Source organism: Ceratotherium simum, chromosome 34 (assembly GCF_057802395.1).
Source record: "Ceratotherium simum simum isolate JZ-2026a chromosome 34, ASM5780239v1, whole genome shotgun sequence".
NCBI lineage: Eukaryota > Metazoa > Chordata > Mammalia > Perissodactyla > Rhinocerotidae > Ceratotherium > Ceratotherium simum.
The window spans coordinates 19,920,932-20,209,289 of NC_141933.1; the positions used below are offsets into that span (position 1 = coordinate 19,920,932).

A 288,358-nucleotide genomic window follows, 5' to 3' on the forward strand; every position below is an offset into this window, starting at 1 on the left:
ATATGTATATCAAAACATCAAGCTGTAAATACTAAATAGATACAATTTTTATTAAAGAAAAAAAATTTTAAGATTAAATAAATTACTCAACCTAAAAATAATCAAGAAACTAGTATTCTGAAGCAAGAAAAATAGTAGAGAAAGAGACCATGGCATCTCAGAGATGTAGACAGTACCCTGGATCCTTGACTTTTCAATCCCTCGTGCAGTCCCTTGTGTACTTGGGTACCAGAGAAAGTCGCTTTATTCCTCAAATCAATTCTCCTCTTTGCTTAAGCCTGTTGATGTGTTTGTGTTTCTTGCAAGCAAAAACTCCTAAGATATAAACCTAGGAAAAAATAAATAAATGAACTGAAGACCACTAGCAACAATAAGAAAGTTCAAAATACATTACCAGTTAGGAAACCCAACTGAAAAATATTCCTTCTACAATAGCCAAGAAGTTTTTTAAATAAAAAGCACTTAAAAATGTGATACAGTTATGCAGAGAAAACCATAAAACTACTAAGGGAACGTGAGAAAATACATGTATAAGGGGGAAACCATACTTATATCTACCAAAAAACAATTCTTACAAAATCATGCTTAAATTATAAAATTTAACACAATGAAAATTTCAACTCTTCCTAAATATATCTACAAATTTATGCAACCTCAATCAAAATACAATGGAACATTTCTTTGTAATTTACATAATTTAAAGTTCATCTGCAGAAAATAAAAGAAAAGATCAGCCCTCCACGGAAGCAAAAGGAAACTGCATATCTAAGAGCTAGTTTCCAGGAAGGTGGATGCAGCAGAGAAATTACATTAAATACCCATGACCTAACACAAGCAATATTACCAAATTCCTCATATCATGGTGCCCTTTCCTATGGGAGCAGTGATGTAGGCACCAGGCACCCACAGTCATTAGGAATATCTGGCACCATCTCAGTAACTTGAAAAATCAAGCAGCTGAATGGTTAGAAGATAATTCTGTGAAACTCAAGAATCTCCTTTTACCACATCTTCTCTCATGAACTCAAGGAAAAGATTTAGACAGAGATTAGGTTGTAGCTGATGAGACAAGGCTGTGGAGTAGTAAGACACCTACAGGCAAGTGTGACTTGGAATATACTCTGAAGCCCCCATCACCCTCAAAGCTGCCCAGGCCTTAGCTTAGATGTCATATACAACCCACATCGCCATTCATTCCCACACCCAGTCATCACCACATCCCATTAATTTTACATTTAAACCCTCTCTTCTGTGGGCACTTTCTCTCCATTCTTGCTGCCACCACTTTCTCACACGCTGTCAGTTGATGCCTAGATGACCAAAGCACCTTAGTCTCCAGGTGCTCCCACCTCATCCATCCTGCATATGAAGCCAGAAAATTGTTTCCTGACCCTTCTTTCCTCAGATCCTCCATTGTGTGGGAATAACCAGGGAAAAATCTGAACTCTTCTGACTCACTTTTAAAGACCATCGCAGACTGAGCCACCTCAACAATCACCCTCTTATCCACTAAAATTCACCTCACCTCTGTTCAACTCAGGGCCCTCTCCCCATCCCACAAGCCCACCCTGCTCATTCCCGCCACAAGCCTCCCTTCACCAGAAATGCCCTCTCCTGTCCCTTCAACCCCACTCGCCTTCCAAGCCCAATTCCAGTCTTATGTGTTCAATGAAGCTTGTCTTTAATACTCCAACCCATATGAATCTTGTCTTCTCTGAGCATTGTAAATACTTTGATGATTTCCCTTAAATGTAAATCTGATCAAGTTACTTCTCTACCTAAAATCTATCAACACCTCCTCATTGCCCACAGCATAAATTCCAATATTCTAAGTAGGTCCTTCCTGAACTGGCCATTGCCTATCTTTCCACCCTTATTTGCATTCCCTAAATGAATGTTATACAGCTATTTCCTAACCAAGGGTGTCTTTTCTCCCTTCTCTCTGCTTAGTATTCCTTCTTTCTAGATTGCATGAAGATTGTCACTACTGTAGGAATACTGTATTCTCTCCTTTGTACTCCTACGATACTTTATCATACTTATTTTTTAGCAATTAACAGATTCTTTACAATTGTAATTCTGTGTCCATATATTCTACTAAGAAATATGCTATCCTAGTACTCAAAATTATCTGTTTAATATTTTTCTTAATTCATTATTATTAATTTCATTTTGGTTGATAATATAGCTAGTATTTCAATAGAACCATGTGCTACACCCTTTACAGGTGCTCTATATACATTAATTCATTCAATTTTAGGAACAAATTTGTGATGTGGGTACTATTATTATCACCCCTTTTTTTAAATATGAGTAAAAAGAAGCACAGTTAAGTGAATTAACAGGCCTAAGGTTACAGAACAGTGGAGTCAGGATTTCAATCCAAGCAGCATAAACACAGATCGTATGCTTTTTAACCACTGCCCTATACAATTTCTAGGTATATAACATATAAGTGAAGAGTTAAAATTAAATATGCCCTTTTGTTAGAAGTCCAAGGTATATTTATTCACCAACACAAACAAATGTTTCTTAATGAATCTGAACTCTTTGTTTTTTTTTTTTTGATCCATTAGAGAAACTAAGCAAAATATCCTAGGACCAATATGAGAGATCACTCAGAGATAAGAGAGGAATAAGGAAGGGTCCAGTTTTTCCAGCCTTCATTCCTGAGAAGGAATATCTGATAGTCTTCCTTTTTGAAGACCACATTTTCCTTTTCTGGCATCTCTACCTTTTCTGTATTTATTCCTCTGTCTGCTACCTGCCGTCAATGATTCCCACCATTCCCTCCCACTTAGATGGTAAGAAATACCTCTTCTCTCCCCACAATGTTGCCTCATCTAGAAGCATGGAAAGAAAAGGTGACCAGCATGTAAAAGTCTAAATCAGAATTTGAGCACATAGACTCTCCATCAGGTAACCTGCTGGACTTTAGACCAAAGCATAATGATAGATGCAGGCAATGGCCAGAGGAAGTATAAGAGAGAGCTTGACGTGCCGATGTGACCGATGGCAGAGTGAATCATGTGCTGCCACATTCCCAAATGGTATCTCAAAGAATCCCCAAATTGTAAAGGACTTTAAATTCATCACATTTTGTATAATTTTGCCACAACAAAAAATAAATAAATTTAATTCATTACCCTGCAAAAAATCTTCAAATCCAACCAACTCATTTTACGAATGAACACTTGTGGCTCGAAGAGAGTAACTGACTTGCCCAATGCCCTATGGCTGCTTAGAGACTTTGCACCTTACTTCCAGTCAAATCACCTACCTTTAGTTCAGAATATCTGGTGTGGTTTTGTTCTGCCTTGGAACAAGGAATTGGGTTAAATGGATCTCAAATGCACCTAAGTGCCTCCAATTCGGCATGAAGTTAGTTAGCCACTCTGCTGGAATAGATTATTACTCAAGGAGATGATCTGGTTTGGGAAAACTGGGAGGGATGGAGCATTGGATTCCTCTCTGGGAATCCTGGTCCCTGGACAAGCAAGGTCTCTTGCCTAATATTACCCACACAGCTGAGTTTTCGTTGAAGGCCCCCAATGAGTAAAGTTCAGGTCACACTCAGTTAAGAGTGGTGCTGAAAAGATTTAGAGAACTTTTACTCTGACCTCCTCTGTTTATAGATGAGGTGACAGAGGCTGAGAAGTTAATTGGATTCCCAGGCCACACAATAGATATTTCCCAGGTTACTAACCCAGAAATGTGTGCTCTATCAATAACACAAGGCTGTTTTCTGATGGGTGGTAGTTACTACTCGATTAAAGGATCAGACTTTGAATCACCAACAACAAATTACCAATGTTCCTGGAAACTCTTAGAAAAAGAAGTAGATGATGGCTAAGATGAATTACCAAAAAAAGGAAAATTTAGGGGATGTTGAGCTGGGTTGATTTTTAAGGTCTTTATTTTGATGTAGAAAACCAGCCCACCCACTGAAAGTCCAAGGGTTCTGATTAAACGCTTAGATCCTTGAACTATTTAAAATAAATTAACCCACACACTATAATCAAGGGAACAACTTCCCCATGGAATTTCCTTTCTCTAGGGTGGAACTTTGTCAATTAAACTATGACTTAGGAAAAGTTTAAAATCTGTCTCAATTAGTTTAGTGAGATTTCTATAAAGTTTTTGCACCCAATAATGAGGTAGTAAGAGAAGAAAATTGAAGGAAAAACATAAAGGGAACTTTTTTCCACACTTGACTACTGAGAATGAAAAACAGAATGAATAGAGAAGAAAAAGAGGACTGGACAGGAAGCCAGAACACCTGGGCACTAGCTCTGGTTCAGTAATTGATTAACCATCTAACTTAGGCCATGTATTTCACCTCCCCACTCCTCACCCTACCCTGTTCCCACTTCCATATAAAATGACAGAGTTGGGCCAGACTATCTCCATTGCACCCTCCATCTGACGCTCATGGATTCATGTGTAAGTCATTTAATCTCCCTGTGCCTCAGCCTCTCCACCAATAATGATATCAGTAATAATAATGTAATATAGTGAGAACTTTCTCAGAAAGAGATATAATTCATCTATCCATTCATTCACACATTCATTGAAGAAATGGGGTTGAATCCTATTATGCCAAGCACTGTTCTAGGTGTTGGTGACTCAGTAGTGAAAAAACAAAGTCCTTAACTCAGGGAGGTTTCTTCCTTCATATCCTCAACCAGGCAATATAAGTAGAAAAAGAGAATAAACACACAAAATTTGATATGCAAGTCAAACAGTAATAAGTCCTTGAATACAAATAAAACAGGTTAACGATGATAGCGAAAGCTGCTGGGTATTATTTTATACAAGGTAGTAAAGAGAACTCTTGTCAAGATCTCTGTGTATTCTCTTGAGAATAAGGAAGGGGAAGTGAGACCTGTAAGGAAACCAGTTAGGAGAACATCACATAATCCATCAAGAGATGATGTGGGGCCCAGCCCCATGGCTGAGTGGTTACAGTTCCACATGTTCTGCTCTGGCAGCCCAGGTTCACAGGTTCAGATCCCAGGCATGGACCTACTCCACTCACCAGCCATGCTGTGGTGGTGTCCCACAGACAAAAAAAAAAATAGAGGAAGATTGGAACAGATGTTAGCTCAGGGTTAATCTTCCTCAAGTGAAAAAGAGGAGGATTGGCAGCAGATATTAGCTCAGGGTGAATCTTTCTCAGCAAAAAAAAAAAAAGAGAGAGAGACAGATGATGTGACTTAGGACAGGATGGTAGGAACAAAGGTTTTAGGAAGTGGTCAGATTCTGGATAAATTTTGAAGGTGACTGATGTTTTGATTGAGAAAAGAGAAAAAATTAGAAGAATCAAGGATATCACTAAGGTTTTAGACGAGCAATCAAAGTAAAATAAGTCAGACAGAAGATAAATACCATATGATCTCAGTTACATGTGGAACTAAAAATAAAACAGAACAAAACAAAAAACCAAGCTCAAGGATACAGAGAAGAGATTGCTGGCTGCCTAAGGCATGGGGTGAGGAATGGGCAATACGGGTGAAGGGGGTCAAAAGGTACAAATTTCCAGTTATAAAATGAATAAGTCTGGAGGATGTAATGTACAGCATGGTGACCACTGTGATGGATGTTAACTGGACTTATTGTGGTGACCATTTTGCAAAATATACAAATATCAAATCTTAGGTTGTACACCTGAAACTAAACTAACATAGTGTTATGTCAATTATACCTTAATTTAACATATATTAATATATAATATATATTACATACAAATATGTAAATTATTAATTATTATTAATGTTATATTAATTATATAATTTATTATTTTATTAATTATTAATAATAGTATTATATATATATATAAAAAACAGACTTGAGCAATCAAACCAGAGTTGCCATTTACTGAGGAACGAATGACTGGGAGAACAAGAATAGCAGAGAATAATAAGAATTCTGTTTTGGACATTTTAAGTGAAGTTGCCTTTCAAAATTCCCAATAGAGTCCATCAATATGGCAACATAGGTTATTCCTAATTCAGTCCCCCTCACAAGACCAACTAGTAACTATCCATGGACAAGACACCATTGTGTAAATCTCAGAACCCAAAGGTGAGGCTGAAACATCCCTCCCTGGACAACAGAGACCAAGAAACACTGCTTTAGAAGGGTAAAATGAGCAGTTTAATTTTGACTGCATCCCCCCCCATCCCCAAACGAACACAGCACTGCACTGAGAGGGCCCCCCTAGGCCTACAATTTCTCCAGTGAGAAAAAGAGAACCCAAGGTGGATATCCAGCTTCTTCTGTTTTGTGAGACACTTCCCAGAAGGCCCAGTCAGGTCTCACCTCATGGGAATCACTGTGTGAACTTGCATAGCTCAACCACTGGGGATCACATAGAGACAGATAAGAGAGGTGGGGCTTACAGCAACCAGCATTCAGATCTTGGAGGACCAAGTTCCTGCTTGCAGTGGCTCCCGAGCAGAGATCCCAGCCAGTGGCTCTGCCCATCTGCAGAGCCAAGCCAGTGGCCCTGTCTGGCCAGGGAGTTCAGTTGGCAGTTCTGCACAATTCAGATCCCCAGCCACTGGGCCAAACCAACTGGGGAGCCCATTCTATGACCCTTCCTGGGCAGGTAAGCAAATTCTAGTCTTGCCCAACTGCACAGCATAGTCTCCAGTCATTGCTCTGGGAAGTAAAGCCACAGACAGCCAGTAGCCATGGAGCACATCCTTTGGCCCACCAAGGCAGAGGAGAAAATTCACAGTCCCACCCAACTAATGATCATAGCCCCCAATCCTGCTCCTCTGGGAAGCATGGCAATAGACACCTGGCAGCCATGGAGCACATCCTATGGCCTGCCCAGGCAGGGAGCCAAGCCAGCAGCCCTGCCCAACTGTTGAGTATAGCCTCTGGCCCTGCATAACCAGTATGAAGAGTAACCTTGAGCAGCCTCAGAGCTTGGCCTACAGTACCACTGAACCATGGAGCCCAGCCTACAACCCCACCCAGCAGTGGAGCCCAGCATATAGGCCTACCTGATTGCTAGTCACAGACTTTAGCCTTGACCAGGCAGGAACCCAGCCAGTGACCTTACTCAATCACAAATCATAGCTTGCAACCCCATCCAACCAGACAGTGACCTCACATAACCATGAAGCACAATCTCTAGCCCCACCCAAGTTCAAAGAACAGCCTGAGGCCCCACCTAAACACAAAGTACAGCCAGTGGCATCATTTAATTGGAGAGTTCAGCCTGAAGCCACACCTGACCAGGAGCTAATGGATAGTATATTCTAATAAATTGAAATAAAATAAAAAAACCTGTCAACCAGAAATGCTGTACCCAGCAAAGCTGTCCTTCAAAATAAAGGAGACATGAAGACTTTCCAGAATGAACAAAAACTGAAAGAGTTCATCACTACTAGAGATGTCTTACAATAAATGCTAAGGGACATTCTACAAGCTGAAATGAATTACCATTTTACTAATTAACATTGTAAAAATGTATGAATGTGTAAAACTCATTGAGAAATGTAAATATAGTCAAAGTCAGATTCTCTAACATTGTAATTGTGGTATGTAAATCAATTATGGTCTAGTTAAAAGTAAAAGCAATTGGGGGCTGGCCCAGTGGCGCAAGCGGTTAGTTGCTCATGCTCCACTGCGGTGGCCTAGTGTTCGCCAGTTCGGATCCTGGGTGCACACCTATGCACCGCTTGTCAGGCCATGCTGTGGTGGCATCCCGTGTGGCATAGAGGAAGATGGGCATGGATGTTGGCCCAGGGCCAGTCTTCCTCAGCAAAAAGAAGAGGATTGGCAGATGTTAGCTCAGAGCCGATCTTCCTCACAAAAAAAAAAAAGTAAAAACAATTGTATAAAAATAACTATAACTGCAATACAGTTAGAACTGGTTAGTGAGAGATGAGATTTAAAAGTAGTCAGCCACAGTCCTATAGGGTACTGCTGGACAGGAGCAATCTTGCCCCTGATCCAGGGAAATAGCTGCAAGTTTGCAGCAGAAGTAAACACTGCAGTGTTGTAGACCTGGGCTATCCAATGTGGTAGTCACCAGCCATATGTAGCTATTTAAATTTAAGTTCAATAAAATTAAAAATTCAATTCCTCAGTCATGCTAGACATATTTCAAGTACTAATTAACCACATGGCTAAGGACTACCGTGTATTAGCATAGATTTGAACATTTCCATTGTTGACAGAAATAATCAATAATCGTTCTATCGCAAAAAAGAAAGAAGAGAGTTCTATTTGAGCCAAACTGAGGACTATAGCCTGAGAGTCACAGCAGTCACAAGGGAAGAAAGTGCTCCAGAGAAAAGCAATTTTTAGTACTTATACACCATTTCAAAACAAACATAAATACATCAAGCATGACAAGCGTACATTCCTGTAAGGCTTCAAGAAGATGTTAGTTACAGATTAGCACATACACAGTGGGTCAACATGATCCTGGCATCTTGGGAAGGGAGACATCTTCAAAGAGTGTTGGTGTTATAAGAAGGAAAGCATTAATTCTTATCTTCAAAAGAGTACATTCTTTAAAGCAGATGTACAATGTTAGGCTACAAGTCAAGCTTCTTCGGTTCAAATAAAATTCAGGCCAAATCAAGTTCAAACCAGAATGGCTTCCCCACGTACTTCAATACATAAAAATTTTCTTATATCACTGTCATCACAGAATTTTCTATTGGCAATGCTGATCTAGACCTCAGCAGCTTCAGATAACAGAATGTTTACCTAGAGTAGGCAGGGACCTTCTCTGTCCCATGTGCCACTGTGTGTCCCTAGCACTTAGAATAATGCCTGCTACATAGTACATACACATTGTCTTGTGGAATAAATTATTAAATGGATCTAAAAGCCTTGAAATGGGTGAATGAGTAAGTAAATTATGCTACAATTGGACTCTGTGATATTACCAAGCAATCACTAACAACTTTTACGAAAATTTTTAATCACTCAGGAAATTGGTATGTAATAGAGTGCCTGAGAATATATGACAATCCTTACATCCATTCTCCCCTTCCTCTTTAGGAACAGAACAGAAACCTGATTTTAGCTAAACACAATTCTACACAGAATAAAATATTACAGTTTCCAGGCTCCCTTTCAATTAAGGGTGACAGGGTAATTAATTTCAATCAAATAAGAGGAAAGCAAAATTGCTGTGTGGCACTTCTGGAAAATCTCCAAAAAGGGAAAGTGAACAGTTTATCCTCCTTCCTTCCCCTTTTCTGCCTCTTGGAACATAAACGAAATGCTAGAGCTGTGTTGTCCAATATGGCATCTACTAGCCACGTGTAGAATTTAAATTTAAACATATTAAAATTAAATAAAATTTAAAATTCAGTTCCTGGATCTCATTAGCCACATTTCAACTGCTCAGTAGCCACTACCCTATTGGACAGCACAGACAGAACATCTCCAGCACGGCATAAAGTTCTACTGGACAGCACCAGTATGGAGCACCAGCAACCCTTTCAGGTCATGAGGTTGCAGCTACAGGCTGAAGATGGCAGAGTCTGGATTTCTAATGATATTGTTGGACCCCCACAACAGTGCTGGACTTTCCACCTTTGTACTTTTGTAGTTCTATCTCATAAGTTGCCTTTTTTTTTCTGTTATATGCAATAAAACTTGTACCTAAAAGGATACAAATAACACACTGGAAAAAATACAAAACTGTATACGCAAAGTAGTTTGTAGCATGCTACCAATTTTTCTTTAATGAGATTGTTATATTTATTGTCTAAAAAAATACATTTGTTTAATGCTGTGACCGAATCAACAATTGAGAACTAACTACATGGTCTCCAATGGTAAGTGGCATAATTAGACTGTTACTACTTCTGTGAATTCAGTAGGCATTTTTAAAATGTTACAATATTCTACATCTCTTAAAACAATGGAAAAAATGCTTTCCTTTTGTTCCTGTGTTTTTCCAGTGAGACCAGATCAAAGGGAGTAATTAGCTCTCAATAGACCCACCAAGTCCCCACCCTCAGTAGGTGAGGTGATCCCTGAGAGCTTTGACAATGCAGTTAGGGTAGATGTTATCTGGCCATGCAGTATCCAGTGACTCGGAGTTCATTGATGATGTGCTTTCCGTAGCTCTCAGTGAGGAAACCAAACGTGCACATGGGTAAGGGGCTCCCATCACAGCCTGGATCCTGAAGTCCTAGCTCCTACAATATAAGCAAGGCATCCAGAGAAAGGAAGGGTAGCTCCACTGAGTTTAGTCCTGGACCAAATGCCTTAAAATATACCTTGACAAAAATATAAGTATATTCAGCATAAAAAATAATGAGGAGGCTGTGTTACAGTCAACACCTATTTAACAAATATTTATTGAGCACCTACAATGCGCCAGGTACTGTGTGCTCCACTCAAGAGCAATTAAACAACAGTGAATATTTAGCCCAAAGAAACCTCAAAACAAAAAGACTGAACTGCCATCAAATGCTCAAAAGCCTATTGGAGTGCAATCAAAGCCTATCTTGAGTAGCTCAAAAGGACTAAAAGAAGACTTATGCATGGACAGACATGCGGTCATCATCATGCAAAAGAAAACTAATGACCAGCAGTAATGATAATAACAATGACAGTGATATTGATTGAGTCCATGGCACAACTCTCTACCATATTCTTTTTTAAAACTTTTACATGTATATTATCTTATTTAATATTCAGAATAATCTTATGAAGCCCATACTATTGTTAATCTTATTGTATTTATGCAACAGGGTCTCAGAAAAGTTAAGTAGCTTGTATCTTGGGTTGTGGCTGAGAGGCAATTGGAACAGTGTGATGAATTTCAGAGACTGAGTTCTCCAAATTTTAACAGGAAGAGATGTGATCCTCACCATGAAAGTTCAGAAAGAATCAGTAAGAACGGATCTAGAAAGGATTGTCCATGGTCCTGAAATGTTGTTTATTCAACAAGCACGTATGAAGCACCAGCTATGTGCATAATATTTAGAGCTGCAATGAAGAGGAAGAGTAGTGGATAGTCCCACACTTGAGAGCTTACAGTCTAGTGAGAGAGAAACACATATAAAATAATAAAATCAAACTGATAAGGGCAATGATAAAAGTACGTAAAAGTAACCACGGACAGGAGACACAAATTCAACCCAAGGAGGAGGGGGGTCAAAGAAAGCTTCATAAGACAGATGATTTTAACCTAGGTCTTAAAGGATGTATAGGATTTTGCCATATGGAAAAGGGTGATAAAGTCATTCCAGGCAGAAGTGGTATTTTCTTAGGGATTAATGATGGCCATCCATGGCCATAATTAGAGGGGACACTAAAGGGAAGTGGGGGAGATTTCCTGGTGCCTTTAAAACCACTATTCACCTACATGCTCAATCAGCACCTAAGGAGAAAGGGAAAAGGCCTTAAAGCCTGTAGCACACCTATGATGCTCCATCCCTCAGCAGGAGAGGTGGAAGGACAGAGCACAAATGCAAAGCCAGTCTGTGTAATTCCAAAGTCAGCAGGCAAATTTTTCAATATTCTCTAACTTGTTCACGATGATATGAGGCGGCGAGTTGAGGTAGAGATTCTGAGCACTGAAACAATGTCATAGACACAGACTGCCTCATCACACTTCACCAAGAAACACTAATAGACATGAAAAGATACGGAGTTGGCATGGTCACTGAGAATAAAGGACAGAAGTCTGGAGTAGAAATATGCATGGACGGTATTTTCCTCCCCTTCATTCTTCAAATTAGGCCTAAAAAGCATTTTGTACATTCTGTGTTATTTTTACATCTGATTAGTCTGAAACTGATCTCCTTTTTGTTAAAATGTTTGACTTGATCTTTTCCTATTGTTAGCTATAATCTATGTTATTTTGATATTTTTTTTTAATTTATGGATGCTAGACATTGTGAAAGGGCCCACGGAGATGGAAGGATTATCTTTTGTGCCAACATATGACAAGAACTGAAATTGTTCCAGGGATTTTTCCGATATTTGTAGTCAAATAGTCTATGGTACAAGATGCCAAGAAACAACCAGAAGAGAAAAATTCCTAGACACAGTTTTCGAAGACACTGCCCACATTGGAAGAGAAGATCAGATTGGTACCCTTCTTCCCAAATATTCCGTAATAACTCCTCTGTTTGGTTTCCTTTTTTAATGAGATATAGTTTGTTATCATGAGGGAGGTTGAACAAAGAGAGAAACAGGAAGGAGAAAAGGAAGAAGGAAAAGGGAAGGATGGATGGTGGTGAGAAGAAGAAATGAATCACCTACAAAACATTTGTCAAGATGTTCTCCTTTGCATTTGCACTAAGTTTGAGTCTTCACATTGCCTAATACCATGATATTGTTGGATATCATGAAGCAAATCTGACCTCTGGCCTTGGAACATTACATAAACATAATAACAAATTACCGGGGAGTCTTCAGTTACTAAGGAGAATCACAGCAGCAGTAACATTAAGTCTTTATATTTGTTTCTGCCATGCATGAATGTCTCACTAAAATCAAAATCCATTTCAAGAACAGAGAATAATCAGACATACATTTTTTTAATCACTTTCTCATTTTCACTCCATCTCTGAGTTCTCATTTTTGCCCCACAGCCTCCTCATGGCGATTTTCATCTCTGCATTTCTGAGTGTGTAGATGATGGGGTTCAGCATGGGGGTGATGACCGTGTAGAACACAGCCACCAGTTTGTCCTCAGTGAAAGTAGAAGAGGGTCGCATATAGAGGAAGATGGCAGGTCCAAAGAACAAGATGACCACTGTGATATGAGAGGCACAAGTGGAGAGGGCTTTGCGCCTCCCCTCTGCAGAATGGTTCCTCAAATTGACCAGGATGATAATATAGGAGGCCACCAAGATGAGGAAGGAGCACAGAGCAATTAAGCCACTGTTGGCCAACACAATAATGCCCTCCACAAAGGTGTCAGTGCAGGCAAGCTTGAATAATGGCTGGAGATCACAGAAGTAGTGGTCAATCACACTGGGACCACAGAAGGGCAACTGGATGGTGATGAGAATCTGAATTATGGAGTGAATAAAGCCCCCAAGCCAGGAACCAGCTACCAGTACGTGACATAGTTGGTGGCTCATAATGTTCATATAATGAAGAGGCTTGCAGATGGCCACATAGCGGTCATAGGCCATCACCACAAGCAAAAGGATCTCAGTGACCCCAAAGAAGTGGAAGAAGAATATCTGAGCCACACAGCCCTCCAGGGAGATGGTTTTAATCTTGGTGAGTAAGTCTGTGATTAATTTAGGGACAACAGTGGAAGAGTAACTGATCTCCACCAGGGACAGGTGGCTCAGGAAGAAGTACATGGGGGACTGCAGACTCTTACTGACACTGACCGTCACAACGATGAGGCCATTGCCCACCACCGTGGTCAGGTACATGGGAAGAAACACCACAAAACACACTCTCTGCACCCCCGGATGCTGGAAAAGGCCAGTGAAAATTAACTCACTCACATTACTTGTACTGGCCATGGATTTCATTTGAAGAAGCTGGATCTCAGAGAAGAGCCCTGTGACAAAACAAACACAATCATAACACCAATCCTTCATGTTTATTTAGCACTAGCCTGTTGATGGAACCCTTTCACACTTAACATCTCACCAGTTTATTTGTTTCTTTGTTTGTTAATAAAGCAAATGTCTATCCATTCACTGCTCATAGCCCACTCTATATAAGACACTATTCGGTCTACCTCACAAAAACTCTGTGATTCTCATATCCCAAGTGAGAAAACTGAGGCTCAGAGGAATGAATTAGTCAAGCCACCCAGTAAGAAGTGAATCCAGAACAAGAACCTGATAATTTTATTCCAACTAGTATATTGTTTCAAGTATACCACACTGAAAAACTAATCAACATTTTCAGCATTAATAACCATCTATGTTAATTACTAACAATTCTCCCAATCTCAGTGTTGTTTCATCATGCCTTTGTGTTATAGATTCTCAAGTGAACTTCCATTCCTGAATCCCTTGTTTCCTGCATTTATTCCCCAGAAATGTCGATCTCATTAATATTTTCTCCCTATCTAAAGAGTGTCTTCAATATTTTTCTTTCATGAACTATATAAGTTTCTGAATTCTTTCAAGCCTTGTGGTTTCACCCAATCCCACAGCTTCATGAAATTTTACAAACATTTTGAGAAAATTTTGACACCTGGGACCAAAGTGGACATTTGGAAGTTGTTGAGAATATAGCTCAATACCAAACAATAATTCAAGCATAATATATGGGGATTCACTAGTTAGTTTGTTTCTGTCTTCCAGTTTTCCCACCATTGGCAAACATTTTTGTTAGCAGCAGGTTAGGATTTATTTCAATTCAGTTCTTTGGCCAAATGTTTTATTAAGCACCTACTATATGCCTAGGTGATTCAGGCACGTGAAGGAAGAAGGAAAGATGGCTTTCACTCAGGAAGATCAAACTTCATGCAATCAAACAGCACACTTATAAAACGAGGCAGAGAAAACTCTCAAGATTTTCTCTGCTTTTAAAATTACTTGAAGTATCTCTTATTCCTCTTATTTTTCCTTCTTCTGCTTAGGCTTCCACACTGAAATGGATTAAATACCTCCCCTCGCCAGTTTTTCTCATTGTGAGAATTTGAAGACATACACAAGGTGAAAATATGCTGAGAGAGGGCCGGTCCCGTGGCTTAGCGGTTAAGTGCGTGCGCTCCGCTACTGGCCGCCCGGGTTCGGATCCTGGGCGCGCACTGACGCACCGCTTCTCCGGCCATGCTGAGGCCATGTCCCACATACAGCAACTAGAGGGATGTGCAACTATGACATACGACTGTCTACTGAGGCTTTGGGGAAAAAAAAGGAGGAGGATTGGCAATAGATGTTAGCTCAGAGCCGGTCTTCCTCAGCAAAAAGAGGAGGATTGGCATGGATGTTAGCTCAGGGCTGATCTTCCTCACAAAAAAAAAAAAAAAATATATATATATATATATATATATATATATATATATATATATATATATGCTGAGAAAATCCTCAGTAAGTTACCTGGCTGAAACTGGAGGAGAAATGGGGGATTGCACAGCATAAAATAAGGGTACCCAGGAAGAACAACTGAACAAGAGAGAGGAAGCAAGATGAAGCTCCCTTACTGGTGCAGAGGAATGGAAACAAGGAAGGCATCAAAAACAACCCAAAGAGTCTGTGCAATAGTCTAGTGACCTGAAGGACACTAAAGTATGTGGTTACCTGATGTTCACCATTTTCATTGTCATCCCAACTACCACAACAGCAGACACTGCTGCCCTTTTTTCAGTATCCATTGTGTGCTGGACTGTGGTAAGCACTTTACGGTCATCCCCTCATTTAATTCTCCCTGTACCACTTTAAGGTAGCTAATTGATAGATGAGGAAACTGTGACTCAGCGAGGATAAGTAACTTGCCCAAACAAACACAGCTTGTGAGTGATTGAACTAAAGCTGAAACCCACACTTATCTGGAAAGGGAGGGAAAGCCACCATGCCTCAGCCAGAGGAGAAAGGGGTGAGCCAGTCCCACGCCTGAGCGAAATGACATCAACACCCATGGTTGATACAAAACTTGTCCAAATTCTCTATTCTGCCTCCTCTGTGAATAGCAGGAGCATTCCAGGAAACTCCAAGTTATTGGGAATGTTTCAATGCTATCATCTCTAGAACATGAGAGACGAGGAAGCTATGTGGGATACTGAGCAGAGTGTGAGACCTGGGGATCTCCCTTTCTTCCTCCACCCCTCGACAGGGATTTGCACAGGGATGAGAGCTGCAGCTGGTGAGCCTGAGCTATGGAATCTGTCATTATCTCCTGGCAGGGGTGACTGACAGACCCCTCTTCACACCTGGGTCTTACAGCAGCACCACCATTCTCCCCCGCCCTCAGGCTTGAAAGCTTGGAGTTGCCTCTAACTCATGCCTCTCCTGCATTTCCCATGTTTACACAATCCCCACATCCTGAGAGTTTTACCAGTTCTTCCTCTGTCTCCCTGCAGCCTCCATCTTCAGGCAGGATATAAGCTCACGTGAGGACTACCACAGCCTTTATGTGCTCCATCTGTCTCCAGACGTCTTGAGTCTTCATCCCTCACTTTATTCTGCACACTGAAGTTACAATTCTTCCTGAGTCTCTCTCAGCTTGGGTCATTCAGAAACCACCACTGTCTCCCTGTTGCCTGGAAATTAGGCCTAAATTCCTTCACCTGACTTTTAGAACCTTCTAAAGTACTTCCCCATACTCCTTCAAATCAATGTTACTGACCACTAAACACATATGATTGTTACATTCAGAGGTCTCCTCACCTTCTCATGGGTACATGTTGGTACACACCACAAGAGCATCCCTTTTATTTTTCCCATTACCTGGTGAGCTTGCCTCTCTTTGCTCCCTTTACAAGTCCTACTCACTCTGTGATGTCCATTGTCTAGGGAACCTTCCCTGGTTACTTCAACACTAGTTCATTTATCTCGGCTCTCAGCGCTGGAAATTCATTTCAGAGATCTTTCTGTTAAATGCAGTAAGGCACGTAGTATTCAGCTCATAGCAAGCCCTCAATAATTTCAAGCTCTTATTCTTATTATCATTACACTTATAAAATGCAAATCTGAACAAGTTACGCATTGACTCAAAATCTATCAATGGTTTCTCATTGCCCACAAGATTAAGCTAACAGTATTAGCATGGCATATGAGAACTGGAGCTTGTTCATCTTTCTAGCCTCACTTGCCATCACTCCCCCTGGAGCCTATATTCCAGCCATTCTGAAGTTTATATCATTTCCTCAAACTTGCTCTCTGCATATGATGTTCCCTGTACTTGGTATGTACATCTTGACTTTCTAATTAACATTTATTCTTGTTTTAATACTCAGATCAAATACCACTCATCACTCCACTCCAGCCAACAATTCTTCCATGTTTTTTACTTTTTTCTACTGGAGTATTTAGCAAATTTTGTTATAATTATTACTTCTGTATGTGTCTCGCTTGCTGAGTTTATTCATGTCTGAATCTTCAGAACTAGATACATAGTAAGTGCTCAGTAAATGTTCATTGAGTTGAATTAAAAAATGAAGAAATTCTCTACTACCAATAATTAAAACCATGCAATTTGTTACACTTTATTATACAGATTTTTATTGCTTACTGTGATTACTTGGACTTAATTGTCAAATTCTCTCTTAAAAGGCCAAATCTCTTATACACACACAAATATACACACACATATTATATCTGAGTCTTATTGTTGAGAAGATTACCATTTAGGACCACATGATATGTATTTTGAAAAACAAAAATCCATCAGGGGAATTTAAGACAATTAGATCAGATGATTTTGTGGGATCATTGTGAGAGAGGGAGGTGATGAATCTCAGAAGGGCAAGTGACCTGCCTTTTAGTGGAGGGGATAGTTCCAGTTTCATGGACCTGTGAAGGACTGAAGAAAATAAAACAAGGACAGCTAGTTGAGCTGCCTTTCACTGTCCTCAGGGATTGGTCTAGAGCGGTGGTTAAGAGAGCGAGCACTGCAGTTGGCAGCCAACTCTTAGCTCGACCACCCACATGTCGTGTGTCCTTGTGAACAGGTTTTCTTATTTTCTTAGAATAGGGTAACAATTCACATCTGAATTGTTGTTGCAAGAATTAGATGTGAGATAAACTATGTAAAGCATTTAACAGGGTTGCCTGGCTAATAGGAAGCTCTCAATAAATAGTAGCTATTATTAACTCAAACTTCCTGGTATTTATTTACATTTCTTTCTGCTTTCTCTTTCCCCGTTGCTCAACAGACAGTCCCTTAGTTGATAACAAACTACCTCCTCTTCCCTTCAGAACTTGCCCAAATAAAACTCTCATCCTAGAATCATGGATCACAAGGTAATCCATGGATTACATGTAAAAGCCTGGATAGGTAAATAATCATCTGAACCCTAACTAGGTAGAATTTTATTCTCTGACATACAGCCCCAATGAGAGAAATCTGACAAGGACAAAATAATAAAGTGATAGAAAGCCTGGAAGACCTATTGCTATGAGCTGGAAGTCACATCACACAGACCTCATTCCCATGACTCACTCTGGACCCCCAACACACTCTGGACCCCCAAGTGGTACTTCATGGAATCCCAGACTGTGAATGCCAAAAAGAACTTCAGAACACATTCTGTTCAGCCCTTTCCTATTTACAGAGGCAGAAACTGAGGCCCAGGGAGGAAAAGTGACTCACCCTAGCTCACACAGTGATTTGGAACCTCTCACATTCAGTCAACCTGAGAAATCCTCTAGGTATGGCATTACCTACCTTGTTTGGGAAATGTTCAGTTTTAGAGCAAAGAGTGGAACTTGAAGCTTTTCTTAGGCCCAGGAAAATTTCTTCCTCTGTTGCAAGAGCTCATCTCTCAAAGGGATGTCCTGGGCTGGGGAAACTGAAGTGGTGTGCCCTGGAACACAGGAGGCTCTCTTCACAACAAAACTCTTCCATTGGGCTCCTTCCTCTGCATCAAAGGCCCCCAGTGGGCTAAGCCACTTCATCTCAGCTAAGGCACCAGGTGAAACAGAGGAAGCTTTAGAGCTGAAAGGAAATTTGTAGACCACTATTCCAATCTCCTTAGTTTACAGAGGAAGCAACGAAGGGCCAGAGAGTTTAGTTGACTTCTCCAAGTCACATAGTTCATTATTGGTCAAGTTGCTGAGGCACTGTTTCCATGATACTAGGATTCCTTTCTAGTGATTTTGATTTTCTGATCATTATTGCCAGTTAACAGTGTCAGTCTTGCTTCCACACAGCAAAATTCCCTGTGTCCTGTGATCTGTTAGAAAATGAGCAGCCTATGGTGATGTGGATAAATTACAAAGGGAAGGATTCAGGAAATCAGTCCTATGGCCGATCTTTAGATCAGCTACTTAGAAACAGAAAAGTAGCTACAGAAAACAGCTGACAATTGAGTTTTAGATCTTGTTTTTTAGTTTAGAAAACCCACTCACTCACTAGAAGACCAAGGATTGTTTTTCAATATCAAGAAGTTTGAATTATTTAAAATAAACGGAACTGCACGCTGTGATCAAGGGACCAAATTCCCCACGGAATTTCATGTCTCCAGTGTGAAACTTTGCCAAGAAACTGTGACTTAAGAAAAGGTTCAAAATGTGTTTAAGTTAATTTAGTTAGAGAACTTTGAGAAATTACAAACATCTAGTATTTATGCTCTGAGAGAGGGAAGCCAAAGACATGACATTGGGAGTGTTTTTTCCCCAATTTTATGAGTCACTATGGGAGCATGAGATTGAAGGGAGAAGGAAAGAGAGAACAGGTCCAGGGGAAGGGGCGCCAGCTGGGTGACTTTAGGCAAGTCCCTTCACCTCTACAGTCTGCAGTTCTACAGACACAAAATGACAGAATGAGACTAGATTATCTTTCATGTTCCTTCTTACTCTAACATTCTATGCTTCAAGATCACTTAGACTCTGATGCCTTAAACACCCCATAAGTGATGATGATGATAACGATGATGATCACAGTAACGATAATTGCCGTTTATTGAGTACCAACTATGTGCCAGGCACTATAGCAGACATTTTGCAACCATTGTCTCTAATAGTCACAGCAACCCTGCAAGGCAAATTTTCTTATTGAGCATTTTTTGTTTCCTCCATAGCATCTATTTTCCTCTATTTTTGTCAAAACTACCCATATATTGCTTTGCAGAAACCACACCACCCCCATCCCAGCCAAGTAATTTGGATGATGTTGATCACCTAGAGATAGATCTTGATTGGCTTTAGCAGATCTACATAAACCACTCCTTGGCCACAAAATTGGTTAAGGGATATAAAGTAACCCAGTCAGGGAGACAGGAAGGCGTCTGAGGGACTCACAGGTAAGAAGCACACTCTATCTTAGGTAGAACATATCAGAAGAGAGGGGAACATTTGCTTTAAGTAGTTTTGAGTAAGCCTGTATGGTCTAGAACTGCAGCAGCCACTTTGTGACAAAGAGGAATCATGAGCTTACTGAGGGCCACGCTGTGAGACCTAGAAAAGCAGTCAGCATCACAAAGAGAAGAGTGTCAAGTAGGAAATAAACCAGGTAGTGGTAACATCTGAGCCACTGCATCAAGTCTCACCTGGAGCCTACCTTGCCTCTGGATTTTTCAGTTACATGAGATAATAAATTCTATTGTTTTTTAAAATACATGGAATAGAACTTTCTGTCAGTTGAATCATAAAGAGTCCTGACTGGTACAATATTATTATTTTCATCTTAGAATTGACAGTCTGAGTCTGAAAGAAGCTACTTATTTATGCAAGGTTACCCAATGGTTGGGTTTATAGCTATCCTATCTATACTTCCCAAAAAATATTTTGACAAAAGTGAGACCAGGGAATGAAAATGCTGAAGTCCAACAGTGAAGATGTATTTAAACACAAGTAATGTACTCAGAAACAGTGTTAGTGTTTATCTCTAGGAGTTATATTATAAGTGTGTTTAGAAGTTTTTCTTTATTATTGGTAGCTTCCAAATGTTTCTAAAATATCTATAATATTTATATTACAAAATTTATCTTTTTAAAAAATAATAGATTGTTTCTAAATATTCAGGAAACACTCTCTACTAAGTTAAAGAAAAACTGCCCTTGGAAAGGAAAGGAAACAGAGAAAATTGTGACTCCCAGAGATATCATAAACTTAAATTCCAGATTTGGAGACTATCCTGTGCAAACTCAGAAGGAAACATAATTTAAAATTTCACAGGATTCTTCATTATGAGGTCATAACACTGACCATTTCTTTCCACCCGTACCTGTTTCTGGCAATTGCAGACTGGTACAAATATCAACCACAATAGTCTCATGAATTCTCTGAGCTGCAACATTCTCTAACTTTAATTACATATTGAAAGGTAGATGCCAATTCTTGGGGAAATATCACAGATGCCGTATGGGATAGCTTTTGTACCCAGGAGGAAAGGGAACTTCTGAAACAAATTAAAAGCACTGACATGCTAGTGAAGATATATTGTCATGACTAAAAGTGACCTTCAAAAAATGTTTAGTTTTGAAAGAAAACATAGCATAATGGAAATATTGCATCAGGAAAAAATGCTTTCAGATTCTGTTTCCACAACTTGGTAGCTTTATTACTTTAGACAGTTTACTTAACAGCTTTTAGTCTCAGCTTTCTTATCTGTTAAATGAGGATAACAGTACACAATTTCAGGATTGTTAGAGTGTGGAGTGAAATAACTTGTGTGAAAATGTTCATCTGACACAATGCTTGATACATATTAAGTGTTCCATAAATGTTAATTAGGATTTTTAAATTGGGTAGTTGGACTACTACCCAGTTAACATGTAGGTCTTAGTCAAATTTTATAAGAGAAGGGGCACTAAATTAAAATCTAATAAGTAGCACTGAAAATAATTACCATTATTTCTTTTACAAAACAAAGAAATGTCTGATAAAAATATTTCTTCCTCTTTGGTGGCAGATGCTGCTAATACCTTTATGGTCTTTACTCCTTTCTTTTCCTATCCAGAGGAAAATAGTCATCTTCCCAGAATCCCTAGCAACTAGACATGGCCATATGATCCTAGTCTGGCCAATGAAATGTAAGCAAAGGTAATGGGTGAAGCTTTTGGAGAGTTTTTTAGAGAGGTCATAGTTAATTGGTGTGCCCAGTCAGCACCTTGTTCTTCATCCTTTACTCTTCTCGCTTCCTTCCTCTTCCTGCCTACAGTGTGGAAATGAGACTAAAGGAGAAGGAACTATATCACTTTCACACTTAAAACTGTGTCTACAGAATGAATAGAAATTTAAAAAAAAAAAAACTATATTCAAACAAAACTGTGAAAAAATCTGAAAATGTGAATCAGAGTACTTCTACTGGTGATAATGCTGAAAATTCTTCATTAAAAACATAACCACAAAGCTAAAGCAATCTGCAACATAGTACTCAATGCTGAATTAAATATACTCAAACTTTTATGGATATGAAAATAAAACACTGAATTAAAAATGAAAAAACAACAGAAACGGATTTTCAAAATTAGGAAGGGATGAAATGAGAGTTAATTAAGATCAAGAAAAAATAAAAATACAAAATCATGTCGGTAGTGAAAATTAAAGTATCAAAGAGATAATATTCAAATTAAAATAATAAAGGAGAGGAGAGAAGTCAAGATGGCGGCGTAGGCAGACTCTGAACTCACCTCCTCCCGCGGACACAGCCAATTTGCAACTGCTCGTGGAAGGATGGCCCCTGGGACAGAACTGAAAGCTGGATGGGAGGAACTTTTGCAATGGCCGGACAATCCTAGCTGAGGTGGAGGAGGCGGAGACTCCCTTCTGGAGAGGAAGAACGCCGCCTTCACAAGCCGCAGCGGCTCATGGCCGCCCAGGAGCAGCGCACAGGTGCGCAGCCTCCCTGGAGGCGTGGGGCCCTGAGCCGGAAGAGCCCCGACTGTGGGCATTTTGTGGACCCAGCACAAACCAGACGAGTGGCAGAATATCTGACTGTGCCTGCTACTAAAACATCGGGGAGTACCCCCAGAAAAGCTGGTTCACAAAGATATTAAAACCAGCTCTTAAAGGGCCCATGTGCAAACTAACCCGTTTCAGAAAGCAACCTAAAATCACCAGAAAGAAAGGTGCACAGTGCTTTGGTGAAAAGAGACTCACCTAATAGGCCCTGTGTGCATCTCGGTGAGAGGTGAGACCTCTCCAGGGACTGGGACATGGGCGGCAGCCATTGTTGTGACCTGGTGTGGGCGTGATGACACAGATGCCATTGGAGTTCTCGCTGGGGCGTGCTAGCCCAGGGTCTGCCCCACCCGCTGGAGCACCGATTTAATCCAGCTCAGCCAGGGCAGGCAGCCCACCCTAGAGACTGGTCCCGCCCAACAACAAGCCCTCAGGCAATTTGTGGGCCTGCATAGATTGGTGACTGGATTCTCTGCAGCATGGAAACTGTGCCAACTTCAGTGGGGCAGGGTGGGCACAAGGAGCGGGTGGAGAGTGTGGGGCAGTGGTGGAGTGTGTGGGGCTCCCGCCGTGGAGAGACTGGGTCTGCTTCAGGAGGTCGGGGCATGCACACGGGGGCAGGACTGTGTTGACTGTGTGTGTGGACCTGTGGGCAGTAGGGCTAGTCAGCTGCAGAAGACTTGTGCTTCTCAAAGACCCACATAGGGGGTTTGCCCCACCTTCCAAGGCCTGAAATAATTGGGTGCTCCTGTGCCTGAGGCCAGCCCCACACAGCTGCAATTCTCAGAGAGCTGACAAGAGACCTAAAGGCTGGAGACTTATAGCAATTGTAAGGCCCTGAGCCTAACAACCTGCCACAGTGGGGGCCTACTCACTTAAAAGAAATACAGCGACACAAATGTGGTATTAGAACTTGAAGCCAACTGTGCTGGGGCTCCCCACACCTGATAAAGAGACTGAAGGGCCCACAACAACTACCAGCAGCTGAGCATTACAACAGCTGGCCAGGAGCATAACTCGGCCTCCCTGGGCGCCTACAGGGAGAGCAAACAGGCCACAACAGAAGGACACACGTAGCCCACATAGGGGTCACCCCTGGAACGTTGAGAACTGAGAGAAGCACATGGCAGGCTTCCTAAGGCATCACTTACATAAGGTCACCTATCCAAGAGCAGGAGACGTAGCTGACCTACCTAATACAAGGTCACAAGCACAGAGAAAGAGGCAAAATGAGGAGGCAAAGGAATACATTCCAAGTAAGGGAACAGGACAAAACCCCAGAAAAGGAACTAAGTGAAACAGAAATGAGCAACCTACCCGACAGAGAGTTCAAACTAAGAGTGTTAAGGCTGCTCACTGATCTGGGGAGAAGAATAGATGAACTCAGTGAGAATGTCCACAAAGAAATGGAAGATATAAAAAAGAACCAATCAGAAATGAAGAATACAATACTGGAAATGAAAAATTCACTAGAGGGACTCAAAAGCAGAGTAGAGGATACAGAAGAACAGATCTGTGAGCTGGACGAAAGACTAGAAGAAATTACCCAAGCTGAACAAGTAAAAGAGAAAAGAATTAAAAAGAGTGAGGACAGTCTAAGGGACATCTGGGATACCATCAAGTGCACTAACATCCGTGTTATAGGTGTCCCGGAAGGAGAGGAGCGCGACAAAGGGGCAGAGAATCTATTTCACGAAATAATAGATGAAAACTTCCCTAACCTAAGGAAGGAAACAAACATTCAGATACAGGAATCACAGAGAGCCCCAAACAAGATAAAACCAAAGAGGCCCACACCAAGACACATCATATTCAAAATGTCCAGAATTAAAGATAAAGAGAGAATCCTAAAAGCCACAAGAGAATGTCAAGTTACATACAAAGGAAACCCCATAAGGCTATCAGCTGACTTCTCAGCAGAAACCTTACAGGCTAGAAGAGAGTGGCACTATATATTTAAGTGCTAAAAGGAAAAATCTTACAGCCAAGAATACTCTACCCAGCTCCTTCAAAATGGAAAGAGAGATCAAAAATTTCCCAGACAAGCAAAAATTAAAGGAGTTTGTCACCAAGAAACCAGTGCTACAAGAAATGTTAAAGGGACTGATTTAAGGGGAAAAGAGAAGACCACAAATAGGAAAAATTATCTATTTCCATGATTAGAACGTAATGGATACAAATGCACAACAAAGAGGTTAGATATGATATCAAAAACATGAGGGAGGAGGGGAGTTAAAGAGTACAGCTTTCAGATAGAGGTCAAACTAAAGTGACCATCAATTCTGTATAGAAGAAGAAAGGAACAGAGAAGGACTACAAAAACACTGAGAAAAAAAAAAAGTTTAAAAATGGCAGTAAGTACATACTTATCAATAGCTACTTTAAACGTCAATGGACTAAATGCTCCAATTAAAAGGCATAGGGTGGCTGACTGGATAAAAAAACAAGACCCATATATATGCTGCATACAAGAAACACACTTCAGACCTAAAGACACTCACAAACTGAAAGTGGAGGGATGGAAAAAGATACTCCACGCGAATGGCAATGAAAAGAAAGCTGGGGTAGCAGTACTCATATCAGACAAAATAGACTTTAAAACAAAAACTGTAAAACGAGACAAAGAAGGGCATTACATAATGATCAAGGGAACAATCCAACAAGATGATATAACACTTGTAAATATCTACGCACCCAATGTAGGTGCACCTAAATATATAAAGCAATTATTAACAGACATAAAAACAGAAATAGACAGTAACACAATAATAGTAAGGGACTTTAACACTCCACTTACACCAACAGATAGATCATCCAAACAGAAGATCAATAAGGAAAGATTGGCCTTAAACGACACCTTAGAACAGATGGACCTAGTAGATATATACAGAGCATTCCATCCAAAAACCAAAGAATACACGTTCTTTTCAAATGCACATGGAACATTCTCCAAGATTGATCACATATTAGGCTACAAAACAAGTCTCCATAAATTTAAGAAGATTGAAATAATACCAAGCATCTTTTCTGACCACAACGGTATGAAACTAGAAATCAACTATAGGAAGAAAATCAGAAAAGCCGCAAATATGTGGAGATTAAACAAAATGCTACTGAACAACGACTGGGTCAACGAAGAAATCAAAGAAATCAAAAAATACCTAGAGACAAATGAAAATGAAAATACGACATGCCAGAATTTATGGGATACAGCAAAAGCAGTTCTAAGAGGGAAGTTTATAGCAATACAGGCCTATCTCAACAAATAAGAAAAATCTCAAAAAAACAATCTAACCATGCACCTAAAGGAACTGGAAAAAGAAGAACAAACAAAGCCCCAAATCAGTAGAAGAAGGGAAATAATAAAAATCAGAGCAGAAATAAATGAAATAGAGACCAAAAAAGAATACAAAAAATTAATAAAACCAAGAGCTGGTTCTTTGAAAAGATAAACAAAATTGACAAACCTTTAGCTAGACTCACCAAGAAAAAAAGAGAGAAGGCACATATAAGTAAAATCGGAAATGAAAGAGGAGAAATTACAACAGACACCTCAGAAATACAAAAGATTATAAGAGAATACTATGAAAAGCTATATGCCAACCAATTCGACAATCTGGAAGAAATGGATAAATTCTTAGAATCATACAACCTTCCAAAACTGGATCAAGAAGAAGTAGAGAATTTGAATAGACCAATCACCAGTAAGGAGATCGAAACAGTAATCACAAACCTCCCCAAAAATAAAAGTCCAGGACCAGACAGCTTCCCTGGTGAATTCTACCAAACATTCAAAGAAGACTTAATACCTATCCTTCTCAAACTCTTTCAAAAAATTGAGGAGGTGGGGGAGCTCCCTAACTCATTCTATGAAGCCGACATTACCCTGATACCAAAACCAGACAAGGACAACACAAAAAAAGAAAATTACAGGCCAATATCACTGATGAACATCGATGCAAAAATCCTCAACAAAAGACTAGCAAATCGCATACAACAATATGTTAAAAAGATTATACACCATGATCAAGTGGGATTTATTCCAGGTATGCAGGGATGGTTTAACATTGGCAAATCAATCAATGTGATACACCACATTAATAAAATGAAGAATAAAAATCACATGATCATCTCAATAGATGCAGAGAAAGCATTTGACAAGATACAGCATCCATTTATGATAAAAACTCTGTTTAAAATGGGGATAGAAGGAAAGTACCTCAACATAATAAAGACCATATATGAGAAACCCGCAGCTAATATCATCCTCAATGGTGAAAAACTGAAAGCTATCCCTCTAAGAACAGGAACCAGACAAGGATGCCCACTGTCACCACTCCTATTTAACATAGTACTGGAAGTCCTAGCCAGAACAATCAGGCAAGAGAAAGAAATAAAAGGGATCCAAATTGGAAAGGAAGAAGTGAAACTCTCACTATTTGCAGATGACTTGATTTTATATGTAGAAAACCCTAAGGAATCCACCAGAAAACTTTTAGAAGTAATAAACGAATATGGTAAAGTTGCAGGAAACAAAATCAACATACAAAAATCAGTTGCATTTCTATACACTAACAACAAAGTAGCAGAAAGAGAAATTAAGAATACCATCCCATTTACAATTGCAACAAAAAACTATAAAACATTGCTGAAAGAAATTGAAGAAGACACAAAGAAATGGAAATATATTCCATGGTCTTGGATTGGAAGAATTAACATAGTTAAGATGTCCATACTTCCTAAAGCCATCTATAGATTCAATGCAATCCCTATCAAAGTTCCAACAACATTTTTCACAGAAATAGAACAAAGAATCCTAAAATTTATTTGGAACAACAAAAGACCCTGAATAAGTAAAGGAATCCTGAGAAAAAAGAACAAAGCTGGAGGTGTCACACTCCCTGATTTCAAAATACACTACAAAGCTATAGTAACCAAAACAGCATGGTACTGGCACAAAAACAGACACACAGATCAATGGAATAGAATCCAAAGCCCAGAAATAAACCCACACATCTATGGACAGCTAATCTTTGACAAAGGAACCAAGAACATACAATGGAGAAAAGAAAGTCTCTTCAACAAATGGGGTTGGGAAAACTGGATAGCCACATGCAAAAAAATGAAAGTAGACCCTTACCTTACACCATACACAAAAATTAACTCCAAATGGATTAAAGACTTGAATGTAAGACCTGAAACTATGAAACTTCTAGAAGAAAACATAGGCAGTATGCTCTTCGACATCGGTCTTAGCAACGTATTTTCAAGCACCATGTCTGACCAGGCAAGAGAAACAATAGAAAAAATAAACAAATGGGACTACATCAAACTAAAAAGCTTCTGCACAACAAAGGAAACCATTAACAAAATGAAAAGACAACCTAACAATTGGGAGAAGATATTTGCAAACCATGCATCTGATAAGGGCTTAATCTCCAAAATATACAAAGAACTCATGCATCTCAACAACAAAAAAACTACCAACCCAATTAAAAAATGGGCAAAAGACCTGAACAGACATTTCTCCAAAGAAGATATACAGATGGCCAACAGGCACATGAAAAGATGGTCAAAATCATTAACTATCAGGGAAATGCAAATCAAAACTACAATGAGATACCACTTCTCGCCCGTCAGAATGGCTATAATTAACAAGACAGGAAACAACATGTGTTGGAGAGGATGTGGAGAGAAGGGAACTCTCATACACTGCTGGTGGGAGTTCAAACTCGTGCAGCCAGTATGGAAAACAGTATGGAGATTCCTCAAAAAATCAAGGATAGAACTACCATATGATCCAGCTATTCCACTGCTGGGTATTTATCCAAAGAACTTGAAAACACCAATGCGTAAAGATACATGCACCCCTGTGTTCATTGCAGCCTTATTCACAATAGCCAAGACTTGGAAGCCACCTAAGTGCCCATCAAGGGATGAATGGATAAAGAAGATGTGGTATATATACACAATGGAATACTACTCAGCCATAAGAAACGATGAAATCCAGTCATTTGTGACATCATGGATGGACATTGAGGGTATTATGCAAAGTGAAATAAGTCAGAGGGAGAAGGTCAAATACTGTATGATTTCCTTCATTAAGTAGTAGATAATAACAACAATAAACAAACACACAGAGACAGAGATTGGATTGGTGGTTACCAGAGGGGAAGGGGGGAGGGAGGAGGGTGAAAGGTATAATTCAGCACACGTGTGTGGTGATGGGTTGTAATTAGTATTTGGGTGGTGAACATGATGTAATCTATGCAGAAATAGAAGTATAATGATGTACACCTGAAATTATACAATGTTATAAACCAATGTTACTGCAATAAACAAAAAATTTTTAAAAATAAAATAAAATAAAATAATAAAGGACATGAATGTAAATCACATAATCCACCAAAGGAAATAAAGTGAGATTTAAAAGAAGTAAAAAGAGCCAGAGAGAAAGAGGTAGAAATGGAAGTTAAACAAAGGAGGCCCAACATATATATAAGGGATGTCCCTGAAAAAATAAAATCAAAACAATGGAATAGAACCAAATATAAAACTATAATCTAAAATATATTCCAAAAATTTTTAAATACCTAAATCTACACATTGTAAAGATCCACTGGATACCAGGAAAAATTGACCTAGAACAATCACCCCCGAGACATATTCTAATAAAACTATTAGACATTAAAGATAAAGAAAGAAATTCTCAGGAATTCTAGGCAAAATGATGAAATAACTTACAAAAGCAAGAGAATTCCAGTGGCATTTGAGTTCCCAAAAACAGCATACAAAGCAAGGCAACTGTGTAGCAGCATTGTCAAGAAAATTAAGAAAATATAAACCAGAATTTTATACCCAGCCAAGCTGTCTTTCAATAAACAAGACGATAAAGAAAACTTTTGATCATGCAATAACTCAGTAAATACTGTACGTAAGCACTCTTTCTGAGGAATCTACTACATGATGCGCTTCATCCAACCAAAAGATGACTGGGAAAACATCAATAAAAATACTGTCAGTTCAATCAGTTGTTTTTTCATGTATTTTCATGGCTTTGCTGTTAAATAATCTTAAGATTATTATGTCTTCTTGGTACATTGATCCATGTATCCTTATTCAATGTCCCTCTTTATCTTTGGTAATATTCATTATACTAAAGTCTATTTTGTCTGTTATCAATATAGTTGCTCTAGCTTTCATTGATTAGTGCTTTATTGTATTTTTTTTTCATAATTTTAGCCTTAACCTATGCATGTCTTCATATTTAAAAGGTTTCTTATAGGCAGGATAAATTTGAGAATGTTATTTTATAGAATTTGAATATTTTTAATTGGTGTGCTTAGACCATTTATATTTAGTATAATTATTGATTGGTTTGATTTAATTCAAACATCTTATATGTTGTTTGCTATTTGTTCCATGTGGTCTTCGTTCCTTTTTTCCTCATTTTCTGCCTGATTTTGGATTAATTGCATAATATTTATGGTTCCTTTGTACCTCACTATTTGATAATATTTATACTTCTTTTTAAAATATTTTAGTGGTTGCCCTCTGATAAATAATATATATATTTAATTAATCACAGTTTACCTTTAAATATTTTTTTACAACTTCATATATTCTAAGAACCATGCAACAGTATACTTCCAATTCCTTCCTCCCACTTTTTGTGTTGTTTTCATATAATTTACTTTCACATATGCTATAAACCCACAATATTTTGCCCTAGACAATTACTTATCTTTAAGAGAACTAAAATAAGAAAGAGAGTCCTTTATATTTACTCTTTTTTTTTTTTTTGAGGTAGATTGGCCCTGCACTAACATCTGTTGCCAATCTTCCTTTTTTTCTTTTTTCTCCCCAAAGCTCCAGTATGTAGTTGTGTATCATAGCTGTAGAGCTGTAGTTCTTTTATGTGGGATGCTGCCTCAGCACAGCTTGATGAGCTGTGAGTAGGTCCACGCCCAGGATCCGAATAGATGAACCCTGGGCCGCTGAAGCGGAAAACGCAAACATAACAGCTGAGCCACCAGGCCAGCCTCTATATTTACCCTTTTTTAACAATTCTGGTGCTATTCATTTCTTTGTGTACCTCCAAGTTTCTACCAGATATCATATTATTTCTGCCTGAAAAATGTTAATATTTCCTGTAGCGTAGGTCTGCTGGTATGAATTCCCTCAGTTTTTGATTGTCAAAAACAATCTTTATTTTACCTTTATTTTTGAAAAATATTTTCCCTGGCATAAAATTATGGGTTGGCATGGGCTTTACTTTACTAAATACTTTAAAGACATCTCTAGTGCCTTCTAGGTTGTATAGTTTCTGATGAGAAGTTTGCTGTAATACATATCTTCTTTTTCTATATAATGTGTCTTTTTTCTCTGGATGCCTTCAAGGTTTTCTCATTGTCTTTAATTTTCAGCAGGTGGAATATGATGAGTCAATGTGTGGTTTTACTTTTCATTTATTTTTGTTGTTATTGTTGTTTATCCTGCTCAAGTTCCCTGAGATTCTTGGATCTGTGGTTTGATCTATTTCATTATTTTTGGAAATTCTTAGTCATTATCCTTTCAAATATTTCTTTTGCTCCATTCTCTCTCTCTCTCAAGACTTTTGATATCATCCTCGAGTTCCTGGGTACTCTGTTCCGCAGGTTTTCTCCTGCTCTTTTTTCCGTTTATTATATGTCAGTTTGCTAATTTATATTAACCTATCTTTAAGTCACTATTCTTTCCTATGCTGTGTCAAGTCTACTATTGAGCCCACCTAAAGCATCTGTGATCTGTTACCATGTTTGTTATGACAGCCAAATATTGACTTGTATCTTTGGTGGGTCTTGCATGGCAGATTTTACCATTCATCCCCCAGGCAGAGAAGACCTTAAATTGTATTGGCATAGGATTCTGGGTCCAGGCCTTTCTCCTACTCCTCCTCAGTGGTAGAATGTTCTTTTCTTTTACCCTTCACCCTGCCCCAGTGGATCTTAACATGTATCCTGGGGAAACAGGCATCTTCCTCAGAGGCCTAAGTCTTTTGTTCTGTAAGAGAGAAGGGTCTGAGTCAGGCTATGTGCTTTTCCCCCAGTGGCAGCTGCTCTCCTCATCCAGGCTTGTATCATCAATGTAGGTTTTCTCTAGTCTCCTGCCCTGTCCCCAATATTTCTCATGAACACCTAGTGGAGGTCCCTATAGAGAAGATCCCCTTATGGCATGAAGTCCCCTTGGGTCTATGGCTCTCGGGGATTCTATACTCTCATGCTAGCCCACATTTGGCCTTTATACAATTTTGTTCTTAAAATTTAGCTGTATTTTTCTTACCCAGTTGTGTGGCTCTTGGTATTTCTTTCTACAACACTCTCACAGTGATCCAGTGCTTGTGTACCATCTCTGCTTGTATGGGTCTATGTTTCCTTATATTTCAGGATATTTGGTTACTCTGCAACCTCAACTCTCTGATAAGTTCAAAAAAATTTAAGAATTTGTAATTTATCTAGATTTTTTCTGTTGATAGGCTAGGAACAACACCATTTCCGGTTTTCTACATCCTAGGCAAATCTAGAAAGTAGAAAATCTAGAAATGAATCTTCAAGTTGTGTAAGACTCAACACTGAAAATTAGGAAACATTTTGAAAGAATTCAGAGAAATTAAAGAAGACCTAAATAAATTGAGGGATATATCATTTAAGATTTAAGCTTAATTAAAATATTGAGTATTCCCAACTTGATCAATAGATTCATTGCAATTGTAAATAAAATCCCAGAAGGTATTTCTTTTTGTAAATTTACAAGCATATTCTCTAAAGTACATGAAAATGCAAAAGGTCAAAAATAGTTAAACTACCCTTGAATATGATCAAAGTTAGTGGACTTACACTACTGATGATCAAGAGTTACTACAAGGGGCCAGCCCAGTGGTGTAGTGGTTAAGTTTGCACACTCCACTTTGGTGGCCCGGGGTTCAAAATTTCAGATCCTGGGCACGGACCTACACACTGCTCATCAAGCCTTGCTGTGGTGGTGTCCCACATGCAGAATAGAGGAAGATTGGTGCAGATGTTAGCTCAGGGCCAATCTTCCTCACCAAAAAAAAAAAAAGAGTTATTACAAGATTACAGTTATTAAGATAGATATTGATAGAAAGATAGACAAATAAACCAATAGTGTAGTGTAAAAATCCAGAGGCAGATACATACGTATGTGGACATTCAATTTATTACAAAGGTGCATAGAAGAGCTATGGATAAAGGACAGGCTTTTCAATAAATGGTGTTAGTTCAAAATGAAATTTTTTTCATAGGGATATTCCCTCACAGAATATCCCAAAATTAATTCCAGGTGGATTTTAGATGTAAATGCGAAAAGTAAAACAATAAAGCATCTAGCTATTAATGTAAGAGACTATCTTTATGAACTTGGAATAGGGAAAGATTTCTTTTTTTTCTCCAATTATTGAGAAATAATTGACATACATCACTGTATAAGTTTAAGGCATACGGCACGATGGTTTGATTTACATACATTGTGAAATGATTACCACAATAGGTTCAGCTAGTATCCATCTGCTCATATAGATACAATTAAAAGAAAAGAAAGGAAAAAACACTTTTCCTTGTGATGAGAACTCTTAGAATTTACTCTTAACAACTTTCCTATATATCTTACAGCAGTGTTAACTATAATCATCATTTTGTACATCACTAGTACAGATCTTTCTTGATTTATGATGGGGTTATGTCCCAATAAACCCATCACAAATTGAAAATATCATTGGTCAAAAATGCATTTAAGAAGCCAGCCCGGTGGCGTAGCAGTTAAGTGCACACGCTCCACTGCTGGCGGCCCAGGTTCGGATCCCAGGCACACCCCGATGCACCGCTTCTCAGGCCATGCTGTAGCAGTGTCCCACACAAAGTGGAGGAAGGTGGGCATAGATGTTAGCTCAGGGCCAGTCTTCCTCAGCAAAAAGAGGAGGATTGGCATGGGTGTTAGCTCAGGGTTGATCTTCCTCACAAAAAAAAAAAAATGCATTTAAGTGGCCAGCCCGGTGGCGTAGTGGTTAAGTTTGCATGCTCCACTTCAGTGGCCTGGGGTTCACAGGTTCAGATCTCGGGTGCAGACCTACACACCGCTTATCAAGCCATGCTGTGGCAGGCATCCCACATATAAAGTAGAGAAAGATAAGCATGAATGTTAGCCCAGGGCTAATCTTCCTCAGCCAAAAGAGGAGGATTGGCAACAGATATTAGCTCAGGGCTAATCTTCCTCACCAAAAAAAATGCATTTAATATATCTAACCATCATAGCTTAGCCTAGCCTACATTAAACATGCTCAGAAGACTTACCATTAGCCTACAGTTGGGCGAAATCATCTAACACAAAGCCTATTTTGTAATAAAGTGTTAAATATTTCATGTAACTTATTGAATGCTGTACTGAAAGTGAAAAACAGAATCGGTTGTTTACTCTTGTGATCCAGTGGTTGACTGGGAGCTATAGCTCACTGCCACTGCCCAGCATCACAAGAGAGTATAGCACTGAATATCACTAGCCTGGGGAAAGATCAAAATTCAAAATTCAAAGTACAGTTTCTACTGAATGCATATCGCTTTTTCACCATAATAAAGTTGAAAAATTGTAAGATGAACTATTATAAGTCTGTACTTGTTTATCTTATATCTGGAAGTTTGTACTTTTTGACCACATTTCTCCAATTCTGTCTCCCCCCAATCTTGGCCTCTGGTAACCACAAGTTTGATCTCTTTGTCTATGAGTTTCTTTTTGTTTGGTTTTTTAGATGCCACTTATAAGGCAGATCATACAGCATTTGTTCTTCTCTGTCTGACTTACTTATTTCACTTAGCATAATGCCTTCAAGGCCCATCCATGTTGTCACAAATGATAGGATTTCCTGATTTTTTATGGCTGAATATTCCATTGTACATATATACCACAACTTCTTTATCCATTCATCCATCAATGGACACTTAGGTTGTTTCCATGTCTTGGCTATTGCAAATAATCCGCTATGAACATGCAGATATCTTTGTCAGTTAGTGTTTTCATTTTCTTTGGATATATTCCCAGAATTGGAATTGCTGGATCATATGGTAGTTCTATTTTTAGTTTTTGAGGACACTCCATCCTGTTTTCCAGGGTGGCTGTACCAGTTTACAATCCCATCAACAGTTCTCCACATCCACACCAGCGTTTGTTATCTCTTGTCTTTTTGATGATGGCCATTCTAACAGGAGTGAAACGATATCTCATTGTGGTTTTAGCTTGTATTTCTCTAATGACTAGCGATGTCGAACATCTTTTCATGTACCTGCTGGCCTTTTGTATATCTTCTTTTGGAGAAATGTCTACTCAGGTCTTCTGTCCATTTTTTAATTGAGTTATTTGGTTTTTCTGCTTTTGAGTTGTATGAGTTCTTTATATATTTTGGATTAACCCCTTATCAGATATACGGTTTGCAAATATTTTTTCCCATTCCATAAGTTTTCTTTTCACTTTGTTGGTGGTTTCTTTGGTTGTGTGGAAGCTTTTTAGTTTGCTGTAGTCTCACTTGTTTATTTTTTATTTTGTTGCTTGTGCTTTAGGTATCATATCCAAAAATTCATTACCAAGGCCCATGTCAAGGAGCTTTATTCCTGTGTTTTCTTCTAGGAGTTTTCATGGCTTCACATCTTATATTTAAGTCTTAAATCCATTTTGAGTCAATTTTTGTGAGTGGTGTAAGATATGGGTCCAGTTTCATTCTTATACATGTGAATATCCAGTTATCCCAGCACCATTATTGAAAAGACTATCTTTTCTCCGCTGAGTATTCTTGGTTCCCTTGTCAAATATTAGTTGACTGTATAAGAATTTCTTCAAAAAGTACTATTGTCTTAGTCTGTTTGGGCTGCTATAACAAAATACCAAAGACTGGGTAGATGATAAACAACAGAAATTTATTTCTCATGGTTCTGGATGATAGGAAGTCCAAGACAAGACACCAGCATGTTCAGTGTCTGCTAAGGGCTCACTCCCTGGTTCACAGAAGGCATCTTTTGCTGTGTCTTCACTTGGTGGAAGGGACAAGGTAGGTTTCTAGGGTCTTTCATGAGGGCTCTGCCATTATGACCTAATCACCTCCCAAAAGACCCACCTCCTAATACCATCACCTTGGAGGTTAGAATTTCAACATGTGAATTTTGAAGGACACAAATATTCAATTCATAACAATTAACATAATGGAATAGATCAATAAATTTTATTAAAATAAAAAGAACTTTTATTCATTAAAAATACCATTAAAAGAGAAAAAAAAGCAAGCTACAAAACTAGGAGAGGAGTCGATACAGATGTAGAGATAGAGATAGAGACATAGATACAGATATGATGAAGCACCTTTAGCCAGATTACATAAAATCCAGATTATATAAAAAGCACCTCTACACATCAATAGGAAAAGATAGGTAACCCAAAAATGGAACACAAAAAAGGCACATCCTACAAAAAAACTATCTAAATGGCATGAAAGTCATGAAAAAATGTTCAACCTCAGGAAATTTCTAATTTAAAACACAGTAAAATACACACAGTTTAGAATTTAGTTATCTGTTGGCATTTGAGGATAGGCAGTGGGGTGGGCTAGGGAAGGCACACACAGGAAGGTGTACGTTGTTCATAATATCTAACACTTGGATTACGTTTTAGCTTACAAGTATGTATTTATTAAACTAATTAATTAATACTGAAGTACATCACACATGGAACAATGATGATAATGATCCTCCATATAGCAATCATGATTGCTTCAATTCAATTCAACTGAGGCCCTACAAACAAAACAAAAGAAACCATGGAATGCATATAAAGTGTTTATAATAATGTAGGACATATACTAAGCGTTTAATCAATGGAATCCATTGTCATTAGATTAAAAGATAGATGTCAGACAGGAAATCCAGCAACCATAAAAACCAGAGGAATCCATTCTGAAAAGCCCTATCCTAAGTGGGCCCCCACACTTGACCAATGCAGTGGAAAACTTACTTGTATCTTTGGGGAGAATTTTTAACAGAGGAAGCAACCTAGAAGGCTCATGGGAGCTCATTACTTAGGACAGCGAGAGAGAACACAGCATCTTCTGGGTATCAAGGGGCTTTTCTTTCTCCTTCCCAAGCCACAAAATTTGGATTTGAAAGAGCCTTTTTCCAGGACTTGACCGAATTCACACTGAGCTGAAGGACAGCTCTGGATCTCAGGGAGAGAGCAAGTTAACCTTCGGGATGGTCCCAAAGTCACATATTTCTATTGTATTTACCCTCGGTCCTTGCTGCTAACTGAGCCCCTGCCAACAACTTAACAATGTGAATCTTCGCTTTGCTTCAGCATTCAAAATAACCTCAGCTTTGCGACCCAGGCAGCAATTCTAAGGAATAAATGAGGGACAGACTATTTTTCAAAGCAACATACCTGCTCTGACCTACAGAAATCTAAGACTATTGGAATAGGAATAGTGTTCGGAGGGGTCATAGCTGGGTAGAGGATTCATAGGACCCAGAAGCGGGGAAACGATGGGAAGATTTCCCTACTCTCCAGGTAAGTGAGTCTCTTTCATTATCTTTCTTTCTTGCTTTATGTTTCCCATCTTTGTGATACGCAGGATAAAAATAAGAATAACTAGCATTTCTTAAGAACTTCCTATGCACCAGACACTACGCTAAGCTTTATGTGCATTAGCTATTTTAATTCTCACATCAACTGTATGAGGCAGGAAGTAGTTATCTGTATTTCACAGATGAAGACAATGATTAAATAGGTGAAATTACTTGGTTACTGCAACACAGCTGGTAATTGGTGGGGCCAGAGGTTGAAAATCCAGCTCTATCTAATAAAAGTTTGTGCTTTAACAAGTTTTCTATGCAAGGCAATGGATAGTGCTAAAACCAGGTTATCTAGAAAGATTCATAAACCAGTTAATCTATTTCCTTTCTCCCTCTATCCCTCCCTCCTACAAAGTTGACTGAGTCCTAATGTATTTGCTAGGCTCAGGATCAAGTGATGGGGATCCATACAAATAGGAATGGTTTCTGCATTTAAGTAGCACACATTCTATAGGGGGAGACACACAAGTAGTCTAAAAGACAAAGATTTTAAATATTATAGAAATAAACAGAGGATACCTAAAGGGTCATGAAATGCCTCTACTGCAGACTTTTCAAACCCACCTTTTTCAGGAAAAATCTGCTGACAAATTTTTTCAGTGATTCAGTATTTAGTTAAGGCATTGGAATTTAGCATTTGGTGAAGCCTAAGGCCCCATCAATAGGTTTTGCCTTTTTACTTATTCAACTACATGTTAAAAGGTACTATTGCCTTCCAGAATGTAGAATAATTCATGCTTAGTCCCAGCACCATATGGCAGGTGACAGTAGGGGGAGGGAAGGTGAGACAAAGGATCCTACTGAGTCCCAGACTCTGGCAGGAGAAATGGCAGAGTTTGAATATTCCTGTCCACAATCTGAACCATTTTCTAAGACTGTGCCCATCCTATACCAGAAATTACCAATTGATTATAAAGCCAATGGGTCTTCCTAGGGCATAGATATCAGGACTCCATAACTTATTAAAGTGTATTGGTGTCTATTATAGTTAATTAAATTTTGTTTGGCTTAATTAAAGTAGCAATTCCTATCCCAGAGACCCTAAAACAGTAAAGAGGATCCCAAAGCTATTATCAATATTTTTTAAAGGCCAATAGAAATTATATATTTATATATGGTATAATGTAGTACAGGCTAAGAGACTATATCAAGGTTGAATCTGTGTTCCACCAATGACCACCTACATGACTGTGGATAAAGTTATTAGCTATCAGTTTCTTAGTCTCACTACCCACATTCCAAGTGCTCGGTAGCCACAGTGAGCTACCATACGGTAACAAGCAGACCTAGCAGGCACTCAACCAAGCACTGTAAGGAGAGATGGGAACAAAACTTGGCTCCAGCAGACCAGGAATTGGTTAATAGCAGGAAACTACTGGTAATTTTGTTATATGTGATCATGTCTTTGTGTTTATGTAAGAAGATTCCTTATTTTTAGAGACACAGACACCAGAGCAAGTAGAAGTTGAAATGACATGGTGAGTGGGATTTGTATTAAGATACTTTGGCAAGAAAAAAAGAAATGAAAAAGAGAGATTGATGAAGCAAACATAGTAAAACTTTAATCATTTTTTAATCTAAATGATAATTATATGAGAATTTATAATATAATTATCTGCATTTTGTATATGTTTGAAATTTTTCATGATAAAATATTTTAAGTACTGGGAATCTAGTTGGAAAATAAAAAGACGTAATTCAATGAGCACTTACTATATACTGGTCTAAGTTTGGTACTTAAAACAATTGTCAAAAGAAGTCAGTAGCATTTCCATTTGAAGAATGAAGAAACTGAGGCTCAAAAGCTTAAATGACTTGCCAAAGCCTTGGACACAAGGGTTTGTGCAACAAAAGAAAACAAAATAAGAAAAGACTTGCAAAACTAATGGAAGCAGTATTTGTACTCAGGCAATACAAAAATAAAGAACGTACACCTTGTCCCCACTTTTGCACGTCTTTTGGTTCAAAAGAATACAAAGGTAACGAAACAAAGAAACCACATTCAATGACAGTGATTCATTGTATTGAAAAGATCATCCCAAATTTTAAGTTATATTGTTAAAGCTGGAGGAAAACTTGGTGTTCATGTAGAGTCCAACCCAATGGCCAAAGAAACTGCATCTCTATCACGGTAGGCAACTTGCCCCAGGTCTCACAGCTGGTCATTGTCAGAGGCAGACTAAACCTAGCTGAGAGTTATTTTCTCCCCATGTCCTACAACTACTAATGTTAACTAGGATCTGAAATCATGAGCATCTTACAAATGGTAGTTCCTTTTTGTAAAGCGGCTATGCATGTCCTAACTTTTAGACATATAAGGAGTGACAAAGAATGCAGTCCTGGTATAACCTAAAATTGACAAAACCAATCAGGCTGTTGGTAATTTGGGAGGCCAAAGAGTCACATAAAAGGCTAGTTATATCCCAGGTCTGACTCAAAGTTGTACATTTTAAGACTTACATACTTATGATCACAAATGTGTGTGTGTTTGTGTGTGGTTACTTAGATCCCATACATCAACTGGAAAATAGGCAGAAAGCATCCTGGAGTAAATAGAGTGGAGGTTATCACTTGAAGCCTCAATTTAATGAGAGACTTAATTCAAATTCTGGAGCAACATTGCTTCAGACAACTGATGCTGAACTGGAGAGCCTAGACTGCATTCCTAAATCTGTTTAAAGCCTATCAAACTGTAATTTTTCCTTTATCTCTCTCTCTCTACCACTCTCTCCCTCTCTTTCTCTTTCTCCCTACCCCTCCCCTCTTTTTCAATCTCTGGTAATCTTATGAAACAGACTTTACTCAAACAAATACCCTAAGTGAGAAATTTTGTGAATAATTGTTTAAAATAATACTAATAGTGTGATAGTACCATGTGCCCAAATCTAATTGGCCTTTATATGTTTTTCCTATAGGTAAAGTCAGACAGTGTTTTCCTCTTGTGAACTGCCCAGATTCCATGGAAAATAATGTTACTGAATTTATCCTCACGGGTCTTTCCCAAAATGAGCAAGTGCAGCAACTATGCTTCTTTTTGTTCTTACTCTTTTATATGATCCTCATGACTGGAAATTTTTTCACTATAATGACTATCCAAAGGAGCCCAAATCTCAACTCTCCAATGTACTTCTTTCTTAGCTTCCTATCCTTTGTTGACATCTACTATTCCTCTGTTACAGCCCCCAAGCTGATTATTGACTTCCAAGCCCAGGTCAAAAGGATCTCTTTTGTTGGTTGTATGGTCCAGCTCTTTTGTGTCCATCTGTTTGGCTGCACAGAGATCTTTATCCTCACAGTGATGGCCTATGACAGGTACGTGGCCATCTGTAAGCCTCTGTGCTATACGACCATCATGGACTGGAAGGTCTGCTCCATACTGGTGGTGACCTGTTGGTTAGGAGGGTTTGTGCATTCCTTCATCCGGACCATCCTCACTGTACAACTGCCTTTCTGTGGCCCCAACCTGATTGACCACTACTTCTGTGACATCCACCCTCTACTGAAGCTGGCTTGCACAGACATGTATGTGGTGGGGCTCATTGTGGTGGCCAACAGTGGCGTGATTTCACTAAGCTGCTTTGTCATTCTTGTGGGCTCTTACACTGTCATCTTGCTTTCCTTCAAGACCCGCTCATCAGAGGGGAGGCGCAAGGCCCTGTCCACATGTGCTTCCCACGTCGCTGTGGTGATCTTGTTTTTTGTTCCCTGCCTCTTCGTCTACCTAAGGCCTTCCACCACTTTTGCTGAGGACAAAATGGTGGCTGTGTTTTACACTATCATCACACCCATGTTGAACCCTCTGATCTATACGCTGAGAAACATGGAGGTGAAAAATGCCATGAAGAGACTGTGGATTGAGAGGTGGTTGGGTAGAAACAGGAGAGACCCTGATGTGAAGCTCAATGGGATTGGTACAGCCTCATTTGTACCAGTTTCCAAAGGAGGTGCTGGGAATAAGTCAGGTATCATACCTTAAATCCTATCACACAAAGAAATACTATAATAAAGCAGAGAGTCTGGGATTTGAAGTCTAAATACCCAGTCTGGAGGGCCTATTCTACCAATTACTAGTAGTTTGAATTTAGGCAAAAAGATAGTCCCTTACAGGTGCCCTGAGTGGATTAAATGGTTGTACAGAGAAATCTGATGCCAAAACACAGTCTGTTTCCTAACATATAGTACTGTTGTCTCTGAGCAATAACGTCTCAGTGATGTGGTACGTCAGGCATACATATCCTAATAAAGGAATGACACCAAAAACAAATGCCAAAGTGGATTTCACTATCCTTTGCCTCGCCTATTTCCTCATTTTAAAATGAGGTTAAAGCTACTTTTCCTATCATTTCCTAGGGTTATATAGAGAATCAAATGAGATAGAAGGGGAGGTGAAAGCATTTAGTAATAGTAAGGAGCTGCATTTATGGAAGTTATTGTTGTTACCATTAACCTGGCAACTCCAGACTTCCAGACAACTCTCATTTAAAGAATTTGGTTTGAGGTTTAGGGTTTCTCTCACATAATTCTCTTTAAAAAGTTCTTAGATGGGAATTGTTTCTGTTGATATTACAGCAGAAGCTACCCTGGACTCAGAATTAAAGACAACATGCTCCCTATAGGAATATCTGATACAAGGAAAGGATTTGTAGTGGATGTTGTAAGCAACCCAGATCCCTCTTCAGGATAAAGCTGCTCATTCCCTCAGCTGCCAGGAGTGATGGCTGCTCAGAGCTCACAGTTGCTGCTTCCAAAGAAATTGGCCTTCCCCCAGGGAGGCACCAATATCACATCTTCCTCCTCCAGCAGGCTGCAGCCAATGACTGGTCAATTTGGTGGTAAAAAGGCCGGGGCCTCTTGCCTCAGCTTGGAACAACTCTAAAGGGCCATCCAGCTCTAAAGCTCCCTCTGGGACCATCCAAGACCTTTTTTGTTTCTGCATCATAGTTCAACTTCTCCCTCTGCCCAATTCCGCTTCCTTCACGCCTTTATAGGTGTTGATCTTAAGGGCACTTCCCAATAAGCTTTTACACACTAACTCAATCTCAGGGGTGTTTCCTAGGGAACTCAACCTTTGACACAGGTCTCTAATCAAAGAGGAGAAAATATATGCAAATATTAAAATAATTGAAATCCCTTTTGCATGACTCAGAGAGAAGAGAGTTCTAACTTTTGAGCAGGCTTGCCAAACTTGTTTAACAACAATATGAATAAATCAAAATGTGTATTTTCAATCTTGAACTACAGGTGTGACAAAGCATTTGATTTGTATCTGGCTGCCTGACACCTTCATAACCTCCCATGACTGAAACCCAAGAAATCGGAACCGTTCTAAGTAAATGTTTTTGTTTTTGTTTTCGTTTCTTTTTCTCTCCTGGTAAGTAAAGAAGTTGACCCTGCTTTCTCTCAAGCGCTAGATGGGGACTTAAAAAATTTCGAGCAAGGTGCTCCAAAGCACAGGGCTTCCTGAGGCACAGGGCCTGGAGTAGGGGCCCGACATACCTATGTCTAAGGGCAGTGTAGGCTATGAATATCTGTTTAGGCCTATTAACTGGCTTCAGAAGCCGGGACTGGAGCAAAATTGTTTTATGCTGATTGCTTCTAGCCTCCCTTTTTTCCCACTACCTTATATCAAGAACAGGGTAGTAGCTAATACTTTAGAGTTCAGATGGGATAACGATTGAATTGACAGCATCCCATGGAACTATGATTAAACCACCTATGCAGCAGACATAAACTTTTTATACAAAATGAGGACAAGGGTAGATACTGAGAGGCATCAGGAGTGACTTTTCTGAACATTCTCTGTTTGCACACCAGCTCCACTTCCACTGTTATTCAGCTTATTGTATGTCCTGTAAGGTGACCTTCATGGACTGCTTCAATGGGTCCCTCTGCACTATGGTTTCTGGTTAAGTTTAGCCAATGTGGTGGGCACCAGCATGGGATCACCACGAGAGGAGAGTGAGTCTGGTGTATTTATTCTCCTGCAACCTTCCCTATAGGCCTGTGGGTTGGCAGTGACTGCATTGCTCTAAAGTCCACAGTTCCTGTCAATCAACCCTCTCCTACAGCTGCAACTCTCTCTCCTTCCTTTCTCCTTCGGCCTAGAAGTGATAAAGAATCCCAGCTATTGCTAGCCCTGGGTCCTTCACCATTCCTTGCTGGCTTCCATTTAGTCTACTACACTAGTCTATCTATTAAGTTATCCCCAATTACCTCATCTAAGTGTGTACTGTTTCCTCTCAGATCCTTGACTAATGCAATCCTCATGGTTGCCTCATGATTGTAAGATCCTACTCCACTTCCAGAATCACATCAGCATTTCACATAGAAAGAGGAAGGAAGTGATGAGCAGGAAATATCGGTATCTGAATCAAGAAAGGAAACTTGCTCAGAAGGACCCACCAGACTTGTCTTTACATCTCATTGCCCATAATTATGTGACATGATGATGACCAGAATAATTTGTTTTCTACTGTTGCTATTGTGTGGAGTGTTTTAAAGATACCAATGTGATTCACTTAGTTGATAGTACTATCTAGTCTTCTATGTCCTTCATGACTTTTTGTCTAGTTGTACTATCCATCATTGAGAGTAGGGCTTTGAAGTCTCCAGATTTGTTGTTGAATTTGTCTATTTCTTCCTTCGATTCTGTCAGTTTTGCTTCATGTATTTGGAGCTCTGTTTTTAGGTGCATATATGTTTATTACTGATGTTTATAATTGTTAGATCTTCCTGATGAATTTTGTCCTTTTGTCATTATAAAATATCTTTCTCTGTCTATACTAATACTTTTTGTTTCTAGTAAGACTAGTTAAGTCTAGTAAGACTTTCTTTAAAATTTATTTTGTCTGAAATTAATATAGCCACTCTGTCTCTCTTATGGTTGTTGTTTGCATGGTATATCTTTTCCATCGTTTTACTTTCAACTTACTGTGTTTTTAAATCTTAAGCGTATCTTTGGTAGAAAGCATACAGTTGGATCTTGTTTTTTTGATCTAGTCTGAGAATTTCTGCCTCTGATTGGAATGTTTAATCCATTTATATTTAATGTTAGCTAAATATTGATATGGTTGGCTTTATGTCTGCTATTTTTCTATGTCTTCGATATGTTTCATATCCTTTTTTTTCTGTTACCCCTTTATCACCTTCTTTTGTGTGAAATATATATTTACTAGTGTACCACTTAATCCCTTGGTTGATTTTTTTAATGTTTTTGAGGTTTTTAAATTTAGTCATTGCTCTAAGAATTATAATATGTTTCTTAATTTATCATAATCTACTTCAGATTAATACTGTTAATTCCAGAAAATATAGAAGCTTTGCTACAATATAGCTTCATTCCCTCCTGCCTCTTTTGTGCTATTAATGTCATATATATTATTATATACAAATCCAATAATATGGCATTGTAATTATTCCTTCATGCAATTTTATATCTTCTAAAGAATAACTTTAGAGGATATCTTTTCTAAAATAAAGAGAAGTAAAGGGCAAAAATATATTTTTAGAATCTTCTATCTTAACTTACATATTTACCATTTCCTCTACTCTTCATTTCTTCCTATGGATTCAAGCTACCATCTGGTATCATTTTCTTGCTCTAATATAGGTGCATTTCCTTCCCCTTTTCTTTGTGCTATTATTATAAAATATATCGTATCTTTATAAGCTATAAGCCCAACAATGCAACTTTATAATTTTTAATTTGTGTAATTGTCTTTTAAGTAAGTTAAGAGAAAAATATATATTCACATTATCTTTTATGATTTCCTACATAATTACTTTTACAGATAATCCTGAGTTTTTTCATGTGGATTTGAGTTACCATATCATATCAGTTCCTAAAGAACTTCCTCTAATATTTCCTGTAAACCAGGTCTACTACAAATAAAATTCTCTCATTTTAGCTGGGAATGTCTTTATTTTGTCTTCATTTTTAAGGATAGGTGTTTCTGGATGTAGAATTCTTGGCTTATTTTTTTTTTTTCAGCATTTCAAATATGTAATCCCTCTGCCCTTTGGCCTACATGGTTTCTGATGAGAAGTCATTTAGCTAGACTAACCAAGAAAAAAAGAGGACTCAAATAAAATCAGAAATGAAAGAGAAGACATTACAACTAATACCACACAAATACAAAGGATCATAAGAAACTGCTATGAACAATTATATGCTGACAAATTGGACAATCTATAAGAAATGGATAAATCTCTAGAAATGTACAACCTACCAAGACTGAATCCTAGAGAAATAGAAAATCTAAACAGATCAATTAATAGTAAGGAGATTGAATCAGTAAACAAAGACTTCCCAACAAGAAACAACCCAAGTATCCATCCATGGTTGAATGGATAAAGAAGATGTAATATACAATGGACTATTATTTAGTCGTGAGAAAGAAGGGAATCCTGCCATCTGTGACAACATGGGTGGACCTTGAGGGTATTATGCTAAGTGAGATAAGTCAGACAGAAAAAGACAAATGCTACATGGTATCACTTATATGTGGGTTCTTAAAAAAAAAAAAAAAAAAAAGTCAAGCTCATAGAAGCAAAGAATAGAAAGTGGTTGCCAGGGCTGGGGTTTGGAGGAATTAGGGAGAGGTTGGTAAAAGGGTACAAACTTTCAGCTATAATATGAATAAGGTCTGAATATCCAATGTATAACATGGTGACTATAGCTGATAACACTGTATGTATAATTGAAATTTACTGAGAGAGGAGGACTCAAATGTTCTCACCAAAAAAAAAAGATCAGGATGTGAGGTTGTGAGGTGATGAATATGTCTATTAACTAGATGGGAGAATCCTTTTACCATGTATTTGTGTATCAAATCACCATGACGTACATTTTTTGTTTATGATTTTATTTATTTATTTATTTTCCCCCCAAAGCCCCAGTAGACAGTTGTATGTCATAGCTGCACACCCTTCTAGTTGCTGTATGTGGGGCGTGGCCTCAGCATGGCCGGAGAAGCGGTGCGTCGGTGCGCGCCCGGAATCCAAACCTGGGCCACCAGCAGCGGAGTGCGCGCACTTAACCGCTAAGCCACAGGGCCGGCCCCGTGACGTACATTTTAAATATCTTACAATTTTATTTGTCAGTTATACCTCAATGAAACTGAAATAAAAAAATTAAAAAAGAATGGTGCTATGGGCTGCATTGTGTCCCTCAAAAATTTATGTGTTGGAGCCCTAATCTCCAATGTGATGGTATTTGGAGATGGGGCCTTTGGAGGGTAATTAGGGTTTGATGAGGTAATAAGGGTGGGGTCCTCATGATGGGATTAACACCTTTGTAAGAAGAGGAAGAGAGAAAGAGCTCCCTCTCTCTCTCTGTGCCATGTGAGGACATAGCTAGAAGGCAGCCTCTGCAAGCCATGAGGAGAGCCCTCATCAGGGAACTGTAGGGGAGCAGAATTTGCCACCTCAAGATGTGTCTCTGGCAGGAGGATTATTTTGGGCTGGTTATTTTTTTAAAAACTGCAGACATGGCAAAAGCTCTGAAAACCAAGTGGAAGTTACCCTTTGTAAGAGACATTTACATTTGTAAGAGAAATCTCCATTTGTAAAGGTATCTCCCTCTCTGTACCAGGAAGAAAGGGATGACCTTATCTCTAGAAACTCTTATCAATGCGGAAGGCAAGGACTTAAATCTACATAACCTTACTCTTGTTTACTGTGCTTTTTCTGGTAATCTCCCATAACTAACTCCCCACACCCCCAACATCCTACTTTGTCTTTAGCTGAAGATGGCATTTAAGGTGGCAACCTCAGCCAATCTGGGGAGTTGCTCAGTTTTCCTGGGTTTCTCCCATGTATACATGTTATAAAGCTTTGTTTGATTTTCTCCTGTTATTCTGTCTCATGTCAATTTAATTCTTAGGCCAGCCAGAAGGACCTAGAGGGTAGAGGAATTGTCTTCCTCCCTTACAGAACCAAATCCACCAACACCTTGATCTTGGACTTCTAGCCTCCAGAACTATGAGAATAAATTCTGTTGTTTAAGTCACCCAGTCTATGGCACTTTGTTACGGCAGCCCAAGCTAACTGATACAAATGATATTGATGATATATATACAGATATTGAAAGAACTCCAAAATGTATTGTTCAGTAAAAAAAAACAAAAAAAGCAAGTCAAAAAACAGTATGCATAACATAATACTATAGATGTAAAAAAATAGTAACTTGTTGATTGAATTCATGTATTCTCAGTTGTTTCCATTAGCCCTCCAGATATTGGCCTCTTCGCATTTAGTAGAAAAAGTTCTCTGCTGCTACAAATATCATCAAGGGAAGAAAAAGAGCCAATTAGTTCTCTGTTCTGAGTTCAATGATCAGTCAGTCCTCTGCTTTCTGGGGCCCACTCCAGGCTCTACAGCATGATGACAGCCTTTGGCAACTAATTATACTCCAAGGAGCTGAGGCAAAGAGTTAGGAAAAGTTTGCAAAGAAGCAAATTAGTGTCATCCCTTGGGAGTTGTTCAGAGCTGGCTGAGGATTTCTTTCACCTCTTTGAGATTCTCAGGAGCTTCAGGCAAGTAATTAAAGGCATGACTGGAGGCTGCAAGAACACATCTCCAATAAAGGTGCACGTCGCTGATGAGCCAGAGCTCGCAGTTGCAGGTTCCTCCCGTAACCATACTGTGGACCAAAATCAGGACTCAACACCTCCCAGTACTCCTGTTAGATCCATTAAACAAGACATTTAGAAGTAGCTGGGTCACCATGCCAATGCAGGAAAACAGAGGCCTTTTCTTTCCCATCTACTCCTTCCCCAGACATGTGGCTCTGGAAGGGAGGAAGGGAGGAGGATAACGCCATTTATGGAATCCCTACTATGTGCCAAGCACTGTGCTAAGCACTTCATCCATTGGCCTGACCAATGTGGCCCAGACCACCAGTGCCCACCAATATCCACGGTTCTCCTCTTCTTCCTGGGCACACAGCAAAATGCTATTTTCCTACCAACAGAATGTACATGACAGCGATATATGTCACTTCCAAACCCCGCCCACAGAAACCTCCCACACATTGTCTTCCAGTGTGTCTTCCTCATCTGCTAGCTGGATGGTGACACTCTGGATGAGCTTGAGAGGTTTGGGTTAAAGGTGGTGAAACCTATACCAGCCTAGGTCCTTGAATGGTGCCAGCAACATTAAACTGTGACATAGGTATTAAGGCATTGAGACCTGGGTGTTGTTTGTTACAACAGCAGTTAGTTTACCCAACTCCTACAATCTGCTTCACCATCTGGAAAATACAAATTAAATCACATCTTTTATTTACCCAACTAATGGCTCGAGACCATACCTGCCTTAATAGCACAAGTCTATTATCTCTCACATAATTCCAGAGCCTATCTCCACCTCAAATTGTCCAAGAACTTCTGAGGAACTCAGTCCACTGGATTCCTGCTTCCAAAGGCCATGTAGGAAGAGAATGAAAAATCTGACCAGGCATTGTCTTTGGTCATTGCTGTGTCATTGGTCCTGCACAATCTGATGGGCATGGGTCTATTGCCCACTGCTGCAGTGCTGCTGCAGGCCTAGACCCCTGCCATGCCAGAGTCAGACTCCACAGAACAACTCCAAGGTCATGGTTCTCATCCTTCACCCTCACGTGCTCAGCTATCGCTCCCCCAAAACACAATGGTCCAGGATGGCTGGATCCAGAGGGGCTTCTCGCCCCAGACACATGCTGCAACATATGCCTCCCATACAAACCCCAGTCCTGAACCTACATCCCTAACACAGGTCCCCTTCTCCCTCATGATGGCCTCCCTCTTGGGGCTTTTTGTTGTTGTTGTTGTGAGGAAGATCAGCCCTGAGCTAACATCCGTGCTAATCCTCCTCTTTTTGCTGAGGGAGACCGGCCCTGAGCTAACATCTATTGCCAATCCTCCTCCTTTTTTTTCCCCAAAGCCCCAGTAGATAGTTGTATGTCATAGTTGCACATCCTTCTAGTTGCTGTATGTGGGACGCGGCCTCAGCATGGCCGGAGAAGCGGTGCGTCGGTGCGCGCCCGGGATCCGAACCCGGGCCGCCAGTAGCGGAGTGCGCGCACTTAACCGCTAAGCCACAGGGCCAGCCCCCCTTTTGGGGCTTTTAATATTCTTTTACACTGATGGATCACGGTCAATGTCACCCTGAACCACCAAAATAGGTTTCCTTAATTGCAAATCTCAGAGACCAAAAGTTGGGGAGTCTCAGCCCTTTCCTTCCCAGAAAGCCTCTTGCTCTGTATGAAAACTGTGCACACCAAGGGGAGAGGCCTTTTTGCTCTGCCTCAGGAAAGACATAATAACGATAAGTACCTACACTCACTACATCTGCATTATTAATCAGGGCACTCAATTAACTTCTCAGAACAAAGACATCTACTCCAAGGAAACTTTCTGCCTCTGCCTATATAAAAAAGCAGTTAGCAGTTAATCATGAATGTTGCACACATTATCTCATTTAAAGGCGTGAGTAAATGCTATTATTGTTCTCATCTTACAGAAGAACTAGAGGCCCAAAGAGGTGGAGTGGCTTGTCTGCAGTATCACAGCCAGTAGCTGGTCAGCTAGGACACAAACCAGATCCAACTGACCCCAAAGCCTAAAGCAGTTTCTGAGGAACAGCACTCTGGGAGGGGCTTAGCCGGGTGGTTCAGGTTCAAGGTTTCCAGGAGGTTGCAGTCAAGCTGTTGGCCAAGGCTGCAGTCATCTGAAGGCTTGACTGGGGTTGGAGAATCTGCTTCCAAGATCACTTTGCTGTTGGCAAGAGGTTCGTTTCTCACCACGTGGGCCTCTCACAGGGCTGCTCATGAGAGAGAGAGAGAGAGAGAGAGAGAATCTGCCGAGTCTTTTACAACCTAATCTCAGAAGCAACATACTATCACTTCTGCTGTATTCTGTTGGTCACCCCAACCCTGGTACAGTGTGGGAGGGGACAACAGGGGGTGTGAAGCCCAGGAAGCAGTATCATTGGGGGCCATCTAGTTGGAGAACACAATGGATTTTTTTTCCTTCTTTTTCTTATCTAAATTTCCTAAATTTCTTAACTTGAAGATATTATATAATAAATTATAAGGAAAAAAGCTATCGATTGCTGGCAAGGGCACCTCCTTAGCCCTGGTGTTGATTTTTCAGCATCCCCTCCCAACAGCCTAGTTGCTTTCCCAGTCCGACTTTCCTCCAACGCCCTCTGACAGCCTAACAAACCTGGGCTTTCTCAGCCCAGGCCTCTGGCGCCATCTGGTGGCCACATTCAATACTGCTGCTCCCAACGAACTGCTGCTCAACATCTGGGTGTGAAGGCCTCACCCGCGTGCAGGAAGGTGACTTTGATGGGATGTAATGGGTAAAGCCTAGGGTCTCATGTTTTTCCTCAGAGATCCCAGGGATTTTCCACATCCGGCCCCAAAAGGAATTGTGAAATCCCAGAGGGGATGAGAGGGCTGTCAGAACTTTGGGGAGCAGTGCCTTAATCTCTATTCTCCCTGCCTTTTCCTTCTGCTGCCTGGATGCCAACCAGCCCTCGACCCTGGCAGACCCACGTGCAGCCAGGTGCAAGAAGGTGGTCCCTTGTTCCCTCCAGCTTTACAGCTGAGAACCTAACATCCAAAACTTAACTTTCATTTTTAACAAACTGCCAGCAACAGGAGGTACTCAAAAAAAAATAAATGAGTTCACACTCATTTTAAAGAACTTTGTAAAATGACAAACATATTTTAAAATATTGTTCCAATTTTTGAGTCAAGGAGAAAAAAATGCTAACGTTTTAATTAATTACTTTTAAGAAGTATGCCACATTCCTCGAGAGAAATTAGAAAATTTAGCCCAGTAAAAATAAAAATAAAAGCCATTCATAATCCCACCGTTACATTGTTATGGAGTTGTCTTTCTTGCCTTTTCTGCACTTATCTAATTTTTAATGGGATTATTCTCTACTTATAGTTCCATAAATTGCGTTTCTCACTTAAGCTTTACACATTCTAAGAGCACAGATGGCCTTTGATTTTTATCTCCCATGAAGCCTCAGTGTCTTGGCTGTACCTGGGTAGTCTTCGTCAAACTAAATGCTAGGGGCAGAAGACACTTGAATGCTGAGCCATTTTGCAGTTTAGCCTGGTTTATTAAAAAGTGCACAGCTGACAACAGGTCAGCGATGGAATGTGAAGGTTTCTTGCATCCTCCTGCCCCCCCAAACCAATAGTGTATGCAGAGGACTCTGGGAGAACTTTGGCCTGAATCGAAGAGTGAAGACTATGGATATGTTCCCCCAGCCCAAGTGTTGTCTCTGAGCAGGACGCCCAGGAGCACTAACTACATCATGATCGTCAGTGAAGGCCTCTAGAATAGCGGTGTATGCAACTCCTGACTGTTTTCTTTCTTGTGATAGATACCTCCAGGTTCTGTTCACAACTGCCTGTGTCAAGAAATTGACTGTCTTGGGGCCGGCCTTGTGGCATGGTGGTTAAGTGCGCGCGCTCCGCTGCGGGGGCCCAGGGTTTGCAGGTTCAGATCCCAGGCGCACACAGATGCACCGCTTGTCAGGCCATGCTGTGCCGGCGTCCCATACAAAGTAGAGGAAGATGGGCGTGGATGTTAGCCCAGGGCCAGTCTTCCTTAGAAAAAAAACAGAAGGATTGGCATCGGATGTTAGCTCAGGGCTGATCTTCCTCACAAAAAAAAAAAAGAAAGAAGGAAATTGACTCTCTCAAACAAAATCATCTACTGTTAAAAGAAATGACTAGGAACTAAGCTTTGGAGTTGATTCAATCCCAGTTCCACCAATTACTAGCTGTGAGGCTAAGTATTTTAGTTATCGCCACAAAAGTGCTACATAATAAATCACCCCGAAGTCATAGATTCTCATGGAATAAATTATTCTCATGGACGGGCAGGTCAGCTAGGAACGGGCTAACCTGGGCAGGGCTGGGTCAGGCATCTCTGCTCCAAGGAGAGCCTGGCTGGGCTTGGCTGGAGCAGCTCTGCTCCACACATATTCATTCTGGGCCCAGGCTCATGGGGGAGCAGCCACCCATGGGAAGTTCTTTTCATAGCGATGGTTGAGGTACAAAAGGGTGAACAAAACAAGGGAAGTTTCTTATGGTCTAGGTTCAGAACTGGTACTGTCACTTCTGCCCACATCCACAGCCCAAAGCAAATCAGACAGCCTTGTCTTGAGTCAAGGACAAGAGAAAGGGGGAGTTCATTAGCCCACCCTCATCATATACCTCAAGTCCACCCATCTCCCTCCATCTTCACTGCCACCAGCCTTGCCAAGTTACCGTCAATTATTTCTAAAACCATTGCTAAACCAGAGTCTCTAACACGCTTCCTTGCTTCTAGTCTTCCCTCCTTCCACCTATTCCCCTTACAATGACAGCACAATCATGACACTCCCATTTTAAACCCCGATGGCCTCCCACTGCTCGTAGACTAAAGTCCCTTCTCTTTAACATGGCTTATGAAGCCTGACACAGTCAAACGTCTGACTACCCCTCCAGCTTCATATTGTGCTCTTAGCTCCCTCACCAGCTATGCTCCAGAGACCACAGTCTTCTCTTCTTCAAAGGGCCAGATTCATTGCTGCCTCAGGGTGTGGCACACTCTGCCCTCCCTGCCCGCTTCCTCCGGGGCTGCCTGCTCATCCAAGCTGCAAAGTGTCGGCACATACATGTTCAATTCCTTTTTAATGTCCTGCCTCTCCCATAGGCCCTTAAATTCCACGAGGACAGTGATCACACCTGTTTTGTTCACAAATGTACATATCTGGGGCCCACGGCCAACCCATAGTAGGTGATCAATAAAATTTAAATTGAGAGCCGGCCCTGATGGCCTTGCGGTTAAAGTTCTACGGGCTCCACTTCAGCGGCCAGGGTTCAGCTCCCAGGTGCAGAACCACACCACTCGTCTGTCAGTAGCCATGCTGTGGTGGAGGCTCGCAGAGAAGAACTTACAACTACACACAACTATGTACTGGAGTTTGGGATGGAAAAGAAGGAAAAAGAAGGAAGATTGGCAACAGATGTTAGCTTAGGGCAAGTCTTCCCCTGTGGGAAAAATAAATAAATAAATTGATAGATGAATAGCTACCACTTATTGGGGTTTCATACATCCCAGGCAATATTCTGTGTGTCTCAGCAATGCTACAGCATCACAATTATAACCACACTCATATATGCAGGAAATGTACCTGTCATCTTTTTTCTTACTGAACTCACCCTGAAGCCCCCTCTCTGCTGAGTGGTAGGGTCCAGGACATGAGGGTGGACCCCTGTCAGTTGAAGGTGTGATGGCCAGATAATATCATGGCTCAAAACACCCATGGGACAATGTCCTCTGAGGGACCCAAGTCTCTAAACTTCCTCAGCTTTGTGGAAATTAATTAAAAACCTTAATTAAATTGGAGCTGGGAAGGCCTCCAGGGGGAGCTCTCACGCCATATCACACATCGTCAGTTACATCAAACAGGAAGAGATAGAGGCCAGCATCTTACAGGAAGTAAAACTACGTTAGTCCCGAAGGAAGATTTCTCTCCCCACCCAGCAACAGCCCAGCCAATGAGAAGTTATTGCCACCTTGAAGTGTTACTTTCCTCCAGTGGACTTTCATTTAGAACAATCCTCCCCACTCCTCCTTTTTCCCTATAAACGCAGCTCCCCTCCATTGTTTTCCAGATTTGCATATGGTTCACCATATAACGCACACCCCAAATTGTGATTCTTTTGGCTATTCCTGAATAAACTCATTTTGAGGCTAAAATAACAGGTGAATTTGCTTTTTAAGTTAATAGCTTTAACAAAAAGACATTAACTCGCACCCACCTCTGCTCAGGCACATGGGGCTGTGTAGTCAATGAGCCACAGACACTGCACTCCTGACACTCCAAACAAACTTCAGCTCCCTGCCACCTAATGCTTATCAAAAGTAGAAAGGTTCTAACAAAAAACAAACAACCCGATCAAAAAATGGGCAGAGGAAATGAACAGACACTTCTCCAAAGAAGATATACAGATGGCCAATAGGCACATGAAAAGATGTTCATCACCACTAATCATCAGGGAAATGCAAATCAAAACAACACTAAGATATCACCTCACGCCCGTTAGAATGGCTATAATCACCAAGACAAAAAACAACAAATGTTGGAGAGGATGTGGAGAAACAGGAACCCTCATACACAGCTGGTGGGAGTGCAAACTGGTGCAGCCTCTATGGAAAACCGTATGGAGATTCCTCAAAGAATTTAAAATAGAAATACCCTATGATCCTGCTATCCCACTACTGGGAATCTATCCAACGAACCTGAAATCAACAATCCAAAGAGGCTTATGCACCCCTATGTTCATTGCAGCATTATTCACTATAGCCAAGAAGTGGAAGCAATTCAAGTGCCCCTCGCTTGATGATTGGATCAAGAAGATGTGGTATATATACAACGTAATACTACTCAGCCATAGAAAAAGACAAAATAGTCCCATTTGCAACAACATGGATGGGGCTGGAGGGTATTATGTTAAATGAAATAAGCCAGAAAGAGAAAGACAAACACTGTATGATCTCACTCATATGTGGAATATAAACCAACACACGGACGGAGAAAACTGTATTGTGGTTACCAGGGGCAATGGGGGTAGGGGGTGGGCACAAGGGGTGAAGGGAGTCATATATATGGTGATGGACAAACAAAAATGTACAACCCAAAATTTCACAACGTTATAAACTATTAAAACATCAATAAAAAAAAAGTAGAAAGGTTCTGTGATTTCTACTCAGTCAATTTGGGTAGGGGGAGAACTAAAGCTCAGGACCCCAAATGTTCGGGCCTGCACCGTTCTTCGTACCACTATACGTCCAGAAGCATCTTTTTAAAAGCAACTACTTTCTATCCTCAACTAGGGGAGTATTTGTGTCTGGAATAATTCAGTTGTGAAATGCTCCAGATCTGTGCTTTTTGCCTGATCAGAGAATATATACAGCAACGGACCTCGGGCAGACCTGGGCGTACTCAGGGACGCCATGCCTGGAAGACTGACCTTATTTTACCCAGTTTTTCACAGTAAACAACTCAGGAATGTGCTGGAATTGTCACTAGTTATTTTACGCTTGGCAAGCAGGTCACATTTAGCTGTAGTCTCCAGATGGCTGGGAGAGGTGAGGAGGATGGGAGAAAGAGAGAGAAAAAGAAAGAGAGTGAGGGGAGAAAGAGAGAGGCAAGGCAAGCTCCTGGAAAGCCCTGAAAGGACCCCGCCTGCTCTGCCCACTATCAGTGACCGCTGAGAACCTATTGTGACCTAAAGGCAGGGAAATGTGTCTCCCACTGGAAGTGCTACAGTGTAACCTGTTCTGTGTGGTCAATTACATCCTCTACTCCCACTAACCAGCCAAGTGTCTGACGGTGCCCTTCCTTCCATCCTATTATGGTCACCCTTGTGACCTCCATGCAGTTCCCATCCAAAGAAAATTTTTCTTGTTAGTGCTGTCAATTTGATTCCGACTCCTAGCACCCCTGTGTACAGCAGAGCAGAACCCCGCCCATCTTTATTTTTTTTTCATTTGGAAGTGCTTTTAATTTTTTAATTTTTATTTTTTTAAATTTTTTGTTTATTGCAGTAACATTGGTTTATAACATTGTAAAAATTTCAGGTGTACATCATTATACTTCTATTTCTGCATAGATTACATCATGTTCACCACCCAAATACTAATTACAACCCATCACCACACCCATGTACCAAATTATCCCTTTCACCCTCCTCCCTCCCCCCTTCCCCTCTGGTAACCACCAATCCAATCTCTGTCCCTATGTGTTTGTTTATTGTCGTTATTATCTACTACTTAATGAAGGAAATCATACGGTATTTGACCTTCTCCCTCTAACTTATTTCACTTTGCATAATACCCTCAATGTCCATCCACGTTGTCACAAATGGCTGGATTTCATCGTTTCTTATGGCTGAGTAGTATTCCATTGTGTATGTATACCACATCTTCTTTATCTGATAAGGGCTTAATCTCCAAAATATATAAAGAACTCATGCATCTCAACAACAAAAAAACTACCAACCCAATTTAAAAATGGGCAAAAGACCGCCCATCTTTTTGCACCATTCTCTCATCTTCCTGCGCTATACCAGACAATGTTCCACTGCTATTCATAGGGTTTTCATGGCCAATTTTTTCAGAAACAGGTGGCCAGGTCCTTCTTCCTAGTCTGTCTTAGTCTAGAAGCTCCGCTCAAACCCGTTCACCATGGGTGACCCCGCTGGTATTTGAAATCCTGGTGGCACAACTTTCAGCATCACAACATGCAGCTGCCACGGTATGACAACCAACAGACAGGTGGGGTGGTTCCCCAACTGGAAATGAACCCAGGCTCAGCAGTGAGAATGTGGAATCTTAACCACTAGACCACACAGGGCTGGCTTCCAAAGAAAACAGTGAAGGTAAAACTGTGTGTGTGTGTGTGTGTGTATGTATCTGTATATGTGTTTATGTATGTATGTATGTGAATGTCTGCACACATGCACACACACACACACACACACACACACACACACAGAGGCCTGGTACATGGTTTTAAAGGTGAGACAGTTTCAGTCAACTGTGCACACAATCCTAGAGCTCTTACCTTACAGGGTCATCAGCCTCACCTCACCTCACCCCTCCCAGCACACTCATAGTCTGTCACCTTGATGCACTCGCCATTCTCCAAGCAAAGCGTGCACTTGCACGCCCCAAACCTTCCCTCCTTTTATCCTCCTGCTAAAATTCTGCTTAAGACTCAGCTCAAATACCACCCCCTCTTCCTTCTTCTGGGATCCCTGTGACCTGTTCCTTTAAACCTCCTCTGGTATTTTGCAGGGTTCATTTTGCATTGGCCTCCCACATGCCCCCGGCCCCTCCCTCTGGACTGCCCACTTCTTACGGGCAGGACTTCCTCTGCGTTCATCTTTGTCTCCCTGACGGGCCTGAGGAATACGGCCTGCTGCTGTCCTAACAGTCTCTCTCTCTTTTTATTCTCTCCCAAAGCAGGGCTGTGTGGAGAGCTCCTTGACACGGTGTAACCCCACTGCCTATCGTGTGAAAATGACGAGTTGGTGCATCAGGGAGTGAAATGCTATTTTTCTCCAAATTTTCACCATCTAACATACTATTTTGTTTACATATGTTGTTTGTCTGGCTCCCCTTAGAACGTAAGCTCCATGAGGTAGAGATTTTTGTCCGTTTTGTTCACCTTTGAACCCTCAGCCCCTGAGGTATGGTGGCTGGGGCAGGGTAGGCACCGAGGTAAGGGCTGGTGCACAGTAGGCACTGAGGTATAGTGACTGGTTCACAGTAGGCACTCAATCCATTGCTGTTGAATGGATTAATTAATTAGTCTCAGACAAGGGGAATGAGAGAGATTGCAAAACAAAATCATCTTAGTCTGCCTAGAGTTTGCATCAAGACATAATGGGATTCCCCAAATCCATTAACAAAAAACCCTCTAAAAATCATGGGGACTTACCTAAGGCATGTCTGCCACCACCAAGCGGGTGTCTGTCCATCTGCAGACCCACGCATCCGACCCTCTGAGAGCACACACAGCCACATCTTAGAGGCACACTCACTTCTTCAAAGTCTCCTTTCCACTTAACCACCCTGGATGTGTGTTTGGGGCTGAATTATGTCTCCCCAAAATTCATGTTCAAGTCCTAATACTCAGTACTTCAGAATGTGACTGTATTTGGACACAGGGTCTTTAAAGAAGTAATTTAAGGTAAAAGAGGTCATTAGAGTGGGCTGTAATCCCATATGACTGCTGTCCTTATAAAACGAGAAAATTAGGACACCGAAACTCACAGAGGGACTACCAGGTGAAGACAGAGAGAAGACGGCCGTCTACAAGCCAAGGAGAGAGGCCTCAGAGGAAACTAACCCTGCTGACACCTTGATCTTGGACTTCCAGCCTCTAGAACTGTGAAAAAATAAACTTCTGTTGTTTAAGGCCCCCAGTCTACTGTACTTTATTATGGCAGCCCTAGCAAACTAATCCAATGTGGAAAACCACCAAGGGAAATGTGTTTTTGTTAAGGATGCCCCAGTTGAATGCAGCCTGTAAACTGCTTGGTAGATGAAACAGTGTGGACATATAGTAAGGAGGGGAAAAAAAAGAAACAAACAAAAGCATCATGTGTTGACATTTTTTATATTTGGTATTTGTTAAGTCTTTTTAAAAAATTTTTTCAGGCCATTTTTTTCCTTAAAAAACAAACAAAAAAAAGCAACCGACAGCAATACTCTGTACAAGTATAACAAACATTAGAAATATGCATCATTCCAAAATAGTTACAAGAAAATTACAGTTTTAGAGTCCACATCAACATGTCCTATCCATATGTGCCCCCAGGGAAAAAAGCTACAGTATGTGGAACACTCGGCTGCTACACAGTCTGGAAACTCAGAACTTAGACTTTGAGGCAAATCAACATCAGTCACCAAGGCCTGTTAGCTCAATAAGCACAATCAAGCATTTGAAAAGAAAACCAGCCTTTCCCATCCCAGATGACAAACGAATGTGAGTCAGCTGCACGGTTGGCCCCACCCCCCAAGAGCCTCTGACTTGATGGGGCCCAAATCCAGTGGAGTCAATGACGCCAAAGTCAAGCTGGAGGGCACTACATGGCCGCAGGGAACAGACCCCACATGTCATTTTCTACTTGTGTCAATCACCACTAGATTTGACTTTGGAGACAAAAAGTCCTTGCTCTTGGGTGAAGATGTCAATGGCCCAAATCCCCCAAACCAACTGACCACCAATCTTTGGTCCTTTCAACTAATCCCCTGACTGCTTTCCTGGATGCAACTGTCAAATACTAAGCAGTGGCGATCACACCATCCCCTCCATTCCACTGGACTCCTCACATTCCCTAGTTCATCGTTCCTGGAGCGTTTGGAACAGGAGCTCAAAAGCACCTTCTCTTTTCTATGACCAACCCCCAGCCCGTGTGTCCTTTCTATTTACACATTAATCTTCCCTTTTCAATCACTGTGCTATAAATACCCTCACCACCCCCACTAGCCCAGTCCCCAGCCCTCTTCAGGATGCAGAGAAGTATCGTGACCTTCCTGTGACCTGCCCATTTGGAATCCAGACCTCTCCACCACAAGCCTTCCTCCTGAGATTGGGAATGATGTCCAAGGGCGGCTTGTGGGGTTGCTGCCCATTTCCCAGGCCCATACCAGGTGGAAGGGAGGAGGGTTTCTGTTTTTTTGCATTTTTATTCAGTGTTTATAATTCTTGTTGCTTTAATTTTTTAAAGGGATTTTTAGAGCCAAGTCCTTCCCTCCGACTTCTCCATGGCAGCCATGTGGGCAGAGCGGAGCATCTATGGGGATTTGACACCTAGGCATCCATCACAATGGTTTCCTGACAAACTGGAGTGGGGAGGTGTGTGGCCCACAGAAATGCTGCCTGAACAGGGACCTCTGAATGAAGTTATGGAACTCTCCAAGATCTGCATGCCCTGAGGGGCAGACCAGTGTGAGGGTTTGGAAGCAATCTGCCCAAACCCAGCTTGACTCAACAGCCCGGGATGGCATGGCCTCCCTGATTCAGACCTACAGAGCCAAAGGCCCCTCTGCAGGTGAGTCAAGAGGGTCCAATATGGCCAGGCCAGCCCACTCCTTTAGGGCCTGATACTGAATGAACTGCTTACTACCAAAGAGAGCAAAGCCTCCAGCAAAAAGTGCAATTTCCATTTGGGAAGTAAGGTTCTCCCAAAATATGACACCACCACCACCACCTTTCCTTTTAATCCTTTAAGTACCTCAAAGGGAAAGGGAGATAAGACGTACAGCATGAAACCTCGGAACCAAATCAAGGGCTTTCAGTACATGTGGTTCACCCTTCATAACCCTAAAACTCCCACTAACACGTCCAGTCGGTTAGCAAAGTGCCGGCGAGCTGAGGAGCATGGCAGGGTGAGGAGACGGGCTCCCACAGGTCAACAGTGACCAGGGCCTCAGAGAAGTCCCCGCTCCCATTTTCAACAGGACACATTTGTCCTAAGTTTACAGCAGGATTCATTACTGTGGAAAACGGCCACAGGACTCCAGAGATTGTAATTCCTTCATAAGACCTTGTACACTTCATTGCCTATTGGAGGATAAACTCAAAACTTCTTCAAAATATAACCTGAGCCACAATATAAAATAAAAAGAAACAAATCCTTTCATGTTAATGCCTTGAGAAGTTGACAGATTATGTACCAATAAAATAAATCCACATAAATTCTGAAATTCTTGGTGAATACACACCTGAAGCAAAAAAAAAATTAATCTACATTAAAAAAAAAATCAAAGTAATTACAGCAGCAGTATAGTGAAAAGAGGTTTTAAAAATAATAATTACATCTTTGATACAAATTCAAACTTTGTACACCTCAATTCAAAGGAATGACTGTTTTAAGAGTTTAGTATATATTTATACAGTAGATACCAATATGTGTCACTGCAGATACAGACTAAAGCCAGTGGACTTTGAGGAAGGAGCGATTAATTTGACACTGTTTTCACACTGAAGTGTTCACAGATTGCCACGCTTTTAAAAACACACACACATATACACGGACACACAGACACATAAAATGCCAACCTGAGTAAAACGTCACTAAAAACCTAGAGCCTCATGAATCACTAAGTCACATATTGCACCTTTAAATAATCCTTCTTAACAAATAGAGAATTGAGAAAAAAAATAAAACAGGGATGAGAAATGGAGATTACATCACTGTAGGGTTTCCCCCAGAAATTCTCAGGGTGATATATAGTTTCTACTGTCACTCAACCAATGGGCTGAAAATGTGGCCAACAGAGGTGTCTTTGGGGCAAATTGGGAGGGAAAGGGGCAGAAAGAATAAAGCACAAAATGGGGGAAGGGGGAAGTGGGGGAGGGGCCTCCTCTAATCAACTGAGAACAGGAATGTTACTGAGAAGGCTGAACCTCTGATACTAAACTACTGTTTAAATATTTCATATATTCCAATTATGAGATTCAATACAAAAATATAGATATCTACTGAGTTTTGCCTGTGGAAGCATAATTCAGAAAAGGCACATGTTTAAATAGAAAACTCAGGCGGAAGAGGCACCACATACCCCTCCCTACATGATCATCATCCACAACTATGTATTTTCCATCAGCTAGATCCCAAGATACAGTAGGTAAAAATAGACCTCTGATACTTAAAATATATTCAACCCAACACAATCCTGGCTTTAGCATGTGAATCATATAAAATAGTCTTTTTTAAAAAGAATCTGTTTTGAAAAAGAAAAAGGAAATCATAGCTCACTTCTCCTGGTGTTCCGGAATTCTCAAGAAAAAACAAAAAAAGTGAACTGATCCCAGTGGTAATCAGGAATAGAACTGATTTGCCCACCACCCATCCACAGCCCCCGACAGCCCCAACTTCTCATTTGTCATGTTTTACGTGTGCAGCTTCACACCCTCAAGTTAGTTCTAACAAAACAGAACAAAGAATTAAGATATTAGACATATAAAAACATGTCAACATCGGGGCATGTTCCTTTGCTGTGGATGTGACGGTCTGGTTAACTCCAGAAAGGTTTCCTTTGGAATTAGGCGATGTAACCATTTGTCTTTCCAAACGCGGTCACCGGTGCAAGGTTTTCATAGATTGTCATTGCATTTGTGTTCTGGTAGATGAGATCTACTTTTGAGTCCCTCTGGGATCTGATAATATCCAAAACACACTGATTGAGGAAAACATACTGGTCCTGTTAGAAAAGGAAAGAGAGAGAGCAAATGAGCACAGGCGCCAGAGATCAGCACCCAAGGTTATTTTCAAACAGATAACCAACCCCCCAATCCCACCCACCAGCGAACACTTCAAGTTAACATGTGTCAAAAGGTAACAACATCCTGGTGAAATCTGACAGCACAGAGAACAAGATTCTCATCATCAGTGATGCTCAACCAAAGGGGCAGACTCCCCACACCTTCGCTCTCCAAGGAGAAATACCAGAATCTTGGGGAAGAGCAAAGAAAGGAGTAGAAGAAATAATGCACAGATACATTCAAACGACAGAAAATCCAATAAGATTTTCTTGGCTAGTGCGGATGTGCAGAATAAGGAGTAAATTGTGACTCTCAACAGAGAGGGTGGGTTAAGCAGGTGATGGGGGTAGAGTTGGGTGAGGACCACCCTTCAGGCAACCATATCAGAATCTGCAGGTAGCCATCAAAAAGAGGAAGAAGAGGTACATGCTGTCACAGAAAGATGTGCATGATGCAATGAGAGGGAAAAAAAACCACAGGGCAGCATTATATATAAAATAGGACGCGATTTTTAAAACATACTCTGTATATGTACATGTGTTTTTCTACCAATGTACATAAAGAAGCCTGTAAAGATATATACAAACCGTAAACATTGGCTACCTCTAGAGAGTGGGATTGGGGAAGAAAAAGCAAAAGAGAAAAATATACTCCATATAATCCTGTATTGCTAAGTTTTTTAATATGAACAGGTTTGTACTCTTTTCAAAATTAAAAAGAGACAAGAAAAGAATTTGTAGCAGGTATGAGATTTCTGTGTTTCTCAAAAGAAGATAAAAGATTGAGAACTACTACACTATACAATCATAGCAGAAAAAAGAAAATCTCTCTTCTGACCATCACAGGAGGTGAATTCCACTCTTTCCAAACAACCATGCTACTCACCCCAAAGCACACAATGTACCCAGGCCTCTAAAACATTCCCTGCTAGACTCAAAAACACAGCACATATTCATAGAGTTCTAAATTGGTACAGGGTGACAGCCTGATACAAAATTAATATTCTGCTCTCATCCCAGTCAAGGCACAGTCACCCCTACAGCACTGAGGAAGGCTGTTTCCCAATATATTTGTTGAGAACATGCCTCGAAAACAATGTTTATCAGGAACATTTCAGGGAAAGCCAAATCCAACAGTCTTACACAAATGACACTGTAGATATTAAGCATTCATTTTCTGAATTGGCCAGCCATCCTTTTTTAGCTATGCTAATTGACGTTTTTAACATTTACAAGGCTGGGTGAGGACACATTGCCGCATTAATGCTTAAAGCAGCATTATGCTATTTCATATCATTAATATTTGATAAGTCCATTTCATTAGCTTATTTTAAAGATGATCAGACTTTCTTAGAAACAAAGAGTGAAAATGCCAGTTTTATGAGTTTAAAACCCAGAAGCCAAAGTTCAGAGACTTGCTAAGATTATTTGATTAGGATCCTGATACTATCTCGGTTCGTAGCTCCATTGCTGACATCAGCACCACTCTGTCACTGTATCAGACAATTCAACTTCAGTTTAGGATCTTAAAGAAATCTAGTGTTACCTCACAGCCAAAAGCCAGAAAGATCTGGAAGGGTGAAATATTTTAACACAAATGTGCGACATGATGCAACCTTTTAAAAATGGATGGGGAGGGTGGATATCAAACACAGATCTTGGCCTCACCTCTGTTTGCACCATTAAAGGCCTGTGCATTCGAAGGTCATACACAATTCCGTACACATCCACAGTGTTCTCATTCTCGATCTGATAGATAAGACGATCAATGGCAATGAAAGTGCCTGTCCTTCCAACCCCAGCGCTGGAAGACAGGAGAAACAAGCACATCATCATGGGTTACCTCTACTGTAAACTCTCAGATTTCCCCATTTGTACATATATCTTGCTCTCCTCCACTACCAGACTTTGAGGGCAATGCCCAGGATCCTTAAACATTTGCACAGTTGAACCCTCAGCAAGTCAGACTACACTCGCTTGGGACTGGGACCCAAGTCCTAAAATTCTTTTGAGTCAAACACCACAAATAAAACATCTTGCTAGAGCTTCCTGAATCTCAGTCCAATCCAAGTTGCCACCATAACCTAGGATGGCAAATTTCATCAATTTATTCCCCATAGGGCCACAAAGCCCCTCCTTTCTTCTGTCCTAAATTAATTCCTTTAGCTTCAAAGCTAATTTCTTTCTGTTCTAGGGGAGGGGGTGGCAAACTTTTTCTGTAAGGGGCCAGATAGTAAATATCTACGACTCTGCAGACCAAATGCTCATTTTCTGCCATTGTAGCACGAAAGCAACTACAGACATTATGTAAACAAATGGGCATGGCTGTGTTCCAATAAAACTTTATTTACAAAAATAGGCAGCCAAAGAGATCATGGTGATGGTTTCATGGGTGGATACCTATCTCCAAACTCATCAAGTTGTGTACATTAATTATGTATAGCTTTTTGTATGTCAAAAAAAAATACTTTTAAATACATAAATAAAATCAAGTAGGGCTATGTGTTTCAACATTGTTAAATACCAAACCAAATGCTGAATGAAGAAAGCAGGTTGCAGAATGACGTATACATCATAAAAATCAGGTAAAAGTTTAAAGCTACATAAAACCATAGAGATACATACGTATATAATAAACTATAAAAGCATATAAGAGAGTGATATAGATCAACTTCAGGACCACGTTTACCTATATGAGAAGGAGAATGGGATGGGAAACTAGTAAGCAGAGACTTTAATTACATCCGTAATGTAATATGAACAAAAAGAAACATATACGGCTTCATGTTATGCTTTATTAAATTGTTATTAATCTCTATATTTTTGTAAGGTTGAAATATTTTACAAGAAAATATTATAAATAAGAAATAAATTAAAATACATTATGGTTTAAAAAAAAAATACAAGCAGCCGACCAGGTCTGGCCCATGGCCTATAGTTTGCCAACGCACTGTTCTAAAGTCTCAGGACTTAGGGAACAAGTCTATGGTCCCTTATCCAAACCTTTCCTGAATTTATAAATGCCTGTTGCATTCCCTCCTATGCTTTGCTTTTCACAAGTGTCCATATCTATAATTACGTTTGAAATCTGTCACATGTGGGGCGTCATCTGCATACCTGCAATGCACCAGAATCGGCGATTCGTGAGGAATCTGCTTCATGTAGTCACGAACAAGGTACCGGAAGTTGATGAGCAGGTCGGTGGTGTCAGGAACACCGTGGTCCGGCCAGGAGGTGAAATGGAACTGTCGCAGAGGGTGACTCTCACTTGTCTGGATCTAAAAGCCAAGAAAAGAGGTTAGATGCAGAGAGAAAGGCTCCCTAAGAACATCAGAAAGGCAAGCGAAATCAGGCAGTCCCTGAGTGCTGAACTGCACGGGGCAGCTGCAAGGCAGCTACATGGGAGGGGTGACGACGAAACATGGGACTTTTACATTGGTACAACAGCTGAGAAAGTGTTTGCACAGACTTGGATGTGCTCATCAAATCCTCATAATATGCCCAAGAAGGAGAGTTTATTAGCCCCCTTTAAAGACAAGGCAGCCAAGTTTCTGAGAAGTGAAGTGACTTCGCCAACACTCCGTTCAGACGCAGCAGAAGTCCCTCGTCCTCTGATTCTGAGTTTAGATCTCTTCCTTTTCCACCACAACTGCCTGCCGATACTGTACTCACATTCTTACAACTGCACCTCTTTAGAGCTTCAGAAACCCCATCCCCGAGCCCACCTGGGAATGTCACCAACCAAAAAACCAAACGTGAATTACACAACTACAACTATGATAATCAGTCTTCATAATTCACACCTTCCAGAGAAGCTAATAAAGTGACAGGCAACTAGCAAGCACCAAATAAATATTTAGAATTGTATGGCTTTGAGAAAGGAGCCCCCAAAGAAACCATCCATTTCGACATCAGCCGGATAATAGAAAGTGGCCCTTGTTACAACAGAGTTAGTTATTACACAGACTGGTTTCCTACCACAGACCGAAGCATGTACCTCTAATTACCAGAACTCCGCCCAGGCTGGGCCACTCCTGTCCCAGATTCAAGCGTACTCATTAAGCCCACATTAGGCTGACCTCCCCATGTCTCCCTACATCTGGGCAGCAGGCATTTCCATCTCCTTTATGACAGCTACCTTTCGATGCTTATTTATTTTTTAAAAATGTATCTACATTATAAAAGCAATGCATCCACATTATTCAAAATGTGGAAAACAGTAGGGAAAAAAAGGAAGAGTGAGGGAAGAGGGTATTACGAAGCCTCATCATACACAAACGTTAACATTCACAAATGTAACCAAAAGCAGTCGTCCAAAGAAAGAAACCAGCCATGAAAGATAAGAGAGAAAGAGAGAGGGGAGAAGTCAGCCTTTTCAGTACTATCTCTGCAAAAGGGCCAAGGGGCCCAGATTAGGGGCAACAGTCAAAGGAAATCTTTAGCTTTATCTGTTATGTTCCCACTTGTAAAAAGGAAAATATATTCCTGCATTTTGTGTAACTAAAAAGTAAAATTTTACTAACTGCCATGTGGCATCCTGGATTGGATCCTGGAACAGGAAAGGGCTTTCGTGGAAAAACATGAAATCTGAATCAAGTCCAGAGTTTAGTTAATAAAAAATAATAATAATAGTAATAGTAATTTTTTTTAAATGACGTGGACAATTCCACCCTCAATTCCCCTCCACAAGGGCAAATGCCAAGCAGTGAAAGCAACCCGTCCATTTAAAATGGGTGAAATCTATAGAAATAAGTATGACGTTTTAAGGGATTCTCAACTATTGTGAATCACATTGTTTATGCGGCCAATTCGGTGCATGATAACAGCTTTGACAGCATCTGCAGGAGAGGAATTGAAATATTAATTGAGGCCAGAGCCTTTGAGACTCAGCAATTAGTAAAGAGTTAATACTTAATACACTACACTCTATCCATGATTTATGAAATCAAGGCTAATTCTCAAAAACTAGAACCTAACCCACCAATCCCCCATAAGATTCAACTCCACTGAATCTGCTTCCAGGTTTTTCTTTGATGCATTATTCATAATATGCATAAAATTTTTTCCCCTAGTATGTTTCACTTAATTACATCCTAACTTCCACTCACAGTAATTACACAGTCTACATAGTCATTATTTCTAATAGCTGAATAATGATACAGTGACTAGATAACCTATAGTTTAGTTATCCAATCTGCAAAAACTAGATATTTGCATGGTTGCCAAATTCTCCCTCCATTATAAATAAGGCTGAGATTCATCATTACGAATGATAAGCCTTCTCCTGTATTTCAGATTGTTTCTTTAGGACAGATTCTCAAACTTGGAACCACCAGATCAAAGGGGAATGGACATTTTTAAGCCCTCGATATAAACTGCAAAAGGTGACACCAACACACATGCCCATCAAAAGATATCAATGTAGCTTCAGGACACTGCTTCTGTTTTTAAACAGCTGCAAAAAAAAAGAAAACAGACACATAAACTGACTTCCTAGACAGTCAGTTTAGACAGACAGTTAAATTGCCTACACAATTTAATTGGATTTGTTTTCATAACTTTTGTGGGGAAGGGAGGCCATGTGTATGTGCCCTGGAATCCTATTGATGTAACGGTTACCATAAACTGCTCCCAACAGCAATTTTCCACTCTTAACGCCATATTTCCAACCAAATAATCCAAAAGGCCTTTGTTTCTAACAAAAACCCCACAAGCAAGTCACCTAGAGTGGAAGGAAAGGAGTTACTGATGTTGAGCCATGCTCTTTTTTTTTTTTTTTTTTTTTTTTGTGAGGAAGATCAGCCCTGAGCTAACATCCATGCTAATCCTCCTCTTTTTGCTGAGGAAGACCGGCTCTGAGCTAACATCTATTGCCAATCCTCCTCCTTTTTTTCCCCCCCAAAGCCCCAGTAGATAGTTGTACGTCATAGTTGCACGTCCTTCTAGTTGCTGTATGTGGGACGCGGCCTCAGCTTGGCCAGAGAAGCAGTGCCTTGGTGCGCGCCCGGGATCCGAACCCAGGCCGCCAGCAGTGGAGCACACGCACTTAACCGCTAAGCCATGGGGCCAGCCCAGCCATGCTCTTAAGATTCATTTTATTCAAGAATAACTTACGAAATTCTCCTTAAGAAAGTAAAGCTAAGACGTTGCCTTAGAGTGTATGTAGAAAGGGATTGTTTTATTCTGTAAAGAAGAGAGCAAAAATATTTCCTGATGCATAAAAGAATATATTGGTTAATATCAACCTAAAAAGTATCACCTCCAAATTAATTTATAGTAATTTTATATGAGACCTATCCATCTTGACCTCTTACTTACATTTTTCACTGTGAAGTCTCTGATGGTCCATTCCGGAAGAACAGTTTCTGATGTCATTGCCACAGTGATGTCCCCGTAGTCCTGCGCCTGCTTGGAGGGCCAGTACTCCTCACATTTGGTCTAGGATAAAATTGGATTCTTATACAAAGACTCAGATCACACCGTCTGCCATCACTATAGCCTCACAAAGGAGACCAGATATTGAAAACTGAATAGTACCTTAGTTGGGTTCTGTTTTGACGCTTACAATAGTTTTAATTCATAATTTATATGTTTACCATTTATAATTGTTGCTAACTCTTAAAATTGGGAGTTTTCATAAAAATCCAGATTACTGGCTTCTCTTGAAAAAATCAGAATTTCTGGCCATTACGGAGCCCACATTTCCACATGAAAACTGATTTAGAGGCACTGTCCCTTCGCAAGGGGACAGAGTGCCCACCCAGCTCCCTCTGGCCTTGACAGTAGCCACTCCACAACTATTCACCGAATTAAACTTCTCCGATTGACCTATAACCCCAACTAGACAGACGAAACGACAACTCTACCCAATTCTTTTAGATACACATGAGTTGCAATACAAATACAGACACCAATAAAAGGACCCAATGAAATCATTCTGGAGTCTTCGATTTTTATAAAGTCAGTGGGCAGATGTGAATAGAGATGAAAATCAGGAAACAACTGCTCCCTAAAAATATCTGAACCCCTATTTGGCAAATGACTTAAAACACACATGCACACACAGACACACACACACCTCCCTTCCCAAGATGTGCCCCACTGCAGGCGATTTCCAAACCTGATCGATTACCTGGCTCACTTGGGAGGTTTGTTTTGCTTTAAAAACAGATGTCTGGGTCCCACCCCCAGAGATTCTGACTCTGGCGGGGGATCTGCATTTTTTTGAAAGATCCCGGTTTCTGGACCCCTGCTTCAAGAAAGAACATGGGACTGGGACACACACTGACATGGAGTTGATGCCCAGCTTGGTCTCTAACCAGCTGGATTGTTGTTGCTACCTCGTGGGCAAGTTCTTAAACTCTCTGAGCCTCAGTTTCCCCAGCTATAAAATAATTACACCTCACGGGGTTGTTATAAGAAAGAAATAACATATACAGAGTATCTAGTGCAGAAAATACACTGGCTCCCTTCCCCTTCCACCCAGGGTCAGTAACATCCACTCCTCTCCTGACTTAAGATGAACAGGGGTCCATCTAAATTCACTTTCCTGTTCTCTGTTAACTATGTCATTTTTGTTTGTCTAACACATATTTTGAGAATGTTCCATGTGTGAGGCCACAGGCTCCATGGCGCCATAAATTTTTCTGTGTTCATAAACAATGTTCTTTCATTTGTCTAAGAGCCTGTTCTCCTGATGCAAAGAAGTGGGTGCAGAACCCATCCTTCTGCATCACAAGTAACGTGAAGATGGGACCATATCTTCCTGCTCTGTGTTACCTCCCCCTCCTCCATCCCCAGCCCCTGGCACAGGACCATACACATACTTGGGGCTGGATAAACATCTGCTAAATTAAAGCAAAATAAAGAATATTAAGAGAAATGGTGCCTGATGGGTTCCCACTATCCCCTAGGACGGTGCTACTCAAAGTGAGCACCCTGGAGCATAAGAGGCAGCAGCACCTGGGAACTGTCAGAAATGCAATTCCGGGTCCCACCATAGACCTGCTGAATTAGAAACTCTGGAGGCAGAAGCACCTTCCAGGTGATTCTGCTGCACAGTAAAGTTTGAGAACCACTGGCTCAGGGACTCGACTCCTATCCTATTCCTCAAGTAACAAACCTACGTGAAAATATTCACAGAGCAACATTGCGTCGCATTCCTCAGGCGCAGATTTGATTAATTTAGCACGTTTTTCAATTCTCCTTGATCCATTTATGGAAACATAGGTTATTATTACTAGAAGAAATCTTATCTTTGATGGAAGTGGCTGTGGGATTCCAGGCCATGATGGGGGCAGGGAACTCCTGAGACTTATCTGGGGAGAAGTCTGAGGTGTGGTGTCAAGAAAGGGTTCCAGCGCTAAAAACTAAGTCTGAAAATCACCGAGTTGGGCCAATCCCTCATCACACAGATGAAGACGCTGGTTGCTTGGAGATGCGACGGGCGCGCACCCATCCACAGAGCTAATGAAGGATGCAGCAGCACTATAAGCAGCATCTTCCTGCTCCAGGCCTGAGAGCTTCTCCACTGCACTCACCCAACTCCTGCTTTTTAATAACCCCAGCAGCAGCGACTTAATGAACAAAGAACATTGATATTTACCCACAAAGGAAGGGAACAATAAAGTAGATTTTAAACTTTTCTCTCGGCGAAGAAAAAGACTGAAAACAAGTTTCTAAGAACAGAGGTACCAATGTTTGAAGGAGTGTTATTTCTAACAAGACCAATGGTTTTGAAGATATTTACCCTTCCACCACGGTAACAATGAATTAATTCATTTCATAATCTTTCTTAAAAAGGTACTCACCCTTCCCTGTTCAACACACTTGGTCAGCATAACAATGGCATATACATTTTTCTCCCAAACCATACGCCAAAAATCTTTCAAGGTGTTGGGTAAAGGTCCTTGCGTGGCAATAAAATCTCTCTTGGAATGGTAGCCCTAAAAATGGGAAGCAACACATTTTTAATCTCAAAGACAGGGAAAAAGGAGCTCTGAAGATTTCATCCTAAGGAGCCAGTGCTCTGAGAATCTCCCCACTTACAGGCATGTAGTTGGCATTGATGTAATCCTCAGTTGAATGGTTCTGGGCTGAAAGCTTCACACGGGAAATATCATCTATGACATTAAGAGAAAAAAGGTCCTTATTAGGAGTAAACGTTTAGGAGAGTTACATACAAGAGAGAAAAAAGTACAAAATGGCACCACGAGGCTTCTGTCACACCTTGAAGGTGCATAGCTTGGCATTTTACATATATGACCTTATTTAATCCTCGCAGTCACCATATGTGACCATGGCACACAGAAGGTACATGATTACCTGGGCGGAGCTAGAAGTGGCAGAGCCAAGGTTTGAACCCCAACAGCCTGGCACCAGGGCCCAAACTCTTAACCACGCCAGACCACCTTCTCAGACAAAACAAACCTACTACTATTAGCATCCTAGGTTGCGTGCCCTGAGCCATGGAATGCCCTAAGAAATTTTATTCTTCAAAACCACCCTACAAGATTTTATGCCCATTTTAAAGATGAGGAAACTGAGGGTCAGAGAGATTAAGTGAATTCTCCAAGCAACATTTGGTAAGTGGCAGAATTCAAATCTAGTGCCTTTCCACTAGGAATAAATAAAATTGTTCTAGTAGGTAGACATCCAGCTTAACCTTTCCACCCTTTTCACATTTTCTCAATTCTCATAAAAAAGTTATTATAAAAAGATGGTACCAACTTAAGAATAAACTGAATGTAAAAGATGACTGAGTGGCAGGATCTAAAACATAAAATTCTCATGTTTTCTAAATAATGTCATCTCACCAGCTTAGCTTTACAAGCATTTCTCTCAGAACATGGGTCAATGCCTGCTGTCAATACCATGGGGGAAAATGAGCAGAAAGAAGGCAGGAGCTAGAAAATCCTGAATCTAGACAGAATTAATGTCTTAGGCCAGCAAAGAAAAACACAGCTTCAAATAAAAAAAAATGTCTTCAAGTGTCCTGGTATAAAAAATTATCAGTAAAGCCTATAAATTTGGGCTAAATCAGAACAAAGCTGCGATCTACAGACACATCTTTCTGTGCCCTAATTCCCACCCAAAAGAGAAGCCGCAAAGAACCTTCTATGGACAAGGGTTTACATTTTGTCTTAATGGATGATGTAGTAAATGATTCTCATTTTAAACCCGATTTGGTGTGATCCCTGTGGGTTAGGCTACAGACATTGTTAATTCTCAACGACAGGAAGGAATCCTAATATACTTCATATTTAGCTGTGGAAAGCACTCAGCCAACCAGAGACGTGTCTGGACAAGCAGAAAGTGTGACTCCTGCCTGTCCTCTTCCCGTTCCCTTTCACTCCAGAACTATGTTAACTGAAATAAAGGGGCTGCAAGATAGAGGGGCTAAGAGCACAGACTTTGGCCTTCTTCCTGAATGACACTGACAGACCTTGTCCTGCCACAAACATCTGTGTGACTTGGAACAAATCAGCCGCCCACTCTGTGCCTCATTTTCCTCATCTGCAAAATGGATACTCTACAAACTATTTCATAAGGTTCTCGTGAGGGCTGAATACAACGGAAGAGGCCTGAATCAGCACTTAGCACGTGCTAGGTGACTAATGAACAGTTGTGGAAGTGGCTGGTTAGTCCCATTGATGCCCCGCCCCCTCTACTGTTAGAGCTGTGACGGCCAATGACAGAAAAAAAAAGGGAAGATAATGTGGATAAACCAACTTACAGGGCAGAACATTATTATAGCGATTCTTTCCTCTATTCTCAGCCAGTTCAGCTGCATATTTAGGTAGACTAATTCCAACAAGCTTCAGATCCTAAAAATAAAACAAGTGAGTTCTTCATTTATTTAGTATTCAGATATTACACCTACTGAACACAGAGTATTACAGAATAAAGTGAGAATGCAGGAATATTACGGATTAAATCCTGTCCCCCAAAAAGATATGTTGAAGTTCTAACCCTCAGGACCTGTGAATTTAAGCTTATTTGGAACTACGGTCTTTGCAGATGTAATCGAGGTAAGATGAGGTCACACAGGAGTAGGGTGGACCCTAAATCCAATATGACTGATGCCTTCATAAGAGGAGAAGAGACAGTGAGATACAGACACACGAGGGGAGACAGCATGCGGACATGGAGGCAGGCATGGGAGTCATGCTGCCAACAAGTCAAGAATGCCTGGAGCTTCCAGAAGCTGGATGAAGCCAAGAGGGATCCTCCACTAGAGGCTTCGGAAGGAGCATGGCCTTGCCCAACACCTTGATTTTGGACTTCTGGCCTCCAATATGAGAAAATAATTTTCTGCCGGTTTTTTTTTGTTTTGTTTTGTTTTTAAATTCTGTCCCTTTTCTTCACATTTATAGTCATGATGTTTTTTATAATTTTATTTATTTTTTCCCCCAAAGCCCCAGTAGATAGGTGTATGTCATAGCTGCACATTCTTCTAGTTGCTCTATGTGGGACGCGGCCTCAGCATGGCCGGAGAAGCAGTGTGTTGGTGCGCGCCCGGGATCCGAACCCAGGCCGCCAGCAGCGGAGCGCGAGCACTTAACCGCTAAGCCATGGGGCTGGCCCCTTTTCTGCTGTTTTAAGCCACCAGTTTGTGGTGCTTTGTTATGGCAGCCCTCAGAAACTAATGCAGAGATTAAAAGAAAAGGGAAACCTTGCCTTCAAGCAACTTACAACCTGGGAGAGAGGTGTAGACAGAAATAACTAACTTTACAACATGGCAGAATTAAATTAATGCTGAATATCAGTAACAAGCAACAAGTCACAGGTGAAACAGGCATGAGGACAGAGAATTCAAGTCCTCCTGCTGGCATCAGAGAAAATGACCCAGAGAAGGTGACCCTGCATAGTAGGTTGAATGGTGGCCCCCAAAAGATGTGTCCACATCCTAACCCCTGTAACCTGTGAATGTGACTTTATTTGGAAAAAGGGTCTTTGCAGATGTAATCAATCTAAGAATCTTGAGATGAAATCGTCCTGGATTATCTAGGTGGGCCCTAAATCCAATAACAGGTGTCCTTATATAGGACACACAGAGAACAGACATAGAGAGAAGAAGGAGAAAACAGAGACCGAGATTGGAGTGACACAGCCGTAAGCCGAGGAACGCTGTAAGCCACCAGAAGCTGGAAGAAGCAAGGAAGGATACTCCCCCTAAAGGCTTCAGAGGGTGCACTGCCCTGCTGACACCTTGATTTTGGATTTAGCATAGCTTCCAGAACTGTGAGAATAAATTTCTGTTGTTTTAAGCCTCCAGTTTGTCGTAATTTGATACGGCAGCCACACGGAAACGAACACAAGCGGTAAGGAGGATTTCAGTAAAGGCAGAGACGCTGCAGCAGGAGGGCAAGTGTGCAGGGCCTTTGGGGGTGGGGGGGTAGGGTGGGGCCAGTTCCTGGGCTGGTTTAGTGGGGAGAGCATATGGGGACTGAAAAGCAGAAACTCTTTCTGTAAGACCTCACATAATCCTCAAGAGCCAACCTGGACCACACAGTCATCAAGCCCCAGCCCCCTAAATGCCCCATTCTGGTTTCTTTCCAGCTCATGTAGCCTCCTAATTATTCTAGTTAATAGCCCTCTAACTTGAAATCCCAGCTTCTATATCTCTCTGGATAATCTTCAGGTATCAACAAGATCAGACATATAATCCACTGGAAGGAAGGGACGTCTTAGCGCTCACAGCCAACTCGGCAACAGCGGGACCCCTGGGGGAACATGCAGGAGCTTCTCTCTCCCCTCCAAGAGGGCAGCCTCTTACCCAAAGCTTCACCATAAAACAAAAATGGGCAGTTTTCCAACTTCCAGGAAAAACATAAAGCAATTAAAAACACAATATTTACAACCACATACCTCGTATTCTTCCGCAAACCCACAGTTGGAGTCTGCTTGCTGTTTGTTAAAGTAGGCTTCAAAATTCTCCACTTTGATTAATTTGGATCTAAGAAAACAAAATGATGTATTAGGATTTTCTACATTCAATAAAGTTCATACTCAAAGTAGAAAAATACAAGTTATAAAAAAATTCAACAGGTTACTCACTTTTTAGGTCTTCATCATAGAAAGGGAAAGAAAAAAAAATACACAATTAGAAAAACTAACTCAAGCATGACTCTGGAGATGATAGTAAACATCTTCCCAAAAGAACAAAAACTATAGTATAATTTGGGGGCTTTGGGGGAGGGGTCAGTATAATGTTATTTACAAAACACTGAAATGTGAATCAGGAAATCCGACTTCTAGACTTATGTAACTGATTGGCTTTGTGACTTTGAGCAAGTTCTTCTCTCCTCCTAGATCTTGATAACCCATTTTTTAAATCACAATATATATACTGACTGGCAGAATTCTTGGTAGAATATGACAACTATAATAGAATATGGCAGGAAGCTAGCTTCAGCAGCCTAACACAGATTCCTTACAGAATAACAAAGCCAGCAAGAACTTCTGGATGATCACGGCCAAATGTGTCAATCAGGAAAAATGACAGCAAGTTCCATCAAAAATCCCCTATGTAGTCACTGAACAGATGGGGGGATTAAATGTCTTAAAATTAAGCTCGTAACTGGAGAGACTTACTTAATTTGAGAAAAGGACACTTCATTGTTCTTTGCATCTTTCCTGTGTTGAAAGGAAAAAAAAGACCCATTAGACAAACAAAGGTTAATTCCGTGCTTCGTTCCTTTCATGTATCTACAAAATGTATTTTCCCTGGACATCAGTTCATATACAACATTAAATCCTGCTCACTGATACTAAGCTTAATGGTCTAATCAGCAAACTCTGATGACAAATCTGTGAAGTCACTCTCTTTTATACCATCTAAAAGTATGGGAGAATCTTACTTAAGCAACTTTTAGAAATCTCCTTGGGCAAATACATGTATCAGCAGCATTATCATATTGTAAATTGAGACTCATTTCATACTCTGCTTTTGAGGAAGGCTTTCTGATAAGTTACTGGAACAAACCAGAAAATACATCCAGTGTTGGCAGGTGGTAGGGCACCTGGTACGTTCCTGCACTGCTGGCTAAACTCCTTATTAGTATTTTAAAAAAAACTTTCTGCAAGGCAATCTGGCAGTACAAAATTGAAAACACGCATCCCCAGCAACCCAGCAACTGCCCAGCCTGGAATTAGCCTAAGGAAATAATCACGAATGTGCCCAGTGATTTAGGCACAAGGATAAGTAACTATGAGTAAAAAAAAAAAAAAAAAAACTGAAAACATCAGGAAATTGGTTAAATAACATCCATACAAGTGAATACTCTGTAGCTACTTCAAATGAAAAAGAAATGGAGCCTCCACAATGTCTTAAGTGAATAACGCAGGCTAGAAAATCATATGTATAGTATGATTCCATTTGTGTGTGTGTGCATTTGTGCATGAGTTTCGTAATCATATCAATGTTAGGAGCTTTGTGGGGATGCTGTGATTATGGGTTATGTATTTTCTTTGCTCTTCTTTTCTATATAAGCAGGCATTACTTTTATTTTAACAAGAAACAATAAAGCTGTTTTTGACCCCTCCCATGCAAAAGAAATCAGAATCTAATGCAAAAAGCTGGAACACAGCACTGCCTGTCAACAGCGCGGCAGAAGAACCGGGCGGAGCCGTGTTAGAAACCCTGGGCCAGGATGAAAATCCCCTGGCTGGCAGCACCTAATGACAGAGAATGACTCCCAGCTGACACACAGGCTTCACACACCACACGGTGAGGCGAGAGGCTGTGCGATGAAGAGCAAAGACCAGGTTCAAGTCTGCTTCCACACTTCCTACACTCAGCTTCTGCATCCTTGCAATGGGGCTTACAAAACCCACCTCACACAGCCTCGTGAATGAGAGAATTCATGGAAAATACAAATCCAGGAACACTGTAAGTGCTCAAAACAGAGTTGCTATTTTTACTATTTACCCACCCCAAAAGGCAGTTGTGGAGATTAAATAATAATAATAGCATATGAGGTACAAGACACTGTCGAAGCACTTTAATGCTCCTCGGCATCACAAGTAGGCATTGTTATTATCCCCATATCATAGATTATCATAGACATTAAGACTAAGGTCCCTAACAGCCAGTCAGAGATGGAGCATGTGTTCAAACTTAACCAACTCTAAAACAAAACCTCTTCACACTATGAAACTGACTTGTGAACTGGAACGTTTGACAGTAGCACCCGACACTGCAGGGTTTACCCATGACCAGATGTCAGGGCTGAGATCCACTTTAAAATCCTCCAGCTTGGGGGTTGGGATGAAATAAGACTGGCCAGAGAGTCAAGACTGTGGATGATGGGGACATGGGGGCTCATTACACTCTTCCTTCCAGTTGTGTGAACATCTGAAACTTTCCATAATAAAAAGCTCCCTTGAAAAGTAGGGTCTTATTATGAACATAAGCAATAGTCACCTTTTCTTTCTCCAGAAGATGAAGGCTCCCACAGCCACAATAACCAGGGCACCAAAGATACATCCAAAAACCGCTCCACAGATGACACCTGGGAAGAGTCCAAATGGGAGGCACTTCAGGAGGTGCTCACGAACAAAAGGAACAGCCTCGAACCAGAGAGAGTGTGTGTACGTGCATATGCGTGTGTGTGTAGCAGAGGAGAGTTAAATAGCTTTGGACCTACAACTAGTCCGTGCATTTGGGAGTGGGTTCCTTGTTCCCAGTCGACCACTCACTGGATGGTCTGGAGGAAGTCCCTGCTCCTCCCCAGGTCTGTTTCCTCAACTGCAAATTTAGGGAACTAGCCTAGATGAGTGATTCTGGGGCTGTTTTTACCTGCTGATATCTTTCTTCAGAGGAAACTGCGTGCAGCAGCCCAATATAAAAAATAGTAAATCAGGCAGAAACGCCTAGTTGAGGTAGGGGTGGGAGCAAGGAACCTCTCAGGACTCAGCCGTGTCTGATGGAACAACCACTGTTTGAAAACAACCAGACGAGATGTTCCACATGGTTCCTGCCAGCTCTGACTCTTTAAGACTAACACCCACATATGAGCAGCAGTTCCTACAGCACCAGGCTCAGGTGACAAAAAACCCACTTGTTTATTGGGGAAGGGTGCAGGAACTCCGTGAACTTTGCTTCTGGGGCAGGAATTCTTTCCTGCAGCCAGCAACTACCAGGTATGAAAACCAGACAGACTAACAAACCAGCTGGTCAACTGTCTCTGGCCTGAAGGTAGGGGATGTACCCCCTTGGTTCCTTGACGTTCCTAAATCACTTCGCTCTATGTAATAAAAGGAGCACTTGAAAAGGAGTCCAAGACCAGAATGACAGGCCTGCCTCTAAGCTGCTGTGTAACCCTGGGCAAGTCACTGCCCCTCTCTGGGCCTTGACAGCCTCATTTCTGAAAGGGGGGTTGGACAAGATGATTTCTGTGGCTCCTTCTGATCCTAATATTCAAGGGTTCTACGCACTAAAAGTCACATTGCGCATCTGGCACGTGGGCACGCAAATGACTAGACTGAGACAAAAGGACTAAATAGTCTTTACAGCTTAGAAGTGCAACTGGCATTCAGAGAAGTGGGGGGGTGTGGGGACGGGGGTGTTGGGACCTCAGAAGAGGAAGCTGAGCTGGCCCCTGATGGCCAAGTGACATCTCAACCTCTGAGAGGAGAGACCAGGCTCTCCAACCCTCCTGGGGACCGCAGGGAGGCGTGCAGACACCCGGCCTTCTGTGGACACTGGAAGCAAAAACCCACGGAATTGCTAACAGCGCTGTGGTTCTTCCTCTACCTGGATCCTGGGGCAAGAAAACAGCATCTGAACAGCGACCGAAGGACACGTAGCTCTTGGCACCATCTATGAGTCCGTCATTGGAAGGGTTAAAGGTAATGTTGGTGAAGCCAGCCACACAAGCCCTGTGGGGTGTGACAAGAGGAAAAAGAGGTGGCTGAGACGTGTCCGATGCCCCAGGCACGTGAAGCTTTGCACACTGGAGGCTCAGCCCCTAAAGACAAAGACCCAGAAGACCTTACCGATAGGAGCCCAGGGGCTCCAGCTTGCCGTTATAGTAGCCGTGCGTGGTTGACTCATTCCCAACGTCAACTTCATATTTCAAGACTTCAGACAAGCCCTGAGAACGCGTCTTCTCTTCTGTTGTTATGAGGTATGTCACATAAGTGTCTGAGGCCCCCTTTTTGAATTCTTTATACGTATACCCCAAGACATCTGCAGACAGGTGGACAACTAAGAAAGGGACACAGGAGGAAAGTCATCAGAAAGTGATGGCAGAGATGTAAGTCTCCCATGCATTTAAACAATGACGTTGACATTGGGTGACGATGTAGGTACCACCTCTCAAGGATGCTCTCTATGCCAGGCTTTACTTGTAATAAATTCTAAGTGCTTTACTGACATTAACTCATGTAATCCCCACGATAATCTCATCACATAGGTTTACTAGCCCCACTTCACAGATGGGAAAATGAAGGCACAGAAAGCTAAAAGGACCCAAGGCCACACTGCCTACATGGTGGAGTTGTACTTCTAACCCAGAACACTGGACTGGGAGCGTGCAATCTCATCCATCACAGGCTGGTATGGGTCAGTCTGGTCACTCTGCAATAATGCCTCCCCCGTTCAGTAAAGGTCTGAGCTTGGGATTTGCTGAAAACCTTCAGAGCAAAATGATTAGGTGTTTGAAGCAGACCCAAAACAAAAAGACAGAAAGAGAGAAGAGATCTCAATATTGCTTTTTGAAATTTTGCCGCAGGTTTACGACACCAGCAAATTCCTTATCTTCCAGGATTCCCACACCCCTGACAGTGGGCTTGATCTCTGCTGTCCTCTAGGAGATGAGGACAGGAGATGAGGACAGTGTCACAGGCTGGGAGACTGGGCAGCGCTGCAATATTCACATTCAGTTTAAAGAATCACCAAAAATGACAAAATTTGGCACTTTAAACCCAGGCCTTGTGCAAAGCATCCACACAGCTAACAAAGACCCCCTGAGTCATCCCCTCCTTCCTCCCAAAGAGTGTGAGGGAGCCCTTTAAGGAAAGGCTGCTTTTCATCCAACTCCTCTCTCAGCTGTGAGGATGCTCTTTGCAAGTTCTCGCCACAAATGCAAATCGTTTCGTTTTCTTTCAAGAGAAAGTCACTCTTTGAGGTGGATGTGTGCATGTGCATGTGTGTGTGTGACAAAGTTGGTTATGACTAATATCCTGCCACATAAAAGACTCTGTGTTGTAAAAGACATGAAAACCCTCGATCAGAGGTCAGTAAGTTAGGATCCACTGGCCAAATCCAGCCGCCCACTTATTTTGGTAAATAATATTTTATTGGAACAGCCACATTCTTTCTTCATGTATCTTCTATGACTATTCCACGCTCCAATGGCAGAGCTGAATAGCTGCGACAGAGACTGAAGGACTGGCAAAGCTAAAAATATTTGCTATCTGGCCCTTGACAGAAAGTTTGTCAACCTCTGACATAGATCATCAGGCAAATAGCTTACCCCCTCCCACCCCGTCTGAATGCCAAAGCATGGGCTACAGCGTAAAAACAGACACGTATTTGTATCACAAATGTGCCTCAGTGGGCATAGAAATGGCGCCGGGTCAGGGCGTCACTCACTGGCTGTTTAACCCATCATGACCCCTCCTTACCTTCCCCAGTGGTGAGAACCAGAGCGTAGGCTTTGATGGGTCCATGGCTGGCTTCAAACTCACTGAACTTGACTTTGACCGAATTGTGGCTGACAGATGTAATATTAGGAGATCCATCTGGAGCAGGTGGATCTGAAACAGAAGAAAACAAAACATGAGCACCCAACATTTAAAACCAAAGCAGGAACAAAATTATTAGGGAGAGAATTTGCTGCAGTGCCCCCCTCAAGATCTGCCCTTGATCAGGAAGCTGTGTGCCGGGCTCATGCAAAGCACATTGAGAAGCAAGGGGCAGGGCAGGGAACTGGTGGGGAGCAGAGAGGGTAGATCCCTGGGGGAGCCTGCCTCGCTCACAAGGGCCCCTTCAGTGTGCCAGCTGTATCCCCGGGGACAGGCTCCCGGCAGCCTTGTTGGTTGAAGTCAACCTGCCTTTCCTATCTTCCCCGGGCCCCTCTGAACCCAGGTGAGACCCAGAGGGCCAGGTTCCTTATCCTGAGAACTGGAGAAGAAGAAGGAGAGGGAGAGAGAGACTGTGTGGGAGGAACTCTAAGGTGGGGACTTGGGAGCTGTACACAGACATCCATCCATCACCCGGACTCGGCACCAGATTGGTCAGTCCACTGAGAACAATGACGCAGCAAAGAGGACAGACAGAACACACTTCCTCCTGAGACCTGACTGCATTCCTTCTCCATGTCCTTCACACTCAAGTCCTCATTTTTGCTGGAGTTGGTTTAAAACACCACCTGGAGAAACTCAACAGACCCGCTTGCCAGAAACCAGAAAAGCCCACCCAGGAACGTTCCATGGGTGACCTTCATGATGATGTACCTTGCCTTTCCAAGCTAGGCTCATTAAGCCACTCTCTGAATTAACACAAAAGGAAGAAAACGCTGAATTAAAGATTCCATACACTCTCTGTCTACCTAAATTTGTCTCCCACATACAGTTTGAGTGCTTTCTTATTATACTCAAGATTCAGAGAGGCCGAGAAAACCGAACTGCACAGTGCAATTCTCCAAACTTGCACTGTCCAATATGGCAGCCACTAACCACAGGTAGCACTCAAGCACTTGAAATGTGACTAGTCCAAATTCATAGGTGCTATATGGGTGAAATATAGACTGGATGGCAAAGACTTAGTACGAATAAAGAATGCAAAATATCTCATTAATAACTTCCTTTATACAGATTACACGTTGAAATAACATTTTTAATATATTGAGTTAAATAAAATGATTAAAACTAATTTTAGCTATTCCTTTTTATGTTTTCTTATTGTGGTTCCTAGAAAATTTTAAATTACACATGAGGCTCACATGATTTTCTATCGGACAGCACAGCTCTGAACCTACTCGAGCAACCTCTCTAAGTTGCAGTGGCCACTTGGGGGCGCTGTCCCCACGTCTAATTATCAACTGCCTCAGCCTCCTAACACATTTCCCAGCAACCCCTGCGCTCCAGGGGTCCTGTCTGCCTTATTTGCCATAGTGTTCCTTACCACCATCGCCCACCCCCAGCACTAAGCAGCAAGAAACATTGGCTAAAAGACCATCACTCCAACTCTCCCAGAGTTACCCACCCGCCAACGCTCTCTACCTGTCTCAGAGAAAATGCAGCTCCACATTTTTGTTAAATCAAAAACATGTTAAATTTGTACATTAAAAAAACATGTGAAATTTGTACATAAAAATTCCCCTGAGGAAAGGCAGCTACAGACTAAAGAGTGAGAGAATCACCAGACTAAATGATAAGTGGTCATTATCCAACCCTTCCACACATCGTTCAGCTTCAGAAACGACTAATTCTGAGGAGCTCCTTCTCCTCACCAGGCACTGTGCTCAGCCCTGCAGAGACCAAATCAGACATGGTTTCTGTTCCTCAGTAGCTTAGACCCACTGAGGAGATGACAGCATAAAACAGAGGACTACAAAAAAGTACCCACAAGGGTCACTGTTTCTATGACGTTCTAGAGTGCTGCAGAAACCAAAGGAGTATGACCCAGGCCATCCTGTATAGCTGTGTACTACACAACTCTAAGGAGCCTCATGCACATCGCAGTCCATAGGAATGGTGTCCCCTGGAACTGTGCAGTGCATAACCTGAGCGGGCATACATAGCAGCTCTGAAGTGGCCTTCCACACACATTACCTCATCTAAATCGTACAACAGTCCTAGAAGGTAGGTATTATTTCCTCTTTTTACAACTAAGGAAAACAAGGCCCAGAGAGGTTAAGTAACTTTTCTGAGATCACACAGATGGTAAAAGGCAGAACTTAGAATCAAACTCAAGTCTGCCTAAGTCTGAGGCTCTGTCCACAGAACCCCTGGACCACTTTCCATGTCCGAATCTCTGAAGTAAGAGGCCTTTTTTTCTTACTATTACAACCACTAATTCTTTAGAAATTATCTGGAAACATTCTGGTACCCTAAAGGAAACATACCTAGGAGTCAAAAAGCACAAAGCAGGCCAGCCCCGTGGCTTAGCGGTTAAGTGCGTGCACTCCGCTACTGGCGGCCCGGGTTCAGATCCCAGGCGCGCACCAACGCACCGCTTCTCTGGCCATGCTGAGGCCGCGTCCCACATACAGCAACTAGAAGGATGTGCAACTATGATGTACAACTATCTACTGGGGCTTTGGGGGAAATAAAAGGAGGAGGATTGGCAATAGATGTTAGCTCAGAGCCGGTCTTCCTCAGCAAAAAGAGGAGGATTAGCATGGATGTTAGCTCAGGGCTGATCTTCCTCACACACACACAAAAAAAAAGCACAAAGCAAAACCAACTCAACTAGGCTGATCTAAGACATAACTCTGGCAAAGACATGGGAGCAAAAGACAGATAAAAATGAAGCAAAGCTATCAGAAGCAATTTTTTCCAAGTACCAAAAACAAACAAACAAAAAAAGATGGGTATGAAAAGATTAACTAGGGGGATCCCCTGTCCAGTGAGTGACACCCTGTTTCCCAAAACCACTGGGGAGCTTGTAAACACGGCTCTAGGGAAACAGGAGTCTTGACTGAATATTTGATAACAGTAAACAAAAGTACTGTTAAGTTTTTAAGTGTGATGCTAATAGCAATGTGGTCATGTCTGAAAGAAAGGGAAAAAGAGTCCCTATCTTGCAGCAATACACAATGAAATATTTATAGATAAAATTACAAAATGACTAGGACTGGTCTCAAAGTAATCCAGAGAGGGAGAATGGATATAAATGAAATAAGATTGGGCAAGCGTTGACAAACGTTCAACTGGGTGATGATGGGAATGTGGGTTTCCTTACACTGTCCTCTACTTTTGTGTATATTTGAATATTTCTATAAAAATGCTTTTTTTAATGCAGTAAGGGAACTCATTACTTAAAAGAAAATGTGGCAATGATTTATTCTGTAAAGCAAAGGAAACTTTTTTGGAATATAAAAAATGATTCCCTCTTACTCTGCTTTTTTTAGACTAGATTTCTATAGAATTAGGTTAACAGTCCACGTCAACAAAAACAAATATTTTGGCATAAATCTAAAACAAAAACAAAACAGGGACCGGCCCGGTGGCATAGTGGTTAAGTTCACATGCTCCGCTTTGGCGGCCCGGGGTTCGCAGGCTGGGATCCCAGGCACAGACCTACACACCGCTTATCAAGCCATGCTGTGGCAGCGTCCACATATAAAGTAGAGGAAGACTGGCACAGATGTTAGCCTAGGGATAATCTTCCCGAGCAAAAAAAGAAGAGAATTGACAACAGATGTTGGCTCAGGGCTAATCTTCCTCAAAAATATATATATATTTAAAAAAAAAAAATAGATTTCTATGCCACACTTGCAGAGCCACTGGGTCAGCCTCGCCAGGGGAGACCAGAATGCCACCTGCTGCCACGAAACCCACCTGTGATGCCAGTGAGACAGGTGATTTGGGTGGGGGGTGCCATCTTGTTACAGGAAAAGGTAGCGATGCTGATGTTGTACGAGGTAGAAAAATTCAAATATGTGACTTCTGTCCTGTACTCGGTGCTGTTCTCCGAGGAGCAGCTCTCCAGGTGTGTCATATTTTTCCAGGCTCCACGGCTGATCTCCAGCCCAAAGCCTGTGTTGGTGCCGGCAGGGCAGGCCCACTTGAGAACCAAGGTCGGCTCTTTGGGGACCACCTCACAGTGGAAGGAGGCTACTGGTGCAGGATCTGCAAAGCAAGCATAGCACAGCATGAGATTCTGCGACTTCCGCCTTTGCAAACACCGAACCTTGGGGAGCAGTAGAATTCTGGCCCATTTGTGATGGGGAGTCTTGCGGTATGGTAGAAGAGGCAGAGGCTGACCTAGAATTGGGCATTACTGAACTGCGTGACCTTGGGTCAGTCACCCAACTGCTCTGAGCCTCGGCTGCAGGACTGTTTGAGGATTAAACGGAACAGTGGGTGTTAGTCACTGAGCTGGAAGAGAACAGGGCTCCGGGAGAGGGAGCTTTATCATATCGTGGGTGGTAGCAACTTCTTCACCTGTGTCATCTCATTTGGGGGCCCTCTTGACAATCCTTCTGGAATAGAAGGGTTAATACTGTCCCATTTTGCAGACGAATCAACTGAGGCTTGGAGAGCTTAAGTAACTTGCTAAAGATGTGACATGGCTGGTAAGTGGGAAAGCCAAAACTGGATCCCAGGTTTTCTGAATCCCAGTCCAGGGCATTTTCTACCCACACAACACGCTGAATATTCAGTGGTAAATGGTATCAGTTTCTTCACCTTTAAAATGGGGTGTTATTTGTCTCTACCTATCTGAGGCCCAAGAGAGTTTTACTGAGGGCCAACATCAAACTGATATAAATGGACAACTCTGTATTAATATGCTGGGGAAGTGGGGCCAGCCTGGTGGCGCAGCAGTGAAGTGCACGCGCTCCGCTTCAGCGGCCCGGGGTTCGCAGGTTCGGATCCCGGGCGCACACTGATGCACCGCTTCTCAAGCCATGCCGTGGCAGCGTCCCATATAAACTAGAGGAAGATGGGCACGGATGTTAGCCCAGGGCCAATCTTCCTTAGCTAAAAAGAGGAGAATTGGCATCGGATGTTAGCTCAGGCCTGATCTTCCTCACCAAAAAATAAATAAATATGCTGGGGAAGAATATCGTCATTACTTTAATGTCGCAGAATTTTAGAGCAGGAGAAGCTAACAGTCACCTAGTACAAGTCCACACTCTCTACCTGAGGTCTGGAAAGGTAGCCCGCCCGGTGCATACCTTCTCCCACCACTCACCTTCCATCCACCCCAGTCATAAATGCTCATCTACGTTTTTCTCTTGCCGTAGGATGCAATAATTACAGGTAAGGTAAGTATCAGCAATGGAAGCCACGCAAACATCAAAGATCAGAGTCTAGACCAGGTGGGTGGAGCCTGAGGTAGCAAGTGACTCAAAGCTGCAGGGATTTCTTTAGCCACTCCAAGTGAAAGGTCAGAGGTCATCGAGGTTCCCACATGACCAAAGAGGCTGATCCAATGAGACCGATCCCCTCTCCAAATCAGCCTGAACACACTTGAATAGCTTAGTCTAAAGAAGGGAAGACGTAGGTGCAAAGAGGGTGGAAGATAAGATGGTACATGGATGCCACGGTGACAAAGGCACCACAATCAGAATTGTGAGCTGAAGTGCTCATAACTGTGTGCTAACATTCCCTGGGGTCCTCTCTGCAAGTCCTCAGTTAAACACAGGCTCTTCTCTTTATCACGCTTTTTGCCTTGAGAGATAAGGATCAAGAAAGGTGAAAAAGCTGAGCATCCATCTTAACAATATCCTTTCCACCTTCTGCAGTGTAAAAGCCAAACTATGAACTACAAGCCTGGACATCATCCATGCCCCGGCCCGTTACCTCTCCGGCCTCACCTCCCACCCCTCAGCCTCTTGCTCCCATGGATCCACTCCTGCCACCTGGCCTCCTGCTCTTCCTTCAACACAGCAGGCACACTCCAGCCTCAGGGCCTTTGCACTGGCTGCTCCTCTGTCTGTAATGCTCTAGGCCCTAATATCCACACGGCCGGCTTTTTACCTCCTTCAAGTCTTTGCTCAAAAGTCACCTTTTCATTGAGGGCTTCCCTGGGCACCCTAGATAAACAGCTCATTCCCCTTCCTTGCTTTATTCCCTCTCACTAGCAGGAATAATCCTCTAATAACTTATTTATCTTGTTTATTATGTCTTCCCCACCAGAAAAAAGTTCCAGGAAGGAAGGGACTTGTCTGTGTCATTTAACAGTGGCTGGCATACAGTAAGTGCTCAATAAACATTTGTTGAATGAATAAATGATGAGGGCAACAAGACAGCACTAATAAGCTAACAGGGTGTCTCAGAGAGCTCAGTGTCCATTATTGCACACCACACGAAACCTGATAAACTAAAGCCTGTGGCGGACCGACCTGCCAGGGCAGCACCACACAGGAAGGAGCCCAACAGGCACCTGGGGCTACTCACCTGTACAGAATGACTGCCAGCTAGGTGTCAGTGAGTCGCTGACATTCCCCACTTGTGTGACGATCGCCACTGTGTACCACAAGCCAGGTATTAATCCGGTGACTGTAGCAGAAGTGATGCCAGTGACTGTGACTGTTATTTGGCTAGAATTTCCATCCTTCCCAATAAGAAGGCGGTAGGTGTACCCAGAAGAGGCTTTATCCAAGTTCTGCCAACTTAAGGTTGCTGCTGTGGTCTTGGTACTTATTTCAATGTCAGATACACTGTTGGGCCCTTGATTTAAAAAAAAAAAAAAAAAAGTATGGATTAGCTTGAATTCCAGGACTATTTTATTTATTGCACCTAAAAAGAGCCTGAGTCTTTTGGGGAAAGAATGAATAAAGCTACTATTTGCTGGCTCAGAAGATGGAAGGCTTCCCAAGAAGACATTCAGAAAATAATTATACAGGTTAAATCTCAAAAGAATTAGTTTTTCCGGCTTCTCTTCATACTTCAAATTTATGTGAAATATATTTTCAAGATATAATTTCCTATCTGTTTTTGAAAGCCAATTAACGCAAGGGAAAATATATACTAAAAAGATATTATAAACTACCATCTCTATCATATATTTAGGTCACATATTAGCAAAACAGCTCCCTCCCTGTTGCACACAGGGCTCCGCATTTGAGCAGTATCTTCCAATGCCCACATGACAAGGGGACCTCCTCTTGTCTGTATATCCAAGGGAAGGATGGAACACTTATGTTTCTGTGCTTATGGGATCACTTTCTGCTTCTAAAGATAATTCCAAGTTCACATGGCTCAGCACCAGCACCCCATGAGAACAGCAGGACCTTTGCTGAGGCCAATGTTTTCAGCTTAAGTAGTTGCATATTCTACCTGGAGCCCAGAAACACCAGGGCCCCTGACCCTATCATTTAACCAATGCTTACTTCCCACCCTCCAAGTGAAAGTCAGGAAGAATACTCCCTTAGGAGGGCATCCTAAGACACTCACGTGTGTACTGTGCCGTGAAGTTGGAGATCCCACGGACGTGGTTCACTTCTGGAGAGACTGTGATGTTATATAAGGTGCCTGGGATCAGGTCCGTGAGTGTGGCTGCCCTGTCAGAACTGTTCATCTCACGAGTGCCATGCTCAGACTGTATGTCTAGATGGTAGATGTACTCAGAAGCATTGTCTCTGTTCTGCCACTCCAGCTGCATTTCAGTCGTGTTGACATGGACCACACGGATGTCAAACACCGCACCGGCATCTGGTTGGAGGAAAGGAGGAAAAAAGGAAGTCTGTTCATGACCATCATAACATCCAGCTTTATTTCAATGTGTCTCTCAAAAGAACTTGCTCTTTTACCATCAAACTCTCAAATGAGTTCACAAAGGGCAAACCCCAAAACTTAGGCGAGAAACACACACGCTCTGTTCTTTCAAGAATTTTGGTTCTTCCATAACACAGACATACTTACCAGTTCATCATGCCAGTTCTCTGGTTTTTTGCTTTTGTCATGAAAATGCCCCCTGTGAGGGTTTTCTGGAGTGGAAATCATGTTCAGTTTCTTGATCTCAGATCAACACTCATGTTGGTGACTGGATGGGTTCAGTTCGTGAAAATTAACCAACTATGCACTTAGGATGTGTGTGTTTTTCAGTATGTACATTATATCTCAGTAAGTTGTTTGCTTGCTTTTAATCAACGTTTCCTCAAAAGAAAACATCTTCCTGTAACATAATCAGGCATACTGAAGAGAAAAACTGAAATGGGGAGTTGACATTTACTAAGTGGGAGCATTTGAGGCTGGGGGGTGGGTGAGGAGGGAAAAAAGACACATGCCCTCCACCCCCAGAGCCGGGAGTCAGGAGAGAAGTCACCCCTGAGTGCTCTGGGGTCTGTCCTCGGATCATCTCTCCTCTAAACATCGAGCCAGTTGCAATATAAATGCATGATCAAGGCCCAGAAATAACTACATAAGCAGGGTCTCTCTTCTGCCCTTGCTTTCCAAACTTTTCTCTCTTGACCCAGTAACCAAGGTCACCTCCAGTGAGAGGAACTGGGTGACCGGGGGATAAAAGAGGGAAACATTTTCACTGTAAAATCTTTCATATTTGTTTTTAATTTTGTTCCACATGCATGTACTTTCTACTCCAAAATTAACTTTTTTTAAAGGGAGTTCTCCTTAAAGGGAGGTAGCTTTGAGAGTCTTCTTTCCCTACCACCAGATTGCTGATGTCAAAGGGATTCCATAGACAAAAGACTGTGAAAGGCAGTCATTTTTCTATAAACACACAAAAAACTAGAAATAACCCAAATATTCCATAAAAAAAGAAGGGCTGTGTAAACCGTGATCTGGCTCCATGATGAAATATTCTGCAGCCACTAAAAACAGGAAGACCATACTAACTAGGGGAGGGAAGATATAGTATACACTAAGTAAAAAAAGTTCAAATGCAAAATACAATTATTTGTATAATGATTACAATGATGTAAACAAAACGTATGACTGTAGGGGCCAGTGAGGTGGCATAGCAGTTAAGTTCGCGCGCTCTGCTTCAGCAGCCCAGGGTTTGCAAGTTCGGATCCCGGGCACAGACAGACACACCGCTTGTCGAGCCGTGCTGTGGTGGCATCCCACATAAAGTAGAGGAAGGTGGGCACAGATGTTAGCCCAGGGCCAGTCTTCCTCACAAAATAAATAAATAAATAAATAAAATAAAACATATGACTGTGGACACAGAAAAGGAAGTCATTTGGGTTGAAAGAGTGAAGTTATTTTGGTTTCCCTTCCCTTTTACGGTGGTAAAATATATACAATATTTATCATTTTAACCATTTGTAAGTGTAAAATTCAGTGGCGTTAAGTACACTCACAATGTTGTGTTACCATCACCATTATCTATACCCAAAACATTTCATCATCTCCAACATAAATTTTGTTCCCATTAAACAACTCCCTATTCTCCCTCCCCCAGCCCCTGGTAATCTCTATTCTACCTTCTGACTCTATGAATTTGCCTATTCTAGGTACCTCGCATAAGTGGAGTCATACGATATTTGTCTTTCTGTGTCTGGCTTATTTCACTCAGCATAATGTTTTCAAGGCCCATCATATTGTAGCACGTTATCAGAATTCCATTCCTTTTTATGGCTGCATAATATTCCATTGTATTGATATACCACATTTGTCTCTCCATCCATCTATTGATGGACATTCGGTTGCTTCCACCTTTTAGCTATTGTGAATAATGCTACTATGAACACTGATGTACAGATACCTGTTCGAGTCCTGGTTTTCAATTCTTTTGGAAATATACATATGTAGGAGTGGAATTTCTCGGTCATACGGTATCTGTCTCCCTTTTTCAAACTTGCCTTTAATGCTATTACACTGATTTCCCTAATAATAATGAACTTTCTTCAGTAATTGAATGCTATTCCCTAAGAGGCTGGTGGCTTATTACAACTCTTCTTGACTTCCATTCAATGGGACCCAATTACAGGCTATAGAACAAGAGACGCCTTCTCCTCATGAATGGTCTTCAATTACTTTGCAGCTGCACCATATCAAAGTATCAGCCCACCCTGTGGTTAAGACCTCAGTCTTCAAAGTCAGACAGAGGCCCGTTCACCACCTGGGCCGGTTACTTAACCTCAAAAAACTCCCAAAATACTCTGCAAAATAGAGATGAGAAGAGTACCTAGCTCATGAAGTTGTGTTAAAAATTTTAAAATACAGGATGAGAGCCCAGCACTTTATAGATCCCCAATATATTATATCATTACTACATTAAGTTCTGGGCATTAGCAAGTCACACACCATCAAGAGTCCCCCACAGTGAGGATCCTCTTACCATTATCAACATTCTCAAAAAGAAAGAAGAAATATATGTTGCTATTAAGACCCTGTCTTAACAGTCTAATCTAAAATTCAGACTTGAAAAGGAATTACTGCATTTCATCTGAGGGATGCATTTTAGCAATTCCCTTTTTCTGGAAGCAGATCTTTCAAGTGACTATCAATGCTTAACCCAACCAACAGAGTTGAAGAAACCTACACAAGGAGAATCTCAAAAGCCCAACTGATTTCATGTGCAGCTCAAGGAATCATCTCACTTCTTTATTCTTCCTCTCTGTATAAAGGATTTCAATTCTCTTGCAATCAAAGATCAAGGAATATTGTATGTTTTCCAAGTTTTCAAAAACATTGTATTTCAAATTTTGAAAACAATAAGGAACATTAAATTGTTTTCGCTAAATACTTTTGTCAATATCAATTGGCCTTACAGAACTAAGAAAACTATTGCATCACAATATTGTTTTTGAAAGATTATAAATAATCTACCTGTCCAACAACAGGGGAATAGTTAAATAATTTACATACATCTAGACCAACAGTTCTTAAACTTTTGGGTCTCAGGACCCCTTTACCCTCTTAAAAATTATTAAGGATCTCATAGAATTTTTGCTTATGTAGGTTATATTTACTGTATTAGAAATGAAAAATGAGGAAATTTTTAAAACATAAGAATACACAAGCATATATTTCATTAGCCGTCAGAGTGGTGGTGTCACCCCACGTGCTATAGCATCTGGAAAACTCCACTGTACACCCATCAGGAGAGAATGAGAGTGAAAAAGCCAATAATAGTTTAGTATTATTATGACAATAATACCTCGCAGACCCCTTGAAAGAATCTAGGGGACTCCCAGAGATCCCTGGATCACACTTTGAAACCACTGATCTAGCCCAGGGGTCAGCAATCTTTTTCTATAGGGCCACAGAATGAATATTTTAGGCTTTGTAGGCCATATTTCTCTGTTGCAACTACTCATTTCTAGCACAAAAGAAGCCATAGACAGCATATGAACAAGTAAACATGGTCGTGTTCCAATAAAACATTATTTACAAAAACAGGCAGTGGGTGCTGGTGGGAATGCAAACTGGTACAGCCAGTATGGAAAACAGTATGGAAATTTCTCAAAAAATTAAAAATAGAAATACTATACAATCCAGCTACCCCACTACTGGGTATTTATCCAAAGAACTTGAAATCAACAATTCAAAGAGATTTAAGCACCCCTATGTTCATCGCAGCATTAGTCACAATAGCCAAGACATGGAAGCAACCCAAGTACCCATCAACTGAAGAATGGATAAAGAAGATGTGGTGTATGTATATATACATACACACACACACACACACACACACACACACACACACAGTGGAATACTACTCAGCCATAACAAAGACAAAATTGTCCCATGTGCAACAACATGGATAGACCTTGAGGGTATGAAGTTAAGTGAAATAAGCCAGACAGAGAAAGACAAACACCACATGATTTCACTCATATGTGGAAGATAAACAAACACATGGATAAAGAGAACAGATTAGCAGTTACCAGAGGGGAAGGGAGTTGGATAAAAGGGGTAAAGGGGCACATATGTATGGTGACAGATAAAAATTATACTATTGGTGGTGAGCATGACGCAGTCTATACAGAAACTGATAAACAATAATGTACACCTGAAATTACACAATGTTATAAACCATTATGACCTCAATAAAACAATTAAAAAAAAAACAGGCAGTGGGTCAGACTTGGCCCATGAGCCATTATTATCTGTTGACCCCTGATTTAGACAATCAAATGGCAGGCAGGTATTAAAATTATCCTGTAGACAGACTTATATTGACAGGGAAGAATATTCATAATAAATTGGTAAGTGGAAAAAAGCAGATTATAAAACCACATGTATAGGATGAATTCAACGTTTGTAAATAAAATAAAATAAAATATATATATATCTGTATATATCTTAAAATTGTAAAACATCAGACACCATAAGTTATCAGTCATTATCTCTGGTTGATGGTTTACATGTGATTTTTTTTTCTTTTTGCTTGTCTTATTTTATATAATAAATATACATTACTGTCATAACTTCTTTTAAAGATTTTTCTTAGATAATTATTTTAAAAAAGCAATATTTGGAAAACCTGACATTTATAAATTATACTGATTTCCTTTAAGAAACATCCTATCTGCTTACCCTATTTGCTTACCAGTTCTACTGTAAACTCTCTGGGAATCCCCTTCAGTCCCATTTGGTCCTTGTGGAACTATTTCAAAGCTGTAGTTGGTTCCAGGGTATAAACCACGAATGATGATACTTTGCTCAGTTGTTGTTTGCACCTGAGGTGTTCCAGCTCCATCCCATGTGGTAAGTATCTTAAAGGAATCTGAGTCATTGCTGCTCCAAGCTAAGCCAATTTCCCTGGAGCTGACATTCATCACTCGAAAGTCGGAAACTGGACCAGGGGCTGAGGGAAGAAAGTAAACAATCAGATTAAGAATCTCTTTCTCCAACAGGAAACCTCATACACAGCTGGTGGGAATGCAAACTGGTCCAGCCTCTATGGAAAACGGTATGGAGATTCCTCAAAGAATTAAAAATAGAGATGCCCTATGACCCAGCCATCCCACTACTGGGAATCTATCCAACGAACCTGAATCAACAATCCAAAGAGGCTTATGCACCCCTGTTCATTGCAGCATTATTCACTATAGCCAAGAAGTGGAAGCAACCTAAGTGTCCCTCAACTGATGATTGGATTAAGAAAATGTGGTATATATACACAAGGGAATACTACTCAGCCATAAAAAAAGACAAAATCGTCCCATTTGCAAAAACATGGATGGGGCTGGAGGGTATTATGTTAAGTGAAATAAGCCAGAAAGAGAAAGACAAACACTGTATGATCTCACTCATATGTGGAATATAAACCAACACATGGACAGAGAAAACTGTACTGTGGTTACCAGGGGCAGTGGGGGTGGGGGGTGGGGGTTGGGGGGTGGGGGGTGGGCACAAGGTGTGAAGGGAGACATATATATGGTGATGGACAAACAAAAACATACAACCCAAAATTTCACAATGTTAAAAACCATTAAAACATCAATAAAAAAAAAATCGGAAAAAAAAAAAAGAATCTCTTTCTCCAGAAAACAAAGGTGACTGAATCTCACAAAATATTTACACTGAGATTAAATGCACACTTGGGTCACCTGATCTCTCTTTCTGTCTTCTTTGTGTTATAACCTACAACATGAGACCCTCAGAAACTGGTATTTCTGGCCATTGAGAGGACATTTGGCCACAAGAGTGCAGAAACTGCGCGCTTAGGTTGTACAGAATCATTCACAGAAACGAGAGGAGGTGGGAACCCCATGGGCAAGGGCTCAGACCCTGGAGTAGGACTGGCTGCTGCTGGCTGCTTTATCTTAAATATATTACTACATTTCCCAGAGCCTCCTTTTAGGGAGGAGTAGCAGAGGCTGCTGTTGACCCCCAAAATCCATTCCCTCCCTCTTTTTCTTTAGTCATACACCCCCAGATTTTTAGCTGTGTACAAGGCTGTTGGGAATAAAGACTACATTTCCCAGCATCTCTTGCAGCTAGATTAGCCATGTGACTAAGTTCTAGCCAATGGCATGTGAGCAGAGGTAGTGTATGACTTCTAGGAAGTATCCTTAAAGCATGGAGCACTACCTTCTGCCCTTCCTCCTTCTTGTAGCTGGAATGTGGATACAATGACTGGAACTCAGGCTGCCTAGCTCTAGAACCAAGATTGCGCCTGTGATGGTAGCTGCAGCTTGCTGATCCCAGGACTGCAGCTCAGAACACAGATTCCTGGAGCCAGCACCCACAGCCAGGGCTGCTGACTGTGACAAAGCTGGTGACTCCCCAGATGGGGGATTCTGTACCCTTAGTTTGGGAGTCATTTCTGGGTCCCAGCCTAAAGCCTGCTCTCCAGTTGTTATGAGTTGAATTGTGTCCCCTCAAAATTCATATTTTGAGGTACCTAACCCCAGTACCTCAGAATTTGACTGTATTTGAGGATAGGGTCTTTAAAGAGGTAATTAAGGTAAAATGAGGTCATCAAGGTGGGCCCTAATCCAATCTGACTGGTGTCCTTATAAGAAGAAGAGATTAGGACACAGACATTCACAGACCAAAGGACAACCACGTGAAGACACAGGGAGAAACAGCGATCCACAAGCCGAGGAGAGAGGCCTCAGAAGAAACCAACCCTGCGTCACCTTGATCTCAGACGTCTCACCTCCAGAACTGTGAGAGAATAAACTGCTATTGTTTAAGCCCCCAGTCTGTGGTACTTGTTATGGCAGCCCTGGCAAACTAATACACAGCCCTTCCAATGATTCTCTAAACCCTCAATTCCCAGACTAAATCCCTCTCAGCTTAAAACAGCTCTCGGTTTCTGTTTCCTGCAACTGAGCCCTGACAGTCTACTATCCCATCCTGCCTAGCAGAGGGCTTCTTTTACCATTAGAGAGAATTAAACTTCTGTCTTATTTAAGCCAATACTTGGTGAGTTTTTTGTTACTCACAGCCAAAACTAATCCTAACTAATAGAGAGATTAAACAGTAAAAAAAGTAAAAAGTGAAGAAGTGAAAACAGATTCCATTTACCCCAAAGAGCCAGTTCAGAAGACTTTTGTAAGAATGCCTAAGGTGCGCTTCCTGGGAAGCAACAGACACTCGAGTAAAGCATTCTCGTGGGACGAGCCCTGGGTCCAGAGACAGGCATCCCTGGGTTCAAGTCCCTGTTCCGCCACTTGCTAGGCTCTGTGGTCTTGGACAAATTATTCAGCTGTACTGGGCTGTAGTTTTCTCATCTGTAAAACAGTGGATCCTAACGCCTACCACGAAGACCACTGCAATCCACGTAAAGCTCCTGGCACAGTGTGATACCAATACTGTTATACGTTATACTAGTAATACACCATTATTGTTTTATTTGAAATTATTGGACCTTCTTTGGAATAAAAAGCCTTTCATTTGCTGCCTATCATCGTATCTTTAAGGGACAGTTAAGCAGAGAAAGGATGAGACATTATAATGTCAGCATCCCAAGGACAAAGGGACGTGAGTATCCAGGTCCTTTTTGTCTCCATGTATCAATTTGCTCTAGGTCTCTACCACACTAGAATGGTTGCTACAAGCACAGGCTGGAGTCAAGACAGTGCAGCTGTCTAATCCCACCTCTGTCACTTACCAGGTGTGACACCAGCCTACAGCACCTCTCTCAGCCCTGGCTTCCTCATCCATGAAATAAGGCTAATGGCAACCATGTCACAGATTTGTGAACATTAAATGAGATGCCGAAAGGAGAGTAAGTCACATGATGCTCAGCACGTAGGTAGGGTCAACTGATGATCATGTTATTACATCGCACATCCCGAAGGAGGTAAGAGTCCCTGTGGGCCCACACACTGAGCTGTGCTTCCCTTGAGGGCAGGAACAGAGCTTTTATTGTATCTGGGCCTGGCGCATGGCAGGCGGGGAAGAAAGGTTGGCAAAGCAAAGAGTGAACTCACGGGTGTACACTTGGAGAAAGCCCGGCATGCCTTTGGAACCGTTGTCAAGGAAAGGACGCACCGTGATGTTGTATAAGGTACGCGAGCTGAGTGGAGCGATGAGGGCACGAGTCTCATTGACGGTGAGATTGAGGGAACTGGTCTCTGTAGCAACTTCTATCTCGTAGGTATAGACAGAGGATGACTTATTATCATTGATTTTCCAGGTCAAGGTCATGCTTGTGGCACTGATGTTCACAACTTTGATGTCAAAAACCTGACTGGAGTCTGTGAACACACAAGAGGAGTTAACAAACACCTGAATGGCCAAGCCAGAGAGGGAGAGAGAGACAAGCTGTCACCAGGACATGTCATCAAATCTAAGAAACACTCTTGGCGATCGTTCCCTTCTATTCTGCTCCGTTTAACCACAACCACAACATACGCAAATGTATGGGGGGTCCCAGCAAAAGTCAGGCAGGCATCATCTTAGGTGAAGAAACAACCTAGCCAATTGCAACCACAGAGTTACTCTTTGTTCATCTTGTGAGTTGACTTTTAGAGAGATGATGGACTCCTCAAAGAACAACTCCGACTCTTCACATGCCATGCCTTGTGGTCAAAGATCACAGACTTTAGCATGAGGCAGGTCTGGGTTCCAAGGTTAGCTCTGCTCTAATAGCCAGGTGGATCTTAAGAAAATCACTTGAGCTCAGTTTCCTCATCTCTAAAATCAGGATAACAATCCTAACCTCAAGTAAAGATAACACAAGAGTGCTAGTTCTTCACCACTTGCCCACCCCACACTCTCACAATCCGTCCTCTGTCCTTCTCCTGCCTGCTCTGTGCCCCCAGAGGCTGACCCCTGCACACTGCATCATGGGGCAAGGGAGGACCCCGCCAGATGGCCTGGGATCAGGTTCTGCCAATAGGCAATGTGGGCAGGCTGCTGGGGGCTGAAGGAAACAGCAGTGGAGTCTTTCTCCCACTGCCTCCTCTCTGGGCTGCCTGTTCTGGCACGGATGCATCCTCCACTGCCCCAGCCCTCACTGGGCTCCAGAAACACCAGCACCTCCCCCTTGCTCTTCAACCTTAGAGGTGGTTTTCTACCATGACTAGTCTCAGGCGTCTCAACGTCCCCAGATGGTTTCCTTAACCCCATCCCACCTAACTAGTCACTCAAAAAATTCCTAATATGATACACGCATGTATATGTATGTGTGTGTGAATACATGTGCACTATGTGTGCATGTATATGTATAAACACCCACATACACATACACACACACACACACACCATATAGAAAAGGTTAAGACTACTATAATTATTATCAAGCACTAAGACAGTTTAACACAAACCAGGCTGTGTGTCTATGCATAGGACCAAGAGCCTAAGATGCAATGACTATTACTTCAGTTTTGCTTAAGTTGCTTTAAAAAGCAGGGAACCCAAGGCCCATACTAATCCACAGGACCCATTTTAGCAAATCAGGCAAAGGGCCCCTCCTCTGGAAGGACCCAGCCCTGGGGTGCATGGCCTGGTGAGGGGCCCACAGGCTAGATTTCAGCCCCATTCACCCTCCTGCACAAGCATCTGTGTAGGACAGCCCCCCACTATGGCAGGCCTGAAGGAGCCCCTTCCTCCTCCTCTGCCTCCTCCTCCTCCTTGAAACTTACCCACTCTCTAGACACCAAGCCCTCTTCACCCACGGGCCTCCCACTTGCCTACCTGCTGGGTCACTGAGGGCTCCAAGAGGCCAAGAGGCCTTTCCTACAGCTGTATCCTCCCCTCCCCCATGCACACACTAGCATCACCAGTGGAAGAGGAAAGAAGGAAGGAGGACACAAGTGGACCCTCCTCCAACGTGGATACCAGCAAAAGCAACAATTCCTTTCAGACATGACTTGTGACAGGTTTCTTGCCCAAATTTTCTAGCCCTGTGCAAGTAATACAGCCTGGGGGGTTATTGCCTCCAAGTAGTCTACAGCATGCCCCCTACTCTCCAAAAGAGAGAGAGATTATGCTCTAAACACACATACAATCTCTCCCTAGGAATTAATCAACCTCTCTGGAATTATCAGGGTCCTTGAGACATCACCGAATCCCAATGCGTCTCTACCTTCATACATCGGTGTCCGTCATCTACACATTCACTCATGTTTCCTCAACTGACGTGTCCTCCTCCTCCTCTCCATTTATCCAGATCCTACCCTCCCTTCAAAGCAAGTTCAAATCCTGCCTGTAGAAGAGGCCTTCCCTGGGGATTTGATGTGAAGATCCTGCTCTCACCCTCCAATGCCCACAGCACTTAGTGAGCAGCTGCAGGGGGCAGTGGCCATGTATGACCTGTGCAGCTCCCAACCCCCTCTTCTGAATAGCACCCCAATCCCCGTTGGTGGGAGGAAGTGCTTGTCACTCGTATAGAAGCTGAGGGGACAGGGGCTTCCTACCCCAGCACAGCCATCCAGAAAGCAGGTATGTGACACCCTCTCCGTCTCGGGACTTTGAATCCTGAGGGAGTGTCGCCAGGTCCAGGGTGGTCCAGCCCTCCAGAGTTTCCTGGAGGCTAGTCAGGTTTCTGTCCTTGGTCCTCCAGCCCCCACTCCCTCTGTTCTGTACTTCTATGACAGCCTTTCCCAATAGAGATATTTTTGGATAAGATAAGCAGAGTCAGTTCGTGCTGCCTGCAACCAAGCCCTTAAGGGCTACGATGACGTAGCGTTTGTTCCTGAACCCTCAGAGCTGAGCATGTATTTGTCCACGTATGTCTGTCTCGATCCCCCATCTACACCGAAATTCTCTGAGAGTAGGAACTGTGCATTTCTTCATACCCTCATCAGTACCAACCCAAAAAGCCTCCAAATATTGGTCAATTTACAGAGTGGGCATGCTAATAAATTATAGGTAGAAAGCAGCAACGTGCACGTCAACAAGTTTCCATAGAAAAATCAGTATGCATTCCAACGTCAGGCCAAAAAAGAAAACTCATTTTCTTATCTCCAGGGGAAAACACTTAACCAACATTGACAAAATGAATTTCTATTTATAAGAGAAAAATATGACACACTGGCTTATAATTGTATTGTCTCATTGGCTAGTATGCAGAGATACGAAAGAAAGACATGAGGCAGCGCCTAGCATCTGCACAGAGTAGCTGCTCAATATGTTTACTGAGCTGAAGGAAAGAAGTGTCTTGGCTACATAGTTGAGAAGAAACTTACTGGATCTACTCTGTCCCAAATCTCTTCCAGGCAACTCCCTCTGACAACAAAACTACCTACGAAGCAAGAGATAACCTCAGAGCTAGAATCACAGAAGACAAATCTTTGTGCTAGAAAACTCTGGCTGAAGCCATTTTACAAAATTCAACATACTTGTATTGAACTCGATGGTCCGGGGCTTTCCTTCTGTGCCATCTGTTGCTCGAGAATAAACAGTGGCCTTGTACTGTGTGTCAGGCTTTAATCCCAAAAGCAGGACTTGCGTGCCTCGGGTCAGACGATGGTCAGAGGATCGGTCTGCTGGTTCCAGGCAATGTTTGATCACCGGGGCAGTGGAGTTCTCAGGTGGGTGGGGCAAGCTGTCTGTGTTGTTGGTACCTGTTTCAAACACAAAAGCCAAAGACATTAACTGCAACAGAAGGACATCCCTGTCTTATCTCAGCACCCCTGCCCTCCTCTCCATTAAGATGACACGTAAGACAGTACCCACAGTTGGACTCCACAAATATCTGTTCCCTTCCTCCTCCTCCTCCCCAAACAGAGATACATCCTCTTGAATCATTGCACTTTGTACTTTTATTCCAGGTAGCACAACAGATATTTGTGCTTCTCTTTCAAATTCAGCTACTTGTAATCTCTCCCCCTTCTTTCGGGAAATCATCTTCTCCCACTCAACACCAAATGTGGTCCTCCAGGGACAGCCACATGATTCAAACTTGGCTAATCAGAGCCAACTCAAGGAATTTTTCCCCTGGACCACACCCCTGTTGATAGGGGGTGAAACAGGGGAACTGCTGGTGGCCACTTCTCCTTGAGTTGTGTGGAGGGAGCCACTCTGAGAACAAAGCTGATAAAAAGAAAGAAGCAAGACGAAGAGATGAGAGTCACCTCGTCTCTTTCTTCAAGGCCTTGCAAGCCAAAGCAAGGAAATATACATGAGCCAATAAGCTGCTCTTTCAGTCAAAGTTATTTAAATTCTGGTTTCTGTCACTGGCGATCAAGAATCTTAATGCTCACGGGCCGGCCTCGTGGCTTAGTGGTTAAGTGCTCGCGCTCCGCTACTGGTGGCCCGGGTTCGGATCCCGGGTGCGCACCGACGCACTGCTTCTCCAGCCATGCTGAGGCTGCGTCCCACATACAGCAACTAGAAGGATGTGCCACTATGACATACAACTATCTACTGGGGCTTTGGGGGAAAAAATAAATAAATAAATAAATAAAATTAAAAAAAAAAAAAAAGAATCTTAACACTCACTTTGTAGTTCTGTATTTATGTGTAAAATGGGGATTAAGTACTTGTTCCTCTCAATCCACAGGGTTACCTCTAAAAATGCTATGAAATCTGCAAATGACTGCCCCACTGTCACCACAGAAGATGTTTGCTAGATTTGTCTGCAAAGCATCCCTTTTCTCAACGGATGTGGTAAGTTCCCCTAATGGCCCTACTTGGGTTAACCCATCTGTTATTTGTTCGACAGAAATTTTTAAAAAGCTAAAGGGGCCAGCTACTTCCCTGGATGCCAGGCTCCAAAAAGTTTCAACCCCCACTGCCAGTCTGAACCCCACTGTGCTGACCCATAAAATAAGCACATTTCCCTCTCCTTCCTCAAACAGGTGTGGAGTCAAACTACAAACCCTCTATAAAGTCTCAAACTATACATATATAAGCACAATATTTTTTTTAAATGATTAAGTTACTGAAAGTCAAAACCACAAGGCAGAGGAGAAGCACTCTTCTGCAACTCACCTAAGCAAACTTCTGTAACCAGGGGGTCTCTCTGTGTCTCATTTGGTTCTGAAAAATACAGGGTGACCTTGTATTGATTCCCCGGCTTCAGGTCTGAAATATTGACTGCTAGGTTTTGAGTCATCTCCTCAGGGCTTCCAAGGACTTCAAGGAGCATCCGGCAGGTAGCAGTGTCATTACCACTCCTCCAGGTAAGAGAGACTTCCGTCACACCCACCAAGGCAAAGCGAACCGCAGAAACCGGACTGGGCTCTATTTTAAAAACACACAATATGCAGTGATAGGACAAGATATTTGCAGTCACCTTGCATTAAGAATGACTGGGGTCATTGATGTTTCAACGTGACCCACTAAAAATACTTCCTTTATATCCAGAGTCCAGTGCAATGCCAGCATTTCAGAGCAGGAAAAAAACAATATATCATTATGCAGAAAGGAGGAGAAAGAATAAACCTTAAAGCCAAAATTTTTTAGGATCTGTACTGTTATCCGACACAGTTAACTCCAATAGTGATTTGACAGTCTTCTAAATTGTCACTTACAAGCAGCAGCATTTAATTATATTTGTTTTAGAAATCAGGAACAAAACATCAAATAGAGTGGCTGTTTGCTACATCTAAAGGTCTCGATTCAAGATACTACAAATAATATCATTTCATAGCACCAACATATTTCAACTAAGAAGCTCATCCCTGTGTTCCAACCCCAGGGGATTTTTCAGAAGTCTTCCCATCTACCTTCCCATCTATCTCCCCATACTATCCCCCACTGTTCCTTCCATCACCTTGTTTGGCTGTCAGTGACATAAGTCAAATCATTTCAGCCAAAAGGACATCCACTCTGTCCATTCTTGAGATGAGAACATGGAGATACAGAGAGGCGGAGTGACTTGCTCAAGAACGCACACTACTGGTGGCATCGAAGAAACTAGAACCCAGGGCTCCAGGTTTAAGTGTACAGAAGCCCAGGTAGCGGTGCAGATAGAGCAAAAACTCTGCCCGAGGTCTGCAGGTTGCTGAACTCGAAGATACTGGCCTAGGCGACTGGAAGGCACCGTGCAGCTCTGAAGTGAGTTGATCTACTCCATGATTCCATTCTTCACAGCAAATGTTTCTGATGCAAAGATTTCTAAATTGGGTCACCCATGTGTCTTTTTTGTTGTTGTTTTAAAGAAATGTAACACCAATAAACTAGCCAGCTCAATGACTCTGGGCAACTGTTATAAATATCACTATACTATAGTGGTTGGGAATCAGGTTCCCTGGGTTCCCACCACTTGATGTTCAATAACTCTGGGACCTCAGAAGAAACAACTTCTCAGCATTAGTTTCTTCCACCGTAGCCTTCAGGATTGACGTGGGGACAAAATAATGTATTGGGACAGCTAAGTACATAGTTCATGCTCCATAAACAGTAGCTGATGAACACAGCCTTGTCCTCAGGGGCTTTAAGATGGAGAAGGGATACTCTGATCCCGGGTTGGTGCTTCCCGAATAGTCCAGAACAGTCACCAATTCTGTATCGCCTTGTACCCATCACTATATCTAAATTCTATCTTCTTTTTCCTCCTTAACACTCTTCTATCTTCTCTCTGCCCTCTTCTTCTTTTCTACTCTCTTTCACAATATAATACAGCAAACCTTTATTGTGGGGTTTTATTTTTCTCTAAAATTGTGCTCTGAGGAGCTCAGGAGTTTTTTGAAGGTACCTGTGACACCCCATCCCTATAGCTCCCTGCTCTCTCCAGTTCCTTTTACTTATTGGGCTTCTGGGCAAGATTTTGTTTAAATAAATAGTTTTCTGGCAAAAAAAAAAAAAAATGTTGAAAACCACTGGTTTAGTTTTGCCTGCTCCATGTGCAAAAGGTGCTGAGCCAGGCGGTCCCTTCAAGCCATGGGCTCCAATAGGTCAGGCTTCTATGGCCTTCACCAGCCAATGAGATCACATGCCCAGATAAGAAAACCAACAGAGGATCTCTATTTTAAACTTTTGGTTCTTTTCAGCTTAAAAAGAGCTTCTCATCTCTTTTTTATATTTTTGGTTCTCTTCAGCTTAAAAAAAAAAAAGAGCTAAATTTGCAGCTATAACAGGTGACTCAGGGTATTGATATCTAAGCTAAATAAAAATCTAAGCTTAATCAAATGTCACTGGGCTCTTATTGCATTTGAAACACACATTCCTCTATAAAGTATACCAAACTTTCACGCCCAACAGAAACTCCTAGGAATATAAACACAGCATCAACTTTCCTGGGGAGCTTAAAAGAAGCCTAGTAATTTCTGACACCATCAAGACACATTCCTAATGGGGTCTCTGCTCCCAAGTCTTAGCAGAAAAGTATTAACCAATAATAACAAAAGATTTTTTAAACAAGACAGTTGGAAGTAGTTAAAACATCCCCAAACAGATAAAACATTAATACTGAATGATCCAGCCAACTGAACTTCTGGGCTTGAAACAACACAGAATCTTTTCTCCTCTTCCATAGTTAATGAAAATTGATCTCTTTCCAACAGGCAACTGGAATGGACAAGGTCCTAGGATACAGGATGAAAAGGAATGGTTCATGATCATTCCTGGAAGCTGTTCCTCTCACCTGTTGTAACATTTATGTCCACCGGACGTCTGCTAGTCTTGTCAAACACTCCTGAAGTGGTGGAGGGTGGATATGAAGCTGTTGGACTTAAACCTGTGATGTCATTTCTTGTTGGATTTGCAACAGGGATCGTCGATGCAACATTTTCCATCTCACTCCTCATCGTTGGAGGTGGCTCACTGTTGTTAGAAGCAGCTATGTCATCGTTTTCCCGTGTTAAGGTCACACTGGTCGGACTGATGGAAACAGCTTCAGTGGAAAACACAGTACTGGATTCTATTTTAATATTGTTTCCAAAAGAAAAAGAAAGAGAAGTAAAAATTATATTTAAAAAAGAAATGTAAGAATAAGAACTGCTCTGTCTACTTTCCAGAAGTGAAATTTGCAATCAGAGAATTTCATTTCCCTTTATTTGCCTCCTGGACTTCCTTCCAACAAAATACCTTTAAACACATATCCACACATTTATGCATGTGCGTTAGTGAAACAAAAGGCTTTAAAACAGAGAGAAAAATGATAAAGGTTGGCTATGTTGGCTGTGACTTGAGCATGGGTTAAATCTGATAGAAGCTGATAGAAAAAGAGACCTAAGATGCAAAATGAGTCTATCTCCTGATTCTCAGAAAATGCTGCATGTGGAGAGGTGTTACATGGTGCAGAAGCATGTGATAACATTTTTGCCAAACCTTGATATCACGAGGCATTTCCATAGATTTCCAGCATAGAGATGGCAGCATAAAGAGAATAGCATAGCATAAAGAATAGCATAAGGAGGAAAGACTGGTCCCAGAATCCAGACCCGGACATAAGGACCTGCTCTGCCCCTTAGCTATGTGGCCTGGAATTAGTCCCTTAAAACCTCTCAGTCTCAGGTTCCTCTGTGGACACCTCTAATATGCTATATTAAACACAAAGGATTATTTTTAAGGCATGATACGGTAAACAAGGTCATTGGATTTGGACATTAAAAAAAATCTGGGTTCAGAGTCAATCCTGCTAGTCATCAGCCACGTGATTTTACTCAAAGTCATCTCAGCTCTCTGAACCTCACTTTCATCATCTGTCAAATGGTAAATGTACACGATCTTAAAACAACGGAAGCCACTATGGTTATTAACAGTAACTATAACTTCAAAAAGATGCATCCTAATTACACTCAAGATCGAGGAGTAACAACTAGCAATAAAGGAGTAAGCACAGGGAGTAAGGCCCTTCTTCTCGAGGACCTAGGGATTGGCCCCAGCAGAGTAAAGACGGTACAGGTAACACCACCTCAGCATGCACATGACCTTCAAATGACAGCACGGAGAGTGTGCCTTACCTGCATCTGGGAGATGCAAACATTTACCCAATCAATGAAAAAGGGCAGGAGAGGAAACAAGACAGAGGAAAAAGGAACAGACAGGGAAGAATCTTGTGGCCCATAATTCAATAAATTTCATGCCAGGAAGGCCCTCCAGACTTGAGCTTCTTTATAAAGTGATAAGTTCACAGTGTCAGAGAAGCATTTCTGGCAGGTTATTACTGTGGTGCCACTTACAATCAATGCTGACGATGGTGAGAGGATATTAACAAAGCAATAACCACGCTTACGGTGGTGGAGACAGCTAGAACAGCAGCAGCCCTGTTTTAAGCCTGATCATGACCCAAACCCAGTACCACGTGCTGTGCCTACATTTTCTCATTTATGCTTCACAACAACTTCATGAGGAAGGCTATGGCACCATTTTAAAGAAGGAGAAACGTGTTGAGAACTAAAGTTTGTTGATTCACACAGGGATTCTGGGAAGGTTTTGGAAAAGCAAGTTCTTAAGTTTCAACAGTTCAGAAAATAAAACACATTTAAAAATATGCTTTTAAAATACGTGTGTGCGTACGTATGTATGTATTTTTTTTTTTAAATAAAGATGAAGAAACTGAGGTCTAAGAGGACCAATGACTTGCCCAGGGCCACACAGCTAGAAACTGACAGACCCAGGAAGCAAACCTGGGTCTCTGCTTCTGAGTCTGTGCTCTTCAGTGCCACAGCACTCCAGGAGTGCTCAAAGAGGAGGCAGAAAGACAAGTGTTAGAGCAGCTGTCAGAGGAGCCAGGACACCCCTCATGCCAGGCAACAGGGCAAGAATGGAGAGAAGAGAGATACAAGAAGTAGTGGCTTTTTACTGTTGAAGCTCAGATCAAGTGATCGCAAATACACTGCGATCCATCCCAAAAGACAAGTCTCACTCACCTGTTGGCACGTGTCGGCAGCAGGTAATAGAGCCATTTGAAAATCTGATAAGATATTTGGTCCCAGAAACCGGCCCCTCAAATGAAGTCTTCCCGTCACCGTCTCCTTGGGAACGCCACTGAATCTGGCCATCCAAACCAGTCACATTTACTACTGAAAAGTTTCCTGGGGCCTCACTAATATTAATATTGGTGGCTGTAGACATGACTGTAACCAGATCACAGTTGGGGCCTAGAACACAGGAAAGAAAAACACGCAAACTAATAAAAAGGCACCTGCCACCATATGTTGGCTATGCAACAAGTTTTTTATTATAATTTTAAATGGTTCCTTCATCTTCCCTTCTCAACTCTGTGCATAGGTGTTTTCTTCTTTGGCACCAGTGATTCAAGCTTGCACAAGGTACCCAGCAGTTTATTTACCAAACTGATTAACAAGAAAGAAAAAGCAGTTACAGAACTCTCCCCATTGTTTGCACAGGCTTTGCATAATGACTGTTATTAACCGAGATTTGCTTTATTAGAAGGTTTCAGCAAGATCTGCCCCCTTTATATGACACTGGGAGAACATCCTAATTATTTTATCTCTGTGGTTCACAGACTTTGGGATTTTACCAATCAGAAAAAAAAAAAAGTCCCCAAATTTTAAGGACAGACAAAAGCTAGCAATTTTTATTTTTTCCAAAAGGTACATTAAAAAAAAAAACTATCAAATACTATTATCTTTATTTCTTATAGAAACGAATTATGACCAAAAAAATTAGTACGGACATTATCCCAGAATAAACGATGCTTTCAACTGCATATATTTACCTTCATTAAAAACTTATTACCATATCCTTTTTTCCCCCCATTTTACTTTAGACCAGGGAGGAATTCAATGGACCAGCACTAGCTAGCAACTGGGACTCAACCAAAATAATACACAGGAGGCTACGCCTGGTTTTCCAAAGGTTATACAAACCCCGTACACCATTTTAAAAATCATGGGGCAATATATCAACCCAAGAAAATACTTAGAGAATAATGGCACATAAAATAAATATAAATCACACTGCATAGAGTTTCAACCAAGTTTTTTTTTTTTTAAGTCACTCATGGATATAGGTTGGAAAATTAAAATCACAGAAAATATAAATTTTTTATTTGTCAGGGTTGCACAATTGATCAAGTTCTTTCTTTCACTTGCTGTTTTCACCCTCACTCCACTTCCAAAGAAAAATTGGAAACTAAGCGGGATTTCAGAAATTAGCATTTTCTGATTTCCACATGGCTGTTAGTGTTGCTGTGTCCATGGGGGGGCGGTAGCGAACAACATAAGAGAGGAGAGGGAAGTGGTACTTACAGTCACCTGCGCACACAATCTGTAACAGAAAAAGAAAACGGAAGTCAGCAGATTCATTCAGCCATGGAAAATGCAAATCAGAAATAAAGCAGTTGAGAATTTAATAACGGGGGTGGGGTGTTAGGAAGCACATTAAGCAAAGGCCTGCTGGCCGGGATCCGGGGGTGGGGACGTTGACTAGGGGAACTCAGTGTAACCGCGGGTCAATTACAAACAATGGATTAACTAGGTTATATGGAGGTCGACAGGCTGTTGACTACCCACTGTTTTTCCCCACAGATACGTCCAACACTGGGGCAGCTCCCCAGGTCACTCCCTCCTGCCAGTGCATCGTAAACTGAGGCCAAAAGACACAAATAGAGTTGAGATTCTCTGGGCCAGAAAGAAAGGAAAGCAGGACCATGACACCCCTTGCCCAGAGCCATCTTCAGGTCGCGACTGCAGAGTGTCAAGCCAGATGTGTCACGGAAGAAATCCACTGGGTTTGGGATTTTCATTGTGCAAAAAGGCATCTTCTTCCTTCTATCAGTAGGTGGCAGTAATCTTTTTTTTCAATCGTATGGTATGCAGCTTTGGGAAGAATGAATGTTTGAAACAGAGGGACCTTAAAGATTGTTTAGTTGACATCTGTCATCTTTAGATCCCTGGGGTCCTCAGAGATATTCGTCGTGATCCATAAATTATTTCCTCATACTTTAAAAACCTAAAATAATCCAAGGTTGTGTGTTCTATTGTTTAGTAAACACACCTTTTTAGTTAATGGTATTTTTCAAAGTATGGTCCTCATGAAGAGGACAAAAATCAAAAGGGATTCTAGTGGAAAAAATGTCCTCCAACTTCCCATCACACTTAGAATAAAATTCAAACTCTTAACCACAGCCTCTGTGGCCCCTCTGACCTCATTGCCTCCTCGCGCCCTTCACAATGTTCTTGAAGCTGGTTTCCCCCTTCGAGCCTTGACACATTTCTTTCCTTCCTCAAAAACACTCCGCCCCAGACCTTCCATGGCATGGCCTAAAATGCCACTTCTTCAGCGAGTCCTTCGCCAACCAACCAATGGAAATGAGCGCCCCTCACTCTCCATCACATCACTGGTGTGCTTTCTCCTAGGGATTTTCCTCAACTATCGTCAGTCTCCTCCAACCAAAATGTATGCTCCACGAGAACAGAAACCTCGTCTGTGCCCCACGCCTAGAATGGTGCACACAGCAGGCAGTCAATAAATGCCACTGAAGGAAAGACACTTGGAGGCTGATTATCCAGCCCGGTATTCCTTCTACTTCTCCAGCCATTTGCACTTATCAAGTAGAGAAGACAAGGACGACATCTCTTCTCTCGTGCGTCTGGTAGACAGAAGGAAAGGTCTGTTCCCCATCCCGCCTCCCAGCGGCCAGGCACCAGCCCTCAAAGGAATCCAGGGCTCTTCCTTTCTCCTCACTCCCTGAAAGCCTGGGGGGCCAAGCCCTGTTGATTCCCCTTCCCTACCCACCCCCCACTCTCAAACTTTCCATCCCCAGCACCCCACTCTACCCGCGAGCCCTCATCATCCCAGGCCTAAACGTTCTCAGCTCATCTTCCTGCCTCCTCAACGCCCCTCAATCTACACTACGCGTCAATCCACATAGTCCAGGATGGACCACGAGAGAGAGAGACAACCAAGGAGTTGGTTGCTAGGCAAGTAGCTCAGGGCAGCAAATCATTTTTTTGGCCCAGTAGTTGGATAACGTTAAACTACACAACCTAGTGACTCTAGGATGGCAGGTCCGAGCCCCTGGCGACGTTATTATCTCTTTGTAAGTGCATCTACGTGTTGTATCCTCAACTGGAGTCCATTCAGTCCTCCATCCATCCAGATATCACCTAAAAACATTAAAGGTCTGGGTCCCGCCCTCAAATTGTTTACAGGAAAGTAAAGGAAATGACATGTCTGTGAATAAGTCATTCAAAGGAGAAAGCGCTGACATTCATTCAACAAGCAATTCTCGATCACCTGCCTGTGCCAAGCACTGGGCTAAAGCAGACGGCCTCCATGACACGGGGGGCTCACGGCTGAGGAAGAAAGGCAGGTGAACCCAACCGCAGGAGGACAGATGGAGGGTGCCCCTGGGGAGGCACCATTCACTGCGTGAAGTCAGAGAAGGGCATCCATGGAGGCAAAGGGCGTGAGTGCACTTCAGCCTGCATCCTTTACAGTCCTGCACTCACTAGACACTGACGGGCTGATGGTCATGACATGGGACAATGTGCCAAAGAGCGCTGAGTTCTAGAGATCAAAGCGCAAGGATCATCGTCCTGGCGAAAAAGGCAAGTTTCCAGAGATTGAAATCATAGCTCTGACTCTGTGTTCTTGATGCATTTGACCTGATACGCACAGGGCGCTGACTGTGCCAGGCACTGTTCCAAGTGCTTTCAGATATTAACTCACTTCATCCTCCAAACAAGGATGTTTGGAGACCTGTGCCCACAAGGTAGGCACAGGTCCCTCGTGGGCTGGTGAGCTGCAGGGCCTGGATTTGAACCCAGGCAATCTGATTCTAGAATCTATGTTCTTAACCACCAGTCACGCTACCTCCCAATGTAAAGCAACTGGCAAGAAAGGTACTAGGACTTAGGGAAGGTTTAAATATTAATTTCAAAAGATATTATCCTTTCTTCTCTCTACCCTCCAAAAAATCCAGCAAGCAATGTAAAAGTGTTCTTTGACAAATCCGGGTACCGTTTCTACGCGCCATGTGAACACACCAGCCTGGGTCTCCTTGAGGCTCATCGTGAAACAATAGGCAGCATGATAACACACCGCATCACACGGCTTCACGTGATTCCTGGCCTCCCTGTTCGTTCTCTCTCTGATCGTGACCTCCCTGGGCCTGATTTTCCAAATAAAGCATCAACACTAATCCTTGCCTCAGGATCCAAGCGGCCTAAAGGACCCAGACTAAGACATGAAACAAGGAGACCTAAGAGAAGTTTGCAAGGGGACTCCTGGGGAAGAGCTCCCTCACTAATAAAAGGAAAGCATGGGAGGAAATACCATCCTGCTTTGATGGATTTCATTGGGTCTGCCCATGATGCCTGGAGCTGCTGCAGCCACTGTGTGACAAGGAGGCACAACTGCTTGTCGCCAATGCTTAGCACAAGGAGGGAAGAAACCACCCACCTGCTGAGGACGGGTGATGAGGAGAAAGAGGGAAAACAACTGGACCCTCGAGCTGCTAAATCGACCAATCCTAGACCCTTTCCACCTCCAGACTTCTTGCCTGGGGAGATGCAACATCTCTTATTATTTAGCTATTTTTGTGGGTTGTCTATTATTTACAACCAGGAGAACACTAGTTGATACAATAACAACAGCAAAGCAAAGTAAGTAATTTTCAGATTAACCCTCATTTTTACAGATAAACAAAGGGAAAGGCCAACAATCTGTCGCCCAGGGTCACTGAGCTGGTCCGTGAGAAGTAGAGCCAGGATGCAAGTTCCGGTCTGCCAGGCCCCCAAACTCTTCCACTGACCACAGGAAAGAAGACCCTCGCAAATGACATCCCCCAGGATACCTAGCATGGGGGACCCTTCATAAGTACTTTTTAAAAGGATACAATCAACAAAAAGCTCATCTTTCTAAAGTCAGCTCAAAGCCTAGTGGTGCGTGGGGGTGAAACGGGAGGAAACCAGTTTCCACAGAGTCATACACCGAGCACTGAAGTTAACTAACTGCAGAAAAAGGAAGTTGGGGACAACTTTCCAGCAGTGACAGCTAAACATGATGACGAGAATAACCTCAGCTCCTTCCCCTTCTAAGAGGACTCAAAAAGGCACTGGAGGTTGTTTATCCAGAAGGATTCCACAGAAACTGTCCTGCTTGTACGTGCCCTTCCACAACTGGTCCCTAACCCAGTGGCTCCACATCCTGGTAGGGAAAGAAGCAAGCATTCCACAGGCCCCATCTCATTTAATCCTCACAACAACCCTGTAAAATAGGAATTATCATCCCCATTTTACAGAAGAGGATACTGAGGGTCAGAGTACACCACGTGAGGTCACAGAGCTAAGGAGTTTCCTGGCTAGAATGAACGTGGCCCAGGCACAGGAAAGAGAGATGAAAAGAGGTGCTTCAGGCTGGAGATCAAACCTGCCCTTTCCACTCTCTACTTTCCCCTGGGCAGAAATTAAACCAGATAAAGGATGCAGAGCCAAGCCCAGTGCCAGGGTCACATCAGGTTCCAAGGTCTGTTCCCTTCTCTGTCTGAGGCTCCCAGCCTTTTCCCTCCTGGCTTCAGCAGAGTCAGCAATAAGAGGGTTATGAATGAGCCCATCCTGTGGCTAGGACTCAGGGGACACCAGAAGCCACAACCTTTGGACCCAAACTGACTCAGGGCACAGTGTTTGCATAAAAGACAGTGGGTGTCATAGCAGTACTAGTCACAATAGTCCAAAGGTAGAAACAATCTAATTGTCCACCAGCAGATAAACGGAACAAAATGTGGTATATCCATACAATGGAATACTATTCAGCCATAAAAAGGAATGAAATGTTGATACCTGCTACAACATGGATGAACCTCAAAAACATTAAGTTCAATGAAAGAAGCCAAACACAGAAGCCCACATAGTGTGATTCCATTTATATGAAATGTCCAGAACAGGGAAATCCGTAGAAACAGAAAGCAAACTAGTAGTTGCCAGGGGCCAGAAGAAGGGGAAAAGGAGAGTGATTGCTAACAGGTCCTGGGTTTCCTTTTGGGTAATGAAAAATGTGAAACTAGATAGAGGTGGTGGTTGCACAACATTGTGAATGTACTAAATGTCACTGAACTGGACACTCTAAAATGGTTAATTTTGTGTTATGTGAATTTCACCTCAATTTTTTAAACAAAGATAGTATAGGTGGGTGACTTGATAATCAAGATCAGCCACTGGGAAGGCAGAGGGAAAGGAAGCTTCCTGAAGGAGCACTATGGCCCGGGGGGTGATAAATAAAGATGTTTTGAAAAGTGGATTTGGACAGTCAGAGAAGCATGGGATCTGGATTCAGATCACCTGGAGGCAACCATTCAGTGCCACCACTTACGGGCTGTGTGACTTTGGGCAGGTAGCTTAACCTCTCTGTCCCTCAGTGTCTACATCTCTAAACAGGGATGGTAATCATACCCGCCTTGTTGTAGTGAGGATGAAACTAAATCATCTATTTAGCTGCTATTGCTATCATCATCATCTTTAAATCTTCACAGCAACTCTGTGAGATACTTCTATCCCCATTATATGGATGACAACACCAAGGCTCAGATCCTACCAACAAAACCAATGGGCAATCTGAAACTCATACTCTCCAAAGTATTTAGATAATTGAGCAACCACTCAGTTACATGATTGGGCACTGAGGCCCAGAGACAGTAAGTGGCTTACCCAAGGACACACAGCCAGGGAGGAAGCACCAAAACCAGAACCCAGGACCTCTACCTTGACCTCTACCTTGACCTCAACCACTCTAACCAAGCTTCCCCAACCCCTTCTCTCCTGAGATGCAGACCTGGATGGAGTACTCATAGCTCACCCTCCTTCTCATTACTCCCCTGCAGGGTCACCACACAGATGACCCAAGGCTTCTGCAGGCCGCCAGAGATGCACAAAGGAGCAAACACTGAGATGAGAGATGAAGCTCACTGACTTAGGAGGAAGGCGCACTGACATACGCAGAAAGAGTATGACACTGTCCTCAGTTCTACCAAGGACTTCCGGTTACCTAGATACCCCAGGTGCAGTAGAGACCCATCGGTCCACCAGATGGCTGGGCATTAACTGTGCCCAACAACACCCAACACTGCACTGTAGAGTCCTCTCCCTCGTCGTCTGCTCCTCGCTGTTGAGACTTCCAGCCTTGTTCATCATTCCCCTCCCCTAGAGATGTGTTCCCATTTCACAACCTCCTCTAATTACGCTGATGAGCAAAATTCTCTCTCCCCCTCTTTGGGAACCACCATCAGTCCTGAAAGTGTGGCTCCACTCACAAGGATCCTCCTCCGGGCCCCAGAGAAAACAAAACTGTTAACACTGCCCTCCATGCCATCCCAATTTGGCCAAAGCTGCAGCCATTACACCAGTGGTCCACTCTGAACAATGGATTTTTCCTCCTCAACACCTAAGTCACAGGAATCTCACTAGCCACATTTACCTAAAGCTTCTAAATTTTCCCCAACTCCTCTACATGTAAACACTACTCCTCCATACACACCAAAACAGACTCGCAAACAGTCTCTTTCCGGCTCTCCAAGTCCCTCTGTGACTGCCCCATTAAACCCGTCTCCCAGTCTACAAACTTCGGCATAACCTCTGACTCCTCTCCCCCTTCATCCCTCATGGGCACACTCAATGGCCACGTCCTAAAGATGCTCCCTTGTCCAACACACCTGCTGACTTCCCACTTCCGGCCTGTGGCCACCGTAAACCAAGTCCTCACAATCCCCAGCCCTAAATAACAGAAACAGCCTCATTCTAAGGCTGAGAAAGATTCAAGCCATTTGCATTTTTATTTTTTGAAGCTCTCAGCACTCACACAAGAGAAATTAAGAAGCGCCAGAGCAGGGTTCTATCTGCTGCAGTATATTTTTGTTTCAGTCCTGTCAGAGCATCGCTGTGACTCCAGCTAGAATTCCTCATTTAGAATATAAAAGGCCAAGACCTGAAGTGAGGCCCTTTGTGACCACCAAAGGTGAGAGCCAGGCCCTGTGCCTTCATCCACACACCCGGCCGCCTCTCTTCTCGTCTCTCCCTTCGATGCACAGTGGAAGATAAACAGAACTGCTAGACTGCTCTTTCTTTTTTTTTTTTTTTAAAGATTTTATTTATTTATTTTTTCCCTCCAAAGCCCCAGTATATAGTTTATGTCATAGCTGCACATCCTTCCAGTTGCTGTATGTGGGATGCGGCCCCAGCATGTTCCGGAGAAGTGGTGCGCGCCCGGGATCCGAACCCGGGCTGCCAGCAGCGGAGCGCGTGCACTTAACCGCTAAGCCACGGGGCCAGCCCTAGACTGCTCTTTCTAAAACATGCTAGTATTCATCGGGATCCTGGCAGGGACAGATGACACACCCAAACAAGGTAACTGAGGGGAGTTGAAAAGGGTCTGTTTACACGGGTGTGGGTGGGGTTAAGGGAAACCAAGAAGGGACGGGCAAGAATCCTGAGGCAGCAGCAGTGGAAAGACAAGGAAACAGGCTGAGGGACTGCATCTCCCCCATCTCCCTCTGGGGCTTCCTCTTGGCCGGCCCAACGGGAAGCCAGAGGTCAACGGCACCCCCTGGCGTAGACCATAAAGGTCAGCCTCCTCCTGGTGGGCAGAGCAGGGTGGAGACGGGTGGGCAGGGGTCTGCAGGGGTACACGCAAGATCCACGTCACATCACCACTGAGAGCCTGTGAATCTGGTAGCTGCAGCCCAGCACAGTGATCAAGAGGTTTAGGTCCAACGTCCCTGATGCTTGTGAGCACTGGGACTTGAGGGTCTCACCAAGCCATGGCGTTCATCAAGTATAAAACAGCGGAAGGACATATGCAGTACAGATCCCGTGTCTGAGTTCTCAAACAAAACAAGGTTCCTATATTCCCAGCCTAACAGCCCTCTTCCTGCCTCACCGAACCTCCCAAACTGCCACCCTTCAGCTCACTTGATGGCTTTCTGCGACCACTCCAGCTCCCAGGGGCTCTCCAGGCTCTGAGCCCCTTTCAGTCCAGCCCTTTTCCTGCAGCCCCGCACTGCGCCAGGCCCTGGGCGAGGTGCCCAAGATCCGAGGGCACTTGAGGTGGTTCCAACTCTCCAGGAGCTCACAGGCAAGAGAAGCACCCAAGAACATGACAGTGCAACATGGAGAGGCAGCCAGAGCACCCAGCTGAACGGGCAGAGGGTGCCCGAGGGCACGGTGAACTTGGGGACAGGGAGCGAGGGGCTCGGGTGGCTTGAGGTTAACATGCAGGAAAAGAGTGGTAGAAAACATCACCTGAAGGGTGACCCCATACGGGACCTGAACACTAGTTGATTCTACTTGTTACAACATTGACTGAGCCGTTAACTATTGAGCAATCACTGTGCTTACAGCTGTTATAGTCATCGTCTCATGTAAGCCTTACAACAATCTCAGAAGGTAGGAACTGTGTTTATCCCCATTCTACAGATGGAGAAACTAAGCCTTGGAAAAGTTAAGTTCCTAACCCAGCACCTTTCAGCCAGCAAGTCGAAGATGCCAGCCCAGGTCTGCCTGACTCAGAAGCTTGACAAATCTCAACTGAGGCCATGGAACCCAAAGGCAATTCCAGAGCTGTCTGTCACAAGCCCCTGCCTGTCCAGGGCCTTGGGGACAGGTTCTCTCAACCCATTTAAGTTGACAGAACTAAAAAGGCTTCTGCACTGTTCTCAAGAGGAGCAGAGTTTGCGGGTAAATTCACAGAGCGCCTATATTTTGGCAAGTGGCAAAGCTTCAGGTTTTCTATACACATTCAGTTTTCAGGGATGGATAATAAGGGACTGAATAACACAATGGATAACAATAGACTCTTTGTCCTTCTAAAACCAAGCCCACACACCATATGACAATAGTTATTTTTACCCACTGACGTAATTAACCAAAATGTGAACTGCTTCAAGCAATTTTTAAAATCAGATAGCATTTTATGGGATTTGGTGTGTGCATGGATCTCAATTCTCAAAGGCCATCATTCTTCTTAACTCTCATTTATCACCCTTCTGAAAATTATCCAACAGTTCCCTATAAAACCGGCCCCTGTAAATCATTGATCATGAAAATGGTAGACAGGGTGAGCTCTCCCTCTGGACCCAGAAGCCACGCAATAAACACCTTTATGGGAAACTTCCCAGAAGGCAGGTGTGGCATTGTGGGGTGGCCTGAATCCCTGGAATCCATTTCCACCCTAGAGTCCAAAAGGCAGGCGACAGGCAGGCCAGCAGACAGCATGACATGCAGTACCCATAAGACAAGACATCAGGCAAAGCAAGGTGAGAATGGGCTGGCTTACTCTGCCTCATTTGCAAATAAATAACAACTTGATGTTGTCATCAAACGGGATTGTGGACAAAGATCAGATTAATCTATAATTCTGTGCCCCCCAAAAACCAGGTGAGGCTTCGATGGAAGGGATGAGCACCAACCACCCTGCAAAGACCAGCCGGCTCATCTCTTCCGTCTTGGGGAAGTTGGAGGTATGATGAACTCTTCGCATGCACAGAGAAAACAGCAACCAGAGGGCCTATTTTGGTGAGGCTGTGTGAACTTCGAGATGCAGGGCTGAGGATGACCTTGGAAATCCAAGACCAGAAGTTTCCACGGGTATTTTTAGCAGCAGCAGGATTTTTTTCAAAAAGAATCTTATGAAGAACTACATGCACAGAGTTCCACATTTCATACATATCTATACACGTATGAACGTGCACGTGTGTATACGTGTACTCGGATAAAAGCAGTATTTTTGTCATATATTTTTTAAAGTTCAAGTTACCTTATTTTGAATAAAATGTATTAAAATTTAGTGTTTTCATTACAATTTCAAACAGTCAAATTGGAGGGGGGTGGTATTTTTAATGAAACTCAAAGCAAACACTTATGGAACCCCCTGACACACCTCAAGGAACACAGTTTGAAAACTAGTGACCTATCTACCCTTTGACTTTATGAAGGAAGAAAGTAAGTCCCCAGCGTGGTTCAGTAACTGGACCCAGCCCATCCAGCACTGAGACTAAAGCATAAATCCATGGACTTCTCGGCAGAGGAGGGTCAGAGTTGGCAAGCCCCAGACCCCTGTCTGAACCACATCATATGATAAATCTGGGGATCCTAAATTGGAGCTCCACTGTCCAAATCTAACCCACTGACACGTTTCAATCTACAGTGTTCCTTTCTTTTTTTAATTGACCTCCATTAGAATACTGTCATATTTTCCCACATTGTATTCTGTTTTTCCAATTTTATTGAGGTATAATTGACAAATAAAAATTATATATATTTAAGGTGTAAAACGTGATGTTTTGCCACAGTGTTTTTAAAATCTTGAGCAAATAATTAAAAATTAGGAGACTTCGCATTTTAAAAATCTTGATTTTTAGCTTCTCAAAAAAAAACCACACCAAGAAGATCTGTCTTTCTTATCTGGCCACATCCAAGCAGTTAATTGGATCTGAGTGTCAGCTCCCCGTTTTGATGTGCTTGGAGTTGACCACCACTCCCCAGTATTGTCACCTCAATGCTAAGGACAAGTGTCAGTGGCCAAACAACACGGCACCCACACTGTTCATTTTCCCTATCAAACGTGAGCATCTGAAAGATGGAGAGGTGGTGTGACTTTTCATTAGTTGGCCCTTTCCATTTATTTATGTTCCCAACTACCCCTGAAAACATTTGAGTGTCTGACCTTTAACTAAAGTGCACCTTGCAGGCTAAAACATAAATCTTTATGTTTTAGCCTTCAAACAATAGACTTGCTGATGAATACAAACTTATCTAAAATATAAAAAAAAATAAATAAAAAATAAAATCTGAAAATTAAAAAAAAAGACTTTTTGTTCTTAGAATCCTTTATGTTCACAAAAGATTAAATTTCAACGGATGACATTTAAAAGGATTAAATGTTTACAACTTTTTACTCATTAGTAATCATATATTATGCTTGCATATACAGAGAGAAAAGTTTCCAAACTATGCCCAGACTCTTCAGGATGCTTGCCTTTAGAGTGGGTGGATGATTTACTTGATACACTTGTAGCATTTGAAGTTTTTACACGGTCAATTACTAGAGTCAAATTTATTGGGCTTTTGCATATAAAATCTAAATTAAAAAATTTTTTTAAATAAACAAATAAATAAAGTGCACCTTGCAAAGTTCACAGCTTGCAATTATTAACAAACTGTTTACTTTCTAGGTTTCTCTCTTAGGAAGAGATCTCTGGCCAAGGTCAGATGTGACTAATGGGCACAATATGAATATAAAATGCACCGTTTTGCCTGCCCCTAAATTCTCTGCTCATCCTCTGACCTGCCCTCCCACGCCGCCACCATCCTACAAAGGAGCAAAACACAGGGTAGAGAGTTCTGATTCTTCGGTTGAAGACTTCAATTTCTTGCCCTTGAATCTGAATAATAAAACCATCCCATAAATGCTCTCCTGCACCCACCATCCACCTTAGAGCATGGGTAAAAATAACTAATAGCCACCACTGACTAAGTGCTTGCTGAGTTCAGGGCCAGCTCCTCGCGGAATCCTCCCCTTCCCCACCCCACCCCACCCAGCTGGGTGTATCTACAATCTTTGCCTTCCTGACTTCCCAGCCTCCCACATCCCTCCCCCTTCCTCCCAGAGGAGGACAGAACATCAGGCCCCAGATTCCAGCTTCACGAGCTCTGCCTTCAAGTGACCACAAAAAGCTAAAGGATCTCTCGTTATCTATTCACTCTGGCCCAAAAGCCAAGAGCAGATCCTATCTCAAGGCCACAAGAGCCAGTGGCGATTTCAACAGACCCAGCTGCTTTCCACGCCCTCAGAGAACCAGCCTGAAGTGACCTTGTGTTCCTCCAAGGCTTTGCAAACAGAGTTCCCCCAAGCCAAACCACCATCCCACTAATTCCCCCTGCACTGCGGAATTGAGGAGGACGGAGAGCAGGGTGGGGCAGAGAATCAACAGGACTTGGAGTCAGGTCTGGATTTGAATCTTGGCACCACCACTTATTCCCAATGAGCCTGAAGGCCAGTGGTCGCACTTCTTGAGTTCTTTCGCCTGTTAAGTTACCATCTACTCTGTAGGCTTGACGTGGGAATCAAGCAGCACATAGCTGGTGCTCCATCAACAGCAGCGAACATCAGTCATCAAGGTGGGAGAGCCCAGGAACTAAGAGAACACGCTGTGGAGTCCAACCCTACCAGCTCCGTGAACCTGAGCAAGCTGCTCATCCTCTGTCAGCAACAATAACAGCACCTACCTTAGCAAGGGTGGGGTGAAATATTGATAGGTATTGAACCTGAGAGATGGGTATATGGGGGTTCATTTGTGTACCTTTGATAAGTTTCATAACTAAAACAATAAATGGTATACACGGTATTTACCTCATAGGATGGGTATGACAAGTTTTAATCCACGTGAAGCACTTAACACACAGTGAGTGCCCAGTACATGTTAGGTATTACTAGGATTACTACCACTAGCAGGAGCTGGGTGGGACAGCAGGGTTCAAGAGGTGAAGCATACGGGAACATGAGCTGTCTTGCAACAAGACTAAGAAAAAGCCAATGTATTTCTGCTAACGCAAAGCAAGAACAGCAGAAAACGGCAAGTGGGTACCTTGGATGAGAGGAACTTGGGCGAAAATTCTCAGACTGGCTGCATTCTTGTGTCCCACTCCCCATCACAGCCAGAGCTACACTGAGACCATCCTGCGTCAGCCCAAAGAGAAAGAAGCTCTCTGCAAACCCACTGTCAACCTCACTCCCCTCACTGCCGGCAGAGTCTGCCCAGTCCAGCTGAGACACGGGACCCAGGCTCTACTCCTCCCCATGTGCCAGGACAGTCTCAGGGTGGGCTCGAAAACAGATTGTGCTGCCCACAATGTTCCCTTCCAGTTAAAAAGTGCACCAGTGAAACATCCAGACAGCACAGGAAACTTCAACTGTTCTCCAATCAGCTTTTTTAAACAATAATCTAAATACAACCACCACCACCAAAACAAGAAAAATTTCAAGCCAAACCCTACCACCGTCCTCGCTGAGACTGACCTCTGATAAATGGCACCCTGGCAAATCACCTGGGGCAGGTACTATCAATCCAGGGATGTCACGACATAGACACTTTTATTTGCCATCCAGGCAACGCAAAGAGAACTCCGCAACATAAAATACTGGAGTATTGGAAAGCTGGCTCAGCAGAGCCTGTCTGAGCATGGTGAAGATAGCTATTGGAGGCAGCAGATGATTTTCAACATCTCGTAAAACCTAATGAATGCCCTAAATCAGAGGTCGGCAAACTATTTCTGTAAAAGGCCAGACAGTAAATATTTTACGCTTTGCAGGCGAGACGACTCTGCTTGTTGTAGTGTGAAATCAGCCAGAGACGACGTGTAAACTAATGACTGTGGCCGTGTTCCAATAAAACTTTATTTATAAGCATTAAATTTGTATTTCACATAATTTTCACCTGTCATAAAATATTCTTCTTCTCTTGATTTTTTTTCCCCAATCGTTTAAAAATATAAAAACCACTCATAGCTCACAGGTCACCCCAAAGCAAGCAGGGGCTGGATTTGGCCCGAGGGACCACAGTTTGCCAACCACTGCCCGCAATCACATATTTACCCTGGACAGAGCTACAGAGCCAGGCCTGCAGCAGGTCAGAGCATGAGCCTGTGGTCCAGGTCTGGTTCTATGTCCTGGTTCCGACAATTACTGGTTTGAGCACTAAGCTGAAATTCAACCTTCTCATCTTAAAATAAGGATGACGACAGTTCTCTCCTCAAACAATTAAGAGAATTAAATGAAATAATGTCTGGCCCAAGGTAAATGCTTAAGAGAGGGTAACTCTATGATTATTGCCATTGTTTCTTTGCTTTTAGCTAGATTTCAGTCAACTCAGTTTAAGAACACAGGAGCGCTACGATGCTAGTCTGTACTTCCATTTGGAAGTCTTTAGCTGATAAGACATGAGAAGGAACTAAATTTTTCTTAATGAGTACAGGGTATTGGAGAGAGAAAATAACTTGTAATATGGGTCCATTGACAACAGAGGATGGTGCCTGGTGGTCAAAACACATTGGCCACAGAGCTGCTTTCTCAGAGATGCCCCTCTGGTACCCTGCACATCTGCAGTCTGACCCTCTCTGTTCGCATTAGCATAAGCCCATGTGCTTCCCTTACCTCTCTAGCTTCACGATAAACTCTCTTAAGGTAAGGAGTGTCACACACTTCCTATTGACCGTGCCCAGCACATGGCCTTCCCTGTCACATGCTCATTCAGCACTGCCTGATTGGTAGATTTTAATTGATCTCCAGAGCCTGGAACCGAGCTGGCCTGGCTGTTAGTGGGTAAAGCTGAGTAGACGTGTGTGATGTTCAGGGCCCCAAGAGAAAGCAATCAGGACATATGTGGTCAGTCATAAAGTAAGATAAAACCTTAGGGGTTATCTGTACCAATTTGCCTCTATTTTAGAGCTGACAAAACAGAGGCCCAGAGAGGTACAGTGATTTGTCCAAAGTACCCGGGTCTGAAACTCATTCATTCACCCCATGTTCACTGACTGCATTCTATATGCCAGGCTCTATGACATTCTAGGGACACAGAGATGAAAGTTCCCGAATGTCAAGCTGCTTAAAGACTGGTAAGGGAGACAAAGAAGTAAACAACTGATATTTTTTCTCCCTTTAGCTGAAACCATTTCATTTGGCGAGGATATCAACATTATACATCCTACCACTTTATGTTTTCTTCTGAACTTTTCAACATACATATTTTTTTAACAACAGATATAATCAATGCCTTCTGTAAAGGAAAGTGTGAGTCATAAAAGCAGAACTCACATTTCATGTACATTTTTCCACGTATCAACATATCTCAAATTCCCTGAATAATCTGTGCTGTCATCCCCTCCTTTGGCTCGTGGGTCCTACAACCTAGAAAACGCGAGTTGTCTCACTCCCTCTTTTGCCCAGCTAATTCCTGCTTGTTCTTCTACCAGGACGACGTCACCAAACTCTGTCTCCCAGCAGCGCCAGAGCTTTCCTCCACGGGCATGCTCAGCACCTGGCCTCACCTCTCACCGCTCGTGACTGTAACTGTCTATTTGACCGGCTGGAAACTCCTTGCGGTTGAAGACTCTACAACTCACCCTTAGCACAGTGCCTGACCTGATGACCACTGAAGGCTGGGTGGTACACAGGTTGGTAGACTAAAAAGATGAAGGTGGGGAGAGAGTCTAGGCACTAGAATCAGATTTTATCTGGACAGCAGCAAAGAACAAAGGAGAGTATTCAAACCAAGAAGAGTATGAGAAAACAAATACAATAGCAAGCAAGCACACGAAAGTGGTTCGTGTTCACACTTTGGTAGGTATCAGAACCATCCGGGGAACGTGGTAAAAACACAGCCCTATCCTACTTCAACCGACCTGGGTCTCTGTGTTATCACCTCGAGAGAGCTGATAACTCAAATACCCTCCAAAGTTTGAGAACCACTGGCTTAAGGTATTTTAGAGGGACAGTGAGAAAAGATTATGTATACCAGAGAGTCCCCTCTGGTCTGAAGTAACCATAACCCATAACCTCCCAGGAAAGCCCTAAACAACTCCAGGGGGTGAGCTGGGAGTTGGTTTGGTTGGAGGAAAACTCAACTCAGAATAAACTGAAGACAGCCTTTAACGGTCTTTGACCCAGGGAAGGACCTGGTCTTCTGGAATCCACGCTGAGTTTGCCCAGTAGGTTCCAGTTGAGCTAAAACCAGACTATACTTGGTGGAGAAAGTGCTAAGAGAGCATTTCCCTCGGATGCACTCCAAACTTCTGGCAGCTTCTTCCAGTTCTCTCTTCCACAAATCCAGCCATCCAACAAGTCTTAGAAAGTAATCCCATTGGCCTACGTAGGAATTTGGGCTAAAAGTGATTTTCCTCACTGACTAAGAACTTGAAATATTTTCATACTAAGGTCAGGAAGATCACTCCATCCCGTCACTCTGCACTTAGTAAGTCCTCTTCCTGCCTGTTGACTGGCCCCATCTGTTCACACAACACATAATTTGCCACACGCGTGCATCCCTTGCTTTTTCTTGTGTGTTTTCAGAAAACAAAATTCAACAGTCAAGAGACACGATGGATGTAAACACATATTCTGCAAACTTCAATGAGCTGTGCTGGGTTCCAGCCAGACCTAAAGTGAATGAGCCAGCATTTTGCAGAAGAAGAATGGATGTGGAAGTCAGACGTGGGTTCGAATACCCGCCCCACCACCTACCAGGTATATGACACCGGGTGAGTCACCGATTCGCTTGAAGCTTTAGTTTCCACATATGCAAGGGGAAAATGATGCTGCCTGACCCCCCCTGGTTGTGGCAAGCAAGAACTTCCACAAAATCTTGTACAAGGTAGATGCTTAATAAATGTTAGCAGGTTGCTCCCTGAGGTACACTCATCTTCAGAAGTAACAATATTTAGCTTTGAACGAAAGATACACAAAACACACACACATACACTGGTATTTTACCCAGTTGAGGATAATTATTAACTATTAACAATAATTACCACATTGTCCAAATAAATTGCATTACATCAAGAGTCACTTTCTTCCAAACTTTGCATTAACAAAGAAAAAGCTAAAATTCTCAAAGTCTCATAAGTCCAGTCCATCTTTGCCATCTAATAAAATACTTTTTATTTTCTTTCATGGGCTTAAACTTCACTAAAAGGCAAATTGTCTGAGGGCATGCCTCTGAGACAACAGGACTCTGTGTGTGCTCAAATAATCCCCTGTTCCAGTTGACTGTTTTCTATTTTTCTGAATAGACACTGTACAGAATCAGGAATCAGAAACGGTCCTGTGATCTCCCTAATTGCTTCCACAGACAAGTCCAAAATGGGTAAATTTTTTCAAAGACACAACTGACTCAAACCCCCAATGTTCCTCAAGGAGCTTTCTGCCTTCTCTCCCACAATGGTGTGGACCCCCCTCAGCCAGCCCTCACCCCAGGGCCGGGCAAGAATCCAAATGGCAGAACGGGCTCCCTCTCCAGACAAGACCCATCTCCGCCGAGGAAGGCCAACACTCAGAAGAGGAAGGCCAGGAAATCAAAGATAACATGTTCTTGGGCATCCATCCTCTTGTTAACCTGAAGTTGACCCCAAGTCTGATCCAGAATCTAGCATTTGGGGAACCGCTTTGCTACCCAGAACTTCTGCACTCTCAAAACATCCTTAAGGGCTACATAGGGACTTCACATACATATATCCATCACAGTAGACCCACAAACCAGCCCACCTCATCTCAGATTTGACAGATCTCCAGAGAGATCGGGGTCTCAGTCTTCCCATCATTTTACTGGGATTCTCCAAATTCCTTATATCGGAGCTGCAAGGAACCAGCCAGGTCCTGTTAATCTAAAGGTGGGGCCAACAAGCCCAAGCAGAGGTTGAAGTCTTATCAGCAAAGAGTGGAAGGTCCAAATTCCCAACAGGTTTGACATCAGAGAGACAACACTTGATTTCAGACATCGACCTCTGTCAAGGTTATTTCCCCATTCAGTAAATTTAATATGCCAGGAATATCTCATTATGGTACTTGGTTAAGTTTGATAAAATGACCATTTTCAAAAATAAAGATAATGAGCAGCTCCAGGAAGGTCATTTTGGCAAGATCTTTTGGTGACACTTTCTTTGAGATCTAAGAAGGAATATTCCACTCTTACATGTTTTAACAAATTAAATACCAGGAAAACTATTTCACTCAGTCCTCACTGTTCAGAGGAAAATTTCCCTGCTTGCACTGCGGCTTCTGACATCCTGCCAAGTTTCGGACACTGAAATATGAATGGGATTAAAAAGGATTAAGACAGAGTAAATACTATTAACAGCTCGTCTATTGCATGCGTCTATCTTACTCAGGAGCCAATGACCCACCAGGGAGAAAGAAGGGCTGAGAGGGAGCTAAGCTCATTCAACACCTGCTCACTTGGGATGGCAAGGTCAGCAGTGAATGCCGGACTCGCTCCAGGCACAGTCGTGTGTCTGTCAAAGGTTTGCACCATTCATCTTGACATACAATCAAAGAACACTTCATCATGGATCATCATAGCTGCAGAAGCCATTAGCAATCGGTGGTTTCTTTTTTTATTATTTTAAAACAGCAAAATCCTCTTGACAAATTAAGTCTTATGTGAAACCCAAATAAAATTAGATAAGATGGATAACATTACTAGTAAGCCTTAACTTTAAAAGTTCAAATTTATAACATTTACTTATTATGGAGCATCCATCTATTTTTTAAAAACAGGAATGTGGGTAAACACAAAAATCTGAAATCATATGCTACATTTCACCCATTTCTGGATTTCATTTGGTTGCACAGAAATCAATGCTACAAATGGTAAAAGTTTAACAATTCATCTCAATTAAACAGAGAGCAGAAGTTTTATTCCTAAGGGCATCATAAAAAGAAGAAAAAAGTTAAGCTGGCAGTACAATGGAGCATATGGGTAGCCTCCAATGCGAAAAGTTTTTTATTTATTGGCCAGTTTTATTGAGATATAATTGATATTGTGTAAGTTTAAGGTGTACAATGTGGTGATTTGATATAAGTACATATTGCAAAATGAGTACCATATTAAGGTTAGTTAACACATCCATCTCCTCATATAGTTAACTTTTTCTGTGGTGAGAACATTTGAGATCTACTCTCTTAGCAACTTTCAAGAATATAATACAGTATTGTTTTAAACAATAAAAAATAAATTTAAAAAAAAAGAAACTTGGACAAAACATTTAACTCCTGAAATATTTTAAAAATGTTTCCTTGGTGGAGTTTTAAACTACTCACCTATACTCTAATCTTAGACAAATTCTACTAAAGGATTAAAAAAAAGGAAGGAATAGTCCCTGATTCTATGAAGCAACTATAATCTTGATATTAAGACAGACAAGGACAAAATGAGAAAGCAAAGTTACAGGCCAACGTTATACAAGATCACAGATGTGAAAATTCCAAACAAAATATTAGTAAATCCAGCAATGCACAAAAACAATAGTATCACGACCAGGTTGATTTATCCCAGGAATGCAAGAGTAGTTTAGAAATAGAAAATATATATTTATTAAATAACCATATTTATTATGGTTTCAGGTTAAAGAAAAAAACCAAAAGGCAATCTCAAGAGATGCAGAAAAAGCATTTGATAATATTCAACACTGGTACATGAAAAATTCTTAGCAAATTCGGACTAGAAAGGAACTTCTTTAACTCAACAGTGGCAATCTACCAAACTGTTACAGCAGGCAGCATCCCGAACCCAGGTGAAACTGAGGAGGATTCCCTTTAAAATCAAGACCAAGACATTAATTGGGAACTATACCTCAATATTGTATATTCAGAACTATACGTCAATAAAACTCGGAGGAGAAAAATCAAGACCAAGACAAGGATGCTCACTGTCACCACTTCAGTTTACATAACAGACAAGAAAAGGAAATAAATAGGTAAGAATTGGAAAGGAGGAAACTTCTATTGCCTACATAAAATGAGATAATACGACTGGCTGTATAGAAAATTTTAAAATCTACAGACACATTCTTAAAAATAATCAGAGAGTTTAATTTAGCACAGTTGCTAAATCAATGTTACTAAATCACAGTTACTAAAAACAATATGGTGTTTCCATATACCAGCCACAAACAGAATAGGTAATGTTTCGTTTTTGTTTTTGTGAAGAAGAGTAGCCCTGAGCTAACACCTGTTGCCAATCCTCCTCTTTTTGCTGAGGAAGATTGGCCCTAGGCTAACATCTGTGCCCGTCTTCCTCTACTTTATATGTGAGACACCTGCCAGCATGGCTTGATAAGCAGTGCGTAGGTCCGCACCCGGGATCTGAACCCGCAAACCCCAGGCCACTGAAGCAGAGCACGTGAATTTAACTGCTACGCCACCAAGCTGGCCTCGAAGAGGTAAGGTTTTTAAAGTTATCATTTACAATAACAACAAAAACCGAACTAGGACTGCATCTAATAAAAGATACGTAAGCTCTGTATGGAGATAATTATCAAGCTTCATTAAAAGACTTAAAAGAGGAGAGATACACCATGCTCCTGGACTAGAAGACTCAATATTGAAAGATGCCAATTCCCTGGATAAAAACTAGACTATTGGTGGTGAACACGATGCCCCGTCTATATAGAAACAGATATATAATAATGTACACCTCAAATTTACACAGTTATAAGCCAATATGACCTCAATAAAATAAATTTTTTTAAAAAAAGAAGGAAAGAAACATGTCAATTCTCATCAAGTTGATTATAGATTCAATGCAATCCCAACCAAAATCCAAATAAGGTGGGTTTTTCCAGGAAAGTGATCCTAAAACTTAAACGCAAGTGCAAAAAGCTGGGAAATGCCAAGACCTCTTCCTGAAGAATGAGGTGGAGGGATTTCCTCTACCACCTAGTAAGCCTTATTATAATGCAACAGTAACTAACACAGGGTGCTGCTGGTACAGGAACAGACAAACTGACCAATGAAACAGAATAAAGAACCCAGGGAGAAATCCACCCGCCTATGGAACCTTGTTATATGCCTCTTGTGGCACTAAAATCATTGGCAAGAGGGAAGAATTCATCAAACTGTGCTGGAAAATTTGCTACCCACATGGAAAACTGTAAGACTGGATCTCTACCCTCGTATCATACACCAAAATCACTTCCAAACAAATTAAAGACATAAATGTGAAAGGCAAAACCCTGAAACATTTAGAATAAAATAGAGAAGAATATCTATAACTTCAGGGTAAGAAAATATTTCTTAAACAAAACAAAAGCATAACCATACAAAAAAAGTGACTGATAAATCTGACCCCATCAAAACTAAGAACTTCAGTTCCTCAAAAGATACCTTAACGAAAGTAAAGACAAGCCACAAACTGAGAGAAGATGCAATGCATATAGCCAAAAGAGAATTAATCTTCAGAATATATAAAGAACTTCAATAAATCAATAAGATAAGGCAAATGACCCAACAGAAAAAAATGACTGAATGACCCGAACAGCATTTCACAGAAGAAATACAAGTGACCAATACAAATATAAATGCTTAAATGAAAACCACAAAAATACATCATTTTACACCCACTGAATTTGCAAAAATTAAGAACTTTGATAATATCCAGTAACAGAGAAGCCATGGATCAACAGGAACTCATACAGTGCTGATGGGAGGGGAAATTAGGCACAATCACTCTGGAAAACAATTTGGTAGTTTTGTGAAGTGAAACTTCATCACAGCAATTCCGCTCATAGGAATGAGCAGCATTCTTCAAGACCCAGAAATTCCATTCACAAGAATGAGCCACACAGAAACTCGCACTGCATATGAACAAGGAGACAAGATCAGGAATGTCCACATCAGGAATGTCCACAGCAACATCATGTGCAATGATCAAGAACACTGGGAAAAGCCAAATATCCACTGTTCAGGGGAATGTATAAACTGCAAAATAACACACCAACTAACAGTTTACGTCTATAAAACTAAATTAACACAACACACAGTATCGATGAATATCAGAAAGACAATACTGAGTGAAAAAAGCAAGTCACATAACACTGTGTGAGATTCACCCTTAATAAGCAAAACGAAACAATATACTGCTTAGGTATATGCACAGATATGTTTTTAAATTTTTTTAATGTTGAGAAGCGATAAACATAATTCAGGACAGTGGTGATCTCATTGGGGGGTAGGCAAGCAATGGGCTAAAAAGGAACACAGGTAAATGAAATACTTGGGTGGTGGGGTCACAGGTGTATACCTTATTATTGTACTTGTAACTCAGCTATATTCTTTCGATTATCAAATATTACATGATAAAAATGTTTAAACCACTGACACGATCTGCTGTGATCACCATCAATGACCATGACAGCAGCCAACATTTATCAGGCGATCACTGGAGGCTAGGCACTGCTGAAAGTATCTAGACGAAGGACCAGAGAAGTCAGGCGACTTGTCCAAGGAAGCACTGCCAGGTGGGAGGCAAGATCCAGAAGAGAAACCCAGACCTCCTGGCTCTTGGCCACGGTGCTCAAGGCCTCATTTCACACCAGCCTGGGGGTATCTGTTTTCCTTAATTCCCCAACTACAATGCAAGTTAAGGAACACACCTTATCAGTTCCTTTGTTCCCCTCCGAGTGCCTAGCACATAGTAGGTGTCCAAATACCTGAAGGCTGGAAGCTTAAGTGAAGTACACCAGGACCTCAACAGTAACTGCTCTGTCATTTAACGTGGATCATCATAAAGCAGCCCACGCACATTGACGGACACTTTCTAACCAACTGCTTTATCCGATTAGCAGCTAATCATCAGCTTCTAGAAAAGTGGCTCTCAGTTGACTAGGTGGCAACAGAAAAGTGGCTTGCCATCAGTCGTAAGAAATACTGCCCAGGGCCGGCCCCGTGGCTTGGCGGTTGGGTGCGCCCGCTCCGCTGCTGGCGGCCCGGGTTCGGATCCCGGGCGCGCACCGACGCACCACTTCTCCAGCCATGCTGAGGCCGTGTCCCATGTACAGCAACTAGAAGGATGTGCATCTATGACATACAACTATCTACTGGGGCTTTGGGGGGAAAAAATAAATAAAATTAAAAAAAAAAAAATTAAAGAAATACTGCCCAAAATTTGTTACTAGGAAGCTTACAAATGGTTGACTTCTTGTCTAAGCAGAGCAAATTCAGAGCTCTCTCCCAACAGCCATCACTTGTATGGTTTAACAGACCTTCTTAACTAGGAGGGAAAGGCGCAGGTTTATACCAGGCTTAGGGTCACAGGCCTGTGCAGGGTGGGGGCGGGGAACTACTGAGAACCAGGATTCTAGAGAGAGACAGAGGGAGGGGAGGAGGGAAAGGAGGAAGAAAGGAGAGAGAATAAGAGAGAAAGGGAGAGGATTAGGAAATCAGGAGCTAGATGGAGGTGGCTGGCTGGCTGGCTGGTTGATCAGTGGGTTGGTTAGATTGGGTGGTTGCCTGATGAGGTCACAGCAGAATGGTACAGGAGGCTGATGGTAACAGATCACAGGAGAGGCCACCCCCTCCCCCCCAACTCTAGAACTGATCTAAGAGAAAAGGGAGACTATTTCTGTGGGTCTGGAGACCTGCATCCTAGTCCTGCATCTAACTACCTGTTCCATCCCTGGGGTCAAGATGCCTCACCTTGTTTGGGCCTCTGTTTTTTCGTCCATAATATGCGATGTGTCCCTCCTGCCTTCTAATGTCACAGAATTGTTCAAAGATCCAATAAGATGGCACATACCAGCCCTTTGCAGATTGCACTCTTCAAACATGACACTTACAAAATTTTCCTATATTTGTGCATATTTAAGACAGCTTTTCAGAAGCAAGTGGCCACCCTTCTCAGTTTGACAACGACCTCTCTGTCCCACAGCAATGGCTAGAAGCACCTGCATTTCTGAACAGCACCCAGAGGAATCCAGAAATAATGATGTATGCTGCCAAAGACTACAACCTACACGCTTCATGGGGGAGACAACTCCACCCCACAGATCGGCAATGTTTCAGGCCCCACTCCACTCCTCATCAAACTCTGCCCACCCTGGGCCCCAGAAAGCAAGCTTCAACTTTTCTTGTGGTTGGGGGTGGGGACATCATCCTTTGATTGAAATCAGAACCCTGAGCAAAGAGTGGGAGCTCGTGGAGCTGGCCTCATCTGGTTGTTTCTCTTAGTCTTGCCTGGACACCAATCCTAAGGAAGCAGGTGTCTGAGAAATCTTCCAATCACCTGAAGGAACAAAAGGTCAAATCTGGAGCAGAAAGGGAAAAGAAAGTCACATAAACAACTACATGTTTTTCACTGAGAGGAGGCCGGTTGAGACCTGCCTTGAAGAGAACAGTGATAAGTGTGACTTCTCCCTCATCACCAAACCCTGCTCACTAAGCAAGACCCATCCCACCCTAAGGTTTATAGGGTTTTATTTTGTAGCCTAACCTTTTAAATACACACACACTTAACACCTCCCGGGAAAGTAACAAAAAATGCAAATATATGATGATAATATTATGCCAACAGAAGCCATTTACAGGCTCTTCCTATATGCCAGGAAATTTTTTGCAACATCGTCAATAATCCTAACAACACTCCTATGAGATAAGGGATGCTCTCATCTCCCTTCTACAAATGAGGTCCAAACAGAGGAAGCAAATTGCCTAAGACACTACAACTAGCCTGCAGCCAGTCAGGAGGTCTTCTCCAGTCCCACCTTCCTCCTCCTTCCTCCTCGAGGCATAACTGGTTGCCAAGAGCCCACATCCTCCCACCTTTTATCCAGGAGTACCCTCCAAGGCAAACAGGTAAATGCCCTTGTGATCTCTCAGCGTCAGTCTTGGGAATGTGGTCTGATAAACGGCCTTTGGGTTGGAAAGCACTTCACAGCCACCCCCAGTTACTCACCCTCCGAGTCGGGGAGCCTGGGCATGTTTCCTAAAACGCTAGAAGTCATGAGGAGGATGTGCCAGCAGCATCAAGACTTGGCCCGAATGACTCAAAAGTGCAAAGTGCTGGCCACATGCCCACAGCCAAGCAGAGCCGAGGTAGACAGGACTGACAGCTCTGGGGGTGCGGGCACCAGAGGAAACCAGAGTGGGAAGCCAGGCCCCCAGAATGCGCCCACACTGAGCCCGTGCTCTTTTCAGGAAAGAAAGGTGCATCCTTGGCCACATGAACCAGACTTCCAGAACACTGTGATGCGGGGGTCAGGAATCACAGCAGCACTCCAGTGCTCAGTAACACAACCTGTAAGGCCTGGTGGGTCTGTGGGGTGTGGGTTTGGGAGCCAGGGTGCACCCACTTCTGGTCTGTGAGGACAATGGAGACACATGAGGCCACCCTGGTGCACCAACTTGTCCCTGAGGAAGGCCGCTGTGCTCAGCTCTGGTCCGGGACACGACACCGAAGCCTTCTCCTTATGGGTGACTCGAGGGGACGAGGCAGAAATGAAAGCCAGATGGCTAGTTTCTGATTAGGTGACAGGAGCTTCAAGAAAGGAAGCCAGTGTGAGCCAAGGGTCTGGGAAAGAGAGACCACCTTACTTTCTCCCTGACTCTTGGGTAGGGAGTGGATGGAGGAGAGAAGAGTGTGTCAGAAAGAGGGGAAGATGCAAGGGATCTGGGAGCCTTCCTTCACTAGCTAAAGACGGACCATGGGGCAGGAACTACTGGGCAAGTGGGATACAAAGAGTGTATGCTGTCTGCCCTCAAGGGCTGCTCCCAGCTCACACCAGGCCATTCAACAGACTGTAAATTGAAGAGTTTCCTTGACCCACTAAGACTAGTGGGGTGGGTGGGATGAGATTGATCATCTGCTTTGTTTAAAAATGTGTTTTCCACATCTCTCTCAAATAAGAACAGCCAATATTTATTGTGAGCTGGCTAGAAGGCAGCACAGCTCCCACGATCTTATATGTGATATCTGGGGGTAGACTATAATGAGCCCCATTTTACAGATGGGGAAACAAAGGCAGTGCACTTCTATGGCTGGTTCAAGGCCCTAGAGCTACGATGTGACAGAGCCGGACCTCCAGCCCCCTCTGCTCTATATCCTCTATAAAAATTCCTTCATTTATTGAACATCTCTAGGTGCCAACGCTACGCTAAGCATTTCACATTTGCTATCTCATTAAACCCTCAAAATAGCCTTCTCAATTAAATGCATCATCTCCATTTAAGAATTTGTATATGCACAATATGACATCAATTAAATTATTTTAATGCATTAAAAAAAAAAATACTGAAAAGACACACACCAAATCATTGACAGTGGTCTCCCCAGGTAGTCAGTTATAGACAATACTATTTTTCCAATGTTTCTGTACTTGCCATAATTTCCATACAGGGCATGGCTTCCTTTGACAATTAAAAAATGAAGTTTTATTTAATTCCATTTAATGCACATGTGGGAATGAATAACACTGAAATAAAAATGTTCAAAGTGGTTCTCGAACATAGCAGACAGCCCTCTTGGCTACACAACGCACTGACCAGGGATGACAGATGGAGCAACACCAAAATTAAGAGATACAGTGTGTTGGGCCGGCCCCGTGGCTTAGCGGTTAAGTGCGTGCGCTCCGATGCAGGCTGCCCGGGTTCGGATCCCGGACGCGCACAGACGTACTGCTTCTCCGGCCATGCTGAGGCCGCGTCCCACATACAGCAACTAGAAGAATGTGCAACTATGACTTACAACTATCGCTTGGGGCTTTAGGGGAAAAATAAATTTAAAAAAAAAAAAAAAAGATATAAAAAAAAAAAAAAAAAGAGATACAGTGTGCTACCTGAATAAACAAGAGACGATAAACTCTTTGCAGAGTTACTAAAGCAACGTATGTTGGCTGACTTGGCTGAAGCCAATACAACATAAATTTTCTTAATATGACATGCCAGGCTGGAAATTGCATCTGCTCCGATCGCCCCAAGCCCAGCACAGCAAGCCTGAGCACAGAAGCCACATGGGATTCCCGCCCTTCTGCACAGATGGGCCCATCATCAGATGGGCATCTAATTCATCCATCCTGCGGGACACAAGAGACCTGAGAAGAAAACACTCAAATAACGTGTAGAGAGAGGACCTCAGGACTGGCTACACTCAGGAATCCCAGAGGGGATGACTGTCACCTACGGAGGGCCCACTGGACACCAAGAACAAAGGTGGGGGTTTCTCATACAACACTTTGCCCAGGTCTCCAGGACAAGCCTGTGGCAGCAAGCCAGAGGCGACTGGGGCCATTTGCCAAGTTACCATGTTTCCTTCATCTGTGAACATATGGAGTCACTAAACTGTCACTAGGAGAGCGTGGTATAGCTCGGCTGAGGCCAGGGCCATTCCATTCCCACAGATAATTTATGTCAGTTATTACAAGGCTTCAAGAGGGAGCATGGGATGTTCTGTGGTCTTTAAGTCTAACAGTATGTCATGAGAATTTCTGCAGGCTTGCTACTCTGCGGTATCTCTGTTAAAAGGCTGCCTCTCAGCGCTCTAGATGAGAAAGAAAATGCTTGTCAATCATCTTGGGACTCCAAGGGGGAGGCAGATCCCCTCAAGAAAGGGAAGAGTGCCCAAGTTGCGTGCATAGCATTGGGCCCTGGGCAAGCCCTTTCTACCTCACCCTCCTAGGACCTGTGCCCGGAAGTGGCGGCCCAGGCTGGGGAGGGGAGGTTCAAATTAGATCTTTGAAATCATTCAACAGTTGAAGAGAAAGATCACCAAGAGAGGGCTGAAAAAACAACACACATAACCGGATATATTAGAATCACAAGTAGTAAATGCAGGGACCTTCTGACTGACGTCACCCACTGACATGGCATAAGAATCTATCTATTAATGGCGGGAGGGGAGACAAAGAGAAGATGGTTTCCTCCTCAGGTCCCTTTTAGCTCTGACATCTCATAGTTTTATCCACCAGGGTTTCAGATTTCAGGGATCAATGCAGTTTCAAACATCACACACACAAAACATTAAGGGTCGACTGAGGGGTTACAATTTTTTACTTTGCCAAATAAAGGGTACTTACCACCTACTGTCATTCTTGTTTCACAAAAGGAAATACTTTCCCCCTAAAAATATAGGAAGGAAATATTCTGATGAAAGGACGATCTTTTGAACTTAGCTAGTGTCATGAGAATCTCAGTACAATGCCCTTATTTTTCTCTTTTTAACATGGACCACTGGAAACTTTTCACAGGCCGTGCGTCAGTCTGCAGACCAGTGTTTGGGAAACACCATCATATGCATTTCTAGCCATGTTAATCACAGGACATAAAATTCATTGCTTTGCCTGGCACGCTGGAAAAACTCAGCATATTTCTGTTGTAAAATAAACTGGTATAATGTGAGCTGTACAAATCAATTATCAAGATTGCTAAAGAGAAATGACACTGATCTTAATAATAATGTATTACTTTAATTTTATTATTGTTGTTGACGTTGTTGAGGCAAGCAAGTGACCAGCGCTTTGCATGCATTGGTTCATTTAATTCTCCATATCCAACTTTTACCCATTTTCTATCAAAATGTGCAATTCTCTGTGGGTACAATGATATAGAAATATTTTCAGCTTGGAAAAAACAGATTTCAACGTATTCATGGCTCAATATGGGGAAACACACACATGGTCTCTTTTAAAAAGCGCTGTTGCACTGAAAAGAGCAGCAGGAAGTTATAGAGGAGCAATAAAAATAAACACACACGCACAGTGTCTTCCTGCAGACTGGCTGGTCAGTCGGGAAGGACAGGTGGCCCCAGACCACTGACCTCAGTTGCTCAATAAATCCCAGGAAAGGCCCCACGTGAGGCCACCGCTGTCACCACAGACTGAGGAAAAGAAGCTCCGGGCTCCAGGCTGGAGACAGTCTGGGACCCAGAACCAATATAACCGAGCCTCCACCCATGTCACTTGTCTCAGGTCTCAGAGAACCTCAGTTTGCCCATCTGCAAGGTGCAACAATCTCCACATCCAAAGTCCTCTCCACCTCACAAGCAAACCTTGTTCAGCTTTAAGCCTTGCTTTTCCCTGAAACCTTCTCTCTCTCTTTCAGGTCTCACCCACCTCTTCCAGAGGGTGAACAGAACTACCACATGGAAAAGGTTCCAAGAATTAAATATGAAAACGTGAGAGCTGGAGAAGACCCAACACATTATCTTACCATCTACCCCAGTTTTCTTGTGTGTGTGTGTGTGTGTGAGGAAAATTCACCCCGAGCTCACATTTGTTGCCAATCCTCCCCTTTTTGCTGAGGAAGATTGGCCCTGGGCTAACATCCGTGCCCATCTTCCTCCACTTTATATGGGACGCATGCCACAGCATGGCTTGAGAAGCGGTGCGTAGGTCTACACCCGGGATCCGAACCTGCGAACCCCGGGCCACCGAAGTGGAGTGCACAAACAACCACTACCCACCGGGCCAGCCCCCTCGTTTTCAACTAATGAGAAAACCAAGGCCCAGAGAGACAGCAACTTGCCCAGAGCCACACAAACCTATCATTCAGACAGGCACCCTGATATAGGAGATGCTCATTAACACTAATGCCCGCCTAGAAAAGAATCCTGCATGAGCTACAGGATGGATGCAGTCCCTTCCACAGCCCATGGGGCTCTGTCTAGGCCAGTGCTTCTTAAACTGTTTGCCCTCAGGATCCCTTTATGCTCTTAAAAATTATTGAGGACCTCAAAGAGCTTTTGTTTATAATAAACCTATTACCTGTTAACAAAAGTAACATCTTTATGGAAAATGTTGATATTTTCCAATACAAAAAAAATTCATGAGAAGGGTTGCATTATTTTAGATTTTTGCAAGTCTCTTTAATGTCTGGCTGAATAAGAGATAGCTGGATTCTCATCTGTGCTTCTGCATTCACTCTATTACAAGATGGTTTTGGGGGACTGAAGTATATGAAGAAATCCTGGCCCCACACAAACATTTAGTTGGGAAAGGGAGTAATTTCATAGCCTTTTCAGTAATTGTGGATATTTTTCTTTGATGCTACACCAAAACTTGACAAGTGGTAGGTAGTTTTTTAAAAGCCAGCTGCAATGTGGAATCTGAAACTATGTCAGTGAACTTTTCATATTGTTACAGGAAAATCCACTCATCTTTGCATCCACTGCACTTTGGTTTTTTGTTGTTGTTTGTGAGGAAGATCAGCCCTGAGCTAACATCCATGCTAATCCTCTTTTTGCTGAGGAAGACCGGCACTGAGCTAACATCTATTGCCAATCCTCCTCCTTTTTTTTTTCTTTTTCCCTTTTTCTCCCCAAGGCCCCAGTAGATAGTTGTATGTCATAGTTGCACATCCTTCTAGTTGTTGTATGTGGGACGCCGCCTCAGCATGGCCAGACAAGCGGTGCGTCGGTGCGCGCCCAGGATCCAAACCCAGGCCACCAGTAGCGGAGCACGTGCACTTAACCGCTAAGCCAAGGGGCCAGCCCCATGCATCCACTGCACTTTGAATGGCTGTTTTTACCCTACAGAGCTTTGTGCCAGCATGCATCAGGTACTTGGAAAATACTGGTTCACTGAGATTTGTACTCGTGAAGAATGAGAGTGAAAAGACAAATAGTTTCATATTATTATGAAAATAGTTTTGACTGCATAAACCCCCTGCAACGGTCTCAGGAACCCCTAGAGGTCCCAGCAACACTCTTTGAGAACCACTGGTCTAGACTAAGGTCAAAGAAGTTCACACTCACTGAATATCAGTATTCATTCATTCATTCCACAAATATTTACTGGGCACCCACTACATGCCAGCAACCATTCTGCATGAAGGCAATTCCACAGCGAACAAAATAAAGCCCTACCCTCGCACCGCTGAGATCTACAAATAAACACAAATAAACAAGTAAGTGTGCGCTCCAATGGCAGGTGGTGGTGAGAGCTAGTGGGGAAACGAAGCACCGTAGCAGGCATTTGCACATGGGTATGTGGTTTGCCTGGGAAGCCTAATTCAACCAGCCTGGGATTTGCTAATTTAAGGGTTTCACAATAAAATATGGGGTATTTTTTTTAATACCGAAATACTTGTGGACACGGGCGGGGGCAGGGGAGGTGACCTTCCCTAGAAGAGCTGAGAGCTCACCACTGAGGCTGGATTCCTTCCCAATCGCTCTAGGAGGGGTAAACCTCAGAAGGCACCTCACTTAGAGGCTAAGGGCTGATCACACCCTCCGGCTTACACACACGATCACTCCTGCAGCCCTGGGCATGTACAGAACACTCACATACACTGTCTGGTATGAGCCTCTCACGACTCCTCGAGAGGTGGCCTGGGGTGGATATTATTTATCTATTTTAAGATGAGGAAACTGAGCCTGGGAGAGGTTAATAAGTGACACACCTATAAAGTAATGAGCGCAGAACTTGAACCCAAGTCCCCTGATTCTTTTGCATGCTTCGTTCCACCACACAGGTTTTTACCATTTCCTTAAGCTCTGACATTCCTTCACGCAAGGAAAAGAAAATGGATGAAACATTCAACACAAAGGTATAAGCTTCGTTGCTTCCTTCAAAAATGTCCTGCTCATGAGATCCCCCCCTTCTCAAACAGCAAGTCAAACCTGTGAAGAAGACAAAAGAGGGATGGGGCCTGATGCTCAGTAGGCACCAGTATTGGGAGCTATTAGCTCTATAAGTATTTATGGAGACGTACTGCGTGCCAGGCTCAGTTCTAAGCAGTGGGGGAGACAGATGAAGAAGAAAGCCAGAAAGCCTATGTCCCTGTCCTCCTGGAGCTGATGTCCTAGTGGACTGTCATCAGCACAAAAGGGACAAAAACACTTGGCCCTATTCACCACACATGCCCTAAAAGAACTAATTTCAAAATTCAAGCTTCCTGAGCCTTCATCAATATCATCAGACCAACAACAGAGCCCTGTGTTCAATCTTGGCCACGAAACATCCCTTTCAGGAGAAGAAATAAGCTTTATTACTCTGCCCCTTCACCCCACCCATTTTACAGATGGAAAAGCCAGCCCAGGGCCCTGAAGCCACTCCCTCTTACAATTTGTGAGTCAGAGGTGTGACAGGCGCAAAGCCAGCTCTCTTCTCTTGCTGCAAAGCCCTGACCACAGCCCGGCCCAATTCTCTCTTTGTAACATCCCAGGAGGCCCCCTTGAACAATAGCCACGCATTCATGGCGGCCAACCAACACACAACCCAGCCGGGGAAGTGACTATTTCAAGAGGAAAGGGGCATATATAGCAATGGCCCTCGGTGGCCACCCAAAGTACAGCCAGCCCCACGACATCGGCCAACCCCAAGCCCTACATCAAGCTTCCTCTCCTCCCAGTTCGTCTTGCCAACACAGTTCCCACCAAGGTTTAAAAAAGAAGTCGAAGTTCCCTTCTGCCTGACTGGCCGGCACATTCCACTGACTCAGACTGTTCTGGGCACCACGGAGAAGACACTGTTCATTTTCCCTGGGCTGAGAACTGGCCCACATCCGGACCTGTCACCAGCAGGAGGGGGCACTTGGCATCTCAGCACAAGCAAATGAATGGAGTGCTATTTTTAATGTTTGGTTCCTGTCTTTATTCCAGAAGGCTCGGCACCTGTGCCAGAGCTGCTCCAAGTGTGGTTTGCAGACCACCCGCATCAGAAACACCTGGGTGCTTCAGGGAAACTCAGATTCTGGGGTCCCACCGCAAACCTAGGAGTCAATCACCAGGGTAGAACTCAGGAGTCTGAATCTTGAACAAGCTCCTCAAGTGATTCTTTTGCAAAATAAATTTTGAGAACCATTGACAATCTGGGTCTGCATTCATTCACTCATACAACATTTGCTGAGTGCCCCCAATATGCCAAACACTGCACTCATGAGGTAGGAATACAAAGATAAACGGCACATGCTCTTAGCCTGAGAGTCCAAGGGAGACATGATACAGTGTGAAGTGCTAAAGACAGAGCATGAGGTACCAAGGTACCACGGGAGGTCAAAGGTGGGAGAAATCAACTCTGCCTACGGGGTCAGGAGCAGCTTCACAGAAGAGGGAATCTTGGAGATGAGGCCAAGAGGGCAGGGAGGGGGATGCTATGGAACAATCATTCCCTACCTTGCCTGGCCTTTCGCATTCCCTTTGGCTTGGCCAAAACCAAGATGGCGTCCTACCTGTCCTTGCCTAACCTGGTATCCCCCTGACTTCTCGCAGGTACTTAGTACCAGGTCAGTGAATGAACAGAAATAGAGGATGGATTGAACACTATGGGAACAGGAGCTAGAAAGCCACTCAGAACAGTCTTATGTGCACCTACTGGTTAAGAAAACCAGCTCTGGAGTGAGACTGACTAGGGTCTGATTACCATCTCTAGTTTCTGGATCTTGGGCAAGTTAGCCTTCCTACACCTCACTTTCCTCATCTGTAAAACAGGAGCAATAGCTACTTCCCAAGGTTGTAGTGAAGACTAAGCCCGCATACAAAGCATCTGGCACATAGCACACAGTCAAACAAGTTTAGAATTGTTTAGTAATAAGAGCTTCTACATGACAAACGAAACCAGAATCAAGATGAACAGACAACCCACCAGCTGGCAGAAAATATTTGCACAACATACATCTGACAAGGGGTTGATCTCCATAATATATAAAGAACTCACACAACTGAACAACAAAAAAACAAACAACCCGATCAAAAAATGGGCAGAGGAAATGAACAGACACTTCTCCAAAGAAGATATACAGATGACCAATAGACACATGAAAAGATGTTCAACATCATTAATCATCAGGGAAATGCAAATCAAAACAACACTAAGATATCACCTCACACCCGTTAGAATGGCTATAATCACCAAGACAAAAAACAACAAATGTTGGAGAGGATGTGGAGAAACAGGAACCCTCGTACACAGGTGGTGGGAATGCAAACTGGTGCAGCCTCTATGGAAAACGGTATGGAGATTCCTCAAAGAATTAAACATAGAGATGCCCTATGATCCAGCCATCCCACTACTGGGAATCTATCCAACAAACCTGAAATCAACAATCCAAAGAGGCTTATGCACCCCTGTGTTCATTGCAGCATTATTCACCATAGCCAAGAAGTGGAAGCAACCTAAGCGTCCCTCAACTGACGACTGGATCAAGAAAATGTGGTATATATATACAATGGAATACTACTCAGCCATAAAAAAAGACAAAATCATCCCATTTGCAACAACATGGATGGGCCTGGAGGGTATTATGTTAAGTGAAGTAAGCCAGAAAGAGAAAGACAAACACTGTATGATCTCACTCATGTGTGGAATATAAACCAACACATGGACGGAGAAAACTGTACTGTGGTTATCAGGGGCAATGGGGGTGGGGGGTGGGCACAAGGGGTGAAGGGAGACATATATATGGTGATGGACAAACAAAAACGTACAACCCAAAATTTCACAATGTTAAAAACTATTAAAACATCAATTAAAAAAAAAAAAGAATTGTTTAGTAATAATACTAATAAAAGGCCTGAGATTAAACCCAAGTTCCATGACTAACCAGCTTTGGTAAATCCATCCATCTTGGACCTTAGGTTTCTCACCTGCAAAATGAGACGCTCAGGCCAGACCCTCTCTAAAATCTCTTCTAGCAATAAGACTCCATTTTCTAAAAGCAGTAAGAGACTTAAAGTCCCCAGGATCTGTCCTGGACTGATGGCATGTTCCCTCTGACTCACGGTCTGAGATGCCCATTCGGCACTCCTAAGGCTGCGTGAAAGTCGTGCCTGCTCCCTGGCTGGGGACATGCCTGGGGGTATTTTGTTTTCGTCTTGGACCTCCCTTTTCACCCATGCTTCTTCTTTGGGTCTTTTCATACTCAAAGGGCTCTGTGGGTGACATTCCCCCTGCAAGTAGGCACGGGACAGTGGGGAAGTTGACCTCCCAGCCTTCTCCTCACTCAGGGCTAAAAGGAGTCATCGAGCTTCCTCTCTCATCCCCAAAGGCAGGGAAAAGAAGCATCAACATCAGCCCAGAAACAAAGAGCTCCAACTGCTTAAGTCACACACATAAGCACCCTTGAGAAGCTGCAGCTGGAGAGAAGGCAGCCTCCCGAGGCTGCTCCCCCTCCAGCTCTCCTCCTGCCCCCTCTTCAGAACACAGTTGCCCCCAAAAGCCCTCAATCGGTCAGGTGTGGGCCTCTCGGCCTCAATCCCGTCTCACCCCACCCCATCGGCAGCCGGGAAGCCATCCTTGGTCTAGGCACAAGGGACCCACATGGGACTCAGAGCCACCCAGGCGTTCTGGGTTTACTCTAAGACTAGCCAAGTCCCCCATCATGAAAGCACACTCCCTGCCCTAACATGCCCACATCTGGAGCGCCACCACCAAGAAATGCCATTACAAAGAAGGGAAGAGCGAGTACTCAGAAAAACTCTTCTATATTGCATCTTCCTCTAAAACATCCTTTCATCCAGCCCGTTCCTTCCTTTCCATTCATACTCTCACTCACCGTAGTTGGTCTACACCAGAAGTCAGCAAACTTACTCTGTGAAGGGCCGGATAGTAAATATTTTAGCCTTTGCAGGCCATGCGGTGTCTGTTGCAACTACTCAAGGCTGACCCGCTTGTGCGAAAGCAGCCACAGACAATATGTAAACGAATAAGGATGGCTGTGTTCCAACAAAACTTTACTTATGGACACTGACATTCGAATTTCCTGTAATTTCCACAGGTCGCAACATATTTTCTTAGCTCTCTGGCTGTGCAGAAACAGGTGGCAGACCTGGTCTACATCCTTGTCACCTCATTCCCAGACCTCACTAATGTTCTCCTACCTGGTCTTCCTGCCACCTCTTACCACTTCATCCTGCTCACTCCTACCCGGGCAGATCTTCTGAAAAATTCCACCCTAATCATCTCATTCCTCTTCTAAAGTTGGCCAAACATCTTGGCTGGTATTTGAGACCCATCTCATTCAGGTTCCAAGACACCTTTCCATCCTACATCTAATAGCCTGAACTGCCTAAGCCCATCCTCTTCAATTTTGCAAATAAACTGTATCCATATTTTTGGGGTGTTTTTTTTTTTATTTTACTTATTTATTTTTTTCCCCCAAAGCCCCAGTAGATAGTTGCATGTCATAGCTGCACATCCTTCTAGTTGCTGTATGTGGGACGCGGCCTCAGCATGGCCGGAGAAGCAGTGCATCGGTGTCCGCCCGGGATCCGAACCCGGGCCGCCAGCAGCGGAGCGTGCGCACTTAACGCTAAGCCACGGGGCCGGCCCCTGTATCCATCTTTAAAGAGTTGACTCATCTCATCTTTAAAACCTTCCCTGATCACCTAACCTCAACCTAGTCTCAACTCCTATCACACTTGTTTATGCCACTCAGCCCTCAAAGTGCTTACAACTTGCAGGAATAGAGGTATTATAAATAGATAATTACCAAAGAGTAAAATGAACATCCTAACCGGTGTTCAAAAGGTCATAGCGGAGAACAAAGCAACTCACTGAGGGAAAATGGGGAGAAGGTTCCATAAAGTATTTCACCCTTAAACCAGGTCTTAAAGGGCGAGTAAGGATTCATCAAGCCAATAAGACTGTAAGAGTTTGGGAGCAGGGGAAAGAAGCATTCCAGGCTTTGTGCAAAGGCAGTGGGTGGCACAGGAGGTGTACCACTGGACAGGAGGCAAATGTCAGATCATGAAGAGTTTCTTGGCTCAGAAGCATGCTCAGTAAGGCTGTTGGGGGAGGCTTGGCATGTCACTGACACACAGTAGGCCTTCAGTAAATATATTTTGGGACTACCATAGAAACTGGGAGGGTTCCAATTCGCATTCCCGGAAAAGTCAGTCACTCCAGGCCTCAAAAAGTCAACAAACAAGAGCATCAAAGGGTCCACGGCGGGCAGATCACTGGTCTTTAATCTCCTTCTTGTCTGGTTCAGCCCACACCCACAGCTCAAAGGAGAGCTGGGTGTGAGGTCTCACCAGGCCCAAGCCCTCTTTTCTGCTATGTAACCTGCAACCCGGCTTAGCCATCTTAGAAAATGTTGCACATAAGTTAAAAGACTATGTTTCCATTCTAAGCTCTTGTAACTAGGACAAAACAGCAAAAGTGATTTTTTTTTTAAGAAAAAGACTTGTTCTTTTCCACCAATTGTAAAATTGCTTTCATTTTTTTTAAATATCTTAACTTTTTTTGGAACTACACTGGCTTATGCTTGATTTTTTTAAAGAAGTAGATGTTTCTGTAACCCTCCCCCCTTCCCGTTTAAAAGGATTACAAAAATAGAAGTCCCAAAAAACTCTTAAATGCAACCAACACAAGGTCTTCCATTGACGCCAACTCTATAGGCTTCAGTGGCAAGCAATTCTCAGCCATGGGGCTTTGAAGTCGACTCTTTGAAGTGAGCTGGCGCTTTCTCAGTATTAAAGGAAGTAAAAATGGAAGCTAAAAGATGGGGAGAAGACAGAAATACAAGGATGAAAACAGAGAAGAAGGCTCTTTTGAACACAAAAGCTCTCCAATTTCATCCCTTAACCGGACAATGCCAGACCAACTTGATTCTATAGAAATCAGCAAAAGGCCCATTTATGTACAAAGCTCTGTGCCAGGGACTACTGGAGAAACAAAGAAAAGATAGTGTCTTCTTCCATAAGATTATAATTTATTAAAACAGGATAAGACAAAAACACAAACTCTAATACAACAAAAAATGTGAACACCATCATTAGGGAAATGGAAAAGGGAAGACACCAACACTTGGAGAGAACCTAAGGTCGGGCCCCGTGTTGGGTGCTCCAGCTGCACTGTCTCACGGAAGTGAGGTATTCTCTGCCCCACATCCTAAGGCTCTGAGAACATGAATTGACCACCACCCCCCCACAAGATCACTCCTCAGGTAAACACACAGGTGGGAAATTTGAACCCAGGTCAAGCCGCGATGTTCTTCCCACAGAGTAGTCCCAAGAAGAGAAAAAGCATGCCTGCTTGGGATAGGGGGAAAGACCATGAGAGGCTTCATGAACAAGGAGCCTTCAAGATGGAAACCTGATGACCAGGACTTTAGTAGACATAGCTGGGAAGGAAGAATATTCTATGTAGAAGGCCCGAACACCTGGCTCTCAGAAAAAACAAGTAGGTTGGTTGAATGAGAACCTGGCCTATGTCTAGGGGAGTGAGGCTGGAACAGGAGCCACGGTAGAGGGTGTAGAACACCAAGGTGAAATGTGGCCAAAAGCAACAGCCACCAAGGCCTTCAGAGCAGGTAAGGGACACGATCATACACCAAAACATTCTTCTCAAGTTCTCCAGAAAAGACGCTGAGAGGCTAGAACATAGCTCCTAGCTGTAAACAAAGACCAGAGAATCTTGGAGACTTGGTAAGTCTCAAGTGTTCTTTAGTTCTCCTCCTTAAGCTAATGCCTCATCTGCTATGCTCTCATTAGCTCCCTCATTTGCAGAGAAAACCCAGCTCTGATAGCAATCACTGTTCCCCTCACTGTGCCTTTATGTGTTTGCTTAATGTGCAAAACCTGCATAAAATAAAATATATAGGTGAGATTCCTTCATGTTGATCACTGACTCCTAGCCTTAATTTGTTGAAATTCCATATTCTCATCAATTATTCCAGCAAGTGCTTTAGTATTCTCAAAAATAGCTAAAAACTATGCCACACTGCACTTTAGAAAACATCAAACAAGGTCAAAAATACTTATAAGCATTGACCTAAGGGCTAAGGTTCAAAGTCTCCACAACCTTCAGGTTGACACTGCACTTCATGGTTTCGCCCAGACTGTATTGCTACGGTGACTGATTCTTTCCACATCACCTTTACTAACACCATTGTGAGTTACAAGGAGAAAGGGTCTAATTAACCCATTTGATAAACAAGGAGACAAAGGCTCAGAAAGGTTACATATCTTGGCCAAGTTCACAGAACAGGTGGAGAGAGACTCTTTGCCACCACCTAAATGATGCCAGTTTCCATAATGTATTGTTGCCTGGAAACTAAATACTGTATAAGAATTTGGGTCCCCTACTGGGTAATTACAAATTCAGGCATGATATACATGATTCTTATTGAGTAAAAGGCTCTAAATACACTCATGCACGAATTCGTCCAGTGTTCAACATACTAGTACTACAGACAGTGAAATAATTACTGCTACGAAAATAAATTGGGAACACAGAATATGTGAAGATACCTAAAGTTCTCAAGTCCAAAGTGCTTTGGATAATTAAAGTTCTCAAGTTTAAAGTGCTTTAAACACTTTTTTCTCGTTTTTAAAATTTGGAAAGTTTTTTCCTCTATGGTTTAATAAGAATTGAATACATTGTAAGTATAATTTTACCCTGTAAAATATACAGAAAATGCTGCAAGCTTTCTTAAATATAATATCCTAATGACTTGCAAAGTGAACGAGTCAACTAAAAATGCAAGAAAAACCTTTTGGACACTTTTGGCTACATCGGTGTATTTTATATCACGTGTACATAAAATTTTTTTTATATAATAACTTCAACCATCACCTAGAAAAAAGGAGAAGAGAGAAACTGAACTTGAAAGTGAAAAGATGTTAAACATCCTTTTTTTTTTTAATTTGAAAAGAAAAACTGATAGAGGGAATTGGCAAGGGTCCTTTCACTATGAGGCCAAAAGTCCTAAATCTGTAAATTTTCAAGCTACAGTTGACTGGTTCATATTGAACGAGGTATAAACAAAGAACAGGACCCATGAGCAGCTAAGAAGTGACTTGACAGTAGCAACAATAATCTGTGTACAGTAAACACTGTGCTCTGCACTTTACATACATGTCATCTCTCCATTTTACAGATGAGAAAACTGAGGTGACCCGTTCATGAGAAAAACATCCAGAGGCGGGGCAACAGGAGGAAGGTTGGACTGCCCTCGAGCATCTGCTGAAGAAGGTTGCCATCTTACAAGCAGCATTTCCAGAGATCCCAGGAGGGAATCTGACCTCTTGTAGGATACCCACGTTTTAGAAGCAATACTGTCAGGAATGACCAAGTCACACGGGGAATGGTTGAGATGGCGGGGACGTTTAATCTGGACAAGACACTACCCAAGGGAATGAGACAGATGTACTCAGGTTCCCTATGTGTGGCTCCAGAGGAACCCAACACAACTAGTGGGCAAAAAGTGCAGGCAAGGAGACCACATTGTAAGAACTTTCCGACCAGTAGAACCACATTAACAATGGAACTGTATCTATGAACAAATGCATCACTGAAATTAGTTCACTTATTCAGTACTACCATCATCATTTTTGCCATAGTCACAAACCAACCACATTTCTATCTAATATTTTTCTTTAAATAGATCTACATATTTTACTGAAATCAATTTAGCATCGCCTTATGTAATATTATTCAAGAAACCATGAGGTTCATGGTTCTCCAGGGTTTTTCATAATATATATTAAAATAGACTATTAAATTAAATATTCAGCTGCATAGCATCTCAAATCATCTTGCACACCAGTAGTTGGATGACCGCCACATTTAGAACCAGAGATCAGAAAAAGTCAAGCAAAACAAAAGATGGTTGGCTTTTGAATTAGACAATTCTAGGTTAAAACTCCTGATTCTGTGCATTCCCTCACCAGCAAATGGGTGTGATATAGCTCTGTCGCTATCAGGCTGGTCATTCGGATTGTTGAAAAAATACACCCAGTACTAAGCAGAGTGCCAAGGACCTAGTATTTTGATATTTCTTACCACCTCTATGGTATTTCTCACATTGTTTTGTAGGAAGAGCTCAATGGAGCTCTAGTAATTGTTATTAGGGCCTATTATATCTGTTCAGAACCTTCTAGAAAGTTCCCTGCACTGGAAGGAGGGTGAACTAGACACTCTCCAACCCTTCTTTTAACTTGTCTGCAATTCTAGAGAACCAAGAATTATGCAATCTCAGGAAAACCAAGTCCCTCTACCCCTCAGAAAACAGGTAATAATATACCTCTATGACAGTTAACACAGTCATGTGACATTCAGACCAGCTATCTTATAACACTAAATTGTCAAATTTCCCTCTAAAGTTGAAAATGTTAAAGCCACTTTTAATCGAAAAATATAAAAATAGTCTGCTCCTCCAAACAATAATAATGAATGATATTTGCTGCTACTGTAAATTGCCAGGGGATAAATAATGAAGAATACATTAAGAAATTCTCCACAAAGAATAATATATAAAACAAAAACTCTTAGCAATGACGTATTCATATTTAAAATCAATCACTGGCAGGGCCGGCCCCGTGGCTTAGCGGTTGGGTGCGCGCACTCCACTGCTGGGGGCCAGGGTTCGGATCCCGGGCGCGCACCGACGCACCGCTTCTCCGGCCATGCTGAGGCCGCGTCCCACATGCAGCAACTAGAAGGATGTGCAACTATGACATACAACTATCTACTGGGGCTTTGGAGGAAAAAAATAAAATAAATAAAAATTTTAAAAAATTTAAAATCAATCACTGGCAGTAGCGAAAACAAAAAGCCCATGTGGAGGTCCCACCATATAAGCGTACTACTTGGGTGAATTAAACTACACCCGCTGAAGGGAGGGGAGAAATGAAAGAAAAATAATTTAAATCGCACCAACTATCCCACCCACGCTCCACAGTACACCTGAGCTGGGAGACCCAAATGTACTGTGGCCTCAGTGAGTCCCAATTCCCATGCGCCATTTCTCACCATCCTCATAGCGATCTAATGTTTAAGGATTTTCCATACGATGTAGCCCCTAAATATAATACTTTATCTGATGCTCAACCACAGATGGCACCTTTTCCAACCATGGAGGAACAAGCAGCTGAGGGAGGCTTATTAAAGATGGCATGTGTTCCCCAATGTGGTAGATAAACACCACTTTGGGCGCTGCATCTTGGGATGACTCAAGGAACGATTTTCATTTGCGATTTTGACTAAACAGAATTTCTGCCACAGCACTGACTTTTGATCAAGAACCTATGCTCCAACTGAGGTGTGATTCCACTTGGCATCATTAATGGTGATCTTGGTCTAAAATCAAAGTATTACACACTCAAGTTGCATTTGCCCACCATCATCAGGCAACATGGCATTCCATAGAAACCAATTAACTGCCAGTGCACTTTTTATCACAGCCATTTGGAATTATTCTCAGTTGGTGTCACCTCCTTTGCACCTACTATGGTGACTTCAAGATTGGGTTCAAAGACACTTCTTCTCCAAAGCTGTCCTGGAATTCCCTCTGGGGCACATTTGGACAGTGAAGGAGCATAAAAATAAGGAGAGGAGAATAAAAATAAGGAGAGTAGCAATCAGGGTATGCTAGGCTGTGTGCAAAGGCACTTTCCAAGCTTTTTCTCACTTAATCTTCACAGGAGAACTCCAAGGGTTAGAACTTTCTTGATCCTCATTTCACACATGAGCAAATTGAGGATTAGGGAGGAGAGGGACCCAGCCAGGACTCCTTGAGAAGGCAAGTAGCAGGGCCAGCTTCAATGCATCGCCCATCCTGGCTCTGTGCCCCCCTGCCTGGGCTCTCCCTCCACCTCCACACTGATCACACAGTTCTCAATCCCACTCAAGCGCAAACTCCCTGCGGACAAGGTCCGTGCCTTTTCACCTACCTATTCCCAGCAACCTGTACACTTCTGACCTGTACCAGCTGACTTAGTCAATGTTTATTCAGTGTTCTTGTTGCCTAAAGCAAGCCATTTATTCAATCAACAATCAATCAATCTAGCCATCGCTCACATGTTTATCTCAACCGCACTGCCTCTCCAATGAGGAATAATGAAAGGATGGAAATCTGTATGTATCACACTGTCTCATCTTCTTAAACTGAGCACTCTGAGTTTAATAATATTATCCTGGTCATCACTTCATCTTTTGAGGATGCCCAGTCATATTATCAGCAGCCTGTACACACTCTGCTGGATTCATATTTTCCAGACATGTTGAGATATGGACCTTCTGCACTCTCATTAGAAACCAAGTACTTAAGGGTCCACAGGGGCTACAGAGGTGTTTAAGCTCATGCTTCTCCTTTTCCAGTTTCTCCCATCTCCACCCTGGCTATCCATTCTTATTCTGTAGGCTTCCCCTACTCCTTCTAATTTCCTGCTTATCTGCTGTGGAATAGGAAAGAAAAAGAACTACATTTATTGGACCAGTCTTTAAAACGTGAATTAAAAGATTCCCCTCTGAGAAAAACATCAATGCATGCTTGGGGGACCTCTATTTTCACTGCCTGTTCAGATTTCTTTTTCCTGTGGTTTGCCTCTTGGTGCAGAGCTGTGGTTTGGATAATTGCTGTTGCCTGACCAGTCAAATCCAGAAAAAGAGAGAGGCTTCCTAGGATAAGGTGCCCTTCATTTTCAAATGACCATATGAATTCACAATCAGAGGGCCAATCCCTACAATCTGAAATTTTCCTTTCTGGGCAATAGGATGTGGGGAGGGAAAGCAAATCCTATATGCACGTCCCACCAGGGGACCTGCAAGTAGGGGTTTTCTAAGCACAAACTGGTCGTACATTGAGGAAGTCATCCGCACCATTGGCAAATGCATTACTTTCCTTTCCTTCCCCTCATTGTTTGTAGAGTGGTGTCTCCTCCAGGCTGGTGAGGACGGTTCCAGGCAGGAGGCTCTGTAATTGCCCTGGGGGAGGGGCAGGGGCTGGTTTTATCACAGGAAAGGACTCTCCTGGACTCTTTTCCAGGAGGCCTCCTAATCCCTTCTCTCTCTGGCAGAGAGAAAAAAGAGAGGGGGAAAAGAGACTCATTCTACTTCCTTATTCTTCTACATCCCCACCGCAGAGTTTCAGATTTTCTAAACTGAAACTAAAGATTTGCATTATTCTGTCTTTGCCTGAAGCCTAGTCCCTTTTTAATTATGACCCTGGAAGGTGCCCACAACTATGTCGAAGACCATCTGTCAACAATTAGGCTGGAGGATTCACATAAAACCAGCTCCTGACGAGTTCCCAGGAGGCAGGTTCCGGTGGGAAGAGGAGATCTGGGTTCAAGTGCAGGCTCTTCCTTAGCATCACTGTGTGCCCTAGAGTAGACCTAACACCTGAGCTTCCGTCCTAACACCTGAGCTTCCGTCCCAACACCTATAGGATGATGGTGGGGGCCCATTAGCGTAATTATATATATTATAATATTTAATGTATAAGATACATAAGGATTCCAAATGGATAGTCTGTAAAGACATCCCCTGTTAACACTTTGGTCTATCTCAGAGCATTGGGGTGGGGGGGGACTGGGCGTTCTGCTTTCTGCTTTTATGCATCTGCATTATTTAAGTTTTTCCAATTACCTTTCAATTTTTTTAAGAGAAAGATTTTCATTTCTGAGAAATAAGAGTGATACATCCAAATCCGGCTTGCTAATATGTGTGGCCTCGGGAGTGTCATTGAACCTCTCTCTGCCTTAGTTCTCCCCTCTATATAACCGGGTGATCATCACACAACGGGGTGGTATGAGGGTAAGTTAGCCGGTATACAGTTCTTGGAACGGAGCCTGGCTCCTAGTAAGCACTACATAAATGTCTGCCATTGTCACTGTTTATAAGTAAGATAAGGCATGAGAGCACTTTGTAATCTGTAATGTGCTAAACAAACAGGTCACAGCATCACAGAAAGACACTTGAAAAGCTTGACAATCTAACAGAAAATATACAATTTACAAACAGGAACAAGACTTGCAGATGTTTCTGGAACTTGTAAATGCAAATCTGTGTAATGGGGAAAAGCTGATGGGTGCCACAGGGAGACAGAATGAAAATAAGAAGAGTGCACAGCAGGGCATGGGGTCCTGGGAGGGGCACCTCCTCCCAGGAGGACATGTGTTGAGGGGCCTGGAGGACCAGGAAGGGCTACCTTCCAAACCAAGACAGCGGGGAGAAGCAGGTCGAAGCCCCACCAGGGCTGGGGAGAACCCCTTCCCCCTCTCCTCTTTTAATTTTATTTATTTATTTATTTTTTCCTCCTAAGCCCCAGTAGATAGTTGTACATCATAGCTGCACATCCTTCTAGTTGCTGTATGTGGGACGCGGCCTCAGCATGGCCGGAGAAGCGGTGCGTCGGTGCGCGCCCGGGATCCGAACCCGGGCCGCCACCAGCGGAGCGCGTGCACTTAACTGCTAAGCCACGGGGCCGGCCACCCCCCTCCTCTTTTAAAGTGGCTGACTCGTGGGGTTTATTCTCCACCCCTTGCTCAGTAGGAAAACACTCTGAGGATCCTGGAGGAGCAGGAAGGGCTCGGGCAGCCTCGCCCAACCAGGCCATGCCCGGGGAGCCGCCTGGGCCACGCGGGCTGACAAGTGCCCCAGGCTGCTGCCCAGTCTCTGCCTCTCGTTCAGCCCCTGCAGGATCCCCCCCACAAAAAGCTCCAACGCTTCCCACTTTCTGAACAAACCCAGCCCTGAAGAGAGAGACCTCCCGTTCCCCAGGGGAAGGGCTGTGACAATGCCAGGTCCTAAAGGCCTTCACTACCTCCCCCCAGAAACTACACAGGAAGGAGAAAGAGGGCCCACTTGTCTCTCAGTCATTAAAAACAAAAGGGGTGGGGCCGGCCCCGTGGCTTAGTGGTTAAGGTCGCGTGCTCTGCTACTGGCGGCCTGGGTTCGGATCCCGGGCGCACACCGACACACCACTTGTCCAGCCATGCTGAGGCCGTGTCCCACATACAGCAACTAGAAGGATGTGCAACTATGACATACAACTATCTACTGGGGCTTTGGGGGGGAGGGGGAAGGAGGAGGATTGGCAGTGGATGTTAGCTCAGAGCTGGTCTTCCTCAGCAAAAAGGGGAGGATTAGCATGGATGTTAGCTCAGGGCTGGTCTTCCTCACAAAAAAAAAAAGGGGGGGGGGGGATGGAGGGGTGGGGAGAAGAGCCCACGCACTTTGAGAGACCCTGCCCCACGTATCAGCTAAAAACAGAAGGAAACATAGCTGGGAACCACACTTCAAAAGCCTAGAAAAAGGATTTTTCAGTCACCTCTAAAACTGAAAGCGAACTTCAGCACCCACGTAAGAGCTGGCCTTTCCAAGGAGCAGAAAATCAACTCCTAGGCAGCAAAAAAAATCACTGAGAATCCCAACGAAAGCCAAAACATGAGCTCTTTTTCTGAAAAAACACACATAAGCTGAGAACTTTCTACAACAAATGCCAGATTTTAGCTTGAGAGAAAAACAGAAGTCTTTGGGTAAAATAAACAGAAGGGGAAAAAAGTTCCTTTAGCATAAACCAAGGGGAACCTCCTTCCTGCAGATCAAGTTCTGACCTTTATGTGAACTCGAAATAACTAGCTCACGATTTCGCAAAGCAAAAGGAATGGCAAGCATTTCGAATGATGCTAAAAATCTTGGTTCTTCTCTGGCTTTTTGTTAGGCAGCCAAGTGTATCAGTCAGAGCAAAAGTAGCTAAAAAATGTGCACTCCCCTCCGTCAGGGAAGACTGGTGAGGCCATCACAAACAGCCACCCTCTGGCAGTGTGTCCAGGACACTGCCCTCTATGTGAAAACCAGAATTTTCTATGAGAACAGAGCAAGGAAGGCCAGTTTCCTTTCATTACTCATTTAACAAATATTTCTGAGCACCTACTATGTGCCAGTCACTACTTTAGAGCAGCAGACAAAATAGACAAAAACCTCTCCTTGGGGAGGCTTTCTTCAAAGTTGGATTTTTAAATAAAGGCATCAGTTCTCCGGTTTTTACAACTGAAATGACATCTTTTTTTTTTCCTTCCCAAAGCCCCAATACATAGTTGTATATCAGAGTTGTAGGTCGTGCTAGTTGTTTCGTGTGAGCCGCCACCACAGCACGGCAACTGACAGACGAGTGGTGTGGTTCCACGCCCGGGAACCGTACCTGGGCTGCCGAAGCAGAGCGTGCTTAACTTTAACCGCCAGGCCATCAGGGCTGGCTCTGAAATGCCATTCCCCCCACGCCCTCCTTCATGCCTGTAAATCTGCTCTTACTGTAAATCTGGCCCTTATTTCTGCATAGCTAGTAGCCCAGAATTCACACCAACCCTTTGCCCCTGCACTCACCCAGGTGTAGACACAGGCAACCTGCCCAGGATCAGATCTCAGCCCCACACTGTTAAGGAAGAGCTCTACGTAGGCATGTGCCTGTTGCCAAGTTGGCAGGGAGGGGGTGGTTAAACGAGAAAATATATGAGAAAGTGCTTCAGAAGCAAATCTGTCCAAGGACAAGCTGCCTTATTGGTCAATACTTATCCCTCTTTCTCGATGCTCCTCTAGCACCTTCTCCATCCCTTGCAGGCTATTTGTCTCCATATCACTGAGCTTGGTATAGAGAAGGAGATCAATAGTTGTTGAATTCACTGCCAACGTCATCAACGACGATGATATAACAATAACAACAGAGCAGGCGTATACGCCGGGCACTTCCCTAAATGACCTGTAAGGTGGGGCCATGATCATCCCCATTTTACAGACGAGAAGACAAGACAAAGAAAGGTTAAGGAACATGTCCAACGTCACACAACACGGAGTATTTCCATTAGTTTTGTAAAGCATTCGGCCCTTGGGAACAAGTGAGGGATTCATTTTTCTCAAACGACAAGTACTCAGGAGGCAGGCAGCCTGGGACGCTCACAGCTTCTCAAAGCTCCTTCCTGCTCACATCCTTTGGGACAGGACTTGCATCTTTGTGACAGGTGGCTTAACAGAGAAGTGACGGACAGAAATTCTGGCGCTGGGGTCCCAGGTCTGCCACTTCCTCAGTGTGAGGCCCTGGGAGGGTCCACGGTCCTTCCTCAGCCTCAGCCTCGTCATCTATCCGATGGAGATCATTACATCACCCATCTTAAATGAGTTAATAAAAGGGGCTCCGAAAAGCGCTTGACACACAGACGTACTGTCTTAGTATTTATTTTTATTATTATTAGCAATGGCAGCAGCCTTTCTGCTGAACCTCCAAGCAGAGCATCTACACTCCGGTCAGAAGGACACAGCCGAAGAGCAAACAGAGTCAGGGCCCCACACAGGGCTTTCCCCGGAGCCCCATCCAGTGATGACAACGTGCAAACATTTGCCAGGACGTGGTCACGTGGCCGCCCCTACAAGCAAGTGACACTGGGAGAAGCAGGCTTCAATTAGGAAGGAGACAAGGAAACTGGGAATTGAGAAGGAAACCAGCAGTGTCCACCACGGGGGTAGGGCCAGGATGGACCCCAGGCAGCCCGCAGCACACACCTCCACAGGGGAGAGCTCCTTGGCAAAGGCGGAGCAATGAGCGGCCACCCCCTTCTAAGGCTCCCTAAGAAGCCACTAGTCATATAGGACTCAAAGGGTCCTTTGCCATACATCATTCTGGAAAAGTGAGGACGAGGAAGGGAGGCTGAGTAGAAGCTTTCCTCCCTGTTCAGAGGCTGGGAGCGTCCAGTTGCTCAAGGAACACAAACTCCAATGAATCTCCACAATAACACTTTTTCTAAAAATTCATTGAGGTGGTGGTTCTAATAAAAATATTTAAAAGCTTAAGCGCTCCTTCCAGACTTACTAAAAGTAACAGGAACCCCTAAAAGAATCTGGCATTACCTCCCCGGCTTCCGACTTCTCCTTCAATCCCGCATCTTTCTTTCCAAGTTTGTGGGTGGGTAAAGCAAATGTTTGTTCTTGGAACACGCTGGTTTATTTTGTCGTTTGTGTGACAACATGAGTTTGGATCCTTTTTACAAAAATAGCTTCTATAAGTTAGGAAAAAGTAGCTCACAGGAGCTCAATCTTTGTTTCATACACAATTTAATGGAAAAGAGAGTTTTCATGAAGCTTGCTTCCTGGTTATAACCAGGACTTCTGGAAAATGTTTTTCAAAAGATAACACTGCATTCAAACGTTGTTTCGTTCATCCACCTCTTGAATTCTCAGTAACCCCAGGGCTTGGTCATTTTAAATTTTACTGATAGCAAAAATCTACTTCCCAGACATAGAGAGAAAAAAAGAATGGGCACATCTCCGCTTTTAAAAGCCTGATGTATTATAGTTGACCCAAAAGCACGCTAATTTGGGGGCATTCATTCTATTTACCAGGGGCGTCTTCAGTTTACAAAACATCCCCTCCACAGAGAAGGCTTCCCAGGCCCCTTGACCATAGAGCACCCCACTGACCAAGCTCGTGTCCAGCCCCAGCCAAGACCGAGTTTGGTGGTTGTCGCTGTGATTCGGTTTTGTGCTGGTGGAGGCAGAAGGAGTGGTGGTTAAGAACACACTCTTGGGGGGGCCGGCCCAGTGGCGCAGTGGTTAAGTGCGCGCGCTCCACTTTGGCGGCCTGGGGTTAGCAGGTTGGGATCCCTGGCACGGACCTATGCACCGCTTGTCAAGCCATGCTGTGGCTGCGTCTCATATAAAGTAGAGGGAGATGGGCGTGGATATTAGCCCAGGGCCAATCTTCCTCAGCAAAAAAAGAGGAGGATTGGCAACAGACATTAGCTCAGGGCTAATCTTCCTAAAAAACAAGAACACACTCTTGGAGCTGACACTAGGGCCAGAGCTCAGCTTCACAACGTGCCAAATGCGTCACCTTGGGTCAGTTACTTATCCTTCTCTGTCTCCGTTCCCTCACCCGTACGATGGAGGTGGTAACAGTAGCTGCCTTGTCAGGTGGCTGTGAGGAGGCACTGGGCGCTGTGCCTGGCACCTAGAGAGAGCTATGGAAGTGCACACTAGCCTTACCACCCAAGAGACCGTTGCCCCGTGACGGTGGGGCAGCGTGTGTCTTGCTCCTGCTCTAGCCCAGTGCACACAGCACCATCTCCAATATTCGTCACAGGGCCGTATTCTGGACCTACTTTGCACCAGACACTGCCCTAGAGGCCGGAGTCAACAAAACAGGTAAGAATCCCCAGGGGGTCTATATTGATTCAGGGAGGGATGGGTACAGCATACTGCAGAAGTAAGTGCCATGTGTAAAAAGGAGAGCAGGGAAGGGGAGATCAGAAGTGCCAGGGATGCTGCAGGCCTCTTCGGAAGCTGGAGAAGTGCGTTATTTGAGGCAGGGTGTTCTGAGTAGGAAGAACCACCAGTGCCAAGCCCAGAGGCAGGTGCGTGTGGCTGTGCAGAGGGGGCAGAGCTGAAGGGGAGAGCAGAAGAGGTGAGGGGTCAGAGAGCTGTGGGGGCAGACGCACAGGCCTTTGTGAGGAACTTGCCTTTTCCTCTGAGCGAAACGGGGAATCACTGGGGGTATGGAGCACAGGAGGGGCGTGATCCGACTCCAGTTTTTAAAAAGGCTCCTTCTGGCTGCCTCGTTGAGAACAAACTGAAAAAAGACAACAGTAGAAGTGGGGAGACCAGTGAGGAGGCCCCACAATAAGCCAGGTGAGAGATGATGGTGGCTCGGACCTGTGCAGTAGCCAGGGAGGTGAGAGAAGTGGTTGAACTCTGGATGTGCTTTGAGGGTCGAGCCCACAGACTGGCAGGTGGACATACACAGGGTTCGAGGGAGTGGAGTCAAGGATGCCTCAAAGGTTTTGGGTGTGAGCAAGTGGAAGGATAAAGCAGCCATGAACCGGGCTGGGGGAAACTGAGTAGAACCACGAGGGGTGGTGGTTTGTTTTTTTGGGGGGAAAGGGAATATTTCTTTAAATAGTAATTGTGGCCCGATTGTTACTTCCCTACTTCTGGTTTCGAAAAAGAAAGATTTCCTTCAAAACTGGCTTCCCTTTGCCTCTCCACCCAGTTCTCCCCCGGAGCAGAAGTGATTTCTCTCGTTCCGGTGGTCTGCTCCTGCACGGAAGATTTACAGGGGCTGCCACTGCCAACACCACTTCCCCATCCCCTGTGAGGAGGCCACTGGGTGCTCAAGGCTGCCAGTGACTGGGTGGGTACACCCAATACTGGGTTCCTATCAGGAAACCCATGCTGTCGCACACCTAAGCCACATCCTCCAACCAAGCCCTTATCAGTAATAAGGGTGATAATTTGATCTCTACCTTTTTTCCTCTGTGCTCTCTCTTAAGTGGCTCAAAATCTAAAAAACAAGTGTGCTGTTAAAACCACAACAATAAGCACCTCAGGGCATTTAAAATAACAACTACCTTGGGTCCAGAGTTTTATAGCTCACTGGAACCTCATAATAACCCCCTCACATTGGCAGTTAATCAGCAAATGATTCCTCAGCACCTATTACTAAGCCCTCACCATTAAGCACCACACTAAGCAATGAAGAGTAGGGGAAGGGAAAGGGGTCTATATCCTAAGCACATTTTCCAGCTGAGAAGGCATCTCGGAGAGTTAAGTACTTTGCTATAGGCCACACCATCAGGAGATGACATGCAAACATGCCACCCAGGACTTTTGATTCTAAATCCCTGTTCCTTTTATATTTATGAGCTGAGTGACCTTGGGTAAGTTACTTAACCTCTCTGTGCCTGAGTTTATCATCTAGAACACAGGGATTATGACAGCACCTACCTCGCTGGGTTATTGTGAGCATTAAATGAGTTAATTGACGCAAAGTACTTGGAAGAATAACTGACACATAGTAAGCACTCAGTGACTATCATCACCATTATGATTATTATCATACCAAGCTGCCAATCTAATAATTAGGATAATAACTACCATTACTGCATACTTTGTGCCAAGAACTGTACATTAAGCGCTTTACATGCAATAACTCACTGAAACCTTACAACAATCTATGAGTTTTATCTCCATTTTACGCTCGGGAATCTGAAACCCAGAGAGCAAGCTTAAGTATACTGGGTGGAGCTCACAGAGCTACTAAGTGTCCAAGTCAGGAAGTGAACTCAGGTCTTCCCAGTTATTTGCCAGAAATATATTTGCTGCATAAAATAAAGCCACCTGCGTGCTTCTAATTTCTATACAAATGTTAAAAATACATGCAGCACGAAGGGCACCTCTCTGATACACAAAGCCCCTTTTGAGGCGGCTCAGCCCAAAAGTACAAAAGGACAACAAAGTTCCCCAATTCTTGTTAACTTCATCCACAGCGTGTGATCCTAATCACCCCAGACCACATCCTATACCCACCACAACCTAAAACCCCACTTCCTCCCCAGAACACATCCCAGGAAGCAAAAGTCAACATCCAGCTCCAGCTTCTCCGAGAACACCTTGTATATTGACCCATGCGTGCCAGCAAGTAACCGAGCTGGAAAAACATTCTCCCAACGCCTGGAAAGGGATCAGAGTGCCTTGGATGGAAATGCACTGCGTCATCCATGCTGCTTATTATTCACAGCACTAGCGGAGCTGAGCCAAGCAAGCTAGCGGCGTCCTGTTGGATCCTGAGATCAATGTCACAGACCAGAGACAAGCTGGCCCCAGTGGCCTTTTGTGGACCTGGCCTCAGGGACCTACCTACCTTCATCACCTGACCCTGATGGCCTGCTGGTGGAATGGGACCCTCATGCCCCCAGGCCTGCATGTGGAATGACAGAAGGGGCATCTGTCAGCATGCCTTGGAAGCTAACCCGCCTTGAAGTACAGAGCCTAGGGGCCCTACGGAGGATTTGGGGTGGGGGTGGCACTGTTTTTCACATGTCGGTCATGAGACCAGCTCTCACACCTCCGGAGGCCAGAATGCATCAGAAACATTCTAGATAGGATGTGACTGTCACACTGGTGGGGGGAGGGGGAGAGGGAACAGAGGCCAAGACAGAAAAGCAAGAGGCTGACTGTGCGGTAACCTCAGAGATCTGGCAGGAGACTTGGGACTTCTCAGACTCCAAGAATCACTGTTGCATCAAAAGCTCCATGCCTGCAGGAAATCAGCCAGGCAAAAATGCAGTCCATTGCCACCAAAAGAATCCACAGTCCATAAACACCAAGTCCTGACCACTCGGGGGTGGTATCTGTTGAGTCCCCACCACGTGCCAGGCACCATGCTAGAGGCTTTCTAAAAAAGACTATTTCCCATAAAAATATAATTTCCTGTTTCTCTTGGGGGAAAAACATTCAGAAGTTCTGGCAACACTGAGCCACATTCTCACACGACAACAAGGGCTGGGGCTGAGTGTTGGCAATCTTCTGGGGGCATGACCCCTCCAACTCAATATCAGTGCCCTTAGCCCACTTCCCCTGTTTATGTGGCTGCCAGGCCCCTGCAGGCTGGTGGCCCAGGCGTTGTAGAAAAAGTGGTGTGAGATGGCACAGCTGGTCAGCCACGACTAGTTTCTACAATTCTGCCAAGTCTTTACTGCATTGTAAGAATTTGGGACCACTTCCCGGTTACCTGGAGGGCACATGAAGGACATTTCATTGATGATGGTAATGTGGAGCCAGCCCTTTTGAGCAAGCATGGTTAATACTCCCCCAGGCTCCTCTCTGTGCCCTGAGTCCATCTGTCCCACTCTTTAGGATCTGGGCTCCCACTAATTAAGTTGCCAGCTCCCCCAGAAGTATCAATGAAGGGATGTAGACACGTGAGATCTGCAGCCTCGCCTGGCCTCAGAGGTTCCTCCACCCAGAGCTACAAGCCTTTGTCAAGTGGAATGGAGGTGCCGGGGGGCCTCGCCGTCACAGCTCTGACACTGACCGAAGAGCTGGAATGGCGAGCCCCTCCATTCCAGGCTGAAGCCAGGAGGGCAGGAGGCCACCTGTGGGCTCCAAAGGATGTCCAGCATTTCCCCAAGTCCTGGCAGGGAAAGGATGTTGATTAATGAGCAAGAGGCAAGTGCCTGCCCCAAGGGAACCACATTCCCACATTTCAAGAACCTGATAATCGTCCATCTCTGCTCCCAGAGCACACTCACCGTTGAATCATGACTTTATTACGTTGCAGACCAAGAATAATACTAGGCCGAGCGTCACTTTAGACGTGCTATGTCACGTCTTTCTAAACTCAGCCCCATCCTGACAGGATCCAGGGGCAAACCTACAGGCAGTTCTAGACACCTGAGAGAGAACAGAGCAAGATAAAAGCCTACTCTTCAGAAGCATAGACACTTCACCTTCATCCTTGGCTAAGCACCAGCATCATTACTGTGCTCAGTATCAAGGCGCAAACATTCACTGACTCCTCACTCTGTCTTAGCTTGTATGTCACGCACTTCACTCTCATTGTCACATTTTGGTAGGACTATTATCCGCCTATTGAACAGAAGAGAAAACTGAGGCTTAGCCAAGTTAGAGTGACTTGCTCAGAGTCATAAAGGGAACTAGAATTCAAACCCAGGAAGTCTGACTCCTGAACCCATGCTGCAAGGGCCAGAGAAGCATCATTTCCCCATTTTCAGATGAGGAAGCTAAGCCTCAAAACGTTTATGTAATTTGTCCCAGGCGATAAAACTAGGAAGAGGTCTCATTCCCAGGACCATTTTCTTCCACTCCCTCCTGGCTGCCTCCCCAGAAGCCTATTTGCTTCGCTGTCTCCCTTTACAGAGGGCTTCTCGATCTCTGTAATGCTGGCATCTGGGGTTGCATTATTCATTGCTGTGAGGAGCCATCCAGTGCATTGTGGGGTTCTTACCAGCATCCCTGGCCTCTACACATTAGATGTCAATAGCACTGCTGGAATCCTCTGCCCCACAGCCATGACATCAAAAATGTCTCCTGATATTGCCAAATGTCCCAAGGGGGGCAAAATCGCCCCCAGTTGTGAACCACAGAGCATACCAAAGGCAGGGCCCAGGATGGTGTCACAGAAGAGGCGCAAAGTGGCAGAGGAGCCCTGGGTATGGGCCTGGCCTTAAATCCCAGCCCTTATCCCTTTGTAAGAAAGGAATGATACTGCATCTTCCTTGTGGGGCTGATGTGAAGAGTAAATGAAACTAGTTATGCAAAGCAGTTAGGTCAGTGGCTGGCTCAGCTGCTCTTAGTTACTGTTAGCATAATGATTCTGGCCGTCCAGTTGAGACCTACCTCATCGTGACCTGGAAAACTTCTCCGAAAACCAGGAGCAGGTTTTTCCACATTTACAGATAAACACCATTTTCCTTATGCCATGGGAGGGGGGAAAATGTGATCAAGCGACTTCCTCTAAACCAAAAAAAAAGAAAGAAAACCACAAGCAGCTTGGCCTGGAAGTCAAACGTGCGAATCTTCCAGCTCAAGCCTGGATCCCAATGGCCCATCACACAACTTTGATGCTGTGAGTCAGTGTGTGTACACACAAGCGCACACACACACACACACGTACACGCTCACACACAAACATCCTGAGCATCAGAGCAGCACTGTAGTGACAGCCCTTTATGATACTGAATTACCAGAAACAACTAAAAGCTCAACAATAGAATAGTTAAATAAAATCAATTACAATGGACACTGAACATTATGCAGCTAACAAACCTGGTGCTTTAAAAGAACAATTATCAACATGAGAAAGTGCTTACATAAGACACTAAGTGAGGCAGACAAGATAGAGAAAATTAGACGTGCAATATGAAACGTTTTATAAGGTTATGTATTCTGGGGGATAAAGTCATAAGGAAATACAGTAAAATGTTAACAATGTTGATCGCTAGATAGTAGACTAAGGGATTCTTATTTCTTCTTTATACTTTCCTTTGTTTCCCCAGTTCTGCGTCTACAACGACCATCAGAGGAGGGAAAGCCTCGTGGGTAAGTACGGGTTGGAATCCCAGCTCTCTCTCACCTGCTATGTGACCCTGTACCAGGTGTTTAACTTCTCCTCGTTAATAACTACTAATAATAGCAAGGACTCTGAATGGTAGCTATTATTATTACTTTTATTACTGGAGGGGGAGTTAAGCCCTGGGAATAAACATAACGGATACTATGGGATAAAAAGATGTCATGAGTTAATTATCTGTCACCCCTGAGAGGCTATATTTGTACTGGAAGAAGGTAGAAATGTTTATCAGGCACTTTTGCAAAACTGCTCTATTAGAGTTACCAAGAATGACAATGAACCATTTCCTGAAAACCAGCCACTCTCACAAGATGTACTAAACCTAGCCCATGAGTACATCCCTCCCACCTCGGCTTAGACATGTGTCGCTGAAAAAGTGTGTGTAAAGGGATGTTGCAAATTGAACCCTATTTATGACATAACAGGAGGGAGCTCTGTTTCACGGAATCCAAGAAATGGATTTATAATCTGATTGTATCACTCAGGGAAAAAAAGTGTTCTCTAATTTTCTGTTCTATGAGGTTTTTATAAATTGGATTTTCTCAGTACAAGGCATCTCGGCAAATTACACCTCTTATGTTTAATGAACTCTCCAAATAATTGCTCTGAGGCTCCAAATATAGCCTGGCGCATTGTAGGCATTTAAGCACTCGGAGGGAGGAATGTATGAACAAGCAGGAACTATACATTGAGGAAAAGAAATCACATTTGACAAAACGTGACAGGTTTACCAGCCACGTGTGTGAAAACAAACTCAGATGGGCTTGTGTACACACACCACAAAACACACGTCTCTCAAACCACCTGAGTGGAGCGGAGACGAAACCTGAAAGGCAGGTTCACCGGGGGCACTACAGAAAGTTCTGGAATGTTCCACTCATTGTATAGTCTCCACGTGTCAGAAGACTCAATAGAGGCCCTTCTTGTTTTCACCTGGTTCTTTTCAACAAAAAGCACTTTAACCATACAACTTCAATAAATCTAAGACTACGATTTTTTCCCCACAAGTTTCCAGGGCATAAAGACAAAATATTTTAAGGGGGCTCCCTAATGGGGCCTCCAAGAGGCATGCAGCGTAATTTAATTTACATCATGAAAGGTTAACCCCACATAAAGCCCATTGGCAGTCTGTCTTCCCACAGACAGCGCTACAGTTAAAACAGCAGTTTCAGATTTTCTCAGACAGTCTCGACTTGTAAATCTGCCTTGCTCTGTCTCCATACGCCGCATGTCCTGGTTTAGGGTTTGAAATGGTTGCCACACTCAGTGGTTCTCAGTTGGGTGCAACTTTGTCCCCCCAGGGGACACTTGGCAATGTCTGGAGACATTTCTGGTTGTCACAACTGGGCGAGGTGGGGTATGGGGCGGCGGAGGGTGCTACTGGCATCTAATGGTAGAAGCCAGAGATGCGGCTACACATCCTAAATGCACAGGACCACTCCCACAGCAAGGGATGATCTGGCCCCACACATCAGTAGTGCCAGTTGACAGGCCCTACCATAACCAGAAAGTTTAGAAGGCGAAAGCTGAGGGAGCCTTACAATAAGACTCCTGCCTCAGGACTGTGAGTGAGGGTTTATTCCAAAGCGGAAGTGTGCTCCTTTGGGGAGGACTCAGCCCTCCACCGACGGCTGCGTGAGCTGGGACAGTGATTTACTCGATCCAAGCCTCTGTTTCTTCTGCTGTCAAGTGAGGATAATAAAAATACCTGCCTCCCAAGATTTTGGTGAAAATGATGTGAGATTATGCACATAAAGGGTTTAGAGTGCTTCGTGCCCTGCACGTTGCAATACACGAGAGACCAGTCAGCAAAGCGGAAACTTCTTCTGGACCGTAACAGCCATCACGGCCACGAACCATGAAGCGGCCGTCAGGGGAGGCATCGGAAGCGGGGCAGGGCCGCTGGGGGTGCTGAGATCTGGGGCAGCTCAGGGGTGTCTGACAAAAGACACCAACAACTGGGCAGAGATTCCTGGGTCACCTGTATCCCCAAAGATGTCCCAGCTGGGGGCAATGACTAACCAAGCAAAAGAAGAGAGGAGGAAGAGCCCAGGTGCCCGACCACTCCCGGGCAGAGGGCAAATGCTGTCAAAGAGGATACTTATGAGGGGTCCTTCTGTAGACCCCAAAGGAAAAAACAGCAGACTAAACCACAACCCCTTTCACTATGTCCTTTAAATAATGCGACAATAAACACCTGAGAATGCTGAACCCACAACTGGAATTCAGGAGCCTCAAACAGGTCCCCCAAAATGCCCATTGGCTGCAAGGGATCCCCCAAGATAGCCATTAATGACCAGAACCAAATAACATTAGTAATAACCAACTCGGGAGGCTCAGAGCCCCACAAAAGCCCCAGAAGAGGCATGTGCAGTGGAACTTCTGTTTCTAAAGAGAACCACCAAGGCACCAGCCCTGAGGCCACATCATCCTCCCCGATCCCATGTCACACTCATGCTCACGTGAGGTAGGAGGTCACTGGTGGCTCAGTCTGGAATTTCCAGACTTCTGTTTTCTAGGCTGATGCTGGCAACAAACATGAGGGCTTTATTTTAAGAACTTTTTACCCCAACTCTAAATGGAACGTGACTGTGAAAGATGGCCAAGCCCGTGCCTTCAGACAGATACCCCCTCTGGCCTCACACCGCAGACACCCCACGCTCCTGAGCCCAGATTCCAAGATCAGACACAGGGCTTCACCTTGACTGATTAGCAACTTTGAATTTTTTTAATGTGTTTGAGAGTTCACCAAAATGCTAACAGAACGACGGATTATTCTCCCGCAAACTGCTTATTTTTTTATTTTTATCACACATTAATGTTGTACACCTAAAAATAATATGTTAATATATCAGTAAAAAAATTGTAGTAAGTAAAAAAAAAAACCACATTATTCACAGGTAGGCAGCATAGACTCTCAATCTAGAGTCTGTTGAAATTTCAGCTCATCTAGTGTGCAACCTTGGGCAAGTTGCCCAGCCTCTCTGAGCCTAAATTTACACATATGTAAACTGTGCTAATAATCTATATTAGGGGAGGGTGCACAAGAAGGATGGTAACATGGTGCAATATAAAGCATTTGAGTAAAATGGGCTAAAATCCTCTCTCCTACAGCCCCCCATCCCTGCTCACCACTCCCCACCCACACCACCACCAAAGACATGTTAACAAGGGATCTCCATCCCCAGACTCTCAGCTCTATGAGAACACGGACCTTGTCGGTCTCCTCCACTAAGGCCGGGTTTGGGGTGAGCCCAGCACACACTCAATAACTACCTGTTGAAAGAACAGATGAATGAAAGTAACCCTAAGCAAAGGGCCCTAAGTTTCTGTTTCCTTCTGATACCCCCCTTGCATGACTGTGAAGATTAAATGAGCTAACATGTGAGAAGGTGTTGGGCGCAGGGCCTCCATGTTGGTCCTCTTTAAGTAGTAATCCACCCCTCGTTTGCCTCAAACGAGATCACAAACGGAACTAGGCTATGAAACGGTCACACACTACGTGCCCACAATCAGGTGGCATTTTCATTTTCTCCTCGATTCACAGGAACATACAGAAGGAGACTTGTAAGTGCCAGGTGGCCAGCCCCTCATCCCTGGGGGAGGCAGGGCAGGGCATGGCCTGCAGAGCTCAGATCGCGAGGCCACACAAGCCGGACCACGACCACCCCCACCACCACCACCGACCCAAAGAGGGTCCGAGAAGCCGGCTCCACACTCAAATACTCCACTAGTTCCCCATCACCCGTCTCCGCCCCTGGCAGCCATGAGGGGCGCAAAATACAAGATGGTAGAGAAAAGGGAGGCAAAAGGAAGGGGAGAAAACCAAACTCTCAAAAGAAGACTCTCTGGGAGATCCTAAGCTGAGAGCTGCAAGTGTCTTGAGCAAACAGGCCAAAGTTTTTACTCAGACAGAGACACTCCCAGCATCATTCTGCACTAAAGAAAAGTTCTCCCACTTAGCTGCACGTGGCAGAAACCAGAGAGACTTAAATCTCAAAAGATGCCCAAGGTCACTCACCGCAATTGTGGGGCGGAAGTGAATACCGCCAAGAAAGCACGGCCATGAAGGCGCAGGTTCAACCCCAGCTCTGCCACCGCCCACGGGGAGGCCCCAGGCAGCTCCCAAAACCTCTCTGGGACCCATTCTCTCCAGGTGTCAAAATAAAGAGGTTCCAAGGACACTCTTTCAGATCAAAAGTGGTCTATCTGCATCAGAAGCAACCTACAAAATCCAGGCCTCAAGTCAATGCTCTGAACCTAGAAGTTATCTATTTCTCCCAAAGAACAATCCCCAGGCCCGTAATTTGTGGGGGAAAGAAAGAGCTGGATGGGATTTTCAAGGGTGCTGCTCAGAGACCACCCCACTCCCGGTGGTGGTAAGAAGTGTTACCCAGGGAGGAAAGAAGAGGGGGTCACAAAGGGAAGGGGAAAATTCTGGAAGGTTCTGAGCAAGCAAGAGAGATTACCCCCGACACCAAAGAAATTCTTTCATATTCTCAGCAAATACTTATTGAGAAACTGCTATGGCCAAGCCCTGTCAGGGGCAGTGAGCAAGACCAATCCCAACCCTGAAGGCTTCTACTACTCTGTCTTGGTCACTGCTAAGTCCAGCTGGCCCTTCCCTCCCCTACAGCTTTGGTTGCTAAAGGCCTGACTTGGCCTGTGTCCTCACCCTGGCTTTGACAGGGTGGTGGAAGGAATACCAGACTTGGGAGAGTAGTTGTTGTAACTACTTCTATGATCTTAAACAGATCTCCATTTTCATATGGGTGAAATGGGGTCGAAAATTACCTGACCTGACCTATCTACCTTGCCAGCATCTTCTGAGAACCAAAATCTAGTTGATGTATACGAAAGCATTATGCAAATAAGTTATTCCTTTGTCCAGCGTCACTAGCAAGCCAACTGACTTTGGAGATCCCTTAGAGTCATGCTGAAAATCACATGCGAGTGTCCCCCGATCCAACCCGTCTTAGGCCCCCACCAGCCATCATGCCTGACCTCAGAGCAGCTGTGAATCCGCCCAACCATACAGTGGCCCTCACTAGGGATCACACCTCCCACGACCCAGGTGGGACCCACTGAGGAAGTCAACCCTACGACCAGCTGGGCAAGGAACCAGTTCAACATCATCCGAGCAAGAAGCTTATATGCCTCAAAATAAACACAGGTGAAGAGTACAAGCGTGGACCTTCCCATCCCAGTGAAGGCTGTGCGGGCCGAGGCGGAGGCCTCCCACAGCCCAGCACATCAGATTCCCCCCGCCTGTCCCACACGGCCAGGCCCCCCTATAGGAGGAAGAGCACAGCACTGGGGAGCCCTTGAAGCAAACGGATCACCCCATTCTGGAACTTTGCAGAGCATCAAGCAACAGTGAAGGATTAAGTTTCCTTTCACAGAGAGGAGAGAGGGGCTACACTATTGCCCTCCTGAATACGTCAAAGGTTTCTCCCACCTGCCAACCAGAATGGATCCGAAAGGCACTTACTAGCTGTGAGATACTGATACTTGCCCTCTCTAAGCCTCCACTTCCTCAACCCATAGGATGGTTGTGAGTTTTGCACACAGTGCTGGCACAGAGCCAGCACTCAGTGAATGGCAGTTATTAGTCAACTATAGCTGAGCAGATCCCACCCCCACAGATCCCAAGATCCATTTCATTGGACCTTGCCAATTTTGAAATATCCCTCTTGATAGGGAGAAAGGAAAAAAACTCAAGAAAGGAAAAAAACAGAATTATTCAACCATTTCCTTCCCTGTTCTGCTTTGAGCTTCCACAGGGTCATACAGGTGGCACTTGCTTTAGTCAACTGAACACTGAACTTTTTCTAAAGACAAGAAATTGCTGTTTTTCCTGAACTCGTCTACCCTCAGCTCCCACAGTCCTCTAGCCAAAAGGTGCTGGTCTCCCCAGGGGCTCCGCCTAGGTCTTCCTGATCTGAGAGGTATGGTGCTGTTCTGGAAAAGAAAAAGACCTCAGATTAAACGTGACACCGTTTATAAATATCAGACTAGGACCGGCCCCGTGGCTTAGCGGTTAAGTGCGCGCACTCCACTGCTGGCGGCCTGGGTTCGATCCCTGGCGCACACCGACGCACCGCTTCTCCGGCCATGCTGAGGCCGCGTCCCATATACAGCAACTAGAAGGATGTGCAGCTATGACATACAACTATCTACTGGGGCTTTGGGGGGAAATAAAATAAATAAATAAAATTATAAAATAAATAAATAAATAAATAAATATCAGACTAGAAGAGAAGGTTCCACCCAAAATGGAGCTGATCAAAGTCTGTGAAGACATTATCCGCACTCATACCAGGTTCCAGATCTCATAGGTCAATCTCTCTCTGTAAGGGTTTATTCTTTTTCATAAGGCAGTCTACTAGCTGCATTTTTACAGTTTTTTTTAGACTTTTCCTATTAACAGATTCACAAATCATCAGAAAATCTTTTATTAGCCTTAAGCCTGATTCAAGGGCTGGAAAACACGGTTATCTATGATGTCTCTTTGAGTCCTATATTGCAGGAAGCCCTGCTCTACTCTGGGCAACAATGCCCTCCTAATCAATTAATCAATTAATCTTCCTCTCTGTCTCTTTGTCTGTCTCTCTCCCTGTCTCTCTCTGTCTCTGTCATACACACACACGCACACACACACACACACACACACACACACACAAGACAACAGAGAGTTAAAGCCCAGGGCCACAGATTTATTCTTGCAAATGTCTCCAGTGTTCTCAAACGCTGTCCTCCAGATCTGAATACCCTCTAGTTCCCATCCACAGCACTGTTTTGATTTGAGAAAGGAGGAGACGAAGGAATTTCCAATCATTGGCAGAACACTAATTTCTAGTAAATATGCTAAGATTACTCATGTAACTCAAAATATACTTTTTCAAACTCAGAGACAGATGAGAAAGAGAGAAGAAAAGACACACATTCCTTGTCATACAGGAGCACCAGAAAATCTTTACCTGGATTGCCCCAACATGAAAAAGCCTATTGGTTCCAACGTTAGGAAAATACACCACGTGCTGGCCCCAGTGGAGCAACAATTCAGGACACAGAGTGTTCTATTCATGAGGAAAACATAAGAGAGATGTTTTCTTTGACTATTCAGAGGCTCAGTCATGTCCTACTGGGAAAATAAAATTCATATGACTAAGAAGACATTGAAGAGACCCCTTATAACATGCCTCCGCAGCTCACAATGCCCCCAGCAGCAGCCCTGTGTCTCTCACAAAAGGTGAACTCAGTCTAATAGGCATATTAGACTCAGAATTATTCACAGAGATAGTATCATTACTGATTCAATAAACAAGTCCAACTTGGCCTTCATGTAAATGCAAACTATTTGAGAAAGAAAACCCTGTCTCTCTCTCTTTGCATTCAGGAGTTTGGCAAGTGGAAAACTCTGGGGCCCAAGCACCTAAAATTCTGTCTGAAATATTGTCACAATATTTTCACAATTTCCCCGAGTCTCGGTGGTGATGGCTTTCAGCTTTAAGTCCAGAAAGTGCCTTGAAATGCTCAGAAGCCATGGTCTATTCGGGAGCAAAGACTTCTCATCTGAGGAACAGAGCCCCAGTTTCTTCATTTTTGTGATGGAGTTAGTAATAACACTATGAACATGGAAGTACTACGAGGATAGCAATAAACTGTATAAAGCACACAGAATGCACACAGTAGGCCTTTGCTAAATGGTAGTGTGTATTATCATTATTATGCAACCCTGAGAGTGCTCAAAGAACAACAGATGCTCAGATTTTCTACCTCCCTGAATTTTCACAGGAAATAAACACGTGACTAATCCTTCATTCAACAGTTACTGAGCTCCTACTGTGTGCCAGGCACTGAGTTCGGAGGCACGGAGACGAAGAAGGCAAAATGGGAATGGTCTTGTTGAGGAGAAACCGAGCATAGTGAGCTGAGTGACGCAACGGCGGGATGGACTTAGGGTGGATTAATTGGGCACAGATTTCCAGAAGTAGCCAAGAGGAATTAGCCAGGTGGAGGATGAGAAGGGCGACACAGATGGAGGGTGCAGCCAACCTGGAAGACCTAGAGAAGAGAAAGAAAACCATGCACACACAAGAGGAACATGGAGTTCGCCACAGCTGGAGCACAGGTAGATGAAGAACATAAGAAAAGGAGATGGAGAGGTGAGCAGCCAACAGACCGATCATCCTGAGGGCTCCAGGGGGCCAAAGAAGATTTTTAGCAGTGGAATGACACAATCAGATCTGCATTTTGGAAACATTTCTCTTGCTGGTGGTAGTGGTATGGAAAATAAAATTGTGGACTGAGAAAAAGTAAAGATGAACAAAACATATGGAATCACTGTCAAAGCTGTTACATAAGGAGACTATCCAAATTTTTGGCTCTGGGGAAAGAACGTCTTTTATTCCCCGGAAACGTTTACATCTCACCAGGCGTGCACACGCACACACACGCACACACACAGCACCGTGGGGTCCTTTGATAGAGTTCCTGGTACGCTGCTGTTTAGCGAAGCCTGTGTTCTCTGAGAACTTCAGTTAAGAAGCAACACCTACCTGCAGTTTCTCTCCAAAGAAAAATCTGAGACTTGGAACTTGGAAAGGCCCAGGGACAGGATGCATCGGTGATGCCAGGACAGGGCAAAAGGCAGACCAGGGAGACACTTAACTATTAATGTCAAACTTGACACTGAGAGCCTGTTAGCCTCCCCTCAGCCAGTTTCTCAATAAAGCTGCAAAAATAGGAGGGATGAGGAAAAAACAGAATTAAGGAAACTTGTAAAACTGGTTAAATTAGCCACATTTAAATCCACAGATGCCATGCCCAGGAAAGAAAAAGAAATGGTGACAAAGGGTGTTATTCAGAGAAAGAAAGGGGGAGGGAAAGTAGGAGGGATGGTTCCGGGATCAATTCAATAAATCAATAAATGCCACATGCACGCGCAGGCGCGCGCACACACACACACGGTATTTGTTGTATTTGGCAAAAGGCAATAGAGTTACGTGGTGTAACGACTCTGGAGTCAGACCCGACTTGAATTCCCAGCACTGCCGTTTACTCTATGACCTTCCTTGAGCCAGATTTTAACCTCTCCAGGCCATAGTTTTTGACGTTGCCTGAACAACCAAACCTGACTCACTGGGTAGACGGAAAGATTAAAGAGAGAATGTGCATAAAGCAGTTAGCACGTAGTAAGCGCTGGCAAAAGTGAAGGCTCTTATCTGTAGTCTTACATTTGAAACCTTCATGTGACTGATCAGAAAAGTCAGAAGCAAAGCTGGCCTCCCCAGCGAGGCTGAATGGAGGAGAAGGCAGATTCTGCATCTCGTGCAGTGACCTGTTTTTGAGGTCAGTGTAGAAACTGCTGTGGGGACATCGCCCCTGTCAGCGCTGTCGTCAGGCCCTTCCTCCACTGAAGTGTTAACTGACACTATGAACATTCATTCAACAAACATTTACTTAGCACTTACTACGTGGAAGGCCACGTGACAGCCCACGGTGCAGTGATGACAGGAAGATTGGTCTTGTCTTCAAGGAAATGACGTGGACACAAACAAGCGTAATACCAGATAGGAAATCATGCCACTGGGCAGGTACAGAGAGCAGCTGTAAGGGTAGAGGAGGCCAAGAGGCCAGTTGTGTGGAGTACGTATAAGGATAAAGCAAAGAAAGATGATCTGAACTGAGCCTTGCTAAAGGGGTCGAATTTAGCCACGTGGAGATAAAGGGAAGGGCACTCCGGGCAAAGACAATGGCATATGTCAATTCGCAGAGACCAAGGACAGGAAAGGAAAAGGAACAGCGGTATGGGGCCATCACATAGGGCCTAAAAGCTAGGAATCTGGACTTTAACGATTAGCTCAGCATCATTCACATGCTGCTTATCCCACAAGATATCAACATGTGTCTGTGGGGCAAACCAGCTTCCACAGAATCAACAGGCTTCCTGACAACAGCATGTGTCTGAGCTGAGCCTTCAAGAGCTTTAAGGGCTTCAGGAATCTCCCTAGAAGGGAGCTTTTCCCTCAGCTTGTTCAACCAAAGAGCCCTCTTCCTCCCTCATATTCTCTCCTGGTTCTGACAGAATGCACAGTGTTGATCAGGGCTCTGCTTCAGAAAGTCGATTTTGTATATTATCATATAGAATATTTTACTACACTGATCAAAACGGATAACTGATGTTTCCAAACAGGAACTAGGAGGCACTCTGCACGAGGTCTGAATCGGGAGAATTAAATTACATTCACTATGGTGACCAAGCTATATTTTACTCTTTCAAGTGCCATGTTTTTTTAACAATGTGGTATTGTTTCACATGGGGTATTTGCATATGCTATGCATGACAACCTGTGCTCACTCCAGGTAAAGGAGATGACTCATACGAGCTGGCTGACCCGGTGCCGCTCCAGAGAACGGTTCACCATGGACAAATTTTTTTTTTTTTTTTTGCTGAGGAAGATCGCCCTAAGCTAACATCTATTGCCAATCTTCCTCTATTTTGTATGTGAGTCGCTGTCACAGCATGGCTACTGATAGATGAGTGGTATAGGTCCGCGCCCAGGAAACAAACCCAGGCCACCGAAGCAGAGCACACCAAACTTAACCACTAGTCCACCAGGGCTGGCCCACCATGGACAAATTTAAAAAAAGAAGATGAAGAAGAAAAAGAATTTCAGAGCCAACTGACCCTGGACCATCCAGGTGAGAAGCAGTTCACTCACAGACAGCAGTATGCGCTTGGAATTCTGACAGGTAAAAGACAGAAGTAACAATAGCAGAAGGAACAACGATTGGAAGGAAGACAGATCTGAGTTTAAATCCTTTCTCTACTTTTCGATTCACACTCTCAGTAAACTCATTCCTAAGACTCTGTCCTAGGCTCATTACCAATATAATGACTTAGAAAAGCAAGAAAAAACAAGATTCAACCTAAACATCCAAAAATGGTGAAGCAGTTAAATAAGTAATGCTATATACATACGCTAAACTATGAGGCCACCACTAAAAATCACTTTTCAAAGATGTTTTTGAGAATAATTATATTCACAGCCCATGTAACGTGAAAGGGGGGGAAACGTAGCTTTAGACCAGATATGATAGGCATGACATGTAATTTACAGACAAAAGAAATGAGCAAGAGGAATGCAGGAAGTTTACAAGCTCGGCAAGTCAAACAAGGCAGAGAAGTCAATGGCAGGAAACCGGAGAGGCCAGCCTCAGCCCTCAGACAGCTTCCCTCGCAGGCGGTGTTGGGAATGCCAAGAAGAGGCATAACAGAGGTAGACTCTTCTATCTGTTTCAGCCGAGATGTAGGTCAGTGTGTCATTTCTTCAAACAGGTGAGCAGGATCAGAGCCGCTGATAATTCAAAGGCAGAAGAGACAAGAGCTAAACTGAAGAGGCCTTCCCTGGAGACTCCAGCAAGCCCCTAGGACTGAAATCTTCGTGCTATTTTTTACGCAGCTATTGACCAAGAAGAATGCACTATTAAGTAGATCATTTCTCCCCCTCTGCGACTGTCCTATAAATTGGTCCTGTGTTTCCCAACACCAAAAGGGGTAGTAACTCATGCAAAGCAAAATGCCAGTAAGGACAAATTTAGAACATGGTGAAATAATACTCTGATCAAACCCCCAGCGACAACCCTGAAGAGACAGACGGAGAAAGTAAGAGCCCTACTCTCCCTACAACTTAATTCTATGCTCTAATTCAGAGCAGGATAATTAACCCCAAGTTTCACTGCTAACACTGAACTTTTTCAGCCTGATGAGAATATCATTTAGTATCCTGCAATCGCCAATAATAGCAATACGACACAATGGCGCCCATTGAGGCTCCAATCAGGGCACACAGTCATTTACATAGAACATTTTCTGTGACTCTCTGTAATACAATGCCACAAAGACTCGATTGAGACACAAGTCTCCTTTCCCATAAACTAAAAAAGAAAAAAAAAAGGAAAGAAAGAAACCACAATTTCCTTTACAGATGGTCCCCACCCTTCCCGAGGGTTCACCAGGCCCAGACACTTCACTAGAAACTGCTCATCCCCATGCCGACCAGAAACTAGACGCTTGCGCGTTACCGTGTGTGTACATTGGCCTAATCTCTTCACACAGGGAAAGGAGATTTGTGATGCTTTAGGAAAACCCTGAGCTTAATAAAATGGAGTAAGGGATGCGGAGGGGCCTAACTGGATTAACAGCTTTCAAATCCAAGCTCCCGACTTTGCTGGCTCCCTGGGGTGGCTCATGTGGCCTTGGATTCAGGCCTGGAGAAACATGGGCCACTGTCCCATCCTGTGGCCCAGCTGGTGCCATGGGCCACAAATGAGTCTGAAAGGAGGTAACCAGGTGTCATGAGTCACTAGGGAAGGAGAGTCTTATGGCCTTGCAGGACCGTCACTGTGCTGAGAAAACAGAAGGATTCGGAAGCCAGACGGACGAGAGTTTGCATCCTGGCTCCATTCCTTAGACTGTGAGCTGTTACTTAACTGTTCAGAGCCTTCATTTCCCCCTCTAGAAAATGAGCTTTGAATACCATGCAGGGATGAAGATTCTTACTCATGTGTCTCAAATACATGATACAGGGCACAGCATATAAACAGCAACGATAATCAGGGTGGCCGTCATTATTCTTTAGTAAAGATCTGTGGAAAAACCAATAGGCCTTGGAGTGCAATGTTTAAGAACCTGGACCCTAGGGCCGGCCCCGTGGCTTAGCGGTTAAGTGCGCGCGCTCCGCTACTGGCGGCCCAGGTTCGGATCCCAGGCACTCACCGATGCACCGCTTCTCCAGCCATGCTGAGGCCGCGTCCCACATACAGCAACTAGAAGGATGTGCAACTGTGACATACAACTATCTACTGGGGCTTTGGGGGAACAAAGGAGGAGGATTGGCAGTGGATGTTAGCTCAGAGCCGGTCTTCCTCAGCAAAAAGAGGAGGATTAGCATGGATGTTAGCTCAGGGCTGATCTTCCTCAAAAAAAAAAAAAAAGAACCTGGACCCTAAAGCCGGGCTCCCTCGGTTCAAATCCTAGCTCTACCATTTGCTAGCCGGGCTCCCTCAGTTCAAATCCTAGCTCTACCATTTGCTAGCTGGGTGACCTTATTTAACCTCTGTGATGATTTCTTCATCTGTAAAACAGGCAAAATAATAGCACCTACCTCCTTGGGCTGATATGAAGATTAAATGAATTAATACATGCAAAGCATTTATACAGTATAGATAGATATATGCATAGATAGATATATGCATAGATAGATAGATAGATAGATAGACAGACAGATTAGATAGATAGATAGATGCCAGGCACTATTCTAAAGATTTGTTATATAAACAAAAATAAGATGAATCAGTAGGGAGCTGGGGAACAGGGCTGTCTTTAAATGCAATAGCAACAGTTATTAACATCTATACTATGTTTTCATATCCACTATGTTATTGAAGCCTTTAATCGAAACCCAAGAAAAACAATCCTATGATATGAAATCGGGACCTAAATTCTAAGGATGGCCTGGGAATCTTCCTTTCTTAAAGGTTCCTTTAAGAAAGAAGAAGGGAAAAAAAGGCCCTGGTGAATAGGAAGCACCGAATGAATGACCATTTGTTCTTTTTCTAGCTCAAGTCTTTGCCTATACAGCCAAGTTCTTCCCAATCGAGCACATCCTTCTCACGTGCCATCCTGAGGGGATGGCCAGTGGGGAAGTCCAAGCCAACGTCCAGCACCAGGACAGGATGGGCTGAAGGAGAAGAAAAGGGAGACGGGCCAAGTTTATATGTTGCTTCAACCAAGCGAGAAAGGCTCCACTGGGCGACTGTTAACAGTGTTAGCACCTTAGAGCCCAGACTGAGAAGTCCTGCCGCGTCCCAGCTCCTCACACGCCCCAGTTTGCCTTGGAGAGAAGACTTTGGGTAAGCGAAGCATTTCCTGAACACTCGGCTGGCTAGCACAGGTCCAATGCTCTGTTTCCACTGACCAACCCCAACAGGCCACCATCAGCAGTGCCGCCCACCACAGAGCCATCAAGGCCAGATCTCAAGTCCAGACTCACCCGTGACTATCTTCTTCTCCACTACTACTTGTCTCATCATTCTGAGGGATCTCTACACCAGGTTTAGAGCAGCACAGTGACAGGTCCTCGGTCACTCTGCCCAGATGCAAGTCCAAGGCGAACGAGGTAGACAGGCACGTGAATCCCTTGAACATCCGCCAAGACCGGACACGTGCACCACTCAGCCAGTACCACCAATCTAACATGATGGTGAGCTCATCCAGCCCCACAGCTTCGCATAGCTGACGCCTCTCAAATTTACCATTCCATCCTCAACGTCTTCTCTGAGCTCCAGGCACCCATTACCAACGACCTGCTCAGTATCTCCACGTAGTTGTCTAATAAGCATCTCAAGTTCAAAAGTCTAAAACCCACCCACCCCCAGTTCATTCCACTCCCCACAGAGCTGCCTTCTTGCTACTCCACAAACAAGCCAATCAGTCTTACCTCAGGGCATTTGCACCTGCTGTGTTTCCTATGCCCCCTAGAGAAGCTTTCCCTGAACACCATACGGAAAATAGCACCTGCCCCCATCACGCTGATCCCTTTACCCTATTTCACTTCTCCTCACAGCCCTCTCCTCTACCTGTCTTCCCCACCAAATGTAAGCTCCACGAAGGAGGGGGCGTGGTCTGTTTTGGTTACGTCAATATCCCCAGCACATACACAGCGCTTGGCACAGAGTAGCTGTTGAATAAATTGTGTGTGATGAAAGAATCCGTTAATTGGTTAATTAATTAGAGGCCAAAGTAGACAAAGACAGGGTCGAAAAACAAAGTCACTTCTGGGGCGCCACTTGAAAGCTTTTAAGAGGCACTTGAGGGCCGGCCCCATGGCTTAGCAGTTAAGTGTGCGCGCTCCGCTACTGGGGGCCCGGGTTCGGATCCCGGGTGCACACCGACGCACCGCTTCTCCGGCCATGCTGAGGCCACATCCCACATACAGCAACTAGAAGGATGTGCAACTACGACGTACAGCTATCTACTGGGGCTTTGGGGGAAAAAAACGGAGGAGGATTGGCAATAGATGTTAGCTTAGAGCCGGTCTTCCTCAGCAAAAAGAGGAGGATTAGCACGGATGTTAGCTCAGGGCTGATCTCCCTCACAAAAAAAAAAAAAAAAAGAAGAAGCACTTGAAGCCCAGCCGAGGAGTCTCCTGGAGGCACTCAGCAGCCAGAGTCGGGTCTTTTCTCCCCTCCTCCCTCGACATTTTACTTCATAATGTTTTGAAACTGATCGCACATGCAAGTCCAGAGTTGAGGGATGAGAATTTCACAAAAAAAGGAACCAGGCTGCGGGAACAGGTAAGGGGCAGGAAGTGAGGTTGGGGAACTGAGTCACTCTCTGTTGCCTGGCCTGATCTGGCCAGCTTGACACAGCAGCGACAGCGGTCACTTACTGAGCCTTGACCAAGTGCCGGGCACCTAGCTGGACACTCATTCTCATGACAACTGTACGATACAGGGATGCTGCCTCTAACAGGGGGCTAGGTTCTAATGTCATCAGGGAGCAGGGGCAGGATTGGATATAAGCACAATAACCCTTGTTAGGAAGGAGGCCAGTTTAAAAATTTCTACAATCTATTAAAGTCCTTTAAAACACTGCTTGTTGCCCACATCCGTAACATCCAGTCTCCACTTCCTCCTTAGTAAAAGATCCTTGGTTTTAATATTATATATTGTACCTGGGACTACAAGGCTACATTTCCCAACCTCCCTTGCAGCTAGGTGTGTGCATGTAACTAAGTTACAACCAGCGAGATGTCACAAAAGTGTTTCATGAACTAAACTCTTCAGGAAAGAGTTTAGAGAGAGAGCTGATTCAGCAGAGAAGGAGGTTCCTTTTAGACCTGTGCCTTTCTTCCTTCTGCCAGCATACAGCTCAGACATGAGAGCTGGAACACTGGGGACGGTGAGGTGGCCTAGAGGATGGCAGCCAAGTGCAAGAAGATGGAAGCCTGGGTCCCAAATGACACCCTGTGACTCTAAGAGCCCTGAACTGCTACCTCCAACTTATTTTTTATTTTATTTATTATTTATTTATTTTGGTGAGGAAGATTGGTCCTGAGCTAACATCTGTGCCAATCTTCCTCTATTTTGTATGTGGGAAGCCGCCACAGCATGGCTTAATGAGCAGCGAGTAGGTCCGCGCCTGGGATCTGAACCCGCAAACCCCGGGCCACTGAAGCAGAGCGTGGGAACTTAACCAGTACACCACCGGGCTGGCCCCTACCTCCGACTTGTTTTTATGTAAGTGAGAAATAAAACTTTACATCCCTTAAGCCTCTTCTAAACTACTGTTAATCAGAGCTTTTTTGTTTTTTTGTTGTATGCAGCTAAAGCCAATTCTAACTAACATAAGCACAAAGCAAGAATAAAACGCCAACAAAACCCTGCCCCCTCTTTATTCCCAACCAGCTCCATAAAAAGCAAAACATCTGTCCAGATAAAAATCGAACATTCCTACAAATTAGTCTGTTTTACATTTGAATGTCCAGAACTTCTTATACCAACATCTCTATCACTGGCTCCAAAGAACATACCATGAAGAGTCTACGTCCTTTTCTCATTAAGAGAAAAATTTCTTCCGGTCTTACCAGGAGGCACTCATCAGAGGTCTTCAGGAGTCCGGGGGACGAGAGCGTGCGGAAAGCGATTTTAAGCTTCCACATGGGAGGAAGACGGGCAGAACAGGACTTCCAAGTTGAAAACAGTCCTACTCATCTTTAATATTTTTATTCTTTCGCTTATGCAGCTAAATATGTATGTTTATCAAATACAAACCGTGCAATAATTACAAAAGAGATTGCCAAAGAAACCCTGACTACACAGAAAAGGGAAAAATAAGCTCTATGAGCACCCCTTGTGTGTGTATAGGATTTGGGGGATTTCATATCACCTCGCTTAATCCACACTAAAGAAAAAATAATAATAATATGAGCTAGGTTTTACTATTATCCCATCACATGTAAGGAAACTTGTGTTTGGAGAGGTTAAAGGATTTGTCTGAGGTGACATAACAAGTCAGACATTCTTCTTGTTAAAATAATTGGGAGGGGAAGAGAGGAAAGAGCAAAGAGTCATTTTCCCTCTTTATATCTTTCTATATAATCCAAATTTTATACAACTATGTACACACATTATTTGATCATCTGTTTCCTTTTAAAAAAATAGTAGAGGGGCTGGCCCAGTGGCATAGTGGTTAAGTTCACGCGCTCTGCTTTGGCAGCCCAGGGTTCACAGGTTCGGATCCCGGGCATGGACCTACACACCGCTTATTAAGCCATGCTGTGGTGGCATCTCACATATAAAGTAGAGGGAGATGGGCACGGATGTTAGTGCAGGGACAATGTTCCTCAGCAAAAAGAGGAGGATTGGCAACAGATGTTAGCTCAGGGCTAATCTTCCTCACCAAAAAATAAAACAGTTATTTTTCATGGCTCTAAAAAGAGAAAAATAATTGGACCAATATGCACAAGGTCACAAGGGCTAAGCAACGAACCCAGGTGTGAGGCTTACCTGACCCAAGAAGATGAGCCCACGCCTGCGGGCATGGGTAGGGATGCCGAATGAGGCAGGACCATGTCCTCTGTGCTCCCCAGCACATCCACAGCTCTCAGCAGAGGGCCTGGTCCGCTCACAGCAAGCCCACCACCAATGCTGAGCTCAAAGCCACCATACAACACGTGGACAAACCTGTGTCATACAGCACTAGAACACAGTATGAAATCACACACACATAACTGAACATCATCTTTCTTTCCTTAGATTCACCTCCAAACTACCTTTCATTTGCAGGGTCCTAACTTGTCGCCTTATCTGCCCTCTCCGCTGTGGATCGAAACACAGGTGGAGAACTGGTGGGCTACTGGCTGAATCAGGCTCCCAGATGAGTTTGGTTCACCCACACAATGTTTTGAAACAAACCTAAGCCAACTTTCACAATTAAGGGATTTCACATTAAAAGCCCAGATTTCCAGTTTTTCATGAAGAACTGGATGATGGGACAACAGTAGGTCCACACACTTGGCTGGCTATGAGGGGAGATGACGGTGTGGGGAAAGAGGCATGGAGGGCTCCCCAAGCCTCTCCTGGCACCACCGCTGTTGAGGCCATCGCCCATCTTCAAACCTATTCCTCCACCGTAAGAGAAACACTTCTTGGTCTCCATGCTTCTATTGAAAGCACAAAGTGGAAAAATAAACCAAGAAGATCTTACGTTTCAGGAAAGGTGAGAGAGCATAAGACTGAGTAGTAGGGAAACCTTCGCTTTCTGTCTAAACTCAAGCCAAGTGCAGCTGTGAAGAGATACTATTAACTTAGGGGGCTTTTCTTTAACCCAGGGAGCCTTTCGCATTCCCACTCGCTGCCTGGACCCTGGATACACGCGAGCTTGGGACCTAACAGCTCTCTGAAGAGGAACTTTTGTGGAGAAAAAGTAACAAACCCGACAATACGGAAGCAGCCCCTTGAGGGCAGGCAGCCCCTGCGCTGAAGTCAGCAAAAACCATTAGACCACACTCAAAGGTCACTGCCAGATGTGCGGCCACAACTCCACAGGGAGTGATGTATTAAAGTGATGTCTAATCTCAGGCTCCTATCTTTATTCTGGGAGCCACAGAAGGCCCCCTAGACCCGGCCTGGGGGACCAGACAGTGAGCTGAGCAGCCTCAAGCCCAGAGAAGGCAGCCAGGCCACCCCACAGAGCTCAGAGCCTTGTCCTAGGGAGCGAATGCACCACACTTCTGGTTGCCCCCTGCCCTTTGGATATACCTGAATGAATGGTCACCAAAATGCTCAGAACAAAGATGTGAATGATACAGTGTCTGAGAGCTAGGCAGGACGTCAGGAGGCAGGAACTGCCATTTCTTCAACACCCACCGTGCTCAGGCAATATGCCAGGTGCGCTACCTGTGTGATCGTATTTCATTTTCACAACCTCATGATGTAGGTCTCATCCATCCCATTTCTACAGATGAAGAAACTGAGGTTGAGAAGCTAATAATTTGCCCAAGGTCACTGTCAGTAAGTTGGAGAGGCAACAGGTTGCTGGCTTTGGGGACAGGGTGGAGGATGGTCGGTGGTACAGGTGGAAATCAGGGGCAAGAGCAGAGGGTGAACCCTGGCAGCCATTCAGACTCCCTTTGCTGCCTGAAAGAACTCAGCTTCACAAAATGGATTCTGAGCTGTCCCGACATGAGGTTCAGCAGATCACTGCCCTTTGCAACAGAGAACATGGCCTCCCGTGGAAGGCCTGGTCAGTCTGGGGACATACTAGATTTTTCTTCCTTCCGAGGTAAGACCATAAGGCACCATGCCCCTCCCAGGCCATAGTGTTTCTCTGTGGTCACTCTTGGGTCTTTGCCTCCTAGAGCCCCCAGCCCTAGCCACACACTGACCATCTCCAAGTCCTATTGGCCAACTAAGAAACAATACCTTGGACTTGGCCTGATAACAGACCAATGGAAGCTTCTACAGCAGTCCTTGGTAGGCAGGAACTGGGACACAAGAAGGAGATTTCAAAACCTCATCACAGGATCTCAAACAGGTCTGAGAAAGAGAAAAATGGTACCCAGAACAGTTGCTCTCATTGAAATCAATCAATTGAAGACCCGTTCACAGAGTGCCACAGAGAAGGGCTGTGGCCCGGGAGGGGCGTGGTGCCTTATGGTCGTACCTCAGAAGAAATAATCATCCAGGGAAGGTCTCTTATTCCTTCCCACAGAAACTCAAAGCCAAAGGCACCTATGTCCCAAATTTCTCAGCAACTTGCCCTGTTTTGGGAGGGAGGAGGGTTTTAGTTACACATTCTTAGCAACGACATGGGAATTCTAACCGAACCCATATCAGGACCAAGTTGTACGTCTTGCCTGGTGGCCCTTCCTTTTATGGGAAGACTCTGTGTCCTGGGATCTCACCCATCCTCGCCCTTTCTGGCTATGATATCTCAAGGGGATTTCAAGGCTCGTCCAAATTGGACCATTGTCATGAAATCCTGTTTCAAATCTTGAAAAGGACCCTTTAAAAAAGGCTTTCCTCTAAATCTTCCCACTGTAACTCCGGTGTTGGGTCAGTGTGTGTTTTGTGTGTGTGGCAGGGGGGCCAGGGAATGACAAAGGGGTTCGTGAACCTACAATGACGACCACTTAAGCCAACAAAACCCTAAGTCATGGGATGTCAGGGCCCAAAGGACCCTAGCAACTGCCTAAACCAGATGAGGAAATAAACTTAGAGGTTACGAGTCTTGCCGAAAGTCACCCAGCTGAAGAGGCAGATCTGACACTAGAATCCACTTCTCCACACTCTAGAACCAGGGTTCTCCCTTTAGCACACTGCCCCTTCTTGCTCTCCTGAGAGGTGGGTCCCTACCTGCTCACAACCCCTAAGCTCTTCCCACCCCCTCGCCACCTCAAAGAACTCTAGAATGGCTGTCACGGTGAGCAGGAGAAAGTACACTTCAGGGGGAAGCCATCCTGGCGGGGGAAAGGATGGACTTGGATCTGCTTGGTTCTGTCCCTGCCTTCAGCTTCTTGCAGGTGTCAAGGACAGACCTAAAATCCAAGTATTCAAGTCAGGCCAACACAGGGCTCAGCACCACATCAAGGAAGACACGCAGGACACCACCCTCCAAAGTCAGAGGTATGGCATCGGGTATTGCCTTAGGCTGAAGAGGAGCTAGATCCAGACTTACCTGCTCCCACCACACCCTCTGTCCCAGCCAGCTGCCCCCCTTTCCCATGCTCACCACAGATCTTAAGCAGCTTCCTCTTGAGGACCAATTCTCCATACCCCAACATGAAGTCTCTGATTTAATAAACCCCTGTCAACTGTTACCCTGAGCCAAACACTGAAGAGATATGGTGATGAGTAAGGCTTGAACCCTTTCACAATGATTTTTGTGTGTGTGTGTGTGAGGAAGACCAGCCCTGAGCTAACATCTATTGCCAATCCTCCTCCTTTTTTTCCCCAAAGCCTCAGTAGGTAGTTGCATATCATAGTTGCACATCCTTCTAGTTGCTGTATGTGGGACGCTACCTCAGCATGGCCGGACAAGCGGTGCGTCGGTGCGTGCCCGGGATCCAAACCCGGGCCACCAGTAGCGGAGCGCACGCACTTAACCGCTAAGCCACGGGGCCGGCCCCACAATGATCTTATCATCTACCATGGAAGACAGACCTCTGAACCACTGTGACCCAATGACTGTCGTGGAGATGGAGGGAAAGTGCTGTGGAAGCTAAGAGAAAGATACAATTTATTCCAAATTTACAGGGTGGGTTGGGCAGCGGACTTCAGGGAGAATGTGCCTTTGAGCAGAGCCTTTTGAAGGATGAATGGGGAGTAGGATTCCCATAAACTGCAGGGACGGGCAGTCCCAGAAGAAGGAATAGCATAAGTAAAACCCCAGGAGGGAAGAAACCGTGGGCACGTCTCGGAAGCCCCCAGCAGTCTGAGGCAGCTGCAGCCTGAGAAGTCTGGAGGGACTTAGGGGAGAGAATGCTGGAGTGGTAGTTGAGGCCACACAACTGAAGTGGAGGCATTGTTTATAGCATATTCCATTAAACTACACACGGAAGGCCTTGAATGCCAGACTGGAAAATTCAGACTTATACTATGGGGAGCAGTGAGGAGTCCTTGCAAGCATGGAGGAGGGAAGGAGCCAAGGAACAGAAGGCTTTCTGGTGGGCAAAGACCTTGGCCTTTGTCATCAATGCCTCCTTGATGCCAACTTTTGGCATCTGCCCCACCCGCTCTGCATGTCATGTCCATTCCCGTGGCAATCCCAGTATCTGACCATCTGGATGGTGACTAACACATACCCAGTCTGACCTCATGGCATGCATGTGTCCCCTGGTGGCCCTCTAGCATCACCAGCCTTGCCTCCCACTCAGAGGCCAGCAGGCACGATTTTGAATTGGTTGCCAACATTTAAAAATTAGGAGACATCGCATAAAAAAATCTGGATTTTTCTAGGACTACACTTCTACATTGCAACAAAGAAGCTGACTGGCAGCTGCACCCTTTAGGCAGAGCTTGCAAACTCCAGGTTTCCATACTGTCACCTCTTTTCAATCTCTAAGACAGAATAAACATCTACTGTCCACTTATCTTTTACCAGGACACCTACCACACCCTCAAAGGTCTCTGAGTTTGCAACACCCTCCCACAATTAGCCTAGATTTACGGGCCTACTAGATTCCTGATCCTTCCAATCCCTGGTACCAATCCCTCACCCAGATCCCACAGGCCACCCACAAGACCCAGCACCTCACTTTTTCCCATATACTCTCCGGCCCTGGCAGATGACACTGCTAAAAGAAATCTGAAGGCTCTTCAAGAGAAGCGGGCAACGAGCTTAGAAGAAACTTACTATACCTTCACTTTCCCTTCTACTACAACTCAACTCCTCCTGATTACCCAGTGTGTGTCAGGCCTTCTATGCAGGGCTGGAGACATGCAGCTGAATAAGATGAGATTCCTGCCTTTGCCAGGTCTGGTGGACCTGGAAACACTCCAGGTAGCCCTGGCTGAGACGCCACACAGGATGAATGAAAAAACATCACAGCTCATGCGTGAAACTTAGCAATCCACGTACATTCCACAACCAAATGTTCAACCCTCAGTAGCTAGTAAATAAAGCAGCAGGCACAGTGTTTCAGAACAGGGTGGATGTACGGTCCCCAACACTTATTCCCATCAGCATCAGCTGTTTGTGACACACGCGAGGAAATTTACTCCACTGTTTTGATCTTAGAGTCAGAGTGAGAGAAAGAAGGTTGGTCATGCTAGAAACATAGAAAACAAACGTTAAGTGTGGTTCCTGTCTTTGATGAGCAGTCTAGTTGGGGGTCAAAACATCAAACCCGAGATTAATGAAGTCACCAATACAGGTGTGGGAGGAATGTGAACAGGGGCTGGGGTCCGGGTAGGGGGCCTGCTGCATGAGACGCGAGAGCTGGGTTTGGAAAGATTTTTTGAACCAAAGAGGTGGCCTAGGAGGGCATAAATAACCAAAGTCCTGTTTTTGATCAACCTTCAGGCCCTCCCTTTGAAAGAAAATTGTGGATCTCATAAAACTACAACTGAAGAAATGGTAGGAGACAGGAAATCCCACTTTAGTAAGAGTGAAGTTCAAAATCGCAGGGAGAACTGGTTCAGAAAGCCACAGATGTAGACTGTGAATGGGTTTTCCACTTGGCAAGACAGCGCCTCATCTCTAAGTGATAATACAAAGGAATGAATGGGCCTTCGTATCAGGGAAATTCCTCGTGATTATTAGAATGGAAAGGAAAGAAAAGAGGGAGGAGGAAGCCAGGGTATTAACTACCGGCAGGTTTAAATTCTGGCAAAGGCCACCACTCTTTTGTTCCAGTTGGGATGACCTCCAGCAAGAACTACTAAGCTAAAACAAAACTGAATTTCTACACTTTTAACAGTCATTTTTCTCAGTTTTCTTACCCTAAATTTCTCCTCCAAACTCTGATCACCTTACAACACGCAGCTATTTGTACCTTCCCAATAAGTGAATCAGCCCATACCACTTGGAGGAAATTGATAATAGCATTCCCACATTTCTCCATCCCACAGTATATAGTCCCATTTTGTACCATGTGACCTCAAGCCTTCGAATCCCTCTCCCCAGGCCCCATTACACCTACCAGGCCCATCCCCACCAACTTCCCCTTGGCTCACCCACTGCCCCCTGCATCTTCCCCAAGAAGGGTCTTTGGTTTCAGCTACTCCTACACTTCTTTCTTTGTTTCTCTCTCTCTCTCTCTCTCTCTCTCACACACACACACACACACAAGCGAAAGAACTCTTTTTCCCCCTAAACCAAAATCCATAAATGAAATGAACCCAAGCTGCTCTGGCTGAAGCAAAGATGGAGGTCTACAAACCTCTGTCACTCAGTCTTGGGGTTGCCCCCTACCTCTACCCCTCACCATAGAGTCCAAAAAAAGCACGAGTTAAGTCAAATTTCTTCATTTTACAGGTGTGAAATCAGAAACCCAGAGAGGGAGAGTGCCCGGCCCAAGGACACACTGCCTGTTAGAAACAGGCTGGAAGCCAGGTTTCTGGACTCACCCGACCAGTGCTCTTTCCACTGCCTCACACTGCATCTTAATCTTCTCATGTAACCAACACTCCTACAAAATTCACCAGAGGCCTAGCCCTTCTCTAAGCCCTCAACAGAGATTAACATATTTAATCCCCACAACAATCTTATGACACAGGTTCTCGTATTCTCCCCATTTTACAGAGCAGGAAACTGAGGCACAGAGAGATTAAGGAACTTGGCCAAGGTCACAGAGCTGCTAAGTGGCAGAGCTGAGGTTTGAACCCAGGCAGCCTGGCTCACACCCATGGTTCTTAAGCAGTTTCCCAGAAGGAATCACTTGCTGCCTTTAGGCAGAAAAGGGAATACTATGTTATTAAGCATTTGACAAATGAAATATATCCAGAGTTTCTGTTAAAAAGCAAAGACCCACAAAAATGAAAACAACAACAACACTGCAGAAAGCCCAAAGGTGCCAGATCTGCATTCAAGCATCTCAGTCAGCTTTCTTTCTCAGAGTGGTACATGCTTGGCGGGGGGCAGGGGGGTGGGGTGCAATCATATGTTAATCTACACAGTGCCTCTAATTTTTCCACCTATTCTCAAGGCATTGGGCCTTTGCATATACCCATTTTGGTTTCATTTCCACCCCTGATGCCCCAAGCCCTGGGCCCCACAACAACAATTAGAAATGGCCCACGTACAAAACCTAACCTCCTATTAACGGTTCAGAGCGGTGGCCTGCCTACCCTCCTACCAGAGAGCAGTAAAATGTCCTGCCCTTTCTTTAAAAAAAAAAATCATCAGTGGCCAGCCTGCCCTTTGGGGGAACTTTCTCTGTCTCTATCTGGGGATCTTTCTTCACCCAACTCTGGCACGTGCCCCTCAAAATCCAGAGGTGAACTGTCCAGATCCTTGCTGCTTTCCTGTTTCCTTCACTTGCCCACAATCTTTTTGGAGCTCATTGGTACATCCACACCAGAGAGGGGCAGGAAGCAGAGTAGGGACATCCAGCACTGAGACCCAACTCAGTTAATGGTACTTCCAGAAGCTCCAAGGTAATGGCTGGCAAAGGTAGAACCAACATGTAGATTGATTAGGGTTTGAAACCTCTGCCTACTCAGCTGTTGACTCACCTCGGGCACCTGGGCTGTGACGGGGTGCATTCACTGTGCACCCAGATTGTACCACACTCAGCTACAAGACCTCCAAACGTGAGCTTAATGAGGGACAGATGTGCATTCTCACAACCCAGGGAACTCTAAATGTCCTAAGGGAAGGGGGCCACACCAAACAAGGAGCTGGAGGAAACAAGACACGTTCCCACAGCAGCAAGGAACAAAGAGTATCCCCACTTTCCATGCCAACGCCCTCCACCACCACCAAAAACTAGGGTACTTCATGCCACGAGCCGAGGTAACTCAAATCCGGCCACTTTCACATTTGCATAATGGATTCTGACATTTGGTTACCATTTAACGGTCACCAAACACGATCCGGGGTGGAGACCTCCCCACAAAGCAATATTTATTGTCTTTGGATTCCCACTGGCTAAAACCTCCTGAAATTTCACCAAACAGCTCCGTAAAACAAACGAAAAAGAACGTTAGATAAATCACAATCTAACCGGGATCTCAGGACCTGCCCATACTTTGTATTTTCTAATTTTCATATAAATATTGGAACAGTCCAGAAACAGGGTGATCTCAGAAACCATGTCATTGGATACCCACATGACAAAAGCCAACTATTTATTTCACTTTCTTCACCTTCTTATCTCAAATACACAGTTCCTTTTCCTTTAATAAAAATACCCCTCTTTTAAACAATATGTGATGCAAAGCAAATAGAGCAGGGTACCAAAACAAATTCTTTCCTGCAAAATTTATGGTTCCTCTTCTGTCACCGGTTGCACACGTAATCACCACCCAGGTCTACTACTATGTACACAACACAGGCTATGAATTCTAAAGAACTGCATTAATCTCTCAACTGTGTACAGTGTGATAGGGCATGCTTAGACATCGGTTTTTAAAAGCAAATCACCTTTTCTCAAATAATTTATTAAGATAAATAATTAGGAAGGAAAAGCTACATTCAACACCATAGGGGGAAAAAGAAAACTTCAATGTTCCTAAGACTCAGGGTGAGGCCTTGGAAGAGGTAACACGCTATTGGCACCCTGCAAAATGTCCATCACATTTTGTCACCCCTTAACCCGGGTCAGCATATTTTACTTGTAGATTTGGGCAAATGAGTTTGATGAAGAGTCAACGCAGGGAGTAGGGCCCCTTTCTGAAGGCTCTTTGGTCCACGCAACACGATTAACTCCATTCAGGCTCAGAGAAGTGGGGTTTTATCTGGAGGAGAAGATTCTAGACTGATGAAGCGAGAGGTCTCAAGTCCCTGCGCATCTGCTCATAGGGGTCAGGTGGAAGAAGATGAAGCAAGACGGATGCTTCCTTTCCACTCAGAGTCCTTCTCCGTTGCTGTCGTAAAGGCCACGTGCCACCTCACCCGACACTCCCACATGCCTAAAGAGAGGTCGTCCCAAAGGCAGGAAAAGAAGACGGGGGTTGGGAGGTGGTAATCTGAACTCCCAGCAACCTGGAAGGACAGAACCAACAGCCTTATGACCCCACTTAGCCCAGTCTTTCTATAGGCCCCACTCCCCATCCCTAACACACACACACACACACACACACACACACACACACACACATACATACACATACACACACACACACACACACACACATACACATACACACACACACACACACACACACACACCCAGGAAGCATGGAGAGAGGGGTAACTCCACAGAGGCAGAAGAAGGAAGGCTTCTACTTTCTCCTCCCAGGTTTGTAACCCTCCCTCTGGCAGCTGCCAGCTGCTATTTGCATGAATGAAGACTGAGGTCAATTTGTACCTGGCAGAGAACAAAGCAGGAAATAAAAGGGCTGTCACTTACTCAAACCTAAAGCTAATCAAGTCTAACTAAAGGGAGCACCCTGTCCCCCCCTTCAGGTGACAGATTTGCTCGCGAGCCCCCCTCACCCCCCCCCCCCCCCAACCCCACCCCCACCCCACCCCCCCCCGCCCACTGGCACTTACAAAGGATCTTGTTCTCACTTAACCTGTTCCTCCTGTGCCTGTTTCTGTCTCCAAGGTGATTGTATTTATATTTTCAACCAGCTGCTTTTTACATAATTTTTTAAGTATTATTATTACTTGTACGTGGTAAGAAAACAGATGGAAACCAACAATGAAAAGAGAAGTCTCCCTCCCACCTCAGAGCCTGGGATCCCCCTCCCTCATCCCAGGGACTTCTCTTATAAGATTCCTCCCACTCTCCCAAAGGAAGGCCCAGGGCTTGAAGCCACCCACGGCCCCCCTGCCCCAAGTCCCCCACCTCAGCAACAGCCCTCGGTGTGTCACTTCCACCCGGCTAGGACTTTGCAAAATGGATTCTCAAGAAATTGATTGAACGAAGAAAAGAAGTGTTGAACAGTTTCCAGAACGTAAAAGGTTAGAAAACCCTTTGCAGATACACAGAGTAAAAGCACTGGGTGGATATACACTAAAATATTAAATGTTATAGCTCCTCAGTAGGATTATAGATGATTTTTATTTTCAATTTTGTGCTTTTTTCTATTTTCCAAGTTTCACATAAATAAGCATGAAGTATTTTTAAAATCAGAAATAATCATACTCACACATGCATACACATTCACCTCCCCATCCCAGCCTGGTAGATCCATCATTTTTTGTGCATTTTGTTTTTGTTTCATGTCAGTGCAGGAGCTCACATTTCTAAAGTGCTTTACAGTTTATAAAGTACTTTTAAAACCACACAACTTCCCAGGAGTCATTGGTGGTCCTATGACTTTCTGCTTCCTGGCATCTCTGCCCAGGTTTCTATGAGAAACCACAACACACTGAACTGTCTTCATCCTTGTCCTTCGTCCATGCCCCCAACCAGGCACTTTGCAGCTAGCAGGCCCTCGGCAGCTCTCTGCAAGGTGCTTTCCATGTCCAACAGAGTGTGTCCACAGACATGGTGCATGCAGGTAAGGGCGTGTGCATTCCCCTCACAGATGAGAACACCGAGGCTCAGCAAGGGTCCGTGGCTTGCTCAGAGTGGCTAGAACACAGATGCTGCTCCCTAGCCAGGAGATGACCCAATGGGGGTGATCAAGCCATCTCAGCCAGAAAAATGATTCTAAAAAACAGAAGTGGCCATTCTAACTAATTTACATCTACTCTCCATGTTTGCAGAATGTTATTAACATATCATAGACATTTTTACAGCAATGTACAAGCATCTATTCATCCCCTATTTCATTTTAACCCCAAGAAGCATATTATTATATCTCCATCTTACAGGTGAGACCCCTGAAGCTCAGAGATGAGTTCAGTCACCCAGGGCTGTTACTCAGCCCAGTCCCGGGTTCTACTGCCCCTCCAGGGACCACTCCCACCAACTCCCTGCCCCGGATGGTCCTTACTGCCCCTACCACACTGATACGCAGAGATGCCATCACCCAAAAAGGTCCCAGCCTTCTATATGATAGTGGAGATAAGCTGAGCTGTAGAGTTAGCTCCCTGGGTTCAAATCTTGGCTCTGCCACCTAACAGCTCTGTGACCTTGAGCAAAGTACTTATCTTTTCCACCTGTAAAAAGGGGCGACATTAGTCCCTACTCACGTGCTTGTTTTGTGCATTCATTAAGATAATGTATGTAACATTTACCACAGCGACCGGTACAGAAGTCAGTGTTCCTATAATGTTCGCCACCATCCTCATTAATATTATTACCATCAGCAGCAACAGCAGCACAACGCAGACAGAGCACAGCACACAGGCACAGTGCTTAACACCAGACAAAGGCTTCCACGCACATCTTTGCCTTCATTTTCTCACAACAATCCTGTGAGGCTGGCAGGGCAGGAATTAGGGTGCCCATTTTATTTTATTTATTTATTTGTGTGTGTGTGTGTGTGAGGAAGATCGGCCCTGAGCTAACATCTGCCAATCCTCCTCTTTTTGCTGAGGAAGACTGGCCTTTGGCTAACATCCATGCCCATCTTCCTCCACTTTATACAGGACGCCACCACAGCATGGCTTGCCAAGCAGTGCGTCAGGGCGCGCCCGGGATCCAAACCTGTGAACCCCGGGCCGCCGCAGCGGAGTGTGCGCACTAGGGTGCCCATCTCCAAGAGGCTACTGAGGCTCAGAAAAATAACTCACCCCTATGCACACAGTTGTGGCCAGGACTCAAGCCCTATATAGTCCAAATCCCAAATCCTAAACTCTTCCCCATTCCCATGCCACCTTCTACCCCATAGAGGGTTCAAGAGGCTCTCGCTGGGGCCATCTGGTTTTATGTTGGGGTGCAGGCTTAGGCATCATCCAGTGGGGGACGTCATTTAACCTCTCCAGGCCTCGGTTTCTTCATCAATACCACCTGCTCCCTCTCTCCTCCCCCCAGAATTGCCCTGAGGATAATGAATGGGAGGTAGCTTCGAAGAGCATACACCTCATCCTGTCTGCCCCCCTTGGAACCTTATGCACCACAAGCAGGAAGAAGAAACTGAGCAGCCCTCACCAAGAAGGAATCCATAGCCCAGAGGCTTGCTCAAACCACCTGTGTGACATCCAGGTCAATTTATGTCACTCCAGACCTCCCATCCAGCCAGCCCAGCTTCCTGTGGAACCCACAAAACGGTGGCTGCAAAAGCAAACAGACCGTCTCCTGGTGGATCCTAATCCGGAAAGGCACGTAGTGTGGTGGAGGGAGGGTGGGGCCTGCCTCACCACAGACTAGCCGGGGAATCCTACACGAGTCATCCCACCATTATTTTTAAAATTTAGTTATACTCAGCTCCATCCACCAAGTATTTATGGTGGCTTAGAATAATACAAACAACACAAAAGAATAAAATAAACAGTCAAGGGAATCAGGCCAAGAGAAATTAAGTGTAGGGAAAATAATAAAGCCAGTGGTAAGACTGGCACATAGAAATATGGACCATATGGCCCCTTTCTGCAAAAGTGTCAAAATGGGCCGAAAATCTAGCTCTCAGGTGCTTAGTAACCAAAGTCAAAGGAAAACACGATCAGGCACAAGATTCTCAGTGCCCAGAACATGAAAACAAACCAGATGTTCTGGAGAAGCACAGCTATCCCTGCCTGATTCAGAGCCTCAGAGAAGTTTCTCCATCAGATCTTCGAGACAAGTAGAGCAGCCAAGCCTGTAACCTCCCCGCCACAGAGCCTACTGTTTCCTCCAGGCGTTCCTCCCTTCACCAGCTCCTCTTGCAATTCAAAGGTATAATCCAGCCAATGGGCAAGCCACTTGACCCCTTAGAGCCTCAGTTACCTAATCTGTAAAATGGTCCATCCATCTGAGAGTTGGGAGAGTTAAACAGGATAACGTGTGATGACTGCCACACCCGACACACAGCAGGTGCTCCATCAAGAGCAGTTCACCGCTTCTGCAAGAATGTAAGTTCCTCCGGAGTAGCGCTGTAGGTGTGAATTGGTCACTGATGTATCCCAGGCACCTAGATGGTCACTGGCACATAGTAGGTACTCAATAAATATTTGTTGAATGAACGAAATGAATAAATTTCCTGCAGCAGGTTCCTGAAAACGCGTCTCATGAGATACTTCTAAAATGAGAGAGAGATATGGAGAAAAATGAAAAGCTGGGGAAAATAAGGGTTTTATAGTCCCTTCCATCTTAAAAAGTCATAAGCATACAAAAGTTCTTAGAAGTCCTACAAGAAAGACATCTGTCCATTTGTTAGCCCAGAGTTCTCCAAACGTGCATGACCACAACACCCCTGCTTTTTCCCACAAGTGTTCTCATGATCCTATGAGACTCTAACCGATCCCAAGAAGGAAAAGGGGCCACCCCAGAGATAAGAGATGGTCCCACAACAGTCAAGGAACAAAGAGCGTCCCCACTCTCCACACCAACCCCCTCCACCACCACCACCTACTAACTCTGGAACACGCTGCATTTCTTAAAATCAAATGGATCCTTCAGGCCTAAACAGCCCCCTTTGTCTGGACAGATGGACACTCTGGCTGCCCCCGAACATTCCAGAACCTGCTTGCTCAGCTCAACTTCAGCAACATCAATTCCCAGCCTCCTGGCTCAGGGTCACCTGCATGCAAGGGAACACCCAAGTCAAAGCAAAGATCCCAGAGACTGGGGCTGGGGAGGGTCCTCACCACCCCCAGGGAGGGTAGCACTTTCTTTGAAGAGGGTAGAAGAAGAGGGATCTGGGTATGTGTCGGAGTCAGGCCCCCAGCGTCCCAGAGTCCCTGGGTGGCCGCCCGCAGGGTGCGTCACGTGTTTCTGTTTAGCTCACTAAGCCTAGGCCGCCTGGCAACAGGTTCCCCTTGCTGACGCTCTCGCTGGCCGCCTCCGCAGGTTGGTGCCACCACCCCACCTCCCAGGGAGCCTGGCAGGCAGGAGGTCAGCCATCCGAAACTAGCACCCCTCCCCCACGCGAACCAGGGCTCTCCTGGGCACACCACAGGGCTTGCCAGGCAGGAAATGATTAACGAGTGTTTACTGAGCACTTCCGGGCAGCAGAGGGCTGCTCCCAGCCTCAGCCCCGCCCATCACTCTCCCGCAGGCCCTGGTGCCCAGTCACTCATTTGTGAAACAGTCATCAAGTATCTACCAAATATGGCCTTGGGCTCAGACCCCTGTCTGCTGCTGGGCTCCAGGCCTGCTGTCCACCCCTAATGTGGACCTACACGGCCATCAGATTCATGGTCCTCCTGGTTCTAGGCGCCTATTCCAAGTGTTTGCAAGAAATTAAAGTGGCCTCTAGGTGATCATGGGCCCAAATGGAGTTTAATATCACTATCATCTACCTTCTGCTCCAAGGGGCTTGATATCCTGAATGCAACCTTGAAATGCATTCTCAGCAGCCCCTGCGTGCAGGCTCCAGGCTAGGGGCCCAGGATAGGAAGATGGATGAGACCCCTGAGCCTTCTCTCCCAAGGCCCCCTCTAGATGTTGCTCTCCCTTCCCATGTCCTCTCATCTGCCCACGTTGTTCTTGCCGCCTGGAGGGTCCTCCCTGAAGGCTGCATCTGCTGTTACAACGGGGGGAGTTCTCCCTCCCTTCTCCCCAGATCAGAGGTCCTTGTATACAGGACATTATCCTCCATTCTTACTCTCCTGGAACTTAGCACAGGGCTTGGCACAGAGCAGGCGCTCCGGGGACCATGCTGGGTGAACAAGAGTGGCAGTCAACATTTTGGTTGGCCAGACCTTCCGACACAGCCTCCTAGACACCAACCTTGAAAACGCCACCTGGGGGCTGTGGTTTCATTCAATTAGCACCACAGGGTGTGGGTCAAAACAAACTGATGTGCAAGGCGGTTACTAGCAAAGCATTCACAAAAAAAGAAATGAGAGGAAAACTGGGGCAGAGCTAGCCAGGATTTCCCCTCAGGACTCAGGTGACCCCCAAAGGGCCACCTAAATATGCAGGAAGACAAACTGCTGTAGCTCTCACTCACTTCCACAAAGCTGACCCACATCTTCCTTACGACACTCCTCAGGGCTTTCCCCTTAAGCAGATATTTTTTAAAAAACTGAAAACCAGGGGCCTGCCCAGTGGTGTAGTGGTTAAATTCGCACGCTCCCCTTTGGTGGCCTGGGGTTCAAGGGTTTGGATCCCAGGCGCAGACCTACACACTGTTCATCAAGCCATGCTGTGGTGGTGTCCCACATTCAAAATAGAGGAAGATGAGCACAGATGTTAGCTCAGGACGAATCTTCCTCATTAAGAAAAAAAAAACTGAAAATCAGTTAGTTACTACCTTCTGGTGTGGAGGAAAGAATATTGTGGGCTTTGCAGTCTCTCAGCCCCAAGTTCAAATCCCGGCTCTGCCACTCCCTCCCATGTGACCTTGGCAAATCACTAGACCTCTCTGCATCTCAGTTTCCACATGTGTGAAATAAGAAACACACCACAACCTCGGGATGGTTGTGAGGGTTAAATGAAATAAAGTGAAAGAAAGTGCCTAGCTCGGCGTCTGGCACCAGTCAGGGCGTAACCGAGGTCCCTGGCTTCCCTTTCCCTGGTAATTCTCCAGAGTAGAGCCCAAAGGCAATGAGCACAGTGGACAGAGCCCCACTCAGGAGCCCGATTGCCCGGGTTCTAATCCTGACTCCATCACTCCCAGCTGGTCAACCTCAGACGAGGCATCTGACCTGTCCGTGCCTCAGTTTCCTCATCTGCAAAAGATGCGCAACACGACCCGACCCCGGAGGGTTCTTGCGAGAACAAAAGTGCTTAGAACAGGGGTTGGCACATCAAAAGCCCTCAGTATACAGACCAGTTATTATTATTAACCCCATGTCTGACATTTATACTGCTCTTCACAGGTTACAAAAGATCTTTGTGTATATTATCTCCCTGGATCCTCCGAACTCCTCCTGGAGACAGGCAGGGCTCCTATACTAAATAGTTGTGTGGTCTTTGGGCAAACTACTTAACTCCTCTGCATCTCAGATTCCTCAATCTCAAACGAGGCTTAAAAATCGGAGGTTCCTCTCAGGTTGCAGTGAAGATTAATGTGTTGATATTTGTAAAGCAAAAAAACACTGCCTGAATGGATAATGGTGACGAGTGCACAACATTGTAAATGTACACAATGCCACTAAATTATACATTTAAAAATGGTTAAAATGCTAAATTTTATGTATTTTTTACTACATTAAAAAAAAAAAAAAACAGTGCCTAACACATTTGAAATCACTGCATTAATTTAAAAAGGTGAGAGGGAGACGCTCCCCTTCAAACAGGGCACGTCTTCTTAGTCTGCCGGAGTCCCCACCACTCCCTATTGCCTCATTAACACCAATCACGAAAGTGTGGACCGTCACATTCCAAGGCACACCCTGCTATAAGAACTAAGTGAGAATACTGTGTGGAAAAGCACTTGGAACACTCTGTAAGCATTACTTTCCTTCCTGAAGTCACTCCATTCAACATCATCAATCTAGTAAGTGGTAAGGCCAGAAACAGAAGCCAGGCTGCCTTCTGCCTCCAAGTCTAGCTCTCGTGTTACCGTCAGCACAATGCCGGCAGCCTATGTACATACGTCATACATCACTGCACAGCCTTGGTCCTGATGGGCCTCTCTTATAAAGAAGCACACACAGCCCAAGCTATGAAAGGCAGCAAAACTGATCAAGCCTTACAGAGTAAATGTCTTACAATGTGCAGTGACTCCTGCATGACAGCAGGTTATGCCTACGTCGATCTCTGCTGTGCCCAGTGGGTCTGGTCCCTGAAGAGGCAGTGACCACCAGTCTGCCCTGCCTACCTCCTAGATGCTCTACCCTGCTCACCAAGCCCCACTTTTTATTTAAAGCCCCAATTTAGGTCCCACCTCTTCAATTCATTCGACAAACATTTATTGAGCACCTACTGGATACCAGGCCCCATGACATGGTGCCCTTGGGAAATCCCGTTTATTTAGGAAAACAAAAAAACCAAGAGTCACTTCAGCATGTATAAAGAAAGGGCGTGGCATCCTGGAGGCATTGCAAGAAATGTGGTGTAGTTAGCCCACACAGTGTGTGGGTCCAGAATCCAGAAGGCTCTGGGAGCTTTGACTGGCTTGGAGCAGCAGATAACGTGGTCTGGTCTGATCACTCAGCCACACTGCGAAGACTCACCTGCAGGGTCCAAGTCTGGAGGCACGAAGCCCTATCCCCGAAGGCCCAGATATCTCATTTAATTCTCTCAATGACCCAGAGCTAAGGTGCTCTTCCCCTATTACAGATGAGGAGCCTGAGCTTGCAAAGGTCCAGCGACTTGCCCAAGGGCACACAGCAGTCATGTGGCAGAGTCCAGCCTTGACCCAGGTCTGCCTAACTTGTATACAAATACCACACTCTAGTGCACTCACGTTTCCATGCAAAATACGTTTTTGAGTTTGAAGTCTGGTTGATGGTTTTACCCAACTGGGTTTAAACTTTATGTTATTTTGTAGCCACATCTTTAAACGTCTTATGTTATGAACATTTTCCCATAGCATTAAGCATTCTTTCAAAGCATTGGTAAGGACTGCGTAGTAGTCCGTGATTAAAGCAATCTCCCCCTGCTTAACATTTAGGTTGTTTCCAACCCATGGCTTCTTGTTTTTCTTTAACAGACCAGCCCACACAAAGTTCATCTCACTGTGTTCGCATGGGGGGAGACTCTGCCCCCCTGATACGACCCATTGTATGACTTATCTCGGAGGAGGATGAGTAAGACAATGACTTTCAACGTTTTATCAGCAAGTTTTATTATAGAAAGAACCCTCCTCTTTTTCTGCCCCAACCCCTGTGCCAAACAGCCTCCCAGTTTTACCAACTATATGTTCATTTGGTTACCGAGTTGGTTTCTCTATTGGATGTAAACGTAATAAATGGGGGTGGCCGCTGGGGACCATCTGGGAGCCAACACCTCCAGGACCCAAGCACGCTCACCCTCCCGCTGGATGGCCTAAAACAGCAGAGATGCCAGAATCCAGCAGACACCTTCAACTCCTCCCTAGAACGAATGGATCTCCCCCCAGCAGACCACCAACACGCATCAGAAAATTCAACCCCAGCAAACCAATTCCGCATCTGTTAGAAACAGGGCAAAGAGAGGAATGTTCCCCGAATCTGGTGTGCGTTCACTATTGGAACTTGAGTGTCAGGCAGAACAAAGTGGTGGAGCCCGGAAGCTGGGCTCACACTGTGACTGGCTGTGTGATCCTGGGCAAGTGGCTTCCCTTCTCTGAGCCTCAGTTTCAACATCTGCGAAGTGAAAGGTTTGAATTAGATGATCTTTCCTGCTCTGAATGAGGTCCGTGGGCCTGCCCAATGTTGTCAATGAACAGTAACCAAGATCATGATGCAAACTGATAAGTACAGCCGCCGACCAACAGCTGCTGCCTGGAGGCAAGTGAGCAGAAACACGCAGAGGAAGGATCTCACATCGATGTCCCCTCATGTCCTCACAGGTCAAGATAAAGAAGAACACATCCAATAGCTCTCTGATAGGGGGTAGGCACAAGATTCTGACTTAGTCTAAGAAAAAAATCATCTACCTTGCGTCCCATAAGCCTAGCTTCTCATATTAAGATGAATGTGCTTGTCACACACACAAAAAAAAAATTAAGTGACTGATGCATAACAACCCAGCAAAATACAGGAGTCAGAACGAGAGCAAGTCATTGCGACGCCAACTCCAAAGGGGAGGTTTCTGTCTTTATTTCCTAACTGGCAATGACAAGCTTTTCACAAAACCCAGGCAAGCTGCCAGTCACTGATAAAGGGGAGAGTGAGCCCTGCCACTTGAACAGAGATGAGCCCAGATAAGAAAGGCCACTCGAGTGACCTCTAGGACCCAGGAAGGCTTCACTGGTCTTAGGTGATGCCTGGCCAGGATGAGGGAGGGATGTGCTGGGGGAGGCTGCTGATGCTGCAGGTGGGTCAATACCGGACTCTTCCGGGAAACAAAGGCTCAAATTCAAATAGTAGGAAAAATCAGCAGTCTCTGGATTATAACCAGCTCATTGGCCTCTGGGTAGGAGCTTTCTCGGGGCTCAGAACTCCCCCAGATGGGCAGGGATGTCCTCCCAGCCCAGGCGGCTACCTCCGCTCGAACCTGCCTGCACCTGCTGCATGCCCCTCCTGCCCCCCAAATCATCAGCTCTGCACGTTCTAACAGGTTCTGGTCTCTCTCCTCCTCTCCCCTGCCTTCTCCCTCCCCACCCCACCCCCGTCTCCCAAGTCACATCAGCCTTGAGGGAGGCAGGAGGCTGGGAGAAGAGTTCCAGGTTCCAGATGAGGAAGGTGATGCTCAAAGGAGATAAGATCAGCCCAAGGTCACAAAGGTCATGCTGAGAATCCAGTCCATTCTCAGAAGTCTGAGTCAGTTTTTTTTCTACTGTCACGTCTGCACACCAGGTCCTGCCAATGCTGGCTCTGAAACATCCCCCCTCACCCCACTCACACGGGTACACACACACAGAGCACTCTGTCCAGCTTCCTGCCACTCTACAGCACCACTGAGCCTCTAGTCCCCTCCCAGTGAGGCCACTGCCATCGCCTGGTCCACCGGGAGCAGGCGGCACGCTGGCCAGCTAAGAGCTGGGCAGAGCTGGGATCTAGCATTTTCTAGCTATGCAGCTTACTTAATCTCATTGCACCTGAGTATCCTCATCTGTAAAAAGGGGACAAAAACAGACCCTGCCTCATAGGGTCATTTAAAAGAAACAAAGCCCATAAAGCTTGCCCTGGACCGGCCTGGTAAGGGCGGATATACCCTCAGGCCTCCTCACAGCCCACCCTGCTCGAAGGCTCCACATACCTCTCCCCAGTTCAAGATCCTCCCATGTTGAAAACACATGTCCACACAAAAACCCGCACACAAATGTTCACAGAAGCATTATTCGTGAACTCATGAAAGGAGAAATAAAACATGGTATATCCCTACGATGGAATATTATTTGGTCATAAGAAGGAATGAAGTGTTGATATATGCTCCAATAAGGATGGACCTAGAAAACGTTATGCTAAGTGAAATAAACCAGATACAAGAGCACAGACATCGCATGATTCCACTTATGAAATTCACAGAACAGACAAATTCTTAGAAACAGAAAGCAAATTGGTGGTTGCCAGAGCTGGAGGGAGGGGAAATCAGTGGTGACTGCTAACAGGTGTAGGGTTTCTTTTTGGAGTAATGAAAATATTCTGGAACTAGATAATGGTGATGGTTGCAGACCTCTGAATAAACTAAAAACACCTGAACTGTACACTTAAAAAAGAGTGAATTTTATGGTATGTAAATTGTATCTCGATAAAGCTGTTATTTTTCAGTTGCCTTAAAAAATATAACAAAATAATGAAATGATTAATATTTAAAATCTGAAAAGAAAATCCTCCCATAATGCCTCATTCTCTACAAGACAGAGTCTAACTCATGCACTCAGCCGAGACCTTCCAGTCAGGCCCTACCCTACCTTGCCACCAACACTCTGAATTTGCCAGGCGTGACCCCTCACCGCACTTGGAATGAGTCTTCGCCACTGCGGCCCTTGGCGCCCAACATTCACCTCAAACAGAAACCAAGGTGACTCGCTTGGCCTTAGTTCTGTCTCAACTCCCGGCTGTTCCCGTGCGGCCTGCACTGTCTGTGACTTGAAACTGTCTCCAGCTAGCCCATTTTCTCTCTCCAACTAAACCGGAAGCTCCTCAAGGAAAGAGATCTGGACCGGCCTGTTTTCCTCCTCTTCTGTCCCCACCCCTCCGGCCACAGTTGTGTCCATATCGACAGCAGGATCCCCATGGCTTCCTGTGTGCTAAATCCTTGATAACTCCATGTTCTTAACCCTGACCTCAGCGCTCTTCAAAGGGTACCATCAGGCTGACTGACAGGTGGGGAAACAAAGGCAGGTGGTGGGGGAGGGGGAGGCAGGAAGAGGGGAGAACCCGATCAAGGTCACAATGCAAGGGGCAGAGCTGGGATTTGAACTCAGCTTTCTCTTCCCACTGTGCTGGCACCTGCTGCCACTGAGATCTAATCAGGAAGGTCCAGATACCCAGTAGGTGCTCAGTAATGTTTCATTCTGCCAATGTCCATCCAACCATCACATATTTTGAGTTTAAAGCTAGATATTGAAGAGCAGGCACCCCTAAAATGAGCTCTAAAAATGAAACGAATACATCTGATTCTCTTGGCAGTCGGTAACATACAACTAGGCCAGGCTGGTTTCTGGCTGCACCCAGAATTTTTCTAGAGCCCACCAGACAAGTGCAGATTGCAGTACAAAACACAGTGACTTGACATTTTCCTAGAGCATAAAAAAAAAAAAAATTAATGAATTTTTTAAAAAGATCGCACAAAACAGGTTTTACGTGAGTCACACATGGTCAAAAAGCGGTCTGAGGCAGCCACCACACAGCCCAGTTGGTAATTCTGCAAATGCAAATATTAAATTTAAAATCTGTTTTTAAAAAACGATAACACCCAGTGGCGGTGTGGGCATAATGAAACAGACACTCTCATACATTCTAATGGCAATGTAAACAAGGCACCCTTTTTGGAAAGTCATTTGACAAGTGGTGTCAGAGATTATAAAGACGCCTGGAAATTAATCTAGAAGAAACAATTTCTGTTTCACAGAAAAAGCTATATACACGAAGATATTCATCCCTGTACTACTAATAATAGTGAAAAATTGGTTGCTGTTTAAATCTCTAAATAGGAAAAAGGTTAAGTGAATTACAGAACATCCACTCATGCAGTATCCTGTAGCTATTAAAAATTATGGTTATATCATCCACGTATCACCATGGAAAAAATGTTTTCTTCATTTAGTCTTTTGACATTAAAGAATCTAAAACTGTCCGTGCTCTGTGATCACAATCATTTTAAATAAGAAGCCACCTGGAATAAATCGTAGCTCTAACTACTTTAAAATTATAATAGTTCTGTGATGAGGGGGTGTATATGGCTATTTTTTTCTCCTTTCTCCAGTTTCTAAATTTCTTTTAATACTGTTATACCATTCTTATATAATTAGGAAAAAAATAAATTTAAAAAAAAAAAAAGACCAACTCATTTAGAAGGCTGCTGGGTCCTGCATTATCACTGCAGCCTGCCTGCCCCAAAATAAAGCAGCCACTTGAAATGCGACTTTGGCTGGTCACTCTTCCGTTTAGCAAAACAGGGCAAATCCTCCCCAAAAATGCCACAGCAAAGTGACACCCAACCCACGCCCATCACAGTCACAAATCAGCATTTCCAATTAAAATAACCACAGCCAAGAAAGTCCCTGGTAACCAGGTGTGGAAAATGACAAGTTGATGAGTTGGGGTGATGGACTGAGAATTATTGTTTTAATTTTTTCACTGGTCACAGTCCAGTGCTTGCCACAAAGTAGGCCCTCGATAAATATTTGAGGCAGAAATGGTTTAAATGGGAAAATGCACTCATTCACCCACCCTCTCTGAGCGCCAGGGCCCAATGCACCGTGCACATCCCTCCAGGCCTGCAGGCACTGCTCCCTGAGGTCTGGCAGTGAGCACCTCCAGCAGAAAGGAAACTGGTACTTTTGTTACCAACATGAGAACAAAACAGTAAGAACACTTAGACGTCAGTGTGAGAGTAAAGGTTAAGTGGGAAAGAGAACTCAAGTTTACTGTCTCTGCACCACCGACTCTTCTGGGGCCCTGTGGGCATGATTTCATAAATTCCTAACACCCTGACCCAAGCCAAAGTTTGAACCCTGCTTCCTCAATTCATTCACTGTGTGACCTCAGGCCGGTTGCTTAACCTCTCTATCTCATTTCCCTCTCCTGTAAAATGAAGACAAGAAGAAAACCACCTCATTAGGTGGTCGTGAGGATTCACTCCATGGAAACACAAAAAGGCTCGGAGCGCGGTGCCTGGCTCATAGAAAGCAGTCAATCAGTGTCGGTTAATCATTAATAGCATGATTCCACTTTGCAGACGAGAAAAACTGGGCCTCAGAGAGGTTCTGTAATATCCCAAGATCACATAGCTAGTAAGAGGCAGGGCCAGGATTCAAAACTCAAGTCCAAAGGACTTCAAAACCTGTGCTCTTTTTACTAGAGCAAGCTAACCACACACACACACACACACACACACACAAAGGATTACCATGATCCCCCCAAACACACACACACACACACACACACACTCTTAGGGCTGTCGTGGCAAAAGGTAAAAATATTATGAGATCAGAAATAACACAGGACTGAAAGGCTAAACCAGGGTTCTACTTGATTGTAACTTGGGGAGGATACCAGCTCCGTGTCAGGGTTGTTTTTTCAACTCATCCATTGACAATCATCTTTTTGAGGCAGGCTCTGTCCCAGGCATGAGGCATGGAGCAGAGGACCAGACAGAGAGAGGGATAGGATTCCCCTACCTCCTGAAGCTCATATTCCAGGGGGTGGGGACACAGAAACAGTAAACTAATAAGACAGCTGCAGGTGGTGGTAAGGACAGAGGAAATGAAGCAGAATCATGGGATAGAGGGGTCCAGGAGAGGGCAAGGTAGGGCCTGAGAAGGAGCCGGGAGGACGTGGGGGAGGACGCCGCAGCAAGTGTCCCTGAGGGAGGGAGCAGGAGGGTGCCAGTGTCACCTGACTGAGGCGGTAAAAAGGGGTGGTGGACGGTGAGGTGGGAGGGAAAGGTGGGATCTCATCATCCAGATCCGAGGTTCAGCATCCTGCAGACCACCATCCGGGTTTATATTAAGTGCAGCATGAAGGCCCCGAGGGTTTAAGCAGTGGAATAACACGACTTTGTGGGACGAGAAGAGTCTCTGCATGAAAGTCAAAGAGGCTAGTGCATGGCTGGCACTCAATAAAGGGTTTTTTCCCCTGGTGTCCTTCTCCTTGTACCACTAACCCCACACAACTCTGGACCATCATGCTCCCTTTCTGGGCCTCTGTTTCCAAAAAAAGGTTTGGTCTCAGTGGTTCTCAACCCTGGCTACAGATCAATATCATGTGAGTCCAGAAAAATAAAAATAAAACAACAATGCTGGGGATGGTGTGTACCCACCCACCCAGAGATTCAAATCCCACCAGTCAGGATTGTGGGCCTCCAATCAGTATTTTCTAAAAGCTCCCCCCAGGTGCAGCCACGGTTGAGAAGAGCCCACCTAAAGGGGCTTCAAAGGCCTTCTCCCCCTCGGGGATGTGAGTCCTACCCAGGAGAGGTGCCCCAAGACGGGAGGCGCTGCCTTTTGAGACAGCGAGTTCTTCCTCGCTGAAGACAGTCAAGCAAAAACCACTTTCTCAGAGATGAAACTCAAGAATCAGACACCCTTAAAATATTGCTTCCAAAAGAGATTTTTGTGGTTTTATGATTTGCTGGGTGACCCTCCAGTGGGGAAGTCTTAGGACTCAGTGTCCTCAACTGTAACCAGAGAGCACAAATAAACAGCACGTCCGCTGCCCTTGCCTTTCTTGTGACCATAGCAGACATCACTAATTGATCCCAGCACCCTCTCCTGCTGAGCTAGGCAATCCCAAGTGGTCTGATGATCCCCTCTATGCAGTGCCCAGCGGCCACTATCCATCACTCGAAGATGGACACAAACTGGAACCTATTTGTCTTCCCTAATCTCCCAAAGGTCCCTTCTCACTCTGACATTCTTTGAGGTGAGGATCCTTTTTATCTTCTTACTAGCAATGATTAGCCACCACGTTGCATGGCAATGAGCTCAACTCATTCGAGGCCCCTCAGACCATGAGATCACATGTTCCATCGCTGAGGGCGGGTTTTGCTTTATTTCCTGAATCTCAGACTCTTTGTCCGCCCCAGGTGACATCCGCAGGCAGCTGCACCCCAAACATTTACTGAACAGGGCCTGAGATGGACGCACGATTAGATCAGAGCCAACCAGCCCTTTTCCTGGAAAATCTCAGCAACGCAAGCGCCCTGTGCCATCACTGATAGTTGAAACAATGATAATGAAAGCAGTTGGCATTTATGGGGCACTTTCTGTATGCCAGGCACCACGCTGGGGGCCTCACAGACATTTTCTCATGGAACCTTGGTCACAGTCCTTAGGGGTTTATTATCCCCATTTGGCACACGAGAAAATTCATCGGGGATGGACCCTGAGGGTATCATGCTAAGTGACATAAGCCAGTTGAAGAAAGTCAAATACCCTATGATCTCACTCATAAAAAGAAGACAAAAACAACAACAAACAATCACATAGAGACAGAGATTGGATTGGTGGTTACCTGAGGGGAAGGGGGGAGGGAGGAGGGCAAAAGAGGTGACACGGCACATGTGTGTGGTGATATCTGGTAATTAGTCTTTGGGTGGTGAACATGCTGTAGTCGACACAGAAATCGAAATATAATGATGTACACCTGAAATTTATATAACGTTATAAACCAACATTACCGCAATACAAAAATAAATAAATAAAAAATAAAAAGATGGGACCAAGATAAATGTCCAGAAAAAAAGGGTACTGATTGAAAACCAAGTAATACATCCATAAAAAAAAGAAAAGAAAATTCAGGCTTTAAAAGCTACTAAACTGCTGTTGCTCACAAAGCAGTAGAAGCGAGATTACAGAGCAGCCACATCCTTGACTCTGGGCAAGGGCCTTCGCCTCCCTGTGTCTCATGCCTGAAATGTACACGATCATTGGAAAAGTGAAATGAGAGAGCAGCGCACAGGGTGGACATCTCAGGATAACTCGCTGGAATCTGGGTAAAAAAAACCAGAGCCCCTAGATGACCATATGTCCCAACCAGGTCTGACCAACACTGAGCCAGAGGCCCTTTTTTAGCTTCCCAGAGTGATCTATTCCTGAAAGGCAGTGTGAACACCAAGCTTTCAGAAAACCAACCCTCCTCGCCCCGGGGCTGGCACCACCGTGTCAGTGGGTTTCCTGGGTTTCTCCTCCTGCTTCACTCCTGCTGGTCTCCCTAGCTCTGAAGGCACCATCTCTAGGTTTATGCCCTGGGGCCTCTAAACACTGGAAAAGCTGAAAATTGCTCCAGGGAGCCGGTGGGAGGGGGAACTTGGCAGTGAATCTCTTTGTAATGGGATCTCCCTCTGATCCGGTCTGTCTCCCGTGTGGAACTTGGCACATGTGGCCTCATGGCTCCTAATAAACATAGCCTTTCCCTCAATCTCACAGCCCCTGCAACAGAGCTTAGCACCACACATATCAGATTAACACTGGCTTCCTTTCCCACCCCAGGAGGGTGGGAAACGTGTCAGTTATTTCCATTTTGTGGAGAAGGAAACTGAGGCTGGGAACACAGGGAGAAATGTGGCACAGGAATGGACACCCGGGTGCTGAGACTCAGAGCACAATGCTTACTCTATCACAGCATCCCTAGAAAGTTCTCCCTGAGCAAGCAGGGAGTCGGATGTGAAGCCTCCTTTGAGACCCAGCAACCTGGATATCTGTGACATCTGTCAATGCTCCTGCTGGGTGGACCTACTGTCTCACTGGGAGGAGGTGGGCTACCAACAGGCTCCCGTGGGAACGGAAGGACAGCCACAGGCACTCTACACCATTACATCAAAACAGGCATGGCCCCAAGTGATGCTTCTCGACTAGGGCGCTTTCCCGCTCAGGGGACAACTGACAATATCTGGAGACATTGTCAGTTGTCACAAAGTTGGGGGGGTAGCAGGTGCTTCTGGCGTCTAGTGAGCACAGGCCAGGGATGCTGCTACACATCTTATAGCGCTCAGGACAGTCCCCAAAATAGTGACTCATCAGGCCCCAAATGTCAACTGTGGTGAAGTTGAGAAATGCTGGTCTAAAGGAAAAGAAGTCCTCCCCACTCACCCCAACCACACTGTCAGACAGCTGCAGGGCCGAAATGCCACCTTCCAGGGGACAGCTCGGGCTAAGCGCTGCGTGTGCATCTTCCAGAAGAAATCAAAAGACTGGTCAGATAGAGGCTGAGGGTCTGAGTCTTACCCCCACTCAACATGTCATCTTTTTTTTTTTTTTTTATGTGTATTGATGTTTAATATGTACTGAAAAATTCTTTGTGATACATACCTTATTTTACTTACTTCCTATAACAACCCTAGAGCCAAGTCATATTATCATCACATTTTATAGTTGAGAAAACTGAGGCTCAGAAAGGTTGAGCAACATTGGTCGAGAAACTTCCACCCGGGCAACTAGCTCCAGAGCCTGTGTTTAATCACTGCACTAGACTGTCTCTCAGTCCCATGAATAAGCCCAGAGTGAGACTATCAATCTAGTGACTTTACGCTGTCTCATGTCCACTATCATAAGGATGGACGCCCCACCCACATCCTTATGGGGGGCCCCAGTAGCCACATACAATGAAGCTAAATTGGAGGTTATTATCGATTTTAGAGAAGCCCAGGTCTGAGCTATGAAAATAATTTCAGTATCAGGTCTAAACTGTAATGAGAAGGCAGGATCAGGGAATAAGGGAAAAGGCGGTATCAGGTAGTGTGGAGGATGAGACGAGCTTGAGGAATAGGGTGAGATATGAAGTCAGAAGATGGGCATTTGATGATGAGGGCAAGCTCTATGTAGCAGGAACTTAAGAGAGACGAGCTAGACTGGAAAGTACTAGATCTAAAAGATATGGTTAGTGCTTGTTCAATAATTCCTGCCTGAAGTAAGGATTTGATGGAATAGGATGGCCTCACCAGCAGGGAGAAAAGGCAAGTTGGATTATTACTCTCCTCCAGGAAAGCATGGCTTCGGTTGGTTGTATGTGATCTCTCTATCTTGAGATCTCCTGCTTTAGCTTAATTAACATTATCCTCTTTTAGAGACAGTTATGATTCAAAGTGAGTATAGGACAACATCTTCAGATGTGCCAACCTGTCGCCTGAAATAAGAGCTCTCACCCCCACATCCCCTACAATTTGTCTTCACACAGTAGGATTTGGTGACCACTCTAGACAAGAGTACTCCCGGACACCAAGGCTGGCAGAAGTTGTTGGAACACCTTCAGAGCAGTCTCCTTGAAGCTTGAGTGCATGGCAACCACAGCCCCAAAGTCAGGAGGTGTTGTGTTAATAAAGAGGGGTGAATTGGGAAAAATATTTAAGCCACATCTGGATTAGGTGCCTTACACACCTTCCCTCATTTAATCCTAATAAGGCAATTATTAGCCATTTTCCAGATGACACAACAGGTTCCAAGAGGCTTAAGTACCTGGGCAGATGGCAGGGTCATGTGGCTGTAAGAGAAGAGCATGGATTTGGATCCAAGGCCCACGCCCTTTTCCATGCTCCTCTTCTTACAGGACACCCTGAAGTCACGTCATCCATGGCCAATTTCAAGCCTAGAAAATCCAAATTCATTCACAATAGGAAGGCCAAGACCCCAACAAGATGGCATCATGTCATTCATTTGATGAGGGCCAAGGACCCAAGGTTTCAGACAGCCTTCACCACTTATGGCTCCAAGATCTAAAATTCATGGCAAAGACACTCTTATCTTCTGTGGCTTTGGGAAGCATTTACGCCTGCCATCTGATGGCTCTGAGCAGCAAGTGTCAATGTGCCACCCATCCCACAGGAAGATAGCCCTCCCACCTGTGAGAACGGCCCTCAAGCCCAGCTGTCCTCCCAGAAGACTCACACACGACCTGGCCCATGTAGGCAATCCTGCCCAGGTCCCCCTTGTGTCCCCAAGGAGGCCCACAACTAGCTGGTTGAGGTTCTGGCACAGTATGTGGCCATGGACCAGATTATAACTCTCTGGGTCTCAGTTTCCCTCCCTGTACCGACATCATAGGATTACATGAATTAACACATACAAACTGCGGACAACGGTTCATGATAAATATTCAACCTACGGTAGCTGCTATTATTTCTACTTTCTCAATTTATCCTAAGACAATCATCAGAAATGTGTTCAGAGAATTTATCACAAAGTCATCTGAATAGTGATCATCGTGGCAAAAAATTTTGGAAACCAGCTGGAAGAGTAAATCATAAGATGAATAAGATAAGGTACCTCCATATAATGCAATAGGATGCAACTAAAAGTTATACAAGAGAAGAATATTTACTGGCAAGGGAAAACGTGTGCAACATATTGTCACTACTTCACAGACTGCCCCTGAAAATTGCAGAGGAGAGTGAACTCACACGCCCGGAGGGTCTGTGAGGTAGAGATTTCTTTGTTGTCTCCTGGATTTGCTGAAAAAATTCTGGATGCAAATTTGGTATCTAATCTATAAAGTGTCCATGTTTGTTTGTTTGTTTTCAAAAAGCATTTCAAAAGACTTTCCATTGAGTAACAGTGATCCTCCAGGAAGAAGCCTCGTGTTTATGCTGTGGCTTCCTGGGGTATCCCTAGGGATGCATCTACCCCAATGGTTAAAAAAGAAAAAATTAGGTAAAACGTGTAAGTTACAAAGCATATGTAGGAGGTAATCCTATTTTAGTATAAATAGATGCATAAAAAACAGACAAAGATCACCCATCAAAATGGTACCAGGAGCTAATTTGGGGAAAGTAGAGATTACAGGTAATTTTGCTTTCTTATCTATCTATTTTTTCAAATTTTTATATTTAAAAAAAAAAAAAAAAAAACCTGAACTGACTCCTACAGGAATCGAATCAGCCTCGGGATGAGGATCCTCCAGCCAATGGGGCTAACAGCCCCCAGATGGGGGAACAGCATGAGTCAGATCAGCTCGAGTAGGGGGAGCACAGCAGGACCTGAAGGTGAAAAAGTCTGGGCTGTGAGGCTGAGTCCCCCACTACTCACCAGATGGGTGTCGACCCCTCAGAGCCCAGCTCCCCAGGGGTGGTCCTAAGTTCTCATTCAAAGTACACAACACAGTAGGCAGTAAGTGTTCGCTCTCTATCAAATCCACTTACCCAAGAACAAAAGGGAAGGCCAACAGCTTGTCCCCCTGGGCCGGTCCCCCTGGAGTTTCCAGAAGGGCAGCTACTTAAGGGCAGACTTCCTCAGCCTTCAGTCAACCCATTCTCTGCCTAAGGGACCTCTCTAGAAGCTGGTCCTGCCTGCACCAGCCCCTGCGTGACGGTTTTCAGCTACATATGGGAGCAATGATGATGCATAACTGGGGACTTGACACTGGTTTTCCACTGTCTCTGGAAACAGAACCCACTTCCACCCCCGACCCAGCACCTTCTACCACTCCATTCCCTATAATAGTGGCTTCCAGTTGTTTTGGCAATGCCTGAAGCCATGAGAAGAAATTCATTTTATATGCAATTCAGTACACACATACACACACACACATATATCCAAGTTTCATGACACAATACTTAACCTTCCTACATACAGTCAACTCTGATATGTTCTATTCTATCATTTTTTTCATGCTAGCCATAACTCACTAAATTGATTTTATGACCCACAGTTTTAAATACATTGCTTTACAACATGGAAGTCTATGATTTGGTTTTCCGAACTTCACTTTAAAAGCCCATTTTCTGCAACATATTAGGTGAAACCATATACAATTGCCAATAGTCAAAGGACCAAAAACAGTAATTTCATATGGTTCAACCTAATAATTACGTATGAACCAAACCAGGGGACTCAACTGCCCAATTGGCCTCTTGTAAGCTAATTCTAAATTTGAGTAGTTTTTAAAACTGGGCTATGCTATGAATGTACATTATTTTGTGAAAAGGCAGATGACACCTGAATTGCACAAGTCACTTAGAGACAGTCTGAGCCACACCTTAAGCGAGAATAACAATGACAAACTCACAGAGATGCTGTAAGGATTGAATGAGCTCATAGACACTGGAAGGCCTTGTAAACTATAAGGGAAAAATAATTTTTAAATTTTCTTAAGTAGTAAATCATGCCAGTGTCCCAGCAAAATAAGATGACAAAACAACAGCCAACATCTCTTGAAGGTTTATATCATGCTAAGAACTTGTCATGCAGATCGATCTAGTCATCCACAACAACCCTATGAGGTAGGTATTCTTGTTGTCCCCATTTTCCAGATGAGAACAAGTGAGGCTCCGAGCATTAGAGTTGTTGGCCCAAGGTCACACAGCTAGGAAGTGGAGGAGTTGAGTCTGTCTGACTCCAAAGCCAGTGCACTAAGCACTGGGCAGCAATCTCCCTTGAAACCCACAACAACCTCCTGGTAGGTCTCCATCTCCAGGCCTCAGAACAGGACCACCAGTGTGGTCCACTCTCAGAGGGGAAGGAAGACCCCCACGACACAAGGACATGCAAACGCGGTGGCCCCTCAGGCAGCAGCAGGAAACGCAGGAGCACCTTGCCGCCGTGGAAACAGGTGGCACAGCCAACCCAGACTCCCTCGGCCTCCCATCTCCTGCAATTAGAGCCAAGGATTATGTCTTTAAACTTCTAGTTGGTGGCATCAAATAAATCCTCTCAGCCCTACAGAGACAGAAGGCAGCCACAGCCAGAGCTGGCCAGGTCACAAGATAAAAAGAAATGCTCAAGCCAATGCAAGGAGAACCCTGTTTTTGTTGTTGTCGTTCTGTTTTTTTGTGTGTGTGAGGAAGATCAGCCCTGAGCTAACATCCATGCCAATCCTCCTCTTTTTGCTGAGGCAGACTGGCTCTGAGCCAACATCTATTGCCAATCCTCCTCCTTTTTTTCTCTTTTTCTCCCCAAAGCCCCAGTAGATAGTTGTATGTCATAGCTGCACATCCTTCTAGTTGCTGTATGTGGGATGCCACCTCAGCATGGCCAGAGAAGTGGTACGTCTGTGCGCACCCAGGATCCAGACCCGGGCTGCCAGTAGCGGAGCGTGCACACTTAACTGTTAAGCCACGGGGCTGGCCCCAGAACCCTGTTTTTTTAAGGGACCTAGTCAATATTCCTGGGCTTCTCTGGGGCTAGGACCACAGTGGTCATTTAAACTTATGTTAATTCAATTATATTCACTTGTCAAGGAGAAATATAATTTAAATTGTGCTATCAGGGAAGCCTACATTCCCTGAAGCTCCACATTACACATTTTAATATATAGATATGTATGTACAATCCATTGTGGATTTAATCTCTTAAATCCAATTTAAAAGATTTTGTACACAATTCCGACAATTCATTATCATGCCCTAACTTTAAAATCTAACTCTTGAGTAAATGGAAAATTTGTAAGTTGTTCTTATATTTCTATATCCATTTACAAGAAATGTTAACATAACATGATCTCACTTAACTTACCCAACTACCCTGTGTGAGAGGTACTACTGTTTTGTTTTTTTTTTTTTGGTGAGGAAGATTAGCCCTGAGCTAACATCTGTTGCTAATCCTCCTCTTTTTGCTGAGGAAGACTGGCCCTGGGCTAACATCCATGCCCACCTTGCTCCACTTTATATGGGACACCGCCACAGCAGGGCTTGACAAGTGGTGCGTCAGTGTATGCCCGGGATCTGAATCTCGGGCTGCCGCAGCAGAGAAAGCACACTTAACGGCTACACCACCAGGCAGGCCCGGGTGCTACTATTATTATTAGCATTTTAGAGACATGAACACCAAGGATCAGAAACGTTAAGACACCTGCCCAAGATCACACAGCTAATTAGGTGGCGGAGCCAGGATTCTAACCAGGCAGGCTGGTTTTAAGTTCTACACTCTCTTTACCATCCAGGTGTCTTATTTATCCCTGTGTTCCCAAGGAACAAAGGCTACATCTAAAATAGCTGGAAAAAAATACATTTGCAACATAAATGAGAGCCAAAAGACTAACTTCCTTAACTTCCAAAGAGCCTGTACAAATAGATAACAAAAAGACCATCTTCTTTTTTTTTAATGGGGTTAACAAAAAAAAGGGGGAAGAAAGAAATGTAAATGTCCCATAAGGAAGGAAAAAAATGCTCACTTAACTCAAAATTAAAGATATAAATAAAAGCAGCAGGATACAATTTTTCACCTCTCAGACTGGCACATATTTAAAAATTGAACAATCCTCAATTCAACTGATGGTATGGAGCAACAGACACTCTCTGAACCTACTGGTGCAGGTAGAAACCAGGGCAATGTTTCTGAAGGACAACTTAACAAGAGCTATCAAATTTTTAAATGCCCGTACCCTCTACTCCAGCAATCCTAAAATTAGAAATTTACCCTATGGCTATCCTTGTGACAGTTACAAGAAATATGCACCAAAAAACATTCTCTGGAGCATGATTTTGTGGAGGGGCGGGGGGGGGGAGATAATAAAAACAACTAAAGTGTCCATTGATAGAGGAATAGTCAAATAAATTACGGTAAATACACACATCAGAAAATTAGGCAGTCATTTAAAAGAATGAGTTAGAGCTATAGGTACAGATACGAAATAATCTCCAAGATAACTAAGTAAATTAAAAGGCTAAGTAGAGAACAATGTATATAGAATGTTTTTTAATGTAACTTTTTAAAAAGATAAATATAGATACTTGTACACATTACATAGAAACATTTTTTTCCTGGAAGGAAACCAAGGATACCCACAGGGGCTATCTTTGAAGAGGACTGATACTTTTGTAAATGTTAGACAGTTTTAGATCGGAGGGTTTTTAACCTGGGCCTCATGGGCTATTTTAAAGAGTCTATGACAGCCCTGAAACTGGATACAAAATGGTAAATGTGTGCATTTCCTTGGGGGAGAGGGTTCTTCCCTTTTATGTACTCTGTAAGAGTCTTTCCCTCCCCCTCTCCAGAAAGATTAAGAACCACTGATTATAGACTCCACATTGGTGCTAAGGTTTAATATTCACTCACTTATTTACTCAGAAGCCATGAAATAACACTGGGCTGGGGCCCCACAGAGGCACCCAGAAAAACACCACCCCGTTCCTGCTCTGGAGAAGGAGATAGCTTGCGGCATAATAACGACATTGCCTGCTCTCTGCTCGAGCCTCAGAAATGGCAACAGGGTACAGCTTCCCTCTAACAGGAAGAAGGAAAAGTGGAACTGAAAATTATTTGCATGTTTAAAATTAGACCTTCTGTAGGAGCTGACACTACTTCGCTTTCAAAGTGCCCCCCATCCGCTGTCTCAGTACCACCACCCCTCACCCAGGCATTTTCATGCCGTCGAAATTCTGAGACAATAGGATGACCACAGCTCTCACTAATAAGGAAGTAATAATAAATTTCCTATAGCTCCCGTCCTCTGAGGGGTCACCAGAAAAGCCACTGGAAAGCCATACGAGGTGGTGGCGAAATTGCTGTGGGCTTCCCTGGTCTGAGACACCTGCGGCTTCTAGGGATCTCCACTAGGAGACTCTCTGACCCTCTCATCACCACTCCTTCTCTGGCAAGCCCAGTGCCAGCTCTTTCTCTGGAAGCCACGGCGACATCAGATGCCTATAGCCTATGTCACGACTTGTGATTGGTTAGCTGGGGCTGATCTGAGGACTGTCTCACTCCCATGGCCTGTAAGAGTCACGAAGGCAGACTGCCTCTCTTACCCATCACCACGGCCTCCCCTCCGTGCCTGTCACACCTCTAGTAGTTCCCAAACTTAAGCAATTTATCACCTTTACAAGTTTGCCATAACCAGATCATCATTACATAATTATTTACTCAATATTTTTCTTTAGATCAACTTTTTACTACATTTATACCAACTGCAGTTAGCCTCACTCTACCTATGAAATCATGTGCTTGACACGCAACTCACAATTTTTTTACAAATACCCCCTAAAATAAATAATTCTTAACATTAAAAAAATGTTCTGTGACCGAGCTAAGTTCATTTTGCACACCCCCATGGTTATTCCGGACCACTCTGGGAGAAAAGCTCGATAAATATTTGTTATATGAACTAATCCTCTCCCCCAATAACAGCAGCAGCCATAACTAGCAATTGAGTTGTGCACTGGATTTTACATAGCAGTTCCTCTTCTATTTCATTTTATCCTCTGGGATAAAATGGGAAGTATTAGTCCCATTTTCCAGATAAGGAAATGAGGAGTCACAGAGGTTAAGTGACTTGTCCAAGTTTATGCAGCTCCTAAGGGGCAGAGTGAGGACCCGAACCCAGGTCTTTCCACTCCAGACCCAATTCTGTCTCCACTACGCCAGGCTCGCCTGTAAACTCAGGCTCCCAAAGAAACACGAGCAAGAAAGACGGCACCCGGGTTGTCTATGTTCCAAATGGAGCAGATCCTATGGGGTGTAGGACGCCGAGAACCCAAAATAACTCCCTGCCCCATCAGAGCTCAGGCTCTACAAGCCTGTCCTTTGCCACAAAAGTCTGTCGCCTCATCGCTTAGTTGCACACTGAAGACCTTCTCTAACACACATTACTTCTTAGCGCGCAGGACAGTAAACTGGGGCAGTGAAGACCTCAGACCTGGCTCTGCCACATACTAGTTATGCATCTTCGCTAAGTTCTGAAGCTCACTTTTCCCTCAGAGAAAATGGGAACATGAGCAGCACCTATCTCTTAGTACTTCTGAAATGGTCAAATGAGATAATGCATTAAAACCCTTCGCACAGTGCCTGCCATGTATAATGTTACCTATTAATTATAATATTATCAGCAGCATGATGTTAGAAGCGAACTACACAGAAAATTGCCTCTTACCCTGCACTCAAAATAATTCCCTTGGCCAAGCAGTGAATGAACTAAGTAAGTAATTGCTGATGATGTGCTGGCTAAACCCAGGCCCTCAGTCACTCAGCAACTCTGCCTAGGCCTCAACCCCAAGGAAAAATTACTTTTAGGAGCTAAATAACCTCTTTGCTGACCGAAATTGCTCACTCGGGAGCCAGGATTCTCTCTGCTTAGGAAAGCTTGAGTATTCCGTGGTTATCTTTATCATGGAGCTAAACTCGAAGTCAACTCAAAGTCACAGTCTAACCATAAACCAATTTGCTCTGTTTTCTTAAACTGCCTGCAAACAAAACATAATCGTTTGGTTTTTCCGTTGTTGTTCTGAAGTAAAGCAAAAATATTTAAAGTCACTTGGATGAGAATTTAACAAGCACTTGAAAGAGGAGTCAAAATATTTTCTGTCCTCTGGATGAGCAGGTAGGTAAGCAGGCTAAAGGATTAGCTATTATAGATAATAAATACAAACAGTTATTATTCACCAGGAAACAAGAAAGCCAAGAAAAAGCAAATCCAAAACACTATAAGACCAACAAAACAGCGATCGGTCGCCAGTTTTTTTCATTTTAAAGCAGCCCACTAACAAGATGGTATCTTACAGAATCTGTCAGGACTACATCATTTCTCAGGAGAAGGAGGCAAGGGAGATGAAAAATGCTTTGTCACATTTTCTAAAACATACACATAGACCAAAATTAGTGTGCAAAAAATGCTCCGAGAATGGGTGGAGTTGGACATGGCAATGAGCAAAGTCCTCATGTTGGAATCATCTCCAACAGTCCTTCCTGTCTTGGAGAAGGGGAATGAAATGCTAGGGTCAAAAACTGCTTTTCCGGTCCTACTAAGTACTGAGTCTTCAGCATCTCAGCATTCCAGCTTCCACACCCGTCCTCATTAATGCCCAAACCGAGCTGTCTTTTCCATGACTTGTCCATGTTTTAACCAGCTACAGTTGATTCCATTTTAAAACACACCCATACAGGAGCCAGCCCGGTGGCGCAAGTGGTTAAGTGCACGCGCTCCGCTGCGGCGGCCCAGGGTTGCACCGACGCACCGCTTGTCAAGCCATGCTGTGGCAGCGTCCCATATAAAGTAGAGGAAGATGGGCATGGATGTTAGCCCAGGGCCAGTCTTCCTCAGCAAAAAAGAAAAGAGGAGGATTAGCAGATGTTAGCTCAGGGCTGATCTTCCTCACAAAAAAAAAAAAAAAACACACACCCACACACACTCCAAGCTTCACAAAAGCAGTCAAGTGTTAGGGAAGTAGTCAGATACCTTCACACACGTTTGCTAAATGCACGAACTTCAAAAATCTCAAATACGATTCAACTTTGAAAAACAATTTACACCCACAGTTTCAGGAGTACGCAGTGAAGTAGGACGCTGTCTATAGTTAAAAGTAAGAGGAAAGTGAAAACATGACCAAAAAAAAAGCATCATGAAAATATTAGGCACAAGTAGGCAACGCACACTCCAGTCCCTTGCGGGGTGATCTCAGCCCCACCACTGTCTTGTCTGGGCCTCAATACCCTCATCTGAAAAAACGAGAGGTTTGAGCTATCTTGGAAGTCTGCTCCAGCCAAAAATGCACTGATTCCCTGAAATATCCAATACCAAAATAAACTGTCAAAAGTGGATTCTGAAAATGCTTTTTCAGAGAGCCTTTTAGATTTCCTATTTTATAACGTATCGAAAAACAAGAAATAAAGAGTCCTCGGGTTTCTACAGAACAAGTGAGAGAGGAAGGAAATATCTGAATAGGGGACAAGTATAGGGTGGCAATATGCTACTGAAATACGAGGAAGGATTGGGCAAGAAATAAATTTACCCAAGAAATTTTTCGCTGATTCAAAGCATAGCTAGCAACTCCCATGGCTGGTGCAAAAACATAAATAAAATAATGTAATAAAATATATATGTACCAAATTAAACCAGAAATAAATGAAGATCACGTATTTCTTCAGCACAAACTTTGGTACAAGAGATCTTCAATTACAAGGCAATTTTTTTTTTTAATCTCACAGACTGCTCTCCATGAATTTCCTTACAGAGAAAGGGAGAAGTCAGCCCATGCACACTGTACCTTAATGATAATCACATCTGGACACCCTTCAATGTTTACAAAGCTCCTTCAGGCATCGGCCAGTGGAAGCCCTTCAAACAATTCTACGGGGCAGGTGGTGGTACACCCATTCTACAAATGCTGTTCACTGAGGATGGAGGGGACTCAAGAGCAAGTCCAACCCTGAAGCCAGGCCTTAGAGCTAGTCTTCTGACACCCAACCCAGTAGTCTCTGCAGGAGGTCACACTGCCTTCCAGGCCCTCAGGAGAGCCTGTTCAAAGCCTGCTGAGGAAAACTGAGGGGACCTTAGAGCCCAGAGCCACCTTGGGTGCTGAGAGTTACCTCAGCCCGGGGGACCCAGCTCTCTCTTCTCGTCCTGCCTGCTGGGCTGCATTGCTGCCCCAAGGCTGCCATTTCTGCTCTCAGACAATCCTGTATTTGTGCTTGAAAAGTTTTCCTGAAACCAGGTTCCATCCCCAGCCAACAACTCAGTTCCCAGGTTTCACACATCATCTCCTGACAGCTGCTGTCTGTACAAAACAAGCAAGATTTTCATTGACAAAATGCACAACAGAGGTATCACCAGGGCACTTTACACTAAGGGTTCAAGACCCTAGCAGGCTCCTAGAAGGCTGTGAGGACGAATCCGCTTGCTCAGCTCCGGTGGCAAAGGCTGGGAGATTGATTCTGCTCTTTCACTTCTCTTCCCTCAACTTCCCTATCTGTGAAATGGAAACATCGCCCAGCTGCCCGGCCTCACCGCCAAGAGGAATATCATTAAGGGGAACCGGAGCTTGCAGAAAGGTCGGTCACCAAAACGCCAAACACAGCATTATCCGAGAAGCGAAGCTAGAAAACCGGGCGGTGGGGGGAGCGCCGGCGCCCACAAAGCACGAATTAAACACCCGGGGAAGCCAGCAGCTTCTCTGGGAAGGTGACGGGCCCGCCTGCTGGGCCACCTTTTCCCGGGGCTGGGAACTTGCCCCAGAGCAGTGCCCTCGGCCCGGAGGCCCTGAGCCTCGCCCACCGCGCAGCCCTGCCCTTCGGCCCGGCCCCTCGGGCCCCTGCAGGCCGGGTCGGAGGTCGGCCAGGCCGGCTCCGCTCCGCGCCGCGAGCCCTCTGCAAACACGCCCCCTCCGGCCGCCTCGGGCGGGCGAGCGGGCCCACGCCGGCCAGATGGGACCAGCCCCGGGAAGGGCCGGGCCAGAGACGGCCTGGAGCCGCGCGGGGGCTTCCACGGGGACGCGATGGGCACCCCGGGACCCCGATCCCGCCGCCCTCCCTCCGGTCCTGGGCAGCCGGGGAAGGGGCTCGGTGTTGGGCGTGCGAGGCCGGCCGGGGTTCCCACGAGCCCCCTCCAAGACGGGGGCTCCGAGGACTCGGGCCCCTCGCCACCGCCCCCGAACCCGGCAGGCGGGGCACACCGGGCAGGTGCAGGGGATGCCAGTCCCGCCCCCACCCTCACGCCGCCCCCCCCGCCCGGTGCCCCCGGCGGCTCACCTGGCCCAGGCGCAACAGCAGCAGCAGCGGCGGCAGCGCCCAGCGCAGCCCGGGCGAGCGCGGAGGGGGCCGCGCCTCCCGCGCCGCCGGCTTCATGCCCCGCGCGCCCTGGAACGTGCCCGGGACGCGCGAGCCGGGCCCCGCCGTGTGCCCGAGCCCGGGCGCCCTCGTCGCCGCCTCCAGCCGCCGCCTCCGCCTCCGCCTCCTCCAGCCCGTCCGCCTAGTCCCCGCTCCGCCCGCCCCGGGCTTCCCCGGGGACATGGCAGCGGCGGCGGCGGCGGCGGCGGCCACACGGCGGAGCCTGGCGCGGCGGCCGCGGGGGGGACGCGTCCCCGGGCGCGCAGGGGCTTCGCGGGGCGGAGCAAGCGGCGCCCACCCCCCGCGCGCGGCGCCCTGATCCCGGCTCCGGCGGCCCCGGCGGCTCCCGCTGCCTCCTCCGCGCGTCATGCGGCTCGGGCTGCAGGGAGCCGCGGCGAGCGCTCAGCCCCCTCCCTTCCCCCTCCCCCTCTGAATATTCATCGCTTCCTCCCGCCCGGCCGGCCAGGCGGCTGCAGAGCGCCGCGGCCCCTCGCCGCCCTCCGCCGCAGCCCCCGCCCTCGCCGAGCCGGCAGGGAGGCGGGGAGGGGGCGGCGGCGCGCCCCGCGCGCGCCCTGGAGGCTCCCCTCCGGCGGGCAGAGGAAGCGCCCCCGCCTCGCCCGCCCTCTCCGCCCAGCCCTCCCACATTCCTGAGACTTGGGACCCAGGACGCGGCTCCGCTGTCCTTGCGCCGCGAGCCCGCGCGTCCCCCTCGGTGCAGCTGCCCAGCCGCGGCCTCGCTCCTTGGCCCGGGTTTGGGTCGCCAGATGTTGACCGATATTCCTGCCGAGGAGGGCACAGCCAGCATTGCATCTAGGCAGCAACCCAGCAAAGGCCTGATTGACCAGGCCGGTGGGTGGGCTCGGGGATGCATGAACTCCCAAATTGTAGGCGAGATGCTGTGTGTTGTGTTCTCCCCGCCTCCATCCCCGGGCCAAGGAGGCAGAGAGCCGGCAATGGAGCGGGTCCAGAGCTTAGGACTCCAGCTCCGGCAAACTGTAAACCTGGCTCTGCTAGTAGTACTAGCTGTGTGACCTCTGGAGAGGCATGTCACCTCTCTGGGCCTCCTTTCCTCATCTATGCAATGAATATTACACTAGTACCTGGCTAGAGAGACGTGACTGATGATTATATGAGATGATGGGTGGAAAAGTCTGTACGCACCGGGCCTAACATACAATGGGCCTCAATAAACATTAGCTCTTCTGGCCGCTTTCATCATATTGTCAAAGAAGTCCACGAACCCGAAAGGGGTTAAAGATTACCGCCGATGTTACTACTATGCCCACGCAGAGAGGAGGGGACGGAGGCTAGTTTGCTAGTCAAACTAAGGCTAAGCCAGTTGCCCAACGAGAAGTAATGAGACACAGGGCCGGGCCCAAGGAGTGGTGGGGAGGGAGAGATGCATTCCAACCAGGAGGAGAGGTGACACCTGAGCTCGGCTTTGAAGGATGGGTTGAATTTCACCAGGCAGATGGGGGCGGGGGGGGGGGGGCAGCGTCTCAGGAAGTGGGAGCAACTTGGCAAAAAAACAGAAGGCAGGTGCTTCGGGCTTGGCCTTCTGAGAAGAGGGAATGGGAGGTTGTGGGGTTCATGTTTGAAGGAGACTTTGAATAATGAGTTTGGGCTGGATTCTATGTGCAGCAGAGTGCAAACCACCGGTGTTGCAGACCTCCAGGGTGCAAACCTCCAGGCACCCCTTGTACCTCAGTTTCCCCATCTGGGAGATGGAAACACACCCTCACTTAAAGGGTCTAAGAGGATCCTACCAGATCACACACACAGACAAGCTCAGAAGGTAAGGGGAGGGCCGGCTCCGTGGCTTAGCGGTTAAGTATGCGCGCTCTGATGCTGGTGGCCTGGGTTTGGATCCCGGGCGTGCCCCAAGGCACCACTTCTCCGTCCAGCGCGAGGCCGAGTCCCACGTACAGCAACTAGAAGGATGTGAACCTATGACATACAACTATCTGCTGGGGCTTTGGGGGGAAAAAATGAATAAATAAAATCTTTAAAAAAAAAAAAAAAAAGAAGGTAAGGGGACCTCGTTGACTTACACACCTTGCCACCTTTTGTTTAAACATGCTGCAATTATCATAATTCACAGGGAATTCCGTTCCTCCGCACCTCCTCCGCTTCTTGGGGCAGAAAAAGGTAGTTTGAAAGGCTTTTGGGTCCGTGATGCCCAGAGGGAAGGAAGGCCTGACTTACTGCAGTTGCTACCAGGTCTGCATGCTGCCCCAGATACTCGCAGACCCTACAGACCCCACAGATCCCTCCAGGCCTCCACAGCTTCATGGCTTGGGTCTGCAAATAACTCTGGGAACTTCAGCGTGCACCTTGATTTTCTCCTGGATGAAATGTGTGTCCGCACTCAAGTGTTGGTTGGAACCAGATTTCCCCATCACATGGTGATGAAAGAGAATAAACAGTCTTTTCTGTAAAGGGAGCAAAGACTTGAATAATAGCCTACCTGTTCAGTCATAAACAGATCACACTGGGTTAATGAACTATATGAGAAATGAAATTAAGCCAGAGCAGGTGTGGTGTAAACTCCCTGAGGGCAGGGATCCGGGCTTCCTCCCCCGGGTTGCCCTACAACACCTCACTCAGGGCCTTGCCCATGGCAGGAACTCAATATTTGTACAGCTGTGTGGTTGTATAAATGTATGGAGGGGTACCAGGATGTGAAAGGTCATTTTCGCGCAAGGATAAATTAGGGAAGGATCATTCACTTTGCAAAAGGGTTTGAGACTAGATTCCAGTTTACAGGTCTCCTCCTCAGATGTCACTTCCCCTAGGACATCCCGGATCCCCAACCCTGAGTTGAGTGTGCTTCCCCTTCCAGGCGCTCTGAGCTCCCCGTGCTAAACTTATCTAACCACAATGTTGTACTTACCTCTTTATTTGACCATCTTCCTCACTGGACTCTTAGTAAGCCCCTTGAAGACGGGCCCTGCTGCGTGTTTATCATTGTATCCTCAGCACATAACAGTCACTCAAACAATACTTATTGAGTTGAATTGAATGCATTCCTTTGACTAGCAAACTAAGGCATTAAATATGTCCCCGTTCTCACACACTCACGCATACACCCCACATTTTATTTACAAACAGCTTTTTGGGGATACGTCCACTGTGCAAATTTCAAGGCACATTCTCTTTGACAATGGATAATGATATTTGACCTTTTAATCATGTCCACCTTCTAGCAAAAGCTATGGGGCCAGGTGCGCAGAGAACAAAAGAACCAACCCAAAACGTTGGAGTGGAGGGTTCCCGGATGAGTTCCAAAATTACCTGATAGGAATCACCCGGTGCCTCATTAGAACATAGATTCCCATGCCTTTCCATAGAGTGCAGAAGTCCTGGGAATCTGTATTTTTAACCAGTTCCTTGGGTAATTCTTACTGTCAAGCAGGATGGGAAAATGCTGTTTATCCTGTGACTGGCCTGCATTGTGTCCCTGATAATAATAAAGACCATTGATCAGGTACCTGCTAGGTACCAGGCACAACTCTAGGTATTTCATTATTTCTACTCCTTACAACAACCCTGTAAAATAGGTATCATTATCAATATTTAGAAACAATGAAACTGAGTCTCAGAGAGGTTTAGTTACTTACACAAGGTCACACAGCTTCAGAGTGGCAAAACCAGGATCTGAAACCGTATGTTTCTTGCCACTATGCCATGGAACCCCTCTCTTTGACGTTTGTGGATAAGTTAAGTGCTCTATGTGTTGGCTGTGCGGCTGTTATTATTACTTTTATTATTACTCTCCTGGGCCTCAGTTTCCCCAATTTTAAAATGGGAAGGACAGAGGGTACAAGGAACAGGGAACAGGCAAGGCAACCGGGTTTAATGACACGTCCACCATCCCACCAGGAGGGCAAGCCTGCTGGGCACCGGCCTGGAACCAGGTCATGAGGCCCGCAGGGAGTCCATTCAGCCTGGCAACCCTCAGTTTATTTTAAAAGCCACCATGAGCAAACCATTCCCCAAAGCCCTCTTAAGCGGAATGGAATGTTTCTTGGGAGTCTGATTAGCTAATGTTGCAGGCATGGCTGCCCTGAGACCTTCCTGCCTCACGGACTTGAACTGAATCAGAATGGAAAGGAAGACTTCTAGAAAGTTCTTTAAAAAAAAAAAAAAAGGAGCACTTCATCTTTATAATAGTAACAGGATGTTTCCCGTGGAGTAGTAACTGGCCTGTGGTTAGAACTCCATGTTTGTCCACCAGACCTCAGTTCCTCCCCACATCTCAGTGCCTGAATCACCTGCCCATGCACCAAACCAGGGAGGGCCTTGGCAGTGCTCTTTTTGTTTCTGGCTTCAAGCACTCGCAACATTAAGCATTTTCCTAATTCTTTTCTCTCGGGTGTGGGTGTGGGTGTGTGCATGTGTGTTGAGATGGGAAGCAAAGTTTGACTTACAAAGAAACAGTTGCATGTGACAGATTTTCAGTGCAGGAAAGAAAGCCACCTGAGGGTCTGCGAGCGCAGAAACGGAGCCCTTGATCTCAAGAGTCCCCACCCTTTCCCCAAGTCGAGGCACCCGCAGGGTGAGCCCGCTGGCTTCTGCGCTCCCAGCTGTTAGGGCCTGAGTCAGGCACCAAGTAAGCCCAGGATCTTCATGTTCTGGCAGGACAGACCCAGGACCCAGGATCTTAGGGTACCTGGAAACACAGGGAGTGTGTGACAAGGAGACTTGGGGCCTAGGGGACAAGGGCTTTTGTCCAGGGCTTGAGAATGACTTCTGCACAAAGACCACAAGTGGCAGGCCGGGGGCAGGAAGCAGTCAAGCTTGCAACAGAAACATCATCTCAGACAAAGAAAGGGCTGAGAGGTGTAAAGACGAAAAGAGCGAGAGTGAGCAGGGGGGCCCAGAGTCCCAGGGCTTCTCAGCAGCTGGTCCTTCCGGGCTTGTTAAAAACAAATTAATTTTTTTCAGGTTTGAAAAGAAATGTTCCTTTTTTTTTCAAGTTGGAAAAAAAATCTTAATCACATTGTGCTGGATGTATCGAACACCTGGGGCCCGGCAGTTAGAGTAAGACATCAACTTGGAACAATGGTGCCATGTGAAATCCCGCCAGTAGGCAGAAAAATACCCTGCCATCTAAATAAGCAAATAAAAATCGTATATGGCAATTATGTTATATTATGTATAATATTATGTTAAATTATGTTAACATAATTAACATATGTTAATTACATACAATTAAATTATGTATATAAATGATGTATACATACATGGGTATGTATATATCATAGTAGGTAGGTAGACGCCTGAGCATTGCTCATGGCAATAAAGTGTAGAGGGAGAAGCATGGACTCTGTAGTCAGCTGCCTGGGTTCAAATCCTGGTCCTGCCACTTATTACCTGTGTGATTTTGGACAAGTTACTTAAGTTCTTTGTGCCTCGATATCCTTATCTATAAATGAAGGTGTTGATGATGATAATATCTACCTCATAGGATTGTTATAAATATTAAAATAGTTAAAGCACTGATAATATTGTCTGGGATAAAGTAAATACCATGTAAATGTTTGCCGTTATTAAAATATCTTTTCGGCAGATCTGAGGCAGAGTGGTGTAAAGAAAGAATATGTGGGGGCCGGCCCAGTGGCATATTGGTTAGGTTCATACGCTCTGCTTTGGCAGCCCCGGGTTAAGAATACGTTCTTTGGATCAGATAGTCCTAGGTTCAAATCCTATATTGCTATACAATTTTGGCCTCCATTTCCTCACATAAGAAACGGGATGCTAGGGGCCGGCTCCGTGGCTTAGCGGTTAAGTGCGAGCACTGCGATACTGGTGGCCCAGGTTCAGATCCCAGGCGCGCACCAATGCACCACTTCTCCGGCCATGTCCCACATACAGCAACTAGAAGGATGTGCAACTATGACATACAACTATCTACTGGGGCTTTGGGGGGAAAAAAAAAAGGAGGAGGATTGGCAATAGATGTTAGCTCAGAGCCGGTCTTCCTCAGAAAAAAGAGGAGGATTAGCATGGATGTTAGCTCAGGGCTGATCTTCCTCACAAAAAAAAAAAAAAATATATATATATATATATATATATATATAAAATAAAGAACAGGATGCCAATTCATTGTTGTGAAGATGAAAGGAAATGACACGTGTGAGGTGCCTGGCACATATTCCCAGAGACCAAGTGGAAGAGGCATAGTAATTGATGGAAAGAGAAGGAGATTGGGAGTCAGAGCCCTGAGACTTCATTAACCAGGTGTCGGAGCATGGACAAGTCACTCCTCTTGGGCTGAGTTTCTTCTTTTGTAAAATGGGGGTTAGATTAGTGTATCAGTCAGGCTATGCTGCGGTAACAAACACTCCCCAAATCTCAATGACTGAAAACAACAAACATGTATGTCCTGTGCTCACTACATGTCCTCGCTGGTCTGCCGAGGGCCAGGCTCCATGCCATCCTCACCCCAGGAGCCGTCTGCTGGAGCAGATACTATCTGAAACATTACCAATTGCTGTGACAAAGAGGAAAGGAGCTTTGGAGAGTCTTGGACAGCCAATTCTATACTCTGTCCTGGAAGTGACACTAATCTCTTTTGCACACAGATCATCAGCCAGAACTAGTCATATGGCCCCACCCAACTGCCAGGGGGCCAGGAAGTACAATCAGAGCGAGAAATGTCTGGTGAACAGCCCTCATGACGGGCACGATTACAGAGCCTCAGAAATTTTGCTATTAAAACTGTGGTCCACTGACAAGCAGCTTGATGTCCCCTGGGAGCTTGTGAGAAATGCAGACTTTCTGGCCTCACCCCAGACCTACCATGATGGTTAACTTTATGCATCAACTTGAGTGGGCCACAGGATGCCCAGATATATGGTTAAACATTCCTGGGTGTATCTCTAAGGATGCTTCCGGAAGAGATTCACATTTGAATTGGTAACTGAGTAAAGCAGATGGCCCTCCCCAATGTGGGTGGGCCTCATCCAATCTGCTGAGGGACTGAACAGAACAAAACAGCGGAGGAAGGTTGAATTCTCTCTCTGCCTGACTTTTGGAGCTGGGACGACGATCTTCCCCTGCCGTGGCGCTCCTGGTTCTCAGCCCTTGCGACTTGGATTGGAATCTGCACCATTAGCTCACTGGCTCATTGAACTGCACCACCAGCTTTCCTGGGTCTCCAGCTTGCAGATGGCAGATCGTGGGGCTTCTCAGCCTCCGTAATTGCATGAGCCAATACCTTATTTTATTTATGTATATGACATATATACGTGTATCTCCTATTGGTTCTGTTTCTCTGGAGAACCCTGCCTAATACATCTGCTGAATCAGATTCTGCATTTTCACAAGATCCCCAGTAGATTCCTATACACATTAAAGCTTGAGAAGTACTGGCCTAGTCTACTGGGTGGCAGGGCAGCACGCTGCTTAAGAGCCTGGCTCTCGGCCCTTATCAGTGCCTTTATCATCGGTTACCATGCCTATACCTGGGCCGCCTTATGACTCAGAATTACGGTTCTAGTAATTTCTAGTTAGAATTAGAGCTCAGGACTCTGCACTAGGAGGCACACAGGTGATCCAAATGCTCTTGGCTTCCTCCCACCACACTTTGAGAAAATACTCGCAAGTTTGTTGTGAGTCTCTGGGAATTTTCTTTCTGTGATACAAAAAGAATTTTAAAAGGCCTAGACTACCACACATAAGCAGAATATCCTTAAAGAGTTTCCTTTTACTTACTTAGAAACTATAATCCAAGCTGGGGAGAGGGTAAAAACGTAGGTAATAATATCTACTGCCATTATTGGCAGCTAAATGTGTACCAGGTTCTGTGCAAGCTACTTAATACACTTTATCTCACCTAATCCTTACCACAACCCCGTACCATAGGCTCTATCATGATCTCCATTTTATGGTTGGGAAACTACAGCAGGTTCAGTTTAAGGACCTTGCTCAAAGACACACAGGAGACAGAACCAAGAGGCAGACACAGATCTGCCTGAAGCCAAAGCTTGTGTCAACCACTACATGATTGCTTCCCAGGGCTGGCATCCTGACCTAAGAAGGTCCCTCTGCAGAATTATTCCCCACCCTAAGCATCTCCTACATTATTCTTTAACCTTTAGCCGCTTGCCAAGGACAGCATGATACAGACACCCCAGAATTCCCTGTGTGTACACAGTAAATGAAAAAAGACAGGGACATATAGACAAATTCCTCATCTCACTTGATTCTTATTCATCTGCTACTGTCATTTTCCTCTGTCATCAACATTTTCATCAGGCATTTTTTTCAGCGCCTTGCGTCCACTCTATTGAAAGATGATGATGCTACTCTCAGAGTTCAGCATTCTGAGTTTCAAGGAATTGTAAAATGTAATGCACGACAAAGAACCTTGGAGGCCATCCAGTCCAACCTGCTCATTCTCCAGATGAAGAAACTGAGGCTCAGAGATGTTAAGTGACTTGTGAATGGTAACACAGCTGGTCTAGATATCAGCAGTGCTTTAGCAATAAGGCTTCCATCCTGCAATCTTTCTTGACACTGATCCCTCCCCTCTGTGTGACTGGCAGGGAAGAAAATATGATCTCTCTCATTCTGGGCCTCCACCCTTCTCAAATGACCCTCCATTAATTTCTGAGCTCTTAAGAAATGTCAGTACGCTTGATTTAGCCAAGCCTTGACATTTGCAATCACCAAAGACATCCAGAACATGAAGCATTTTTGCCTTGAGCCTCGGGGCCCTGGAAAAGCAAGCTGGGCTGGGCTGATCCTGGGCCTGGTTGTGACTTGACCATAGTCCTAAGAAGAGAAACTCACCAGAGAGGAGGTGGTTCTAGACCAGCGGTGATCCCGGCATAGGTAAGGCTGCGGCAGGTGTCCTCAAGGTCTTGGCTTTTCCGGCAAAGCTAGATTTTCCTTACCCTGCTGACAATGACAGCCTGGAGACCTGTACGCCTGGAGCAAGACATCCACGTAGCAGAAGAATTAACCTAAACAAGGCAGAGCGGCGAAGGGATCCTGCCTGACTCCCTAACTCAACCTGGCATTTGTTACCTGGGAGGATCCCTGGCTCCGGGCCTCCTGGCCTTCTGCACCAACCCGAGGCAGGTGTGTTCTCTGCGTGCCTGGACCATACCCAAGTGGTAGCCAGCCAACTCAACCTTCCGCGCCCGGAGCTGGACGGGAGTTTAGAGGTCACGCATTCAACCCCTGGTTTTGATAAATAAACGAAGCCCAAGACGAGGACAATGACTTGTCTAAAGCCATGGAGAAGTTTATAGGAAAAGTCAGAATGGGGACTGGGGCGGTAGGTGGAATATATAGAGAGGTATATATGCACGTGCATGCACACGCGCGTGTGCGCGCACACACACACAATGTCATACCATTGTAAAGTTTACAAAGTTCTTTCACATACAGTTGAGGATGATGCTCAAACTATTTTGACCCGTCAGGCACAAGTTCTGATGAAGGAGGACAGACACCGGCCGACGCCCGTGTAAACATTAATACATTTGCCCCTCTTGACACCCCTGAGAAGTGGGCTCTGTTACTATCCCCGTCTTACAGACGAGGAGATGGAGGCCCAGAAAGAATGACATTTAGCCCTGTCCACCATCTTAGGTGAGATCTGTGTTTGCTTGTTGGCGGGTTACAGAGACAGATGGAGCAAATCTTAATGATGAGAACACGGGGGTGTCTCACAGACCCCCAAGGCAGGAACAGAGCAGCCTCTGCCAGGCCTGGCACCAAGCGCTGGAAAGCCACCAAGAGCCCAGGCCAGTTGTCTCTGCACGTCTGCCTCTTGCTTCTCTCCTGCAGGTCGCCTTTCTCTGCGTCTCTGTGCACTTCTTTCCAGTTTCCTCACCTCTGTTTCAGCTTCCGACAGCGACTCCTAGGCCATTTCAGATCCCAATTCCCAGAAGGAATCTGATTGGCCCTGTCTGGATCCCATGCTTACCTCTGGTCCAATTAATGTGGCTGAGGGGACAGGGTCAAATTATATAACAGTGGCAACCAAAGATCTCCCCCAATGAGGGGCAGATGCACAGACAGGGGCGGCAGTGAGCTGGGCAGACACCCCAAAGGTTGTCTCTAGTGGTCACACAGGACACGCAGAGCCGGGGCTCAGACCCCAGTCTCCAACCTCTCAGAACAGAATGCCCTTCCATAGGACCACTGAGCCCTCTGCTTCCAAAGCCACATCCAAATACATGGCTGCTCGCTCTGCACTAATCCTTGGAAGCCAAGGGACATCCCTGCGCCCTGGAAGGATTTAAGCCAAGGGCTGAGATTCCATTCTAGCTATTCCTACATACAGATCAAGGGAGATCCCCTGATTGGTTCCTGAGGGTATTTATGAAATTATACAGAGAATCAGAGGAAGGATACAACCCGCCTTCAGCCGTGCAGCCCCAGACTCTTGCCTGCTTCTTGCCATCTGGTTGTCTGAGCCTTCTATCTGGGGGCCTAAGAGTGCTGAGTGACTCTGTGGGGAGCACTGCATGGGCCAGCGGCAGGTGGAGGCAATATCTGCAGGGAACCTCAAAATCAAAGGCCTGCTTAGAGGCAGGCAGGAAGCTGGGGTCATGGAGCCAGAGAAGGGCAACACGAAAGGCCAGAGCTGATACTGAAACGGCAGGGGGTGTGGCCAAGAAAAGAACCCAAAGGAGGGGGAGGGCAGGGGACGGATGCCGGACACACTGCTGGACACGGCCCTGCAGAGGTTGTCTGGAGCTGGCTCTGAAGGACAATGGTGGCACGGGGCAGGGGACACCCACACATTGCAGGTGGGAAGGGAAACCAATCCAGTCTCTCTGGAGGCAGTTTGGCGATATATATTAAAAGTCTTTAATAATAATAATAATAATAATAATAATAATAATAATAATAATAGGGGCTGGGCCAGTGGCACAGCGGTTCGGTTTGCGCATTCTGCTTCGGTGGCCCAGGGTTCGCCGGTTCGGATCCTGGGCACGGACCTACTCACCGCTCATCAAGCCATGCTGAGGCAGTGTCCCACATAGAAGAGCTACACCTCTACAACTATGATATACAACAATGTGCTGGGGCTTTGGGGAGAAAAAAGAAAAAAAAATAATAATAAAGGCATCTTTACCCCAGAAAATCCACTATTGTTCTTTTCTCCACTGCCTAGAAAAGAGCCTAAAAAGAAACACAGAAGGGACTCGATAAAAAACTGCTGAGTGAATGACCAGACATGTGTACAAAGAGAGATATATGCAAGCATGTTCAGTACAGTAGCAAATTAGAAACAAGCTAAATGCCTACCAATGGAGACTAATTAAACAAATTATGGTATAGCCTTATAAGAGAATATAACCTTTTGCTTCCTATAACTAGGGATAGTCTAAGACAAGGCAAGGGAGGGATGTGGATGGGGGAACATGGGGAACCAGATATGCAGCCAGAACCAGAGAGAACCAAAACAAAGGCTGGCAATGATGGATGAGAGCCAACAACATCCGTGAGAACTGAGTGTAGCAGGAAAAAAAAAATTTTAAACCCAACTTTGTACTAGGTACAAAGCACCTAATATGGATACAAGCACTAGAAACAATTAAAACTAGCAAGGTCGCTGTTTTCATGGAGTTACAGTTAAGAGTGGGGGGGCAGAGAGGGAGGTAGAGAAAATTGACTGATCAATCAATGAATAAACATAACAAGAAAAATACCAGACAGTGATAAGCACTATTCATTTTTAAGCCTCATCCAAATATCCCCATTGTCTTACTTCCAACAGTAAAAGTCATAGAGGAAAAAATAATACAATGAACATCCTCACACCTATTACCAACATTTAATAGTTCTTAATATTTTGCCAGGTCTGCTTCATCTATTTTTCTGTTCATCTATTGTTCTGTTTTTATTGTTGATTTGTTTTAAAGAACAAACATCATGACATTTCATCCCTAAATACTTCAGAACACATCTGTAAGAATTAAAGACTTTTTTTACTTAGCCACAACACCTTTATCACACTCAACCAAATTAACAATAATTCCTTAATATAACCAAACACTCTGTCCATACTCAAATATATACAATTGTTCCCAAAATATTTTTTAATGCTGGTTTTTCAAATTAGGATCCAATTAGCATCTATACATTGTGTTTGGTTGTTTTTACTTTTTTTTTTCCCTCCCCAAAGCCCTAGTGCATGGTTGTATATCCTCGTTGTAAGTCCTTCTAGTTCTTCTGTGTGAGCCGCCGCCACAGCATGGCAACTGACAGGCGAGTGGTGTGGTTCCACGACTGGGAAACGAACCCAGGCCGCTGAAGCAGTGAAAGCGCCAAATTGTAACCACTAGACCATCAGGGCTGGCTCTGGTTGTTTCTACTTTTAAGTCTCTTTTTAATATCTGTATCTACATCCACATCTTCACCTATAGATATATCTTCATTGGCAAAATGACTGCTCCCACATGTCGCACACCCAGAAGAGGAAACATCGTAGAGCAGCCAAAAGAAACCCAGGCTATTAGTGGGCAGCAAATGCTGTAGCCTGGACCCCTCTCATCCACTGGTAAGAGGTGACTGACTATGGGTGAAATCTCTGACCTTGGAAAAAACCAAAGGATACCCTGTACTGTATGTGATTCAGCCCCGTATGAAAAGGACTGTAGTCTCTCTCTTTCTCCCCTTGCCTTTCTTGTATAATTCAAAGAGGCAAGTGGGTGTAATGAGAAGAACATAGGTAGACAAGGCCTCAACTCTGGCTCCATGGCTGTGGAGCAATGTGGCCTTGGGCAAGTCATTTCACCTCATTGAGCCTCAGTTTCTTCATCTATAAAATGAAGATAATACCCACTTGTGGGGTTGATGTGTGGGTGAAATGAATTAACTTATACAGCATGCCCATCACAGAGCTTTGATTCCCTTTAAAGCTTGAAGCAGAAATTTGTACCTGATTACCAAACTCAGTTCCTCTTCTTCCTGGAGACACTCTACAGGACATTTTCCAGCCTCCCTTGCAGTTAGATGTGGCCATGTGATCGAACTCTGGCAGTGGAATGTGAGAAAAGTGTGCTGTGCAAGCCACCACCTTCTATGCTTGTGGGCCCAGGGCAACCCTTGAAATGACCTCTTGAAATTGGCAAAATCTCTGTGTAGCTGGATCCCTGAATGACTACATGGAATAGAGCCCTTGCTGCCAATGAGGAAACTAATTTGGACTTTACATGAGCAAGAAATAAACCTGTATAGTGTTCACCGATGTGGTTTTGGGGTTTATCTTTTACAGCAGCTAGCATTGCTTTAACCAACACAAAGTCATTACTGAGAAGGAAAACCTAAATAGGTTTGATTTAAACCATGGTGGCTTTTGGGAAACCCAACAAGGAATCATACAACGGTTGGGGGGGACATTTAAATTTTAATATTGTATTTCACCAAATGTATCACACTTTTTTTCATATTTTTACGTCTCTGAAATAAGGTCATGTGTTGTGATCAATGGTATCTCCAATCGCTGACAGCCAGGCGATAGTGGTGAGGTAGTTGCCATCAACTGCACACACACAAACTCTGTCACAGCTCTCCCCCGTGTCATCCTTTCCCTTGAGCTTGTGCATTGTTCGCACTACAGGTGTTGAGTTTAATCGCTGCTTACAATGTCTTCAAAAAGATTCCATTTGGGGCCAGCCAGGTGGCTCAAGAGGTTAACTGCACGCGCTCCGCTGCTGGGGGCCCAGGTTCGGATCCCGGGCACGCACCTACGCACCACTTGTCACACCATGCTGTGGCGGCATCCCATATAAAGTAGAGGAAGATGGGCACAGATGTTAGCTCAGGGCCAATCTTCCTAGGGAAAAAAAAAAAAAAACAAGATTCCATTTGATTTGGCAGTGAAATGAAAAGTCATTGTGTACCTAAAAAGGCAAGGAAACAGAGCAGCTTTATATACAATAAAAATCAATGCCCAGGGGCCGGCCCCGTGGCTTAGCGGTTAAGTGCGCGCACTCCGCTACTGGCGGCCCGGGTTCGGATCCCGGGCGCGCACCGACGCACCGCTTCTCCCGCCATGCTGAGGCCGCGTCCCACATACAGCAACTAGAAGGATGTGCAGCTATGACATACGACTATCTACTGGGGCTTTGGGGGCAAAATAAATAAATAAAATTATTAAAAAAAAAAATCAATGCCTAAATAAGACCTAAAAGAGCTCTTCCAATATGCATAAAATGAAAATTCTAAGCAATAGGAAAGCTTTGTTTCATGGTTTTCTATTTTTTAGAAAAACATCAGTAATGGCAATGGGTGCCTTTGATGTGGTGAAACTGTCAATATGTAGATATGTCAGTGATTTTAAGCAGGGCAGGAACCCAGTGTAAATAATAATGATATGCACTTGCCAGGAACCAAATATGTGCCAAGTTTGGTGCTTTACTCACATAATTGAGGTGGTTACTCTTATATATGATCCCACATTGTCCCGAACACTGTACAGGAAGGGAACAGGGTGTGATGAGGGTGAATATCAGGGAGGAATATAACTCAGATTGGGAGGGGAGATCTCCCTGGGGAAGTGAAGAGCACCAAGGTGGCAGGAGGCAGCATTTACGGAGGACTTACCACGTAGCAAGTACGACTCTAAGTTGATTGTATTAACTCACTCTGTCCTCATAAAAACCCTAAGAATATTATTATCAGCTCCATTTTACAGATGAGGAAATCAAGACAGGGTTGGAGAAGTTGAATGACCTGCTCGTAATAACTCAGCTCACACAGCTGATGAGTGGTAAACCTGGGATTTGAACCATGGCAGTCTGGCTCCAGAGCCCACGCCTTCCACCGCTTCACCATCCTCTCTAGCAACTAAAATGAGTGAGGGGGCTCCATGTTCCCAATAAGGGCAGCAGCAAATGAACTGGTTACAAGCACAGGCTCCAGAGCCAGACTCCCTGAGTTCAAAGCCAGGCTCTGCAACTGACCAGCAAAGTATTTGACCTTTCTGTGCCTCGGTTTCCTCATTTGTTGTGAGGATTAAGTGAGTTAATACATGTATAGAGCTTAGATCAGAACCAGAATATTGTAAGTCCTCAAAAAATATTGCACAGTATTATCACCTTCATACAATGCTCTCAGCAACTCTAAGGAAACTGAGACTCAGAGAGGTTTAGCAATTTGTCAAAACCCACACGTTTCAAGAAAGGAATCAGGATTCAATCCTAAATCCGTTGGCCCAGAAGCTGTTGCTTGATGCATTATTACCCGCCCCCTACTCCCCAGAGCCGCCTGTTAAAGATGAGTCAGTAGTTTAGATCTTTACCCCTGAAGGTTTCCAGGAAAGAAGATTCTACATCCCAGTGGGACACCTCATTTTAACATCCCAAATCCCGCTCAAGAGTGAGGCTCTCTCATCGCCAATCTGGATTTCATCTGTTTCATTTTAAGGTCATTTCCTCTTTGAGAAGCCTGAGGGAAGATGGAAATGCACCAGTCAGTTTCTTTTATATCTTTCCTGCACTGGACTTCACAATTCCTCACCTATGCAGAGAAGGGGGGACCATTTTAGAATCTGGCACGGAGCAGGTACTCAACAAAAAAATCTGTTGCATGGAAAACAGACTGGTGGCTGCCGGGGGTGGGTGGGTGGGCAAAATTGGTGAAGGGTGTCAAAAAGGACAAACTTCCAGTTATAAAATAAATAGGTCCCAGGGATGTAATGTACAGCGTGGTGACTATAGGTAATAATACTGTATCACATATTTGAAAGTTGCTAAGTGAGTAGATCTTAAAAGTTCTCATCATAAGAAAAAAAAATTGTAACTATGTGTGCTGATGGATGTTGACTTATTGTGGTGAGCATTCCACAATATATACAAATATCGAATCATTATGTCGTATACCTGAAACTAACATGATGTTATGTGTCAATTATATCTCAAGTGATAATAATAAGAAAGGCCAGGGGCCGGCCCCGTGGCTTGGTGGTTGAGTGCGCGCGCTCCACTGCTGGCGACCCGGGTTCGGATCCCGGGCTCGCACCAACGCGCTGCTTCTCCGGCCATGCTGAGGCCGCGTCCCACATACAGCAACTAGAAGGATGTGCAGCTATGACACACAACTATCTACTGGGGCTTTGGGGGGAAAAAATAAATAAATAAAATCTTAAAAAAAAAAAAAAAAAAAAAAAAAAGAAAGGCCAAAAAAATGTGTTGTATGAATGAACACATGAGTGAAAGAATGGGTGTAGAATCCTAAGGTCCCTCCAGATCAGACAGACTCTGTGCCACTTCTTCCCTGCCCACCCAGCTCACTTTGTTTTGACTCCCCTTTCTTTTTTTTTTTTTTTTGGTGAGGAAGATTAGCCCTGAGCTAACATCTGTTGCCAACCCTCCTCTTTTTGTTGAAGAAGATTGCCCCTGAGCTAACATCGTGCCCATCCTCCTCTACTTTATATGTGGGATGCTGCCACAGCATGGCTTGATAAGCAATGCGTAGGTCTGCACCCGGGATCTGAACCCGCAAACCCCAGGCTGCCAAAGTGGAGCGCGGGAACTTAACCACTGGGCCAGCCCCTTGACTCCCATTTCTTAACCCTGGCGTTTCTCAAACAAAGTGTTGCAAGGGCATTCTGAGAACATCGTGGAGCTGAAGTGACCTTGGTATATGGTGACACCTTGGGTTTCCTCATTCCTCATTCCCTTGGGCTAGTTTTTGACCAAGAGGGTAGAGATGGAGATATCTGTGTATGGTGTGTGTGTGTGTGTGTGTGTGTGTGTGTGTGTGTGTGTGTTGGGGGTGGGCAGGTGCATGATGTGTGACTGGAGCCCTCACACACAACCTAACAGTCGGTCAAGGTCACGGGTTTGCAGTCAGAGGAAGTTGGGAGCCATGATAGACATTTGCCATCAAGAGAGGAGACCTGAGCCTTTGGTTACAAATAATGGAAACCCACCTCAAACGAACATAAGGAAGAAAAGAAAGGCATGTATTGCTCACACAACTTGGAATTCCAGAGGTGGTGCTGGTTTCAGGTATGAATCTAGACATTCAAACAAGGCCTCAACTTCTCTCTTTTTCTCTCTCTCCCTGCCCTGTTTTTCTCTCTGTTTGTACTCTCTCCTTAGAAGGCAGGCTTTCTCCAAGTGATGGCTGCTGACAACCCTCAGTTGACATCCTTCCAGCCACAGAGAGCTCTAGCCATCACGACTGTGTTTAAGTTGGGGGTAGCGAGACAGGCTTGTCAGGGGGAGGATGCTGGGACTGTTCCCTTTTGTCCAAAGATCAAAAGCTTTCTCAGAAGCCCCAGAGCAGACTTCCCCTTAGGTCTTATTGGCAAGAACTGGGTCACGTGGATACCCCTAGCTGCCAGGGAGGCTGGCAAAGTGGGAAACAGGGTTGTCATTGGCTTAGATGTATCATGACCCATTACCTGGGGCTGGCCACGTGGTCACTGAACAAAATTGGGGTTTCTTATGCCAGGAAGGAGAGAGACTAGACTGGGTAGGTAACTAATGTTGTCTACCACGAGAAGGTATCGTGAGGCAACCTCACCAGATCACATAATAAGAACAGGGAGGAGAAGTTTTGCAAGAGAAGGGGAAATGCTAGCCAGACAGAAACAATTAATAGGCACATTGGAACTGGGGAGCAAGGAGGTGACAGCCAGGAAAAGAGGTGAATCAGGGGAGGTGGGCGTGACCTGATAGGAGAGAACCAGCCCGCTGTGGACAGCGCCTGTCAGGACATTTCCTGGAACATACAGTTCTTATCTAAGGAGATTCTGGAGCAGAAGTTTGACAAATACAGAGGACACTTGGTGAGCAGGGAGCAAGGGAGAGGCCTCCTTACCATACAATGAGTCTGAGTTCTGCCTGCCGTTTTTGTTCAATCCCCACTACTCATGCTCCAAGGTGACCCTAAACCAAAGCAACAAGGGCTACAGCTCTGGGGCACCAAGGAGAAACCTGCTGAAAAATCTTCAGCCGTTCCCTGCCACCGTGAACTCCAGCCCAGACTTCATGGGCTGGTCCCACTGTCCTTCCAGCTTCATTTCTCCCCGTAACCCCTCCTCCACCCTCTCGCTCCAGCCCCTCAAGGCTCCCTCAATCCAGCCTGCAGTTCCCTGACTCCAGGATGGTGCTCCCACCATTCTTTCTGCCCTTTCCTAGCTGAGACCTCTCTGACCTTCCATTTTCTTTTCAATAAAATGGGAAGTACCTCCTTTATTATGTGTTGTGGGAATTATGAAAATGAGCTAAAACATGGTTAAGTGCTTACACTTAACCTGGCAGGTAGGACGTGCTCCATACGTGTTGGCTATTATTATTCATTAATGCCTGTTTTGAAATCTTAACAAACTTGATGTACATATCATAGCACTTACCCATTCCTTCCTTGCCCTATTTGCGAATGAATATGTCAAGAGGGTGAGCATCGTGAGGCCCAGGGTGGTGTGTGTGGCTGCCCTTTGCATCTTGTTCTTTGCAGCGGCATGCCAAGCACACAGCTGTTCTTGAAGAGTTCACTTGAGACAAAAGACAGCCAGCCTGACAAGGGACAGAATGTGTCCGTTCAGGACATGGTGGAGAATGCAGGGCTAGGTTGGGCAGAAAGGCGACCTCCAGGGCTGTTCCCTCTTGCTGGCTGTGGGGCCACCCCGGGAAATGGAGCCAACCCACAATTTCACAACAGAGCTCTTGGGAAAGGCAGACGAATTCTCCACTGACGGTGTGTGGCTAAGGCCTGTCGCCAGGCATCTCTCCCAAAAGGCAGGGACCTGCCAGTGTGAGGAGGTGAGGCCTGAGCGCCACTTGCCTCCCTTCACGGCCCATCAGCAGTGACTCAGCAGGAAACCAGCCAAGGCCTGAGTCATTCCCTCCCCTACCACCACACCCAACGTTTTCCTCCAGGGCTAGGAAGGCTGCTCAGAGCTGGAGGTGTAAATCTTCGGTACCTGGGTCTCCCCAGGCCAGTGAAATCACTTCTTTAACATAGTTTGGTATTTAATAGCACAAGCTCTGGACTCAGACTGCCTGAGTTAGAAGCCTGGCTCTGCCTCTTACTTAACCTGGAGCAAGTTTCTTAGATGCTCTGGCCACAGTTTGCCCATCTGTAAATGGGAACAATGACAGTACCTCCCTCATAGGAGTGAAAGAGCTTAGAACACCACATGGTATGTTGATAGGGCTCGTCCAACACACCAGGCCTGGTACCACCTTAGGGCCTTTGCACCTGCTGTTTTCTCTGCCTAGATATTTTTGCCCCAGATGGCCAACTCTCTCACTTAATTCAGGTCTTTACTAAATATTCATTTTTTCAGTGAATCCTTTGATGGCCATCCTCTCTAACCCTTCCTCCTCCAACACTTCTTACCCTCTTTCCCACTTTTTCTCTTTAGTACTTATCACCATGTAATGTGCTATGTATCTTTTGTTTTGTTTTGTTTTTTGCTGGGTAAGATTCACTCTGAGTTAACATCTGTTGCCAATATTCCTCTCTCTTTTTTTTTCCTCCCCAAAGCCCCAGTACATAGTTGTATATTTTAGTTGTAAGTCCTTCTGGTTCTTCTATGTGAGCCACCACCACAGCATGGCTACTCACAGACAAGTAATGTGGTTCCGCGCCCAGGAACCCAACCCGGACTGCCAAAGTGGAGGTCACCAAACTTTAACCGCCAGGCCAGCAGGGCTGGCTCTATGTATTTTAATGATGTATCTTCTCTATTGTCTATCTCCCTCCACCACACTGAAATTCAAGTTCCATTTTTGTCAGCTTTCTTCGCTACTGTATTCCCCAAACCTAGAAAAGTGCTGATATGCAGCAGCTCTCAATAAACATATGTGGAATGAATTGAATTAATGTCAGCTTATTCATCGTTATTCATCACCAATTATCATTATCAATTAAGATCACCGGTAAAGCTCGCCCGGTGGCGCAGCAAAGTGCACACGCTCCACTGCGGTGGCCCGAGGCTTCACAGGTTCGGATCCCCAGAGAGCACCAACGAGCTGCTTGTCGAGCCATGCTGTGGCAGCATCCCATATAAAGTAGAGGAAGATGGGCACGGATGTTAGCCCAGAGCCAGTCTTCCTCAGCAAAAAAGAGGAGGATTGGCATCGGATGTTAGCTCAGGGCTGATCTTCCCCGCAAAAAAAAAAAAAAAAAAAAGATCACAGGTAGAGATCACCATGATTATTCTATTACAGTGAGAATCAGAGAGAGGTTCAAAGTTTAAAACCATACCACATTCTGCAAATCTGCCTTTGGTTCATTAATACTTGAATAAATAGAGTCCGAAAGCTTGGGGACACCTACTGTTAGGGTGGAAAACTGTTAGCCACAGGGGCTGGGCAGATGGCCTGTATGTAAATACGTGAATCAGATGGGGCCAATAGGGATTGGTGACAACGAAGGAAGTTGGGAACAATCCCCACCTAAAGCATTTAAATTCAAATTAAAAGATCGTCTCTACTAGACAAACACATCTCTAAGCTGCATTTCCTGGATTCCAGACTCTAACTGTAAATTTATCTTATCACCCACCTGATCTTCCTGATATGAAAATAGTCAGATATTAATACGACTCAGAGCCTCCCATTCTCCCACCACCCTAACATCAAGACCCCAGGTGGGACAGTCAGTTCCAATCTTAGCTACCCTATCTTGGGCTGCTTTGCTGCCCTCTAACTCCCCAAAATTCGGCAGGGGGCAACTCACCATTGTATTCCCAAAGGCTAGCCAAGCTCCTGACACACAGGAATGAGTGAATGAATGAATGAATGACTTGATGGCTCAGACCAGGCAGTCACAAGGGCCCACAGTACCTTCCTAGTCTGCATTATTCAATCTTCAATAACCTCCCCGGGGGGCACCTCCTGTCGAGTTGCAACCTCTCTCCAGGAAGACTATTTCTCCTGCGCTCCTCAAGGGTCAAGGTCCGTTAGAAAGACGCCCATTCCCATCGTTAAAGAGAACTTGAAACGCAGTCGGCTGCATCTGTGTGGAGTTTGGGGCGACCCCACCCTCCTCCCCGAGGACAATGGGCGCGGACTTGCCTCATGTTTGTATAAAGGACCATTCTGGTAAATTTCCCAAACAAAGAGAGCTCCAAAAGTATGGAGCCTTTACTCCTAGAAGCGGAAAGTGCCAGCATCCCTCCCTCCCCTGTCCCTAACCCCTTCCACCCCATGGCATTTTTTCATCAAAATAGAAGAAGGAATTAAGGTCCCCCTAGCACACACGCTCTCAATGTACAGATGGGGAAACGGAGCCGAGCCGGACTTGAGTGCTAATCTTCACTGGCTGTGTGATCTTGAAGTTCCCTGAGCCTCTGCCTTCTCATCTGCGAACCGGGAAGGAAAAGCGAGTGACCTGATTGGGTACTGGGAGGATTGAATAAACATGAGCCACGTCTCCTCGTGATTTAGCCGCTTCCCCATGTTGTAGAGTTCTCTTTCTCTGTCTCTCCCTCCCTCCCTGTCTCTCTCCCCCACACACACTCTGTCCCCATTCCCACCAGAGATGTAGGCCGCCCCCCACCCCCGCGCGAGTAGGCTCATTACATGTTAGCTGTTGCCATTATTATTGCTATTTCGTTTCTTCACCTCGTGAATGCAGAGCTAAAACAACCAGCCCACACGCCAGCCCTCAGTGCCCACCGCCACCCTGCCTCTCAAAGCAAAGCACTTCTTTTGTGTGTGAGGAAGATCAGCCCTGAGCTAACGTCCATGCCAATCCTCTTCTTTTTTTGCTGAGGAAGGCTGGCCCTGAGCTCACACCGGTGCTGATCTTCCTCCCCTCTGTGTGGGACGCCGGCCCAGCACGGCCTGCCGAGCGGTGCGTGAGTGCGGGCCCGGGATCCGAACCCTCGCTGCCAGCAGCGGAGCGCGAGCACTTAACCGCTACGCCACGGGCGGCCCCTCAAAGAAAAGCACTTTGAAAAGCAAATCCGGTGTAACAACAGATGCGTGTCTACGCAGCATAACACGAGCGCCAAATCCCCTAGTGCCCTCAGCATCCCCCACCGGCGCGTGGCTGCTCCCTGTGATTGGCTCCTTACATCCACCCACCCGGGCCATTCTCCTGTCATAATCATTTTTATAGAAGCCTTAAAAGATCACTGCTCATTGACAAACGCAGGAGTGGATATTTTCAGGGAATTTCTGCCAGAAACATAACCGTGTGAAGAATCACGGGAAGCGCCTGCCACTCAACCTCGTTCGTTCTGAGTCCCCACAGCACCTGATGTTGACCCCAGTGGTAGCGCTTCCTTGGCAGGTTTCAGCGGCTGCTGGCTTATCTGTCCCACACTAACCTGCCAGTGCCTGGGGGGCAGGGATTGAGTGCCTGGCACCCCTTAGGGCTGAATAAATAGTGCTTGGCTGTAAATCTGAATGAAAGCCATCCAGAGAGGTTTTCTCTTGCATCCTCGTCTCTCCCTATCTAGGGGGAAGGTGGGGGGACTTCTAGAGTTTCTTCTCAATTTCCTCTTGTGGGTGGGGTCTTGTGTACACGGCATCAGGGCCTCTGTAGGCCCACAGTTCTTCCTCTTTCTCTTTGTCATTGACACTTCAACGTTTGACCTCTAAGCCTTAAGTGGCTCAGAGGGTAATGAAAAGATCCAGAAGTCCCGAGGCTGCCTTAGACTATGAGCTTTGCTGCTAAGCTGCCGTGTAATGTCAGGCGGTTAACTTCATCTCTCTAAACTTCTGGTTTCCAACCTGCAAAGACAGAAACCAACATCCACTGCGCGGCTACCAGGCATACATATTGTTACCTCATTTCATCGGTAAAATGAAGGAGTTGCACTATGTCATTTCTGAATTCCTTCTGGGAGAGGTTTCAGTAGTTGGTTCAAAACCACTTCAGTTCTCAGTCCCGTGAAGGGGCTGTGACGTCACAGAGAGCACAGAATGCGGAACCAGGCTGACCTGGGTTTAAATCTCTGATCTGTCACTTCCTGGCTGTGCTGACGTCACATGGGCACGCTGAGCCTCAGTTTCCTCATCTACAAAATGGGAACAATAATATCTCCCTCAAGAAAGTCAAATACCGTATGATCTCACTCACAAGTAGAAGATAACAACAACAACAAACAATCACGTAGAGACAGAGACTGGATTGGTGGTTACAGAGAAGAGGGGGTGGTGAAAGGGATGATTAGGCACATGTGTGTGGTGATGAACTGTAATGAGTATTTGGGTGGTGAACATGATATAATCTATACAGAAATTGAAATATAGTGATGTACACCTGAAATTTATATAATGTTATAAACCAATGTTACCGCAATAAAAAAAAATTTTTTTTAGTTAAAAAAATAAATCTCCCTCGTAGGGCTGCCTGGAGGATAAAATGAGCCGGGCTAGTTAGGAACCTAACATCATGCTTAGCACACAGTATGACTCAACCAGATGGCGGTTCCTGTCCGCTTCCCAAACTACTCAAAGAACGCTTAAGAATGAGTCTCTATGCAAATTATTTCTGCTAACCCCTGAAGTCTTTTACTTGGGTTTGGTATGTAAGAAGGAAGCAGAAAGTTGCATCTGATGGTCTAAAAGAGTGCTGATGACAAAAGTTTCATTTCTGCAGTCCAGGCTCCAAGCCGCAGCGTCAGACGATCATCGCTGCAGACCCTAGCAAAATCAGCCCTTCCCTCAAGACTCTGCTACCCAAAAACAAATATATTTCTTTAGAATAAATACACAAATAAATTTTTAAAAGGTCTCCTTTCGCTGTGCCAGGTGCAGTCCAGAATCTGGGTCACCTTCTCTGAGAGGCTCTCTGACCCCACTATTGGCGATTCCAGCTCCTCTCCCCTCTCTGGAAGACAGAGGAAGTTCTTCTGGCCTCCTGGCCTTGGGCAAGTCACTTCCCTTCTCTAATCTCATTTTTCCTTATCTGTAAAACAAAAAGATGTGGACTGGGTCCCTTCAGGGGCTAAGACTTTTAAATTCTTAAATCCTATGACCTGGCTGTTAACCCTTTAAAGACAGACTTAAATGATGGTACCCACAAACCATAAATGCAGAATCAGGATGAGCTGAAACCTGAGTCCATCGGATTCCATTTCCAGTTCTTTGTCAGACCTCTCTCCACCGGGGGCATTCCAGCTGGGTCTGCTGTGACACTCAAACAAAAGCACACAGTAAGTTCTACGTAATGATGAGTTGTGGTAGTTGTTGTTATAGGGTCAAGGCAGGCAATTTACTTCGTTAAAAAAAATCTCCCTGGGGGCCGGCCCGGTGGCGTAGTGGTTAAGTTCTGGTGCTTCCGCCCCGGGGCCCGGGCTTCACAGATTCGGATCCCTGGCGCAGACCTACACACCGCTCATCAAGCCACGCTGTGCCAGGGGTCCCGTATAGAGTAGAGGAAGATGGGCGTGGACGTTAGCCCAGGGCCAATCTTCCTCAGCAAAAAAGAGGAGGATTGGCAACAGGTGTTAGCTCAGGGCTGATCTTCCTCACCAAAAAACAAACAAATTGCTTTGCTTTTGGCTGGGTTTCCACTAGTCTCCTAACTCAACTGCCTATCTCTAGGCTCTCCTCTGCAGTCTATCTTACACACTGCTTGCAAACCAAACGAACAAACTTTACTTTAAGGAAATCAAAAACTTTCAGTGGCTCTCTACTGCCTACAGAATACAGTTGGAGGGGAGCCTACCCTCTGAGGCCCTCCTCAGTCTTGCCCTAACCCTTTCAAACATCTCTCCCCACCCGCACTGCTTTGTTGCACCAGAATTCTGTTCAATCAATTCAACTCATTCATTCGATAACTTCGTATTACATCCCTACTATGTGCCAGGCACTCACAGCTCTGGGCACTGCTGTGATGAACAAGATGAGTTCCTGTCTTCAAGAAGTGTACATTCTAGAGGGAAAAAGATGGAGAAAAACAAGCAAACAAGGTTATTTCAAATAGTGATGAGGATGAGATCACTATTGTGCTATGATAACAGCACATACAATAAAATAGCACAGGCAAAGCAGGATACAGTGCCAGAAAGGCGGTGGGATTACCTTAGATCCGGTGGTCAGGGAGGCCTCTCTGTGGAGCCACCCTTAGGGAAGGCCTGAGTGAGAGGAAGGGGCAGCTACGTGGGGAGCTGGGAGCAGAGTGTTCCAGGCACAAGCCCTAAAACGGCAGCAGGCTCCGCGTGTCCCTGGGGCAGAAAGAAGGCCAGTATGACCAAAGCAACACGGGCAAGGAAGGAGTTGGTGGGAGATGAGGTCAGGGAGGTAGGCAGGGACCAGCTCCAGCAGAGCCTGGTGAGGAGTTTGGATTTTATTCTAAATCTGTGGGAAGCCATTAGAAGATGTTCACAGGAGAGTGACATCATCTGAGCTATGTTTTAGAAAGATGACTCTGGCTGTAGTGTGGAGAATGACTTGTGGAAAGTACAAGAAGTATGGGGACCCATTTGGAGACTTTTGAAGAGTCAAGGTGAGAGGTGATGAGGCTTGAGTCAGGAGGTGGCAGTGCAGATGGAGAGAAGTGCAGGGATCATGGATGTTTCTGGAAGTAGAGCTACGAGGCTGATGGATTCATTAGAGGTTGACATAGGGTAGCAGGGATAGGAAGAGTCAGGATTTTAGACTCACTGCCCTCCCCATGCGATTTTATGCTTTTTTCCCCTATTTTTTCTCTACGTCTACTCTCTACTCTCTGTTTTCTCTTCACCATCTCTAAACTTACCACTTCACAGGCCACTCATGCCCCACCATTTCAGTGGCAGCTTCCTTTTCTGCTCTCTTTAGTCCCTGGAATCTTCCTTCAGTGAATCTCCGGTCCCTCGTGTGTGTATCCATCACACTGTATCCATCACTGTGTATCCATCAGTAGGCACAGAGATAAATTTCTCTGGCTGTGTTCTGCCTTCCCCTAGGAGGTGATCAATTCTTTAAGGATAGGTACCCCAGCAAAATTGCAGGACACAATAGCACATTAGCTATGAGCACAGCCAGAATCTCGTTTATTAGTGACATCAGACAAATTACTGACTTCTCTGAGTGTCAGCTTCAGAATTGAAGGAAAAAAAGGGTGGAGGTGTGATTAAATAGATAATGCATATAGAGTGCTTAATACACACAATGCCTGGCATATAGTAAACCTTCAATGAACCACAGCTCTGGTTATTATTTGCAAGACAGTTGTACCGCTTGTGGCTATGCCTTTGGGCGAATTGTTTTCCCTCTTGGAGCCTCAGTTTGCTCATCTGTAAAATGGGTTGTAGAGAGAATTCAGCTCTAAGTTTCTCAAAGCCTCTGTTCTATTTGTTTAGAACTTTAGGAGCCACTGTAAGGAATGTTACCCAAAACCCTGTGATGTGATTTACTCTTCGTAATGTTGCACCGCCCTCTATTGGAGGTACTCTGCCATCATTTGTTGGATCCTTAAATCACCAGATGCTTGAACAGAAGCCCAGACCTCCCTCACCTACATTCTGAGAACAATCTCTCCTTAAGTAACATCTCTCTCCATGTAGCTGTGGATTATTTTTACAAAAACAAAAAAGAGGTTTTTTTGCATTTTAAAATTCTGTCCGTATTTTATTCCTTTTTTAGGACCTTGTAAAAGTTTAGGGTTTTTTTTAATTAACTATTTATTTTGACGTAATTTCAGACTTACAAAAAAATTGCAAGGATAATACAAGAATTACACTATATCCTTCACCCAGATTCCCCAAATGTTAACATTTTACCCCGTTTGCTATATCGTTTTTTCTCTCTCTCTCTGAGTCTCTCTCTCTCTCTCTCCATACACACACACACACACATATATACATACATATATGTGTAATACATACATATTTTTGAATCATTTGAGAGTAAATGACAGATATGAAGCCCTTTTGTCTTCAATACTTTTTTGACAATGATGTGATGCGATTATCAAATCTTGAGACTTTATTCAAATTTCTCCAATTATCTCATAGGCTTTTTATAGAAGAAGAAAATCTCACATCCCATTCTACATTCAGGTGTCATGTCTCTTTAATTTCCTTTACTCTGGAATAGTTTCAAAAATTTTCTTTGTCTTCTAAGACATTCACATTTTTGAAGAACGCAGGCCTGATATTTTGTGCAACGTTCCTTTATTTGGGTTTGTCAGATGTTTCTTTTTTGTGTGTGTGTGAGGAGATCAGCCCTGTGCTAACATCCGCCAATCCTCCTCTCTTTTTGCTGAGGAAGACTGGCCCTGGGCTAACATCCATGCCCATCTTCCTCCACGTTATATGGGACGCCGCCACAGCATGGCTTGCCAAGCAGTGCGTGGTGCGCGCCCAGGATCCAAACCTGTGAACCCCGGGCCGCCGCAGCAGAGCGTGCGCACTTAACCACTTGCGCCACCGGGCCAGCCCTGTCAGATGTTTCTTAATGATTAGATTCTGGCTGTGCATTTTTGGCAGCAATACCACGAAAGGTTAGGGTTTTTTGAGTTAAAAAAAAAAAAGTAGCATGTCTTTAAGAAAGATATGCAATAATGATATAGGAAATTATTATAATTATGTATTTACTTGTTCATTTACATAAATAAACACTTGGGGAGCTTTTAAAACATACTGATGCCCAGCCCCACTCCTAGAAATTTTGATTAAATTGGGATGTTGCTTGAGTATTAGTAGTTTTTAAAACTCTCCAGCTGCTTCTAATGTGCAATCAGGATTGAGAGTAATTGATTTCTACTCTGCTAACTCCAAAAAGATTATTAGACACGTTATAGAGATCCATAAAAATACAATAAGATAAGGTAAATTGGAAGAAGGGGAGGAACAGTCGATAGGAGGAAGACAGGCATAAAGTCTCAGAAGCATGCTTTGCGTGGGCTATAAATTTCCTCTAATAAACAACATGAAGATCATAAAATAATATTAGTGTCAGAGATGTAACTTTATTATTTATTTATTTATTTATTTATTTTTTGAGGAAGATCAGCCCTGAGCTAACATCCATGCTAATCCTCCTCTTTTTTTTTGCTGAGGAAGACCAGCTCTGAGCTAACATCTATTGCCAATCCTCCTCCTTTTTCTCCCCACAGCCCCAGTAGATAGTTGTATGTCATAGCTGCACATCCTCCTAGTTGCTGTATGTGGGACGCAGCCTCAGCATGGCCGGAGAAGTGGTGCGTCGGTGCGCGCCCGGGATCTGAACCCGGGCCACCAGTAGCGGAGCGCGCACTTAACCGCCAAGCCACGGGGCCGGGCCCCAGAGACATAACTTTAAAACAACATACACAAGGTGAAATACACTGCGTCTAGAAAAAAGACTGAGAAGAAATAAACCAAAAAAAAGTGTCAATAGTTGCATTTGAATGGTGACATTATGGGTGATCTTTATTTTTTTCCACACTTTTCTTTATATTTAAATTTTTTTTTTTTTTTTTTGGGAGGGAGATCAGCCCTGAGCTAACATCCATGCTAATCCTCCTCTTTTTGCTGAGGAAGACTGGCTCTGAGCTATCTATTGCCAATCCTCCTCCTTTTTTTTTTTCCTTCCCCAAAGCCCCAGTAGATAGTTGTATGTCATAGCTGCACATCCTTCTAGTTGCTGTATGTGGGACGCGGCCTCAGCATGGCCGGAGAAGCAGCGCGTGGGTGCCCGCTCGGGATCTGAACCCGGGCCGCCAGTAGCGGAGCGCGCGCACTTAACCGCTAAGCCACGGGGCCGGCCCTTTATATTTAAATTTAAATTCAAAAAGAATCTGAGGTATTTTTTTATCATGAAAAGGCTTTTAAAATATCACTATAATTAAAATCATTTTCGTTTGCATAGTACTTAATTTGCACAGCTCATGTTATCTCATAATAGTCGAAATGAGTAAATGATAATAATTTCTTGAATGCTTACTCTGTGTCAGGTACTAAGCTATAAGCTTTACACAGATTCTCTTTAAATCCTTACTGGTACTCTTTGAGGTAGGTACTACTATGAACCCCATTTTATAAGATGAGGAAACAGATTCAGAGAGGTTAAATCATTCACTCAAGATCAAACAGCTTCTAAGTGTCAGAGCAAGGATTTTACTTTAAAACTTTAACATTTAACCACTAAGTACACTATTATCTAATTGCTAGAGAAATAGGTACTCTTATGCAAACGCCACTAAATTCAGCTGTTTTGCATGTTGTCTGTTAAAGGTTATTTTCCACATCAGATGAAAGTTTAATATGAAAAATGCCTCGGTATGCTTTGGTGAGTAGCTTTGAAAATGAAATGAAAACTCTTGCTACACTTTGGTTAGTAGTTTTCCACCAACATTCAAGCACGTGCTTTTTTTCTAAAAAAAGCAAGTGCACAAAATAAATTACTGTAGGTAGGTGATATTCAGTAATTTCATTTACAACGAGGATTTTAAACGTGATGCGATATTTAAAAACATTTCTACAAAGGAGTCATTATTCAAAAGGAACTCAAAGAATGTCTTTAAATTTTTTCCCATGCATCAAGACCAAAAATTTTTACTGAGATCTGTCTAAAAGACTCAGGAGTAGGAAAACAAAAATCTAAAAGTCTGGTTTGGTTTAGTGGAGTTGAGTTTTAATTGCTTTTAAGAAAATGAATTGGAAAAATATGTGGGCTGTCTACTGTGGGTTATAGAACAAGCACGGGGCTGGGGGTCAGGAGTCCTGCGTATTAATTAAGATACTTCCCCTCTCTGGGTTTTTATTTCCTGATTTATAAAATGAGGGGATTGGACCAGACAATCTCTAAGGAACCTCCCAGCTCAAAAATTCACGATTTTACAACTGGATGGTCCTGCGCTGTTCTGTATTACCTGAATCTAGTGGACAACCAAAATGCCAGCCCTCTCCTAGTCCTGAGATGCTGCGAGGGCATGGTTGGGCAACAGAAGAGAAATGAATCAAGGTGTTTTCTCCCTGTCAACTCTCCATCCATTGAGACTGCTCTCAGCTCTAGTCAGAGAATAGAGGCCCCAGAAAGAAAAGAGAAAAGCAGAAAAGAAGAATAACTGGATTTGAAGAAGTAAGAGGCGGGAGACAGTGGAGGAGCAGAGAGAAAGTGAAAAGATGTCTTTTTTTTGTTAAAGATTTTCGTGTATTTTGGGGCCGGCCCCGTGGCTTAGCAGTTAAGTGCGCGCTCTGCTGCTGGCAGCTCGGGTTCGGATCCTGGGCGCGCACCAACGCACCGCTTCTCTGGCCATGCTGAGGCCGCGTCCCACATAGAGCAACTAGAAGGGTGTGCAGCTATGACATACAACTATCTACTGGGGCTTTGGGGGAAAAAAGTGAAAAAAAAAAAAAAAAGGAAGAGGATTGGCATGGATGTTAGCTCAGGGCTGATGTTCCCCACCAAAAAAAAAAAAAAAAAAGATTTTCATGTATTTAAACATCCAACATTTTATAAACAAATCAAAGTCTATATAATATATTCTTGTATTCCAAATCAGATACAGCGAATTTAAATCTGTAAAGAATCCTTGAGGGCCGGCCCCGTGGCTTAGTGGTTAAGTGCTCGCGCTCCGATGCTGGCGGCCTGGGTTTGGATCCCGGGCGCGCACCGACGCACCGCTTCTCTGGCCATGGTGAGGCCGCGTCCCACATACAGCAACTAGAAGGATGTGCAACTATGACATACAACTATCTACTGGGGCTTTGGGGGAACAATAAATAAATAAAATTATAAAAAAAAAAAAAAAGAATCCTTGAAAAGTACTGCATTTATTTAAAATTCTCCCAGACATTTCTCACTGAAGGCAAGTTTTTGCTTCCCATCACTCATAGTTTCTAGAGCTGCCCCGTCCAAAATGGTAGCTACTAGCCCCATGTGCCCATTTGAATGTAAATTTAAATTAATCAAAATGAAATCAAATGTGAAAATCAGCTCTCCAGTCATACTAACCAATATGAAGTACTCAGTAGTCACATGGGGCTAGTGGCTACCGTATTGGACAGCAGACATAGAACATGTCAATTATCGAAGAAAGTTCTATTGGACAGCACTGTTCTAGAGTATTTAAGAGGAAATGGAGTTCAGAACATTTGATAGAAAAGTAGACAACAGGAGAATGAGAATGATGTAAATAGGCAGTTGTTAATAATTAAAACAGTTTCAAGTACTAGATTAAGCAATTTATATGCGTTCTTCACTCATCCCTAAAACACCCTCATGAGGTGAATACAAGTATTATCCTCATTTTACAAATGGTAAAACTGAAGCTTAATGAGATGAAATTGCTCGAGGTCACCTGGCGAGCAAGTGAACCCAGTCTACCCAGCACCAGAGACCATGCCTGTTGCCTCCTTATCTCAAGCATAAGGGACAAGACAGACAGACTTCTGGCTGGTTGCAGTAGGCGACATGTGCTGTCATACTCTCAGCACTGTCCTAGGCACTGGGGGCACACTGTGCCCAAGCCACCACCCTTAGGCAGGTGAGAGACAACGAAGGAGTAAGCAAATAAGTAAAAGCATCATTTCAGCCAGTGACTAATGCAAAGAAGTTAATAAAACACGGTCATATAGATATCGAGGGGGAAGAGGCTCCTTGAGCGATGGTTGGGGGAGGCCTCTCTGAGGGGTGACATTTGAGCTAGACCTGAATGATGAGAAGGAACCAGCCACAGGGAGAGAAGAGGCATTGACAGTGCAAAGACCCCAAAATGGGACAGAGCTTGGTGAACCAGAAGAGCAGCAAGGGCGCCAGTGTAGCTGTCAGGGAGGAGGGAGAGGAAAGCACTGGGTGTGTGGAAATGGAGAGCCAGCTGTCCCTGCCTCTGGAATAGAGCCACCTCAGCCATGAGGTGAGCAAAGAAAAGCCAGAGGGCCACCAGGCAACTCATTCATCTCCACCCTGACCCCCCAGTGGAGCCACCCTTTTATCTCACCCTAACGGATGCGTAGTCTTCTGAATGGTCTCCCTGTTTCCACCTCTGCCCCCCAGAGTCTGTTCTCTACTCTGCAGCCACACTGAGCCCATTAAAGTGTAGTAAGTCAGTGCCTCACGCCTCCTCTCATAGCTCTCCAGAGTGCCCCTTCTCACTCAGAGCAAAGCCAGAGGCATTGTGATGGCCCACCAGGCCCCGAGCGGTCTGCTTCTGCTGTTTGCCTGACCTCGTCTCTCCTACTCTCTCCCTGTGCACTCCATGCCAGCAACACTGGCCTCCTTGCTGTCCCTAAACATCTCAGACCCACTGCAGCCTCCAAGACCTACGCAGTGCACTCCCTTACCTCCTTAAGTTTTGGCTCCAATGCCACCTTCTCCAGGAAGCCCTCCCTGACCACCATATTCAAACTCAAAACCCTCTTACTTGCCATACTTTTCTCCCTATCACTTACCCCTGCTAACATGCTATGCCTTGTCTTGCATTTCTTGTATGCATTCTGACTACGTGTGGTCTCTCTCCCGTCTAGAGTTCCCCTTTCCATGAGAGCAGGAATCTTTGCCTTGTTCCCTGCTGGATCCCGAGCCCCTAGAAGGTGCACATAGTAAAGCACTCAAGGGATGTATTTTTGAATAAATGTAGAATGAACATCGAGCCCTATGCTTCCAGACTTGGGGTCTATCTCCTGGCATAGTAAATGTGACAGGACCCCCTTCTCCCTATGACCCCCTGATTTTTGTTATTGGTCACAGGTGACTGATCCAGTAAAATGATGTATTTTTTAAAATATTTAAACCAGTGACACCTCCCAGTTGAATCTTGCCCAGGCCCCTGCAGGCCTACCCCCAGCCTGAGACACAGACACTCTAGACCAGCACTGGCCGACAGAAATAGAATGCAAACCACATATGGAATTTAAAATTTTCTGGTAGCCACATTGAGAAAAGCAAACAAGAAACAGGTGAAATTAATTTTAATAATATATTTTATTTAACTCAATATATCCAGATGTTATCATTTCAACATGTAATCAATATAAAAATGATGCGTGAGATATTTTACATGCTCTTTTCATGTGAAGACTTCCAAGTTCAGCGTGTATTTGATACCTATGCACATTTCTATTCAGACTGGCCACATTTCCAATGCTCAAGAGCCACACGTGGGGGCTGGCCAGTGGCGTAGTGGTTAAGTTCGCACGCTCCACTTCAGCAGCCTGGGGTTCGCCAATTTGGATCCCCAGCGTGGACCTACGCACCGCTCATCAAGCCATGCTGTGGCGGTGTCCTACACAAAGCAACTGGTAGGATGGACAATTATGACATACAACTATCTACTGGGGCTTTGGGGGAGAAAAAAGGAAAAAAGGAGGGAGATTGGCAATAGATGTTAGCTCAGGGCCAATCTTGCTCTGAAAAAAAAAAAGAGAGCTGCCTGTGGCAAGTGGCTGCGGTGCAGCTCTGTGGTCTCTGGAGGAGAGGATATGGTGGAGGAGAGGGTATGGGGTATGTGATGCCAAATAAGGAGCTTTGGGCCTCTGACCAAAAGAGCTGGTATAAAAGCTCCCACGAGCAGAGGCTCCAGCAGCAACCAAGCCTCATTCCGGCTCCTTCCCTCAGCCCCTGCCCTAGGCCAGTCTAGGCTCTTGGATCTCCCTTGGGGCTGTGCGTCCCTGCTCCTATCAGGTCTCTTCCACTTCGAGGTATCCCCCTCTGTGACCCACTAGGGACCCACACTCTCTGCAGTGGGGAGTATCCGAGGTCGGTCTCCTCCGCCAAGGGGAGGAAGGCGGGAGACCAGACCCTTTCTCCCAGCAGCCCCAGAGCCGAATGCACACGAGGGGTTCCTCTTCTCCAGAGAGGGGAACTGCGTGCCCAGCCCCCAGCAACAGAGCTGGGAGGGGGAGCCAGGCCCTTCTGCTGGAATTTCTGTTCACGCTTCTTTCCAGGAAAAAAAAAAAATCTGGAGCGATTTTGGCTTCCCTCTCTTACAAGTCAGGACAGTTGACCGGTTCCCAGGGTGAAGTTATTTGGACTTCAGCCCCCCTTCTCAGAAAGCTCTTTCCCAAAGACGCTGCCATCTGGTCCTGCTTTGCATCCGCTGCTTGCTCCAGCTTTGGTCTGGGCTGCCCCGTCTCTAGGACTCTCACATGCTTACTGTGTCTTTACCACCCACCCCTCAACCCCACGTGCTCATTTCTGCCTTTTTCTCCACCCCACCGGGCTCTGCTGTGGTTTTTGATGGTTTCCCCTTCGTTTAATTATTCTGATGAGATAGGACCCAAAATAGAAAACATGAGAGTTCTGAGTTGGATGGGAAATAGGCCTGCTAGAACAACTTCAAGTAACAATGTGCTAATCGCCGACCCTAAGCATCGCCAGCTCGCCCATTTACAGACATAGTGTCACCTTACAAACCAGGGGTAGCATCTTTACTCCACGGACAACACGCACAGGTTGAGGTTTTACTACCCACAAGGCTCTACTGTGTCAGGCTCTGGGGGAGACAGAAGTGGGCATGAGTGTCAAGGCTTCTGCCCCAGAGGACCTTGTAGGGAATAAGGATGATGCCTGCCCAGACTGAAGGCTTTACATCAGGGGGGATTTCATGGAGGACGGGCACGTGAGCTGGGACTTGAAGGATGGGAAGGATTTCAAAAGGCAGAAACAAAAAGGAACTGCCTGCCTGCCTTGCCCACGAAAAGTCCAGCAAGAAAATGTGTGTAGAGGCAAGTAGTGGGAGAGATGCACGCACTTGGCACAGCGGCTGACTTCTGCCTCGGTGGTCAGGACTGGTGCTGGACTGATCGCTCAAAAGTTTTTAATATTATCCCTGAACGGAAGGAAGGATTACCAACTTCCATGCCCAGATTTCCTGTTGATGTTTCCTATACATGGCTTTCTGGCTCTGAGAGCATCCAAATAAGATGGTTGAGGGAGGGCCGGCCCCGTGGCTTAGCGGTTAAGTGCGCGCGCTCCGCTGCTGGCGGCCCGGGTTCGGATCCCGGGCGCGCACCGACGCACCGCTTCTCCGGCCATGCTGAGGCCGTGTCCCACATACAGCAACTAGAAGGATGTGCAGCTATGACATACAACTATCTACTGGGGCTCTGGGGGAAAAAATAAATAAATAAAATTATATATATAAAAAAAAAAGATGGTTGAGGGAGGTGAACCTGAAGAATAGAGGGGTGATGTGGATCCCCACAGCTGAGCCGCCGCCACCATGGGCACCTCCACGAGACTCAACTCCTGCAGCCTGCAGGCCACTGCAGGAGAGAAAAACCTTGAGCTCAGGTGGCTTGAATTACTGAGGCCGAGGCCTCCCCGGAACTGGCCCGAGGCCACTACTCGGTGGTCTGTCCTCTTCAAACAGTGTGAGGGGCACCCCTCCTTCAAGTGGATAGTTGAAGACTATTTCTCTTTCACAAAAATAGTGTTACAGAGAGAGAAAAAAGAAAATGCCTCTAACTTCTCCACCCCAAGAAAATAATCCTTGCTATTCAGGCAACCAGTTGATGAGGAAAGTCTGAAAGAGCTTCACAAATCACACCAGTTTAAAGTGCTGGGTTAATTTTACCTCTTCCGGAACATTCCCCCAAGCACAGCTCAGTTATCCAAGACAGGCTGTCCCTGGTCCCCACTTATGTGGCGTCCCACACAAGTTCCATCAAGTTGCTTGGGTTTGATTTTTTTTTCCCCCACAGCATTGATCACTATCTGAAATTCTCTTGTTCATTCATTTGGGTTCTTGTTGATCATAGGTCTCCTCCCCCACCCCCGTCCCCAACCAGACTGTGTCCTCAGAAGAGCAGGGGTTGTCATGGCACTGCAGTGTCCTCAGTGTTTTGCAACAGCATTAGCATGAAGTGGGTACTTGAAAAATATTTGTGGAAATCCACTGAGGGCTGTATGGTAGCATCCATCAAACTTACCAATGCACACGCCCTCAACTCAGAGCGACTGCAAATGAGATCCAGAGGCTGAATCTGACTTTCATTTTCCTTAAAGGAACCAAGAGAAGCTCTGAACCTCAATCGTCAAAGTAATTTCTTGCACCACTGTCTGTAATAACAAAAGACTGGAAGAACCTAAATGTCCACGTGGTTAAGTAAATTACAATACGGTTATACAATGAGGAGACTATGCATACCTATAAAAGAAGGAAGAGGTTCTTTGTAGACTAATATAGAAAGATTTCCTGGTGATGGATAAAAACTATACTATTGGTGGTAAACACAATACAGTCTATTCAAAAGCTGAAATATAATTATGTACACCTGAAATTTACACAATGGTATAAACAAATATGACCTCAATAAAATAAAATAAAGATTTCCTGGGTATAATCTTAAGTGAAAAAAGCAAAGTAGGGGCCGGCTTGGTGGCATAGCGGTTAAGTTCGTGCGCTTCACTTCAGCGGCCCGAGGGTCGTGGGTTCGGAACCCCGGGCACAGACCTACACACTGCTCATTAAGCCATGCTGTGGCGGTGTCCCATGTACAAAATAGAGGAAGATTGGCACAGATGTTAGCTCAGGGCCAATCTTCCTCACACACACACAAAAAAGCAGAGAGCAGTGTTAAATTGTTCTATCATTGGTGAAAAAACAAATGGGGGGGTGTATTCATATTTGCTTGTTTATGCAAACAGTATTTCTACTAGAGTACCAAAAAACTAGTTATAATGACTACCTTCAAGACAGGGAACTAGATTACTTGGGAGCTTGTAGATTTTTCACTATAAACCTTTTTGTAACTTTTGAGTTTTGAACCATAAGAATGTATTACCTATTCAAAAATAAAATCAATTAAATCCACAACTATATTTGTTTATATAATATATATATTGATCGAATAATTTGATGTATGTAGTTCAGAGTTTCCCTAAGTGGCTTTCAGGAAATGCTAGCTAGTGTCCCCTCCCATTCTCATTCACATTTATGGCCACACCCCTAGGCCTGCCCTCACTCTTCCTCTGCCTGCTTCTCTCCTCCCCCAAAATAAGGCCAAATTCCTGAAGGTTGGAGCGGGAGGCTGTCTCACTTGCTCGCTGGAGGTATGTGAAGGACAGGTAAACAGCAGTATGTGGTGGCAACAGAAATTCCCTCCATGCCAGTGTGTTCCTGTAAACAGAATAAAGGAACGTCGTGTTTACCTTCTAGGGAGTTCTACAAAAACAACTTTCCTGCTTCCTTAAGCTACGAGTTAAAGAAAACAAACTTGGCTCTGCTCTGAGTCAACAGGCTTAGCTAGAAACCATGCAATATGGGGGAAATTTGGGGTAAAGTAGTGGCCGCAGCCTCTTATGCTCCTGGTATATCCTGAACCCGTATCATTCTTGGTTGGGATGGGAAAAAGGTCTCTTGGAAGCTGCAGTGTCCACAAAGAGCAGGGCCAGCCCAGAGGATCCAAACTAATCTCCTGGCCTGCCTCTGAAGGCAGCAAGCAAGGCCAGCTCCATGGGTGTGCCACCCGTGCTTAGAAGGGACCCTGCCCTTGGTTTAATGCTCTGCTGTCGCCATCTTGAAATTTTTAGTAATTTTTGAACAAGCAGCTCACATTTTCATTTTGTACTGGGCTCTGCAAATTACATAGTTAGTCCTGCAGGAAGTGTCACAAAAATCCTTTGTCATCTCAAATATCCTGGCTTATGGTTTGTTGCGAAAAATGCAGTGTCTCTTCTCATTTGCCAGTGTGCCTGAGTTTATCAGATCCTTTCCTGAAAGCCATTTTAGGAGAGCTTGAGGGTACACATACTTGCACGTGTGGACATGTGGGAGGGAAAGGGCGTGGTCAAGGTTAAGGCCAAGGTCAAGGGAAAGGGTAGACCACTCTACCAACTTGGGCACAGCCAGGCACTGCCAGCATTTCTCTTTATTCCTAGCTCCCCCAGGGTGCCTAGAATTACTGGTTCACAATGTAGCCCCTTTGAGGAAAATCTGAAGAAGTCACAGGGGCCAGGCCTCTAATTTTTCCATTTGTTCTTTGATTCAAGAAATACTTACTGAGCACGTAGGTGCTGGGCATACAATAGGAAGGCACTTTCCCTGCCCCCATGAGCTTACAGCATAACGGAGCTGGGCAATAAGCAACTAAATGAACACAATGATCAATATGAATAGTGGAAAGTGCTGTGGAGGAAATAAATAAACTGCCAAGAGAGAGAATAAGTGGTGGGAAGTGGGAAGTGGGGAGGGGCAGGGGGATGACTTGGATAGGGTCATTAGGTGAGGCCTCTCTGAAAACGGGACCCTTCAGCTGAGACCTGAAGGATGAACAGAAGCAGCTACGTGAAGAAAGGAGGAAGGGCAGACCAGAGAGGGGAACATCCTGGGGAAGGACACTGGGACGTTGGGATATGCAGGAGCCTGGCTTGTTCATGAACTGGACGAAGGCCAGAGAGCAAGGAGGAGAATGAAGAGGGCTTTGGGGCTGAAAAGGTGGGCAGGGGCCGGTTCCTGTGGGGCTTCATAGGCCCCCTGGGGACCTTGGGTTTCATTCCAAAGGCAACCGGCAGTCTTTGAAGACTTGTAAGAGGGATAGTAATGCCACCAGATTTGCATTTCGGAAACTTTATTCTGGCTGATATATGTACACTGGAATGGAGGAGGACAGGACCCCAAATGAGAAAACTAGTTAGGAAGCAGCTGCAGGTAAGAAATGACAGTGTCTCAGACAGGGGTGGTAGTGGCAGGAATGAGGAAAAAGTGAGTGAAAATGAAATACAGATCTTCCTCTACTTAGGATGAGGTTACGACCCAATAAACCCATTGTAAGTTGAAAATATCATAAGTCAAAAAGGCGTTTAGAGCCAGCCCTGAAGGTATAATGGTTAAAGTTCGGCGCTCTCACTGCTTCAGCAGCCTGGGTTTGCTTCCTGGTTGCAGAACCACACCACCCATCTGTCAGTTGCCATGCTATGGGAGGAGCTCACATAGATGAACTAGAGCAACTTACAACTAGGAAATACAACTATGTACTGAGGCTTTGGGGAGGGGGAAAAAAAAAAAAGAGGAAGAATGGCAACAGATGTTAGCTCAGGGTGAATCTTTCCCTGCAAAAAAAAAAAAAAAAATGCATTTAATACGCCTAACTTACCAAACGTCATAGCTTAGCCTAGCCTACCTTAAATGTGCTCAGAACACTTACATTAGCCTACGATTGGGCAAAATCATCTAACACAAAGTCTATTTTATAATAAAGTACTGACTATTTCATGTAATTTATTGAACATTGTACTGAAAGTGACAAACAGAATGGTTGTATGGGTACAGAATGGTTGTAAATGTATCTGTTGTTTACCCTCGTGATCGCATGGCTGACTGGGAGTTGGGGCTCGCTGCCACTACCCAGCACAAGGAGAGAGTATCTTACCACATACCGATAGCCCGAAAAAAGATCAAAATTCAAAGTACAGTTTATACTGAATGCTTATTGCTTTCGCACCACGTAAAGTTGAAAAATCATAAGTTGAACCATCGGAAGTCAGGGACTGTCTGTATATTTTAAAGGAGGAATAGACAGGATTTGATGACAGATTGCAGGGGGTTGAAAGAGAAAGTAATGTCAAGGGTCATGACCTACAGGTATCCGGCATGGGAGAATGGATGGCTGCAGGTGACATTTACAAGATTAGGAGAAAACAGATTTTGGAGGTGGGGACTGAGATCAAGAAACCCATTCTGAACATATTAATTTGAGATGCCAGGAGATAGCAGAGGGGAGCTGGCTATCCCACTCCCCACTAGGCGAGTCAGAGGGAGGCTTCTGTCCAAAGGCCGGCTTGGAGGGACAGGCTGGTCTGGAGAGAAGGGCAGAGCCTGGCTTCCTGCTCCCTCACTGCCAGCTGCTGGGTCCTGGGTCCCCACGCTGAGAGTCCAGGACAGATTCTCCCTGCAAGACTTGGAAGCATCAGTGGCCCCACCCTCTCAGTTGCTTCAGTTTACACCCTGACATGGCACTCATTTGCAGAATAACAAGGTTTAGGACAAATGCTCTACATGTAGCAGACATGTGCCTTGTGGGAGGCTCTTGCTCATTGAGTGTGGGCACTAAGCTTTTCTCAGGAGCTCCGTGTCCCTAAACCACACTGGCCTGGAAGGCAGCAGCCCTGGTGGGTGGGCCCTCCATCTGCACAGTACTTGGGGGCTTACAAAGTGCTTTCACATCTGTTGTCTCATTCGCTCAACAACCTTTGAGATCAGGCAGGGATTATCATTAGCTCTACTTTATACAAGGAGCTTCAGAGAGGTTAATCTAATTTGCCTAAGTCACGCAAGTAATAGAGGTATCAGGAATCAAAACAAGTCTATCTGATGCCAAGACGGAGCCTCTTTCTAGCAGGCCATGTCATCCCATGTCAGGAACCGCCCATGTTTAGAGAAAGCTGGCTTCATTCCTGAGATATGATGTGAAAGGCACTGGGAGGGCCCCACTGCCCGTGACACTGCCCAGAACCACAGCCTATTGGAGCTGCAAGGGCCCACAGAGATCCTATCCAGTCTCCTCACTTTACAGCTGAAGAAAAAACAGACTCGCAGAGGGAAGGAAGTGCGTGGCAGAACAGGACTAAAACGCAAATCTCCAGCCCAGATCTCCTCCCACTTCACTCAAGGCCTCCTGAGTTTGGCCCTCTTCCATCTACAGAAAGGTCAGCCCTCATGCTAGAAGAACTTAGTGGGAAAGAAGAGTAACCAGAAATAAAATGTAAAAGGTTGCTTAGCAACCAGAAATGTGGGGGCATATGTGGTTGTGCCACCCCCACCCCCCCACTCCCCCCAGCATCCATTTACCCTTCTTTCTGGTACCTTCATCCCCAGGCTCCCTCTAGGGTACCACTCAGGCCCCCTTTTCAGGCTCTGCACCTGAGTGGAATTCATTTCCAGGAGTTCATTTCGTTTACTGCTTTAGGAGTGGGCACGTGACTCAGGTTCAGCCAATCAGAGCGTCACACTTCCCTGGCCACGGTGACTGGCTTAGGAACGGACATGTGGCCTAAGCTCAGCCAGTCCCACTTTCTCCCCCAGGACCCTCAATCTTGAGAGGAGTTGGGCAGGGACAGAAGAAATGGCTATTTTTTTTTTTTTTTAAAGATTTTATTTATTTATTTATTTCCCCCCCCACAAAGCCCCAGTAGATAGTTGTATGTCATAGCTGCACATCCTTCTAGTTGCTGTATGTGGGACGTGGCCTCAGCATGGCCGGACAAGCGGTGCGTTGGTGCGCGCCCGGGATCCGAACCCGGGCCGCCAGCAGCAGAGCGCGCGCACTTAACCACTAAGCCACGGGGCCGGCCCGAAATGGCTATTATTGGTTTCTGCTGCAGCAGCCTATGCTCTTTAGCCTAAATCTTTAGGCTTTCTCACATTTCATCCCAACTCAAGACCCCTCTGCAACATTTTCAAGATGGTAGTTAGGAAATCAAGGGATAATATTGTTTCCCTTATTTTCTGACAAGAATCTCTTTCACTGAGGCATAGCAGCTTTGCTCCTGAATAGTTCTTGGAAAATGAGACCCAGTGCAAGAAAACCGGACACAAAATCTTTTAATGATTCCTTTAAATGAGTGACTCTTCAGTGTGTGGTTGCCGGATCAGCAACATCAGCGTCACCTTGGAACTTGCTAGAAATGCAAATTCTCAGGCCCCACCCCAGACTTCCTGTATTAGAAACTGGGGGAGAGGCCAGCAGTCTGGGTTGTCAGATGCTCTCCTGAAAATTCTGATGCCCACTGGAGCTTGAGAACGACTGCTTTAAACCATTAAGTTCAGTTCTATATGGATTTATTTAAAATATTCAAATACAAAGGGAAAAGATGCCTAAAATTTGTGTCTCATTTCAGACCAAATTTTACAGGATCATTTTACCTTAATCTAGTGACCTGGAGACAGGACTTTGTGTCAAACAGACTTCAGTTCTAACCCTCGCTCAGCAACTTGTTGGCTGTGTGAATTGAGGCAAGTTACGTCACTTCTTTAAGCCTCAGCTGTCTCATCTGAAAAACTTGGAATAATAACATCTCCTTTATAGGTTACAGTGGACATTAAATGAGATAATGACTATAAAACTGCTAGCACGTAATAAGCTCTCAATAAATTTCATCTCATTATTATTATGTTATGGAATTAAGCCTACTAATTACTTATTTATGAGCATTGACTTTGTTTTACCACCCCAGGCTGGCTGAGAACACATTTCCCATGTGTCTGAAATTGATATCTAGCCTGAGAGCACACAGAATGGAATCAAAAGGCCTACATCTTAGGCTTGGCAATAACTTACTACATGACATTCAGTAAGCCAATTTCCACCTCTGAACCTCAGTTTCCCCAAGTGTGAAGTAAGTGGGTTGGGACTCGATGGGCTCTAAGGTCCTTCTGGGCTCTGACACTATGAAATTCTACATGTTAAGCCTTGAATAGAGTTTTCTTAATTAGCCATAGGAAGCACAGGCTTCAGTGCCAAAACGCATCTGGAAGCAGCTATTTCTCAGGATACGTGCAAGAGGACCAACCTCCAAAGGTGGGCATTAGAGGGAGGCAGATCTTCCTACAGAGCAAATGTTCCTGTAGATTTGCCTACCTGCCTCAGGGCCACCCCATCCTCTGGGCTGTACCACCAAGGAGCCTGCCTCCTCACTCAGCCAGAAGCGCTCTCCCTTTCTCTGTCTACTGGTAATTGCTTCATCACTTGGCTTGTGTTGAGTCCTCAGAAACTCTGGCCAAGGGCCCTCCCAAAACAGAAAGCAGAGTGGCCACTAGCCCTGAAACCTGCCAACAAGAACGAGAAGTTCAGTCTCTGTTGGGTTTTAAGCCAGGCTCCAGTGCATCTCACAATAGCCCTGCTCTGTTTAAGCCAAAACAGCAGAACATCTTTTCTTTTTGCTTATCTACATTTTCTATGTTTTTGCCCTACACTGGATGTTTATCATTTCTGTTTTGTCCTCAAAGCAGTAGCTTCAAATGGAGACCCTCGCCCAGCACAGTAATGGTTTTCTTTGGCGATAAGGATACAGTGCATGCAGAGGCCGGAGGGCTGGTTCTAATACTGGACCACCGGGTGTCTTGGGCAACTCACTTCTCATCCCAGGCGCTGCTTGTCACTGTTATACAGTAAGGGGAAATGGGACCAGCTCTTCACCTATGCTACTTCCCAAGAATGCAAAACATCACTCAAGGATTGGCAGCTGGTGAAAATGCTGTACAGATCAAGTCCTGAGTTCGATCCACATACCACAGGCCACTGCCTGTGTTTACAGATGTGAGTAAATAGGGGAGAAAAATGTGAATTGAGTGATGCAAATCCATCAACAATACAATCCTGATGTCCTTCTAAGGGACAGGATGGGGGGTAGGGGCATGTGAATGAGGAGGTCTTGGAAGGCTGACATACTTCCCCAGACTCCCAAACCCATAAACGACAGATTAGGAAGACAGGTGACAAAGCACTGGATTCACCCATCTCCCCTGTATTTCAGATGAGAAAACTGAGGCCCATACTGGGGAAGTGAGTCCTTAGGGCCACATAGCGAGTGGGTGACCCCAGGTACATGCTCAGCCAATAACACCACTTGATTCTGCTTTTATGTCATGAAAGCTAATGGCCCCAGGGAAATTTTTTACCCCTAAATTGGTAGATCAGATGGACCCTTCAGCCCTGCTGATTGGATGCTTGTCAAAGCTGAAAAACACCCTCTGGCACCCCTACTGCCTCATTGGAAACAGCAGAGGCGGTCTGACCCCAGCTGCATTTTTCCCAGGCTGTCTCAGACAAAGGGCCCGCCTGGCCTTGCCTTGTTATCTCTTAGTTTTAATCAGCTACGCTCCATTTTCTATCATGTTTTATCCACAAAAGCCTCCTTGGCTGCCCAACAGGAAAGCCAGGCCAAGGTCCCAGAGTTAGTATGAAGGCCAAGCCGGGACTGGTTTGATGGGAGAAAATACAGTGGAGGCTAGGCCTGCAGCCCGCAGTACTTACAGAAATCCACATCTCTGCACCCAGAGGCAGTGTGGAAGTGGAAAGAGCAGGCAGCCAGGCCGGGGTTCAAATTCCAGCTCCTTCCCAGCTGCATGACTTTGAGTAAATATTGAGCCTTCTGAGCCTCACTTTCCTCATCTATAAAATTGGGATGACACCACTCGCCTCCCAAGGTTGTTGGGTGTATGTAGCATCATTCGCTCTGAGCCTGGAGGATGGAACTCTGGGTGTGTTTGTTTTCCTGATGCTCCAGGTGTGGACTTGTGCTCGTGAAGAATTCGAGATGCAGTCCTGACCTATAGGCGGGCCATGGTATAACTGGCAGAGCCCATGTATTGAGTTGGAGGATGGCTCTGATGCTCACCAGCTGTGGCGAATCCCTCCTCTTCTCTAAGATTCAATTTCCTAATCTCTAAATGGAAAGCGTATTGCCCTTCCTGTACCCGAGATTACGGTTCTGAAAGTGCTTTGTAAACTGTAAAATATGCCAATGTTATCTCTTTTTATTAGCACGTACTGGTATGTAATCAAATTCTCCTGAGACCTTGGGCAAGTCGTTAAACCTCTCTGGGTATATCAGTCATGGTCCCAGCAGGAAACAGATGGCACATCCAGACTGAGTAATTTGATTAGAGTGTATTAACAGGGCTGTTTACAAAAAATGTGTGCACAAAATGGATAGTGCAGTATCTTGGGGCTAGTTACCACAACGAGCCCTCATTACTCCCCAGGCCTTGAACGAGCGAGGGAGAGGCAGTCAGGACCAGAGAGGGCAGCTGTATGGAGGGGGCCACCTGACAGGAGTTGTGGCTGTCAGGAAAGTCCATCTAGCAGGGAGGGAGTTGAAGAAATAGTACCCTTACCTTGCTCTCCTCTGCCCTCTGATTGCCTGTGGGTGCTTCCCTTTGGCCTAGCCAAACTGGAAGCCAGAGGGTAAGGGAAGCCATTGATGCAGTCCACACAGAGCATCCTCCCAGGGTACAGCGCAGGGTGAAAAATGGTGGAGGGCAGGTCTGGAGGGGTAATTGGCAGGTATCCAGCACACTGGGTTTCCATGTCTTCCACAATTAAAGGAAGGTACAGAATGCAATGATGCCTCCTTCTATCTCATCCTCTGATAGAGTCTCAGCACTTTCTCCAAGCTTCAAATCAGGACCTAGGACGGTGGGACCTTAGGAGGGAATCCAAGCTCTCTCCTGGGAGACGTTTAGTCTTCCCAACTAATCAAGAGCAAGGACATTCTTTTCCGGCAGCCCCAATTTAAATGATCACCTTTGAGTCCCATACTCAAAGCAGAGGGCAAGCCAGTCACCGAGGGAGTAATTCTTTGAATTACTGTTTTAGTATTTATTTTTCTCTTTTAACCAAAGTGAGCCAGATGCATGTCTCAAATGCTAAACAGATGCCCTTCTGCTTTCATTCATTGGAAGAAATATAATGCACTGTAGAGGTCTCTTGAAGCTTTATCTTTAGAAATAATAAATTGCATACAAGTGGACACCCTGGAGCAATCTCATTTTTGCAGCACCTTCTAGCTGACAATCAGTGTGGCTCCCCGGGGAGAAATCAAAGAGCTGAGTAATCTTAGAGAGAAAATAGTTCCCGAATCCCTATTTCACTCCATCCCATTCCAGATGGGTGATATAAATCATGTGCCTATAACAGAAAAGATAAGAGAGAGCTTCCCAGCAAATCTCAGCACAGGCAATCTGGGAAAATAGTCAAAACCCTGGGTTCTAGAATCAGTAAAGCCAGGTTCAAGTCCTTGCTCTGTCACTTACTAGTTGTCTTTGTGAACTTGGACAAGTGACCTAAGCTTCAGTTTCCTCACCTGTCAAATGAGCATGATAATGATGCTTCATCTATCTCATAGGGTTATTTCAAAAATTGAACGACATAGTATAAACACTTAGCACACAGTAAGCACTCAATAAATGGTGCTGGAGGGGAAATGGGGAGCTGTGACAGATCTATGACACTGGATCCATAATAGTGGCTCTCCCCTAGCCATGGTGCTTCATCTATGCGCCTTCTGCGGCCCTCATCGCTTTCCCTCGCACTTTAGCCGTCCATATTTTCCCCCCTGCTCTAGACATGTCAATCACCGTGTTTGCCACACCCACAACCCCTTGCTGTGGAGCACCAACATGTCAATCATAGTGCTTGCCACGCCCACAGCCCCTCACTGTGGAGCACCAGCATGTCAATCACAGTACTTGCCTCGCCCACAGCCCCTTGCTGTGGAGCACCATCATGTCAATCACAGTGCTTGCCACACCCACAATCCCTTGCTGCAGAGCACCACTTTTCCCACCCCCTCACTACTATAAGTGAAGGATAGTTTTTAGCTCCTTAAGCAAATCATCATAATAAGATACTGTGTGTTAGTTATTCCTCGGGTATAGAATACAGGGCAAGGAAGGGCAGCCTGATTCTGTAATGCAGAGGGTACTAAGCTCTAGAAGACTGACAACCACAAAAGCTACATGAAACCTATCAACAAGGTGTGGCAGCACAAACAGTACCTTGGAAAGGCAGCCTGCAAACACAAAGCATACTCAGAAAAGAAGAAAAAAAGGGAGAAAGGAAAGGAGGGAGGTTTGAAATATATTTACCTTTTATTTATTATTTTTAATATTTTTACTTATTTCACTTTTTGTTTACTGTTTACCCTTTATTTATTAGGAACTGGCAAGAGGTTTTCCTGTGAGATGGTGAGGTGAGGACCACAACCCCAGGAAGAAGCTCTATCCTTCCCTTTTTTACAGTTGAGGAAACTGTGGCTCAGAGAGGGTGGTTTACTCAGAGTCACACAGCTAGTTAGAGAAAAAGTTCAAATCTCAACAAACTGATATGTCTATTTTATGCCACCTCTTTCGAAACTATTTTGCCAGCGCTCTATAAATAGCTCCTGAAGTTTGCTGACAGTATGGCTCATGAGTCAATACCACAGGCTGTTTTGCAATGTTGTAAAATTTCAAAATGATCTATTTCCATTGTGACAGTGTACCTAAAGAAAATCTTTTATCTAATCTGTTGCCTAATCTTTTCCATTCATCTTTTATGGTGATGAACTACTGGCCTAGAAGAGCGATCCAAGTACTTGAGGTGTGGTAGTCTTCCAGCCTTGGCTTGCTTGTAGGCACCCTCCTTCCTTCCTTCCTGCAGCCTTTAGTAAATGACAAAATCTTGATTCTGTGGTCTTATTTTTCCACATCCTTCTCCTCTTTGCAGCCCCACTGCAGTTGCTCTAGCTCAGGTCTTCTGATTATTGCAGTAAACTCCCAATGGTCTCCCCATCTGCAGCCTCTCTCCATTCCAATCTGTTTTGCTCACATTGATGATTAATTTATCCACAACACTGCTCATATCGCAGTACTGAAATACTTTTAATAGCTTTCTATTGCCTATAGATAAAAGCCTCTTGTCCCTGCTAAAAAGAAACAACAAGCCCAAAATGGAGTCACTTATGCTAAGCCCCACCAAGACTTAATACCTAACCTAATCGCAGTTTTGGCCTCTCCCAGGAGTGGAACTTTAAACTGATCAGTCTGGAATTTCCTGGTCAGCACTAGTGAGGTGATCTGCCTGAGAAGACCTCCTGCCTTCCCCTAAGAAAAGATAACCTTGCCTGAAATAATCCGCTCTTTTATCTTCCTTGTCCCACTCTCTTTCTGTCTATAAAAGCCTTCCATTTTGTATAACTCCTCAAAGCTCCTTTCTATTTCTAGATGGGATGCTGCCCAATTCATGAATCCTTGAATAAAGCCAATTAAATCATCAGATTTACTCATCTGAATTTTGTTTTTTAACATCCCCCATTCCAGACCCTCAACTACCTCTTCCTAATCTTCTTTCCAATATTAACACCCCTGCTCCAGTGCTCCCAGCAAATTGTGTTTTTCCCTATATCCCTCTATCCTTATATTTTCCCAAAATGATGACTCCAGAGCCCAGTTTCTCTCTCTCTCTCTATCTCCCAGCTCTGGTCCCTCAGTGAGGGTTCCATTCCCAGAAATCTCTCCCCTTGTCTTTGTAAGATAGCTGCCAGTGGCCTGTAAGGCTGTGTGTTTCCACATTCAAATTCAGCAGAGAAGAGGACCGTCTGTTTCCTGGTAGATCTCATTGTCCCTGACTGGCCTGACTTGTCATACAGCCATCCTTGAGTCAATGCTTCTGGCTGGGGGATAGGATAAGCTGATTTAGGAACTCCCTGAATTTCCCAGTCGTGAGGTTTGGGTAGGACTGACCCCCGCCTTCAAGTCCAGGGATGAGCCCTGGCTGACCCAGGGTAGTAGATGCTCTGGAGGCCCTTTCCTCCATGGAGCTTTTGCCTTACTCCCCTAGCTAGAAAGCTAGAAAGCAAGTTCCTTCTCATCTGAGCTTGTAAAGCTCTTTATCAGCATTTCTTTTTTTTTTTTTTTTTTTTGTGAGGAGATCAGCCCTGTGCTAACATCTGCCAATCCTCCTCCTCTTTTTTTTGCTGAGGAAGACTGGCCCTGGGCTAACATCCATGCCCATCTTCCTCCACTTTATATGGGACGCCGCCACAGCATGGCTTGCCAAGTGGTGCGTCCGTGCGCGCCCGGGATCTGAACCAGCGAACCCCGGGCTGCCGCAGCGGAGCGCGCGCACTTAACCGCTTGCACCACCGGGCCGGCCCCAGTCAGTATTTCTTTTATTGCAGTTACTACTGTCTACCTTGCATTAAAGCTTTATGTCTTATCTCTGTGCCCTGGCCATCAGTCATGGTACACATCACACCCACAATCTCCTAGTCTGGAATGGGGGAACGAGAAATGGCCCTATCCACAGTCCCTGGCTAAGCAGCCAGCTCTGAGTTACTTTATGTGATCATATCCACCCTGTCTCCCTGCTGGCCACGCTGATTAGACCTGGGGTGGGCACCTGACCCAAAGGCAGGCAACTATAGGCTGGCCGGCAGCTTCTGAGGGGGTCTGAAATGAACAGCTCTACCCAAAGACCTCGTGATTAACCTTGAAGGGCATGAGTGAGCTGCAGTGATGAGGAGGCAGAAGCCACAATGCAAGGAAAAGACACAGAGAGTAAAGAATGAATACTGTTACCCTCAGGAATAAGGAAGTTGAGACTCAGAGAAGCCAACTAACTTGCTCAATAGATAGTATAATTCTAAAGCCTACTCTCCTGATGAGTACACCATACTCTCAAATTGCCATCAAAGGCAACTGCATTACATTCGATGCAGACAAATCCTTATTATACGAGCTAACGGAAGGAAGTGTTAATGGGGAATGAACAAGAGTCATTAGTGGTGGCTCCATCCCCTGGGATGGTCACTCAGGGCCTCTCTCCCTGCCCATTAGTCTTTCAGTGACTCCTTTCAAGATTATCCAGGAGCCTTTCCCCCACATCGTACCCTGACCAGGAATGGTTTTCATCTACTCTCAGCCAAGAGTGGTCTCATTGACCCAAAGCATGATGTGCAGAAGGCAAAGCCCTGGAAGGAGGCCATTGTAGTAGACCTCTATGGGCGAGGCTACTCAGCCCACAAAAACCCCCACCTCTCAGAACGTTCCCACACTCCCACCCAAGAGTAGGTCCCAGCAGCACTGTGCTAGATACTTTCTTTTACAATGATTCATTTTATTTTCACAACAGCCTTGAAATATAAGACTGAGATTAAGTAAACCCTGCATGCCCATGGTTCTCTAACATGCTATGGTCATGATTTTAACTCAGGTCTGGCTGGCTTCAAAGCTCGTGTCTTTCCACTGTTTACTGCTGCCACCAAAATGGAAAGACAAATGGGTCTATTCCACTTGACTTAGGATATAGCCATAACTAAGGTTTTTGCTTCATTTTCTTTTTATTGGCATTAGGAGTATTCATAATAGATTGTTATCTTTAGCCTTTATTTTGGCAATGACACATCTGTAAACCAGCAATCAAACCCTCAACTTGGGTATCACGAGTCTGAGGAGTTTGTGCTCATGGTCGTGTCCAACCATGGGACACGGAGTTGAAGCAAGTGGCTGTCGCAGGGTACTCAGTCAGATGGCTTAGGATTCTCTTGCGATGAGGATACATCTGATGAGAAATTTTTAAAGGCCCGAGGGAAAACCCTCCCTCAGTTATGGAACACTTCCAGTATATCTGAGTGGAGTTAGAAATGTGTATATAATGCCCTGGTGGGAGCCCTTCTCTGCATGTCCAAAGTGGTTTAGGCAAATTGCTCCAGAAACACTCCCCAAATGTAGCTAAACTCCAAAAATTAAATAGCCCACGTCCTTTTTTCAGATCATTTCACTGTGGGCATCTATTGCTCCAACCTATTCACATAGTATCGTGCTGATTTGAAAGAAGGAAATATTTTATCTATGTCATTTATAAAGTCAATAAATTTATTCTGAGTGCCAATATGTGGCAGGTGCTAAAGATTCAATGGTGAATAAGCACTATCTCTTCCATTAAGGAGCTTTAATCTTTAACTCACAAGGTGTTCCTGTAATTCCATAATAGCGTTAATAAGAGCTTCTTTCTATTGATGCATTATAGTTCATTTGAGCATCACAATAATCCTAGGGTATGCAGAGCAGGTTTTATAATATCTGTATGACAAATGTTGAGAAACCTGAGATGAGAGAGATGTGTTTTCCCCAAAGTCCCACAACTTTTTAATAGATCTGAGATCTAAGCCCACTTAATTGGGAGGTACCTTTTATGGAGTCGAGTACTCTTCAGTCATATTTTCGACTTGGTATTTCTTGAAGATGCAGATTTCTGCTTGTGGCACTCCAGAGTCAGAGTTAGAAAACTATAGCCTGTGGGCCAAATCTGCTGCCCCCTGTTTTGTAAATAAAGTTTAATTGGAACACAGCCACACTCATTCATTTACGTATTGTCTATGGTTGCTTTCATGCTACAGTAGCAGAGCTGAATAGTTGTAATGGAGCCTGTAAGGCCCACGAAGCCTCAAATACTATTTCTGGCCATTTATAGAAGAAGTTTGCTGGGCCGGCCCCGTGGCTTAGCGGTTAAGTGCGTGTGCTCCGCTGCTGGCGGCCCAGGTTCGGATCCCGGGCGCGCACCGACGCACCGCTTCTCCGGCCATGCTGAGGCCGCGCCCCACATACAGCAACTAGAAGGATGTGCAGCTATGACATACAACTATCTACTGGGGCTTTGGGGAAAAAAATACATAAATAAAAATTATAAAAAAAAAAAAGAAGAAGAAGTTTGCTGACCCCTGGTCCACAGTATAAACTTAACTTGTCTTCTCCTTGATTGCTATCTTTGGCCGAAGTCACGGGTCAGTCTGAGACCAGGATCAGGGTTCAATCTGGGGCTATCAAAGATTACAGTTCCATAAATTCTGTCATAGGGCTTTTCTTCTTTTGTTTGATCTCAAATTTTGCCATGTGTCTCCACCTCTTCCGGTACGATTTAAAGAGGGCTCCAGAAAAGCATATGACTTCATATCCAAACAAGGGAAGAATGTGCATAAACAAAGGCTTGATTTGCTGGAAAACTGGCCATATTAACTCTGTCCTATAGCCACAGCACATTCCATTCACTGTATGTAACATCTAACTCAAGAAAAGGCTACCCAAGAAGGCACCTGGTCCAAAAGTCAAAATGACTCTCTAAAACGAATCCTGTGCTTTCCCAACTGTGCCTGACTTTGAAATAAGTTCTCTGTCCTTGCAGTTCCAGTGGAAGACCAAGCAAATTTGCAAATTTGAATGGTCAGGGCTTCCAGTCACACAGCCCATGCTTCCCTACCCAATGCACCCTTTTATTCTGTGTGTGTGAGGAAGATCAGCCCTCAGCTAACACTCATTGCCAGTCTTCCTCTTTTTGCTGAGGAAGATTAGCCCTGCTAACATCTGTGCCCATCTTCCTCTATTTTGTATGTGGGATGCTGCCATAGCATGGCTGGATGAGTAGTGCACAAGTCCGTGCCCAGGATCTGAACCTGCAAACCCTCAGCTACAGAGCACATGAACTTAACCACTATGCCACCAGGCCGGCCTCCCCAGTGTGCCCTTTTTGACGCCCTATCAACAATCTGATTCCATCAGTGAAAGTCTCTACATCTAACACCCTCAGCTCCCATTAATTCAATGAACAGGTCCTACAGCAGGCCGTAAATTCTCTCTTTGATGCTAGGTAAACCTAGTATGGTTGGGGAACGAGATGAGAGGCATTTAATCCAGACCTCAGATTGATGAAGACCTCAAACTCAAGCTTTCGGCATCATCTACGAAAGAACTTACACCTGGAGTCACTGTGCTACACTGGCAGAATTACACTTGAGACTGGACCATGTCACTTAGAATCTACTTTGAGTTAATATTGCTTTAGAACGTTGTTATAATTTGTAAATAACGTGTGTAAAACTACATTTTTTTGGTAAAAATACAAATTTGTTAAATGCAAACGTTCGAAATATACCACAATTTCTATCACACTGCTTTAGACCTTCTTCATATTTTCATTTATCAAGAGCTAAAAAAAACTAGAAGAATTCTGAGCTTCTTTTGACTTCCAGAGGCCCTGATGCCTCAATCTGAGTAATCTAATCAATAAAACTGTGCCGAAAGTGGGCACTGATCTTTCTTAACAACGTCCCGAGTTTAACCATAATTGGGTGTATTTCACTTCCCATTAGCATGTCCCACATTATTTGTACATCTCAGGATCCACGTAGGTCAATGAGGAGGAACTTCTGCAGTTATGGGAGTCATCCCCTCTTCTGTACCTCCCTCCTGTAAAAAGGGAGAAAGATTAACCCAGAGCAGGGCTTATTTTAAAATCTCAGATGTGGGCAACCCCAGAACTGTCTACTGCATCAGTGGGTCCAAAATGCAGATACTCTTGAACAGAGTTGTATCCCAGCATTGCACACTCTCAAATATCATCAGCAGAATTGTCTGCCAATCATCTGCTTAACTTGGCTCCATGCTGCCCACAAACCTGATGTTAATATATATGTGTATGGATACACGTATATATACATGTATATACATACATATATAGTATATACACATATTCATACATGTGTATAATGAATTGAATTAACACTAATTTCTGAAAGTTTGCTTCCAGTTTCAGGTGATAGGGAGAAAGCTACTGCAGCTCTACTGGATCAGGTGAAACCCAGAGTCTAAAGGGCCACTTGGGGTTGGGGTGTTAGTTCATTTAATAAACTTTCATTAGAATGCCTAGAGACCCAGGATCTAGAGGACTGAGTAACGTGGCCCCTGCCTATGAGGGGCTCACAGAGCAGTGGGGGAAACCAACTCCCGTGTAAGTCAGGCCGCGGAAAGTACTATTCTTGAGATATAAACCAGCTGTTGCTGAGTTTCCAAGGAGGAAGCTGGAAGAAGTCTTCACCTAGCAGAAGGACTATTTGGCTGAGCCTTGCAGAATGAGAAGATGATGAGAGAGAGAGATGAGGAAGAAGGCTTTCAATTCCTTTTAGCAGATACTATTTAATCACCTACCTTCTAACAAAAAATACTAAAATCCATGCCTTCTTGAAATAGATGCTCAGTAAACATTAGCCTTTGTAGTACTATTGTTATGCTAGGTGCGGACAGGATCAGCGCTAGTCCATACAGCACCTTCATTCTATTAGAAGAGGCACCTCTCCTCTAGACGTTTGGAAGTCAAAAGCAGGGCTTATGGCTTGGTGAGTCAGGCTAGATTTCAGTGCCACTTCCAGCCCCACTTACCCCTCACGCTAAGCTCCTTTGAATAACCTGCTCAACTCTATGTGGCAACCCCGTGTGCAGGAAACTCAGAGATGAGTGAGACATGCTCTCTGCACTTAAGGAGCTCATCTTTCCTCAAGGAAAGAAATATGGGAACACACATGATATCATGTAAGTGACATAATAAAGTTATGTTTGAATATTATGGGAGGGAGCAGCAAGAGGGAGATGTGATCAAAGATGATGAGGCATGAAAACACATGGCCAGTTTAGGGAAGACTGAATGTGCTTGGGCAGATAGGGGCAAGTACCTTTATTTCTCTGTGCCAGTGGTTCCCAAGCCTAGAGGGTCTTCAGAATCCCTTGAGGAGCACTCCTTATTCAGCCATAAAAAAATGAGGAAATCCTGCCATGTGCAACAATGTGGATGGACCTTGAGGGCATTATCCTAAGTGAAGTAAGTCAGACAGAGAAAGACAAATACTGCATGATCTCACTTATATGTGGAATCTAAAAAAATTTCTTTAAAAATCGCAGAAAAAGAGATCGGATTTGTGGTTACCAGAGGCAGGGGAGGGGTTCAGATGAAGATGCTCAAAAGGTACGAACTTCCAGTTATAAGATAAATAAGTCCTAGGGATGTAATGTACAACAAGATGACTATACTTAGGACTGCTGTATGACATATATGAAGGTTGGTAAGAGTAAATCCTGAGAGTTCTCGTCACAAGGAAAAAAATATATATATATATATTTGTATCTGTATGAGATGATGGATGTTAAGTAAACCTATCGTGGTAACCATTTCACAATATACGTAAGTCAAATCATTATGCTGTACATCCTAAACTTCTATAGTGCTGTATGTCAATTATATCTCAATAAAATTGGAAGAAAAAAAAGTAATGATTTAAAACTGAAAAAAAACAAAAAAGAGAGAGAGAGAGAAATTACAGACGCCTGCCCTCCATGCCCATCCATTTGGGGTGAAGCCTAAGAATCTACATCATAATAAGTTCCCCCAGGTGATTCCAATGATTTGCTGGTTAGGAACCACAGGTGTGAACCAAGCCCCCACCCAGCCTCTACTCACCACCCAGCGTCTACTTTCTCTTGGTGAAATAATAGTGTTCAGAACTTTCTTCCTACAATAAAAAGGAAATGAAAGTTCTGTGGTCGCTAGAGCTGACTGCCCAGGTGAAATTTCTCTTCTGCTTTAGAAAGAGAAAAGGCATTTGAGACCTGAGGTGAGCAACACATTCAAGTGCGGGCTACACGGGGTTGTATGAACCCTTTCCATTTGCTGGTGCAGCCAGTGAGAGGAGGCAGGGAGAGGGCAGGGGCAACCTGGCCAGGAGTGTGGTCCCTGGGCAGGAATCCTGATGACGAACCCTAGAGGAAACCCTTCTCATGCCTGTGAACCTGACTACGATGCCCACACCCACCAAGGGACTCTTCCTTCCTGACTTCCTTGTATGACCTTGGTTATGACTTATGTATTTGAGGACTCAGTGCTGGGTACCCAGTTAGAAGATGAAGCATGTTCCTAGAACACCAGTGAGGCAGACACACACACACTCACACACACACACACACATACACGTGAAAGAAAGAGAAAAAAGAGTTTGTTTTTTTTTTTAAGTGTACAAAAGATAGTATTTTCCCTTAGGTTTATTTATTATATCTTGGTCTTAGTTTGAATTACTTCTGGGAGTGGAGGTGCACCACGATGTTTTTTGCCTTTTTCTTTAATTAATAAACTTTATTTTTTAGAGCAGTTTTAGGTTCACAGCACAATTGAGTGGAAAGTACAGAGATTTCCCATACACCCCCTGTCCTCACATAAGCACAATCTGCCCGCTATCAACATCCCCGCAACAAAGTGGTACATTTTTTATGATCTATGAACCTGTATTGACACATCATTATCACCCACAGTCTGTAGTTTACTTTAGAGTTCACTCTGTGTTGTACATTCTACAGCTTTGGACAGATTTACAATGAAGGGTATCCACCATTGTAGTATTGTACAGAATAATTTCACTACCTTAAAAATCCTGTATTCACCTCTCCCCATGCCCCAACCCCTGGCAACCAACAATCTTTTTACTGTCTCCATAGTTTTGCCTTTTCCAGAATGTCACATAGTTGGAATCATACAATATATAGCCTTTTCTTTCTTTTTTTTTTTTGTGAGGAAGATCAGCCCTGAGCTAACATCCATGCCAATCCTCCTCTTTTTGCCGAGGAGGACTGGCCCTGAGCTAACATCTGTGCCCATCTTCCTCCACTTTATGTGGGACACCGCCACAGCGTGGGCTGACAAGCAGTGCGTCGGTGCGCACCCAGGATCCAAACCCATGCCGCCAGCAGCAGAGCATGCTCACTTAACCACTATGCCACAGGGCAGGCCCCAAGTCCACTTTCAAATAACACTATACCACTTCAGAGGTAGTGCAAGTCCCTTATAATAACAAAGTATTCCTAATTTCTCCTTCTCACCTCTTGTATCATTGCTATAATTCATTTCACTTATACATAAGAATATATACATACATAAGGATACACAATCAAATACATTGTTGCTATTATTTTATAATTTTATTTTATTTATTTTTCCCCCAAAGCCCCAGTAGATAGTTGCATGTCACAGCTGCACATCCTTCTAGCTGCTGTATGTGGGACGCGGCCTCAGCATGGCCGGAGAAGCGGTGCGTCGGTGCGCGCCCGGGATCCGAACCCGGGCCGCCAGCAGCGGAGCGCGAGCACCCAACCGCCAAGCCACGGGGCCGGCCCTGTTGCTATTTTTTTTTTTTTTCCCCCCAAAGCCCCAGTAGATAGTTGTGTGTCGTAGCTGCACATCCTTCTAGTTGCTGTATGTGGGACGCAGCCTCAGCATGGCCAGAGAAGCAGCGCGTCGGTGCGAGCCCGGGAGCCGAACCCGGGTCGCCAGCAGTGGAGCGCGCTCACTTAACCACTAAGCCACGGGGCCGGCCCAGTTGTTGCTATTATTTTAAACAAACTATTATCTGTTTATCAATTAAGAATAAGAAAAATAAAAGTTTGTATTTTTACCTTCACTTTTCATTCTCCAGTGCTTTTTCTTTCTTTGTATAGATCTAAGATTCTGACCTATATCATTTTCCTTCTCTATGAAGAACTTCTTTTTTTTTTTTTTTTAAAGATTTTATTTATTCATTTTTTTCCCCCCAAAGCCCCAGTAGATAGTTGTATGTCATAGGTTCACATCCTTCTAGTTGCTATACGTGGGACTCGGCCTCGCGTTGGACGGAGAAGTGGTGCCTCGGGGCGCGCCCGGGATCCGAACCCGGGCCGCCAGCATCAGAGCGCGCGCACTTAACCACTAAGCCACGGAGCCGGCCCTATGAAGAACTTCTTTTAAAATTTTTTGCAAGACAGATCTACTAGCAACAAATTTTCTCAATTTTTGTTTGTGTGAGAAAGTCTTTATTTCTCCTTAACTTTTGAGGGATAATTTTGCAGGATACAGAATTCTAGGTTGGTGAGTTTTTTCTCTCAACACTTTAAATATTTCAGTCGACTCTTCTTGTTTGCATGGTGTCTGAGGAGAAGCCAGTTATAATTCTTATCTCTGTTCCTCTTTAGGTAAGGTATTTTTTTCCCACTGGCTTCTTTCAAGATGTTTTCTTTATCTTTGATTTTCTGAAGTTCGAATATGATATCCTTAGGTGTAGTTTTTTTGGCATTTATCCTACCTGGTGTTCTCTGAGCTTCCTGGATCTGTGATTTGGTGTCTGACATTAATTTTGGAGACATTCTCAGTCCCTGTTGTTTCAAATATTGCTTCTGTTCCTTTCTCTCTTTCTTTTCCTTCTGATATTCCCATTTCGTGTATGTTACACCGTTTATAATTGTCCACAGTTCTTGGATAGTCTTGTCTGGTTTTTTCAGTCTCTTTTTCTCTTTGATTTTCAGTTTTGGAGATTCTGTTGTCACATCCTTAAGCTCAGAGAGTCTTTCCTCCACCAAGTCCAGTCTACTAGTGAGCCCATCAAAGGCATTCTTCATTTCTATTACATTGTTTTTCATCTGTGGCATTTCTTTTTCATTCTTAGAATTTCCATCTTTCTGTTTATGTTATCCATCTGTTCTCGCCTGTTGTCTACTTTCTCCACTAAAACCCTTGGTATATTAATCATAGTTTTAAAAAATTCCTGGTCTGATAATTCCAACATTCCTACCATATCTGCCTCCGGTTCTGATGCTTGTTCAGTCTCTTCAAACTCTGTTTTTTGCCTTTTAGTACGCTCGTAAATTTTTTTTGAAAGGCGGACATGGTGTACTGAGTAAAAGGAACTGCAGTAAATAGGCCTTTAGAAATGTGATGGTGAGGTGGGGGCGAGGGAAAGTGTTCTATAGTCCAATGATTAGATCTCAGTCTTTTGGTGAGCCTGTGCCCTGGACTGTGAACTTCACCAGCACATCTCAGTTTTTCCACCACCTTAGGTGGGATGGGATGGCTTAGAGGGGCTGGAGTTGGGTATTTCCCTTCCCCCAGGTAGGTTAGGCTCTGACAAAACCCCAGTAGCTTAAGCTCTGGTAAAATAGTTTCTCCTGTGGGCAAGTCTTGTTAAGAAGAACAGGATATTCTGACGTATTTCAGAATGGTTCCTTTTCTCCTCCACCTACTGGAAGTATGAGTATTTTTCTCCAATATTCACTGTAAGGAATATTAGTAGAGCTCCTGGAGGTAAAACTCACAAAAGTGGGTGAGTTGCCCTGTGACCAAGTCCCCCTGGAGTTTTTAACTCTCAGAGTTGTCCACACTGGGCCTCCAGCCATTTGTCAGTTACAGTTCAGGTTTTCCTACCTGCCATTGGCTGGCATGGCAGTTTTTGCCCCTGTAAGTTGTGATTCTTTGTGTCCACTTATCTCTCCTTCCAATTTTGAGGGCAGCTGTTTGCCCTGTGTCCTCACTTTTTGGATGTAGCTAAGAAAAGTTGTTACTTTTCAGTTTGTTTGGCTTCTTATTTGTTGATAGGACAGAGTGCCAATTTCTAAGCTCCTTACATGCCAGACAGGAACCTGGAAGTCCCCCCCCATAAGTTTTTCAGTACTGAAGCTCTCTAAAAGGTCTTACTCTGCCCTGAGAGAGCTGAATTTCAGTTAACATTTGTCAAGCCCGGTCTTTGAGCCAGATGTCTGGTAAATGCTTTCATGCTCATTATCTCATTAAGTCCTCACAATAGCCCTGAGAGGTGGGTATTACAATTATCCCCATTTTACAGATGAGGAAACTGATAGTTGAAAAATTAGAATGACTTGACGAGATTACATAATCAGAAAGTGGTAGCACCAAGATGAAAACTAGGTCTTCTAACTCCAAGGCTGGGGACTTAACTTTAGAAAATGAAAAGTTTTGAGTGATCTCCTGCTCTGCCTCCTTCTGTCTCTGGGACATTCTCTCGTGTTTGGGTTGGCAGGGAGGTGGGGACACTGGGGAAACTGAAGTCCACCCACTGAATCAGTGTTGTAGCAGAGCTTTGAGCGACCATGTGGCCAATGCAATTCGGGTTTATTCTGACTACCCAAAGAGCTGCCAGAATTAGCAGACAACTGTCACAATCCGATTTCAATGCAGTTCTTCCATTTTATTTTTGACTATAGACCAGACGTCTACGGATCTTAAAAAGGTCTACAGATTCCTCAAGGGACTCTTTAACATCTTGAAACTGTGTTCCATTTTGTAACCGCGAGAAAATATGAATTTTTCTCAGGAGAGGGTTTATCTTTCTCATTAAATTCTCAAAGAGTTCTCCAATGCAAACAAGGTTAAAAATAATTAATATAGGCTTTGTCCAAGAAGAGTTTGTTCTTAAATTTCCTATCCCCAGCCTGGGGAGAGAACCAGATACAAGTAAAGAATGCAGCAGTTCATATCAGGAAATAATAATCACACTAATACTTCGGTAATTACTTTTTTCCTCTGTGCTGATCGAGACACAGATCTGGCTTTGGTGGAATCAAAAAAAAGAAACCCCAATGATTTGTACCAAGACCAAGAGGATGCATCTGTTTCCTGAATCAACCAGATCAAATGAGCACGGCATCAAACGCTGCCTGCGCTGAGACTATTTTCTTCCAAAGAAAGATGAAGCAATTACATTCAAAGGCAGGGGGGAGGGGGGTAGGGTAAACCCAGGCAAAAGGAAAAATATAAGCTCCACTTTGGGGTAATGCCAATGGATTTCTTGATATGGTATCTTCTCCAAACTAAAGTTCACTCCTACCAGGTACTATTTCTAAAGTGCTTGTGAAATAACTCTGCACTGAAATCTTTAGACAGCGGAGGCTTTGGCTCAGTCTGTCTGATTTATTTCAGCAAGCGCTACATTGTATCTTTCCACACACTTCTGCATCTTCCCCAGTCTTCTGCATATCTGCCATGATCCAGTCGTGTTTAATTCCCATGCTCCCAGTTGCCTCTGCACCTTTGCATTTGCTCTACCTTCTGCATTTTCTGTTCCCTCTTCTTGAAACAGCCTTCACTCCGTTGTTCCCCTGGCTATCTTCTCCTCAATCCAAGGGACATCTCTTCCAAGGAGCTTTCTTCAACCCCTTAGGAAGAATCGTCTGTCCTTGATATCTCCATAGAATCCTGTGCATACTCTTATCCTAGTGCCCAATGCTCAATTCCACTCTAAGCTGCTTGAGGGCAGAAACCAGATCTTTCATCTGGGATCTCTAAGTGTGTCTGACACATAATAGGTTTCTACTGAATATGCGTGAAATGAATGAGTGGTTAATTTCCCACCATTGCCTAAGTAAGGGGCATGAAGTAATAGATCCTCGTGCAAATATTCTGCTGTTGAAAGTAATAGAAATATTCTGTTCCTTTTTTTTCTCCTTGGAACCTGAGGATTTTAGAAATACTGACCTCTCAGTATTGAAAAGCTCAATTTGGGGCCGGGCTGGTGGCCTAGTGGTTAAGTTCTCGTGCTCCGCTTCGGCGGCCCAGGTTCGGGGTTCAGATCCCAGGCGCAGACCTACACACCACTCATCAAGCCATGCTGTGCCGGCATCCCACAAACAAAATAGAGGAAGACTGGCACAGATGTTAGCTCAGGGCCAATCTTCCTCCCACACACACACAAAAAGCTCAATTTAATGCCCCTGCCCATATCAAAGGAGCTCTAAGAAAAAAAGATAAATAATTTGATTAAAAAAAACAGAATGGGGCTGGCCCTGTGGCGTAATGGTTAAGTGTGTGCACTCTGCTGCTGGCGGCCTGGGTTCAGATCCCAGGTGCGCACCGAGGCACCGCTTGTCAGGCCATGCTGTGGCAGCATCCCATATAAAGTGGAGGAAGATGGGCACGGATGTTAGCTCAAGGCCAGTCTTCCTCAGCAAAAAGAGGAGGATTGGCATGGATGTTAGCTCAGGGCTGATCTTCCTCACAAAAAAAAAAGAAAGAAAAGAAAATAGATTATGTAATACATCAAAACAAAAGTTTTGGATTTTAGTCTCAAAAATCTGTTTCCTTTTTCTGAGGATATTACTGTGATGATCAGGGTAAATGGCCACTGTTAACCTTTTTGTGTGTGTGTGTGAGGAAGACTAGCCCTGAGCTAACATCCGATGCCAATCCTCTGTTTTTTTGCTGAGGAAGATTGGCCCTGGGCTAACATCCGTGCCCATCTTCCTCTACTTTATATGGGATGCCGCCACAGCATGGCTTGACAAGCGGTGTGTCGGTGTGCACCCGGGATCCGAACATGAGAACCTAGGCCACCACAGCAGACCGCTGCACCACCGGGCCAGCCCCTATTGACCATTTTTTGAAATCTGCTGCATGTGACATATAAATTCCTTTAACTATCTGGTTTTCCAAGAAGCTGAATCAGGGCTGCTTATCTAGTCATAATGACGTTCAACTCTAAGTTTGAGGAATGTGGTTACAAAACGGAGATACTGTATAAAGGTTTTAACTTCCTTCCTCTAAGAAAGGTAATGTGTGGAGAGAAAAAAGGAAAACGGACCGGAGATCAGGGAGGTTGGTAATTACATCTGATTGGGAAGACCTGTGCCTGGTCTCTGATGGCTTAATGTGCTTAAGGCAAATGAACTTAATCGAATCACATACAAAAAGAAATACTTTAATACCAGAAATGGGATTTGAAATAAATCCAAATTCTTGAAGAATAGAATAGCTACTCTCACAGGTAGCTACAGAAAATGACCAGCGGATGCTAGGATTCTGATTTTTTTCCACATTGGAATGGTATAAGATCAGAAGTTTTTAGATTTGAAAGGAACTTTGAAGATCAGTTCCTCCAGGATCTCACTCTTATCCATCCTGATCCGACTCATATCTCTCTGTCATTGTATCCCTGGAGAACACAGGTGGAATCCAACCCAAAATAGGCTTCCTTAGAAGGATTGGTCCTCTGAATATTTGCCCTAAGGATCATCTGGTCTAAACGCCTTCATTTCTCTCACAAGGAAGATGATGTCTAAATATAGGCTCCCACAGATGTGTTCAGTGCTCTATGATATACAAAGAGTGTTCACATCACAGTAGCTATTTCAATAAAGAATGATTCAATGGCTCTCCAAGGTTACTCAGCTTGTTAATGGTGGAACCTGGACCAGAACTCCTGGTACAGTGCTCTTTCTCCCTCACCATGATACTTTCTTAGTAAAAATTATTCTTTTGTGCGTGTGTGTGTGTGAGGAGATCAGCCCTGCTAACATCTGCCAATCCTCTTTTTTTTTGCTGAGGAAGACTGGCCCTGGGCTAACATCCATGCCCATCTTCCTCTACTTTATATGGGACGCCGCCACAGCATGGCTTGACAGGCGGTGCATTGGTGCGCGCCCGGGATCCGAACCAGCGAACCCCAGACCACTGCAGCAGAGCACGTGCACTTAACTGCTTGTGCCACTGGGCCGGCCCGCCAAAAATTATTCTGAAGTGCTATTTGTATGATTCTGAGCAGGAGTGTTTGGTCATATCCAGTGATAATGTGGATGCGAGTTAAAGATTCTGAAGTTTTACAGTGAAATGAATGAATCCCATCATGAGGGAGGCACACTGCATACAGCCCTTAAACAAGGAAATGTTGAAGAAGTATCTCAAAGCTAAAGAGAGGGGGCAAGCCCGGTGGTGTTGTGGTTAACTACGTGTGCTCCGCTTCAGTGGCCTGGGGTTCACAGGTTCGGATCCCGGGCGTGGACCTACACACCTCCTATCAAGCCATGCTGTGGCAGCATCCCGTACAAAGTAGAGGAAGATGGGCACAGATGTTAGCCCAGGGCCAATCTTCCTCAGCAAAAAGAGGAGGATTGGCAACAGATATTAGCTCAGGGCTAATTTTCCTCACCAAAAAAAAAAAAAACTGGGAATATCAAAGCCAGTGGTGTTTTGCTTCATGTCAAAGCACTTCACAGGATTATAGAGGAGGATGTGTTGTAAGCAATGCTTCTCAAACCTTAATGAGCATGAAGGCATCTCTGGATCATGGTAAATGCAGATTCTGATTCTCAAAGTCTTGGGTGAGGCCTGAGATTATGCAATTCTAACATTCTGCCAGGGTTGACCAATGGGGCTGGTCCCTGGAGCTGTGAGGAGCTAATTGTAAGGAAAGAACATGAGTCTAGAAAGCATGAGACCTGGATCCAAGCCTCAGCTGTGCCTCTATCTATGAGCCACGTGATTTTGGGCAAGTCTCATCCTAAGTCTGTTTCCTCATCGGAAACATGGGGGGTTTCAATCACATCTCTATATGCACGAAGAGCCTTGAGGTTGTCATCTGCCAGCTCTTTTCTGGGACTCTATCCTAAGCATGTGTGTTTTTGTATATGTGAGAACGTTTTTGACCATCAAAGATGTTCATCACAATCCTTTTTATAATAGTGAAAAATAAGAATAAATCTGGGAAGCCAAAATTAGGGAAACATTTTAGTAAGCTAGGATATATCCATTAAATTGAATATATAGCAGCCATTTAAAATCGTGTTTAGGGAGAAGCTATCGGAATATGGGAAAATGTTCATGCAATAACATAATAAAGTTTTTAAGCCAAAATACAAAATTGTATGTACAGAATAATCTCTATACAAAATATATAAAATCCCTGCCCTGGCTGACTCACAGAGACATTGAGAATAAAATAAAATGGCAATTGATAACTCACTATATAACTATGAGGTATTATTATTTCTTGTCTGATGGCATTGAGAAAACCCAGGTCAGGACTCATTCCCTGCATTGGCATTCTGCCTAATTCTGCAACATAACATTTCCTAGAAGGGCCAGCTCCTATCTGAACATTCCCTCTTAGCAGGAAGAACTCATTTTGACTATGCTTAAAAATATGAATCCAAGAAGCAAAGAATGTGTATTTACTATTTCTGTTGTTACCCTTGAGAAAGAGAAAGGAGGGGACAATTTTTTAAGAGTTTTCTGGGACAAACTATTTAAAAAGTGAAATTTGATGGGTAGAAGGTGATTTTAAGATTAAACTTGGGTTTGGGGCCAGCCCCGTGGCTTAGCAGTTAAGTGCGCACACTCCGCTGCTTGCGGCCCGAGTTCAGATCCCGGGCGTGCACCGATGCACTGCTTCTCCGGCCATGCTGAGGCCGCGTCCCACATACAGCAACTAGAAGGATGTGCAGCTATGACATACAACTATCTACTGGGGCTTTGAGGGGAAAATAAAAATAAAAAATAGAACATCTAAAAAAAAAAAAAAACTTGGGTTTGAACCCTAGATTTGTCATTTACTGGTGGTGGGACCTTGAACAAGTCAAACATCAATTGCTCTGAGCTTCAATTTCCAAATCTGTAAAATAGCTCTCATTGTACTTATCTTATGGGATAGCCTGAGGATTGAGTGAAATAATTAATGAAAAGTGCCTAGTATAGTGTCTGGCACACAGTAGGCTCTCAATAAGTCACAGCTAATTGTGGAGGACAGGCTCCAGGATGGCCCCTGTGTTCACAGGCTGTGTGGGTGGGGGTGGGACCTTTGACTTGCTTGCAACCAGTAGAATGTGGTAAACGTGATTCCAGTTACAATTGTATACATAAGGTTCCGACCTGCTGGCACACACTAGAGAGATTCATTCTCCATTGCCGGCTTGAAAGAAGTAAGCCGACCTGTTGCAAAAGGACCTATGGAGACAGCCACGTGGCAAGAAATTGTGGGCAGCCTCTAGCAGCTAAGAGTAGCCCCTGACCAGTCAGCAGGAAAACAGAGACCTCAGTCATACAACCATAAGGAAATGAATTCTACCAACAACCCAAATGATCTTGGAAATTAAGTCTTCCCTAGTTGAGCTTGCAGATTAGAATGCAGCCCAGCTGCCTCCTGGATTACAGCCTGATGAGATCCTGGGCAGAGGACCAAGTTAAGCCATGCCAGACTCAGGACACACAGGACTGTGAGATAACAAATGTTTTGTTTTAAGCTTCTAGATTTGTGGAAATTAGTTTCACAGCACACTTATGTAAAGTAGGTAGCTAACACTTACCCTTTGCCCATGGCTTGCAATGACCAAGCTCACCTTCATTTCGCCGATGTTTATTGAGCACCCACTTTTCTGTTGGAATAGGAGACAGAACCTGCCCTTGATGAGCTAACAGTGGAGGAGAGAGAGGAAACAAAAAACTGCAATAAAGGGCGGTAAGTGCTGTGATGAGATGGTAGAGCTTCACAATGGTAACAGTTCAGCTAGATCATGAGGATCTGGCTAAACTAGGAATTAGCCAGGCAGAGAGGAGGAACGGTATTCCAGGCTGATGGACTGCCACACGCAGAAGCATGGAGACGAGGGGGTACAAATTGTACCTCAGGAAAACCAAGTGGTCGATAAGGGAAATTTTCTCTGGATGGAAGTATTCCAGCTAAAAAATGAGGGAGGAATTATAGATTTGGGATACCCCCATTTCGTAACTTCAAACCCGTGATGTAATAACAGAGCCGGGCAGTGATCATTAATGGCTGCTAAAAGAGAGACAATCAGACACCAAGTGCTTTTTTTTAAATTGTGGTAAAATCACATAACATAAAATTCACCTTTTTTTGTTCTTTTTTTTTGTGAGGAGGTCAGCCCTGTGCTAACGTCTGCCAATCCTCCTCTTTTTTTTTGCTGAGGAAGACTGGCCCTGGGCTAACATCTGTACCCATCTTCTTCCACTTTATATGGGACACGGCCACAGCATGGCTTGACAAGCGGAGTGCGCACACTTAACCACTTGCGCCACCGGGCCGGCCCCTCCTTTTTAACTATTTTAAAGTGTATAATTCAGTGGCATTTAGTGCATTCACAGTGTTGTGCAACCATCACCACTATCTAGTTCTAGAATATTTTCATCACCCCAAAAGGAAACCCCATACCCATTAAGCAGTTACTTCTCTTCCCCTTCCTCCAGCCCATGGCAACTGCCAACCTGCTTTCTGTCTCTATGGATCTGGCTATTCTGGACATTTCATGTAAATGGAATCATCATACAATATGTGGCCTTTTATGTCTGGCTTCTTTTACTTAGCATGTTTTCAAGATTCAACCATGTTGTACCATATGTCTGTCCTTTATTCTTTTTTATGGCCGAATAATATTCCATTGTATGGATATGCCACATTTTCTCTACTCTATTTATCATTTTGATAGACATTTGGGTTGTTTCTATCTTTTGGTTATTGTGAATAATACTACTATGAACATTCATGTACAAGTTTTTGTTTTTGTTCTGTGGGGAAGATTGGCTCTGAGCTAACATCTGTTGGCAATCCTCCTCTTTTTGCTGAGGAATATTAACTCTGAGCTAACATCTGTGCCCATCTTCTATTTTGTATCTGGGATGCCGCCACACATGGCTTGATGAGCGGTGTGTAGGTCTGTACCTGGGATTTGAATCTGTGAACCCCAGGCTGCCAAAGTGGAGCGTGCGAACTTAACCACTACACCACCAGGCTGGCCCCCAAGTTTTTGTTTGAACATCTGCTTTCAATTCTTTAGGGTATATACCTAGGAGTAGAATTGCAGGGTCATATGATGGTTCTATGTTTAACTTATTGAAGAACTGCCAAACTGTTTTTCACAGCTGCTGCACCATTCTACTTTCCCACCAGCAATGTATAAGGTTCCAATTTCCCCACATTCTTGTTAACACCTGTTATTTTCCCAGGTTTTTTTTTTTTTTTTTCGGTGAGGATGATCAGCCCTGAGCTAATATCCATTGCCAATCCTCCTCTTTTTGCTGAGGAAGATTGGCCCTGGGCTAACATCCGTACCCATCTTCCTCCACTTTTTTTTTTTATATGTGGGACACCTGCCACAGCATGGCTTGATAAGTGGTGTGTATGTCCACGCCCGGGATCCGAACCTGCAAACCCTGTGCTGCTGAAGTGGAACGTGCAAACTTAACCACTATGCCACCAGGCCGACCCTGTTATTTTCCAGTCTTTGTTTGCTTGTTTGTTTGGCCATCCTAGTGGGGTGAAGTGGTATCACCAAGTGCTTTTGATGGAAGTACACCTACAAAGTATTCTTTCCAAAATTGAACTAACTTAGATGAAACCTCTAGAGCTATGTTGTCCAAAACAATCACCACTAGCCACAAGTGGCTATTAAGCACTTAAAGTGTTGCTAGTCTGAATTTAGTTACACAATAAGTGTAAAATATATGCTGGATTTCTAAGACTTAATATGAAAAAGAATGTAAGATATTTCATTAATGATCTTTTATATATATTGCATGTTGAAATTTTTTATATTTTGGTTATGTAGGTTAAATAAAATATATTATTAAAATTCATTTCATCTTTTGCTTTTTACTTTTTTAATGTAGCTACTAGAAAATTTTAAATTACCTTTGTGGTTTGTGTTATATTTTTATTGGCTGTCACTGCTCTAAATCTAACTACTAGTTTACAGGAAATTCAGGAGACAGACAAACTTGCTAAACAACACCTTAAGGTTGCCACCAGCAAAATTTAAATATGGATAACTCTACAAGGCAAAATACCCAATTGCTTCAATAAATAAATGGCAAGGTTAAAAAAAGTGGGTGGGGAGTCAGCCCTGATGGCCTAGTGGTTAAAGTTTGGCATGCTCCGCTTCAGCGGCCCGGGTTCAGTTCCTGGGCACGGAACCACACCACTCCTTTGTCGGTAGCCGTGTCGTGGCGGTGGCTCACACAGAAGAGCTAGAAGGACTTACAACTATGTACTGGGGCTTTATGGAGGAAAAAAAAAGAGAGGAAGATTGGCAACAGATGTTGTCTCAGGGCGAGTCTTTCCCAGCAAAAAAAAATAGAGGGTGGGGGAGCCAATGAGTTAAAAGAAATCTAAGAGACTTACCAGAAACCAGCTCTAACAATCATGGAAATTTGAATATCTACTAGCTATTTGATGATAATAAGGAACTATTGTTTTTTTTAGGTATGGTGGTTATCTATTTTTTTTTTTTTTGAGGAAGATCAGCCCTGAGCTAACATCTGCCAATCCTCCTCTTTTTGCTGAGGAAGACTGGCCCTGGGCTAACATCTGTGCCCATCTTCCTCCACTTTATATGGGACGCCACCACAGCATGGCTTGCCAAGCAGTGCCTCGGTGCGCACCTGGGATCCGAACCGGCGAACCCCGGGCCACCACAGCAGAGCACGCGCACACTTAACCGCTTGCGCCACCGGGCCGGCCCCGCTGGTTATCTATTTTTAAAGATTCCTTAATTGATAGATATACTTGTTGAAATATTCACAGATTAAGTAATACACTGTTTGAGATTTACTTCAAACTAATCCATTGGGAAGAGTAGTAGAGGGATGGCTGGAACAAGATTGGTCATTCATTAATAATTGTTGAAGCTGGGTGATGGTATATGGAGGTGGCATTATACTATTCTCTTCTACTTTTGTGTATTTGAAATTCTCTATAATAATTTTTTCAGCATAGAGTACTCAGGGAGCTTCAGGAAATTTTAAATGAGCAAATAATACAGTGTTGACATATAGCAGAGAAAGGGAAGGAGGGATAAAACACGAGTTTAAAAAGTTAGGATGAAACAAGACTAGAGAAGGCCTAATCTACCACATTAATACCACACTAACACCTTCGGATTTTACTTCCATAGTCTGGTGTGTTACAAACCTTACTGTGCATCAGAATCATCTGGGAAGCATAATAAAAATACAATTACTAACTATGAGTTATTGTCATTCTATGAGGCACTGCCCATCTCCCAAGCCATGTGGACACTCCACCCCTAGTTAGATGGGCACGCAATTCATGAATAACGACAGGAACCCATTTTCCTGACAATAGTGATTTGTCCAAGGAGATTGGAATATAACATCAGCAGGGCCAAAGAGCATCTTTCCCTGAGACTGATACATGAACAATGGAAGAAAGAATTTTCATTTTGGATGGCCTTAGGTGGCAGGAATTCTGTAAGCCACCAGCAGCCATCTTCCTTGGACACACAGAGGAAGACACTTTGTAGCAGGAGAGAATAAACTCCAAACATGTAAAAAGAGAGCAGAGTCGAATTATGGCGAGAGAGAGAGAGAGAGAAAAGAGAGAGAGAACATCATTTGATCCTGATCAATGCTGCCCAGTAGAAATATAATGTGAGACACAAA

General features: G+C 44.4%; 4 protein-coding genes across 4 annotated transcripts in view; 1 reads left to right on the plus strand and 3 right to left on the minus strand.

Moving 5' to 3' along the window:
- Positions 1–322, minus strand: part of LOC101387240 (olfactory receptor 4B1-like) — a 2,702-nt gene extending 2,380 nt beyond the window's left edge. Inside the window, exon 1 of the mRNA XM_004436966.2 lies at positions 177–322. The gene's annotated coding sequence lies outside the window, so the exon portion shown is untranslated. The remainder of the gene's footprint in view (positions 1–176) is intronic.
- Positions 323–12,554: 12,232 nt separating this feature from the next.
- LOC101409091 (olfactory receptor 4B1) lies at positions 12,555–13,510 on the minus strand. The gene has a single exon (XM_014792476.2). It carries the CDS (start codon positions 13,491–13,493, stop codon positions 12,555–12,557), a length of 939 nt encoding a protein of 312 aa, XP_014647962.2. The 5' UTR covers positions 13,494–13,510.
- Positions 13,511–40,103: 26,593 nt separating this feature from the next.
- LOC101408845 (olfactory receptor 4S2-like) lies at positions 40,104–41,120 on the plus strand. Its single transcript, XM_004436965.3, has one exon. The coding sequence runs from the start codon at positions 40,104–40,106 to the stop codon at positions 41,118–41,120; it is 1,017 nt and encodes a 338-aa protein (XP_004437022.2).
- Positions 41,121–58,308: 17,188 nt separating this feature from the next.
- PTPRJ (protein tyrosine phosphatase receptor type J) lies at positions 58,309–219,554 on the minus strand. The gene is made up of 25 exons (XM_087422935.1): positions 219,184–219,554; positions 107,580–107,598; positions 106,236–106,466; positions 104,006–104,281; positions 101,410–101,661; positions 99,816–100,040; positions 96,462–96,728; positions 93,125–93,382; positions 88,060–88,317; positions 87,061–87,333; positions 84,496–84,786; positions 80,614–80,745; positions 78,982–79,192; positions 78,740–78,864; positions 77,408–77,495; positions 75,577–75,618; positions 75,040–75,048; positions 74,851–74,938; positions 72,716–72,806; positions 71,029–71,102; positions 70,791–70,925; positions 68,299–68,418; positions 65,098–65,258; positions 63,649–63,784; positions 58,309–61,920 (listed from the first exon to the last, which is right to left on the minus strand). Exons 1-25 carry the CDS (start codon positions 219,442–219,444, stop codon positions 61,762–61,764), a joined length of 4,182 nt encoding a protein of 1,393 aa, XP_087279061.1. The 5' UTR covers positions 219,445–219,554; the 3' UTR covers positions 58,309–61,761.
- Between the last annotated feature and the right edge of the window lie 68,804 nt (positions 219,555–288,358).

Bases quoted from the DNA above. Each gene is read 5' to 3' on its own strand.
- LOC101408845 (XM_004436965.3), top strand. From the start codon at position 40,104: ATGGAAAATAATGTTACTGAATTTATCCTCACGGGTCTTTCCCAAAAT.
- PTPRJ (XM_087422935.1), bottom strand. From the start codon at position 219,444: ATGTCCCCGGGGAAGCCCGGGGCGGGCGGAGCGGGGACTAGGCGGACG. The intron at 101,662-104,005 runs GTGAGAGGAACA...TTTTTAAAATAG, and splicing joins GGACATAAATGTTACAACAG to AGCCCAGTCCGGTTTCTGCG. The intron at 68,419-70,790 runs GTGAGTACCTTT...ATTTTATCCTAG, and splicing joins AGTGTGTTGAACAGGGAAGG to ACCAAATGTGAGGAGTACTG.
- LOC101409091 (XM_014792476.2), bottom strand. From the start codon at position 13,493: ATGAAATCCATGGCCAGTACAAGTAATGTGAGTGAGTTAATTTTCACT.